This window comes from Mugil cephalus, chromosome 14 (assembly GCF_022458985.1).
Source record: "Mugil cephalus isolate CIBA_MC_2020 chromosome 14, CIBA_Mcephalus_1.1, whole genome shotgun sequence".
NCBI classification, from domain to species: domain Eukaryota; kingdom Metazoa; phylum Chordata; class Actinopteri; order Mugiliformes; family Mugilidae; genus Mugil; species Mugil cephalus.
Genome location: NC_061783.1, coordinates 4,200,807 through 4,470,111, shown reverse-complemented (window position 1 = coordinate 4,470,111; position 269,305 = coordinate 4,200,807). Strand labels below are relative to the sequence as shown.

At 41.9% G+C, this 269,305-nt stretch overlaps 5 protein-coding genes across 7 annotated transcripts; 3 read left to right on the top strand and 2 right to left on the bottom strand.

The window, feature by feature from the left end:
• Window positions 1–8,461: 8,461 nt before the first annotated feature.
• tpbga (trophoblast glycoprotein a) lies at window positions 8,462–12,711 on the bottom strand. Its single transcript, XM_047605136.1, has 2 exons — window positions 11,573–12,711; window positions 8,462–11,339 (listed from the first exon to the last, which is right to left on the bottom strand). The coding sequence occupies exons 1-2, from the start codon at window positions 11,824–11,826 to the stop codon at window positions 10,490–10,492; spliced, it is 1,104 nt and encodes a 367-aa protein (XP_047461092.1). The 5' UTR covers window positions 11,827–12,711; the 3' UTR covers window positions 8,462–10,489.
• A 1,058-nt stretch (window positions 12,712–13,769) lies between these two features.
• On the bottom strand, window positions 13,770–20,336 carry tmem222b (transmembrane protein 222b). The gene is made up of 6 exons (XM_047605137.1): window positions 20,191–20,336; window positions 19,329–19,413; window positions 17,876–17,907; window positions 17,669–17,765; window positions 17,446–17,576; window positions 13,770–16,036 (listed from the first exon to the last, which is right to left on the bottom strand). Exons 1-6 carry the CDS (start codon window positions 20,307–20,309, stop codon window positions 15,949–15,951), a joined length of 552 nt encoding a protein of 183 aa, XP_047461093.1. The 5' UTR covers window positions 20,310–20,336; the 3' UTR covers window positions 13,770–15,948.
• A 7,833-nt stretch (window positions 20,337–28,169) lies between these two features.
• On the top strand, window positions 28,170–33,249 carry paqr7a (progestin and adipoQ receptor family member VII, a). Its single transcript, XM_047605924.1, has 2 exons — window positions 28,170–28,296; window positions 29,293–33,249. The coding sequence occupies exon 2, from the start codon at window positions 29,310–29,312 to the stop codon at window positions 30,366–30,368; it is 1,059 nt and encodes a 352-aa protein (XP_047461880.1). The 5' UTR covers window positions 28,170–28,296; window positions 29,293–29,309; the 3' UTR covers window positions 30,369–33,249.
• Window positions 33,250–40,463: 7,214 nt separating this feature from the next.
• On the top strand, window positions 40,464–46,251 carry sh3bgrl3 (SH3 domain binding glutamate-rich protein like 3). The gene is made up of 3 exons (XM_047605154.1): window positions 40,464–40,619; window positions 42,715–42,882; window positions 43,755–46,251. Exons 1-3 carry the CDS (start codon window positions 40,575–40,577, stop codon window positions 43,818–43,820), a joined length of 279 nt encoding a protein of 92 aa, XP_047461110.1. The 5' UTR covers window positions 40,464–40,574; the 3' UTR covers window positions 43,821–46,251.
• A 922-nt stretch (window positions 46,252–47,173) lies between these two features.
• trappc9 (trafficking protein particle complex subunit 9) lies at window positions 47,174–260,158 on the top strand. Of its 3 annotated transcripts, none has more exons than XM_047604446.1 (23): window positions 47,174–47,256; window positions 48,185–48,777; window positions 52,255–52,400; window positions 52,600–52,725; window positions 54,977–55,003; window positions 56,279–56,400; window positions 59,314–59,439; window positions 60,174–60,390; window positions 73,229–73,372; window positions 85,079–85,205; window positions 89,134–89,279; window positions 97,070–97,155; window positions 103,024–103,150; window positions 103,268–103,400; window positions 107,182–107,345; window positions 118,279–118,431; window positions 135,502–135,620; window positions 164,297–164,439; window positions 177,296–177,406; window positions 195,731–195,884; window positions 201,374–201,464; window positions 258,104–258,327; window positions 259,114–260,158. In XM_047604446.1, exons 2-23 carry the CDS (start codon window positions 48,194–48,196, stop codon window positions 259,291–259,293), a joined length of 3,450 nt encoding a protein of 1,149 aa, XP_047460402.1. In that variant the 5' UTR covers window positions 47,174–47,256; window positions 48,185–48,193; the 3' UTR covers window positions 259,294–260,158. The 3 variants fall into 3 exon arrangements, with proteins under 3 accessions (XP_047460402.1, XP_047460404.1, XP_047460403.1); XM_047604447.1 differs by having other exon boundaries at window positions 47,175–47,244; XM_047604448.1 differs by lacking the exon at window positions 54,977–55,003.
• Window positions 260,159–269,305: the final 9,147 nt, after the last annotated feature.

Genomic DNA, 269,305 nt, shown 5'->3' with positions numbered 1-269,305 from the left:
GGGTGAACAGTCTGAAAGGTGTTAATCTTCCTCCCCAGCTGCGCTCGGTCAACAACGTTCAATAATGACAAACCCCTGCTGCCAGAGGAAGCGCGAGGCACGACAAGAGGGAGACAAATAATCAATCTGTCCTGCTTTTATTCGCTTTCATCATATTTTTCCCCAACTCCGGGTTTATTCAAATCGTCCGCCTTATTTCTCATCTTCTGTCGTCTTTCATGGTGACATTCAAGTGGGCCTCCTGTGGGAGCCAGAGTGGTGATAGCAAGTTTCCTCCTCTCCGCTGTGGGAGAGAGTGACACCTCGCATGCGATGACCAGATGAGTGCAGTGGCTTAGATCAAAGACACAATTTCCTGTCAAAGGAAATGGTGCAGAGGCTTTCCTTTTCTTTTTTTTTCAGGAACAGTTTCCCTTCTCTCTGAATTCTTTCCATTTACGCCTATCAACATTCATCTGAACGTCCTTTACTGGAATCTTCCCTGATGACAGATGTATTGTAGAAAAGAAAAGAAGAAAACTAACACAAAACAGGGAGGCATAAATCAGACTCCAAATAAGATCTACGCATCCAAGTGGGTGACTCCTTTCTCCTTGTGGATGATGTATCATTTGAATTCAAACTCTGCTTGCATCATGTGTCACGGCTGCATGCTTTCTCCTTTAATGCAGATTTCAATGGAACCGGTTTCAGATCTAACAAAGGAATAATTCTGTGCAAACTGCGGAGACGGCTGGGCTGCAGACAAGTTGCAGGCGTGCAACTGTAAAGGTTACATCACGCTGGGTTCCACTCCACTCATGAGCTTCCTGTGCACTAAGACACGTTTTTATCATGTGCAGGACCACGAAAGGTCCGTGATGGAGGAGGACCCCGACGCGGCGTCGTCATCTGATTTATGTGTAAGAGCTGCGCAGGAAGTCTAAGAAAGTGTTAGACCGCACTGTGCCAGCTGAATCTGAAAATGCTCCTTTCTTCTGTCCCATTTGTTGGAAGACAATGCAGAGTACTGTGGATTGTGCTCAAACCAAAGTGAACTGTGTTATTTCCGTAGCAGATCAGCACGCCTTTAGCGCTCCACAGGGCATTTCTAGCAGCAGGACAGTGCATGTGGGCTTGAGTCAAAGTAAGTCACAGTGTGTGTATGTGTGTTCATGCTAATGAGGAACGTGTCACCTAGCGCAACAATAGTGTCGCTCACTGCTGCGTTTTTAATAAGTTTCGGACAACAATGGAGCTCAGTGGCAAAGAAGAATAAGGTACTGTTTACCAGGCTGTGGTTTGCTGTTGCAATCAATTCTGGTTGTATTTGGTCTCTTCGTTTGGAGACAGTTTTTTTCTTTTTTTCTTTTTTTTTTAAGTTTTAGGATGTTCTTTTCTTTTAGAGGATGATCTTTTCAGGTGACCTGGTCAATATGAGTGTGATACTTATTTTGGTTGTCTAATAATTTTGAGCCAGTAGTGAACTAACTGCCAGCTGCTGTGGGACAGAACAACTAAACAATGAGCTGAAAGATGCTAATAAGACTCATAAAACAGAACTGAGTGTCAGAGTTGACTAAATAACCATATTTGACCACTATGTGCGATACTTTCCACTTTACTTTCAGTCTTTCTGATCCAGTGTTGATTTACATATAAGGACTAAATGGTTTAACTTAACTGGTTTAACTGTCAATGAAGTGCTTGGATAGCTCAAATACACTACCACTTAAAAAAAAATGGCACTCTTCAGAATTTTATACATTTGAACATGAAAATTTTTTGAGGCATCAACCAGTTTTCACACTTGTCCTGGACAAAGACAACCCAATAAAACAAATGAAACAAAAACATTACACTTGGGCATTTGTTTATTTGCTAAAATGAGCCAAAACTACATATCCGAGTAAATGCTGCAATTACATATCTATGCAAAAGTAAGTGAACACTTGTTTGCATTATCTGGTGACCCCCTTTTGCAGCAATGACAGAAACTGAACGTTTCTAGTAGCTGCTGATCAGTCGTCTACTGCAGCTTGGAGAAATTTTACTATATAGATCTGTTTCAGTTGAGATGTTAGTGTGTTACCTCACGTTAATTGTTTGCTTCAGGTCTTCCCACAGCATCTAAAACGGATTAAGGTCAAGACTTCGACATGGCCAATTCTGTCGTATTGATCTTCTGTTGTAGAATGACTTATGTGCTTGGGCTTGTTGTCTTGCTGGATGACCCAGTATCTTGTAATTGTAATAATTCAAAATTCATTGTGCCTCAATATGCCTCTATGGCAAGATGTCCTGGCCCAGATGCAGCAAAACAGGCCCAAACAAGGACATTATTGCCACCCCCATGTTTCACAGATGGGATGAGGATCAGATGCTGGAATGCAGTGTTGTTTCATCTCCAGGCATGACGCCTCAAATTGAAGACAAACAATTCTACTTTCGTCTGAAACGTCCACAAAACATTTTCCCAGTAGTTTTCTGGCTTGTCCACATGATGTTTAGAAAACTGCAGACTGGCAGAAATCTTCTTTTTAGAGACCAGTGGCTTTATCCTTCCCGCTCTGCTATGTACACCATGACAGTTCAGTGTTCTCCTGATGGTGGACTCATCAGCATTAACACTGGTCAATGTGAGAGAGGCCTTTAGTTGCTTGGAAGTTACCCCGGTTCCTTTGGAACCTGTCAGGCTTCAATGTGTCTTGCTTTTGGAGTGATCTTAGTTGGTCTTCCACTCCTGTGGAGGGTAACAGTCGCCTTAAATCTCCTCCATTTGTTCACAATCTATCTGACTTTAGATTTGTTGATTTTAAAGTCTTTAGAGATGTTTTTTGTAACCTTGAAGCAACCCTAACTATTTTCTGAAGCCCTTAAAAAGCTCCTTTGTCCATGCCATCATACCCTTCCACAATACCTGAGCCTAATTAGTTTTATATCCACAGATATGTATTATTGGCTCATTCTCCTGAATAAAGTCTTTGTCTACTTTCACGATTTGTGAGAAAAATCTGCTGATGTTTTGAGTAATTTTTATGCAAAAATATAGAAAATTTAGAAGGAAGACGTTCCAAATAAAGACTAAACACACAAAATGTCCTCATCCGAAGTGAGCCTCCTCAAAGTCCTTAATGTAGCAAGATAATGTAAAGTCGTGGAGACAGACAGCCGGCAGATGGTGTCTCCTCTTTGGAAGATCTACCCTTTGGCCTCCGAACCGTTGCTCTCCCTCTGACCAATCAGGTGCTTCAGATCCCTGTTGGGTGCACCGGGCCCCCTCCCGCTCTGGCATCTGGTCCAGCATTTGAAATGATGAAGGTAATAATGAGCTTCAGTCTCCTCCCTTCAGAAAGGCGAGAGGTCATACTACCTATGGAGAGTTCACACCTAACACATTCCTGGAGCATTCATCATCACCATCATACTCCCCTCCATACCTGTTTACAGCTAATGTCGTTCACGGGTTGAAGTTTAACAACTCTGTCCCACCAATACAACTTTAGTTTTGGTGATTAATTCTAATGGTTCTGGTAACATTTGTCTCTTTACTTAGATCAGGGAACACTGGTAAGTCTACAAGTTAACAAACCCCACAGTGTAGCAGGATTATCTAAACCACTGGTCAAACATAAACCAAGACATTGGTCATTCATTTTAAAATAGATCAACTAAAAGCGAATTAGATTCCAACTCAGTGGATCCTTTGAATTTGAAAATGTGTCATCAACTGAGGGCGTTAAACAATACAAAATGGAAGCAGATGTGTCTTTTATGACATGCACATGTGTTATCATTGGTTATTAGTTTGTTTCAGTTGAGGCCCAGCCTCCTGATTTTGAACACATACCATTTCAGTGGAAAAGTATTGATGATGCAGCTTTAATGTTCATTAAAAATATGGATGAGTGCAGCTTTAATAACTACATAAAATGCATCTCCTTGCATCTAAAAATTGAAAGGGAACCATAGCCAGCTAAAAATGGATTCATTATTTAATATGAACCATTGTGGGTCTGCTAGAGGAGGTTTTGATCCCAAGTGTCTACAAATGACTTCAGTTTCCAGCCAGGCTATTGTATCTGCCCTGCTCTCTGCTCTGTTCCAGCCCTGCCCGTTGATGCATGAAGCAGATGATAAAGTATCACAGGAGTTCTGAGTATCTTGTCCTTTCTTTAAAACGGGTCAAGGCCATTTATAATCAAGCAGCAACACAGGCCTTACTACTTTTCTCTGAGAGGAGCAGAGGAGAGACTCTTTAATGAATCATAGCGGGGCTTATTCTTCTGGTGCGCCATAATCAATTGAGCTGCTTGATTACATTTAGTTGCTGTGGAGACAATTCGTCTTTATACCGTGGTCTACTGTAAGGCTCTTTGCCAGAACTCAGAGTGGAGAAGAAAACTGTTACCTTCTTTGAAAACTTCAGCACATCAGATTCATGGTTCATCCAGAGTTTGAGAGGGCGAGACAGAATGGGACACAATGGGAAATATGTTTCTACAACTGAAAACTCCCTATTCTCAGCAAACAAAACAAAACTTCTGACATGGATATGCTGCTTCATGGTCAGACAGCAGAGCCCACAACAAGGCTTCAGGTCAGTCCCTCAGTGGAGCAGAGGCCCAGTGAGGAGGCAGTTGTAATGGCAGGGTGAGGTATAAGTCCAGACAGTGCCTTACTTGCCCCTGCTGCGTTTACAGTTGCAGTCACTTCAGAGATCAATGCAGATGCAGCCCTGGACACATCAAAAGGACTCTGCATTGTTGTGGTGGAATGTTTTACATGAGCCTTTCTTTCACACAAGACACGACTATGTTGAGAGCATTTGTTTCCCATTTTCCGCGAGTCTGGGGACCCATTGTGGTTATGCACCAAGAGGTTTTTGTTTAAACTTCAAGAGAGGAAGGAATCTCACTATGACATGCGGACACATACATGCTGTGCAAACACAGTGGTGGTTGCACCCAAGTGGGATGGATAGATTATACAATTCAACGCAAATCACATCCATTTGTACCGTGACTTTTCTTAAATTCAAACTGAAACTTGGGAATTACAGTGATAACCAAAGCTTTTGTGCAGCTATTGTGTTGGTGCAGGACACTGTCTTCCCTTTTTTTCAACAAGCCCACATAGTGTTGTTTGTGTATCATTAAAATTTGAAATGTGTTTACTGTTTGAATATTCATGATATACAATCCTGCTGTTATGTTAGTATTCTCTTGAACGCTTCAAGCTAGCAAGCTATGATAACTAAGATGAAGCTACTTAGCATACACTGCTAATGTACACCGATTCTTTCTTCATTCAGGTTATTTCAAGGCCTGCCAACTTATGTCTCATCTCCTGCACAACCAGCCTGGTGTCATCTGTTAGCTAGCCACAGCGGTCTCTCTTTCAAGTCAAGTCAAGTCAACTTTATTGTCAATTCTGACATGTGCAACACAATACAGGATTGAAACCACCAGCCTCAAAGGCCTACGATGCAGCAGCTAAACAAAAAGTGTAAACAAGAAATGTGCAAATGTTGAGAATATATAAAAATCATGTATTTTTCCAGACTTTTTGCAAGAACAAAATAAAACAAAACAAAAAACACAGATTTAGGACATACCCAAAGTAAATTGAATGCTGTTCATGAACCTTTTGGAGCTCATAATAATAATAATAATAATGATAATAATAATAATAATAATAATAATAAACTCATGGTCTTAGTGTCTTGTGAAAGCCAAGAAGTTTCTATCACATAAGTCAGAATCAAGAAGGGGTGGGTATTGGCAAGTTGGCAACTTCACGATACGATACATATCACGATACTTGAATCATGATACGATACATAAAGTCGTATATAGGTACATCAGATGACAGTGATAATTCATTGGATAAATTCGAGTCTAAAAACAAGATTAATGCAAATGATCCATTTACAGTTTGTTGCACTTGTACAGTAAAAGTGGTGGTGGAGGTGTGGAAGTCGTTCACGGTCGTCCCAAAACATTATTTTTTTTTTCTTTTAAATAAGATAAGTAAAAAATAAGAATTTGTTGGGTTCGCCTGAACTTTTTTCTTTTGAAAAAATTGGTTGGTTGTGTCTGCTGTGTTGGTTGAATCCTATAATGACTTTTATCAATGAAATCAGAAGAAAATGACATGCTGCATGCAGCCTTTACTCAAATACAACTCGTGTACAGAGCTCTGATTGGTTCAAAAAGCTACTGCAGTCCCATATATGACCCAGCAGAATGTTAAAGGGTTAAAGTAAAGACTGACAAAAGTTACAGCTGATGTTTTCCAGCCCCGAAGCTGTTCAGAAACCACCAAAACACACATAAAATATTAGACTGATAGTTTGTTTAGTACATTAATCACCCAGATTGCTTCAGCTAATGTAGCCTGTCATCCAGCACCAAACCACAGCAGCCAAGCACCACAACTACTCATATCTAGCTACTATGAAGCCATCCGGTGATGTCATGTTAGTCCACTGGTAGACAGATGGAAATTCTCTGCTCTTTAGAAAGAGGCACAAGCAGCGCACATTTAGTGGAACTCTTGGGATAACTATTGGAAAGAGAAAACTCACTTGGGCTTTATATTAAATCAGCATTAACAAGCTATTAGAAAAAGTGATTCCTTTGTTCACCCTCCCAACTCTATTTTTACCTACAAAGTAAAATTCGAAACCACACTGACAAAAATCCTCCTGTAATCTCTGAACTCCACATATCACTCAGACATACACTGAGGCCTGAAGTCATTTTGATTTAAATTTAATGTCACACTGACATCTTCTTCCAAAGAAAACGAAACTTGAGAAAGACTCAACTTGAGAAAAAGTGAGAAAACGTCCTTCTCAGTTTGAACATGCGTGTGATGCAAATGCTCATCCCAAAAAAAAAAACAAAAACAAAAAACACACAGGGTAAACCTGGCTGCATGACACCTGGCTGGGGACATGCTTGCTATTCAAAGCTTTATGACTTTTGATGTTTGTTTTTGCTCATTTATTTTAACATCCTGATTACGTGCATCCTCACGAGTCTTTTGTCTTTTCAGGAGCTTGTCAGTTAAAGAAATCTGGCAACACGATTCACTTGCAAGTGAACTGCATTAGCAATATGTAAAGATGTATTCCGAGTCTTTTTGTCACTTCTTCTTCCCGTAGAAATATGTCATTTGTTCTACCTGCAGCATTGTAGAATCTGTATTTGCTCGGGTTGTGAGTCTCCATTGCGTTTGTGTTGTATTTGCTGTATTTTTATGTTACCGTGTATTGTGCTCTCTCTGTTGATATCCACATGGAGAAAGAGCATGCATACAGTTTTAACAAAACCTAGGAATCAGGTGTGTGTGTGTACCTGGCGCCTCACGTTGTTTCAGCAGGATTGGCCCTAGCTTTTGTCAAAGTGATAAATGGGAGGCCGGTTGGCTTTAATGGGCAGTTGGGCCAGCTGTACCAACTCCTCCTCACTTGCATCCCCTGGCAAACACAATTAGCCACATTGATCAAGTGAGCAGCAGAACAATGGGTGACACCCCTCTGGAACCACTTGTGTAGTTTAGTCTCCACCTACACTGACCCGGCTTGTTAGAGGTGATGGATTGGAAACGCACTGGAAGCCGGGCCGATGAACTCATTGATCTCCCGTCACAAATAAGACGATTGTTAAAGTGAGGACAGTCAACAGAGCGTAGCCTAGCCTGAGTCAGGGTTTTGGTTTGAGATTGTTTGGAGCTAAATGAAAAGCAGAACGTGTATTTATTCAATGGCAAATGTAAATGATGACACATGTCCTGAGCTGAGAGGGAGAGGCAGCTGTATTTGTCACATCATGCCAGTGGAAGGGGGGTGAATGCCATTTCGTCTCTGTCGTCATGCTGCTGACTGTTGTGGTCTCCCCTCCAACCTTTTTTTTTTTTTACATGTTCAATTCCTCACAGATGTGGCGTTCACTTTTAAGGCATATTCCCTATCATGACCATTAAACCCATGTAATGGCGCCAAGATGTTCCCAGAGACAGGAGGCGTATATAAAATCAAAAGCCTGCTGGGCTCCGGAGGAAACCCGAAAAGAAATACTTCAGATATGTATATTTGCACAAAACCACATGCTGTACAGAATACAGCAACATGAAACTGTCCAAAGTTTGTGGAGCTGCTTCCTCGAATGAAAGCCTCAGCGGTGTAAAGAAATGTCTTGCGGGAAGCCATGCAAGCAAAGCTGAAATAAAGACGTGATCTTTTAATCAGATACGGGCAACATACAGTCTCGGGGAACATAGTAAGAGGAGAGGGTTTTCTTCTTTAGTTTTTAACAAGCCTCTCTTTTGCCCTGGGATTAATGGGGAACGTCTGGATGTATGTGTAAGTTCCTCTTTTCATTGCGTTCCTGCTGAGACAATCTCGCACATGCCATAGCAAACAGACCATATATCTTTTCAAGCAGCCAGACTCATAAAAAGACAAAAACAGGAATGGTCTCTAATCCCCACTTTAATGGGCAGGAACGGAAGTAATGACATGCAGAGAATCATTTTTCTTCTTTCTGCTCCGCAAACCGACGCCAATAACCGGCGGCCCCGTTGATGCCCCGGGTGTGACACGTTGTGTAATTGCAAATGAAAACTCCTCCTGGGATCTTCCGCTCCCGGGCAGTTATTAAGAACGATGACACTTGAACAATAGCTGGACCCGAGCGCTCAGATTTGTCATCATGAGTGAATCCTATTACACGCAGGCATAATGGCCGTCTGTGAGTGCGGAAAGAGAATGAGTGTCACAAGGCATCTTTTGGCGCTGGAAAACAAAGCTCATCTCAGGCGTCTCGCCATCCGAGCTGGCCCTTTGTGTCAGCGTGCCGGGGCCTCAATTGTTTTCTCCTCGGCGAGTAAATGTCTGGCTTAATGTGGTGCTGAGAAATGATACCTAGAGTTTTGTCCAAACATTATGACCGCATTCATTTCTGCTGTTTTCATAACACATCATGAGATTACATTTGGTCTAAATGAGTGTACAGACATCACCGCTTTCTAATGCTTTATTTTGTCATTCCACATGCAGTAAAATGGCTCCGTGTTATAAACATTTCTTGATCACTATCAGAGGAGTTTGGAGAACATCTTGATGGGATGAAGATGCTACTTTGGCTTCAAACAATGGGAGGCTGTTTCACTTCGCTCCAGACCTCCTCCTCTTCCTCCTCCTCCCCTTTTTTTCCCTCTCCAAATACCTAGATAGCTAGCAATTTGAGCAATAAACACATGGAGGAGCGGCGGCTTGCCATTGTCAGTCTGTGTTCGTCTCACTTGTAGTGTCAAAAGGCCACAGAGAATGTTTTTTTTTTTTTGTCACTGAAAAACAAAGATGATGCAACACTTGAGAGAAGAGGACTTAGTCTGGGATTCATTCACTGTCCGGTTAGAATTTGATTCAGTTTAAACATGCACAAGAAACAACTTGACTCCCTGACTCGTCTCAGCACAGACCCCAGTTGTAGGAGCGTAAAATGTTAAAAACTTTCTTCTTCTCCCTTCACTGAAGGCTTGACTCCCTCATGTGGTCTGAGCAAACCGCTGAATGAAACAATGTCGCTGGTGTTTCAGAATCATCTGTGTCTTATCATTGGAAAAGAAAAAAAAAACCTAAACAGAAAAACGTGGAGAGCCAGACTTTTCCTTCAAAGAGCCTGCAGAGCGGCTGTTGTCTTTAAGGAGGGAGGGAGATTGCTTTCAGCGGCCTCAAGCCCGGGACTGGTTCTCATCATTTTGACAATAAAACTCAAGAAGTTGAAACAAAGCAACGTTTCATGAAAAAAAAAAAAAAAACGGAGAGGGGGAAAAAATGAGGGGGCTAGGAGATTTCCGCTGGCCTGTGCTGAATTGTCCCCCCCCTCCCTCCTCTTCTAATCCAACAGCCAAAGAGGAGCAGAGTGGTGATTTTAAGGAGAGCTTTGGAGAAGCTTTTGGTGGCTTAATTCTTCTCAGGCACCCTGGGGCCGGGGCCCGGAGGGACCAAAGGGCTTGAAATGGTTCAAAGATGAAGGAGCGATTGTGCTTTAAATTCCCAGAGGTGTGTTTTTCATAGTGTCAGGGCTTTATTGCAGCGTTTTGTCACCTCTTTTGGAGCTAAATAAAATCCGACACGGAATGCCGAGTGAGCGTGCCGCGCAGAAAAGCGAGCTCAGATCAGTCTTTTTTTTTTTCTTGGGAAATAATACCTAGCCGACTTTAGGCACTTACTGTGGCTTTTGTGTGCACATGAAGAGCAAGAACATTCGTGTCCGTTTAGCAAAGAAAACCATGATAGCAGTCTGCATCAAAAGAGCATAATAGTGGTGATGATGAGGAAAGGTGGGCAGTGCATGCTTCAAACAACGAGGCTGAAATATTAACAGTGTGGTATATATTCACAGTCGAATCTGTACATATTTTACATTTTCTCTACTAATAAATGCATCGGAAAAAAAAAAGTCTGTTACATAAGAAAATACGGCAGATTGTCCTCTCACAAGTCGGCGCTCGCAGAGACCTGTGATAACCTAGGGTCGGAGTCGATCTCAAAGCGGTAATGGTAGCCCTCCCACACCTCCCTGCAGGCATCCCGCATGTCGTAGATGCGCTTCTTGATGCCCTTGCGGTTGAGGTAAAGTACAAAAAGGAAGATGAGGCCTATAAAACCGAGGACAATGCCCAAGAAGACGTAGGAGGTCTGCAGAGCGAGGTCTGCCCCTGCGTCCCTCTGGTGGCATCCCAGAGTCAACGTGCCGACAGCGAGCATGGATGTGTTCCTCATGCCGGCCGGGAAGGCGCACACAAGGCCCTCGGCATCTCTGATGCGACCCTGTGATCTGTTGAGCCACAGAGCGAAGGGTTCAATTCCACACGTGCACGTGAATGGGTTCTCCCCCAGCAGCAGAGCGGCTCTGGGCACGGAGTCCAGCTCCCGCAGACCCTCCTCGGGCAATGCCTTGAGGGCGTTCAGTGTGAGGTCCAGCTCCTCCAGGATGTCCAGACCCGAGAAGGTGGAGTTGTGGATGGCCACCAGGGAGTTGTTGGAGAGCTGGAGTCGCCGCAGGCTGGTCAGATGGGAGAAGACGTGCGAGGGCAAATAGATGAGGCTGTTGTCGGACAGGTCCAGTCCCTGCAGGTTCCCCAGGGAGCTCCAGCGCAGAGACGTGGCCAGGTCCATCACCGATGAGTGGTTGTAGAGGGCTCGGCTCAGGTTGAGCTCCCGCAGAGACTGGTTCAGGACGGTGAAGGCCTCGGGGTGAATCACGGCCAGCTGGTTGTTGCTCAGATCCAGAGAGCGAAGGTTGCGGAGACCGGCAAAGGTGTGTGATTCCACCTCGGATATTCTGGATTCGAAGAGATCCATGAGACACATCACATACGATCACATGCAAGAGCAAAATAGAGTGGACAAATGATGGATGCTTCCAGACATTTACTTTGGAAAAAATGTCAATTTAATACAGCTAAGACACCATAATTCCTGCAACTGTCATACAACCGATTTATTTTCTTCAAAAACTGCAACAGAGATAAACAGACACAACATAGAGCGATGATTCCTCATAACGCGTCTTACCTGTTATTACTCAGTGACAGATTGGTCACATTATCCAGTCCTTTGAAAGACTCCGGACCGATGCGACTGATCTGGTTCCCAGTTATGAACAGATTCCGGGTGTATCCGGGGATCCCGGCCGGGACGCTCCGCAGCTCTTTGGAGACGCACTTCACGGTGTGAGCCGCCTCCGAGCACTCGCAGCGCGGAGGGCACGACGCGTAAACGGAGCCGAGGAGCGCGCAGAAAACAATCCACTGTATCAAATCCAGCATGTTGGACACACATTAAAAGTGTGCGGTTCAAGGTCGCCAGAGAGAGAGAGAGAAAGAGGAGTAACGACTAGAAAGACACGTGCAGAAGATGAAGAAGAGGGACGAATAAAACGATCAGCTCCTCCGAGACATCATCCTCGTTCGCTGACCTGGCTGGGAATGCGCCCTCAACTTTGCATCTCTGCGGAAAGTGTGGCCGGGAGGCAGGGTCTGATTTCCATGAGAACAAAACCGGGGGTCGCGCTGATCACAGGGGGGGTGTTTGATCCTTTGTAGTTGGAAAAGCGGGGCGTCGCTTCTTCTCCAACAATGAAGTTAAAACTACCGAGCAGTGCCGCGATCTGTGGGGAGGGGCTTCTCTCCTGTCCCGATCTGCGAGATCTTCCTCTGGAGGCTGGGGAAGAGAGTTGTGGCGTCGAGGATGGACGAGGAGGAGAAAGTGGTTGGAGTCCCAGCCCTCTCTTTCCTTTAATTCATTGCGGGGACTGTTCCAGCAGCAGCAGCAGCAGCAGCAGCTGTGGTCAGCGCTGCTCTCACCTGAGTCTGAATGTGGATCCAGAAATCCGGACAGAACAAGATACTGAAAGGTATCTTTATTTCTGCCATAAAAGTCATACTGTGCTTTGCAATAAGTGGATTCTGTCATTCCCGGCTCCCCAGGTGGTTTGTGAGAGGTGGAGGAGGGGTGTTTGGGGCCCAGACTTTAGAGCCTTTGATGCCCCCCTCCCCTCCCCGGTCTCGGTGCACCATGCTTTGCAGGATAATAGCCTCTGAGTGGGACTTTTAGCCACTTGACAGCAGAGAATCAAAGCCTTTCCTTAATGTTGATTGTGACACCGTCTGATCATCATTACGGGAATCACATCTGAGTCTGTTTATAGGAAATCCAGGAGGAGGAGCAGACTTTTTTTTTTTTCCCTTTCAGGCCTCAGACGGCCTTGAAATCTTACCACCATCCCTCCCGCTGACAACCTTGATGAAACACAGTCGTCACAACGACATCAATGATGGAATTCCAAGAACAAGAACAAATAGTCCCACTAATTTCTACAATAAAAGAGATCTTTATTATGATTATTATAGCTGTATGTCAGGAACACATTCAGTTCGCTCAGACACTTGCAGGATTCCTAAAATTCCCTGTGGGCTTTGTGACCTGCAGCATAAAAGATATTTTGGGGATTAGAGCAACAAAAGAGGGTTTTGAAATTGCTGACTGGTATAAGTATATATGGATAGTGGCACTAATAATAGCAACCCAACTGTCTTTTGTCAGTGGACTGAATCGCCGGGACCAGAGGTCTCCACATTCCTGGACCTGGCTCTTGGATACAACAAGGCACCGCAGCAGGCAACATTAAACCATTCACATGATCTCACACACGCACCCCCACAAAGGACCGGTGTATTATTTACCTTCTATCTCCCTTTCCTCAAATATACATACGTGTATAGAAATTTATCGGCCGATCTCAAAGGGTCATTCATTGGCTCCTTAGCTCATAGCTCCGAATGTCATGAATGAGCTGCTTCATTAAAGGACAAGCGACACATTCAGGGACGCAGTTTGTCTGCCATTTTCTGCCATTTAGCTCAATTGCAGAGAACCAAAGTTTTTTTTTTTTTTTTTTACTTTTCTGTTTGTTTAAAACTGGTATTTTCCACAGAGTCTGGGCTCCGATGTGAAATGTCACAGCAGTTTAGGCGGAACAAGCGCTTTTCCAGATTTTTTCAGACTTTTTAAACAGAAGCCCCTTTTAGTAACACCTCTCTGAATGCGAGGGCACCAGCCTCCCTGCTGTACATCCTAATTCAATAATTGACTGGCTAAATATTTGAGTTTACGGCAAAAAGAAGTTGTGTTTTCACTATCTCTGGCTGTAAGTGCTTTAAAAAGAGAAGTGTTTTCATAGTTATAAAGTCTTTAACGGTTGAAGGCAGAATAATTTCTTTCCTTATTTTAATGTTTTGAGAAAAAGACTGCAGCTCTAATCTACTGAGTCTGTAGCTATAGTACACACAGAACATCAAATCAACATCAGCTTAAGTGAACTTGTTACACTCTAATACATTATTTAATCTCACTAAAATCACACGACACTTGATAGAGATTAAGAGAAGGATATGGAGTAATAGAAATATAGAAATCACCCACAAGGCAGTTTGCTGCTTTGAAACAATGCAGCCGATGATTAATCAAGAGTCGACTCTGACCTCTATCAGACAGTTTCACTCATATCCTTGTGTGCATGCATTACACACATGCTGGCAAGCAAGTGCATGCTCTCTCACATTGCCACACACACACACGCACGCACGCACACAAGCACACACACACAGGCACTGATCTGCTTCACCGCCAAGCAGACATGAGAAAGTGGAGTAAAGACAACAATAATTACAGTGTAAATTATTCAGAGGAGGAATCTGTAGGGTGAGTGATCAAGTTTGCAAAGTATATAGAGAGCACCTGATGTAGAGTATAATATGTGTTCAAATATTTACAGGCAACATGGGCGGGTTACGCACAAGAAGAGGCCACAGAAAAGCTGCTTCCATCCGGAGCCCAACGAGGAAAACCGAGTGTAGAAAAGTGGCACTGAGTTAGCCCTAGAGTCAAACCCTCACTGCATGAAACGGACTTCGTTTAGAAGTCCACATGTAAATGACATCTACTTTGGATTACGCAGGATGATGGTCGCTTTGTATTAAAGCTGACGTTTCACTATGACCTTAGATTCTGATATGGAGAGGTGGAAAACTGCAGGAGTGAAGCTGGTCAGCCGCTGGGGGGGGGGATGATCAGCCGGCGAGCGTGAAAAAACCTGAGGATCCTGGCTACCTGCTGCTTCTGGCAGCACCGCGGACAAAAGAGAGGGCTCAGCTCTTTTTTTTCTACTCCTGTTTGATTGCAAACAATGAGGGGATTTGAATCTGCTCACGACAGCCATGGCAACGGGTTTTGAGTGCCAACCATCGCGCGGATTTCAGGTTGTTAAAAGGAGCGAAAGACGACTGTCGAACTGGAAATGGAAGAGATGTGTGAGAGAGGTAATCTTCGGGAACAGACTCTCCACATAAAAGTCAAAAGCAGGAAGGGGAAAACAAAACTATCACAGCAGGTTTCAAAAACTCTCACACCAACAGGCGCTTCACTCATCAGCTACAGAGTCACAGATGAGCCGTGCCACTACAGGACTCAGTTTGGGTTGGTCACACATCCCCCGACATTTGGCACATGTGCGGAAAACCGGGAGCATCTCGACTATTCCCTTGGTTTCTCTAGATATTTACCACAGTCACATACACTGAGGTTGCTACAGTTGCTGCACAGATGACCTGCAGTTATAGTACCGTGAGGTGATGGTTGTAATGCATGTATGAAATAGCTCTGAGAAAATATTTCTTTAAGAAGATGAAGACTGTTTGGTATTCTAAAGAGTACATTGAATACAAGTAAGAAAATGCTTAAAAATACAACCTGCTCTTGTGTATTTAGGTTATTAGTTGTAGTAATGTGGAAGAGCTACATTAGATCAAGCATGAAATGCAGTAAATTCTCTAGAAAGGCCGCTAATTGACTTAACATGTTTGTGCTTCCCAGTATAAAAATGGCGCCCTGGAAGCACTGAATCATGGGATTACGCTCGCAGTCCGTTACAAAATACAATCATCAAAATCTGAAAGCAAGGCATGGATGTGTTTCCTCTCGGAGAATTCAACAATGCAGGAACCTCTCCTTAACCGTTAACTTATCTACACAACTTTTAGACTTTGGTGATGGATTAAACTTGCTGTCAGATGTTCAGTAATCCGCTGAATGTTTGTGTGGTCCTGGAAGTGGTGGGTGGGGTTCAGTTCCTTCTCTCAAAGTAGATGAATATAAATGCATTTCCATTAGAGTATATTCCAACTTCAGCACTGCAGTAAAGCCGGCGATAGGCTGTCTAAGCGTGTGCTCGCCATTTCCCGTCCAACAAGCTTCTCTCGGAGGTGAGAAGTCTTTATCTCCTTCGTTACTTTCCCTTGACACCGTGTGATGCCCCCTCTTCTTGTTGTTCTAAAGATCAGCGCCACATCTGACCAGCAGGGGGGGGGGGGGTTTCCGCTGTGGATCCCGGGTCACCGCAGGTTGAAGGCCAGGGCCACCGTAAGGATGGCACCCATCAGCATCAGGAATGGCAGCCAGGTCTTCAGAAAGCCTGCACAGCTGGATCGGACACAAGGAGGAGGAGAGGTGAGCAAACAAGGATGTGGCGACCAGATGAAACGCGCTGTCGATAGAAACGGTTAAGTGCAGTGACTGTGGGCCTGTTCAGACTTGGCATTAACATGTGTTGTCCAAATGCGTTCCGTTTGGAGCTCTTTATGCAAGTACACCCTGACATCATCTGGGGTGCAGTAGAACATTTCACACTACCAAAGGAATGCAGACACATGTGAACACATGTGACCCAGACCACTTCAGAATGTGGTCAGAGATCAGATGTCTCAAACGTGATCTCAATGCGTCCTGGGGCTGTTCACACCCGACTTTCACGCGACCAGATCACCCAGATCTTAATTCTTAATGCAAGGTCTGAACAGACCACCTCCCCAACTGCCCCTATAACATCCTGCTGAAAACCAGGCACAACACCTCTGACCCTGCATTTGCTGTAACGATGGTATCTGTGTAGCTATGTGCATGTACGTAATTTTTTCATGTTTAGTCCTGCTGAGAGGCAAAGAGATGCAGCTGGTGTGTGCTGCTAAAAGACAAGATGTTGAGAATAGACGATTTTACAACAGACAACTGTATGTGACTGTATTATCACTGTGCAGAAAGAAGCATCCTGATGGTGGTACGAAGGTAACGGACTGTTTTGTGTCTTCTTCTTACTCTCTAATAGTGTTTGCTACAAGGACTCGCTGGGATGTCTAGTGTTTTCTTGTGATATTGGCACTCAAAGGCTATTTGGAGAAATGTCCTAAATACACTTTCCTAGAATCAGGACTGGCTTGTGTCCTGAGAAACAACAGGATCAAGTAATACTTGTGAAATCGTGCCCAAGCCCCTGGGATCCTGAGAGAAACTTATTCACAAGCTTGAGCCCTACTTTGTATAGTGACTCAGCAGCACATTGCAAGGCTCCTGATAAGAAACTTAAGAATGTTGTGTTTATTAGTGTTACTGTACTATACTATTAGTCTGTATGTGCTTTTACATAGTAGAAATGCATTGTGTGTACTGTACTGTAAGGAAGTGGGTTTAAAATCAGCGTGCACTGTTGGGGCTGATCTAATGGGGCTGAGAGCGTACAGCACACGGACATGAGCAGGCAATTGGTGAAGCTCTGCCAGACTAACACAGCAGCCACCTTCTCTGCCTGCTTGTTTCAAGGACTTGGACAAGTGAGACACCTGTTCAGTTGGACTAAGTTCAGGTGGCTCACGTTGCTGGTCAAGAGCATTTCCTGCCGCACTGTCCAAAGTGAAATGTTCACCTACAAGAACGTGAACACCTTCAGCTTTTTTTCATCATTTGTCAAGTGTGAAAATTATGTTTGATCCACATATACTCAGCTAAGTCTTTCTCTTTCTGCCCATCAACACTTGGTCATGTTTACTGTTTCTCACCTGACATGTTTTCCATGGATGAGAACGAGGAGGCAGAGGTTGACCATGTTCCAGGAGGTGCTGTTTTCATATCGCATCAGATTCAGAGCCATGGCAACATGTGAGTGACAGTTGTCGCAGCATAGGTTGTGCTTTGGAGAAAACAGGATTAAAACAAATAATTACTGGTGCTTGCTGTTCGATCGAGTGAATAGAAGCCAAGCCCACGTGACTGTTTATTTACCATCCTGTGCTTATACTCCTCGGAAGCATCGTGTACTGCAGTGTCCCAGGCGTTTGAGCCACTAGCGTAGACTTTGCTCACATCAAGCATCCAGTACCTACATTTAAAGAGAAAACCAAACTGTACTGTTGAGAGATGGAAAGAGACGGGTTTTCTCCTCTCAAAATACACTCACTTAAAACCGATCAAAGATTTTTGATGACTTACTTTGTTGGTCTTCCAAAGGCCATGTTGTCTTCCTGCAAGAACAAAACATTTTCAACATTTTAACTGGGCTCATGGCAGGTTTTTTTTATTTTTCATGGTGCAGACTTAATAATTAGGTCAAAGGCAGTGCAGTAAAAATGATAGCCTAAACCTTTCAAGATTCTCATGAGAAAAGCTTCTCACAGTCAGTGCGTTTACATGCACGTGAAAAAAAAAAACAAATTATTGCCTTAATCGGACTATAACAGGAGAACTTAAGTGCGTGTAAACACATTAATCCAATTAAAATCGAAGTTCTAATTATCCGATTAAGACACCCAGATAATGTGATTGAATCGGACTTTTCAATCGGATAATGCATGTGCGAAATGCTCCACGACCGCTGCACTTGCGCGTGACCCCGAGACAAAAACGTCCAAGAAAGCCGATCGCAGAAGAAGAAGAAGAAGAGAAATGGAGCCGTCTGAGGGATAGCGCGGATCTGCACCTGAAGTAGCGTGAACATTACGTACGAGATTAAAAAATGTACTAATATCCGTCTGGTTGTTGTTTGTAATGCCGGTCTGCTGCATGAACACTCTAGTTTATTATATCACGTAATAGGTCAACCGGAAATTGGGCCGTATTAATGTGGTATAAACCTGCTGAAAAGACACGTATCGCCACCTAGTGTGGAAGAGGAGAACAGTTATTCGATTTTCTTGTGCTGCATGTAAACTGGGACAAGGACTGTAGTGAGAAAGTCAAATTTTGAGCACAGCTCGATTAAGCTCTGCATGTAAACACACTGAATGTGACGAATATTCAGCTGTGCACCTAAACACATCTGGGCTCTTTGGAAACCTGGAACGCATTGTTTACATGGTTTAACATTTAGCATTTAGGAAATGTGCGTCGCATCCTGTTTGTTGCAATTCACCATTAAGTTTGTTTGTGTGCACTGCCCTAATGGGTCCAAATTAAAACTGTGAAACTGCATGATGGATTTAGAACGGGGCTGTGGCAAATAAGACAGAGGGTTGTCTAGTGAAAACTTGAACATCACTCAATTATTTGCCACCACTCAGGACAACGTCATCCAGTCGGCTCATGCATTGGCACATTAAATGCAAAAACAATGTCTCGTTCAATTATATAAGAAGAACCTACATTTGTGATCATTGTAATGTAACAACAAAACAAATGCTAGCATGAAAACTCTCCAGAGTTTAAAATTGTTCTTTACTCTGAAGCACTTTGGTGTTTGTTGAGCTTTCAGTCTTACTGACTAAACTCTCAAAACTCACGCTTCCTCCTTAAAACTCAAAGTGTGCAGTGTATCCTCACGCCACCTGATATATTGTGCTAAAGCAGATTCCCTAGTGCACTTAGCTCATGCTCATTAACACAAAGGTGTACACAAAATACTCTCACGGTCTCATGTAGATGCGACAGCGGCACAGTCATTACTCACGGAAACAAAGTAAGGCCCAGCAAAGTCCCGGATCACTCCGGTGGAAGTGCAGATCCCCATGTGGCCGATGAATGGAAGCAGCCATCTGAGGAAAAACAAGAAAAAGAACATAATATTAATCCAAATAACACAACTACACCGCACAGACACGACCAGAGGAACGATTAACTATTAACTATTAACTATGCAGCACTCGTTCAACTTCCTGTAGTTCAGGTAGGATTTATAACCAAGTGTAACACAACGCCCAACATGAGGAAACATAAGGAATTTTTCGAACGATTTCTCATCTAGATCTAATGTCTTCCCGTTGTAAACCCCACACGTTTGCTTCTAGGGCAGCATTAGTTAATACTTATTACGTAATATTGACATTTTAAACTAGACAGAGAGGAACGTGTTTTTTGTTGTTGCTGGATTGAAAACAACAGATTATAAACAGAGCAACGCAACCAAAGTCATATACACGCACAATTAGTATATGGGCATAACTATGATAAGAAAAAAACTGTAACTTTAGAAATTATTTGAACTATATGGGTAAGTTTAAGAGTAGAAACTTTCAGTTGTTCTCAATTTTGTTTACTTTGCGTTAAACGGTTTCTCTGATAAACGTAACTAAACAATGCACTTAACCAATTCTATCGTAAATTGTGTTCCTTGTATTTAAACGTTTTGTATTTTCGTGAGTCAGACTCCTCATGCCAGCAGAGAAACGGGTCTAATGTGACAGTTGAGCGGACAGAACCCAGCAACAGGATGCTCCGGTTCGCCTGCTAGCATGCTAAGCTAATACAGCTGTCACTTCATGTCCCGAGCTTTTCCTCAAAAGTCCATAGGTACAGCGGCGGCGTCAACTCACGATAGCACGGGGATAGGTGTCCAGACTATGCAATAAGGATAGCGACTGGCCTCCTGGTTAATTTTCTCAGACGCTAAGTGGTAATTTTTCATGCTGTCTTTTTCATCAACATCCGCCATCACCAGCTGTAGAACGCGAACTTCATTTGTCCCTGCGTCACATTACCCAAAATACAAGACCCACACCGGAAAACATGCCATTTTCAGTTTCAAAATAAAATAAATAAGCGTTTCCGTTTTGCTAAACAATGCTATAATTGCTATATAGGCACACTTGCCATTTTTTAAATTTGTTCCTTAATTGTAGAAAACATAAAGCTGAAAATATGAATTATATTTTTTATATAGTTGGCATCAAAAATTTGTGAGTGTTTTACTTTGAAAAATATAATCAGAAGCGCCCTGTCTTATTCGACGGCACTTGACACTCGCATGACAGCAACAGCTTCCGGGATCCCTGAGAGCCAGCATAAAGAATGAATCGCTCCAGCAAAATTTCAGTCCAGCAAAACATTTATTTCCTTTGACCGAAATGTATTTCACGCTTGCAGGTGTTTCATTTCCTTTTCAATCTCCTTCATCTGTTTTTCAAGGATTGCTTTTTGCTGGAAGAATTCATTCCCATTGCCCTTTGTTATCTGGACATATTGAACCGTTTTTGTCATTAATAACTGGGGAAATTTTAACTCAAGCAACAACTCGAGCAAAGCTGCATTCGAACTGTATAGTTTAGTAATAAAAAGAAAGGGATTGTTATTAACAGCCATAACTTTTTTTTAAGGTTTTTAGTCAAACAGACTACAAAATATGAAATTAAACCAGCCAATAAAATAAACACACAAAAAGCTTCGCTTTCCTTTACCACAGTCAAGATGTGTCATTAATGGAGCTGTAACAAGTAGTTAATAACAGATTAAAGGCTCTAGTCTAAATTCATTTGTTTGAGTAAATCTTTAACCAAAAATGTAAAGCAGTTTTTGGTTCAGTGTGAAGATTTGCTGCCCTTAATAGTTTTATGTGTTTGCAGAGACCATTCTGTGGATTTGGATCGTTGATTAAACTACATACACTAGAGAAAATGAAGACATTCTAATCCCCTTTAATGTCAGGTATAATATTGAGTTTATTGTGGAAACTGTCAGAAAGGTGGTCACTGAACTGCATGATTATTTTAGAAGATGTCGTTTGTGCAGCTGTTAAAATAGATTGAATTAAACACAAAGGTGTTATTGTTTTTTTTAGCGTAGCCCTCAGGCTATAATTGTCATTGTAGAAACACAATATACTTCAATAGTACCACAAACCACAGCCTCAGAAACAAATTACAAAATAGTTGGTGTGTGACTGTTACATTAGAATGAATTTGTTGGATTTGCCGTACATTTTATTGAGCAAATGTTTGGTCATTCACTAAAATAATCAGAAGATTGATTGGTAACAGAAATGACCATCAGGTGCAACCTTTCCCAAAACCTTACTAATCAAGCGTTAGAATGTAGAACGTTTGAGACAAGACATCGAGATGATAGAATAAACCAAAAGTATTTCTGGATACTTTTTAATGTCATTTTGGGAATATAATAAGAGTAATTCAGGCCAAATGGTGTAAGAGGAAAAGAAAAGAAAAAAAAAAACAACAACTAATAGCTCAAACTGCTCACAAGTCACAAACTCTCTACATAATGAGCACATCCTTGCATGATATTTTGTGGCAGTTTCTGGTACAGTGCAGTCCTTCCTGCTTGTACCTGTTGTACACTTCCATTAAATAACTTTGGGGAACAGTTAGGCAAACCTTAACACTTTGTCAACTAAACTTCTAAATTTTAAGTCCGACCAGACCTGTTATTATTTCAACCCCAGCACAAGGGCTTTAACCAGACTTCTCTCCAATTTGTTGCAAAAAGCTTCTATTTGTTTTCATGCCAGCGCACAGAGAACCCTCCACTGCAGCAGAGGCAGAGGGCTCCAGATATTGAAGGAGTTATCTATGGCAGCGGTGGAAATGGAAACAAAGATGAACCCAAGGGATCTGCCGGGGCCCTGTGTACTCCATACTGGGTCCCATTAGATGTGGCAGGTGATAAATTGCACGAAGGGCAAAAACAAACTACTCAGCAAAAGCAGGCAGACTTTGATAAACGAAGGCACACTGGGCTCATCATTGGAGAGCTGAGGGAATTCTCCGGCAAAATGCCACCTCGATATCTGGCGGAGCCATCCAACCCAATTAGGCCAGAAGACGCGCTGCTTTGGAGACTGTAACTGGGTGACGCGCTATCCTTTTCAGTCAAAGGTTTGAAAAGTAAAATGTCAAGAGTCTGCTGGTTTCCAGCTCCCTTGACAGTGGTTACTCAGCCAAGAAATGAAAAGAGGATCTGATTCTACTCTTTTAAAAGCACATTCGGAATGTGAATTCATCTAGAAGTTACTTAGGAGGCTATAGAAAGTAAAAAAAAAGTTGTAATTTTTACTGGTCAATGAGGCCCTGATTAACGATGGGAGGAAAGAAAAACCCTTTCAGAGCTGTCGTTTTAAAGCTGGATTGCAAAGTTTCCTCCATAATGTCATGTCACTTCCCAAGAGGTGAAGTGCTTTTCATTAAAGGCTAATAAAGCCTGGTGATTCCTATAATGACTCCGTTCATTGATCCGGTGTAATGTGTCGAAATTGGGATATTGATTTCCAGTTCTGACAACTACAATGTGTGTCAAACTTTCGGACATGTATATTGTGCCAGTGCAGACGTCCCAACTACACTGATGAAACGGGAAATGATTCCAGGATCCCTCGGGCCTCAGCTCTCTTGGATCACTGTATGGAAATTCGTTTGTTGTTTAATGAACCGTTTTGCTAGGGAATTTGCAACATTCTAGCAGAACACAGGCTGAAATGTTAAGTGGTGGAGAGACACAGGTTGTACGTGTTTGCCTTTATATATCAAGGCCGAGCTGCACCCAGAGGTGGGGTTGCTCAGGCATAAATGGTCAATATACACCTCATCACAGACAATAGAGCTGGACACACTGCTGTCAGATGCTTCTCAGACTAGTTTTAACTATTCAGTTATTTGATATTGTTATTAATCCTCATGATCTGCTTCACCCCTGTGTTACGGTGGTGTGAGACATTGTTGCCTCAGTCCTTAGGAATATTACGTATGAACAGATAACGCTTGTTTAAAGCCGGTCGGAATGATTATGTTAGGCTGTTATGATGGATCTTTAGTGAACTGGGATGCTGCAGATGACACTGTGGAGACATTTTTATTTTTTATTTATTTTAACCCTGCTAAAAGCTTTACTTAACAATGATATATGAGGGGTCCAACTCAATTTAGTTACCTACCCAACCCCCCAAGGTGCAGCTAGAGCAACCGATGTGAGACACCCTATGTGAGAATCTGGTTGTATATTCGTGCCACTTGCAACACAAATCTCTGTTCAGTCAGACTACCACAAAGTATTATACATAAAATGTATTTATTTATTGGTACTCAAAGAACCTTTTGGTCACAATGTTAGGATGTACCACTTAATAAAGGTGAACTCTCATTCGTCATGTGTAAATCATTATTATTATTATTATTTTTGCTATTTGGGGTGTAAAAAAAGGCCTAAACAACCACACTGAATGTGAATATGAATGTTATTTTTTTGTTACACTTCAATTACTTTTTGTTGCGATTCAATCATTTTTGTATATATGACAATACCTGTATATTGTCTATTCTATTCTACTTTGTTTTATCTTATTATTTTTTTATTATATTATTTATCTTTTATATAGTCCACTCTTTATTCTCATTGCCCCTGTGTATGCTGTTCCAAACTGCAATATACCCACTGTGGGACAAATAAAGGCTTTCTCATTCTAATTGTAGTTTTACCTGCTGGGATTGACATGGTTGCAAAAAAGAAACACTGCCACCATGTGGATAAACTGCATAAACACCAGTCGTGAAACATGGAAATGCAGCAAAACTAGTTTCATGGGAGGTAAGTGACCTTATAGCACAGCAAGTCTAACTCGTTAAAATGGTGGATGTACAAGATACAGCATGTATTCAGACTGGGACCAGTAGTCACTCATTGTGTATGGGCCTGTCCCTTCCCGCATCTTTTTTGTTTTTTATCTCCTCACATATTTTGCACAGTATACAGCACATACTTGAATGTATCAGAAATTTAAGTAACACATATTTTAAGTATTTATTTTAAAACTAGATTTGGGGAAAATGGACTTTCACATGACAGACCATGATAATATGAGACCTGTCCTTAAAGATAATGAATAATCTGGTGAATGATCTGAGAGGGGGCACTTTAATTATTAAAGTATGATTTTCATTATTCCAGTTTAGTTTAATCCACTTTAGTTTAGTTTAGTTTAGTTTAGTTTAGTTTAGTTTAGTTTAGTTAAGTTTAGTTTAGTTTAGTTTAGTTTAATTCAGTTCAGTTCAGTTCTGTTTAGTTTAGTGAAGTCTGTCTTGTCCTTTTCAATTCAGTCTAGTCTAGTCCAGTTCATTTAATTCAGTTCAGCTCAGTCCATATTAGTTCAGTTCAGTTCAGTTCAGTTCAGTTCAGTTTAATTCAGCTCAATACAGTATTAGAGCAGTGAATAATAAAGCTTCCTGGGGCAGGATATTACATCACCATATAAATGATTGAGATTAGCAAAAGTCAAAGTGTGTAAATATTTGTAGGGGTGATAAACAGTCAGGGAGTGACAGAGCGAGAATCTTTTAGGCTCAGTCAGTGCGCGTCTTGATCTGAGGCCGGGCGGCTATATTTAAAACAGTGAAGAGAAACAGTCTTACTGCTCATGTGAAAGTAACACTTAGAGACATCCTCCCAGTTCAAAACTGATGAGATACTGACCACCAAGAATGCTCAATGTAAACTCAGAAGAAGTCGTACAGAGACTGGATATTTTATGACAGAGCAGCAGTATTTCATCTCAACTGTGATGATTAGATTGATAACACTCATTTAGTTTTATTTAGTAGATGGGTGCAGAGGCAGTCTCCATTGTATAGACTAGTTATATGTGTGTATATACCCAAAGAAAAATTTCCAACATCGGCCCCCTGAATGGGCATGAGTGGGTTGACAATCATTAAGGAGAAAAGTTTTACAGTCTTTAAATGTTCATGGTATTGCCACTTTACTGAATTATCATTGAGGGTGAAGATAGATGGTAGATAAACTAATATGTCTTGGAGTATTTAATAATACAGTAAAAACTAAACCAAAACTAAATTATACTCTTTATAAAAATGACAAGTGCAGTGGTTTCCTTGTCAGGACTGACCGGTCCAACCAGTCTACTACTATTTTTTTTTAACTGTTTTTCGTGGTTTGCTTAACTTGAGTTGTGTGTCCAAAACAATTCCACAAAATTCCTGCACTGTCTCTCGTTCACTGCATTTTCACTTTCTAATTGAAAAGCACATAGAAACAGTTTTATTGATGTGAAATGTGCCACCTTGCGCACATTGGACATTGGCAGTATAGCGATAATAGGAACTTTGACCGCAATAAATAAAACTGTACACATACATATGTGTTCCAGAGTCCTGTGCAACAGGTAGAGCTGTCACTGATAACATAACCACAAAGGTCCACGAACAGACTCCTGTGGATTTCCCGTGTCATGTTCAACACATTCAGATTTAAACTGACCATTAAACCATTAAAGACTTGGCACATTCATTTTACTGACCGGAATATTTCTCTCTTCCAAATGACCACCAAGGACATTCAAATATCTTATCTATTAGATTAGCTGCAATGTTTATCTTGTATCATTTCCTCACTGTGCAAATGACTCAGCTTTGGGTCAGCTTTTCAGATGTGAAGTAAAATTTGAATCGTGTCAAACCAAAAACCAGCGGGGTAGACGGCTGTTCACAGACAGTCGGTTCAGTTGTCAGAAACGTGCCCCATCATGTCCCCCCCGGGTATACAACTGCTGAAAAATAGCTAGAACTACTATTTGTGAAGTTATTTCAGTGAAACGTGCAATCAGAGCAGGAGCATATGTTGTCTCTGAGATCACATTCTTGTCGTCCTCTAGCACTTGCACAAACATGCAAACAACAGCACGCACGTCCCCAAAATACATTCTTTATCTCCTACCATCTTTGAATTTAACCAGCACGTGCGCGCCTCAAAGCATTAGCATGACGCTAACATTTCTCATTCTACTATAAACCCTACGTCTCAACATATAAACAAATGTGTCTTTTAATGAAGGAGTTTGGCTTATTCTTTAACTGAATATGAGTTAAACTCCACAAATGCACTCCTCATTTGAGACTATAAGATAGATAGTACCAAATACTTCTCTTTTGGATGAAACTTGTTTTACTTGGTTGCCAAGTTGCCCTTGTTTCCGCTTTGTTTTAGGACAGACACTGATAGCAGACGTGACATTGACCATCTTGAGACAATTCAGTGTTCTGCTGAGCAACATTTGGATCTCATCCATGTGGATGTTACTTAGACATGTACCATCCACCTAGACCAGACACCCCCACCCCATAGCAATGACTCTCCATGATGGCAGCAGCCATCCCCAGCGGGATGCAGCCTGACACAGACACACGCACAAAAACTGTTTAGGAACAACTAAAACAAAACATGAATATTAGTACAAGGTGTTGAACTGGTTCCCAAACTGATGAAGCGTCTGTGGCAAACTAATGTGAAAACTAATCTGTTCCTGGTCTCGTCGTGGGAACATCATCTCTATTTGATTCCACACATTTCTTTTTATTCAGTTCGTTACTGTCCTAAGGTTTAACAAAATATTTAACGATTTAAGCTTTTAAGGTGAAAACAGTTAAAATGGACCAATTGCCGGTTGAATTACAAAACTAGGTCCGAAGTGATATGAGCTCATAGGGGCTCCTTTTTGTATCATGTATTAAATATCATGTCTGTGTAAAGTAAAAACAACTCCTGAGCAGATAGTCACTGACAAAGAATGTTCCAGCAGCTCACACCCACACACTCTGAGCGTCTCTCCCTGTCCTTTTTTTTATGGAAGAGACGCATTGATTTAAGTGCTGTTTACTGCCTTGAGCTTGCACCCACCCAGGAATTTTACTTTAACAAGCAAATGTGGATTAATGTGAGAAGGGCTTTTTCCTTTGGTTTTTGTAATGTCATTTCAAATGTGGCTCAAAGTCAGTGTAAAACAAGATTAGTCTCTATCTTTAGTGCGTGCATATGACACGGATAAACCACCTCACGTCGAAGGGGTTTCTCTCCCGGTGGTTTTTCTTTTTTCTTTTCTTTCTTTCTTTTTTTTTTTTAGCCTTTTTAGAAACCTATCTCCTTCCTCCCGATCAACAGGGCTTCCAGGTATTCAACAAGTAAGAAGTACGACGGTACTTCCGGTATGAGTTGTCAAAGTAAAACGCTGATCATAGAATGGGTGGTGACACAAATAGGTCCACAGTATTATCAGACTATTTTTTTTTTTACAGAGGACATTTTACTTCATCATTGTAGGAAAAAAACAAGAGGTATATTCACGACTGGTGTATTCCACCTAGTTTGGCTCCTGTCACAGCGCTCTGATTTTAATGGGGTGGGGGCGCATTATCTGGTCTAAGTAGGTGATACATGTCTAAGCAACATCCACATGAATGACAGGTCCAAACGTTTCTCAGCAGAACCCTGAATTGTTACAAGATGGGGGATTGTTATTCACTTCACCTGACAGTGGTCCTTATGTTGTGGCCGATCGGTGTCATTTCATCCACTTCATCCCACAGTAATTGTGACATACGCCAGTTTGGGTTTTGCTTTAACGTCTCATCTTTTAAAGCTTACTATTAAATTGGGGAATGTTTTCGATTGTATTAACTCTTTTTGTTAAAAAAAAAGAAAGGGAAAACCCGTACAAGTATGAGGGGCACAAGTACTTTTTAGGACACAATCACCACACTTCCGGCAACACGGCGGGCAGCTTGACGGAGCCCCGAGCATTGAGAAGAACGAGCGAATCTGATGAAAAGACGGACGGTCGGAGGAAGAGGAAGGAGAAGAGGTCGCCTGAGTCTAAGGATCAGTATCTGCGAAGAAACAACTTTAAGGTACGGGCTCATCTCGGGCCACTCGAAAAGCGGGGAGGCTGCTGAAGTGATGGGCACAAGGTGCAACAAGTTACGCGCTGGTTTCAAGGCTGAGGCAGAAGTTTCTTTTTTTGGGGTGGTTTTTGCTCCGGGCTCAGTCGCAGACCTTGGCCAGGACACACATGACAGGTTGGCCGAGGCGAGTCCGCCTGATGCTAGATATCCGACAGGCATCAGCGTGTTCTCACCAGGGAGGACGTTTCCTTAAGTTGACAGGGAGGCAGCGGACCCGGGGGGGACACGTCAAGTTCGTGTTTTATTAGTGCGCAGCTAGAAATATAACAGCTAATAAATCTGTGAAACTGAATTTCTTTCAGCTCTCTCGAGTTGAAGTAGCTTCAAACCCGGGCCCAGGCGATGTTTAGCCTGAGGAACAGTTATGAAGACCATTAAAGCAGCGGGGACAGTTGGGGAAACCACAAAACTCACCAGCTAATGCTTATTTTTTGTGTGAAACAAACACAGCGGTGTTAAAGCAACAGTTGGCAGCTTTCAGGGAAGTGGCGCGCGACCTATTTATTTCCTCACCTTTTTGGATTTTTTTTAAAATTTTTTTTTTACATTTGGAATAAATTTTACAAAAAAGTCTAAAATCTGGACTTTGTGGAAACTGAGCGACACCTACAAAACGGGGTGTTTCATATAACATTAAAGGACATAAAAGTCGTTGATATTAGTCGCACGAATGCGCGTGAACAGCTCGAGTTTATTATGCATAGACGGCGCTAATTAGTATTATTTTTTTATTTTGCCCTTCAGAGTTTTCTACATTTCTGCGTCAAAATAAATTAAATTTTTTTCTTCACCTTTTTAATTCCTTAAAAGTAGGCAAAAAGAAATATAGTACAACCACTATATATAAATATACTTTTTCGCATTTTAATCGCTGTTGCCATTTTCAACAATTGTTGTTAAAAGTGATTAAAATAGTTTATCCTTGTGTTTCTTTTCCTGCAGGCTAACACGAGCGTGTCATGGCGACCATAGTGATGGAGAGGATTGGACGAGTGTTCATCAGCCTCCAGCAGATCAGGCAAGTTCCCCAGATGCTGACCGAGGCGACGCCCTCCATGCCCGACACGGTCAGGGACTCCGAGGTCCCGCACTATTTCAGGGAGCGCTACGTCTGCAGCGGCTACAGGAAGCTCGACCAGAACTGGCGCTACTACTTCCTGTCGCTGTTCCAGCGCCACAACGAGACGGTCAACATCTGGACTCACCTGCTGGCTTGTTTGGTGTTTCTGGCCAAACTGAATAAACTCTCCGAGACCGTAGACTTCGCGGGCGACGCTCATTCGTGGCCCCTGCTGGTCCTCATCGTTTCCTCCTTCATCTACTCGGCGTTCAGCGCGACGGCTCACTTGCTAGGTGGCAAGTCGGTGCTTTGCAACTACTGCTTCTTCTTTCTTGACTATGTCGGGGTAGCGCAGTATCAGTACGGCAGCGCCGTCGTCCACTTTTACTATGCTGTGGATGAGAGCTTGTACAGACAGGTGAAGGGCCTCTTCATGCCAACTGCCACCCTCCTCAGCTGTCTTTCATGCCTGGGCTGCTGCTTTGGCAAATACGCCAACCACAGACTGCCCACCTGGGTGCGTAAGGTGTGCCAGGTGGTGCCCTCAGCCCTCGCTTATATCTGGGACAGCAGCCCGGTGGCTATGAGACTCTTATCGTGGTCCAGCACCGACTCCACCATCGTCTCGCACTTTGGTCAGGTGGCTTTCTTTATCAGCTGTGCCTTCTTCTTCACCTTCCCCCTGCCAGAGTGCTGCTTCCCCGGTCGGTGCGACTTTCTGGGACACAGCCATCAGATCTTCCACCTCCTTCTCTCTTGTTGCACCCTGTGTCAGATCCACGCCTCCCACCTGGACTACGTGGACCGTAGGAAACTGTACGCGCGTCTTCACGAGAGCGGCGAGCCGGCTCTCTTCGTGGCGCTGTATGCCGTCACCTTGGTCGTGTGTTCGCTAATTGCCGTCGTCATGATGAAGAAAGTTAAACGAGTGATTGACTTCAAAGCCAAGTCCAAATAATAAATTAAATGCCACAGCATCTATGTGCCTTTCCTACAGACACAGCTTTGTCTATATAGATTTATATGTTGAAGTTAGAAGTTATTATTTTATGCTCTTGTGTATTTTGTCGTAATGCACAATTCAAAAATCTTTCATGCATTCGTTTGGCTGGTGCCTTTCACGCCTCCGCCCTGATGACGGCCATTGTTGGACGCATTTTGTTGACATGTAAATCAATGGTCAAGGTCACTGTGGCCTCCCAGATCAAGCTGCAGCTCACGCAGCTTGACTTATGCACCCATCAGCCATAACATTATGACCACTGAAATGGTGAACACGTATTGTCTGATTGGGATACATCTAATGGGATATATCAGGCAGCAAGCAAAAATTCTGTCCTCAAAGTTGATGCGTTAGAAGCAGGAAAGACGGGAGATTTTGAGCGACTTTGACATGGGCCACATTCGGATGAACACCTCCAAAACAGTGGCTCTTGTGGGGACTTTAACCTCTTACCAGGGGAATACGTTGGATACGCCGTGGGATGAAAGCAAGCTGGCGGAAGCTGCGTGATACTTTTGGACAATGTTCTGCTGGGAGTCCTATGGTCCTGCCATTCCTGTGGATGTTAATTTGACACACACTACCTACCTAAGACATCCTTTCATGGACACAATATTCCGGATAATGCACCAGTGCTTCAGGAATGGTCTGAGGAACACAACGACGTGCTCGAGGTGTTGACTTCACCTACGAATTCCCCAGATCCCAATCCAATTGGGCGTCCTTTGGATGTGGTGAGTGAGCAAGTCTGATCCATGGAGGCCCCAACTCATTACTCGCACTACGTAAAGAATCTGATCCCAACCCTGTGGCACCAGATTGCCACAACACACCGTCAGAGGTCTGGTGAGGTCCGTGCCCTTACAGGCCCTACACAGTGTTACGCACAAGGTCATAATGATATGGCTAATTGGTGCCTGCATCAGTTCTACCACCTCATACCTTAAATAGGTAGCCTACTCCTATTTTAGCATTTATACTAAACGCACTGACTTTATCTGCAAGTTTTCTTTCTATGTGGCTGCTTTAGTTTATTTTTTTCTTCAGACAGTGGTGACTGGAAGCCATAATTATTACTATTGGGAGTTGTTGATCATATGTTGATCACTACAACTTTCGCTGAAATCACTGCAGCACAGAAAAGGGAGACGAATACTGGATGATCGGCATGGGCCTTGAGCCAGCCGAGGCAGGAGGTGCAGTGTTTTGTTTGTACGGCCACAAAGAGACGACGATGATGAAATGCACCCTGACCCGATCTCACCTGCCTGAGTTGCTTCAGTGTCTAGTTACATTTCAGGGGAGGTACGCGTCAGGCAACGCAACACATTCTCTCAGAAACCTTGATAAATGATACTCAAGATTTTCCATAAACGTTTGATATGATAAAAACAGAAGTGATGATGATTTCTGTTCAGACGCTTCACTGTGATTGAACACTGCCATAATACTTTAACTGTCTTTGTATTGGAGTTTTGTCTATCAAGACTTGGGTATCATTCCATGTAGTGTATGGCCATTTATATGTATTATTGCTGTTACTGATAAAAAAAATAATAATAATAATAGTTTTTAACAACCAAGTTGTGAGCATCTCAAATGTACAAGTATTTATATGATTAAGAAAGCATCAGACCCTAGGTCTCGTTACACTGTGGCCATTATTTTTTCAATGGACTTTTAAGATTTTATTTGATTGTTGATTGTACGAAAGTGCTGGCAAATCTCCACAGTCAAAAGTTTAGACCTATTAATAAAGTGCAAGCTAAAGATCAACCATTTTACACTATAGTCACCACTGTTGGACATGTGGACCTTTATTAATGTGCCTTTGGAAGCCGTTGTGTTTGCATTTTATGTCTGACATTTTATGTCAGGCTTGGGATAAAGGGTGCCCAGATTGTCTGCTGCCTTGAAAATGACTGTGCTCATGTCTGCTAAATGTCAGCAGGTAATGACACAGTGTGCGGATTGTTGAAGAGCTAAAGCCTTAGTATTAAAGGTGCCATTTTTCGCGAGCTTATACATGCAGGTTTAAAACCTTTGAAGACACTCTAAGACATTTTCCATTGCCAGTTACAATCTCCTGTGCTACTGCAAGTTTGATTACATTGCCCTTAGATATTATTGAATGTACTGTCTTTAGAATGTATTTTAAGAAAATGTGGACGTATTATGAGGGATTTTAATATATAATGCAAGTCTTTTGGAATGTCATATTGTAGACGTTTATTACGTACGTGTAGACAATCGCTGCAATCACTGTATTGTGTCTTACGTGAAAACATGTTTGTGCCTTTGTGATAATTTATATTTGCAAGAGATGATGATGATGATGCCTATGACTGAATATGAAGTAAAGAAGGTGGTATTAAGTCAAACAATGTTCAACACTGTGCTTAAACTGTCAAGGCCTTATGGGAAATGTGGTTCTTGACTGGCCACGGCAAAACATAAATACTAAATACAATAAAAACATTTCTGAAAAGCTACCATAATTCCATCATGATCTGACATATGACGCACACTGTTGAGAAAGCCTCCCTGTCAATGAGATTTTTGAACAAAGATGTACTTTTATTATTTTTTTACTTGAGGGGCGGTTATGACCGTCGAGTGTATTAATCAAGAGCACGACGACCTTCATGTGTAAAAGAAGGTGTGTTTCTGACGTGTTATCTAGATTGTTATCTTTAAAATGCAGCATGAAACCTACCTCTAGTTTCTGCTGGGAGTTCTTGAAACCAAGGGATAATTATAGTTGATATTGTGACATGTAAGGTCTTATATGCAAACACTGTCTTAACTGTTAAAAAAAATAAAAACTTTAACATCATGGCATTTTAAAATCTGGATTCTTTATGTCTGGGGGATATTTACATTTTGTGTTTATACAGGTCCTAGAATCATGTCGTGTATTAAGGCTTGGAAAACATTTATTCTATCATGACATGATCTGTTAATGCAAGACAGATGACGAAGGTGACGGCTGGTTCTCAAAGGATGCTTAATTGGTGTCCATAGCAACCAATCAAACAGTGTTCCTCGTAGAAGAGCCTCAGCTGTTATTTACATACTGTATGAATGCACTTGACGGAGAGACGCTGTGCATGCGTGTTGGTAATTTGTAAGAAGACGGTAGCGGAAGGTGAAACTGTGCCTGGAGTCGACATAGAAAAACAGATGCGTTGAGGTTATTCAGAAAAACAGCCAGGAAAAGACAGGGTGGCAACTGTCATCTCAGCCAGTATAAAACTAACTCTGAGAGAACTGTGAGGCTGTGGGTTGAAAAGAGTTGTGCACCAACTGGCTGAATTTAAGAAAGTCACATGTGACTCGTGTATTAATAGTAGCACCCTTATACTCCCTGTAAGGCACAGAAGGCTGTGTTAAGTGGGAGACCTCTTGGTTTGGAAATTCTGTGAGATGTCGTGTGGAAGTTTCCTTAAACATCTGATAAATTCCTGATTTATATTGCATGATCACTGCAGCTGTAGATGCATAAAGTCTTAGGGGCAAAGGCCTTCAGGTGTTAGTAGTGCACATCTGAAGTGTTCACCAATATCAGCCACCCTTTAGGTCTGATGCCTGAAACTCAGATGAGGATGGTAATAATAAGCACATAGAAACTGTCAGATGGGCTGTGTTTTAATGGCGAGAACTTAACTGTGAATGTATCTTGTTGATGCTTCAGTGTTCAAGGGACACTGGGCTTCTGGACACTGGACTCTTTAAGACAAGCAGATTCCTCATTACAGAAAGACTGATGGGAGCTGGGGTATAAATGGAAATATCAAAAACAATTTCCTTCAACTACAGATAAGTATCTGGTCATTAACAGATGGACACAGGTGTTCCTATTTGAACTTGCATACCAATATTAGTTCCTTGTTTATGGCAGGTGCCTTCAAAAGAGCCAAATAGGCAGGTCAACTTCAAGAGCGTCCTTTGAATCCTTGCTGCATTCGGTTTATAACAGGGCTGTCTAATTGAGGTAAATATTTAACCATAATGACCATGATTCAGGCGGCATAAGTCAAGAGTGTAGTGTAGATAACGAGCTAGAGGCAGATACTGGTTAAGGGAGTTAATCTTTTGGGCTCTTGGTGGTCAAATGGTGGCTAAGGGTCCGAGATGAAGATTTGTCTCAGTGGCTGGGACTTCGGTGGCTGGTGGCCGAGTTGAGCAGAGCAGTACTGCTGAGGAAAACAACCCAGATGTAAGATAAGATAAGAATGTAGTGCTGAGAAATCCAAGTAAAACAAGGAACATGGGAGAACAAGGATCATTTAAGGTCAGAGTAATGACAGAAGAGTAAAATGAAGATGTCTGGAAATTGAACTAACTGCTTGAACAGAGTCTGTTCTATCTGAGATGAGTACTTGTGGCTGTACAGATGACTGCAGTGCTGGTGAGGCTATGGCCGGGCGTCACCACACCCAACTCCACTCTTGAGATTAACACACACAAGAAAAAGTAAGTGAGAGTGCCTACAGGCAAGGAGGGAGTGGAGGTGGAAGCAAAGGGCACGTCAAATACGTGCAAGCATGTGGGTTTGCATTGTTTTGGTTAGACTAGCTGAAAGAGTGCGAATGAAGATGAAGGCCAAAAATTCACAACCATAGTGTCCTACCTGTCCAGCATGTACCTCTCCTCTCGCTCTGGGATAGGCTTGGATAGGCTCCACAATGTTGTTTATGCAGAATTTATATATGAACAATTGATACTGTAGATAGTAGATAGCAGAGCTTAACTACAGACTGAGAACCAGTATCTCTGTGTTTGCTAACCTGTGTTATAATATTAGATATAGCCTAATGAAACTCTCTCAACGAGAAATGCCAGTTTCTGAGTAATAGTGTTCATTTAACTAGATCCTGTTCCTTCAGACCAGGAGCATTTCAGTTGATAAAGCAAACATATAGACTGATCAGCCAGATATAACATTTTGACCTTGATCATTGAGATCTAGTGAATTTAGAGGCCACACCTTGTGCTGTTCTTCATGATTTTTTTAGTTGTACCTAAGCCATTTTTGTGTGTGTGTCTGTGTCTGGCTGCATCCTGCTGGGGATGGCTGCTGCCATCAAGGAGTATCATTGCTATGGGGTGGGGGTGTCTGGTCTGGGCTAGGTGGATGGTACATGTCTAAGTAACATGTGAATGTTTGCCAGATCCAAAAGTTTCCCATCAGAACACCAAGTTGTCACAAGATGGTCAATGGTATTTATTTCTCCTGTCAGTGGTTTTAATGTTGTGGCTTCATTTGGTCTGTTTGTCTTTTGTATCAGAGTATTGTGTTTAGTTAAGATGCATCTAGCTTGTTTAAAAGGCAACATACCTGCTGTCACTAAGTGCCAACCTTGGCTTTGTTTGCATAAAAAAAATACTGGCCAACCAAGATGTCAACAATCTGTCAAACATAGCAGATGGTTTACTTGCAAGGCAGTGACACCATACTGAAGCTACCGTGATTTATACCAGTTCATCATTCGTTTATGGCTTTAGCAGGATTTGTGTCTGTTTATACTGTGTTTACACCCATAGACTTGTAGTTCTCAAAACACTGTCTTAGTGCAACTATCCAAAGCAGACTGCATCGTCCTTCAAGAGCAAGTAAGTTGATGGATTGAATAACACCGGATTTCTAACAGTTACTTTAAGTGTGTTGCAGTGTGTGTACTGTGTAGGGGTTTGACTTTACTTTACTATAACAACCCTGATGCCTCTGAAAAAGATCTCACAAACTGGGTCACAAACTAGCAACAGTTCATCGTGTGTGTGGAAATGCTTCACTTAAGATGAAGTCCATTCTGCCGTGACATGCAAAATATGTAAGTCAGTCCTGCGTTACACACTCATCTGAAAAGGCATCCGTTGACACTAGCAGAGGAACAGTCTAAATCCTCTCGACAGCAGTCATTTAACAAATGCCCTAAAGTAAAAGATAGAAAGCGGCTGCACGTCAACAATTTGTTTTGTCCTTGATGTCAGTGAATGCACCATGTGAGAGACGTTATAGCAGAGCTGAGAGTTGAACCGAGTAGCACGTGTTCAATTTGTCAAAAAGCCTCGGTAGCTTACTTGTGTGAGATGCTATATGTATTCAGGTCAAGAATCTAGATTTCATTGTTGCAAAGCATTGCATTTTTCAAAACTACTTGACGTCGACTTGATTTCCACCACGCAGTAGTTCAACCCCTAGTGTGGGCAATACAGTCATCACCTACTGCAACTAGAATATGGTTGCCGTTGTCCTCTGCCGACTTTCATGTCTGGGTTGCTGCTATGGCAAAAAACTCCAACCACAGACAGTTCAACCAGAAAACATTAGCCCCTAAATAACCCCATTAAAGCTGGGTCATTTCTTTCCAATAGGAATAAATGAGTTCTTTCTGCATGTTTGCCTCATCGCTGGTTAAACGGGCGAAGCGCCAATTTTCCTTTTGGGATATAAACTTTTGTTGGTAGCAAAACAATGAGTTGTCTAAATATGTGTTTGAAAGAATCTGAAGAAGCTGGATTTGATGCAGGCAGTGCTGTTGAAAAACATGGGTCTGTATTAGTAGCTTCTTCGATTCAATGGATTCAGCATCATCAGTAAAGTTGGAGAAATAAAACTTCCTCTCCTTATATTATATTTCTGGCAGAACCCCTTTGTGCAAATCAAAAGAAAAAAGTTTTGAAGCAAATAAAGTAATGGTTTTGTAGGAATCTCTGCTCAGAATTATTTCAGTAAGATTGAAGAAATGTTGTCCATGGAAATGTTTAACTTTCACATGAAGCTGTGCGCACAGTTATGATGTCAGTTTTGGCTCAGAGGAAACGTTTCCAAAGCCTGTTGGGATGTTATCAGGCCTAGATCTGTTTACACATGGTGCAATCAGCTCAATACCAAGTGGAAAATATCTTTTTGCTGCCCCCAAGTGTTGACAAATGTACATTTCCTTCAGGTAAAAGCATTTGATTATTTTTCACACCCTGAGCCGGTTTTTCTGCCTTTGGTGTAAACCTAAGAGATGACTTTACTCACCTCGCTTCCAGATGCCACATATTATTGACCCTCCTGACTGGCTCAGCAGGCCGCTGCCATTCTTACTGTGCGCTGGTGCGTCCTGGTCGGTACTACACGGCTCAGTTACTGGCTTAAAGGCTGAATCAGCGGAACTGTTGGAGCTATTGGACTGTCTCCCACATTTCCCCTCTCTGACTCACAATAGATGGGGCCAACATGTTCCGCATGTGATAATTAAATTTCATCTCTGCTTGTTTCATAAAGTGGGGAGCGAAACACCCAGACCATAAAGGCAAGCAATAACATACTGACGATTTGCCATGAATCCTTGAGTGCGATGTTAAAACAAGAATGTAGGTGATTACAGTATAAGGATGTGGATCATTGACACTTGCATAGTGTTGCTGGGTGGTTAGACAGAACAGGATAGTATTCAGATTTATAATCATATAATCGCTCACCACTGATTCTGTTTCTAGGCGCACGGAAATTGGCGTTATTACATTACGATCTCACCACAAATATGAACCCAACAAACCCAACGAGGCAGCTTCTGGCTCTCTCCTTGTCTAATGAGGCTTCACCAACTCCCGGTCCAGCACGAACAAATCCTTAAGACTTTGTCTTGTGGAATGATGGGGCGCTGCGGGGAGCTTTTCAGAACTCTCCCGAGAGTTTAGAGCAGCTCATTTAAAAGCGTCTCATTAGCACTTTCGGGAGAAAGCAGACCTCCAGCCCCTCACAAGCATCTCAGAGCATAATGTGGCAATACGCAGTTTGCTATGAACACCTGCATGTTGTACTCACAAAGATCTAAAAACTGAGTGTGAAACGCTCAGCACCCCAGTGGAAGGGGAGGGACACCGTCTACAGTCATTTAAAAAACTTGTGTGAAAATACCAACCAAGGTGGCTGAGCATTTCATTCGTTAGCAGTCTAGAATTCATTGGCTAGCATCAACTGCTCCTGCCATAACTGATGAGTGTAGTTAGTGCGCACTCATCAGTATCCTCAGTATACTGCTACATGCTTGTAATGACAGGGGTATCCAATGCGAGACCATCTCCTGATTGCCTCGAGCCTTCTGCTATTTCTCGTCTCCCTTCCGGCTGCAGCTTTCCCCCGACCAGACTGCTCCCGTCCCACTCCTGCTTTGCCTGGAAACCACAATTGGCTTGCTTAACCATGCTCTCCCTGGCCAGCTCCCCTTGGCCTCTGGCTGGCCCTGCTTGGCTTCTCTTCTGTAGCCCCCCCCACTTGGCACTTGTTCATTCTGTACCACAGTTTTTCTTTTAGTACACTCCTTTTGTCCTGACTAGTCTCTCTACACTCAGCATGCTAACACGGCAAACTAAAACATGGTTAACATTGCACCCTCTCTGCGTATCCGTGTTAACATTGCCACTGTGAGTATGGCAGCATAAACGTTTCAGCCACCCACCTCGGCGTGAGACAGAACCAGCTGGAGGCTTTTAAAAAGAATGCAGTAGTTAAGAGAATGTGTGAAGAGACGGAATGTGAGCACAACGTTTTCTTATTTTAGTACATGGCTGGGTTATGGCTGTGCAATGGTGAAGAATGCTCCGCTGTAAGGCCTGCTTGGTGTGCGGTGCTGCTGAGTAATGAGGCTGCTGGCCTGGAACTGTAAATCTTAAAGGATAAATGAAGACTTCCTGGACTCCAGTGGTTCCATTCTCTGGAGATACCGTCTCTGCCTGCAGACAGTGTGCTCGGGGTACAGTTTCGTTTCTTGTGCACAACCACCACAACGGCTTTAGATGTGCATCCTTGTGGTTTAGTACCTGAAAATAAATTATAGCTCGAAAGACAGTGTCCTACATATCCACATTTATTCCAGTTTGTTCCATGGGGAAATTTTGCACCCAGATATTTGCAGAATGCCTAATAATAATTAGATCTATAATGTCTATCCAGGAGGACATGTTTCTTAAATTTAATCCCCGCTTAATATTCACTGTGGCAGTAGACAGGCCACAGTGTCATGAGGGGAAAGAGAGACGGCTCGGAAATCACTCTGCAAGTGTGACTTACTGCTTCCTGTTTCCTCTCAGGAAACAGAAGAATATAAGATAAATAGATGATATAAAATTAAACACGAGTCCCACCCTACCTGACTAGATAAATCGTGTAACGTGAAATGCTTAATTGTCACCCCATTAGCTAACCTAATTATGTGTTGTAGCACAATTTATATGAGCTGTTTTTTTTTTAAAGATACATATTAAAACTTCACCCTGAAAAAAAAAGTCAAAAAATTGCGAAACAATGCTTTGGCTGAGGGAAGGTGAAGGGGAAGGCAAAAAAGAGAAAGCAAAGCCACATGGCCTAAGTGGTAGATAATAGCCGTTTGTGTTGTGGTTGTATGAGTCAAGAGATTAATGACAGACATTAAAATATGAATAAAGCGGCGCACTGTCTCTTTAAACGACACATAGCGGTTCAGAGTGAAATGGACATGTAGTCAAGTTCACCGAGGTATTTCATATCATTTCCTGTCACTGTCACCATAATTAAAATTTACTGGCGCGTCAAAGGAGGACGTCCAGCTGGTGGTCAGAGGAGGTGAAACCAGAGCAGCTGTGTAACAAATACAAATAGAACTAATTGTTAACATTATTATTGTTGTTGTTAAAACCTTTTTTCAGCTGTTTTCCCGCATTGGTCAAGTTAGAGTTCATATATTAAAATTTGATTTGATCTGATGAAGTATCCAAACCCTCCAAAGCAATGACTGTTGCAGCTCTTTGACTACTGAATATAGAGGAAACATTTTTTGTTTAATCCATCTGTTCGGATGAGTCCATCAGCTCATAGTTGAATGGATTTACTCAAACAATTATTTATCAACATAGGAATGGCATTAGACGTCGCTGAAACAACCTAATAAACAAATAAATACTATTAAAATGTCCCAGAAGCGGTTAGTTAATAATACAGAACTATAAATCCGCATTTGTAGCGATTTGTTTTTTTAAATCTCTTTTATTTTGAAAGCGAATCGCCGTCGAAACTTCCTTCCCACTCGATCGGCGGCGACTGAACATTCAGCTTGACGGGGGCGAGGGACAAGCTACTTGCAAGCAGCACTACGCACAAAGAGAGAGTGCAAGGAAGGACCTGCAGCCATGGGAGTCAAACTGTACTACACCACCGTTACTGCTTCGAGGACGGTGAGTCCAGCGGCCGCGGTTCGCTAAGTTTACCGTGTCCGTTTTCCGTCTCCTGCGGGTGCAGCTAACAGCGCTCCAGCAGCAGACACAGCCAGCGCCCTATCATTCACTAACAGCTTCCTCCTGACCAACAGAGCAGCGGGCCTGTGCAACTCACTGCCGCTTTATATCATCATTGTAACGCTAGCGTTACTCAGCCGAAGTCATGTTGAGGGCTGTGACATGTGAAATTTGTCGGGACTTAAATCATGTTTAAACGCTGAGCAGGTCGCCCTATTTCACATAAGTTTCCTGAAATTATTGGGGGGAATGGGTGTATCATTTATGTAGCTGTGTTGTGCAGATCTATTTCCTCAATACGCGGATGTTGCTTGGTGTAAGCAGCGAGATTGTCACAGTGGGTGGTATATAGGACAAGAAAAGTGTAGCAGCCAATGTGTACGCGTTTTCTGTTGTGGAGAATCGTACGCCAAACTCCATTCAAAAATCTGACAGTTTAAGGTGTCCCGGTACCTGCAAACGTGTCGGGCAATCCGGAGGCATTTTCCTGTCATTATGTATCTGTGGTGTCACAATACAGCAGATGCGCTTAATACAACTGGATGTGAAGTATTTTGATTGTTTGTAATGGCACGCCCGCTGCTCAAGATCTCATGGACCAGTTGCAGCACAGTCGTAGTAAACGAGCTGGGGGACTAATAAACAGATTGTTTAGTTATTTTTTTTTTTTTTACTTTAGTAAGAGCTGCCTGGTGGGTCACATGTCAGCCGAATTCACCAGCAGACGCTGTAGTTTTAAGTAAAGTGAGACTTTATTTATTTTGTATCTGTGTTTTTGTTCTCAAACGCAATTTGCTTAAATTATCGAGTTGTATAGTGGAGTTTTGCCGCCCGTTTCCACAGATAAGAATTAGAATCAAGAGGAGCATGTTAAAAACAAAACTGTACACGGGTCGAGACTGAAAGACATGTTAGTGTTATAGTAATTGTATTATAACAATAGTTTTGCAGCATTGTATTTAAACAGTGTGGATCAAAGCGCTGGGCCTCACATCTGGTATCCATTAGGTGTGAGGAAAGTTTCATGACGTGGATTAGTTTTTAACCCTCTCGTGTGCAGCAGTGCTTCTAGGTGAGGTCTGGTTTGTCTGACTCGCACCCAGTTTGTGTGGCTTTCCAATTTGTCAGCTACCAAAAATAAAAGGAGAACGAATGAAAGAGCAACACGAACCTCCTGTGACTCAGAGGAACCGTTTCAGATTTGTGGAAGTAGTAGTTCCACAAATCCGAATCAATTCCCCTTTTTTTTTCGGTGCGAGGACATGACGCTGGCCTTGCAGCGACCGAATGCCATCTCGTGTTTTTCCAGTTGGTGTTGTTCCTAGGTGTGGTCGCGTTTGCAAACACCCCCTCCCAACTTCCTCCCTCGCCCCAAAAGATAGCGGACTGTTCTCTAACCCATGTCTATTAATCATCACCCACAGGCTGGTTAAAGGTGCAGTGTACAGCCTGAAAAATACCCCAAACATAGATATACTTGTACTGTGCCTTAAAATGCCTCTGTGTTGCTGTTTAGTATATACTTGGACTTCTCTGAAGCTGCTTGGGTGGCGAACACACTGACTTTGAACAGTAGCCTGACAGTTTTAAGGTTTTTGATCGTCCTGTAACCAATCAGATCCATAGTGTTTGCTTGGAGGATGTGTACGACTAAGTGGCTGCACTCTTCTGTCCGCCCCCCCAACTGATAAGATTGTATTAACATCCAAACTGAGGCTCTGTATGCGATGAAACACTCTAATAGATCTCTGTTTGCATCTTGTTTTTTTTCTTCTCTGAATGAATGAGCTCGGTGCTTTGTAATGTGACCCTGAAGCGTTGTGCGTTCACACTATCAGGGGGGCTGAACTAAGGGGGCTAAGTGCATCCCAGGCTACTTTAGAATGTGGTCAGAGAGTGGATCACTCCAGTGCATCACCAGTTTGCCTGGGTGTGTTCGCTCCTCGACGCCGCCTGCCCAGGGTGGAAGCTCGTGCACGTTCTGAACGGAGCCTGATTCAAGCTCTTTGTTTTTTTTGTTGTTTTTTTTTTTCAGGTGAAGTCTCAGCAGGCAGAAGTGATTCGAATCCTGGAAAGTAAGAGCATCCAGTACGAGCTCGTTGACATCTCAGTGGGCGTGGAGCTCCGGGACGAGATGAGAAGCAAAGCGGGGGACCCCGCGGCGGTCCCTCCCCAGCTTTTCAATGAAGACCAGTACTGTGGGGTGAGGAAAACACACGCCTTTAACTGTCTCACAGTTCACCCAGAGAGTAGGGAAAAGCATTACTGTGGAATTGGTGTGTGACTTTGATTTTAGTAAATAACAGGCCTACATCAAACCATTATCCATTCAATCGGTTAATGCGTTGATTAGTTTTGGATTAGTCAATTCGTTGGTTGGTTAGAGTTAAAAACAACTCTAACTTCTACAAAGTTTACCTTTATTCAGACTCATAATAACATGAACCTGAAATCTAGAAATGAGGAAACCACCTCAGCGTTTTCCCCTGTGATGTGTTGTCTCACAAAATGTAATTAGGAACAGTGCCATTTCATTAACGTAGATAGCCATGTATTTATAAAAGTACTTGCTTTTACAACTTCCAGCTGACTTAGAGCATTAATGAAAATATAGCCCGTAAAGTTTTATAGGTCTGTATGTGCATAAACTGTTTGCTACTAGCAAATAAACTGGAAGGCATTCTTTATTTGAGTTTCCTTAGACCTTCTAAACCTTTCTAAATCAAAATGGTCTTTTGGAAAAGTTCTACAGGATACCTGGCCATAATTCGGGATGAACACACGAGTGCACCCTGATTTATACGTTGTAAAATGTACTGATTTTTGAGTGTTTGGAGTATTCATGGATAACGTCAACACTTTAAGACTGTGTCTGTATAGAAGTCTTATCTATCTATGTCGAATTTGATAGTGTATATGGAAACCACATGCTTTCTGTGCAGAGGTAACTGCTGCAATCGCTTTGATTTAAAAGCGATTAGAGTAAAAAGTCCTGTTGTCGTCACATTGTTCATTTTATCAGTTTCAGTTTTCTTGCCTGCTGATTGACACTTCCGCCCCTTTCCGTCTCCTCAGAACTATGAAACGTTTTCCGAGGCGGTGGAAGCAGATACGGTGGAACAGTTCCTGAAGCTGGCGTGAGCAGGGCTGAGCGGTGTTCTCCATCTAAACCCCGTCTCCCCCCCACCCCCGCGCCCCGTCGGAGGCCCTTCATCCAGTCTCTCTCTGCACCGCTGGCAGTGTCCACCCACTTTCAATGCCATAATGAAGAATGCCAAATACACCGAATCCAACTAATCAGAAGACACACATTCCCTCTACTTCACCATTAGATTCTAAATCAGTCTTAATCTTTTTCGTCATTTTCTTTTTTACGTGTACTTTTCTGCTCTTTTTCGGACCTTTTTTTCCCCTCGTCTGACAGACTTGTGTTACTAAGTGCTCCTTGTCCACTTGGAATCTGTGGGGTGTGTAATCGTGCGGTAATCCTGGCGACCAGTCTCGGCCTCGGCCACATGATCGCCGGAGATTAAATTAATCCGCCGGGTGACAACACTCGGCCCGCAACCTTCCTGATCCTCTGCGCACCAGACACCCCATTGTCTGTCAGTCTTAACTAATTTGTCGTCTGTTTTCTGCAGCCTTCGAGTTCCCATGCTGTACATGACGTTATTTGTACTTTACATGGATGCAAACGCGCACGCAAGTAGCAAGGAACGCAACGTTCTCAAACTCAATCATTAGGAGTTACAGCAGCTCAAAGACAGCGTTTAGGCACAGGCAACTTTTAGTAATTTTGGTCCATTGGTCTCTTCATACGTTACATACATGTAATAAGAGGTTTGGTTCTGAAATTGGACGCCACCAGGGCTAGTCTGTGACAGATTTAAAGGTGCAATCATTTTTCTGTGAACCAAAAAAAGTTCAGTGTCGGTCACCATTTATCCTTAAAGCCTAACTGATGCGTCCTCTTAATTTCCTTCCTCATGAATGTTTGCAAAGGCAGTTTGTAACAGTATTGATATCTGGAGGATGTTTACATACGTGTTTGCTAGCTTACTGTCGTCGTCCACGTTGCGCCCCACTGCCACCCTCTAATGATCGATGACTGTTGCATATCATAAATTAGCACATTTCAAACACAACAAGGGACCTCTTGTAAAAACGTTGCTCTATAGCACCTCTAGTGGTCAAAAAGTCAACAGGGTACCTTTAAACGAAGGAGGGAAAATTATGCTTAACTACGGGAACTAGATTGACATCTTAATTTAAACTTGACCGTTAACTGCAGTATTTTTTTTTTGATCATGCCAAATGCTACTTAAGTCTTAATGTGTACAGATCATGGCTTTAATTTTCAACTAATCATTTTCAGATAATAGTCCACTGAGGTTAAACCCTATGAGCTATTTCAGAAGAGACATGTTGCATGGTACTATTGAAAGTTACACATGGTGGTCTATGTATATGCCTGTAGCAGTATTCTACATGTCTTAAGTTAGTTACTTAAGTCTTAAATGCAGATAAGAAATCAGATATCGTCGAACTGATTGGTTAAAATAACAGCGAACTAAAGAAGTATGAAGAAATTTACCCTACACATTACCGAGTCTCTAATGGGCCAAACTTATTAACGAGTTGCTTAACATAATCATTTGGTGGTTAAACATTTCAGTAGACGACTGCACCCAGTCGAACCGGATGAACACATTTCTTAATGTTACATTTGGTGCCAATTCATATCTGTAATGCGCTTTTTGCTTGTGTTAGCACTTGCCTGGCATCTTCAACATTTCCCATAATTTTACTGTATAACTTGAAAGCTTTGCTCCTGGGACTGGCGGGCGCTCCGTGATGATGATGAAAAAAAGATGCCAAACATCTAGAGGGGAGCATTTTTATCAGGAGTGTTAATGACTGGATTGGTTAAGGTGCAAGTCTTTGAGCTTTCGGTAGCGTAGCTTCTCCTCACACTGTTCTTTTTTTTTTTAATGTTACAGCTTCACTGATTGTACTGGACATGGAGATGCAGTAATGTGACTATGCACTGAAAATCTGCCTCATTCTGAACACAAACATAAAGGTGGAAGCTGTTCATCACACATGGGAAAACTGAAGGCTTCACTTATTTGTGCTTTTTTTTTTATGGATTTGCATTCATTCCATTGATCTCAGTTAATTTTCATGTATTAGTGTTTTGATTTTGTTTGTTTTTTGTTTTTTAAGTGAGAACAGCACACATTCCCTCTCTAACCTCTTCCATCTGTCAACCCCCTCTGCTATCAGAATGGTATTGTTACGGTTCGTTGTGTTAATGACAGCCTTCACACACAATGTTTGTGCACTGTTTTGTAAGTCGATGGTTGTGGATGTTTGCCTGTAATTGATGTTTATTCACTATGAATCATGGTTTAGACATTCCATGTCTCTCTCTCTGAGCTACTGCTTTGCTTTTGGACCAATTCCCCTTGGCCAAAAAAAAGATGAATATAGGGAATAAAATGCTGTTGTCTTCCAAGAAGATTGTGAAAAGTGATTTATGGGTTAAAAAAATAAAACTGAGTTGAATCGACCTGTCCGGATCATTTTTATTTATTTCTCAGACCTTCACTGTGGAGAAAGCTAATTTGGTGTGCATCCCAGCTGAATGAGGAATTTTACAGGGTAGTGCGCGGACATCTGCCCATCCCCAACAAGTTAATTTTTAATTTACATATCAGTGGTGTGTCTGAAAGCCCATATGTCATGGGATGACATCTCTTGTGCTCAGGACCTACCCTGGTACATTCATGCTAAAGCTGCATGTGGGATATCGCTATTTTGTACTTGATGAAGTGTGACCCTCACAAAGTAGGACACACCAATATCATTATTTTACTGCTGTTATTTAAAATAATGTTTATCAGGAACTCGGTAACAAGTACAAAAGAACATCATAATATGAAAAGAAAAACACATTAATTTTAAGAATATCTTATCAAGACATCAAAGAAAACAAATAAGAGCGTGAAGTATGCCTGCAATACTTTGTTTGTCCATTAGGTGGAGTCTACCCAAAATAGTATACTTCTGCAGAAAAATACAACGACCACGAAGAAAAAGATGTCCCACACAGCGATATTCAAAATAAAGGCCTCATAATGTCATGACTATCATTTTTGCTTCACATTTCTTTTGAACCTGTTAGATTAATCGGACAAATGCATATTATTATCTCTCAAAAATCTTTTTTAACGTTTATCAGTTTTTTGATGATAGAAAATGTGTCACTTACCTTTTTAGTGTCAAATAAGTGTCAAATATTTGATGTTAAACATCTAAGCTCGAACATATATAAAACCACCAAAGTTTAAGCTGAACCTTGGTACCACAGTTATATGTATACCAAAATAAGAATGATGTCCCAGTAGAAGAACAAATGAACGAATCTCATTATTAAGAGAAGGACACAGTGCGTTCACTGGCCTCGCGATGGTTTATTTTGAAAATTGTCACCGGAAGTTGCAACGACGCTTTAGTGTTGTTAAACACTGGCAAAGAAGGAGGAAGCTCTAAAATTTGACAGGTAACAGGCAAGGTAACTGGAGTAAATTTTATATTTTAATGGCATTGCTGTGAGTGGCGATAAATGGGATTAAACTGGTATGAGCATTACGAGCTCAACCAGCTTGTTGTCCAGTTTTCGTTGTTACGGTGTGACAGTCAGGAGCAGCAGATTCAGATGCTAAGCTAAGCTAGCAGACAGCTGTTTTGGAGCGACAACATAGCTAAACATACCGCTTTAGCTTGTTAAAATAATACGGCTCAATGCAGGGTTTCGGCTTCATTGCACGCCTTGTTTTCCTCGCATTTAGCCTCCGTAACAATCATTTCAGCTAGCACATTTAGCTGCCACTGCATGACGTCAGAGAGGACTCCTTTTCCATTCATATATTTAGGCACTGTCTTGGGGTCTACGTCGCACTGCACACAAACAAGGCGGATGTTAGAGTAGATAAAACCTGTGATATTAGTCACAATACATAATGTAGGTTGTCTGTTTAACCTGGTTAAATAAAATAACCTGCTTTTTCATTATTGTTAATTCGATTATATTAGATAGATACTTTATTTATGCCGTGGGAATTTCAGTGTCCATTAGCTTCATCACACAGAACAGATACTATAATAATAATAATAATAATAATAATAATAATAATAATAAAACTGTAAACGTCCAGTTGGTTCCTCACAGGGAGGCGTTATATAGTATTATGGCCCGAGGGACCTTTTGGTTTGTCATTTTAAAATATTGGTATATTTTGTATCTGTGCACCTCTTTTTTTTTTTTAACAAATACTTTTATTGCCATAATGTCTGTTCTGGTGAATAGAATATCTGCGTATATGTGGCTGGTTAGTAAGTAATGCATACTAGTTGCAGTCTACATGGAACTGGATGCTCCTTATTGTAACAGAAAGTTGGAATAACCTCACTTAATATGTATATTTTTCTGCCCTTCGAAGCTTGTGAAGATGAGCGTCCCAGACTACTTGCAATGCGCCGAAGACCACCAGACTGTGCTCGTGGTGGTCCAGCCGGTCGGCATCGTGCCCGAGGACCAGTTCTTCAAGATCTACAAGCGCATAGCCAGCGTGAGCCAGGTGAGCATCAGGGACTCCCAGCGCCTCCTCTACATCCGCTACCGCCACCACTACCTGCCCGAGAACAACGAGTGGGGCGACTTCCAGACGCACCGCAAAGTGGTGGGCCTCATCTCCGTCACCACCTGCGCCTCGGCCAAGGAGTGGCCCCAGACCTCCGAGCGCTTCCACGGCCAGAAGGAGGTGTACAGCTCCACGCTGTACGACTCGCGGCTGCTGGTGTTTGGGCTCGAGGGGGAGATCGCAGAGCAGCAGCGCACGGACGTGGCCTTCTACTCCAGCTTTGACCAGTGCTCAGATGTCGAGAAGAGGGTGGAGGACTTTGTGGAGTCGATATTTATTGTCCTGGAGTCCAAGCGGCTCGACCGGGCCACAGATAAGTCTGGAGACAAGATAACTCTGCTCTGTGTGCCCTTCGAGAAGAAGGACTTTGTGGGTTTGGACACAGACAGCAGGTGAGTTATGCTTTCATTAAGTTCCAGACAGTGTTTCTTGAATTTACAGGCAGTTTATGAAGTGCTCAAATGTTTGTTGTAGTCGGTAAATACTGCAGTACGTGCAAGTTTGTGCTGAATTGCTTGTTACATGTCAGTCTCACCTGCTCCGAAGTTCTCCTCTCAAAAATCTGTCCTTTGATTTTTGCTGCGTTCATTTTTGTTTGTTTACCTTGCTTTATTTGTCTTTCTTCTTTTTTTCTTTCATACTGTCCTGTGAGTTTATTGTTGGGTGTGAAAAGGTGAGACGTTAGACTCATAAGCTCAGGCAACCCACTCTGATCCCATCAGCTTTAGCTCCGCCCCGAAGGAGAGCGCGCTGTCGTTCATCTGCTCATGACGCCAAGTCAAACTCATCACTCCTCCTTTCATGTCAGTCATTACACAAACCGGTTTAAAATAGCTTGTTTGAAGGCATTGGCCACGGATAAAATACAAGTAGTATGAATAAATACTCTAAGCAGAGTAACCAATACCACAGCAGTGACACAAACTACCAGGCATCAAATATATACAGTACAAGGCAATCTAGGTCTTGAAGATTTACACAACGAGTGGGGTGACTTCCTGATGCACCGCAGTACATTATAGTTTACTGCTTGACTTGTATTAATAAATGTTACATCAGCAATCTTTGACACAGTTGAGATTTACCTTGAATCAGTTGAGCAGCCAGTGCTCTCAGAGGTTCACTGATCACATTTTTGTAGCCTTGTCCATTCATTTAACTTAATTACTAAGTTTTACATGACTTTAATACTTTGGAGGGATGTCAAAGGGCTGTATCTGTATTTAATCTATGTGACTTAACAAAGAACCACGAAGAAGTCATGTAGACTCTTATTTACTGACAGTATTTCTTTCCTCCCTGGGGTTGTTAAACGTTCTTGTCAGTGTTTCCCATGTTTTCCTTTTTAAAAAAGTCTGCTCTGATAGGTCAACCCCAGAGGAACACAACACATGGTTCTAGTTTGAGCCAAAAGTAGCTGGCTCAGTGTGAAGAAGAGATGCTAGGAGAGGAAGAGACATGTTTCATTGGACAGCCACTGAGTTCAGGATGAGTCTAGCCTGTCGTGGCCATGCAATATGAGTCTGGTAACAAAGTTATAAACGAGTCTATGTCAGTGGTGCTTAGATGTTGTGCATGACTAAGTTGCTGTAACTCTAATGTCCATCGCTGACCAACCTTCAACTGTAAAAGAAAATGTAGGCAGCGACGTTGGTCTGGCTTCCAGGCCAGGACGAGTCGTTTACTTTTTAAAATAGTTTTTCAGAAAATGACAAACATCAAAACACTATTACAAATGTCGTATATGTGATGTTTAATGCAAGACACAGTGTAGAAACACACCATAACATTTTACTTGACTTCACGGAGGACTCATGAAAAAGAACGTTTTACACAGAAGATACAAAAGTTGAAATATCTTCAATAAACATAAGCAAGTCCTGTTGCCTGTTGTAATGCACATAGACGCCAAATTAACATCACAGAACCAGTGACGACTACGACTGATTGTTGGTGCTGTTTCCTTTAAAACTAAAGCAGCAGGCACTAAAAAAAGAAACGGGAAGAGGTAGGACTGCAGGTATATAAACTGTTGTACAGAACTCTCTGATCACTTCCTTTTTCCAGATAACCTTGTCATTGTACTTAACAAAAAAATAAATAAAAATATATATGTTTTACATTTTATCAGAACATTCAGATGAGATGAAGAAGAGAAATGAACAGAGCCTCCTCTCTCTGTTTCATTCTTCTCGCTTGCATTGCTTTGTTTCCCAGCTCTGGCCTGGATCGCTAAGCTCACAGCCAATCAGAGTGTTTTATCACAGCCTGCACATGTGACATGAAACACATATGTTCAGTATAGAGTAGCCTGCACTACCTATGTCCATTCAGTGCCTCATATTATACTGGTACAAAACCTCAAATGTAAGTTTTCATTAAGCTTTTACAACTTCTCTCTTGTAAATAAACATGAGAAGCAGCTATCAACCACTTTAAACTACAGTTTTAATAATAAATATAGTTAAACAAATACAACTCCAAACCTGAATTCCTGTATAAATCCTTCTACATTTATGTGTCATGTGAGTTGTGTAAAAAAAAGAAATATATGCAAACCTTTTCATGTTTTTGCAAACAATGAAAACTTCTGCAATTTCACTATAATGTCTTTTGAACAGCCATGCAAATTGGTGCTAATTGTAAGGAAAATAGCCTCGAAGAAAAGCTCCCATTGAAACCGATTAAATATTCATTCACGTCTCATCTGTAATGGGAAACTTAATTGTAGGCTCGCTCGGAGACACAGTTTAGAAGTTTTGCTTGATCAGCTGACTACCCTGGTTACAGTAGCAATTAATTACAAGTGTACCGATGAATACTGTCTCTATTCGTCATATAATTAATGGTATACACTGTAGTTCATTCCAGGAAATGTCAGAGGAATGATCAGTAAATTACTGAGTCCTACCCTGCAGTTAAATCTTTAATGTTGCCATAATTTGAATGATAATGTTTTTAATTTATGGACAAAGGGGTTTTACCTGCTTTAAGATGTTTCCTGTCTCTACGATTCCATTTTCATACATTACAGTATTGAATGAAACCAGTGCATACAAAAAGAATTAAAATAAAAAAGCCATGCCTTACAAAATGCTCAGGCTAAACCAAGTAGTAATGTGGAAGTAGAGTATTTATGTGCTGGTCTACTGAAGGAGGAGCTGATAGTTTGCATTCATTGAACACGTCACAGCACATGCTACCTATGTTCTTCCTAGCTTCAGATATACGGTTGGGCTCAATGACACAGTGGCCACATTGAACCATATACTTTTACTAGTATATTACCTTCCAGCTTGGCATCCAAAGTAGCCTACTGAGCGTTAGTGTGTTTTTTTAAGTGCTATAATAGATGTTTATGTAGATTTTTATATCGCTGCATCTAGATTATGCAGCTTAGGAGTTCATTTTTACTTGTAGTCCCCGATCACCACGTGACCTCCCCAGTCTTTCAGAAGGCTTGAACGTCTTGCACAATGGCATTCAAGTGTTCCCCTCAAAATGTCCTTGTCTCCCGTTGAAGCTGCTCCTTCCTGTTATTGTGCAAGACTGAAGGGTCGTAGGACAGCTCGTACTCTCTCCTTGTCTTGTCGCTCCCGTTTCGCTTGTGCTCTCCCACCCCATACGCCCCTCTGTAGCCGACTGATAAGATTCACCTGAGCCTCCTCTCCTGGGCCCTTCCTCACGAGACAATAACACAAAGCCAGGGCTGTTTTTAAAACATGGAAATTTCCATGAAAAAAAAAAAAACACAAAAGCCAAAAAAAAAAAAAAACATGTATTTTGTTGTTCGAGAATCTGAGCCACTTCATCCATCACGCCGCTGACTGAAAACTTTTTCTCTCCCTCCACCTGCTGCTTCACCTCAGGCATTATAAGAAGCGTTGCCAGGGACGGATGAGGAAGCACGTCGGGGACTTGTGTCTCCAGGCGGGCATGCTGCAGGACGCGCTGGTCCACTACCACATGGCTGTGGAGCTGCTCAGGGGAGTTAATGACTTCCTCTGGCTGGGCGGTAAGTCAGGGGGGGATGCTTGCTTATTACTACAATTTGAGACTCAGGTATTGAGTTTTTTGTTTTGCTTCATGCTCCAGGCATTCAGTGAGTGCAACAGTGGGCAACGTTTCTGATCCATAGATCACAAAGCTTTACGAGGCAATATATCACAAGGTGTATTTTTTTGTTATTGCTGCGTTTTTTTTTTTGTCCACAGCCGCGTTGGAGGGTCTGTGTTCAGCCTCGGTCATATTCCACTACCCCGGAGGCACGGGGGGGAAGACGGCGGGACGCAAGCCGAGCATCTCCCAGCCGGCAGACGCGGGGAAACGCCACAGACCAGGTGAGCGGGTCGCCGCGTGGCCGGACCGACACAGACCGCGGGTTCCGTGACGGTCGTCTGAGTTGTAATTTGAGAGAGAATATCCGTGCTGACTAGCACCTCAATCATCTCCAAGCTTTGCTCAGCTAAGCCGCTTCCTTTGTGCGCAAATTACAAGATTACTGACTGCTAATTTAAAATTAACCTCATTTAACCTGTGTGCTGTTTAAGTAATGTGCTATTAACATGATGTCACGTTCACGTTGCTGTGTTTGTCTTCAACTAATTGTAACAAGAATGAAGAACAATGACCAACCAAACTAACATGCTACGACAAACTAACAGGGTGACAATAAACAGGGTCATATCCATGGACGTTAATGACTAGCAATTATTTTCTTTTGGATTAATCAATTAAGTGAATGATAACAGTATTATAATCTAGTAGTAATTATTCATCTATTTTTCTGCTACGGACCAGAAACAAATCCATTGCGATAAATAAATAAATGTGCAACGAAACGTAAGTGTGACATGAACAAAATGTAGAAGAAACGGCTCCGTCACTTATTTTACACAAATGCTAAGAACCACAACCGTCATGAAGACTTAGTGTGGGACTGTTATCATAGGATGCTTTCACACTAATTAACTACAGAGTGTGGATTACAGGCAAAAGAAAAAACAAAAGTACATAGTAATAGTAATAGTAATGCAGCCACGACATGCGAGTAGTCTATATATTCTATAGCAGTGGTTCCCAACCTTTTTTCCTTTGAGCCCCTCTACTTGTATCTAAGAAATGTAGGCCCCCCGCACCCCATACAGCCTGAACTATATCTATATTCTATATTCCGACTGATGTTAGTTTGGAGAGGGAAAACTGTGTTACTCTCATTCCATTGGTAGATGAACTCAACTGAAGCTCCAGCCTGACAATATCCCGCATCAGCATTTTTTTTTTTTTTTTTTCTAAACGTTGATATATTTTTAATCGCGATCGAACTCCACACGCCGGAGATCTGACACGGTGCTGGAATACTTTAAGACCTGCATCGTACAGGGAGGTAGCGTACTGTTTAAATACTGATGAAACAGATGAACAGATGATGGTGAGCTCAGATCAGACAAGTTTTAGTGAACCCCTGTGATCTCGCATACATGGCGCACATACATAGTACCGTATTTTCCGCACTATAAGGCGCACCTAAAAACCTCCAATTTTCTCAAAAGCTGACAGTGCGCCTTATAATCCGGTGCGCTTTATATATGGACCAATATTGAGCCACAACAGGTCTCGCAACTACGGTAAGCAGCCGCCGACTTCATTTTCCCCCGTAGAAGAAGAAGCGCGCGGTGCATGCTGGGATATATGACTGCGCGAGGCGTGTCGTTTCATTTCCATTTGTGTGTTTATGTAAAGACCCCAAAATGGCTCCTATTAAGAGACACGCTTACGACGCAGAGTTTAAACTCAAGGCGATCAGTCACGCAGTAGAACACGGGAATAGAGCAGCAGCGAGAGAATTTAACATTAACGAATCAATGGTGCGGAAGTGGAGGAAGCAACAAGATGACCTGCGCCAAGTAAAGAAGACTAAACAGAGTTTCCGAGGGAACAAAGCGAGATGGCCGCAGTCATTCATCTCTTCACCGCGATGATGCCAAAGAGCTTTTTCTCCCGCGATAAAAACACCGCTCCGCTGCCCTTCCTCTCGTAACCGATAAACTACTGTATTTTCCGCACTATAAGGCGCACTATAAGGCGCACCTAAAAACCTCCAATTTTCTCAAAAGCTGACAGTGCGCCTTATAATGCGGTGCGCCTTATATATGAACAAAGTTTTAAAACAGGCCATTCATTGAAGGCGCGCCTTATAATCCGGTGCGCCTTATAGTGCGGAAAATACGGTACTTAATAAGCTATACAAGCTAGTATGTTACATGTATGTGCAAATGAAGCTCTTACTGTGTGTTATATTCAACTTTTAGTTGTATCCGGATGATTATTGAATAGAAACACAGAGCATTGTGTCGTGGCGGCAGCAGCATGAAGCTTTCAACACCACAAGCTAGTTTGTAATTGTGTTACCTTTTTGCTTTATTGTACACTCCAAGCTATGTGCTCACAGTTAATCATGCCTCTTGGCTTTACAGTTCATATCAAAAAGCAGCAGCAGCAGCAGCCATTAATCAGATAGTTGGGACTAACACTGCCAACATTGCGCCCTGCGTCATGGAGTGAATCTGCATTCTTTCTCTCTGTCTGTAGGGGCTCAGGAGGTTCTCATTGACCCAGGTATGGAATGTCTAACCACCTTAGCTCTTCTAGACAGCAGTCTGCCTGTTTGCTTGTGGTCCCATGTGCTCCGCTCACGTGCATTTGATGTCACGCTTCTTCCCGCTTCATCGCCACCTTGATTTGTAGTGTTTATTTTATGATGAAATCAACTGATGTTTTTTTTTCCCCCCTCCCCTCCTTTTACAGATAGTGTTTTCCTGTGTTGGTTTATTACCACCATTTTTTTTTTTTAAAAAGAATATTTTCTTGCTCCTTCTCATGCCACACTTTTTGTAGAGAGCAGACGTTTAAATGGCCACTCACAGTCGCTTTGGTTCCTTATTTATTGCACCATCATGTTAAAATACTCACATCTTCTGCTTGATTATTAGGAAAAAATGCTTGAACATGATCAAAATCATTTTAAAAGAAAGAATCATTTCCTAGAATACTTTCCCCAGTAGTGAACATTGTGTAAATGTAGCTTATAGAGCGTAGTTGAATCTCCTGCTTTACAAATGTTCACCGTAAAATTGTCTCTATCACGGTGAGAGATAAAAATACATTTCTGTAACTTTTACAATATTCATCCTTGAGACTTAGTAGCTCTGTCCAGTCATTGCTTCTGTGTTGTACTGAATGTGCAGTTTAGCTGAGAAACAGCACAATGCAGCCTCTCAGTATTCACAGAGACAATATCACAGTATTACTATGGACACAGCCGAGTTTCTGTGAGAGGCTGAATTAGTATTCCACTCAAACTTGGAACATTTGGAGAAATGTGCCTCACAAGTTCTTTGCTAACATTTGAGGTGTAGGTTTAGCTGTGTAGGACTTTAGTCGTTAACATTGACATGAATCATTTTATTAAAGACTCTGGGGACTTTGGTTTATTCCTTCTATCACTTAAGTGCTGGTGTAAAGGCTAATTTGGTGTAGATTTACGTTTAATTTTTATCTGGGTGATTACACATTTTGTTTCATTCAACTTTCTGTTGTTACCTGCTAAGATTTGTCACAGTGGTGTTCTCTGTGTTCATTTTCAGATTTATTTAAACACTGTGCTTCATGTACTGCAGTGTACATGTATGTGTTCTGTAGTTTGTGCATAAATACGCATGTGGTGGTGGTAGCCACGGAGGTGTCTTTTAAGAGCCAGTGGTGCATTGAAGTTTCCCCTTCCTCCTGTTTTTCACTCCATTCCTTTCCCTTTTGTAGCGGAGCACTTTGATGGATGGAGGCCTTCCTGTTTCACCTGCATTAATTTTGAATGTTCCTCTTTTTTGAGCGTAGGTGCCCTCACCGCCAACGGCATCAGTGCAGACACCAGCACGGAGATTGGACGGGCAAAGAACTGCCTGAGTCCCGAGGACATTATTGAGAAATACAAAGAGGCCATCTCCTATTATGGAAAGGTACGGACCAAGAACTACGCAACATTAGTATTGTTGGCTCAGATTTATGATACTAATATCATCAGTGTCTTCAGCTTCAGTGTTTCACTTCAACATAAAACCATTTTTGCCTTAGGTCTTTTGTAGGTAACGGTTATAATACAGCTCTATCAAAAATTAACTATAAAAAGGTATAAATAAGGGTTCAGAACCAAGCTATTGATAATCCATAATAACCAACTATTAACCATCTCACGAAACAGTGCAGCAGATACTTTTTAAATAAACGGCCACTTATAAAGCCTCATTTTGTGTTTGAAAAACTGTTAAACCTCCAGTACTTAATCTCAATTTTACTAAAAGGCTAGAGTATAAAATCTATTTTTTGAGGGAGACTTTAAAATGATAAATATTTAATCACATTATAAACCTAGGAGATCCTGTTTGCCCCGCCCTCTTTTCAATACACATGTGACACTGTGCAGGTCTGAGGTACATTTCTAAATATATATCATTTTTTTTCTAAGTGTCATCATTTTTTTAAATTGTTTTTTAATAATTTAACACCAACAAACAAATGTAATGTTACATTAATTTGTTGACGTATACTATTACATGCGAATATGGAATTAACTGTGCTCATTCAAACAGAGTAATGTTACACAGCTCTATGCTACTTTGAGGCTATATCTGCAAGTTTTTATTACATTTAAATGAGATAAATACTAATGTTATGTATAGTTAGTCATTTAAGTCATTCCAGGCAGTATACAAAGTATTATTTGAGAAGATCATATACTGTAGATACTTTACAGGTGGTAAAAAGACTCATGCTGTATTAAACAAATTACATTTAAGCTACAATTAGGGGGAAACCACGACTAAACAAAACTAAATCATCATATTATTTAAATATTGTTTAAATTATTTAACATGTTTATGTGATTATTTTTTTTATTCAGTAGAAGTTTTAATGTGTTTCCTAAAAGCAGGGGTCTTTTGCTGCTTAACAGTGAACCCAAACTTCAGATAATTATATTTCCGGGTCTTCTACCGTTTGTCGCTTACACGGCTGCTTATCAGCTGCAGCAGCAGGTGGTTCTTTGCCTCCGTGCCGTTTGCCGGTGCTTTGTGAGCTTGAGGGCATCGCTCCTGTATTTGTGGACTTTTTTTTCTCCGATCCATTTTGGCCTCAGTAGTTGGCTGATGGGAGCAAGGTGCACTGTTAGCTTCTCTTCTGCTAATATTGCAGCGTGAGCCTTTGATTTCCCCAATTGCGGGGAAACTGACAGAGTCAGCGTGCCTTGTGATTGGCCCAGCACTGATAGTCATGGGGCCTGCTGTGGACAGGAGTCACAGGTCTTGGCCAGCGTGGCAGTAAACGTCTAATCAACCTAAGAAAAAGAACAAAAATCTGAGACTAGCTAGTGAAGTTGAACTAAAATAGCATTTTTTAAGACTGGAGGTAACAATGTGCTTCTTTAATTCTGTGACAAAAGCACAATGTGAGACTTGTTGTTAAGAAAACCATCTGTGAATGTTCTCTACCAACAAGTAACACAGTGTGTTCTAAAGCTGACAAATGTTTCTCCTCTGTGCCAGAGAACTCCTTTATTGTCAGACACACATGAACACTGTTGCACTGGGCTACACTTTCACCACGGTGAAGGGCGTCATTTTAGTTTACTTTGGAGTCAGACCATGTACACAATGTGTAAACAACGTGGTCCTGCTGCCAGTAACAATTACCAATACATCAGATTTACACCTACTTTGTTTACCTCCTCTGGGGAGTGTTTCTTACATAGACACAGTAGGGAAGTCAGAAAGTGTTGAGAGACCGTGGTAGTTTATGGGACAACAGTACGGAGTTTTTTTCTTGTAAGTCCATTACAAGTTCTGCAGATTAGGAGCTGTGACCTTAGAGGCACATATTCTCCTTCAATTCTTCAGTGATAAGCAACGAGTCCTATCTGTGGCTGCAGTTATCCTCTAAATGTACTTAACCATTTTTATCAGGAGACTGTGCTCTTAATATTGAATAAGACCAAGTTGAGATAATGCCTGGCCACCCAGAGCACGGTTCAATTTAACAATCATGAATTGCATTCCAAACGCAGAGTATTCTCACAACTGGAGTATGGTCCACCTGCTAATGTATCACCCTTCAGTCTTTAGATTAATAATCATTTGTGATAGTTTTTACCTTTCAATTGTTTTTATTCAAAACCAGTGTTACTTTCATACATGTCTGGGTTGTAATACTTATCTATCGCACCAGAGGGCAGTATTTGATTTGGTTTGATGGCATGTGAAGGCAGCGTTAGCGCTGCTAGAGCAGGACATGCTGACAGCTGCTGTTTATTACTGGCTGCTACACGGGGACCAGACTTTCTAAGCCCAGAATAATCCAGACAAAACTGGGTTGTACGTCTGTTCAATAGCTTAATATATTTGTATTCACTTTTGACCACTGTACTCGTACAAATTCACTAAGAATAGTATTAAAGTATCCCTAATTCTTATGGTAAGCTGAATATGCTCATTATGCTACCTAACTATTCAGAAAAAATCCCGCGCTTTATCTTCATTATTATAATTGCCTTTTTGCTCTGACCTCCCACAGCCCTTTTACCTGTAACCAGTTAATTCCGAATTAAATTACATCTCGACACGTAGCCATTCAGATATTAATTGAATTTTAATAAGGAGACAAATGAGGGTGGAAGTGGAAGGAAGTTGAGGGACGGTGAGATAAAAAAACGCTCTTGCTTGCGCACGGTGTGAAGCCTGATCAGTAGTAGCTCAGATTTTCAGCAGAAACACTGCGGCGGCTGGGAATCCCTGAAAGACGAGTGACGGGGGATCCGAGTTATCACACATTTTTTCATTAACGCAGAGCCCCTTATCCCACCCCCTTCTTATCTCCCGCAGTACAAGAACGCAGGCGTGATCGAGCTGGAGGCCTGTGTGAAAGCGGTCAGGGTGCTGGCTATTCAGAAGAGGGCCAGGGAGGCTTCAGAGTTCCTGCAGAACGCTGTTTACATCAACCTGGGACAGGTATGCTGTCTGACTGGGTAATGCTTAATATAGTGATATGGTATGTCATACTAGAAACAAAAAGGCTCTTTAACACAAAATATATCTGTGCTATTTCACAACCTCAAAGTATGCATTTTGTTCAAACTCTTTATTACTGGGACAATAAATTTACTTTTATCTCTTATTTCTTCTCCAGCATCAGACACTTGAGAACAGTTTGAGTGCTTTTTTTTTCTCAGATTTTACATCTTGATATTCTTTGGGTTATATTGGAATAAAAATAATTAGTGCACTAAAGCCATCTCATTCCCCTGGGAGGTATCTAGATCAGTCTCGTTAAAGTGTTCTTAATAATTCTTCATAATCCTCAGCAGAATATCACAACCCCATGCAAGGGCAATTAATTGCATGTAAAAGAATGTGAAAGATGCCCTCTCAGGATGTCAGAAAATAGATATACATTTCCATAGACAAATGTAAGAAGACTCCCCTTTGAATAATACATTTGGTGTGTTTTCTTGATAATAATCTCCAGTAAAGTAATTGTGCAGAATCCCACCGGTGCATCCAGGTATTAAACAGAGATTTAAAGTGACATTTTCCAGCCTCAGATAACAGTGACAACGGCCCTTTTATATCAAACTGTGCCCATGCATCGTTCTAAGCAGAGAAGCTCTAACATCCAGGGAGGTGTCAATGAACAAAACACGTTTCAGAGGAAGGGGACATTAACGATGTCTTCATACATGCAGCTGTCGGAGGAGGAGAAGATCCAGCGCTACAGTATCCTGTCAGAGCTTTACGAACTGATCGGCTTCCATCGCAAGTCCGCTTTTTTCAAGCGCGTGGCAGCCATGCAGTGCGTAGCTCCCACCATCCCGGAGCCCGGGTGGAGGGCCTGCTACAAGCTGCTGCTGGAGACGTTACCTGGATACAGCCTGTCACTCGACCCCAAGGACTTCAGCAAAGGTAGGCCTGGACAGCTGTTCAGTAGTGAGCTGCAAGATGTATTTTGTAGGATTGGGAAGGCATGACCCCATCATACCCATCTAACTGGGTAGTACTTTGGTTTAGATGCTTAGGATGTAGGCATGAGGGGTGGTCATTAGTTAGGATAGGCATATTAATGGTAGAGTACAACAATTAAGCAACAAAAGTATATTCATAAATATTACAAACAAATAAATAGGATAATGAAGAAAACTCACATTAATTACAGATTGTATATGGTTAGGAAAACTTGATTTAAACTTGTAATATTTAGTTGAACAGATGAGGACTCAATTTTCATCATTTCATAAAATGTTCTGGACTTTAAAGACAGTAATCTGTCCTCAGCAACTTTCCTTCCACAAAGTTGGTTGTTGTTGAGAATTTTCAGCATTTGAACATTTGTAAATTAAACTTATCTCTCTTGGAACCACCAGCCTTAAGTATATATTATGTCCATGCATAACGACAAGTAAAATCTAAAATCCCCTTACAAATAATGTAATTTTTTTAATGGTGGTACACTACAGAGATTAAGAAAGAAAATAGTGGCTCTAGACTGAAGAATAATTCTGTTACTGTGCATAATTATGTGGTTGTTGTGCACCAGGCTGATAGTAAAATCGCCACCTAATGTTAATTTCATAATGGTTCTTACAACCTGAAGTCAAATAGCACAATTTAAGTGCCAAATACTACTAGTTCGTGCTGGAGTGAGATAAAAATGCAAGAGCAGTCTTCTCTTTTTATAACAAAGGATGTTTATCCTTTGCTGGAGGCCAGCGTCGGACAATTTCAGACTTAAATTAAGAGTAACTGGAGATAACGGGAGATATTCAAGGTTTTCTTTCTACGCTTCCACATGGGATTGTTCTGGGTACGATATGAGAATTGCACACTGTTTTGCATAATTTCTAAACTACCTTTCATACATTTTACATGCAAAATGTTTTCTAAATCGATCAACCACAACATTAAAACCCCTGACAGGAGCAGTGAAGTACATTGACCAACTTGCTTGGGAAACTTTTGGACCCGGCGTTCATTTATGTAGATGTTAGTTAGACATGTAACACCTACCTAGACCAGACCAGACACCCTTACCCCATAGCAATGACACTCTTTGATGGCGGCAGCCATCAATAGGATGCAGCCTGACAAACACACAGGCACACAGGCAGACACCACAGGACATCCTCAGAAGGCTCAGGCTCATGCCCATGTTTTAGAGGCACAAGGAAGACCTAGATGGTATTAGGAAGGTGGTCATAATGTTATGCTTGTTTAGTGTACGTGGGAATTGTGAAAAATGTCTATCACATTCCTCTTCACTTAGATTTATCTATTTATCAAGTCAAGTAGTGGTGCTTTTGTATGAGAGAAAGTCCGTTCTTGAATACTGAATGCAGTACCCCATTCTGATCCAGAATGCATAAGAGACAGCAGTGCAAACATATTTAACAGATTAAGGAAACGAAGAGCACGACTTCATTTCACTCCAAGCTTTGCCATGCTCTCAAGAGTTCTCCTCTGGGGTGTTCTGTATTCAAGCCATGACTTTGCTCAAAATGAATCACGATTGAAACCTGACCTAAACTTTGTAGATACTTTATAGAAACCCTAGTGATAAGCCTCCTGGCTCTACAGACTCTTGACCCTCGCTTATTTCAGCCACTCAACGGCAACATAAAAGAAGAAAAAAGCTCAGGGATATCTGCATTTTATCTTGAGAATGCTATTCAAGGGATATTGAGAGAGGATATTTTTTCCTGATATGCTATTAATCTTTGCCCTTTTTTCATTCATAGATCATAGAAATAAGATACATATTGTCTGAGGTAAAGCCCTTTCATTCAAACTGAAAGATTCTTATAGATGGTGTTGGGGATATGTGAAACTGAAATATGTGATAAACCCAAACATATTTTGGGTTTCAGCCTGTTGATTAGACAAGATGAGTCTGTTCAGTAACACTTTATATGGCTTTTTGTCTGTAGGTTTTCATAATTCCTACATAAAATGTGCCAAATGCATATCATGAAAAATGGAAACACACACACAAGAAAGGTATGTAAGAAAGGTATGTACAAAGGTATGTACAAATAAAAAGGTAGACACAGTTGTGCCACTTTCACTCATTTAGCCACAAAAGTGAGTACGTTTACACTGTCTCGCTGGAGTTGGGAGCATTTTGGTGTGGATTCGTTCGATCCAATGCCAAACATTCTTTGAGATGCTGCCCTTGAAGCAGCTCACTCGGTTAAAAGTTTAAAAACATGGTGGTATTTAGAAAGTCTACGGTATTTGACAGGTTTGCATTATGTGTACTGATAAACTAGGATTAATGGAGCATGACTCATAGGGGCAGAAAGTGAAGGTACTCTTAAGTCTGACAGCACACAAACTTTATGGAATTGTAATACTAAATCGTTGCACTATACCTGTAAAAGAGAATCATATTTCAACGGCTTAGGCCCGACTTCATTATTATAATGTAATAATTGCTGGAAACTTTAACTGGGAGTCAAATTAAACCATTTTAATGAAATTATAAGGTGAGAGATTTCATACCTACCTTTGGCTTCAGTCTACACGTTTTTAAAATATGCAGATTAAAATAGTAAAGAAGGAATGAATGGTAAAAGATTTGATTCCATCCTATCCCTAGTCTGTCCGTTGTGTCCTTGGGCAAGAGGTGGTGTCCGGTGGTGTCCGGCCGCTACAGACGATCTAAACGCATTATAGTATGCATCATTATGAACATGTGATACACCAAAATGACAGGGAGAAACTCATCTAAAAGCCTCTATCAGGCACTGTCACCTAAATGAAACACAAATAAAACCCCAAGCAATTGTATGGGAATATGACGAAAACACGAATACAGCAAACATTTCATTTAGTGCTTCTACTAACTTCACCACTTCCAGATAGATGCACTGTCTCTTCAGCGTGCTACAAAAACTCAGAGAGCTAGAAGCCAAAGAGTTGTGAAGTATGTCTAATTTTTGCTGTTTTGTGATTAAAAGTTATATTCCAGCTCCAAAAAAAGACAAATGATTGTCATTGGTGTTTGCTATGGTAAATTCGAGCACAGTGTTCGATTCTCTAGACTCTGATTGGTCAACAGAGGTGTCAATCATTAAAATTGACCAATTGGTTATCGAGATATTCTCCTTTAAGTTTCACCGAAGGCCTCCTTTTACACAGTCTGGGTGAATGAGTTAAAACTGTTGTATTTGTATTTAGTTATATATCAGTGAAACTAAATAAGTTTTTCAGACTGGTACCCAAGAAAAGTCAAATGGCACATATGGTGCCAAAATGTGACAGAAAGGCATAATTTGTGATTCCGCCTGGTCAAAAATGGGCTAAACATCTCTAAAATTGTTCAGATTCACCTTTTTACTATCTACTTTTGCACAGTTACTCATCAGATTTTACTTTTCTAATTCATATTTGAACTGGGCTATTAGCCCACATATCAGGGGTGGTTTTTACTCTCAATAATGTGGTCTTTTTTAGGCGAAAACAGAAATTTATATTTTTTGCTTTGTTGTAGGCGAATTTTCTCTGACACAGTAACATATGTCTTTATTCTGACACTTTTGTAGCAATCTCACTGGTGTTTGTGTCAGAGAGGACCACAATTATTCATACAGCCCTTAGATATAATAACATATAACACAGTTATTATCATGTCATTTTTGAACAGGAGGCAGAAAAATAGGCAAAGGGATGAAGAAAAGACACTCGCAATCGTACACCAGTGGTGTATGATTTGTAGGGAACAAATTTTGAGGTTATATACTGCAGATGATCAGAAACTAAAACATCAGATTTTACTTTTCTAATTCATATTTGAACTGGGCTATTAGCCCACATATCAGGGGTGGTTTTTACTCTCAATAATGTGGTCTTTTTTTAGGCGAGAACAGAAATTTATATTTTTTGCTTTGTTGCAGGCAAATTTTCTCTGACACAGTAACATATGTCTTTATTCTGACACTTTTGTAGCAATCTCACTGGTGTTTGTGTCAGAGAGGACCACAATTATTCATACAGCCCTTAGATATAATAACATATAACACAGTTATTATCATGTCATTTTTGAACAGGAGGCAGAAAAATAGGCAAAGGGATGAAGAAAAGACACTTACAATCGTACACCAGTGGTGTATGATTTGTAGGGAACAAATTTTGAGGTTATATACTGCAGATGATCAGAAACTAAAACAAACTTAACCTAACCTCACCTAACCCACTGCATTCAAAGACTCTATGACTTCTCAGTAACTAAAGATACTGTTACGTATTCTCTCCGCACTGATACATCATTTGTGCCACTCCATTTCCAACTGAGATATGAACTCTGAATTCCCAAAGGACTGATAGGAAAGTCATTTGGCAGAAAGGATCAGGTGGGAGTTTATCAGGCAATAAGCTAGAGATGCAAGTTCACGACAGAGGGAAAATGGGGATCAATGGTACATTCCAATAAGGCTGCTGTGTGTGAGATATAGTGGAGCAAATGGCTTTTTAAGTGGTTCACAACCCTCCTTTCACCACTTCTACTAGAAATGGGTGCATTGTCGCTTTTTATCTGTGTGTTCTTCCTCTTGCATAGACCTCTGCTTCCCACATTTGTCACTCTTTTACAGGGATTTAGGGTGTTCTTTTTTTGTAATAATTTAGATGTTATTATGTAGGACAGTAATGGTATATGCGGCACCTTACACAGTGATTAAAAAGAGGCGGTGTGAGGATTCAATGCCTTTTGAGTCAGGTTTTGCATGACTGTGCAACTGCTTGGCCGTGGCACCACACTCATTATCTTGGTGGTGTGTTAATTGGATTGCCAGACACCTCCAGTTTGAGTCTGAAAATACCCCAAATGAAGTCATTTTTTTGTGTGCGAATGAGAGATACATCCACAGAAAATCCAAAGTGTCCCTTGGATTACTGTCCTCCAGATAAGCTCTGGTTTTGGCAGACAGGTGGAAGTCAGCTATTCTTAGACTGCTTAGTGGGTGCAGTTTCACGACAGGAAAGAAATAAAAGAGCTTAGGACAGAATTTCATTTGCAGTTTGCTCGGGATGCATAATAAACTTGGTAGGAAAATGCTGATAACGGAAACCACCACAGACATGATATGATGTTATTGGAAGTGTTGTTTAAGCTGAGGAAACGATACCAAATATCCTCCTCCCCTACCTCCGCAACATCCCGAGCACATCTTTCCTCGAGTTTTTCTTTCCCACTCAGTGAGTCAACAGTCGACAGCTGGGAGTGGAGCAGGGCGTCTCGTTGGGGGCTGAGGGCCTTATGTAACTGTTGTTGTCAGGCTACAACGCTATTAAGATGTCTTGTGGAGCTCTGCAGAACAAACAGCGCCCGCTAAGTTAACACCACACTGGAGGTCATGTGATGGGCCACGGTGGGCATACTTCCATTTTTATGAGATGACTCCAATGCAAACCCTTGAGTTTAATCTTATTATGCGTGGCTTTTGTGTGCAAAGCTTTTTAAGCATGCCAAATACGGGATTATGAAGAGCTCTCACACACATGTTGCTGTATCTTACAGTAATTATGGTATACACCGATCAGACATAACATTACGACCACCTTCCTACTATTGTGTAGGTCTCTCTTGTGACTCATCTGAGAATGGACATGGGTCTTCTGAGGGTGTCCTGTGGTGTCTGGTAACAGAGTGTTATTAGTGGGGGCCTTTGGGTCCTATGTGTAGAGGGGAGGTGTCTGTGTGGATCAGCCCACAGATAATTGGTCAGTTTGGATCTAGTGAATTTGAAGGCCAGGTCAACACCTTGTGCTGTTCTTCACGTTCTTTTAGTTGTTACTATGGTGTTTTTGTGTGTGTGTATCAGGCTGCATCCTGCTGACTGGTGTATGGGTATAGGATATATTCTCTTAATAAATATATAGTACAATACCCAATACAATATATATTCATAACATCAGTTACAATTTGTCACGTGTGAAACAACCACTAAATATCATTGTGTACTAAATAATGATAATGACAATAGGGTTTCACTAAGAGTTGTAAATGACATTCCATCCTATCTGCTCACACAACTGTAGCTGAAGTTATTGTAATGACTTGGTATTAATATTTGTGAAAGTTTGCAGAAAGGATTGGCGAGAACTTCATGGTCCAAATAGCAGCCCTTTAAATTCATTCAAGTCGGCTATTGGTATGCTAGGGATGGATCCCTGTGAATTTCTTGTTTAAGTAACATTAAAACAAATAAATGCTAAAATAAAAGCTATAATGACATTATTTATTAATATGTTAGCAGTTACCAAAGTAGATCCTACTCATTTTGACCTTGTGCACAATTTATGAAATTTATTAGTTACTTTTTGACGTCTTTAAAGACAAAAGATAGGCAGAAATGAACCGGAAGAGATATTGTAAGTTTGGGATGTAAAATCTTAAGACCAGGATAGGCATAGTAAACTGGAACATCGTTGCAGTTCTCTCGTGACCATTGGTTGCTCTCTCCCAAATAACAATACTATTTTCCCTCATGATGGGAATGTTTGATAAGGGAACACAGAGTTCTATTTCATCCTTACTGACCGCCAGAGGCGGTGCTTCAAGCACTGAATGCATCCATCTCGCGCATGCGCAGGTCGAGTATTATACCAACAAAGTCACCTGTGACCCCTGATGACCCCGGTCACCTATATCTTCCGGTGACATCAGAGGATCGGTTCCTTTTCATCTTCTCGCTTCGCAGGTAACTGCACGCCACTACGCTAGCTAAAGCTAAGTGGCTATTGCTTCGTTGCCGGTAGCCTTGCGACGTTTCGTCGGAGCCGCGAGCTGCTCGCCCCTCCAAAGGCTGCAACGGACTCCGCCGAGAGGTTTGTGGTTTGCCGCGGACACATCCGCATCGGCTTTTCATCCTCGGTTGGATAAGTTTATTTCGTTCTATTATATACATTCTTAAGTGCAACCGGTTACTCGTTGGTTGTATTTGTTTGTTTGTTGGTGGAGGTAGTGTTCCCGCTCCCTCTCCCGGCATAATATTATGTGAATCAGCTGTTGGCATTGCGTGTGCTTGCCATTAGTGCTGACTATCGGTGCAACCCTTTTGCATTCGCTTTGTTTTGTTGTTTCGTTTGCTGGTGAAGGCAGTGGCCTCGCTCCCTCTCCCGGCATTCGTACCGGTATATGGTTGTATTATATATTTGTATTATATTTTCAATTGTTGGTGAAGGCAGTGGCCTCGCTCCCTCTCCCGACATTTGTACCGCTATATATTTGTATTATTTTTCAGTTGCTGGTGAAGGCAGTGACCTCGCTCCCTCTCCCAGCATCTGTACCGCTAATGTTTGCCAATTAGCTGTAGGCATTGCGTGTGCTTGCCGTTGACTATCGGTGCAACCGATTGTACTCGTTTTGTGTTGCATTTTTCACTTGTTGGTGACGGTAGTGATTTCGCTCCCTCTCCCGGCATTTGCATTGCACTTGGTATTTCAGTTGATTGATGTGCATCAGCGGTCATTTTCTTGACCGTTTGATACTTTTCTTTCCCTATTAATTATTACCGGCGTTTTTCGCTCGGCCTACCTTAGTTTGTGTATTGTGGTGCCATTTTGACTGTGCCCGTTTTGTGCAAATACCCCTAACTGGTGAAGGCAGTGCTTACGCTCCCGCTCCCAGCATAGGTGTGATTTTGTAGTTGGTAGCAGTGTTCCCGCTGAGGCTAACTCATCTCCTGCAACATTTATCTGGTGACGGCGGCGGTTTCGCTCCCTCTCCCACTGTCTGTTGCTTTCTGTTTGTTTTCCTGGTTGTCACCATGTTTGGCAACCATTCTTGTTCGGCCTGTATGGCTTCTCTGCAGCCTGAAGATGGCCATGATTTGTGTCCCTCATGCCTCGGCCTTGAGCATCTGAAGGAGGCTCTTTCAGATGACGCCTGCATGAACTGCAGCTTCATGCCCCGGGCAGTGAGGGCTGCCAGACTAGCTGAGGTAGAACAACTGTTGACCCTCAGCCCATCAGCTGAACAGCTGACCCCAGCACAGGGAGTGGTTCCAACTCGGTCTGGCAGGCCCAAACGTCGTGCTGCCGAGACAGCAGTCCCCACTTCCAGGAAGAGGGTTAAGGAGTCCAGCCTTGCTTCCAAGGTGGACCAGTTAACAACAGAAATTAATAATATGAAATCCCTCTTCCTAACCTTCCAGTCTGGGACTAGTGCAGGGGAGCCAGCTGCTTCAGTGCCTCCAGCGGCCACCTTGGAGCCGGAGGAAGATGTGCTTTCCATGGCGGCGTCAGCCACTCAATTTGCTGAATATGAGCCGGAAGTGGTTGCGCAGGATGTAACCTCCCGTGCTTCCGCGGCAGGCTCCTGCTCATCGACCCACAGCTCCGCTGGTGGTTCTGATGATGGCTCAATGGGAGCCATCATTCGTATGGCCCTGGCCCGTTTGCAGTTAGACCTACCGCAAGCTCAGTCGGCTCCAGCCAGTGCTTTCTTCAGGCGTGGTCCATCCCACACTAACTTTACTGTCCCCCCATCAGAAGAGTATCTGAGGGAGTTGCATGCATGTTGGAGGGATTCTAGAACTCTCTCTCATGCAACATCTGATGGCCGCACCCTGGCAGCCATGCAGGATGCACCCAGATTTGGCTTGGGCCGCATGCCAGCAATTGAGCCCCCTATAGCTGCTCTGATTGTCTCGCCTGATGAGGCTCTGAGGCCAGATGCGAGGTGTCCTCGTCCCCAGTGTCGGGTTACGGATGACCTACTCTGTAAAGCCTATGACGCAGCGGCACGCATGGGACGCATAGGTAATTCTATGTCCCACCTGCTGCTCGCGCTATCAGCATCCCTGCAGGAGACTACAGTGGATGCTCCCGTCCACAATTTCAGCGACGCTTCCCTGCAGGCATTCGCGCTGATGTCTAGAGAGCTGGGGCGATTGATGTCCACTCTCGTCCAGGCTCGCCGTCAGGTTTGGCTGGCGCAATCTCCTCTGACTGATGCATGTAGGAGAACTCTCCGCAGTGTTCCGGTGGAACCTGGGGAGCTATTTGGGTCTGCGGCTCTAGAGGCGCTTAACCGCACAGTTCAAGCCAGACAGACTCGATTTCAGCTGTCTGAGCTTCAAAGGAATATGCCCCCTCCTAGCGGCCCTAGGAGCTCTTCAGTTGCCCCCAGCGCCGGCCTCATCCACAGGCTTATCCCAGTAGCTATCGCAGGTCTCAGCGCACACCTTCACTGCCTGCCCACCAGCAGGCACGGGGTTTTCGGGCCTCTGAGCAGCTGCCCTCTAGGCAACCTCAGGCCTCTCATGCTGCCCGTCGTGCCCCCAGAGCCTCTAGAGGCCGGGGGACCCGGCGCTGAGGCCCAGGGGCCGGTCGTCGGCTGTTTTTCCCAGCAGCAGCTCAGTTACTGGGCTGCTTCCACCAGGGACCCCTGGGTGCTTTCCACCTTGACCCACGGGTACAAACTTCAGTTCCGACGCCGGCCCCCAGCCTATGGCCGGGTCAAGATGACCATCATACGCGACCCGGCAAAAGCCCAAGCCCTCAGCCAGGAGTTGTCCGTCCTCCTGGACAAAGGTGCCATCGAGCCAGTAGATCCCCTGTTGCAACCAGGGGGATTCTACTCCACTTACTTTCTAGTAACAAAGAAAGACGGCGGACTCCGTCCCATCCTCGACCTGAGGGGTCTCAACAGATTCCTGAAGGTCTTGAGGTTCCACATGCTCAGCAATGCAGAGGTTCTGCGCACTGTGGCCAGAGAGGAGTGGTTTACATCAATAGACCTGAAGGATGCCTACTTTCATGTCCCCATAGCTCCAAACCACAGACAGTTTCTGCGGTTCGCTTTTCACGGGCGTCATTACCAGTTCAGGGTGCTCCCGTTTGGCCTCTCCCTTTCCCCACGGGTTTTCACCAGGTGCATGATGGCAGCCCTCTCACCCCTGCAGTCGCAGGGCATGAAGGTCCTCCCATATCTGGACGACTGGCTCATCTGTGCACCGTCCCAATCTCAGGTGGCCCTGGACACGACACATCTTCTGTCCCACGTGGCCCGACTGGGCCTGAAGGTAAATTTTACCAAGAGTTGCCTGGTTCCCTCGCAGAGCACACTCTTTCTCGGAATGACTCTCGATTCAGTCGCCATGAAGGCCTGTCCGTCACCACAGCGGGGTGGACGACATTCTCCGCCTCCTTCTCTTGTTTCAGGAAGGCAGGTGGTTGCGCTATGTGGAGTTTTTGCGCCTCCTCGGGAAACTGACGGCTGCTGCCAATGTGGTTCCTCTGGGACTGCTGTCGCTACGTCCTCTTCAGAGGTGGCTGCACAGCTTTCATTTCGATGTTCGATGGCACAGGCACAGGAGACTCAGAGTGTCACGCTGTTGCCTTCTTGCTCTGGCCCCATGGAGAGAGAGATCATTTCTCCTTCAGGGCATGCCCTTGGGTTCCATTGCATCCCGTCGGGAAGCCATCACAACAGATGCCTCCCTCTCAGGGTGGGGCGCCGTGTGGCAGAACCGGACAGCTCAGGGGCTGTGGTCTGCTCGAGACCGCTCGGTGCATATCAATGTTCTAGAACTGTGGGCTGTGCACAGGGCACTGCTTTTCTTCCTTCCCTTCCTGAGAGGCCGACATGTGCTTATACGGTCGGACAATGTCTCAACCGTCTCCCACATAAACCACCAGGGGGGCACCAGGTCTGCCCAACTGTTGCAGGCATCCCGGGACCTGCTGTTGTGGGCAGCCCCACGTCTGGCCAGCCTGAGAGCAATGTATTTGCCCGGGGAAAAGAACCAGGCTGCCGACTTCCTCTCTCGTTACAAACCGCCGCCAGGGGAGTGGCGGCTTCATCCAGAGGTCGTTCTCAAAATCTGGGAGGTCTTTGGCAAGGCAGAGGTGGATCTGTTTGCCACGGAGGAGTCGACCCATTGCCCTCTCTGGTTCTCTTTGACAGAAGAGAGCAGCCCTCTGGGTCAGGACGCTCTTGCCCACGATTGGCCAGACAGTCTTCTCTATGCGTTTCCGCCAATCCCTCTGATTTTTCCAACGCTACAGAGGGTCCTCCAGCAGGGCCACAGACTGCTGTTGGTAGCCCCCTTTTGGCCAGGCAGGACGTGGTTCCCATTGCTGAGCAGGCTCTGCCGCAGCTCACCATGGCGCCTCCCCGACAGGAAAGATCTCCTGTCTCAGTTACAGGGCCAGATTTGGCATCCCGACCCTCCTCGCCTGCAGCTATGGGTCTGGCCGCTGCAGGGCCCAACCCCCTACTGACAGAGTGTTCAAATTCTGTCTGTAATACCATATTGAATGCCAGGGCGCCTTCTACCCGGTTGCAATATGAAAATAGGTGGCAGCTGTTCACTGAGTGGTGTTCAGACAGGGGTGAGGACCCTGTGAACTGTTCAATCCCTAAGATTTTGGAGTTCCTCCAGTCACTCTTGGATAAGGGTCGGTCCCCGGCTACTCTGAGGGTGTATGTGGCAGCCATTTCCTCTCGACATGTTCGGGTGGAAAATGACACAGTAGGGTGCCACAGATTGGTGTCACTTTTTCTGAAGGGGGCGTGGCGGTTGCGACCCCCACGAGCACAGCGTGCCCCAGCATGGGATCTGCACCTGGTGCTAGATGCTCTGTGTTTGCCTCCCTTTGAACCCCTGGAACAGGCAGAGCTGAAGTGGGTCTCTGTTAAGACTGCCTTTCTCCTTGCCATTGCTTCAGCAAAGCGGGTCGGAGAGCTACATGCTCTATCCGTCAGTGATTCATGTCTGAGGTGGAACTCGGATGGTTCAGGGGTTACTCTTTGGCCAAACACAGCCTTTCTCCCGAAGGTTCTGTCGTCATTGAACCTCAATCGACCTATCCACCTAGCACAACTTGTCCCCCCAGCAGGGGAGGACAGGTTAAGACTGCTGTGTCCTGTGCGGGCTCTGAGAACCTATGTAACTGCGACCGCAGGTATAAGACGGTCAGACCAGCTCTTCCTCTGCTATGGTGGTCCTAGGAAAGGCTGTGCTCTCTCCAAACAACGACTGTCTCATTGGGTTGTTGACGTCATCACCCACGCATATAAAGGAGGTGGTCATCCCCTGCCGTCAGGGGTGAGGTGCCACTCTACCAGGGCCGTCTCAACATCATGGGCGGCCCTGCGTGGTGTGCCCCTGGAAGACATCTGTGATGCAGCATCATGGGCATCACCAAGTACCTTCTCCAGGTTCTATCGGGTGAATGTTGCCACCCCCCATCCGATGGGTGTGGTCCTGTTGCCTGACTCTGCTGTTTCCTCTCAATGAGGTATGCATTGGAATTCTTCGTGACTTTGTTGTTATGGGTCATCCAGTGCTTGAAGCACCGCCTCTGGCGGTCAGTAAGGATGAAATAGAACGAAAGTTACGTATGTAACTACGGTTCTATGAATCCTGGATGACCGCCAGAGCGTTCCGTCACTCAGAATCCTCGTGCACTCGCGAGAAGATTCTGCAGGAACCGATCCTCTGATGTCACCGGAAGATATAGGTGACCGGGGTCATCAGGGGTCACAGGTGACTTTGTTGGTATAATACTCGACCTGCGCATGCGCGAGATGGATGCATTCAGTGCTTGAAGCACCGCCTCTGGCGGTCATCCAGGATTCATAGAACCGTAGTTACATACGTAACTTTCGTTTTAAGCGACGTCCTACAGGTAGCATTGATGCCAGTACACTGATCTGATGCGATATCTGTTTAACGTTAGATGTCAGCAAAGAGCTTTGCCAGCGTTGTGAGCGTGACTTTTCTCATCTCTCTTCCAGGATCCCACAGAGGCTGGGCTGCTGTACAGATGCGCCTCCTGCACGAACTGGTGTACGCCTCACGTCGCATGGGCAACCCAGCCCTGTCTGTGCGCCACCTGTCCTTCCTGTTGCAGACCATGCTGGATTTCCTGTCTGATCAAGGTCAGCAATAAGCACTCAAAAGACAGAAAAATATTCCACTTTATTTTTTATTGCAGAAACCAAACCCTCTGAGGTGCTTCCAGCATGATACCCAGCTATCGGGGAAAAAAAAAAAAAAAGAATCTAGAAACAGCCAACCTCTCCCTCGGTGATAGCTGCATTGTAACAGTGTGTTTAATAGTATGCGATGCACAACAAAGCCAGCTTTTTCTTGGCGGGAGTGAAATATTGTGCTCTGATCAGAAATCCTGTGCAGCCAGGAGATAGGGTTTTCACTGAAGCAGTGTGAGCCAGACGGTCCGCTGGCCACACAATAGAGGCCAGGGTAATCCTCGGTTGGCTACTGAGCATGAGAATTGAGGAAGAGACTAGGGAGGAAGAAAATATTAAACATGAGTAAAGGGGCTATAGAAACTAGGTTGTTGCTTATACAAGCCTTAAAAACAACTTTCCTACACACGTCAAGAAGCAAACATGCTATGTGACGCAATTGCTGCTTCGTTGGGGTATGATACGAGGTGAATTGAGTATTTTCTCTCTGAAGGAACTGACCTTGCACGCTGACTTCCTGCGCTGAGCTTTTCGCAACAAGAAAATATCATTTCAGATTTACTTTGTGGAAAAGTTCGGGTGACCTTCTTTGATCGACTCTACTCCCGTCTACAGTGTGATATTAAAAATGTCAGAGAGGTTATTGTAGGTTGCTGCAGTGGAATAAGTCCTTCTTGTTACGAGTTGGAGTCTGTGTATGTGTTTATGCCAACCACAGAATTGAGTTGGATACACTTTTTATTTTGAAACTCTGCCACAAATATTAGTGGGCTCTCTGTAAATTAGATTTTTGTCATCATCATACTCACTGAACATATTTTCAAATTTAGATCTGGGGCTGAGTGGTATATTGAATTAGTTTGATAACGTTGGGTTTTAGTTTTTGCTCCACATGAAAAGTGGCACCGACACTCGCAGTGAGGAATTGTTTTCTGGAGCCATGACAGTAATGTTTGCCAGTGTAGTCAGTTATTTTATTTGTGTAGTGTCAAAACAATCTAGACTCTCTCCCCTACAGCAAGTCCCTTTTAACAGAAGAAACCTTTGAGCAGAACCCAGCCCCTGTAGATCTGCTTAAGGAAGCAGGTGAAAGAAAAAAATGGAGGAAGCCAAAAGCTGTGTCGCTCTGCAAAGTTTGTAAAAACCGAACTAGAAGTGGCTGCACTAGAAAACCTGGCCCAACACCTGAGATAAAAGCATGCAGTGGAGAGTGTCTCCAGTCCCAGAATCTAAAATATAAAAAACCAGTGTCCTTTTATCTTGAAAATAAAGGATACCAAGTATGAAGCACCCAGCTGCTCTTTGCTGCTGTTTTAATATTGTTGCACAGCTGCTCCTTGTATTTTCTTAACAATGTGGATGCTGTATCGAAGGAGAAAAGCATTTGAAAACAAATTGTTCAGAAAAAAAGTAAGGTTTTTGGCCTCATCGTCCACTTAGTTTGTTCCGATGTAAAGAGACACCACACATTTGTTTCCAGTGCACACACTGAACACGGAGCAAGTCGACCACGAGGACATAGTCACAGAACTGGACAAAACGTGTACTGGATTAGAATGGTTGACCCCACCTTTAGTTGTAAATGTTGAGAGATGAATAGAAGAGCTATAGATAACCATTAATATCACATGCTAGAGTTGGTTTTGGCTTGCATGGCATGTGTCATCCTTTCCTGTTTTAAAGTCACAGAAGCCATGTCTCTGAACTGAGAAGACTTTTTTTCCATGGCTTCTTTTGAAAGATCTTTATCTTTCCAAAGACATGACTGCCGGTTCAGTCATGAAAACGTGGCTATGTTAGGATAATTAAGGCTGATCTGAGAGAACGGCGTTAGTGATTGCAGGTCATATAATAAAGCAGAGTGAGATTAAATAAACTACACTAATGAGAGTGAATGAAAGTTAATGTGATCAGTTGAGGTCTCAACAGTGTCGTTGTAAAATATTCAATCTCATTATCCCTTAATAAAAGTCACTCCTTATGCTTACATAGAACAAAAGCCCTGCCCTACCTGGTCCTCACTGATGGATGTTAAATCTAATAAATTTTTCTTTTTCTGACCTGGACGCCTGAAAGAGCGTGAGCAGGTCACCAGTAGCTCTGTTTATCAATGTTAATGCATAATATTGCACCTTATTAATCCCTCCTAATTTTATATACGTATATATGTATTCACTCCTATTTCTTCTTGTACATTTGTTCATATGCTAATTTTGTACATTTGCTTGTACTATTTATTTACAATTTTTTTACTTTTTAAGTCTATGTCTAAAAACACATATATATATAATTTTAAAAGATAATTTAGAAAGTCCAGAAAGTTACAGATTGTTGTAAAGAAACTAAAATTCATCACGCCTGTACCCACGGCACATTTCACATTGTTCTTTCAGAACTAGGGAAAAATATTTAAAGAAATGAAGATCCCTTCATCTATCTTGATCTGCAGTGGTTCTGGATAACCACTGGAGGGATATTACGATGTCTTTAATTATGTATCCCCGGCTTAGGTAGGCTTCATAAGTTCAATGTCAAATTATTTTTTACATTGACCAATGTTTTATGTGTGATCCATGTGCAAAATCCATTCGCTTTTCCAAATTGGTTTCCACTTTATAGGTGAAATTTCCATATACATGAGAATAAATCTATTAGCAGATAAGTGCAGGATAAAATAATAAAACACTAGCCTTGTGGTAGATTATCATTCAAGTATTTGTTTAGGTTTTCTTGTTTCTGTACAACTGTCCCAGAAGTATGTGAATGTGTGCACCGGACATTGAATGAAAAGATCCCAGATGCCCTTCAGTTCAAGGCTGTTGCCTCTCAACATGTTAAGGGTTATGGTGTAACTCTTCCCACTAATTTGCAGTCTCTGTGCATTCTATAGCAAATAACTCATTTTCCTTAAAGTAGTGCATTTAAAACCACAAGAGGAAATCCCTTTGTCATCTTCAAAATCACAATGTGTTCCTCCCCCTTAATCGCACATTTAAATTTAGACATGCCCTTACAATAAAATCCTTTATCTTACTTGATGTCACCTTTTACCCAGCTGGCTGCCAGACTAACCACCATGTGATAATTGCATTGTGACTCTCCAATCTCAGGTGTTTGGTGTTGTTGTTTGTATGGTTTATTAAATCTTTAGCTCCCAGCTCTTGGGAAAATATGGGACTGAAACGGATCAACAGAAAACGTATTCCCTTCATGATTCGATGTGAATGATCAAGAGCTAACAATTATTTATCCTTTTGATTAAAACAATCAAACAACCAACATTAAATATCCATTTTATTTCCATCACTCAGGACACATGTTAAAACTAGGTCTAGTCCAAGTTACTTTGATAAGCTGTTGTAAAGGGTTGGTGCCCCAAGCAGCAAAAGCCCCTTTGCCTTTTTTAAAGGATCTCAAGCAAAAGATGAATATAAATATGTCTGCGGTCTGAGAGCAGTTGTAGATGACAAGTGTATGCAGTTTGAAAGGCTCAGACTTTTGCCTGGTCTCTGGCTCTGGATAAAGTACACTATCAGGTTGTGTTATGGAAATTATAGATCTGAGCTTGTGAGTCCAGAGTCAGATTTATAGAGATGTACAAGTACCAGATTGCAGACATATGTATACAGAACATTATTATTATTATTACAACTTCATTGCAGTCACATCAGTAAATAATTGGTGTTGGTTTGTAGTGCACTGATCTTGGATGACTGCTTCTTTAAAAATAGTTGTGGTATATTAATTTTTCACTGAAATATCAACACCTGACTTGGCGCTATATGCCCTGCCACCTAACTGCCAAATGAACAGCGATAAGCCAGAAAGTATTGAAGTACATGCACATTTTTCACCAGAATAGAGATATAGTGGTGTGAAAAAGTATTTGCGCCCTTCCTGATTTCTTTCTTTTATTTTTTTTTTTTTGCATGTTTGTCACACCTAAATGTTTCAGCTCAACAAATGTAAATTTAAGAAAAAGATAACACAAGTGAAAATGTGTTTGCTCCTCCTGTTGAAACATAACTGCGGTTTATCACACCTCAGTTCAATTTCTGTAGCCACACCTGTTCTCAATCAAGAAATCAATTAAATAGCACCTGCCCGACAAAGTGGTAGACCAAAATAAAAATCCTCAAAAGCTAGACATCATGCTATCACGAGAGGCAAAGAAATTGAGAAACAAATGGGAAAGATCTATCAGTCTGGAAATGGTTGTAAATTCATTTCTAAAGCTTTGGGACTACAGTGAGAGCCATTATCCACAAATGGTGAAATCATGGAACAGTGGTGAACCTTCCCAGGAGTGGTCGGTCGACCAAAATGACACCAAGAGCTCCGCGAGGACTCATCCGAGACATCACAAAAGTCTTTGTTAAGGTCAGTGTTCATGACTCCACCACAGGAAAGAGACTGGACGAAAATGGCCTCATGGCAGAGTTCAAGACCAAAACCACTACTGAAAACGAATATAACGTTTCGTCTCAGTTTTGCCAGAAATCATCTTGATGATCCCCAAGACTTTTGGGAAAATACTCAGTGGACTGACAAGACGGAAGTTGAACTTTTTGGAAGGTGTGTGAAAAAGAACATCATCCCAACATTAAAATCTGGTGGTGGTAGTGGTGGTGGTGGTCTGGGGCTGTTTTGCTGCTTCAGGACCTGGAAGACTTGCTGTAATAAATGGAACCATGAATTCTGCTGTCTGCCAAACAGTCCTGAAGGAGAATGTTCAACCATCTGTTCATAACCTCAAGGTGAACCCAATTTTGGTTCTACAGCAGATTAATGATCCAAACCCAGCGGCAAGTCCATCTCTGAATGGCGTCAGAAAAACAAAGTGAAGACTTTGGAGTGGTTTAGTCAAAGTCCTGACCTGGATCCTATTGAGATGCTATGGAATGACCTTAAAAAGGTGGTTCATGCTGGAAAAACCTCCAGTGTGGCAAAAATTCTGTCAAAATGAATGGGTCAAAATTACTCCCCAGCGCTGTAAAAGACTTATTGGAAGTTATCACAAATGTTTGATTGTAGTTGTTGCTGCTGTTGTTGCTGGTGGTCTAACCAGTGTAACGCAGTAGCACTTAGTAGTAGCAGCAGGTTTAGGGGACAATCACTTTTTCACACAGGGCCATACTGGGTTGGTTGGATTTGCTTCCCTTTAATAATGAAAACCTTACTTTAAAAGTTGAGACAAACATGCAAAAAAAAAAAAAAATAAGAAATCACAGCTGTCCTGGTGCTGCCCTCATGGTGGTAAACTGCCTCAGGAGTCACAGCTGCCCTGGTGGTGGTGGCTGCCCTGATCAAATAAGAAACACTTTTTCACACTCATGTACATACTTTTGATATGCTCACTGTTACTGAATTTAAAGGCAAGAATATTAACGTCCCAGTACTACTTGCTCAGTCTCTCGTCAACCTGGACTGCTTTTTGTTTTGCTGATTTGTGCTTCACTTAAACTATTTTATTTGTTCCTGCTGGCCTTTGCCTTCTGTACCAGACAGGATATTCCAAATTATTCAGAAAACTGTTGACATGTCTGTCGTCTTTTCACAATGTAATTTGATACGTCTGCCACCGTAAATTATTCCATTTCCTGAGCTGTCATTAAAGCTATTTGAAGCTTCCCGCTGGTGTCCTTAAAACTGTTCCCTAAGAATGATACGGCTCAGTGTCACAGTAATCTCTGGGGGGGGTCTTTGGCTGTACTGTTGACGTGAATATGTGTAAATACCTGGGTATTATACAATATACAATATTACTTTAGGACTTGCTTGGAGTTTAATGTTACAAATGTCTGGATGCAGCATTTTGTCAGAGATTTTCTTAAAATATAAACAGACCTTATGTTACTGGCTTCTGGTTACTGGTTAATGTAAAAAAAAAAAAAAAGAGGTGAGGGTTTTTTCCTTTTGTGAAACTTCAAATGTTTAGATGGCTCTTTGAATAGGGTATCTGCAGGGTCTTGAAAAGTATTAAAAGCTGATAATTTAATTTTGGGGGAATTAAAAAGTGCCAGGACTTAGCGGAAATTCAGACAACTATGAGCATACCATGATCAAACCTGTCTGACTAGGGCTTTTGCTTTTATTTTATTTATTGAAATTTTTATTTTTGGTGCATTCTGTTAACTTTAAGCAAATATCTATCGTTTCTATTGTTTCACCTTGTTCTATTTATTTATTTTTTTTCTATTTTGCACTGCAACACCCTATTTTCCCCACAGGTGTAATTAAATCCTATCTTATCTTCCTGGGTGAATCCAACACAAAGCTCAAGCAGGAGGTCACATTGCTCCACTGATTGCTGCTAGTCAGAGAGCAGTGGAGGGGTCGGTTACTACCATCTAGGGACACCTCCTCTTCTGCTAGGTGCTACTAGTCAGAGAGCAGAGGAGGAGGGGGTTGACTGAATGTGGGGACACACTGTTACTGCCTGTGAGGACCAGAGATCGATTCCCTGCGTCATCTGTGCTGCTACTGTGCATGTCTCTTCACCTATCTATTAGAAAAATAAAATTAAATAAATGATCTGTTTGCATTTCTCTTTATGTCAATAAGTTAAATAAAAGTCCATACTAAAATAATATAATAAATCACATATTCTATAAAGCGTATAACACTATTACCTGTAAAATTGAAAAAACAGTTACATTTAATTTTAAAAATACATATATATTTAAATATTTAAATGGATGGGTCAAACTGCAGGAACATAATTTCCCCCCGGAGATCAATACAATATCAATTATAATTTATTTATTTATTTATTGTCTCAAAGAAATACTTGACCAGTTTGGTCTGATTCCAGTCCCTCTATAATTATAGGGAGAATGAGGTAATGTTTCCCAAGCTTTGATTGGAGTTTTAAACCTAGTAAAATTGTGTGATCCTGTTTATTTTCATACATGATCATCGTCTGTATCGTGTTCTGTGTAGTCTTGATTATTCATTCTGTAGTACGCCTAACATAGCTCTGTATATTTACGAAGTCATAAATAAGAATTTCTCTCACATACTGTAATCACAGTCTGGTTTGGGTTGTGAACTGGCCTGGAAGAAATTTGTAAAAGAAATACCTGAAAGCACATCTCAGTATAATCCCTAGTAACTATTACGTTTTACGCTAGCTATAGTGTGACATATCCAGATTGTATGCATCATTTTAGGGTTCCTACTAAACTGTTTCACTAAATTTATTTCCAGCCTTTAGCTTTTCAGCCTTTTCCTCTATGACATTTTCATTGGGGTTTGATGGTCTCTCGTCAGAGCTGCAGAGCCTGCCCCTGAACGCCAATAATCAGAGATGTTGGTATTGGTGCTTCTGGATTTGCTCCCTCTTGGTGTTTCTGTTTGAATGTGAGGATGAAAGGATGAGAATTTATTCCCGAAAGCTCACCTGGTTGAGTGGGCCCATGAACTGAGGCTGAAGTCCTCACTGCAGTGGCCCAGGTTTAATTTTATCCCATGTCCTTTGTTGCCTGTAGTCAGTTCTGTTTCTCCCCATCACCTCCTGTCTCCCTTCACTACCACCGATCATATAAAGGAATAAAGAAACTAAATATACTGTGACGAACAACTCGAGGATTAATGGCTATAACTCAAGACTACGTGCGTTAATTATGACAAACTGTGGACAGTGATGCACCTGTGTCATCATAACAGTCAAAGGTCAGCTTCACTGTGGTTTCACAAGGCTCTGGACTCATTGGTCTGGATTCCTTGAAAGCCTGCTCTAAATATATTATGCTCTGTGAGTATGGACAGACGTGGATATAATCTGCAATTTGACTGGTTGGTGGACCATTAGAATAACTTTACATACACTTAAACTAATTAATGGTTATCTAAAGCCGTTAACTTAATAAACCGGCCCTTTGACATTATTCATTTTCTGCCCTTTCCTCCTTCCTGTACAGCTGGTATCAAGAGACACACTGCTCTGCAGCTATTTACGCATTACTGAACGCAATTATGGGCTGAAATTCCATTATCGGAACAATAACATTAATAGAATTGTCTTGCTTAGCAGCCAGTAATCCTCAACGTACCATTTCTAGTGCACATTTTTTAGGTTCCTCACACTGGGTTGCCACCCCAGTCAACTATGTCATCAGCCATGACCAAAATGAGAGGCCAATTGGCAATCACATGCCCGCACACAAACCCTGTAAAACTGTTTTTTTGTTTTTAAATAAAACTTGAGCTATAATGCCTCATTTTGGTAAATCGCAGATCAAGGGAAGTGAAACGCAGTGTGCCTGGGAGACCGTGGTTAGGCCACATCATCCAAAAGTGAATCAATACATTGTTTGCCCTTCAGAGATTGCCCCTCACACCAACCCGCCTCATATTATATTCCTTTTCATGGCGCCAGAGCTTTCAAAGCTGTTTCAAAATCAACTCAGCTGACACCTGCTGCTTTAGGAAGTATGTTTAATCTATCCTGACAAATTGGGAGGCATGAATAAGGCTCCATACAAAAGACACTGTCAGAATACCTGAGGCCTTTCATTACTGTCTCACTAATTTCTATGAGCATTATTTCACTCTTTATTTAGAAAGGAACAATCAGTCAAGCGGTTGAAAGTGCAGCGTTAATGATGTGGTTGCCAGGAGAGAAGAGCGGCAAACAAACTAGTTAGATAAAAGCAGATTCAGGGGGGGGGGGGATTTCCTTTGCATTTAGTCCTCTGTCACACAACAAAGTGATGTGAGCTCAGTTTTCAGAGCAGAAGATTCGGAGTAAACTTTTACCCACGCTTGTTCCTCCTGACAGTTGACACTCTGAGCCGAGATCTTTTTGTCTGGCGACGATGTGATGTGTTAGGACTTGCACCTTTTTTATTAAGTGTAAAAACTTTCTTTGCTTATCTGGACAGTGTGTCCCAGCTGTCAGGCTAATAACGTGCTGTGCTGTGTTCGTCTGGACTGGAAGCTAGGTGCAAAGTAGGATAGAAATAAAGTTTTTCTCCTTGTTTAACCCCAATGGATTTCATTATGTAAGAACCGCCGGCTTGACCTCCGAGAACCAGGATGACAAAAAGGCAGCCGCACAAATGTTTTTCTCTTCTCGAAATTGTCAAAAGAAAACCCACTCTACCATTTTTCTTCTTCTTCCTTCTTCAAGAACTTGAAACCAATCAGTTTAATATTTTGTTCGTTATGTTGTTTGTTATTTTCGCAGTGTTCAAGATAATTTTGCCTTGTTCTGGCGTAGTTAATGTTGGAAATGTGGCAGTAAATGTAAGAGAGTGTGGTATGTGGGTCAGAAACTAGCCACTCTGCTCTGGAACCACCTAGGGACAAAAGGGACAATTAATGCAGGACCTACCTCAAAAGCTGATTGTTAACCGCAGGTACTTCATGTCGGTGACCTACTGTAGATAAATCCTCAAAGATGACTGAAAACTTTTATTGATTCGATCTTACAAGGTTGGCTCATCTAAATCATTGATAGACACTCATGAGTATATTTATGAGGTTTGATTTAACCTTTTTGCCTAACAATTTGCAGTTTTTGTAACCCATCTACTAGGTCTTGGCTTGAAATCCTATAAGACTGATATTGATGTGTCTTGGATGTCCATGCTATTTGGATTCCTTTCCTTGGTAAATAATACTCTCTGTTTGCCATCACCCTGTATTACTAGTTACAATACTATCTTAATTCAAACTAATCCATAGTTTATGTCCACAAGGATCAAATTATTATCAGTAATGTGAATGCCTATTCAGGTCTTTCAAACTTAGTTTGTGTCGACTGTGTTTCCAGCTGCATCACATGGCTATTTTCAGTGAAAATGTGATGATAAACCTATCAGCACCAAACCACACGGAGCAAAAAATAGCATATGGTCGGTGAAGTGGAGCATTTAGCAGTTGAGGAGTCTAATAATACACCAGGGACTCGAAGTGGATGCTGCTGTTTTCAATGGGTAATATATCCGCCACTTTATAAGGTGATAAGATGTCAACATGGTGTAGAGCCTGCAGCCCCAAATGTGCAGATTAACCTGAAAAGAGCCCTCATAACACAACATTAACCGTCATGATCCGTGTTATGATTGTTTCCGTCTGTCTTTCTATTCCAGCAGAATGTAGAGTTCCTGGAAGTTGTTCCTCTGTCTAACCCTAAATCTAACCCTAACCTATGATGTTGCTAGTAAGTGATGTTTGGTGGTGGTCGTTATTGTGGATTGGCAGCCACGTTTCTGCCAGTCTGCCCCAGGACAGCTGTGACTACTGAGGTATTTTACCACCACCAGGGTGTGACTGAGTGAGAGAATGAATAATGTATTCAATGCAAAGTGTCTTTGGGTATTTAGAACAACACTATGTTATTATACGAAAACTGACAGTCAGTGATTGTCGTTCAGAAAGTCCATGAACCTCTCCCATGGGTGTGTGTGTTCCACTGTTAATGTTGCTATGGTGCATAAATGATCTCAAGTTTTTCTCAAAATACATCTTTTTTACTCTTAATTTTTTTTCTCACCGTGTCTGTTCTATGGCTCTATGGGACTTGCTGATGTTTGATTTCTGAAGACAAATTTATATTGGGTCCATGTAGGATTTATTCATGGTAATTAGACTAATTGCGACTAGTTACTCTTCAGTTTTATTTCATTTTTGGTACACTGCACAGAATCAACATTTAAACAGTGATTCAGTGAGCACTACTACTACCACTGCCTATGTCTCTGGTCTTGAAGTAGCCCTGATACGCATGGCTACTGTAAATAAGTATACAAAGTAGCAAACAAGGGAAAAAATAACACAAGTTTTAAGTTTTGAGCCGGCAGCACCAATGAGGTGTTGTTCAGTTTGTTCCCCCGTTGTTTGCCTGCATCCTTCCACCCATCCATCCATTCACCCAATCTTTCCCTTCCTGTCTTCACTTTGGTGTAAAAGTTGTGGCTTTCATGCTCCCGGTCTTTATTTATGAGGTCATAGTGTGCATGCACATTGAGATATTTATTCAGACACTTTACTTTTAATGTTTTTCCTGTGGGCTGGAGATTTTCCACAAACCCCGTGGATTCATTGTTTCTGCTTTTAAAACAAGCAGCACGACCCATTTGTACAGTGTGCACCGGGCAACTGGTTTTTACAAACATCTTCTTTTGGATTAAGCAAAAAGAATGTAGTTTATTTTCCAGTGTTTATTCTCATAAACGTTTGGTATTGGGAGTGCTATAAAGAGAAGAAACATTATGCATTTCTCCTTAGGACAAAAAGGCTGCTGTCATAAGAGATAATTTACCCGTACAAAGGGTTATACATCTATATAAAGTCTTAGCAAGAAAATGTCCCCCTTTCCTGATGGACACTCTCAAAACCTGCAGAGCCAAAGCAAATTCTATGGCTGAGTGAACAGTAATGTTCTCTCAAACGGTATTGATGATTCAATAAAAAGCAGAATTTTACTTGAAGGCTAGAGAGGTCATTAATGTCTGGTTAATTTAGTTCACACACAAAGATGAATCCTCTACAGTGGTGATGGTGCTTAGATTATCTGAGTGTTGGGAGCCATAAAAGCAGTTGTTTTTATGGTGCATTTGTTGCTGGGCTTGTTATATGTGTGGACTCCTCCTCCTTACGTACTCAAAATCATTGGTTTTCCTGCTGTTCCTGCTCTTACGTTTACAGAGAAGAAAGAAGTAACGCTGAGTCTGGAGAACTACACCTCCAAGTGTCCAGGTGGAATGGAGGTCATCACCCTCCCTGATGGCTTGAAGCTGCCTCCGGTGCCCTTTTCAAAGCTCCCCATTGTCCGGTAAGACAGGAGTGCGAACTATTGAGTAATTAAACCATTGATTAAAAGAACTTTGTCAGCAATTGCTGCTAAACAACTGAGCCATGAAAAATGGAAATGCTAAGTGTTCAGACCAGATATTACCTTTCATCCTCAATGATCGGATCACAAATATACAGCTACCCAACAGGTGTGAACACACTGAGGGGACAGCTGAGATCTGATCTCTGAGACGGCATTTGGAGGTCATCTGGACGGCTTGTGACAATATTCTTTCAGTAGTGTGAAGCACCTCACACTCACAAAAAAAAAATCAATTATGGATGATCAGGAACGTCTTTCATTACCAGAGAGCCTTTTAATATCCATTGTCAGTTTACAGTAGCTTTTAACTTATGTATAAATCCAGTGTCTTTATTTGCCTTACAGGAGATTTTTCTTTCACAGCACAGTGGCTACTCCTACAGTTTGAGTAACTGTAATAATCTGACCTTTGTGTTGGTCTCTAAAATAACTACCAAGGTGGACCATAAGTCCCACAGTTTGTACCATATCGTCATGTCAGGTCACACACAGGTCAGCAGCTGTTTGTATCTTTCTCCCAGTTCCAAATTATGTAGCATGCATGTTACTTGCAAATAGAGTTCAAAAAAGAGATCCTGCCACAGGTGGAGATGCATTTTAATGCTGGTTGTGAGCACACACACTCAGAGCTGGTCACTTGTGATTGGCTCGCCCTGGACGCCTGGTAATACCAGGTCTGAACATGGCCTTAATTTTACCTGCTTAAAAATTTTAAGTTAAATGTATGTTCCTGTTACACCTGCAATTTCCCCATTGTGGAACGAATAAAGGTTTTCTTAATCTTAATTTAAACAGTTAAGTTAAATTTAAACTCTCTCTTCATATGCACAATGCTTGCATACTCCACATTAGCAGTATAGTTCAGAGGAAGCTTTTATTGACAGTCTTTATGTTGTAACTTGTAAGTTTTATCACCAAAAGCTGTACTTACCTCGTACTTCTAATGAATCAGTCTGTTTGTGATAATTAATATAATGTCCCTGTATGTGAGCCACTACTGTGGATGGAAAACAAATAAATGTTTGTCCTACATAATGGAAAGTTGCCAAAATTCTACCATTACCAAAGAATAGTAGAGAATAATTTTCAGGTAAGAATGGTAGACTAATCAACTTATTACCTGCCCTCAGTAAAATAATGGAGATAATAATATATGATCAAATTTAGAGATATTTTTGTAAAAATTAGATGAATACAGCATATTAATATGCATACAAATAAGGACCCTCTGCAGCTGCAGAACTTACTCAAATGACATATGACTGGATGAAGAAAATTGATGAAAAACACATTGTTGGTTCTGTACTGATAGATCTGAGTGCTGCATTTGATACTCTTGATCACCATGTCTTTTTGGATAATCTGCACTGTTATGGTTTTGAACCAACAGACGCTGCATGGATCAATCCGACTGATAAAAAATGTACATTGTACTTTAATGGAAGCTATTATGAGTGGAAAAATGTGAGTTGTGGGGTGCCACAAGGAAGTTCCTTGGGGCCGCTTTTGTGTTCAACATTTATTAATGATTTTTCTCTGACTTTGAATCATGCCACTGTTGCAATGTACGCTGATGACTTCACAATTTACATGTCAGCATATACATCTGATGAACTGACTAAAATTTTAAATAAGGAATTAGTGTCAACAGAAAAATAGGTGATAAGAAATAAACTAGTGCTAAATAGGGATAAAACTAAATGTACAGTTTTAGGTTCAAAACATGCATTAAGAGAAGCACCTAAGCTTCACACAGTTTTGGGCGACACAGGATACACACCACCATTTTACTCGACAGAGGGGGTTGGTCTTTGTTGCCCCAATGTACAACCATCACTGTTATATGCTGACTAAATATATGAAAGTGTTAAGGTAAGCTATTTATTTACCTTTTGTATCATGTTAACTCAGTAAAACTAATGTCAAGTCATCCTAAAATATACGTAAATGATTTTGAAATGATTTGTCAGTAAGTAGAGACCGCAGGATGAGTAGCTGCGGTTAAGTTCCAGCAGCTAACGGGGATCTAATAAATAAATAAATAAATAAATAAATAAATAGACAACACAAGAGAATTGAGATAGCTGATACTATCATTATTTGTTTTCAGTGTGAAATCACACAGAGGGTAGTTGCGAATGGCTTTTTCAAATTATGCTATTTAACACCACAAATAAACGCATGAATAAACACACCAATCTCACCAGAAAAGTCACAGTCATGGTTGAAGTTTTTAGGCGATAGAAGGAAAAGGTGTTATATTATGTAAGCAACCACCTTCATTCAGGCAAACATTTTGAAACATTAAAAAAGAAACAAAAAAACAGAGTAGGACCTGACTCCATGGCAGTCGAGAAAATTATGACAGCACACTCACTTGCCAATTTATTCAGTACACTAGTGTGAATAATGTCTCAATGTCCAGTTCATGTTAAAACATTGTCAGAAAGATATCAATAAATTAAACTGTCTGATCATTTTGGAGGATGTAGTTTGTGGTCCTGTTAAACTGGATTGAATTAAACACCACGGTTTCTGTTATTTGGCCGAGGCCACTGACTAAAATTGGGGTTGTTAAAATAATAGAAACCCAATATGGTACAATAGTACGGTACAGTCTCCAAAATGAAAACACAGTTGAATCAACAGCTCTCTGTTATTTGAAACAAATCCTGAATATCATAACCTTCATAAAGCTATGAGTTGGTGCAGGTCTGGTGTACCTAACGAACTGTCTAGTGAATGTATTGATGGAGCACTCTCTCACTCTGATGAACTCCTTGTTGTTCCAAAAATAAGGATAAAGTTTTGGAAAGCTGAGAGGGACATCTGATACCTAGACAGAAAGCTAGTAACTTAAGGGCAGAAGTAGCCTGTCATCTAAAGATGAGATCATTAACTATGCATGCCAACTTAAATCTTTAATACCATTTTAGTGGCCTGGTTATATAAAAATATTCACCCCACACAGATGTCATGAATGGGGGGATATAGTTTTTTCTTTTTTATAGCAGTAAGTTTAGTTCAGCTGTAAATTTGCACACTTTGACATTTGTGTCCATAGGAATTGATTTTTTCTAGCATGCGTTGAGTGGCTGCTTAAACAACTGCTGTTTTTTGCACTTCTGTGTTGGATCACAGATTTCACAATCCCTTTATTCATTCTTGTATAGTGCAAACTTTGAAGTGTACAAGGTGTAAGCAGAAAAATAATGTTGCATCAAAGTTCTTTTTATAGGCCTAGTATAGAACTTTGTGAGTGTAAAATTAATGAGGTAAACATAAGTTGTTTTGCATGTACTGCAGTAGTAGCTTAGTGTGGTGTGTGGAGTGCTGCAGAGCTGGAAAGAAACCAAAAGAAACAACGTATTGCCAGAGAAGCAGTTTTAAATACTACCTTTTTCTTAAGTTTTCATCAACTCCTTGGTCATAGCTGTCGTTAGTGGCAAAACACAAAGCCTTTTATCATATCGTGAAGAGTTTGGTAGAGTAGGCAACATTAACTTTCTGATGTGCAGGAGTCTTTATCTACTAGAAAGCATAGTGAATGAGTTATTAGGCCTCCGGTCCCTGAAAGTGTGGAGTACACACTTTCTCAAAGTGTCTGTACTTTTGTTCTTTATTGGTCTTGCTGAACTTGTAACCTTTAACAAATAACAGTATTATAAATCTCTCGCTATGTAGCATAATAATTACGACTATTCATCACGCACACTTGGATTGAGCTACATAAACTGCTGTAACTAACTCACTTTGTAGAGTATTTCATGGCTGTTTTGAAATGAGTTTGCAGGGACCACTTTTGGGAGCTGTCAAAGACTTGTGAAAAATGACATGACATTGTTTTTGTAACTCCCAAACATAGATCAGTGAAGCTCCTGAATCTGCCTGTCAGCCTGCGGCCCCACAAAGTGAAAGGCCTGCTGGGACAGAATATGTCGACTGCCAGCCCCTTCATCTACTCGCCAATCATTATGCATAACAGAGGAGAGGAGCGTTGTAAGAAAATTGGTAAGCCCAGTGTTTCTGGTGTATTTGGTGTCTGTGAAGGACATTTTTTTTTTTTTTTTTTTTTATCTCAACCTGCATGTATGCACTTGTGCATACATATGTATGTTGCTGTTGTTGATTATTTCCTGTCCACATAGAAACTTTGAATAGAAATGAATCTTTTATCAGTATTTACAATCTATGTTGCCATCATATTTAGGTTTGGTTTAAGGTCTCGATGGGCCCTGTGTAAATACATTTTCTTCTTAGCTTGACCAACACATTGCGGAGCCCTTTAAATGTCACCAGAGAAATTGTGTGAGGGTCAATCATCTGCATATTTGATGTCTGTGATATTACCACAGAGGTATCTCCATGTGAGGGAGTTTCATTTACAAAAATGCTACCGGAGAGTGAAAAGAAGTATTTGAAAATGTACAGATTCAAGTTCTGCTAAAGGTAATCAGCAAATGAACACAGCAGTTTTAGAAGACAGAGTAGCTGCATGAGTATACCAAACAACGAGTACAATGAATAGTTTATATATTAATGGTGCAGCTGGGAATTAAATTAGTTAAACCCCCGGAAAGTATTTTTCTAAAGCAAAATGGTCTTCAGATTAAACAATCCTGGTAGCTTTCTGAGAGTAGCTAGAGTAGAAGATCCCCTGAAAATTATATACCTCTCATTTCACTAGGTGGAAATAAGTGACGTTATATCCACCTGGTGGCTGGTATAGCTACGTAGCATAGCACTTTAATATGAAAAACAACATTGCATATAGACTTGATAAAGCGTCGATTTTGCTGTTTGTCTCTCTCTCTATGTTTTGTTCCATTTTTAAGGTTAACATTTTAGCAAAGTTTGCACTTTTTTTGTTTTTTAAAGCTGCGGGTGTTGATTTTGAATTCATGTGTTCCACCTATTAATGTACATTTCACTACAATGTACTCTTATTTTGATAAAGAACCGACTTTGAAACTGAGTTCTAAAGAACTACGATGATTCTTAGCTCCTGCAGTTCAGACGCAATAAGAACAAACTTTTTTGAATAGTTAGAAATAGAAAGAACTACCAAAAGTTCCTGTGTTCAAAATGTTCCTCAGTCATTGCGACAGAAGTCGCAGTGCAATGAAGTGAAATATAAGACCCTAGAAATTATGGTTTAGGTCAAAGGCAGTAGATGATGTCACATATTTACGTGGATGATTCTGGATAGAGATTTTCGTAAAGCCCTTCAGACATCTTGTATCTGTTGACATTATTCCGAGCGTGCACTGTCACGGTCATCTTAGGTTTAGATTGTACTATGTTCTCATTTTAAACTCATTGCACTCGGTTACGTCACTTTTATGGGGATGATATAATACGGCCTTTTGTTGGATGTCCGCTCCAGAAAGTGCAGTCTCCCCTCTCCAGCCTTGTCTTGTCAAACTAAATGAACACATGAGCAGACCTCTAATTTTACAATTCCCCGCTGTCATCTGTCTAATGATAGGCATTCAATTATAGTACAGGGAACGTCTGAAAGTCTGAAAGTTACATTTTATACCATTTAGCTCTTCAAATCATTTTTTTTTTCTTTAAATTGTGAAGTGCATCTAAATTTTGGGCAGAAGGTGGTCAGAAATGGGATGAATGCTAAGATTAATCCCTCGAAAACATCCTAACATCAATCATAACGTTTTGACCACCATCCTAATATCGTGTAGGCCTCCCTTCTGCCACCAAAAGAGTTGAAACTCATATGGGTTGAGTGTGGATCATCCCAGAGATACTTGCTCAGGTTGGGATCTATTGAATTTGGAGGCTAGATCAACACCTTGTGCTGTTCTTCATGTTTTTTGAGTTGTTCCTAAACGTGTCTAGGTGGTCGCTACATGTCTAAGTAACGTCCGCACTGATGCCAGGTGCAAAAGTTTCCCAGCAGAACATTGATTTGTCACAAGATGGTCCATATTATTCCTGTCAGTGGCCATAATGTTATGGCTGATCAGTGTATGTACAAATGTTGGGTGCACATGAGCTCATCTTGAAAACAGTTGCAGTATTTTATTTTTTTTTCTCCTGTAGTCTTTCATTACATTGACAAATTAGCAGCACAGAACATAGATCAACTCCTTAATTGGGAGAGTGCACGTTGTCCTTGTAAACAAAGTCTAGTCCAGTTTAGAATTAATGACTCCTTCTCATAAATGTCCTAACTGCCTGAAAAACGAACAGCATATTCATCACTTGGTATGTAAGCAGCAGCAACAGGCTCAAGGCAATACGCTGGAGTCAATCACCGCTCTCCTCACTGGAAATGTGGTGCATGAAAAACTGCAGCCTATTTATAGTTGGCCTGGAGTAAATCCATTTTGCTGTTTTCTGTGATTCTAGACGCTAGGCCATAAAATATAAGTCTAATTTATCATTGGAGGTGGCAGTGAGAAAGTGACCACGGCTGCCCACAGTGCATTTGGCTGGCATTTTGGTCTTCCGTTTGTAGACATCATGTTGCCAATGCTGAGTCAGCAGTATCACGACCCCCTTCATCTCTTTCACTTTGCCGCCCTTTGAGGTCCAAGCCTGGCTCTTTGAGGGAGAAGTTTATGTCTTTTGTGCCTGGGTATATTTTTTTTTACAAAGGACACCTGGCAACTCCAACCCATTTGAAATGATTTTAAGTCTCTGACATTCTAATATTTGTCTGAGAAAAATGTTAGAATGTCAGAGACTTAAAATTTGATAAGAAAATCTTCCTGTAATTGTTGTTCTTATTTTAATACGCAATGACTTCCATCTATTTTTTATGTGATATTTGAATAAGTACACCAATCAGTCACAACATTAAAACCCCTGACAAGCGAAGTGAATAACATTGACCATCAATCGTCAATGGGACAATTCAGTGTTCTGCTGGGAAATTTTTAGACCCGGCATTCATTCATGTGGACGTTACTTAGACCTGTAGCACCCACCTGGACCAGACCAGACACCCCCACCCCTGACTGACACAGGCCTTTAAAAAGTGGTTTAAGAAACAACTCAAAAATTATAAAGAACAGCACAAGGTGTTGACCTGGCCTCCAAATTCATTAGATCCCAAACTGACCAAGTATCTGTGGGATGATCCACAGAGGCCCCTCCCCTCAACACATAGTACCCAAAGACTCCAACTAACATCCTGTTACCAGACACTACAGGACACCTTCAAAAGGCCCATGTCCATTCTCTGATGAGTCACAATGGTTTTGGAGGCACAATTAAGATCTACACAATACTAAGAAGGTGGTCATAATGTTATGACACTATAGGATGACACTAGACAGATTTTTCCTACAAACCGTAATGTACCTGTACGAGTGAGAGCACTGTTAAAAAATAAAATGAATCCGTTATGAGGAAAATATGGTAACTTTGTGTTTACTTTATCTTAACTGCTTCATGTATTTGTTATTCCTGGGGAGGAATGACTACTGACAGGTCTCATTCAGCTCATTCGTCCCTTGTTTTCAGTTGCTGGTCCAACTAGCCAAACTGTTTCTTGCGAGGAACCCACTGTAAAGACCACAAGTCACTTCTGATACATGGTCATTATCGGTCTGATATTACGTATACTGTACACAGTCTCCCAAGCCACTTGTTTGTTTGACCAGGAGTTTATTCAAAGTCAGATATTTCTCTGATGGGCTACTGAGTTGGGAATCTTCTGAGATTAAATTTAAACACGCCTTTCCGTCTCAGTCTCTGGACCTCTGGAGAGCTAACTTCTAGTTAATGAAGTTACATTTCCCTCTTATCTCATTCAAGGCATCTCCCAGCACGTAGGGAGCATAGGGAGCCAGGCTTTGAATGATGGGTCAACTGTCAACGTGCATTTATCACACAATGAACATATGCCTGCGTATTCCTCCCTAAGATCTTATCATGAAAGTCTTTCTATCACAGCTTGAAAATTTTGGACTTGCAGTGCAACGTCTACTATAGGGATAGTTATTCTTTGATATGTGCCACAGCTGTAAACCTTCACGCCACACAACTAATGGGGAGAAGTCGTAATTGTTCTTTATTAGGATCTAGCAATTGAAGCTTGTGGACACGGAGTTGTATGATTCAGATTGATGTTTGAACATAAAACGCCGGGTCCTCTAATGGGAGATTGTTTTGTGTGTGTATAATTGCTCTGAGACTCAGTTTTAAGGACTGCCTGGTCTACAGCCATCCAGTCAGTTTGATGTGGCTATCTGTTACGATGGAGCACGAACGGAAAAACCGGGACACGGTGTGGCCTGCGAGTGTTTGGACAGTGACTTATTTGGTGTTGTTTTGGCTCTGTGCTCCAGTATATTGAATTTGAAGTAAGACAATAACTGTGAGGTTAAAGTGCTGTAAGGGGTGCTTAGGGCTGTTTACGTCCACAGTGAGTTAGCAGTGTAGGGCTTGTCCACACATTTTAGAGACATATAGCAGGAGAGCGACTCTACACATACAGTCGAAGCAGCACGACTAGCCAAGTCTAATAGGCCCCGGTCTAATAGATCCATTCAATAGAGCTTGTTGACTGAAGGCAAAACATTCATCAGTGTCACCACTCTAGGTTGAAACAATATCCAATTTTCCATTTATGGGCTGTTAGAACATAGTCCTTGGCCAGACTCGGCCTGTATTAGCAGAGGACAAATACTTTCATTTAACCAAGGCTCCTTTAAATACATCATTGCTATTAACTGTGATTTAGTGTCACATTCCCTGTTTCAGGTTTTGTCAGCTTTGTTTATGTATTCTCTTCAGCCACATAAAGGGAGAACAAAAACACACTACTGACCTTGTGGGACCCATCTAGTGTAAGGTTGATTATCTTTTAGGCCACGCGGGTATAATTTGTATTGACTAAAAGATGGCGCTCGGGGCCGAGCCAGGGCCAAGTGGAGACACACAAATTGGCAAATGGGCTGTGGGCCCTTACAATATGGACACAAACCAGGAAGTGAGGAACTTGGTGAGCATGAATGTCGGGCTATTTGAGGTTTCTGTTCAGTGGCAAAAACACTCCTTCAGTGCTCAGTCTACAACGGTGTTGCATCACAACTTACTCATTCACACTGATGAAAGGCTGCATAGATAAAACTGCTACAGTGTGTTGCATCATTGGTATACAGAATATACACACACTATAGACCACATGTAGAACTTTAACAATCAATCTGTCACTACCCTGTAACGTCTCTATCTCTCTAACAGGTAAAACATTCCTGTTTTTGGGTCGATATTCAAATTCTCCTTTTCGCCGCAACAACGAAATGTCCTGCAGAAATACGTCTCTATCATAACCAAAGCTTCAATGTATTCGCAGCTCTGGGGTTCCTTCATTTCACATGCATGAATTTTGCTTCAATACCCAGGCCTAGTGTGCATATATTATTCAGTGAGAAAGATTAATGTTGCAGAGAGTTTTATAGAATACTTCTCTGCAGGACGCAGTTACACCCGTAAACATCTCCAGCTCTGTCTCCGGTCAACAGAATATGATTTTAGCTGCGCATGAGACAGTTTGGCCCTTCAAGGAAGCAAACAGAGGCAATATTTAATGAACCGCCATGCGGGGGTGCATTGACTAAGAACATTCATTATTGCGTTGTACAAAGAAGTTTCAAAGAGCTGAAGCCTTTGGAGATCTTTTCTGAATATCAATAGCCACTTGAGAATTCAGGGCAGAGGACGCACAAATAAGATGGCAGCAGTCCACTTTGTTTTTCTATTTTCTGAGGTGTATTTCACACTTAATTGGGTGGCTACGAGAGCATGCCTGCGAGCTAGACCTGGGGTTGTGTGGGTCTTTCCAGACATTTATATTATAGATACCTTTTCTTTTTTTTTTTTGACTGGCTTAATTTCCCAAGGTGCATGGCTCCAGTTTGCCTTCCATAAATTCTATTTCCTGACAGGGTCTGAGGTAAGATTTTCAGGCTGTGTTTTGCATGTCTTCTTACAGCAATGGACTCTCCAAATCGAGTGGTATGTGATGCATTTCAAAATGTTGAAGACATATGGCTCTACAGTGGGACCAAAATAGCTCCTCCTTGTAACAAAACCTTTCAATATCTCATTCAGGAATGATTGATACCACAGCGTAGAGCTTCCCTTTTTTTCTGAAAGGAAAGTATTTTCTCTGGGCATTTCTTAAATGTTTGGACCTTTGGATATCGCGTTGGATACAGAACTAATAATGCAGTGAAGGAGTTTTCTCTCGAGTCTATTTAATTAAGTCCTAATAAAATTTGATCTCATTACCCCTGCTGCTAGCTCATCAAAACAGCGCAATAAATCTCCTTCTATGAAATGACGATGACCTATTGGAATTTCTCTCAGGCGTGTAACGGCTCCTGTGCCAGTTCGAATTATTGGGATCTTTTCTCTTCCAAAAATGTACTGCGGCATGTTTACATTTCTACACTACACCCAAGTGCGTCTGACTAACGTATGCAGTCAATTAAATGATATTTGTGCTGATAACTTTACACAGTAACGTAGTAACACACCCCGCCAATGCAACCCCTTAGTGTGGTCGGCAGAAGCGTCACGACAGACCGCCCACTAACATTAACGCCCAGTCTCGTCTCATCCACGAAAACTCACACGCATCTCGTCGTGTTTTAGTCATCAAAAAGCCATATCTCATTTCGTCAGCGCCAACGAAAACAACAGTGTCTGTTCGCCGACCATGACTTGCCAGTCTCGTAAGAGTTGCTGAGGGGCAACCTGAATGTTAAAATCCCAGCTGAAGGTCAGCACACAGCAAAGGAAACAGTTTATGTTGTTCCCTTTTATTTGGGGTGATTTAACAGATTATTTCCACCAAGGACGCTGCGCCGACGTCCCGAAAGTTAGCCTGGGAACTCCAGACTTCACTGTTGTGGACCAAGCCACAGTCAGACAGACACGTGTGGACCCATTGTCATAGGAGGGATTGTTGCTCCCAAATCTGAGGTGGTTCCCTCTAGGTCGGTTCGTTTGGGCTGGTGTGAACGCAGTAATCGGTCCCTGTTCTAGAATTTTAACCCAGTCGACGTGGGTCACATAGGGTTACACAGGGGACAGTGAGAACATGAGCAGGCCACATACTCAATTAAAATGAACATTTGTTCGCTTACGTGAACCAGCGAGGCGTTCACAACAATCTGAAACCTGAAAGTGTGTAACGTTGAGGTTGTGTCAGATCTTCATCCTGCACAGATGCCACATCAGGAGCTGAAATGTGTCCGCCTGGTTTGAACATGCCAGTCATTTATGTGAGAATGATGATATAAAGTGGATGTGTTTGTATGCTGTGCATGAAAGGAGAACCCTTTCAAAGATGCTACACTGCACGTTGTCAGTTTGCCATTGCTGAATATGCGAGAATGTAATAAATGTTTACTATGTTAATTATGAAAATCTAGGCTTGCTGGTAATTTTTACAGTTGATGAGGGCATGTTTGCGGTTTTCCTCTGCTTTGGGTATTTATGGGTGTTTAAGCAAATTTCCCCGCATCCCGCAACATGCAGCTCTTGCTTTAAAGAAGGTGGGTGCAGCTTAACAGAACTGAAGCACAGAATGGATGAGCTCACAGGCTCGCTGATTATCTGGGTTGACTCTAAATGAATTTGTAATTATTCATTAAGATTTCATTCGACATTCTTTAAGACATTTTCAGTGTCTGGTGCCTTTTGGTCTTTGAAAGCAGCGTAGCCGTATGGTGCGTTTCCCCTCAGCTCATTAATTGCAAATGGGTTTTAATAGCTCTAATATCTTGTTCTAATGTGTTCATCTCCATGTCCTTACCTAGACTTCCAGTGGGTACAAGGGGATGTTTGTGAAGTGCAGCTGATGGTGTACAACCCCATGCCGTATGAACTTCGTGTGGAGAACATGGTAGGTGAAATTCCTAAACCTAAACTTCAGATGTTCCTTATTTTGAAGGAGATTCAGTCTAAATACTGAATACTGAACCGTGGCTTGTGAAAATAGGAGATTTGCTGACATGGTTTACGAAGGGTTGCCACGCATCAAGTGATAGGGGCTTTGATGGCCTAATTAAGGTGCCTTAAAAGCTTTTTTTGACAGTTTAATACTCTAAATGATTGGATGAAATGGTGAGTCAAAGTCTTCGCTGTCCTGATGGTAAGAAAACATCTCCAGTGAGTGAGAGACCCCTCCCCAAGATGCCATTACTTTTATCTTCACAACTTGTCAGAACAGATTGTTCCTGCATGGAGGTAAACACAAGACCCAGTCATTTTCTGTGCAAAATAAAGTTGTAAAAGAAAACATCACCTATCAGGGAGCCTAATTAACTATAGTGTTTAATAGCTTTTTTAAGTTCAGAACGTCTCTTTATGAAAGAGCCTCCCGCTGAAGCTCAGACCTACACATCCACATCCGTTCGAATTTATGCGCTGTGTCACTCCCTTACCACTCCTTTTCAAACGCACACACACACACGCACACCAGTTGAGCCACTTTATCAGGGTCAAGGGTGCAAAATATTAACAAATAAATTGCTTTTCATCTCGCTCACTGCTGTGTCTGTTTATGAATGCAGTGATGTGGGACAGCCTTGAAATGCAAAGCAGTCACGAGGCTCCATAAAAGGCCTACTTTCAGCTGCTAGATAACAGCAGAACGCAGAATTGCACGCGATGTACTACCTGTCTAAAAGGATGTTGCCTTTAATTACTCGGAAAGTCGAGAACAAATCAGCGTGAAAGTTTTGTGACGGGGCGTGAGCCGAAACAGTGGCCTCTTAATTGTAGCGGCTGTCTCGGAGCCGATGCCAAATAGGCTCGGACAGGTCTTGCTGGTTGATTTAGCCGCCCCGCGCCGTCAGATATCTGCTCACGCTGTTACAAACACAGGAAATGAAGGCAGCCTCCAGTTCAGAACATCTGGTGAGTGTTTAAACTGGAGGAGTAATCACCAGCCAGGTGTCTGAATTCCTGTTAAAGCTCGAGTGAGACGAATTTGTGGCTGACTAATATCATCCCAGTAGATCGCAAAAGCGTGGCCGTGATAAAAGTGCTCGATGCCTCGAGATACACCGTGCTGCTGTTGACTTTGGAAAACTTTAATGATACCTGGAAAGGCTTGACATCACCTTTGTGTTGATTCATTTCTCAGCTGACCAACAAAAGGCTCAGTTGCTGCGTTTCCATTACCGCTAGAAAAGCGCAAAACCTAAATATCGCAAAAAAATAAATAAATAAAAGAAACATTTTGAAAAACCTATCAAATATCACTAAAATACTTTCACGCTCTCGTGAGGTGGTTTTTCAGACGTATCCATATAAAAGTGCGTCACATAGTGCAATGGAAACACTTTTTCGCACCGGGGATGCGGCCATGTGACCAGTTCAATTCTTACACAAAGTGAAGCCTCCTCTGACGAGAATTTAAGAGGATAGTTGGATATCGCGAGACGAGACTTTATGAGAGTTACAGCTCATTCGCACGACACCAGGAAACGCGTACAAAGAGCAGCATTTTGATTTCAGAAATAACGCTTTTATTTTGCGAAAAACTGGAATGGAAATGCTGCTACTATCACTGTACAGTGAATGGCTGGGCTTTGGGCACTATAATTAACCTCCGTTACTTCAGGTCAGTATTTATCAAACGTTACATACAAATGCACAAATTGCACCCGTATTGATTTCAAAATAATGGTTAGTTGTATAAAAGTCCCACAAACGGCTGTAATTTTGGCCAGAGCTGCTGGACACATCAACCCGGCTCAGGGGCTGGTTTGGAGTTGTCGTGTAATCTCTACTAGTTTTTCACATTTCAGGAAAGTAGTACTTATGCTGCAGCTAAGAACTAGTATTATCAGAGGTCAGATTAGGCTAATTATGACCTTCAAGCGCCAACGAGAACTTTGTTACAGCCATTTAATTTCTCAGATAAAATAAATAAAAAGTCTTGGTCAGTGTAGCATCTAGAATAGAAGAACAACCTTTGTTCTGCACTTTGTCCAGGTGCACCGTGGACCCTTGACAGAAGTTCAGACTGAACTAGAGTTAGCTTCAAGATTTAATCCATACTTATGGATTGGGGGAAAGAGGAGAGTAGTTTATGAATTTAGCAGCAGTTGTAGTCATAGCCAGGACCAGTCCAGAGCAGCTCACATTGACCGGGAAGGGGATAATAGTGGGTTTGGACCAAAAAAGACACAATTACAAAATATTACAAGAGAAAAAAGTATCAGTAAATATGTTTAGATGCACACGGACACTGTGAAACAACTTTCAAGCTACTTGTTCCAATAAAGCCATAAAGAACAAAGAAAAGAAAATCTTACAGCTTAAACTGACTTTTCTGTTGGTTTGACAGGTTTTTTTTGTAAGTTGAAACGATCCCGAAGTCAAGGTGAAATAGTTACGAACATGCCATCAGCTCGTCCCACCTAGAGGTGAATCGATCAGACCACAGATGGAAGCTGAAGCCCTTCACGGCTCCACGGCAGCTGGAAGCGTCAGGTGGGGTTGTAGAGTCACGCAGGTAGAGAGAGACAGGGTGACGTACGCTGCCAAGAGCTCCTCTGTGCCTGAGACAAACTGACTGCCGGAAGGCCCCAACCACCATCCATCCACCGCACATAAACCAGCCCTCTGAAACAAACACACACAAGGTCACTGTTCGTTCTTCTCTCACCAAGGTGATCCTACGGCTTGGCAAGGCAGAGCCTCCTTCACAGTCACCACACGGCTTCAGCTCTAATACCCAGCTTTGCTTTGTGCGTTATTGATTTTATATTGAAGTGCCGCTTTTTACTACAACCTCAACCTCCCACCTTTTCATTTATAGAATGATGACTGTCAGACGCTGTCGTCCTACCGAGAAACAGCTTTGGCTTATCTACAAATTGCCTTTGTTTACTCTATTACATGCTCAAAAATATGAATTGTAAATTTAGATAGATATGATTTATCACTCATTTACTAAACTTCGGCCAATTATATACTTCAATAATGATAGAAACACTAAAATCATATTGTATGTTTTAGAAACTGTTAAAAATGTGTAGAGTTTTGAATCAAAGCATATTTTCTGCATTAGGTCTGGTTCCTGTTTTCTCTGGCCCTCTCTTCTAGATTTATTTTTGGTTGCTAACAGATGTGCAATTAGCTTTTTTTCCCAATCAGTATCAATTATACCAGAACAAGGCAATTATAATCATAAATAATAATCATACGATTATCACAACATTATTTAAAAAACAAAAGGTTAACTGTGTACAATTAAGTCGGTGTACACCAGCTCAAACAATGCATTCACTTTGCACATGCTTTAATCGTTATTGTCGGGGGAACAACCTAATTAACCTTTTCAAAGCGAAATGCAAATGAACTGTTTCCGATAGGTTAACGCTGATACTTCTGCTATCCAATAAAAGCAAATAATGTCCTGATGTGAAGGCAGGGAGCGCCTAAATCACAGCCGTGGCACCTCAGAGGCTCAGCTCTTAGGCAGCCTTCTCTCTAGTGAGGTAGTGTCTGCTGTTCGGGATTGATGCAGTCATTACGTCACCTCTGTCTGCCTTGTTGCACAAGGCAGCGTGAACTGGGAGTTCAAATACAGTTAAACAGAGGGGGTATGATTCGGCACATTGAAGACAACTTTAAAGTCACCTGAAAGATTTTCTGACTACAGATAGTCTTATTACTGCACAAAGGGGTCACACCAAACACCGACAAAAAGAGTTCACATGCTTGTGCGACTCCAAACGATTTATTTCCTCAAATAAATAGTTGCGCAAGTTTAATATTTCTCTTTCATTTCTTCGATTGGCCTCTATTTTTCTTCTGTTGGGACTTTTAACCCAAATTCTCCAGATTTATGCGAATAAATTTTATGTAGAAATTTGGAACATACTGAGGGATCTCACAGTAACAGAGAGAAGCTCTGCATTTCCCCCTTAAGCATTCGCTTAACACGAGGAAAAAGAGAAGCAGAAATAAAATGAGATCGAGCCAGATTAGGTGTGCATCTGTCTGCTGTAGCCAGTTGGGGTAGAGGATATCTAGTGGAAAGACATAAGAAAAAGAGTCAAGAAACAGGAAACGATAAACACAACGGTGATAGGTGGGCCAATAACAGGAGATCAGAAACATGCATCCTTGATCCCGTAGAGTTTAAAATCATTTTCATTAATCAGTTTTGAAGGCTTCTTTCTGGCTAGAGTGTGTGACCACTTTGGTCCATATCTCAACAACTGAATGGATTGAACCTCTGGAACCTTTTGTCTAGTGCTAACACCAGGCATCCTGTTTTATGACACCCGCATCCCTACTGACATTCACATCACCATCAGCTGTGGTTTATGTCAAACCACCGAAGAGTCAGATTCAGTTCTTTTTTTTGTTTTTTTTTTTACAAACACAGTGACACTTTAGTTTGACATCTTGTTATTCTCTTCAGAACACGAAGACGCCTTTTGGTTGAAAGGTGAAACATCTTCAAGAGCCTTAGAAAAGGTCAAAAAAGCATTTAAAAAAGGCAACTGGAGTTTCTTGAATAAGTTTCATCCGAGTAGCTTCTTCAGAGACTAAGAGACTGGTGGGAAGTTGATGTTTAAATCGGAAACTCTGTGGTTAAAACCCATCAGAAAACTTGCTGGACTAGTTTCTGTAAGAACTAATTGTAACCACTAATTGCCATAACGACCGGATACTTAGCTGTCGTTAAGAAAGTCCAGTTCCAGTGTTTCACACTGTTTATTCATATGTTCCTCTTCCCATTCTGTTTCATCCCAGTGTATTTGCTAACTCTGGTTAATACGTTGCTTTTACCCTTTATTATTATATTTGGTGGCTATAGCAAGGACACAATATGGCATCAATATAATTCTTGATTGTCAAGTTTTACAGTTTAGGACTCCTTTAAGAATTTCAAGTATGAATATGTAGTTTATGACGCAAGTTGTGCTTTCTCCTGTTAAGACTTTAACAAGATTCTGATGTCCTTCCTATGAATATTAATAATACTGTCGTCAGCAATTTATCTAAATTATTTAGAAATATGACACGAAGGGAACAATTTGTCTCATTATCTTGGCTGTGCCTCAAATCTCTCGGTGAATGCAGCGTCGTCATAACCAATAAAAACCATGTCCAGAACTAAAGGAGTCAGGTTGGAGTGAAAATGTCTTTACTCTGTTCCTTTATAAGTAGCATTTCTGAGTTGAATCAAAATCAATTCTGATGCTTTTATTTAAGGGCTCAAAATTACCCCGTGGATGGCCAGTGCAATATTTTGCTACAATTCCGCTGGCGCAGGGTGATGAAAACCCAGAGGGAGTTTGAACTGTTGAATTTGAAACCTTTCTGATCCCCTTCTGTCTGTGTTGTCATCGGTGCTGCTTATTTTCACTCACCTCTCATACGGGGCTGAAGTGGCTATTTCCCAGAGAGAATGATTTTCTCCAATGGAAATAGACCTCCCATGCTGATGGAGATTTAATCTTCAAGGCATCATGGGTAGATTAAGATGATGGATCAGCTTGAGAGATACTTCACACAGAATTGGTGTGGGGGAATCAGACAGCTGCCCTTCTCTCCGCTTTTTGAGAGGGAAAACAATTGAATCGCCGTGTGAACATGGGACGCACAAAGTGTTAAAAGATGAAGAATATTTTTTTTGAGGTTTTGCAGCCAGTTTTGATTCAGTGGTTTTGTCTCTTCTGCTTAGGTTTTGCTTCTGTTGCACATGATAACCATTTGACCTGCTGTTCTGTGATGCATTCAGGGTTTGCTGACCTCTGGAGTGGAGTTTGAATCTCTGCCTGCTGCGCTGTCCCTGCCTGCAGAGTCTGGCCTGTACCCCGTCACTCTGGTTGGCGTCCCACGAACAGCTGGCAACATCACCGTCAACGGTCGGTCCAGCTGCAAGTTACTTCGTTTCAGATGTTGTACATAATAATGAGACGGTCTAATCAATCCGTATTATTCACTGGACTTTAACAGTTCATCTGTTTTCCGTCTGAACCCAGGTTACCATACGTCAGTGTTTGGTGTGACCAGTGATTGCCTGCTAGAGAGCCTTCCTGGAGTGAAGACCAGTGGCTGTTTGGTGGAGGTCATTCCCTCCCTTCCTCGCCTCCAGCTCAGCACATCATTACCAAGGTCAGAAACACTTCCTGTTTTATTAAGTACTATAATTGTGATATGTATCATGTAAATCAAAGCAGCTGGGTTTGCTTGAGTTTCTAGAAGACAATTAGTACAACTGTCATCCAAAGGTTTTCTCCAGTTTCAAACCGACCAGTGGGAGTCTCATATCATACTTAGATATACCATGATCTGGAAGACTGAGAATTTTCATTAAGATACCAGATAGGTAGGTCGGTAGGTAGGTACTCTATTTATCCTGTTGGAAATTCAGTTTCCAGTAGCATCATTACACAAACACAGGGTTAGGGGTTAGGGTTAGGGTTATATGTGCCAATATGAAATGTATCAACATCGTATAAGGTATAGTAATAATATAGGAGGATATGTGTCAATATACAATATATAAGAGTATAAAATACAGAATGCACATGATTTATTTTGTGTGGATAGACTATGTACAATATCCAAATATATTGAGGTATATAGTGGTAACTGTAACTATATGTATGAGTACAGGGATTACAGGGAGTTAGATGATTCCAGAAACTGAGTTTCAAAAATACCAAAACCAATAAATGCCAGAAAATCTGTTTTCCGTGAGACTGCTTTAAGACGCTCTGCTTCATCCTCTGAAGCGCGATGCAGCCCAAGCCAGCGGGGCAAACACAATACGTCAGCCTGGCACATCGGGGGAAATTTGGCTTGTGACATGTCCTTGCCAGGTTTTGAGTGACATAGACTTTCATTTAAAATAGCAGTGCAAAACAAAATGAGAAAAATGTACATTTAGTTTATAAATGATCCAATATACCTGCCATAGTACATGCAAATTACATAGTGACATAGGTTACTCCAGCGTTTGAATTTTGATACAAGTATTGTCTGCTGTTGTCTGCTGTCACTTGGGCTGGTTATTAAGCTCATGTGTTTCTGACAAACAGTAGCACAGGTGCTCCACATGCTACAGGTTATTTGTGTTTTCTCTCTACTCGAAAAGATTTAAGGACCCCTTTAACTTCATCCTGCCCTTCGGCCTGTTAAATGCATACTCGGTTGAACTAAAGACACGTGACTGTCTCCACCAGCAAGACCATTCTTCTGTCCAGCCATAAAGATATAATATATAATAGGGCAAAGAGTCCCACTCTGTTCACCCACAATTGATGTGAACGCCCTTAAGCTGAAAGTCGGCACTTTAGCCGGCCACTCACTGTTTTATTTAATGTCCACCGTGCTGACGTACATTGTGTCACTATACTCTGATAGTTTCATCATCTCATAACAAGAACAAAAGATAAGCCTTTCAGCAGTTTCACTGGTGCTTTTCACTTGCATTTCCACTCACAAATCCGTCTGTATGTGTAGGATACATGCAAGATCTGAGACTCCAGTAGCACGCAATGGCACCACCTCTCTTATTCAAGAAGAATATGTGAATACTAAATTACGGTGTTTGCCACATTTGGTTTTCCAATCAGTAAATTACCAGATGCGTAATGACATTCGCAAAATCATTGACATTAAACACTGTGGATATTGGAAAATGGTTTTAGCGTCCACTGTTAACGGTGGTAATGCCAATTGCTGTTTAAATGACATTTAGCAAGGAAGAAGTCTGTGTTTTAGTTCAACACTACACCATCTAAATATAATATACAGTAACATAAGTAACAAAACTGCGGAGTGTTTCTTTTCTATGTCAGAGAAAGCAGCAGCCTCTGACAGCTTAAACAAATTTGTTCCCATGTTCATCCTGTAAGGTGAAATGAAATTTTTGATGCGAAACATGAGAGCAGACGTCATGAGGTAATTTACCACCAGAAAGTAACAGGTAAACCACCCTCTTGGAGTGTTGTAAATCATTGTGACAGCAGAGCTGCTGCAAAAGCTACTATTTAGGTCATGCCTGTAAGTACAACACTTCAGCAGCTTTTGATGTGGAAAATCTTTTCATTCTCCAGCGCTGGAAGAGTACTGTAGCACATATGCGTAGCAAATAGAATCAAAATGTAATATGAGGTCTCTTGGGTGTTCTCACTGGGACCACAGGTAGACTTTCAGTTTTGGCTTCAAAGCTCCAAGAGGCTCTAAAAGGTGCCTCACTGACATTTTGCCTACAGCACAAAGTTGCAGTACCTACGGCTTCACTTTTTTCACAATGCACTTTTAAAATGTTCAGAGCGTCTCTGCCCTCAGGTATGTTTTATAAAGCAGGCAGAGTTTAAAGAAAATAAATGCCGACATACAATCCGAGGTTGTCGCTGGCTTGATTGTTCAGTTCACCGATTTAAAAAAAAATAGTTCCAAAATCCAAACATTATTTTTGAGGTGACCCGCTGTCAAGCTCGGAGAAAATGTGAGGAAGCAACTGGTGAAGTCCTGCATTGCAATTGTAGCCTTGGGCAGAATATTACATTTTAAACTTACAATGCTAAACATGTGCATGTAAAACGAGCTGTGATGAACTTGCACAGCGCCTGCATTGATCTTTCACAATCTGAAAATATGCCCTTTTGCTCCAGCATTTGCATTATTTTACAAAAATCAAACCTCTGGCAGCTCTTTAAAACGTGTCGAGCTGCTGCCCATATTTTGCTTCACTGGCTCACGTGTAGCCAGAAATACAACAAGACACATGGTGCAAGCTCACGGAGAACGAAGTGAATGAACTGCTTATGTCATTCAGTGTGGATTCACATTATGGTACAGATATGACCTTTAGAAGTCGCTCTGTCATAAAAGTATTTTTGCTGTTTTTTTTTGTGTGCATTCAAGTAATGCATACAATCCACAGATGATTCTTAATAACGTATGACATAAGGTGTGAAATATGCCTTGGGGGGAGTCTTTATCCAAGGTATTCAAAGAGTGGGCCTTTTTGCTGCTGTTTACAATGACAAAACAGATTTGCTTTCTCTTGCGTGGCGAGCTTAACCAAATCTGGCAGAAGATTCTCATGAGATCACAAGATTACATTGGAATCCGTCTTTCTAGGCTTTAAGCTATGAGCTGATTTATAAAGGTGTAGGCCAACCAGCACATGAGGAACCATTGGCAGCTATAGGAATACGTCAACTGTGATGTTTGTTATTCCAAAGAATTAGTCTTATGCATAAATTTCCCTCACAAAGACACAAGAAAGTTTTACACCGAATGCTCTCTGGACTCTTCATACTGTGGATTTTGAAGCCCTGTCCCTACTAAGGGCTGCTATGATGGGTTGTGTGTAACAAAACATCAAATGTGTCCTATTAGGTTGACTAGGCACTGTGAGGGCAAGAAAAGCCGTTGACTAATGATGTTCCTGCCAGTGTGGTTTCACAATGAGGAGCCCACCCAAACATTGTAGCCACCTCTACCTAATGTGTAGTTGGTGCTCACGTTAGAAGATCTTTGAAAGGTTGCCTGGTGATGTCAGGGACCAAGACATTAGCAGCAGGTCCTTTTAGTCTGTTAAGATGCAAGCTGGATCCTACTGGAACTATTCCATGAGATCTCCCAACGTCCTGTTGTAGCCTAATGTTTTGTCCTGTCTCGGGCCGCTGCGTGTATGTTCTCAAACTGACAGGCTTGATCCGTTTGGAAATGAGGCGCCCGGCAACACATACTGCTCACAGTTCCCTCCTGTGTCTTTACACCTGTCCATCTCTCTCATAACCAGTGTGTTATCTACAAGAACCAACAGACCCAGATCTGGAAGCCCACTCCTGAGACAATGATATTTTGAATGTTTTAGGTCAAAATCTGAGGGACAGCATAAGCATGTGTGTGTCTTTTTGTCGTACTTTCACAGGTCAGCCCACACGCCTCAGCCCATGTCCAAAGAAGAACTGTCCAGCACTGTGTCTGTCCAGCTCTTCAACGGGGAGACGCAGCAGCTGACCATCACCTTGGAAAACATCGGGTCTGAGGACATCGAGACCCTGGAGCTCACCTCTAAGATTGTCACCACCAAAGGTGAGCAGCCCTGTCAAGATGGGTTCTTACAAATTTCTGTTGAGTTTAATGGTTTCTCATCTCGGAGGTTGATGACTTCGTAAGCAGAAAGTTGTCCCAGAACAGTGTAATGAACATTGATTCATAATATGCACAGGACTGAAAAGACGATGGAAGTAACTACTTTATGAATAGTGTGTGTCATGGGTGCTGTTTTGGTCGGGACAGCTGCTGATGCACTTCACCACCCACTGAGTTTTTGCTCCAGCCTTTTTCAGTCCCTGTGTCTGCAGTGCTGCGGAGGTCACTACCCTGTCTTCTTTGCTTCTACATCTTTCATGCCCCTGTGGCTTTTCAGTCTGTGTTCCATCTCTTTGTTCAACACCTGCTCAGGTCCTCAGATCTCTGCAGTCCCTCTCACCCTGACTGTTACTCTGTCTCCCTCCTGCTTTTTGTCATTGCCTCGCTGTCTGCGGGAAAACAAAAGAGAGAAATTTTTTGGAGGCAGTCCACCCAGAGTTGATGGCAGAAGTGACAGCAGCTGATTTAGAACCGCATCGTAAGCCCTTGGTTTTGGCACATTGCCAAACGTTGGGCATCTTACTGATAAGGGGGAAACATTAGAAATCAATGTTTTTATAATAAAGTGCCACATCAAGTCTAGCCTGGAGATGGAGAAAAAACAAGAGAACAGTAGTTAAATTACCAAATGAGATTTAGAGCCCATCTCAAGAGTCTGTTCATTTCTCTTAAAGAAAGAATTCCAATAGATTTGTCATTACACTGTTGAGGTAGTATACTTCCCACAGTGATTTATTTAAATAGCAGGTAAGTTATTTTTTTTTTTTGCTCTAAATGTGACGCTTTGCTGAAATATTTCGGTCTTTTTCACGAAGAGTTATAGTTATACTACATAGTCATACTTTATGGGAAACACAGACGCATATATAACAGATATGTAAGAATAATTAGATATTTTTAACAGACATAAAATGTATATGTAGCTGCTTAGGAACAACTAAAAAAATAAACACACGAAAAGTAGCACAAGGCGTTGACCTGACCTCTAAATTGACTACATCCCAAACCGATCAAGTATCTGTGGGATGATTCACAGAGGCCCCTCACCTCAACCTATAGGACCCAAAGAGCCCCACTAACAACACACCACAGGACACCCTCAGAAAGCCCATGTTGTTATTTATAAAATACTGAAAAATGTCCGTGTACATGCTAAATCCAACCTCAGGATAGCTCTAAGACAAAGCCAAGGAAAAAAAAACAAAAAAAAACATTTAAGCCACGTCTTATACCTGTGTTCTCAGCAGGACTTTTATCACGCAGTGACGAGTGAAGGAGGAGAAGCAGGCAGCCAGAATATATATACAACATTATCAAAATGGCCCAAGGGTGCTGTGATGACAGGCTGCATGCTACCTCTGTCTAAGGGTTAACCTAGTCTTACCAGGATTTGTCAATCTTTCATGGTTCAGTTGTATATTTTTCTCACTTGACATAAGGAAACACTTTTCTGATCAGCACTGACAGTAATTTGATGTAGAATGGTACAATGGTACAATTTCTGTGTATTTTTTAATTTAATTTTATTTATTTGTTTGTTTTTAAAAATGTGACAAAAACATATTGATGAACATTTATAATGTGTATATGTATGTGATTTTATTACTCTTATTACTCTGACACAAAATCGATTTAAGGTGGATAAAAATCAGCGTGCCATTGGTAAAACGTATAAGTCTTAAATTAGTTTTGAAGATTCACAATTAGCGACTAACTGTGTGTGTCGTTGTATCTCCTCTTTTTTCACATTCCCCGCTCCCTGCTGGCCGGACTCCAAGGAACAATGTTGTCTCTTAAGTTAACAGCAGTTCTCTTTGAAACTGAACTGTTGTTGGAAATAATTTAGGCTGCAAATACAGTTTTGCCTCTTGGGGAATACTATTTTCAGAGTCGGATGAACAAGCAAAAAAGACTGAATTCTCTAGGCCTGAATTTGAAAAGCTCCATCTGTACTTCAGCCCAAAAAACTTTCAACACTTCAAGCTTGAAAGAATAAATGAAAAACACTTTATTCAGGAAAATATTTATTATTTCCAACAATCATACAATCTTTTGTTTAATTCACACAGACACAAGCAAGCGTGAAACCATTTAAATTGATTAATTGTAGGTAAAGAGTAAAATTGATTAAATTACTGACTTTGAAATCACCAGCTCAGGGGCTCGGTAATAAAAAAGTAATACAGTACAAAAGGATTGAAAAATTATATTAAATACAAGTTAATTTTTATGTACTGTGTTGGAGACAGTTGTGGCCGTAGGTGTTGTTTGGGTTGTCCATCTGTCCTATTTGGCTAGGTGGTACATGTCTGAACAACATCCACACAATTGCAGGACCAAAAGTCTGTCTAACACATCTGCAAGAATGAAAAGGATACAACAAGTAATTTGTATTCTTATGCTGTTACCCTCTGCATATTTGTCATGAACAGCACCAGTAGTAATAATCTCTAAGGTGGTCCTGACTCATCTGCCCTCTCAGTCTGAATCGTCACCATCATTTGTTAATGTATAATGTATTAATATCCACTGACATACTGAATCCCACACATTCTTCCATCTGATTCTGACCACAGTCAAAATTCCTGGAAGTGAAATTGCAAATGCCTCTTACTTCACAGTAACAGCTACCGTCAGTGCCTTAACAAAGCAAAACCATCCCATTACTGAGCTGAATTTAAAATATTCTATTTCAACCACAACATTAAAGCTTTTGGATGTGTAGCACCACCCGAACATTGTACCATATGCGACATACAGTACTAAGTCTAAGTCACATTTGTATTTGGTGTTGCTACCCTTTGCCTTCAAACCAGCATCAATCCTTATAGGTAGACTTGCACAAAGTCAGGGATTTTGTAGAATCGTAGACACAGAGGTCAGCCAAGGAAACTTAGTGCAGCAGATGAAAAACGCATCAAATTTATTTATCTGACTGATGACTGATGTACTGATGCACTGATGCTCTGCTATCAGCTCAAAACTGGCAGAAACCAGTGGGACCCAGGTACACCCATCTACTGTTTGGCGAAGTCTGGCCAGAAGTGGTATTCATGGAAGAGTTGAAGCCAAAAATCCATTTCTTTGAGGCCAAGAGACTCAGCTATGAGTGCTCTGGACTGATGAGTCAAAATTTGAAATATTTGGCTGTAGCACAAGGCAGTTTGTTCACTGAAGGGCTGGAGAGTGGTACAGTAATGAGTGTCTGCAGGCAACAGTGAGGCATGGTGGAGGTTCCTTACAAGTTTGGGGCTGCATTTCTGCAGATGGAGTTGGAGATTTGGTCAGGATTATGATTCTGACATAACAATTAACTTGCTAATAAATATATCCCACCCACTAACTGTCATGTCATGGCTGATGGGTGTAATCTTGTGATATGTATGGTTTAACAGGAAAGGAAAACATGCCACCGTTGTCCTCGGTTTAGCGACAATGTTCATACTGCCAGTGGAAAAAAACAACAGGTTGTAAGTCCTCTTCAATGGAGGCTGGGGATAGGAATCCACAGACTGATAGCTGACATCTGATGCTACAAATCTCTACAAATGAGCTGGCATAATTTATTTTAGAGCTCCAGTGTCGATGAGAACTTGAGCACCACTTCGACTTTGATGTGCCAACAATGTTGCTGGGCACGCTTGACCGTTTTTGACTACTGACGCTCGTAGGGTGAACTATCTAACTACTAACTATCGCTATCCGTGAAGGAAACAGGAATCACTTAATTTCATTTCTTCTCGAAATTTGGTGCAGGTGGATTTGCGACTCTCTCATTGTTCACATTTTTCATTTATCCCACACTTGCTTTGGCCTCTAACTTTGCCGTATTGAGAAGATCCACTCATTATCCTGTGGCTTTCCTATATCTCAGTGTATACAGTATGTGACATATTTGATGTTTTTAAGGCGGTAGTGGCAGAGAACGGAAGGCACTGGTGGGGAGTGGTATATAAACCAGATGTATGAATTTATTCCCTAATCCGTGTGGCTATTAAATTTATTGTTTTAACTAGATTGATTTATAATAATTTGAGACTATGATTAAACTCTTAGCGTTCCTTTATTGTTACTATTTTATACAGCCATCATGGCTCATATAAAATAGCAATAGCATCATCATGCTTTCATGGTAAACATAGGCAGACGGTCACACTGATAAACAGCCCGCCAGGTGCTGTCAATCAAATACACACTTGGCTCTCTGAAAAGAACGTTTATTAAAAGGATATTTTAAGAGGTTTTCAGTCATAACTGAAGTTAACTTTATTGGAAACACATTCAATATTTCAGTAGCTTGTAAAATCTGAAGGAGCTTAGTGCACTGTCTCAAAGGCAGGATAACAGAGATCCATGTCATACCACAGGGAAGTCATCTTGGAGAGCCTGTCAATAACTAATGCGCTTTGAGCTGTACCTTCCCTATTAAATAATCTGCTTCTACCGTATACAACAGAATTGAATCAGCGTTTATAACAGAAGCCTTGTTTATTCTCACCACAGTGACACCAGGAAAGCCCAGAATAGTTGAGACGCCTTTAATAACCTGCATTTGAAGTGGATTGTTCTAAGTTTGTTCTAGTGTTGTATAATTTGCACGTATTGTTGGGTACTTCTTTGTGTACAGCAGCGAGCGTTGTCTCTGTATTTCTTAAAGGTTCTTGTGTTTATATCATATTGAATAACAAGGTCTTAAAGAGTCTCAGTGTTGCTTGATGAAGTCTTTTGTGTCAGACAATGATGGTTCAGCCAAAGCACACACATTGGCTTAGAGGGAGTACAGCCTGGCGGGCTGCATGATACAGCCCAACTCGCTAATTGCTTTGCAGTGCAATAGATCATTCTCTTCTTTTCACTGTGTAACTTCATCTTTTTTGTTGCCATAACTTCTGAAACCTGTGCAGTTTCAAATGAAATGCTTTAAAGATGATCGGTCTTTGTAGAAATTACCACATTTAAATGAATATGTATTTTTAATCTGGTCCGTCTAATTTTCACTGGAGTCTTGCCACCTCATTCCACTAATGATGAGGAATCACCCAGAGTGCAATATTTAAAGGCCGTCATTGGATGGGTAAAGACCTCGTCTTCCTTTTATTCACATCCTATTGTCATGGTATCTAATTTGCTTGCTTTACAGCGTCAACACAACCTGAACCCTTTAGAGTTCTGGAGACCAAATAATTGTAAGCCGGCCCATACGTGTAGCTTGAATTAATTCAGCACTAAAAGTTAAACACAGTGTTTAAATATTGCAGTTTTTACACTGCAATATAAAGTCTGGGTATTCATCAAACATAAATAGAATTGGATTCGGAAAATAAATCTTGGACTGGAGAGCGGTATAATAGTGAGTCCATTGGTTCTTAAAATACATAATTTTGTTGCACCTCTTCTTCTTTGGTGTTTTACTTCACTGGAAGGTCGAATCCGTGCCACTATCTTTTTATCTTGATGTGTTCAAATATGCTAAAGTGGAAATTTAGATAGATTTGTGCACATTATGGATCTTCACAGGTCCACTCAGCTCAGAAAAATCAGGACCCTAGAGAGACTGTTACCCAGTTATACTGATTCGACTTGGTGGGATCTCATTTTACATGGGAGTCTCCTGTGGATCGATGCCTTTATTACCTGAGGGGATTGGAGACGTATCCTCAGTGTAAACGTATTTCAGAGCATGCAGGTCCTGGCAGTCGGAGAAGTTAAAAGTGACCAGTAAAACTGTGAACAGAGCAGTAAATGTACAGTTACGTTACAGTTTGTCGATAAAAAAAAATGCTGCCACTCTAGAGGAGTCCAGCCAAGTGCCCGCGTTGCCAACTGCTGAGTAAAGAAAAAAGGGGTTACCCTCAAACTTGGCAGACCCCTCGAACAGAAAACAAAGAGTCCCTTGTGATTCCCAGTGGTGGCCTACAAGCCAAAATGGGAGCATGTCATAATAACTGCAGAATAGCACAATTTAGGAAATCAATAAGCTATCGATTAAATAATTTTAGGCATTAGCTCTTAAATGACAGTTGCTTTTGTTGCACTTATTGAATGTGTTCAGTATATCCATAAATAAGTCTGAACCTGGTGTATATGTCGAGCCTGCTTGGTTGCTGTCCAGCAGTGATGCCCATCTTTAATGTGCCACAGACATTGACTGGACCAATTTAGCCATATCCTCCACTTTGCATAAGCCTCCGTAATATTGGTTTAATACATTGCTGCAGGTTTGCTTCTGCAAATCATCATCTTGTTTTAAAAAGTCCACTGAACTTTTTTGTAAAAAGTCCACGAACTCCTCCAGAGCTTACTAACAGAGCGATTTCTCCTCTAGGACTCCCTTTGTCAAAAGGTTTTTTGTTTTTGTCAGTAAAAGTTGGATCACCCTCTCAATCTTTTATTGCTTCTGTGGTGTTTTCTTTTGTGGGGAATTAGCGACTTTAATGATGGAGCCCTCTGCCCCACAGGTAGATTTTCCACTAAAACAAGTTCCCCCTGACACTGCTTTGCAAGGCCACTGTTGCTTCATATAGATTTTAATGCTACCCTGGACGATTGTGATAGGTTTAAATAAAAAAAAAGAAAAAAGCAGAGCATTTCTTTCCCTCATAGCACCATGGTTGTAAGTAGAGATAGACACAGTGCTGTGGAGGTCTGACCGTGCAAGGCTCGGTTTGGATAGTTGATCTAGGTCCGTTTGTTTCTTTTCAGACCTCCGCTGCACATTCATGATCCCTTTAATAAATGTCCATTACGGTGAAACTTGGCTGTGCATGTCAGTGCTGCTTCTCACCTGACAATGAGAATTACAGCAAAAATGTACTTTCTCCAGTTTTGTTGAGATTATAAAACTTAAAAATGCTGCAATGAGCAGCTGTCATGACAGGCCACATTATTAATTCAGCACATTTACCAGTAACACATTACGGTGGTTCCATAACTTATTATAAAACCTCCAAAGGCAAATCAATAATTGATAATGTTCATATTAAAACAGTGCCTCAAAATCTGAAACCTTTTTTTTTTCTTTTGGTTTACTTGTGCCACCTGAATCGGTTATATATTTTTATAGAGTGGAAGGAGTCCTTCTTGCTGGGAGGTGACAGTTTCTAACTGCTGCCCAGAGCTTGTTAAGAAAAAGGACCTTATCGCAATATAGTTTCTACCCTTGCACCATTCGGAAGACTGTTTTAGAAAAAAATGAATATAACAAGAAAATTTGGATTTAACAGGTAAAACATGGCTTTCCACTGACGAGACAAAAACAGGGGCAGAAGAAAACAGAGTTGAAATAAATTTGGATGGAAACCACTAATCCTACTCTACACTTAATCTTGCTATGTTTATGTGCATCTAGCCCAGCCTTTACTCATAGATCTAAGTATGGTATCGTTAACTTTTATTAGTTTTTTCCCCTCAGTAAAGGTTAGTTCCACTTAACGTCACTCATATTCTTGACACCGCAGTGATACATATACTGTACATAGTACAGGCAGACGCCTTAGGGCCCCACTGTGGAACCACAGCAACAGGACTTATTCTCGTATTACGTGTTCCCACCTGTCTGTGCCTCCTTAATGATAACCTAGTAGCAGCATTAGACAGGCCACAGTTGAGGCAGCCTCTCTGAAGCCCACTGGCTTCTCTGCGGGGACCGGAATGAATAAAAGATGAGAGGAGTCACAATGGGAAGACATCTGTGGCAAAACAAACAAAACATTACTCTTTCTGCCAAGACACAGGCACAGCCATCTTAGAATATTAGACAGGAGCTTCATTTCATAAAAATAAATATTTATTCAGGACTTTATACCTAACAAAAAAAAAAGACTCTAAATGTTCTAATCTATTTAATTTGTTTGGAATAAGTATAAACTGAGTTGTCTTTGGATAGCAGACAATTAGATGCCAGCAGATCTTTTGTTCATCGCCACTATATTGCTCTTCTGTGCATATAAAATGCTTTTACGCACACGTATCAAATGTCTCATAAGAACACAACACCTTCCACTGAAAAGCCCATAAAAAAAGGGAACATAGGGGATTAATACTGCGCCAGTGTTTTTGCTACCACAAGTGAAGCTGGCTGCCAGGTGTCCTTGCAGTCATTTTGTATTTCACTATGAGATGGCTGTCAATTTGGACCACTAACCTGTCTGTGGTGGAGTAAAGCAGGAGGTCATCGTTCTGTTTCGGATTCTTGTTAATCGCCTTTTGCTTTTCCTTGTTTCACACATGCGCTAACAATTCCACTTGTTTGATTCGGGCATCTTTCTGATATGTTTTGCTGTAATGCATATGTAGAGCACGGCAAATACACAGTGTCAAGAAATTATCAACCAAAGCTGCCACTAATGACACTATTCGTCAGGAAAATGTACTCAGCCTTTGAGGGTGGAAACCTGACGAACAGTCTGCGGCCGTTCTGCCGTCGTAGGCCGCTTCGTTTTTGTTTTTTTTTTGCAAAGCTTCTCTTTTATCACGTCCCCGTTTGAAGGAGTCCCACACTTTGGACGAGCGATCGGGTCTCATTTTCAGCCTGCCTGGCAGAGGAAGCTGCCACGATTGGGGATGAATGTAAGCACTGCAATGCATAAACGGATTTCTCTCAAATCACCATATTTATGTAATCGCTTATGCATCATTGCAGTCCCATAATTGACTTCAGTGCATGAACGCATCTTCTATACACGCATCTTCTATACGCACACTCAGCTGTGTATATTAGTGCACATTTGATATTTGAGATGAAAATCCTGACACCAGCAGTGGGTACTAGCATAGCACGGTCGTGGCGTTGAGCTCTGGGCTTGCTGTTTGGTTTTTTGTGTTTCCTGTTTTATAACTAAATGGGTAGTCGTACTTCTTTGTTCTGCATCTTTTTCCCTCCTTCATTGGGTTAACTGTCCCTCATTACCCTATCTGCCCTTGTCCTTCATCAGTTTGTCTTTTCTGTTGCATGCATTCCCTAGCCATTTCGCCGTTGGCATTGCCTAGGGTGTCCTGTCGGTATTTTTTTATTTTTTTTTACTTCTTTCAATTCTTTGGATTATTCCGTATCACCTTTTGTCGGACAACCTTCCATTGGATTGCTCTTTTGCTTGAACTTTGGTTGTTTCAGTAACCCTCCCTTATTGTTGCAGCGTGTTTCATTAAAGTTCCTTTGTGTCCTGGTCTTGCCTCGTCCCGTGTCTGCATTTCGGTCCTCCATTCCTTGCTGCACATTGTGACCTTAAACACCACAGCAGTATGAAATTTTGTGCAGACTACCCAGGTGCTGATCCCCACACATAAATGAGTCACCCACCACCTCAGTGAATACTACAATTTTATTGGTGATGCAGACTCAGTCAACAAATCCAATTGACCCTGGAATCAAGAATGTCACAGTATGTTGTTAGTGGAGGCCGTTGGGTCCTATGGGTCGAGGGGAGGGGCCTCTATGGATCATCTTTTTTTTTCTTTTTAGTTGTTGCTAAGACATTTTTGTACCTGTCAAGCTGCTGTCCTCAAGTGAGGTCATAGCTATGGGGTGGTGGTGTCTGGTCTGGTCTAGGTGAGTGGTACATGTCTAAGTAACATCCTCAGGAATTTCAGGTCCCAGCAGAACTATGTCAGTGGTTTTAATGTTCTTCCTGGCTCACGTATACGAATACCTTTCTGTTCTACAGTATAATACCAGCGTTTACTTTAATTTTTAATGTTTTTATAACCCCCCCCTCCCTGCACTGGGCCCTGCCACAATGCTCATGCACTTTGTTTTCCTACACATGGATTAGAGGGAGACGAAAAATAGCAGCGTGATCAAAGATATGAGTATAATTAGTCTGAAATAGAGGTTGTTTCATATCTGCTTTGAAGTAGCACTGACGCGATCTCCCACTGTTCCTGGATAATACGTTAAATGCGCCGTGAATTATTCTCTACTGGCATCGTGGCTGCCATTCCTTGTGACTCAGACTAAAGTAGCGTGGTGATAGGGTAACGTCATCCACAGTCTTGGCTGTCTACCTGTTGAATTACAAGGTATAATCCCTCACGCTCAAGCGAATGGCCTGTTTTTTTTTCTTCCCCGGACCAATTTCGTTTTAAATCATTTCCCCGTTGCCTCACTCTCTGTTCCCTCTCTCATTTCTCTCTTTTATTTCACTGCTAGGAGCTCTGAGTTTATGAATATTTAACGTGAGGCGTTATTCACAAAATCTTTATTTAATGCTGCCTACATTCGCGTCCTCTTAGAGGATTTTACAGGCTTCGGTTATGAATCAAGCGGGGACGTGTAAACTGTTGTTCTCGCCGTGAGCCAGCGTCTCCCCTTCTGCCGCGCTCGCGTTAAAATCAGCCTTCTTGCTGTTCCTGCGATCCCTAAGTGCAGGAGTGGCTCACCTGCACAGACAGAGCACATGCTTTATTCAGGTGATGTATCATTCATTTGGTGCTGCTGGCTGAAGTGGATGCAGCTGAGTCATTCGTCTCAGGTGGAAGGGGTTGGGCGGAGGCATAAATTAGAGCGTCAGGTCTGTGTCGGGCACCGAGAGACACGTAGGTAGGAGTCCAATCAGTAGCTTTGTTGCAGCAGCTTATTTTAAAAAAAAAAAAGGTCATCGTGACTCTGGTATTCTTGCGGTTGTGCAACTAGCTGCAAGTACACTTACATCTTTCCCCACGTCTCATATGTTGAAACTGCACACACACAAACTAATTTCCTGTCGAATACTCAAGTGCAAGTTTCCTTTTGGTGGCTACCAGCACCAGTTTAATTTTATCTTGAAAAATATCGTGTCCAAAAATTGTTTTTTTGGCAAGTCTTTTATCCCTGCAGGGATCATCATGCTTTTTTTCCCCACCCTAACTGGTCTTTTTATTTCTTCTGTACGTGCAGAGAAAGTGTTCGGGGAGTTTCTGAGCTGGGATCTGGATGACGCTTTGTCTCACCTGCCTCTGAAGCCTGGCCAGGCAGTGACACTGACCGTCAGCATCAAAGTCAAACTGGACTTCTCTGGTCAAGAGAATCTGCTGCAGGACCTCAATGACGGTGAGTGGACGCAGAAAGTTAACATTTTAACCTCAGAGACAACACAGGGCCTTTACCGTGTGTCAATATAAACTTGTTAAGGTTGTTGAAAGATTTTGGACATATCCATACGCCCCCTTTATGTTGGTGCGTGGAAAATGTCCAATTCAAATCGAGTCTTGATTTGAAAGATTTTCCCAGCTATTTTAAATACACGTCATTTCCATGCTATTATTAGAAATCATGGTACAATCTTGCAGGACTGGTTCTGTGCGACGAAATCAAAGGAGATCGCACAACCAACCAGAAATATGGCAGGATGTGCCACAAATCTCTGAAAGGAATGAGAAAATTAGTTTTAGTTGTCTTGAAACCCTAACCCTGACCCTCTGAATTGGAATAGAAAGGATTCAGGAAAATAGTAGCTACACCCAGCTCTGATGTGTGTGTTTGATAATGTTTAAGTAGTACAGGTTTACAAGTTAAAGCTAACACACTGTACAATTACTTACATATGTACAACCTTTTATTAAGTCATAAGTACTAATTAAACTGGGGAGGTTGCCATAACTATTAAACACGAGTCGAATGCATTCAGTGCCTGCTGAAATCTCCAGAGGTTTTACCTTAAAAAAAATCACACTCACAATCATGCTAATGGAAGCATTATTCAGCTGTTACTTCCTGCACATGCTTCTGTTTGTCCCCGTCCCATGTCATGTGTGATCTGATGCTAAACGACGGTTAAACATGTATCTGATGCACTGACGCATCAAATGTACCGTAGCTACTAAATCATTTAGACGTTCAATTTTTCTCAATATGATCCTTATTCCCCTGGGACGAGTATTACTTGGGGACCTCTAGTAATTTGTAATAACTACAAAAATTAGACTGTAGAATCTAATTTGCAAAATTTCTCCAAACACAGATGGCCTGTAATAATACTAGTCCCATGAGGATCTCCGTGATTTGGGGTGCGTGTGTTTCCCTTTGCGGCCCTTTGTGGGGTTCTTTTTTCTGCCTCTTCACGCTTGAGAATTATGGAGGTTGTGTTGGCAATTAGAAATGAACGTTTGCACAATGGCTGGCTGCAAATTCAGAAGGATGTCGCTGCACAGCATGGAGACCCATTCACAGCAAAAACAAGTCCAAAAGAGACAAATCTTGAAGGGTGATGAAGCCCTATTCGCACAGGATTTGTATTACTCAAATTTACTGTCCGTGGTTATGTCTGGTTTACTTTACTCTTACTCTACAGTATTAGTTAATTTGCAAATAAGGATTAATTACAAAACATATATTTTCAAAAATAAAACACGAGGGAGAATTTCCAAACTACCTGGCTGTATTTAAAGCAGCTCGGCCTTCACCGATGTGATGAACATCAAATTTTATTAACGACTGAATATAATCCAACACATGAATGCATGCTGCCACGCACGTCTTCCATCACACCGTCCGTCACCGATTCAGTTCGTTTGATGGTTTTGGACTTTCTGAGCTGTCCAAGCTTTGGTTTAGAACATCGCCTTCATAATTCTTTAGTGAAAAGAGTCAGAGAAGACCTTGCGAATCGAACAAAACACTCGAAAATTATATCATTAGAAATACTTTTTTGCATTCCATTATTCATTTTGGGTCTGGCATTTGGGAGTCCGTTACTAGTAGGCGGTTTAGACTTCTGCGTTAAGCTGACGAAGAAGCTACGCCAACAGCGCAGACTTCTCTGCAGACTCTAGCGCCGTTGTGCACCTCCCCAGAAATATACAGTAACTACGCACCACGGCAACACAGAGCACAAGAGCTGTGACTGGTCCGCTTTGACGTTGCTTTGCAACACCCAGCCCCAATGACACTTCCTTGATGGCAGCAGCCATCCCCAGCAGGATGCAGCACAAGGTGTTGACGGGCCTCCAAATTCATTAGATCCCAAACTGATCGAGTATCTGTGGGATGATCCACAGAGGCCCCTCCCCTGTAGTGCCAAGGTCAGGTTTTAAATGACTTTACACAAGTTAATACTGGTCTCTTAATATCAGGCTTTAGGAGCCCGACCTGACAAGGGAAACGATGTCGGTGGTCTTTTTGATGGGGCTCAAAATAACCATGTTGAGTTCTAGGCTTTTTTTCCAGCCTGTGAATGTAATGGATGCTAGAGCGGGACTCATTATTATTGTACTTTTGCAGAGAGACACGTTGCAACATCTCCTTTAACATTGTGAAATAACAAATATCAACTCTAGCTAAGTGAAAAAGTATAATTCACCCACCACATAATATGCATAATCATCAATACCTTCTTTGAAAGCAGACGTTATGTTTTCTGATAAGATAAGATAATATTAAGATAATAGAAAAAAATGCTAATTCATCGAAGGCCATATGCGCCATATCTGCGGCCATCGTTTCTGTCAGTTTGGGAATCATTGGCAGTTGACCCATTCTGTCTTTTGTGTGTGACCACATGTTGGGCTTTAGAGACCTTGGGGCAGGTCATCTCATAAATATAGATTTTCTTTTACATCACATGTTGCTTGGTAGATCTTTACATTCACCTTCCTTACCGAGGTTTCATTTCCTTCATTTGTCTTTTGGTGGATTCTTGACCGAATGATTGGCGAGTGGTTGCTAATGGGTTTGATAATTACTTAATGAATGTTTCATATCACTGCCCGGGCTTTGGTGGATCCCATGGCGAGTTATATCACAGTCGTACCGCCGCCTTTTAACTACCAAGCTGAAGTGGCAGTACGCTGGTGTTAATATACTGCTGTAATCTTGTTAGAGAGATTCTTCTTGCTTTTTTTAAGATTCAGCAGCAAAAGGGGAGAGGTCTCAAAGTTCATTCACCTCCATTTCTCTCCCAGCTTCAAGCTTCCACACTTCAGTTGTCAGATTTCCTCTCTTCTAATTCTTATTCCCGCTTTAAAAAAAAAAAATAGTCTGACCTTCTCCCCTACCTCGAAGCTCATTCATCGCGTTCTTTCTTCTCCGGTCTCTCTCATAGTTCATGCTCAGCCTTCTTTCGTTCCTATCCCGACCTCCCTGCTTCCTTCTTCAGACTGTTGAACCTCTCCACTACTGACTCCGTGAGCTGATAAATATTAATGAGCGAACCAATATGGCCCCTGCTCCGCCGCCACTTTAGTTTGTGTGTGGGTTTGTGTGTGTTCGCACGTGGATTCAGATGACTGGGAAAGTAAACACATACAATGCTGTTATATTTATCTCAGCCCCCAGCGCCGCTCTCCTCATGAGGTCATTTAAGCGATAGTGTTTCAATGTTTTAATTAGCGGAGCAATAATTGAGTCCCTGAATTAAGGAGATAAGACGTGTTTCCGTCGAAACGGCGGCTCTGAATGCAGTTATTATGGTGACATTATGGTGATGCGGTTTTTTGCTAAACACATCTGATGCTATCCGGCACTCTTAATACATTAATGTCTCACATTAATAACGTTGTGGTAATATACTGATGAACTTATTTGCATAAAGCAGTTGTTTTGCTTTGTTTTCTGCCCGTGCCCCCGTGTGCTGGAAGATTACCAAGTTCTGCCTTCTTTGCTAATTAAACCGTAAAATCTTGATTATCTCCGGCACAGCTAGTACACTGAACAAATGTGCCGCTTAGCTACCGCATGTAGTCACACAGAAACTGTAAGGCTGCCACACTGTAGCATTTGCAAGTCATCCTGTTAGAGGCGACATCATGGACTTGAGGTAGAGGGAACATTTTATGTCATGTTGTGATGCATAGACCGGTGTAGTATGGTCGAGTTATAATTTAGGAACCGTTTTTAGAGATGTGCTTATTAGCTTTCTTGTGGAGTGGCCTTTTGAGATCAATAATAATCAAGTAAATCATCTGTAATTTTAATTTAAATTGACATTGTTCCAAGCTTTGTTATTTAGTATTTATGAACTCTTTAATTTTCTTTAATGAAAAAGTTCTGTGTATTAGAAAGTTTTAGGTCCCGACTCTAATTTTCCACAGTTGTGAAATCTATTGCATTGATTGGCCCAGGTCTTTCTGTCTCTCCAAAGTTATTTCTGTGGTTTAAATGCCATTTATTGTAATTCTTTGTGCACTAATCTGCCCTCCCGCTGTGTTTTGGCATTTGGCAAAACGACACTAATTAGTTGACTTCATGAGGGGCAAAGTATAAAATGAGAAAAATATCGTGCTGCTTTAAAATAAATGAACAACAAAACTAAAGATGCATGTCAAAGAATGATGCATGGAGGGCTGCAGCGGCACGGCCATGTAATCAGTGTAACACATTATTATGTAAATATGTTGTTTTGTTGCAAGGTTTATATTCATCCCCGCTGCCAAGCATGTGGGAAGAAGAGAGTTTATCCAAAACAACCTGATAGTCGGAAATGTTGGAATAGTTTATACGTGCTTTCACACCTGGGTGGTTGTTCTGAAAACGGGAACGTTTGTGCTTCTAAACCTGCTTTACCACGTGTAGCTTTGATGCGCTCTCTGATTGAACACAATGTTCATATTCAGAATACTGTTACATGATCCACAGAGCAGCAATGAATGGCCAATGTTACAGAACTGTCTGTGAAGGTTCTATCCAGGTCATGGTCAGAGAGAAGTAAAGGAAATCATCTATGTCAAATGGGAGAAACTTCTCTAAACAGACGAGGTGGACGGAGATATAATCTGCCATCAATTTACAATTCAGCCAGTGGAGGCTCTCTCTGACAATGGCTTTGTCAGAGCACCATTCATGGGGAAAGAGAAGCTACTCGGATGAGCAGTGAAACGTCCGGTTGTCTTTTTTCAATGCCTTTTGGATTAATGCTGAACCACACACACATGCTGCTTTATTAGGTACACCTTGCTAGTAAAAGGTTGGACCCCCTTTTGCCTTCAAAACTGCCTTAATTCTTCATGACATATTTTCAACGAGATGTTGGAAACATTCCTCAGAGATTTTGGTCCATATTGACATGATAGCATCACAAAGTTGCTGCAGATTTGTCGGCTTCACATCTATGATGCCAATCTCCTGTTCCACCACATCCCAAAGGTGATGGTCAATTGGACTGTGGAGGCCATTGGAGTACAGTGAACTCATTGTCATGTTCAAGAAACCAGTTTGAGATGATATGAGCTTTGTGACATGGATCATTATCCTGCTGGAAGTAGACATCAGAAGATGGTACACTGTGGTCATAAAGGGATGGACATGGTCAGCAACAATACTCAGGTAGGCTGTGGTATTTAAACCATGCTCAGTTTGTCCTAAGGGGCCCAAAGTGTTCCAAGAAAATATCCCTCACACCATCACACCACCACCACCAGCCTGAACCGTTGATACAAGGCAGGATGGATCCATGCTTTCATGTTGTTTACGCCAAATTCTGACCCTGCCATTTGAATGTTGCAGCTGAAATCGAGACTCGTCAGACCAGGCAACATTTTTCCATTTTTCTTCTATTGTCCAGTGTTGGTGAGTCTGTGTGAACTGTAGTCTCTGTTTCCTGTTCTTAGCTGACAGGCTTCAAGGTTGGACGTGTTGTGCGTTCAGAGATTGTATTCTGCATTCCTTGGTTGTAACCAGTGATTATTTGAGTTACTGTTGCCTTTCTATCACCTCCAACCAGTCTGCACATTCTCCTCTGACCTCTCACATCAACAAAGCATTTTCGTCCACATAACTGCCGCTCACTGGATATTTTCTCTTTTTCTCTGTAAACCCTAGAGATGGTTGTGTGTGAAAATCCCAGTAGATCAACTGTTTCTGAAATACTCAGACCAGCCCATCTGGCACCGACAATCATACAACGTTCAAGTCACTTAAATCGCCTTTCTTGTTGAGCTATTTGTGTTAACAAGCAATTGAACAGGTGCACCTAATAAAGTTGCACGTGCATGTATTTTTTTCATTTTCTAAATACAAATATCGTGCAAAATTGTGCCCATAAATCATAAAAGTGTTCATGCTCCTACGTAGTCTCTGGGGTGTATCAGAACTTTGGATCGCCCTGTGAACGTGATCTGAATCGAGGTCAAATGCAGCAGCGTCACGCGTTGCATCATATTACTCTATGAATCAGAAGAAAATCAAAGTGTGAAAGTAATAAAGCCCGCTTTGTGAAGAACAAATGAACTGCCACTGCAACACCACTGCACAAGCACTGAACAACAAAGAACATCTGCTGGCTTTCTGACCTCGGAACAACAAAACGGCAGCGTATGTATTTGTTCTTCTACCGTGAGCTTTGTCTGATTCTCGGTGGCTGCGTCTTCCTCTGCCGCGCTTCAGACAAGAACTCACCAAGTCCTCCCCAGAGCAGATGTTACTTTCTACTATGCCCACACTGCTTTTCTGTGCATTTGCAAGTTATAAACAGTTGTTTATGAGCACACTATAAAACTAAAAGACAGAACATAGAACCATCCGCTCTGGGTGGGTGTAAGCAGCCTTTTACATATAAATAATAGCAATTAATACCAGTACAAGCCATTGAAGTGAATTAATGGCAGAATATGCTGAACAACTGTTTCCCAATTAGTCTACACCGAATAAATCTGAACTTTTGGGACGAATAGTGTCATCAGGAAAACGTTTGAACTGGTTTCTTCATTCATACTGTATATTTCATGTTAAAATGAGTTAGAATGAGAATGTTTAAATGCATCTTTACAAGTTTAATCGTACAAATTCTTCATTATTTTGTGGTAAATTAACCGAGGGATTTATCTGCTCCTCAGGAAATAATCAATAAATGAATGAAACAGTGAAATATTTGTAGCAGCCCTAGATACATGTTAGTTTGATGACTCTGCAGTTTTGTACGCAGCTCAGATGGAAAAACAAAATAATTCCCTTAAGGCTTTTTGCTCAACACACAGCATGTGTGCATGGCAGTTACTGCATTTTGATATGACTTAGTGGATATCGTGCTGTTTGTCCCACCTTCTGGATACCGTTAAAAAAATAGGCATGTTAACAACATTGTACATATTGTGTCAGAGGCTTCCATCTTTGTGGTGAGCTCTCTTGGATTTCTTTACAGCGTAAAGCAACTGATGGCGAACGGGATGGGCTTATAATAACTCATTACTGTTCAGTGTGCCTCTCATTTAACCTTTGACGTTCATCCATACCTGATAAGCTCAGCTATTGGGAGACATGTTTGGCTTTGCTTGTTTGCTCACCGACAAAATGATATAGCGCTTTTACTTCGTGACTCGGTCAATCCCCTGAGCCATAGACATCAGTTTGTTTTCAGTACAAACCAAGAAGAGATCACTGGTAGCAAAGCCTGCCATAAAATGAAGTTTAGTCGACAGGAAAATTAAACTTTTTTTTTTTTTGTTTTTGTGAAATAGCTGTGTGGACATTAGCTCTGTTAGATCTAGCTCCTTCCCCCTTTGGTTCCGGGCTTTATGCTAAGCTAAGATAATTGCATTACAGCTGTAACTTAGTCTAAAGGTGTAATATCTGTCATTTTGAATAATTCAGGGGTGTCATTTTAGTTCGGGGGCCACATTCAGCCCAATTTGATCTCAAATGGGCCAGACGTGTAACATAACAGAATAATAACATATAAGTAACCTTTGTATTTTAGACATTAGTTTTAGTGTAACGAAGAACAAGTAAATTAGGAGACTGTTTACATTCAATAAACTATGCTTTAAAATTATTATTTTTTTTTTGTTGAGAAAAACAAGTGAAATTTGTGTTCTGTCCATATCTCTTACAAAAGCAGTGGACAAATTAGGGCTTGCAGTTATTTTCGTTGAAAAATTGCAGTCTTCTTTGTAATTTTGGCACTTTTCAATTACATGCTGTGGACCTCATTAGAACCTTTGGTCGGTCACTTTTGGCCCATGGGCCTTATGTTTGTGGAATAATTCAGAAATTGTAATTATTAGACAGCTGGACTAAATACCATTATCTTGTGCATGCCAAATGTTCCTGCAGTCTTTTCAGTATCTTCAGGAAATTTAATTGGTTGTTATAATTGTTGGAGGCAACAATTATAACAACCAATTCAATTTCCTGAAGATACTGAAATGTAAAACTTTTACATGTGTCATTTGTCCCAGTGTCGCAAATGCATTTAATTGAAATGTTTTTGCATTCTAAGTATTCGTCGCCCTTGGTTGTGCAAAGTAGGTCGATACAATCAGTCACGAATGAAAACAGAGCTGATTAAAAACCAACAAAATCTGAGGACGAATGTGAGTCTGAGCATGAATACTGCATGAATGCGGATGCATATGAATGAATTCCTGCACTTTGCCCTGGTGGAGAGGTCTCCACTCTTTTTCTGCTTTCAGACCGTCGCTCTGTCCCGTTCTGCAGCATCAGGATAAATAATACCTCACAGCTTGAGCCGTGTGTGTCAGAGGCCCTCTGATGTGCGTGCTGCGGGTACATTGTGTTAACATCAGCACTTCTCTATATTTAATATATCTCTAAGTGAAGATGTCTCACTTCCCTCCTCGGGCAAGGTTTGGCTTTTATTGTTTGTCGTGCTGCTTGGAAGGTAGGAGTACGCACCTGTATCCGGTTCACACCTTTCCAGTATTACGTATCATCAGTGGAATCTTTAAACTTTAGTAATTATACGCCGTTCATTGATCAGCCTGTATTCATATGCACGCTGTGAAGAAAGTCAATCCGTCATCCTTCACTGTGATGTGGTGCCTGGCAGGGCTGCACTCGATGTCCTCTGTGTTTCAGCTGAGGCAGAGGGGGCGAATCAGACAAGGCCACAGAAAACGGTGCAGAGGGAACATTCAAAACAGGCCCGGCCTCATTGATTTATCCTCAGACAAGTTTATCCGTCATTTTGAGTCCAGCTCGAGACCACGACACCGTAACTCAGGATCAGACGGGAGTGATGTCATCGCTCACGACTAATGGGGCCTGACTTATATAACGCTTTATTGTGTTAAATGGTGTGAGTGTCGTATCTAATGACAGCGCTGCTGCCGACGTTAATGTTGTGGTTGTCTTTGAAAACAGCGCCGTGCACCAGAATCGGTGTCTGAAGCTTATATTGAAAAAAGAGATTCAGGAAAGACATTAGAACAATATGAATTAAAGGAGTCAGACGGAGGAGGGCGTGTTTGGAAGCAGGGTCTGCTCTCAGTGAGCGTCAGCGAGAGAATGCACCGCTGTCCTACTTGTTTAGTTAGTTATGAGTTACTTAACTTTCAACTTAAACCAGCACACTTAGCCCTTGAGAACTCTTTTAAAGTAATAACTTGTGACACTTTCATGTTAGACTTCTCTTTAATGCTCTCTGGAGTACAACACAGTTGTGGATTTTTTCCCCCTTAATATCAGAAACTGCTTGGTATTGAACTTCATATTTGATATTCCTATTTGTTTCCTGAAACGCTGAGCACCAGACTGATATTTTGCATATTCTTTACTCAGTGGTTCCCTCATATTAGTCTGGTGTGAGTTCCCTCACAAACACATCACTTACAAAAACATCTTGGGCTGAATGGATATCAGACAGTGTAATGTCTAAACCAGGGGTCAACATTTGTCAGGCCAAGGACCCCAAACCGATTAGAGATTAAGTAGGGACCCTCTACCCACTATATGTGTTATATATTAATCTCAGCATAGTACAAATTTGTAAATGTACATCATAATTATCATTCTGCATCCAATATTAAGCTAATCAAATAATACACAGGTTCGTATATTCATTTTTTTATTCCAAACGTGCAGCAGTAGAGTTGCTAACTGCCGTAAACCTAAACATACCTGACATAAACACCTTGGGTCGTCTGGGATTTCACCTTGGGACTGAACAGGATCTCGGCCAATTGCAGGGAACCTGACCGAGTCGACATGTAATATGCGACCGCGTGATTGGCTCAGCAGCGATAGGGGTGGGGCCTACTGTGTACAGGAGGCTAGGATTTAAAGGTCTAGTGTGGTGTTGTGTGTGAAATGGCGCTGTTGATCTGTGTGTGTGTGTGTGTGTGTGTGTGTGTGTGTGTGTGTGTAACAAATACCCCCTGTTGAAGAACCATGGCCAAGATTTCTGTGGTCATTGCATCAAAATGTTCATTAAACTAACACTGAAGTTTGGTGATTCTTTAAGCAAGGAGGATAGAATGTACTTGAAAGTGCTGTAATGTTCTCAGACCACCAATCTGTCACTTTGTGGTCTAGAACACAACTTGAATTTGAGCCTATGAAGATGGTAAAGCTTAGTTTATGATTTTTCTGGCAGTTTTGGTAGTTACCCAGGAGGTCTAGGTGTATTGTCACCTCCATCTAAGTAATGATGAGCCGGCACTTGATTTACATCTATCAATAAAACAAGGCCCCATTCAGACTTTGTTAATGTCCGACTTGAATAATCCAATCACCATTGTTCTTGCTTTAGGTACATATGTCCACGCCTGGCATTAAAATAGGTCTCCTCATGCGTCCCCAGCCAGCTCTAGAGATCTGATGCTCACTCTCTGTATGCAAAGAAACACCGACATCATTCAGGCCGCAGTAGAATATTTTAACAGGTGCTGTTGAATGGATCGCTACCTACCGCTGTATCAGAACCATGAACAGCTGCTTGTGGGACTTGGGGAAATGATACTTTTTGTTTTGGAACAAGCTGTGAAGTCTCTCTTTTGCTGAAAGCCCGCATGTATAATTTATTATTTATTTATTCATCTCTGCAAAGACATTGCTTATTTTAGAGACCTGCCCAAAGCTCAGATTATAACTGAAGCCTGGAAGCATCGCAGTGCAGTGACAGAACGATCTCTGGAAACAAATAAAAATGCTGGTGATTATTGAGGAAACACTGATTTCACTGTATGGCTCCTTATACAGCGACATATTCACATCAATAATCAAGCAGCTGCAGATGCATTTTTTAAAATGACCAAAGGAATGTGACCAGAGATCAGATCTCTCAATGCTTCCTCAATGTGTTCTGGGTGTGTTCACACCTGTTTCTTTATGCCGGCCACTTGTGATCTGATTCCCTAGCAAGAATGTTAATGCAAGGTCTGAACGGGACATATTATATTTGTAGTTCAGTTATACACCAATCAGCCAATCATTATGACCCCTGACAGGACAAGTAAATATCATTAACCAACCAATGATAAATATCATTAACCATCTTTTGACAATTCAATGTTCTTCTGGGAAACTCCATGTACCACCCACCCAGACCAGACCAGGAATGCCACCCCATAGCAATGACACTCCTTGATGGCAGCAGCCATCCCCAGCAGGATGCAGCCTGACACACACACACAAAAACACTTTAGGAACAACTCAAATAACATGAAGAACAGCACAAGGTGTTGATCTGGCCTCCAAATTAGCTAGAACCAAGTATCTGCGGTATGATCCACAAAGGCCCCTCCCCTCAACCCATAGGACCCAAAGACCCCCACTAACAACGTTGTGTTGCCAGACACCACAGGACACCCTCAGAAGACCCATGTCTAGTCACAGCTGTTTTAGAGGCACAAGAGAGACCTACACAGTATTAGGAAGGTGGTCATAATGTTATGCTTGATCATTGTGTATATATACAGCCAAGTGAATTTTCACCAGAAAGAGACACTAGTTTAAAAGGAGTCTAGATTTTTGCTAAAGTTCTTCTGTGGTTATTTGTGCTTAGTCCACAACTCTAAAGGGCATTCATGAGAATCATGTTTTTATTCCTCCGAGTCAGGTATCACATAATGACGTGTTTTAGTATCTGCAATCGATATTTACTTTTCAATCTGCAGCTGGTTAAATTAGAACGAGCTCAGGTATCAACGCTAACAGCCACGACAGAGAAACAAAAGAATACAGAAACTGAACCGTATTAACAGAGAATTAAAGCAAAACCAGTGCTGGTCATCCCGTTTGACATTTAATATCGCAGCAGGGCTGCTCGCAGACGGAAGGCTGGTGTGTGCAAGTACTGAGGGCTGCGAGCCACTGACGTCAGGGGGAAGTGTACACTGGTGGATGTGAGATGAAAAGGATTCTAGTAGAAAATAGCTGGCATTTGTTCGACTCAAGTTAAGCTCGATCCGCCGCATGCTAGCCATTTGTTACTACTGTTAAAACAAAGCAGCTGTCTGTAGATGATTTCCCTCTGACATTAATGGAGCATTCCAGCCGACTGAAATGGCTTCCAGTAATTATAGTAATCATTTGTTCAGATCTTTATATGTTAGCTAACGGATTAGTGCTCATCACGTCTCCACATTCCTCTCCTTCTCTCTGGAAGCGTAATGATGATGTTCTTGCAGCTTTGGTGCACAGTGTGGTTCTGAATGAACTTTATACAATAATATCTATATTTTTTTTCATCACGGTTGAAACCCATAAATAACAGCCTATAGTATCTGTCACGGTGGTTTTACCCACAGTTATGAAAAATGTTGTTGCTCATCTTTAGACTGTATTAAATGAGGATCATTTCCTGGTGTGTTTGACGTGTACGATAATGCTCTCCTCCCCGGACAGGATATTGAATGAGATTCTAATGTTTACTCTGCAACGGGTCACATTTTTCATATTTGCTCGATGTATCTACGTTCCAGGAAGAAGGCCTGTTAATGCGAGTGCAGCTGACAAAGCAGAGAATCAAAGCATTTCACGGAAATGTGGACCCGCGCTAATAGTGTTGCTCAGTAATTCAGAAGTGACACCCCCAATCTTTGCTGTCGGAGCAAGGTGGCCTATGATAGAAACGCTGCGTTCGCCCGAACCTCCCCGAGGCCGTTAGACAGAGAATGAGACAGATACTGATTTGAAGGAGGGGATGATTGTGAGCAGTGCCATCGTTAATCACGGCAGCCATTACTCACGCGGTCTCTTTGCCACAGGACGCTAGGAGTCTTGTGCGACTCCTACCCAGGCTGCGTGCCGTAATGGGGGGATTCAGTTGATAAAGCCTAAAAGCGCCGTCTGTGTTTTTGGTCCTTTCCTTTTTCTGCCACTCTGAATCTGTGTCTGGGTGCGTATCTAATCTGTTAAACAGCAGGATATGGAGAATGAGACAATAACAGGAGGAGACCAGACCAATGACATGATAAACTCCAAGAGCAGGTTTACCCTGTGACTTTGGGCTGTCCTAGACTTAAGTTGGGATATTTAGTGTAATATTTGCTCTGGTAAATGTGAAACACATTTACCAAAGTTTATTTGAGCTGTAATGGGCAGCTGTGTTTATACGGACAGTATTTCTTTACATCCGTTTAAAGCATCTAATTATAGATTCCAATTTAAATGATGACTTGCAACTAAACATAAATCAGAATAGAACTTCTTTGAGATGAGTGATCACATCAGTTTAAATTTGCTGGAATGACTTGTTTTTCTCATCTCCAAAGTCATGCTCCTTAGACTGATTGGTAACCCAAAATTGACCCTGGGTGTGTATACCCTGGGATAGGCTGGCAACCTGTCCAGGGTGTACCCCGCCTCTCGCCCAGGGACAGCTAGGATAGGCTCCAGAAAGCCCCGCTAGGATTAAGCAGTAGTAGGAGATGAGATCGTCTTGTTTTACCACCACAGTGTGTCCAGCCATTGTGGAAACTGGTCACATCAGGTGAATAGTTCAATCAGCGTGCGTAGCTCTTAGGCACTTTATTAAGTACACGTATTTGATTGCTTGTTAACACAAATAGCTAATCAGCTAGGCATGTAGAGGTGATCAAGACAACTTGCTGAAGTTCAAAGTGGGCATCAGAATGGAGAAGAAAGGGGATTTAAGTGACTTTGAACGTGGTATGGTTGTTGGTGCCAGATGGGCTGGTCTGAGTATTTCAGAAACTGCTGATCTACTGGGATCCAGTGAGCGGTGGTCATTTAGATGTGTAGGGTCAGAATTTGGTGTAAACAACATGAAAGCATGGATCCATCCTGTCTTGTATCAACGGTTCAGGCTGGTGGTGGTGGTGTGATGGTGTGAGGGATATTTTCTTGGCACACTTTGGGTCCTTAGGACAAACTGAGCATGGTTTAAATGTTACAGCCTACCTGAGTATTGTTGCTGACCATGTCCATCCCTTCATGACCACAGTGTACCATCTTCTGACGGCTACTTCCAGCAGGATAATGCACCATGTCACAAAGCTCATATCATCTCAAACTGGTTTCTTGAACATGACAATGAGTTCACTGTACTCCAATGGCCTCCACAGTCACCAGATCTCAGTCCAATATTTCACCTTTGGGATGTGGTGGAACGGGAGATTCTCATCATAGATGCTGAACTGACAAATCTGCAACAACTGTGTGATGCTATCATGTCAATATGGACCACAAATCTGTAAGGAATATTTCCAACACATGTTGAAAGTACGCCACAAAGAATTAATGTAGTTCTGAAGGCAAAAGGGGGTCCAACCTTTTACTAGCAAGGTGTACCTAATAAAGTGGCCGGTGAGTGTATATCACTCTTTTGTATCCTCCTGTACCACATTCAGTATGGTCATAATTACAATGCGGCAAAAAAGGAGTGACTCCTGCAAATATTCAAAGAACGATCACCTGAATCTGCAGCTCCTCTCGTCGTGACAGAGCACCAAGGTGCGTTTAAGCTCCATGTAGCTGTCGATGTTTGCAATTTTGTTTTTGCTCACACCATTCTCTTAAGCTCTTTTTTATTTCGGGGCTGCAGCTGAGGATGAGCTCCCCGACCGACATAAAAGATACATTTAGCTTCTAGCCGGTGAACGCGGCGGAGCTATTAGCCGTTAAAGAGCAAGATATTCTCCTCAGGTGTTGACAGAGCACAAGGTAAAATTGATGGTACATTTGCCAGGTGGAAAGAAACGGGGCTCCAAATGAATAATAATGCTGCTCCTCGAGTATCGGCTGTGTAAATAAACAGGTGTTTACAACTCGCAAGGTGACGATACATCAGTGTTGCATTCAGGGCTTGTTTTATGGCCCAAAATAATCTGCTATTGGAGATGTAAATGAATCTGCTAATCACCGCTATCTCCCTGTGTTCAGATGGTCGGTTGACGAGTGTATAGATTTCGTAGTTAGAGGATTGTGGACAGTTAACTGGCTCCTGAAAAGTGTCTAGTCACCTGCAGTGTAGTGAAGAGAAAGAGTTATTTGACATAGACTGCAGTGAGCATCCAGGTATTTACGCAGACTGCTGTTATTTATTTAATAATTATAAAAAAAAAGAAATGTAAGTCACGACTGATGGTGTGATGCTGTGCTGGCAATGCCTCACAGAAGCTCGTGAGCTTAAATGTAAGGAAATGAGTCAATGCAAAGCCTCATTTCAACCTGATTCACTATATTACCAGGACGTTTTCTGTTCTCTCTGACTTTTTCTTTTTGACAAAAATCTTTTTTTTTTTTTTAAAAGCCGCTGTTTCAGGGTTCAGATTTTCCCTGAACATGTCTGTGTTGCCAACCCAGTTGCCTGAGCTGCTGCCCTGGCCGGTAATTTCCCCTCTCTCTCTCTCTCTCTCTCTGAGGGGAAATTGCAGGGCTTTGCTCCCCACTGACGTCAGAGAGCGATATGATGCCTTTGACGTCAGAGCTCGGGCTGTGGGTGTCATTTTTGAGTGCCGTGTGGGTGGGCTGAAAGCAGCAGCCCCTGTGGTGGTGCCTCGGCTGCTCGTGGTGCAGCTGCTCCCGCGTCCCACACTGCTTCTCTGAAGGTCGTGGGTATAAAATCGTTCCCGTATTCCTCACATGCTTTTAATAATACAGTGAACCCTACGACCTCCAATTCGGATAATTTCAGACTGGGATAGAAGTTCAAGTATTTAAAATGAAATCGCTTTTTTAGGGCAAATGCTGAGCGGTGTAACGCAGAGCAAAACGGGTGGCTGTTATAAATGCACACGATTCATATGCATGAAATGTGGCACAGAAAACCACTGGGAACGGCCGTGATGGAGTTCAAGCTCTCCATGTTTTACAAGCCTGAGAGGCTTTGACCCTTAAAGAGCGAAGGGAGGCTAGTGCCATAATAGGATGAGAACAGTAGGGGGACCACCATTGGTCACACCTTTTTATATTAATGCTATTCTAAGTAAATTGGCAACATCTCTTCATGGTGCCGACCTGAAACTCGTATAACTTCTCTTCCAACTTCTGTTACAACTCGTGTGAGGTCTGCAGGTAACACCCACTAATCCGTTCAGACTGGCCTGAGCCTGTGGCCTGTTTTTGCGCAGTGAGTGGAACTCCTTCACTCTCCTTTTCACGACACACCCGCGTTAACATCAACAAATTCCTGAATGTGACTTTCAGGTGGGAACCACCTATACAAATGTTCACTTCTTCCGTTGAGAAGTGAAGGAGCCGCTTGGATGTGTGGTGAAACCTATTAAAGAGAACTCAAACAAGCGTAACCTGTAACCCTGACACCTTGAGTCCTACGTTGTGGATGTTTCACTTTATTGTGTATTAGCAGAAACATGATAAACTGTCAAATCATTGCCGACACTTAGCTTGACATGCTGACATGCATCTCGAGCTGATAAACTCACAGAATAGATCGATAAATGTTGTTGTTGATCCATTCTGTACAATTCAACACATCCTTCCTATTTGTCTGTTTTTGTTTCTGCAACATTTTATTTGGACTCGCAGAGAAATCCTTTGTTTGCCATGTTGAGTGACGGTTACTAGGCGACAGTTGGTTTACTATTGTTAAATGGTGGTGTCTAGTGAATGGCCAGGTAACTGATGACAATAATCAACATAAAACATAAATCAAAACCCATAAGTCTGCACAAATCATTATGCGCGGCACATTTTTAAATCTAGTCTCTCTACAGTTTTGTTTTCTCTTGTCTTTTCATTATGGCACTAGGGCAGAAATAGGCATGCTAATTAACATTCATATTTTTTATTATTTGTTTTTTACCTCTGATCAAAAGTATCAAGAGCATCATTGTATCAGTTGGTAATTGCAAGAAGCATGGCCCTCATGAGCAATCACTAACTACAGTAAAGACGATATATGAGCGCACTAAAGAAGTAATTAAAACAATTCATCACAGAATAGCTCCTTTGAAAATACACTGCAGACCCTGTTGATGTTGTTTTTTTTTTTAATACTGTGCTGGTGCTGTGATGTCTCCTCAGATGGAATCAGTGTGACGGGCCTGCCAATCTCCAGTCCCCTGCGCCAAGTCCTGAAGCCCAGGCCTGAGAACAAGCCCGTCAGCAGCGAGTCGGGCAAGGCGGAGTACAGCCACGTTAAGGTGAATAAACAAAAACCCACGCAGGACACAACGAGCGGGCCCTGTTGCGGTGCCTTCCAACAAATAGTGAATCTCTCAGTTTGGGGATTCTGCCTCGCAAACTTAAAGGTAGAACTCTCCAGACTGCACCTCTTAGTATATGCCTGTAGGAAGAATTAATTTAGATGGTGTCTCAGCTTGGCTCCGGGTGCACTCTGTTCTTTGCATCAGGACTCACCTCCAACATAGGCATACAAATCAAAACTGTTTCCAACTTGTTATTTTCTGCAAAACTACAGAGGGCAAAAGGGGGGAAAATACACTGCGAGGAGAGACGAGACGGAGACAGGCGGAATGAGAATGCGCCGGATGGGGCCGACCGGCGGGGGGGTAAGGTTGTGTGAGGTCTCGTGGACGTCTGAGGGGTAGAAACGGGCGGTCTGACCCGGGCAAGGTGCCGAGGATCGTCCGTAGCGCCGCAGCCACACTACCTGCAAGTGTGTTGGCTGCATTGTCATACCTTTTGAAAACCAGAGGCGTCAACTTCTCTTCTCTGTGAATCATCAGGAGAGAAAACAGCACTGAAGTTGGTTTTCCCTCTGTCTGTGGAAAAGTTTGACAAGATGGTGACTAATGGTTGTAAAAATACAAGGGACCCTTTTTTTTTTTTTTTTTTTTTTTTTTGAGACTTAGGCAACATTTTATAATGAACAGCTTTGCAGAAGAAGGACAAAGTTTGATTGATCGCGACTTAAAGAAGCATTGACATCTTCCAGAAATGAATCTGAATCATATTAATGTACAATGCTAGTTACAGGTCAAATAGGCCTGATGAACAGGATCGCCGGTTTTTCCATAACCTTTCCACTCCGTTATATCCCTAGATATTATCAGAATATGCCTCTTCGGGCCTAGACGGTTGGTGTGAGCCATTTATACAACGTGTGCGCACGTCAGTCTGGCTCGCTCTGTAAAAACAGCACCCAAATCCGAGTCGGTGCCGTGTCTTTTTTTGCCATTCGGGTTAATTTTAGTTTCTACTTCCTGCTTCGCTTTCACGGCAGATCACAGATGACGAGTCATACATATGTACAAATGTATCTCTGATCCTCCTCAGTTAATCTGTCCACAATTTCCATTTCGGTACCATTTTTATTGATCTCAAGCAGTCAGTTTGAGAATTGCGGAGATGGAGAAGCAGACAGAAATACTAAAACAGGCTAATACCAAGTAGACCAATCACAGCTCCCGCCTCATGGCCAAGATCAGAGTTTCTGTCCATTCCACACTTGTGAACGCGGTTTCTCAGTTAACACCTCGACGGAAGTTCAGCCAATTTGGAACAAACGTTCACTCGGACTTGTTTGACACACACACACAAAAAACAAATAAAACTATTTTGGCCTCATCAGGTTATATGCTAATGATGCTGATATTATCTCCAGTATGAAGAGAGTCTGCGATCCCAAAGTTAGGAAAAAAAACGTAACATCCACACACTTCTTTTTAAAAATGATCCTCATGCTACACAGCAACACTGCTGGCAGAGTGATTCATTTATTTCTCTTTGCGTTTATTGCGTAACCTGTCTGAAATCCACTACCTTTTCTGTGAGGGTGTAAAAGAACCAGACGTATTAGGGGACGGCTGGGTATTTTAATAAGTGGTTAGGGCTTATTAGAGGCAGAGTTTGAGCGACAGCAGAATGACGAGCTGGAACCTTAGTTAAAGCTCGGCCAATTACATAAAGACGCTTGTCCTGCTAGAAGTCTGCCTTAAAGCAGGATAGAAGAACATGAACTTCGCTTTTCATTTTGTCGATGCGCTGTTAGACACCAGGCTGATTCATTTCACTGTGTGCTCAACAAAAGGCTGTCCAGCGGTTTGCCTGTGTGCTGTAGTAAATTCATGCAGGGATTCCGGCTGAATGACTCATCGTTGTTACAGGCTGTATTGTTTTCAGCAGTTTGACTCAAAGTCACAATACCCGGCTTTCACTTGACACAAACAAACACAACATAAAGTTTTAGACGTTATTAGACTAGACCAGACCTTATGTTATGATAAAAGTAAGAGGCCAAGTTGAGAGTGACTGTTAGAAATTCACCTCCGTCAAATATCTGAAAGGATTCCCCTTGTTCAGACGAACTGCGTTGCATTTTTGTTTAGTTTGCTTCATTTATTCTGTGAAAGCTGCTAAACAGCTACGCGGACGCTGCTTGAGTCAAAGCAGACTCTGGTGCGCTTCTTTTGTGTCCTATTAGTTGAAAGATCCACAAATGGAAAATGGTCTGCACTTACAGTATTTAACACTTTTTGCCTAAAGGGTAGTTTAAGCACTTCGTAATATTTCTCATTCAATAGTTCCCACACTAATGGCCATGCAAGGTGCTCTCCTGCTACTGGAAGCAAATTCCACTTTCTTGTGGAGGAGCCAGGGATTGAACTGCCAGTCTGTGATTAGCAGGCAACGTATTCTACCACCTGAGTCACAACTGAAGATGCTGTGGTAGCAGGTCTGAATTTGAATGATCCATTAAACAATCAATATATATTTATGTGATCAGCCACAGCATTAAAACCACTGACAGGATAAACAAATAACATTAACCATCTTAACCATCAGGATGCAGCCTGATACCGACACACACAAGAAAGGTTTAGGAACAACTCAAGAAACCTGAAGAACAGCAGGAGGTGTTGACCTGGCCTTCAAATTCACTGGATCGCACCCTCACAAAATATGTGTGGGTTGATCCACAGAGTCCCCTCCCCTCAACCCAACATTCTGGGTGGCCTGCACAACATTAGGAAGGTGGTCATAATGTTATGCTTGATGTCTTCAGGCTGCTTCTGATGATAGGACACCACCTTGCATTGTAGCACTGCCATCGTTGGTGTGTGCAGGGTTGAATGAGAAAAATCTTCTGTGGTCCTCAGGTCAGAAATACACTACGTAAAGTACGAAACAGGAAACAGTTCCCACCGATAATGAAAAAGTTTAACCCTTTAAAACTGAATGTGTCGCCAGCAGCGCTTCAGATTACTATAATCACAGCGCGGTTTGCGGAATTGGAATTGTAAATAATTTGAAGACATTGAAAGTTCGTGGTATTCTGGAAAAAGAAGTCCAAGATTATTCAGATGTTGCTTTTTAATTATGTTCAGTATTTTCCATAAACACAGTCTTTCTCTCTGTATCTGACACGCACAGATAGAAGATGAAAATCAGAAACACTTTGGCACCGGACGCACTATATGCCGTTAATGAACACAATCTGTGTTTTTATGGTATCGTCCAATATTGATGTTCTTGTCTTGTTACATGGTTGCTTCTGGAAAGCTACTTGAACATCGGTGCCAGCAGTGCCTTTCTTCCATGTGTCTTTGTTTGTCTCTTTCTGCGTTGTAGACATCATAGCTAGACACGTTCATCCAAAGCAGCGATGGAAGAAGTGTTTCTCATAGACCATTCAACAGTGCCCGGACACTTTTGTCATAAGCTGCTGATTCAGTTTGTAATAGTAAGTGCTGTTCCGTTGCTTTAGGACATATATGGGAATGTCTAGGCCTCTTATCACTCCCTTCTGGAGTATGTCTCTGCATACGTTAGTCCGTTTTAAATAAGCATACCGCCACTGTTATAGAGACCTTAATTTGTCCGTGCGTGTGCTTGACCGGATTAGAGACAATTTGCATTGGCTGATAATAACTGTTTTGGCCGGGGGGGTGTGGATGGACAGATGCACAGGAAATTGAAAACTTGTAGCCAAACTGGTTGGCAGTGCAGCACGTGTTCCCTGCATATCTTAATCTTAGTTGGGACCATTAGGTGTGAATTTGTTTTTTCACCTAAATCAAATTTGGCTTTTATTATTGGACAGGCACACCCCTTTTTTTTTAAAGAAAAAAAAAAAAGAAAAAAGTTTGGTATATCTACTTGAGCTAGTTCTACTTTGAGCAAGTTCAATCAGTCATGGCTGTTCTGTAATCACCACAGGAGGAGTCGAGGCATTTATCTCACTGACCTTCCATCCCTCTATCTCAGCACCCACTTTTTCAGCCCTCTCACCAAACTGCAAATGCCTGTGGGCTTGAAATATGTTCCTGGTGTCATGGCGGTATGGATCCTCCGCAGGGGAAAGAGTTCAGAACGCTCACATGTGCTGGTTTGTCCGATTATTTACGCATTTTCAATGACTGATGTCCCAGCAGAGTTAGGGCGCGTTTCTTTGATGAGTGTCAGTCAATCATTACTGCAGCCTTACGTCTCATTTCAGATCACCTGCTGAAGCTCAGTTATAATAATAATAATAATAATAATGATAATGCATTGTTTTTGTATAGCGCTTTTCCATTAGATCAGAGTCCTCAACATTTTTCAGGTCAAGGACCCCAAACTGATGGAGAAATTAAGCAGGGATTCCCTACCTACTATATGTCTTCTATGTCAAATCCGGCTTAGTGCTATTCATAAATACACATAATAACCATTTTGCATTCCATATCAAAGTATCCCTTTACTAAAATATATTGGATTCATATCATCAATTTAAAAAAAAAAAAAACATAAAAAATGTCTAATCAACCAAAGACTTTGCAGCCCCGCCTGCAGTACCTCCAAAGACCCCAAGGGGTCGTGAACCCCGTGTTGAAGGTGGTACACTACCTCAGTATTCACGGCTGTCCTGTGGCAGACTTACGTGAACGTGGCTGCCAGTCCTCTCCGACCACCACCAAACATCACTCACTTGCAGTCACACACCGGTGGGGGACACGCTGGGAGCTAGGTGGCTTGAGTGTCTTGCCCACGGACGCAACGGAGAGACAAGGGACGACCGCTCTACCTCCCCAGTTACGGTCGGATGCCGTTCTACAGCGTCTTTGTTTCATCTGCTTCTTCTGTGACTGTCCACAGTGTCTGTGCGCCTGCTTGAATCACAAATGGAGAGTTTTACTGCAACCCAACTCCGTATGCAGGGGATTTATGTGAGGGTCGGCTTGAGTGAGAGAAAAAACCGGTAATCCCACTTTAGTGTCTCAGTGTAACACTGGCTGGCGTGCAGTCCTGCCTCTTCGCTCGGCCCTCCTGTGTGAACCCGCCTTCACTGGACCCTGGGTGTTATCAGGGCGTTTGAAGAGAAGCTGCGATACCGAAATAGGCAGGCCCCTCAGACACGTCCCGCAATTATCTTCAAAATGCCAAATGTCTAGGGTGCTGCGAAGCTGCATCCGAACTGCATATTTCCACAATACAGCGATAGCTGTTAGAATGTAGATGCACATGCACTGGGCTTCCTCCTGCCAGCCTTGAGAGTCTCAGAGTGCACAATTTTCTATATGCACCTCTCAACTCAGCCAAATACGAAATGAAGCGGCCTCATTTCAGGGGGTCATTTGTAAGATATTACTGCAGCGGACTCTGTAGTAATGTCTCAGACAGTGGCTCTCAGAGTGGATCTGATGTGCACAGGTTTTTCAGCTCACAGTAGGTGTCTGGCTCGTTAATATTAATACAAATCTAAGTTAAAATGAATAATTTTCGCCCCCGGCATATCATTTTAATCTATGTATGCGTTTGTCGTTCTGACAATTTGTCGTTGTCTGTAAATGATGTGACCTCCGTGGCATCGTCTCTTGAGCTGATCGTTCCACCAGCATATTTCAGTATGAACTGCATCAGAATGTATCAGACTCAATCAGTTCTGACATAGTAAACATTTAACTCAGCTGTTTTAGCTCACAGAGAAAAAATATTCTATTCTTTGCAACATTTCAACCGCCTGTACTGTATTTGCTTCACAGCTAAATGGAAACATGGCCTCCATTTAGTCCCCTTTTTTATATTTTATTGTGCTACTGTTGAACCGCATCATCCGGACAGCAACACTGCCAGCTGCTGCACGTTTCAACAGAAAGACGAGCTATATCCTCCAGAATGAGGTTCTATCATCATCTCCTTACAGCATTTTAACACCACAAACATTCTAATGTTTACTCCTTGCAGACCTGTTACAACATAGCATTTGTTTAGTTAGTTCCTGCGTGATATACTTTATACTGGGTTAAAAAAAAAAGATTTTCTGTTTCAAATTCATCTTGGTTTAAAAGATCTGACATAGATTCATAAAATCCTTAAAACACATGCACAGTACATTCCATTTCCTGCATCTTCCCGTTACATGCGACGGAGACAGGAGCTGCGACCTCCAGAGCACCATCAGGCCTGAAAGCTGATTTAAAAGTGTGTGCCAAACGAGGTAAAACACTGTGGACATGGCACAAATCTCCGAGACCTGTGACATGAATTTTGTGAAAAGTAAAATTGTTCCGAAACCAAAAATATCTCCAAATGAATGGATATTGAATCGAATTGGGACCATGTGCACTGGAATTGAATCAATTTAGACTTTTTAGACTTCATTTCACCCCAAAAGGGAGATTTGTTTCCTCTTGGCTGTACTTATATTCATCGTAATAGAAGACTGGACAAGACGGGAAAGTGCTCAAATCAACAACAACTTCTGACACTGGACATTAAGTGTGGTGGACATGACGACACGGTTGGTTGAGTGGGCGTGTGCTGCTGTCCTGTCCTATTGAGACTGCAAATACTCTGTGAGGTTGGGTGTGGGAAGGCAGATGATTCTGGAGACGAGGTGTGTGATACGAGCTCATTTTGTCCTGTTGGTGACTGAAAGCATGGTGTAGAAGCAGGTGGAGCAGTAGAAGAGGAGTGGCTGGATGAAGAGTAAATCAGTATACACAGAGGAACATTCTTATACCCATCCATCAGTTGTACTTACCCACTTATTTCTCGAGGGTTGCAGAGGAGCTGGAGCTCATCAGATGACAGATAGAACCAAACCAGGAACCTCACACTGAAACACCTGATCAGGAACATTCAAACCCAGAGCAATGTTGCTGTGAGACAGACCAGCAACTTCTCAATCAGCTGTTGCTTTCACAACAAGACAAGCTTGGTTATAATTGTAAAACTAACCATAAAACACAATCGTCCCATCCCTTAATATATAAAAATATTGATTTGATGAGTTCAAAGCTGGTGATTTCAGCTTTTGTGATAGTGGTGATTGAAATGTATTCAGGAAGGATTCTACAGCATACATCATTTGATTCTGCTGTTTCATAGTTATATAATGATGTTTCATTGAATGAGGTTTTATTTGTTTTTAGATGATCTCTAAGCAAACGTCACTCTACGTGTGCCGAGATATTAATCTTAGACATGCCGCAATGAAAGAAAATTGGATCACACTCCAGAAAAGCCGATGTAAGCATTTCTGCAACAATGACGAGTGCGCCTGCGGTTGTGTGCAGAGAGAAAGGACTGAGCCTCGAGACAAGACGTGTTGCTGTGCGCACACACACGCACACGCATAAACACACACACGCGGTGCCGGGTGAGTGTAGTTGGGGGGTTGTTGGGGGTGGGCTGGAGGTGGGCTGGAGGTGGGCAGAGCTTCTTCGGGGCTAATCAAATCTAGTGGAGACAGAGGCAGAGTCGCCTGCCTGCCTGCCTGCAAGCCAGCGCGTCTGCTATTTTTAGAAACCCAGCCCTGCCGATGGCAGCTCAGCTCCCTTCACAGATCCCAGCTCATGATACAGACATTTATAACTGCCACAGCTGTCTGCCCAAGTGTGAAACTCCAGCTGAACAACCAAATGATTTTCTTTTTCTTGGCTCAAGATTTAAACGGTTCCTCCTCTTTCTGTGCTCGCGGTTTGCTCACTTCCAGATGCGTGTTCAATTTCCTGCCCCTTTGGTGGGCATTGAGGACGTTCTTTATTGACTGAGCCGCTGATGCTCAGACTATAGATGGAGCGACTTTAGTTTGTGAGCGTTCTCCGCTAGAAGCTGCATCAATTATCTCGCCTCCGTCAGAAAGTGTTGGGACTGGAATGCGCTCATTAGATTGTTCTCGTACGGGAGCGGATATCTTTTAATGCGTCCTTATCTTACGCTCCGTCCCATGAAGAGAGCCGCCTCTTAGTGGAATCGAAATAAGCTTTGTATGTTTTCAGCTGGAACTTCCTTTCCGCTGTGTTTTGTGTCTGTGAAGGTCCTCAGTCGTCCAGGTCGTGGTCTATCTTCAGTGTTTTTAGGATGTCAGTGTTTTGTATTATGGGTAAATTGGGCTAGATCCCAACATAGACAGAACCACACACAGCTTCGTTCAGTAGACTTGAACGTAGCCGTGATTTTGAATCCAATATTGACCCCGGGAACCGTTATCTGAAAAGGAAGTTGAATGTTCAATCCTCCCATCCTATAGACAACATACATGGGCTATGCTGCACTGTGGGCATTGTTTATTAGGTTGGAGATTGATTCCTATGCTCCGTTAGGCTGTAAACAAGTCAATATGGTTTAACTGCCGTTTAATTCGGCTTTGACTCTGGAGAGAGTTCCGGAAAAAAACAAGACGAGGGGATAGCAATATTTCAGTCAACTGATAATTAGTCTTTCAGTCCAGACTTGCTTGCATGCTTCTGACTGGTGTATCTCAGTGGATAGTGTCAATCCTAGGAGGCCGAACTAAAATTCACAACAACAAAGACGGAAAACGCGGCATCCTTAGCGATCCTCACGATTCCAGCGGCGTGGCTTGACTTTCTACCACCTGCCAGGCATCTGACCAGACCTTTGTGAAGGAAATACCGTAAGACCCTTCCCGAAGTTTCAAACCATCACTAGGGTAACCTTAGCACAGCTCGCCGTCTCGTTCGAAAAGCTTTAGGTGGGATTTTGTTGCGCGTCTCCCTCTGTAAAAGATATGACCTTATTTCAATAACTCTCCCCGCTGACGCCAAAGGGTGGACAACAAACGGACTAAATATCCCACACATCCTCTCAGGGTGGTGCGGCGTGCAGCTATCTGCCAATCTCGTTGCGTATTTTTAGATTTTGGCGGCAGGTCTTGGAAAGTTTTCGAGCTCCGACCGCCTTTGCCTGGAGGGGGGGCCGTGCGGAGGAGACATGGGGGAATGTGAGCTAATTAAGACTAATCAAAAGGCGTAATCGTCATGAGATACGCACACACACACGCGCGCGCACACCGAAACCTCACCTCGCGCTCCCGCAGTCACTGGCTGTCGGCCAACATTTGATTCCTACAAGCCGTTTATTCGGCGCGAGCTTAATTTACCTGTTTGGAACACACGCTCGTCCCTGATTGAAATTATAGCTGCAAACCGTAGCTGATCCCCTCGGTCCCGCGCGTTTCTCCGTTTATCAGCACGCGTCTGCCGGCTACGGCTACACGTCCCCGGTGCATTTGTGATAGATGACGGGCGGAAACATGAGTGAGGAGAACTAGGAAGATGGATTGAGTTTGGGGGCTGAGCGATGTCACCGGGGTGCGAATCCTGTTTTGTGTCCGTGAGACGCGAAATGAAAAGAGGCTGCGCAGTTGTTGTATCTGTTTCATCTGTTTGATGGAGATTCAACAGGGACCTGCTGGGGCCCCTTTCATGCCCTGGGTAGTAGTTCGTTAAGCTCACATGTAAACGTGTTCCTCTTTCTCAAAAAGGCGTCGTCATTACAGTCATAATAATAGACTGTAACCCGTTAATTTTTTCACTGAATTCACTGATTTCATTTTAAATTGCAGTCAAGTTTCAGAATGTGGAAACTCTGGAAACAAACTGCAGGGGTTGATTGACAGGATTGGCTTCCGCTCTGTTAGTCTGTTATGTAGCTTTTTATTATTGCGTGGATTAGTAATTCCTATAAGAGCGCGCTGCTTGCTAGACATAACTCATCAGTTAAATGTTTACATTGGCTCATGTGAGAATTGTTAATGTTTGTGCAAACTGGGAAAGAGCGGGGTTGATTTCCTCTGAGAGTCAGCGAACCTGGAAGCTCGCCGTGCAGTTGTGGCACTGGCATCGAGTCAGCGTGTCACTTCATTGCAAATTTTTATTCCAACGTACCTCAGTGCTGGCAACAACAACGTGATTTTTTTCCCTTTTTTTTTTTTCTGTTTTTGTAGCTTTTAGCTCTGCATCCCAGATGCGCGCGTAGATAAAGCACACGATGGACAAGTGAGCGCCGTGCGTCTCGTCCCTGATGACCTGTCGCTGCGCCGTCATCGCTAACTCGCCGACGTGGCTCCCCAGGGCTCTGTCTCTAACTGATGGCCAAATGATGTGGTCCATCAGGTCCCCAGCCCCAGGGACGTCTGAGCTTTGTATTCGTCTTCCTAATTACCGTTCATGTAAAATGCACAGCTCTGTCTGTGCTCCCAGGCAGAATTTTATTAGCAATCGGGGCAGCAGCAGTTGGTTAAATGGTGTGCTCCGTGGATTTCCCTGTTTAGGAAATTTACTACTGAGATTTAAAGTTTTAAAATATTATATATTATCACCTCCTTCTTAGATGTTTGTCAAGATAAGAAATGAAAGCATCCTGTAAAATCTAAGCGATGATCAAAGTGATGTGTCTCTGGCATGTTTCAGTAAAGTAGGTTCATAGGTTTAGTGTCCACACATTATTTGACTGTTTGTGGCAGAGACGTTTAACTTCCCAAAACACTCCAGTGATCACACACCAAGTCAGATCTGATGATCTCATCCCAGAGCAAGTATCACGCAAAATTCTCTCATTGTAATTTAATGTTAAAGAGGAGTTTTGGACACAGTTACAGTGTGACAGCGTGGATTGACAACTGTCCAGATAAACTCTTTTTATATACATAATTCACAACCCGTGTGCACACACAGCTGCTGTAAATACCGGGGATTAAAAAGACACAGCACCTACTGCTTTTCTTTACAGCTCAGGGCATTTCTTACTTAGGTGAATTTGCATTGCTAATGCGGGGTGGTTTAAATTGTGCCAGATTGCAGGTTGGTGCTGTGTAACGGTCGCCAGTCAATTGCAGGTTTGACACAGAGAGGCAGTTGCATGCCGGGGACTGTGTGAGGAAGCTGGAGCACGCGGAGAATGTCCAAACAAGCACATGGAGAAGCCAGAGCGAGAAATGTAGTGAAATGAAATTCTATTTGCTTTCTGAAGTCTGGTGTGTTACATACATCTACATCTTAGTGTGGGGTAATTATAAATGTGCAAATTCACTTTTTAACTGACAGCCCAACTGACTGCGTAGACGGATGATGTAGTCAACGTTTGAATACCTGACAGGTTGTAAATTAAAAATAGAGTCCCACTGTAATTAGAGCTTGATTGCTCTCTCTCTGCACAGGTTCTAGTCCAAAGAACAACAAGACCTGAACTGATCAAGTAAATGAGCCCGGGAGAAAAATCCAATCTTGCCCCCAGAATGTTCTGTGTGTGTGTGTGTGTGTGCGCGCGCGTGTGTCAGAGTGCGCGTGTGAAATTGCTTGTGTACGGTTGCCCAGTGGGTGAAATTAGTAGAGAATCAAGCATTTCATCATGCCTACTGGACTTGAATCCATGTGTGAAATCCAGTGAGCCAGGCCAAGCGTGGCTCCATATGCTGCCGCGCTTGATGACTGAACCGGTGTCGATCAGGTCACCTTTGGCTGCGCCGCAGTCGCACTCTAAAGCGCGTTTGTGTACCGGCGCGCCTCACCAGCCGCCGCACCTGACTTCCATGTGACGAGTCGTCATTGGAGATCTGTGTGTATCTAAGTATAGTGATACGTGTGTGTGTGTGTGTGTGTGTGTGTGTTTGCTCTTGCATGCAGTTCATCATTTTTTTTCCCCAGGTTTTGCAGCTCCTGGCTTTCAGCTCGGCCCGTCCCACCTTTAAAGCTGATGATTTCACATGTTTGTGGTTGACTGGCTTTTGATACACCATTAGGACAGCAGCGGGGCCAGGGGGCGATGGGAGGCTTCTCCCTGGAGCCGCTCGGGCTGGTAAATGGTGTGACACCTGCGCTGGACCACGGGGTTACATAAAAGAGCAGCCGCTTCGTGTCTGAGGCACCCGCGGGTCCTCTGTTTACCTCTGATCACACATGAGCAGAGAAAACTGTGTGTGTGTGTGCGCGGAACCGAGTCTCCATCTCTGACAGATGCCACTCTCCCCTGACAAAATTCACTGCTGCTGTTCATCCTCTTTCCTTCCTCTCCATGACTCACAGCCTATAATCAGATTGAACCGTACGTAAGTGAATTAGATAACACCCTGAAAAAAAAATCGAATTACCCTGCAGACACACCTGGGTTTGCGGTGCGTGCGCGACTGCTTAATTATTAACTACTACAGCGTTAACATTAACTAAAGATCAGTGCATTTAGTGGATTAAGCCCCCAACAGCAAAATATGATTACTTGGCAACAATAAAAGTAGTGTAGATGTTCTCTTGCATAAACAACCTGCACATAATATTTTTACATCTACATCTCATGATGCCATTTATAGGTCTCAGCCTATTGCAGGTGATTTTGTATGCAGTATAAAAGGACTATTATTAAATGCAATGTAGTGTTTTACTGTAGCAGCATTGAGCTGTGCCCCATTTATTATCTAACGTTCACACCTAGTTCGCCAAAACGGGGAGCGCTTCTCTGCCAGGGCGTTCGGTCTTATGTGAACACAGTAATCACGCTCTGTTCTGCAGCAAATCAAGCGAGCTGAGACTAGTTAGAAAGGGTGGTCTCAGCCCGCTCGCAGTGACTCCCCCGGAGCTGTTTGTCGGCAGTGAAAACGAGCGTTGCCCATTTGTTGTACCAATCTCCAAAAACAAATTCCTCGCATGTGCTAACATAGACTCACTGGACACTGTATTAGGGGCTTGTTGACACAAATAGCTAACAGTAACTCAAGTAACCACTGGTTACAACCAAGGAATGCAGAATACCATCTCTGAACGCACAACACGTCCAACCTTGAAGAAGATGGGCTACAGCAGCAGAAGATGCAGCTAAGAACAGGAAACTGAGACTACAGTTGGCACAGAACACTGGACAATAGAAGATTGGAAAAATGTTTCCTGGTCTGACGAGTCAAAAGCTCATATCATCTCAAACTGGTTTCTTGAACATGACAATGAGTTCACTGTACTCCAATGGCCTCCACAGTCACCAGACCTCAATCCAATATTTCACCTTTGGGATGTGGTGGAACAGTAGATTCTCATCATAGATGTGCAGTCGACAAATCTGCAACAGCTGCGTGATGGTATCATGTCAATATGGACCAAAATCTCTGAGGAATGTTTCCAACACCTTGTTGAAAGTATGAAAATGAAGAATTAAGGCAGTTCTGAAGGCAAAAGCTGTACCTAGTAAAGTGGCCGGTGAGTGTAAGTGGCAATAAAATGATTAGCTTTAGCTTTGCGTTACAGTTTCAACTGATACAAAGAAAAGAAAAAACAAACCATCAGAAGCGTTTTGCAGTAGAAAAATGCATTAAGATGACCATCGCTGCATTCCAGAACGACTCTGCAAAATGAAACATGTGGATGGGGAAGGGAGCAGAGCGCAACTTCTCCTTCAGAGGTGTCTGGAAGCAGTAGCTCGTCTGCACACCGTTTACATTTAAGTGTTTACTACTTGTGGCTGCGATGCTCAGTCAGACTCATCATGTTCATATACACGGCACAGGTACATCAACCATAGAACAGCATGCTGTCTTTTCCATTAGATTATTCACGGACTTCCTGACTTAGCAAACTGACTTAGCAACTGCGTAGTGTTGAGGAGATGTCAGAACTCAATTGCTTTGTCTCGACTTCTGCAACTCTGTAACAATGAATTACTCCTTGGATCAGAACGAAACGTGGGAATGAAAGCATGAAAGCACCCTGATATTCCTACAGCCAGAAATGCTGATCCAAACAGGACAACGTATGTTGCTGGATTGCTAGAATTATTTTATTTTTCTCACTGATGCTAAATCTAAGCATTTTTTCTTGATTGCATTTCATTTATTTAACATGAATGTTTCTCCCTTTTCTTTTGAGCGTTTGCCTTATCATAACTGGTGATCCTCAGTATGGTACAATAAAGTGTGAATGTACTAAAAAGGAGCTTCATGCAGCCTTGGCTGTACGTCACGTGATCATCTCTTGCACGGTCTTGCGTGGCTTTCTGTTGTGTTCTCGTGACATGGCAAGACAGAAGAACGTGGATCTTTTGAGCTAGAAATTTTTGACAGCGTACCGTATTTCCTCATCTGCAAAACCCCTTTTTTCCCTCTTTCTAAACTAAGATCAGCACCAGACATCAGCAGATGTTAAGCATCATGGGGCAAACTTATTTTTTTTTACGCGACCCATCCTTTTGTGTGTAGAGATCAAGTGTCGGATAAGGCCCGGTGTCTGTCATGTGACTGGTATCATCAGATGGAAAAGGCACAGATGAAATAGCTCAAGACACCCCTTTATACAGACAACGGATAGATGGAAATAGAATAACAGAACAAAAACATGGCTTGAGAAGGAGGCATGAGGCTCTGCAGCCAGTCTCTCCATCACTAACTTCTTCTTGAGCCACTGGAAATACACAGCGTCAGTGTTTATTAGGTTATCCTAATTTCCCGACAACAAATTCAATCAAGCATTAGTAGTTATTAAAGAACACAAGTTTATTTATGGTAAATGAAGCATGTGACATTGACTGCTGGGGGACGGACGTCTAGGGACACAAATCATTTTGCGTATTTGCATATTGTCGGCTAAAGAAAACGGTTTGATTCATCATCGCGATGAATCAATTAAATATCGCTCACTGTGCAAGTGTATGCAGGGGTTGGACGCCGGTACTCACCAGTATTCAGATACAACGGAAGTGGGAAGAGGTCATGATGACGCTCAGATGCCACAGGATTGTGATGACCGTGGTGCTGTAGCTAACCAGTTTCCCTGGTAACCTGGTGTTGCTGGGTGCAGATGCAGAGAGGTGGGATTAATGGGAATGTGGGAATGGACTATCCTGAAGGAGTTCTTTGGGTAAAAAAAGGGGACGAGAAGCTTTAATTGGCTTATGATTTTTTCATGGAACTGTGTGGAGTGTGTCCCAAGTGTCCTGAGGGTGTCACCGTCTTCACCCCTTGATGATTTTTGCAATGTGGAAGCTGAAGGACCGTGGTGAATAATCAATCATAATCAAGCAGTGGGCTTGGTGCTGTTTGCCGAGCAGAGCTGGTGCGTGTTCTGTATGTTTTCTGTGGATGTGAGAAGCCTTTACACCCCTGTTAAAGCAGGGATCACGTCATATGGCAGAGTTTGAACCTTTATTCTAATAATTCCAACTGTTGCAATGCTTTTAAAAAAACGGTATTACGTCAGAGAAAAGAGATACAAACTAAACATGGAAAATCACATCTTTCACCTTCTGTCTATGGCCATCGCAATTCCACAACACACTGAACAATCTCTTCCCTTTTTTCTTTTCATTTTCTGCCAGACACTAGAAGGTTCTGTTCCTAAACAGAATGTGCTTTATTAGTTCTATAAGAAGACGTTGGACGGCTGGGGATGTCATTTTAAAAGATATCATAGGCGCGTAAATTAGAAAAGAAACGGGATTGTTGTTGCCTTTAAGTGGAACTCGTGAATGTCAAGTCTTGTACACGAAATGCTTGGCGTTAAAATTGTTTGTGTCCAAAAGCAAATGTAGGAAATGTAAAGGCATAACGAGGCCATTGGGAAAATCTGTATTTTTATTTATAGATATTTTTGCTAGTATGTTACTGGTCTGGCCCGCTTGAGATCAGACTGGACCCTGAATTAAAATGAGTTGGACGCCCCTGGTGCAGAGTTTTCCTCATCATCTTATGTCTGAGGAAACTATTAATACACCAACAGCTTCATCTTTTCCAGTTTGTTGGTGCAGTTACCTGCTCATTGACTCCTAGCCTTATAGTCTGACTTCTGCTTTCCTGCTATGTTCTTACAACTTATGGCTGATAAATCATCAATATCAGTTACTATTGTCAAACAGGCCAGTATTTATAATAATAATTATTAACCATTTAGTCTCATGTTTAATGTCCTGTTGCCAAGTCTTACTTTTGAAACGCATGCCTCTGCCTTGAGTTCTTGCAGCGCCTACATCAGTCATGTCTTTATTCTGGGACAACAACTATTCATCAGTTGGACTGTTTTCCGAAGGCCTAATGCATTTGACTAGTGGTTATTTATTTATTTAGCATTTTTTTAATAAGTACAGCGAACTGAACAAAATGAGAAAAAATAAGTGAACAGTGAAGTTTAAATCAAAACTGCAAGAAAAAAATGACAAACTAAGGCTCAGGGACGCCTCAGGAAATACTTTAGTTCTGCGCACCAAAACTCCTGTAGGGTTGGATTTGTTTTTTTTTTTAATGATGGCTTACCGGGGTTGTGGCCCGCAGTTAAACACGTTCGAAGGTCTCACTTGTAGAACTGTCACTAGGAATGAATCCTTTCAGGGAAGTTTCTCCTATCTGGTAGTCAAATTAGATTTTAATCTCCTGTCGCACACCGAGCAGTAACAAGAGATAAAGTGTTTTTAATCTGAAAAGTGGGGTGAAGTATCACGGAGTGAATGCTACGGACGCAGACACGGTGTGAACTGTTACTCATGGGCCAGGTGACGTAAACTTACAGGTGGCCTCCGACGAGCCAATTTACACGTTGATGTGCTGAGATGTCAAAAACTGCAGGTTTTATTTTTTCAGTACCGGCATTCCTTTGATCACCGTGGAATAAAAACCTCCCGGAAAGTAAACGCAACACATGCGCGAATCCAGATCTAAGCACTTATCAAACTAAATCAGCGCGGCACTGATCTCCTACAGCGTGTATAATTTTGTGATTTCAGAAGCTGGTGACACTGACGTAACCTGTTGCCGTTCCGGCGGCTGCCTTCTGTTTTCGTGACTAAACTGGGGATTAACTCAGCCCGCTGTCTATATAGCACCATTTCTGGGTGAAATCATAACTACGGGCTCAGTAAACACTAATGTCAGACCAGTCGCAAACACAAAAACGTGTGCGACTCATCTGTTGAGCCTCATGATGCTTCAAGAGCAGATGAAACTCCTACAAAACATGGTCCTGTTATTTTACCAAGGGTCCAGTAAATGTCCTCCAGTAAAATGGTTTGTCCAAACCAAACCTTTGATCTATAATAGCACAATGTCCCCTGCAGCACTTTTACGGTTTCTGTTAAAGTCACATATTTTCCACATATTTTTCAACCCTAACCCTAACCTCAGTTAGCTTGCATGCATTAGATGACTGTTTACCAATGCTTTGGCACATTCTTGGCACTCCTGGTGCTATCCTTAGAAAAATTACATTTGAAATGAGGCTTCAAGCTGTGGTCCTATTGCAGGCATGTCAAACATACGGCCCGCGGGCCGGACCCGGCCCGTTGGGTCATTTAATCCGGCCCGGCATAAATTTCTGAGTATGTCAAAAAAAGAAGCGAGTCTCTAGCTAATTTCTATTAAAAGTTGTGATTTTTTAAAATAAATACAAACCAAATGCTCCCTCCGGCCGCTAGAGGGCAGTACATGTGTAAAAGCGCTCACGTCAAGCATGCGGCACTGACACGAGTTAGTCACAGGAAATAAACATTCGCAACGTGATGTGTCCAAGTAAAAATAAACCGGCAATCTTGCTTCACCATTCACCACTACTAAACAAGTTATCGGTCAACACACCCTTCCCAAAATGGCACTGTCAAAAAAAAAGAAGAGTGGACACGGAGTGCAGAGTTTTCCAGGAGAAATGGACCAAGAAGTATTTATTCACAGAAGTGAATGCAAAACCAGTGTGCTTGGTATGTAATCAGCAAGTTGCAGTGTTCAGAGAGTTTAATATTCGGCGCCACTCATCATAAAGACAAGTATGTCATATTAAAGACAATTAATATTGTGCAGTATATTCTCAACTTCAGTAGGCCCAGCCTAGTAGTTTGATCTGATGTAGTCTAATCCTATTGCCCATGCACTGCTATAACTTTTTATTTATTTATTTATTTTATTTTATTTTGTATTTCTTTTTTCATTTATTTCAAAGCAGTATGACAATTAAGGCGAAAATATTTTTTTATAGCTCCCACTTGAGTTTGTTTAGTGTGGTGAGTTGGTTCAGGTGTAAAACTGCATTCACTCAACTGTTAAAATAAACCAGTTGTTAACACATTCACGGCCAAACATGAAAAATCATTTTTTTCCCATTGGTTTTGAATAAATGTGTTGTGCTTAGAAAAGATCCCTTGTCATCCGTGATTATAATATGTAGGGTAGGCTACAAATGTAGGCTGAATGATAAAGCATAGTACTGAAAAACAAAGCTAAATATTTGGAGTTGACATTCTTTTACTGATCCGGCCCACCTGAGAACAGAAAGTCTGGATCCGGCCCCAGAGCCAAACTGAGTTTGACATGCCTGTCCTATTGTGTTTAGCCCTCTTCACCAAGGTAGACTTAGACCTAGACAGACTTTAATGATTCACAAGGGAAATAAATTGGTCAAATTAGCTTAATTGTTGCAGAAAGATGAGCTCTTATATAGTAATTTTAAAGGCAAATAGTATTGAAAGAAAATTAGGGGAACATAAAATCCTTCTTTTTCAGTGTATTCAAACTCCTACCATTCAACGCTGGTAGCACTTAGATTCTAAGTGTTGTCCTACAAACCTGCTTCTACTCAAATGGTCCAAGGACGGTTTTAAATTTATTCTGTGTATGCTTTTTTTTTTTTTTTAGGTGTTTTAGGCATCAATTACAGACGTTTCAAGGGGTTAAATATATTTTAGTTAAGGCTAAATAATTGAGTTGTTACCAGCGATACGTGCTGATGTGGCCGTCTGGCCTCTCACTAAATTTCGCGCTGACAAGCAGGTTAGCTGTGTGATGCAGCCGAGTACAGCTGCTGGAGGGAATTTATGTCCCGCGGCACTCTTTGCATTTTGAGGCAATATTTTTCGCTCCCCTCCACCTCCTATACCAACTGGAGCTTGACATCCCGCAACCCCTCCCCCGTCACATATTCCTCATAGTTGGGCAGGTTGCTCACCCACTCTTTAAAATGTCTCCCGTCCTAATTGCCACATCAGAGGCAAACCCTAACTGCGAGGGGGTGCAGAGCGTGACATTATAAACGCCCTGGGCAGAAATGTCAGGACCATCATTAAATGGACTGGCTCCGAGCTGTTCCAGGTAGGCTTTTGGTTTTTCCGCGAAGGTTTTGGAGCCGGTGAAGTGATTATGCCGTGCCATGCAAACTTTGCCAGGTCCTCTCCTTTAAAAAAAAAAAACAACAACAATATAAAAATTTCCTGTCAGCGGTGTCAGCTATTTTGGTGTGCATGCTGCAGCCTGGTTGTTACTGAGCAGTTTTAGATGCTCTAACCCCCACAGCACCCTCGCTACTCATCATCTCGCAATTATTGCCAAGTCATTACACCGTGGGGCCTATTGAGAACGTATTCGCTCTTATCAGTCCTACCTTCCCTCTTCTCATGAGTCATCAATTGCCAACGAGCGCGGCAGAAACATGATAATGTCAAGCCGTCTCATAGCCACAAATTCCTCGATGGTGCCTCTTGAAAGGCTGGAGGAAGGTGGATCCTTTACGCTGATAAGCTTTGTGTGCAAAGCAACGCAGTGAACTCATCAGCTCACACCGTCGCCAGCGTCGTATCTGGAGCCATCGCGAGATGACTCCGGCAATCGGCGTAAGAGCGCATGAGAAACTGTAGCATCGCGGCTCCTCGCGCTTATCTGCGCCGACAGCTGACAGCGTTGTCCCACTCCACGCTTGATATGTGTTTCACTTCAGCTACGCTCAGAGTGCTGTAAAGCTCCTCGTTGTTTCTCTTTAAGCTGAAACCAGGGGCGCCCAAGTGATTGGCTCAGCGACTGACGGCCAGGTATGCGTATGACAGGCGCTCCCAGGTCGCTCCGAACGGACGCGCCGCATCTGAATGGCCTCGGGTCATTTCTCAGTTTGTGGCAGAGGCCGGGCCCACCGGGAGAGTAAATAGCTCTCCTGGCTCAGGGCTTCGCTCTCCTGCCACAAGGCAGATGCAAACTAAGCAGGGGTCAGGTCTCATTTTAAGGGCAATTAGGCACCCAGACTTCCATTTCATCACACCATCGATGTATACTGCGACCTTCTGTCCAACCACCACTCAACCACCTGTCCCACCTATGAGGAAAAGCCTCCACTAAGTAAAAAGACATTAGATCCGTGGGTAGATAGATAATAAAAATCCGGAGCATGTGTGCGAAAAAAAAAAAAATATTTGAAACAGAAATTGGTGTTTTAAGTGTATCTTCTATAAACTGGGGCTTTGCGCCATTTCCAATTGCCTGCAGGAAAATAATGATGTTTTACACCCGAGCTTTTTACTGTCGCTTTTCCAGAGCCAGTGGAAATAATGTGGTGAAATTCTCTCTTTTTTTTTTTTTTTTCGTGCCTGCAATTACTGCCATTATACGTGTTATGCTCCTCGCTTCAAATTTGACAAAAGGAAAACAGCGGGAGGAAAGTCAGCGCAAGTGCACAAAGGTATTTTATTTTGAGGATTGTTGTTTTGTAATCATAACCACATTTCTCTGACTCTATATTTGTGACTTAAGTTGTGTATTCTACCTGAGCTTGTCCGAGAGGGTACCGTGTCTGTATTGTAAATTATCTGCACTGTCCCAAGCGTCTGAATATGGGTTTGTGGCCAGTTCAGTGGTGCTGATTCAGGTGGGAGGTGCAGATTAATCTCGTCCAATCCTGGGTCAGTAGCTCGAGTCTCCCATCTGCTGTGGTTCTTACTTTCTGCAGGGGTTAAGTGTGATTTATAATAATGTTTCACCATTCGAGGAATCTGAGAGATATTTTTTGTTTTTATGACTCACGGATCAACAGCAGCAGCAGCAGCTCTTAATTCCCTCTATGGTTGCACTAGGGGGATTGCTGCTTAAAATAAATGGATTTTTTTGTTATTTTTTTTTTTTTTAAATCATTGTTTTGCAAAGGCGTTGCATTTAAGGATATAGATCTAAAAACACAGTGCCCCACAACAACATCTCCAACAAATATAGTACAAGAAACTGAACTGTCAACATGGCGAGGATTTGTTCAGCTGAGCTGTTTCTTTTTTCCCCAACCAAGAACCTTTAAAGGTCCTAACAGCATTTTTTTTTTTTTTTTCACTTTCACAATCTTCCAGCCGGTGTTCTTCCACACTGCTACAGTTTTTTGTATTATGATTTAATTTTTTGGGTGGCCATGTTTGAAGTTTCCTAAGCTCAGTGATGATTGGATTCGATCCACCCATGGCCACACTGCGCTGAAGGAGCTGATTACCTAAGTTTTAGTTGATTGCTCAGTGTAAATATCTGAAGCATAGAACAGTGTTTTCAAGTTTGCTTTTAATCAAAATTTGAATTGCACTATACCTCACTTATACACTGGAATCTGGCTTTAAATTTGTAATTATCTTTAATGGTGTCTTGACATTGAGCATTTCCTGGAAAAAAATATGTCCGGCTCATCTCGCACATCTCGCGTACACACATTTTTGACCACTGAAACACGTCCTTAAATTTTCACTCCCAGCTTTGTCTTTCAGGTGGCACATTCCTGCCAAAGCTACTGGAGCTGGCCAATTAGAGCAGATTGTACTTTTCGGTAGACGGGACATCTGTATGTTTCTTTTAAAGGAAACACATTAAAAAAAAGAAAAGAAAACAGAATCAAATAGCACGCTACTTGCCAGGACACAAGCGAAATTAAACGCTAATAAAAGTGAACAACTCTGAGTCAATATTAAAAGCACACCTGTCATAAAGATTGGTTCTGCTGTGAGTTGCTAGAAAAACCAACAAGGAGCTCATCACTGACTCACCAGATGTTCCAGTGTGTTCCTGTCCCTTGAGTTGGCTTTGCGTACCGTAGACCCTTAGTGTTCTAATAAGCTAAGCTGTCAAGGAACCGCCTTAGTATTGAAGGTCCACTGATTAAATTGACATTGATTTTCTTCTGTAATTCTCGGGAACACCCTCTGAGTAAACTTTCCAAAATTCTGATGTGTTCTTTTAAGAAACATCATGAAATTGCCTCTGTGCCAACAGGGTAGTTACTAAACCACACAAGTAATTTTTAGAGCCCCCCTGTTCCCTTCCTACCTGTCACTCTGATGGTTTATCTCAGTTTTCCCGTCAGGAGACATGTGGCCATGCCATAATCTCCTCAGCAAGACGTGTCGGGATCTTTATCTCAGCGCCAAGCCATTCAAAACGCCTTCAGCATTTTCTTGTCTTTTCTCCTCTTTGTTCGCCCATCATGTGTGGGAGTGAGGATACTGCGCGCGATGTTCGGTATTCGCCTCTATTGTCAAACAAATGGTGTGTTTGAGTGAATGTGATTGATAGTCTTCTGAGGTTTTGTTGTGACACAGCAAAAACAGTGGAGTGATGGCATTTATGGTAAAAAAAAAAAGGCTCCCTGCCATCTGTGTCATGTCTGAGACGCTTAGTGTTTTTAAAGCAAAAACAACAACCAGCGAAGATACCAGCTAGTGACAGTTGTCTAAACTATAAAACACATTCCTGTCAACACAGGATCTGCTTTTTGATGGGATGATTGTCAGTATCAAAACTGACAACATGGAAACATGCAGGGATTTTGATCTTTAGGTCTAAAGGATGTTGCACACTGCATGGTGATGGAAGGCGTTTGTTCCTGCATGTTTGGGAGTTCTCTCAGCTTGTTGTCAATATATCATCTGGGCAGAACTTTTTTTTCTCGTGTATTGTCCGGCATTTATTTTGTGATGGATCAGAATTTGGAAGCGGGCGTGGTTGAAGCGGAAGAACGAAAATGCTAGCAGCCGCTCTGTGAGCTCCCAGATGCTGTATGAATTAATATTCGCGGTGTGAATACTGTCAGTGGGTGCACGCTGAATCAATGGACACAGTCGTCAATACAACCGGCCGACATCCACGTGTGAGATGCGCCGCAGTAGGACTGTGCAGTGTGGACTTTCCCGGAGATTCGGCACTTGAGTTTCTCGTGAAGTATCAAATACCTGACCAGAACGTCTGGTCCTCGCAGCCCTAGGCCCGAGACCACATTTCTCTCTTCTTGCGGAGTGTGTAAGAAGCTTATGTCCATTGAATGAAAGCTTATCTTGAAATGACAACAAGAGATTCACAGTTTGGTACGTGTTTCACCATGAGTTCGACACCCCAATTTTTTTTACCCAGGGGCACAGTTTTGAGATGCACGTCGAGCCAAGGGCCAAAACATCCCAGTATTTTTTTTTTTCCCCTTTCGCCCGTAACAGTTCCTTTGTGTTACTATTACATTGCTACTATTACAAAACAGCAGCACTACATAAAGTGGCACCGAGCAGGAAAGGACCCTGAGGCAAAGATATACCAACTTTTTACAAAAGCCTGACATACCTCTGTATACCAGCAATACCATTAATAACAATGCGGATTGTTAAAACAGTGAACTCATCAGCAGAATGTGCTAGGAGACAGCTATTCCACAGAGACCGCTATCAGCAGCATCTTTACAACCACATTCACCTCTGTAAGAGCCAAGTCACTTCAAACACAGACACAGATAGAAAGAGACAATTTGTCACTTTTAAAATATGACGTAAAATACCGCAACACATTACTAGACATTTTTGCGGCAGTATAATTTGCTTTCATTTTTGTATTATTTCTCTTGGCATCCATTTGTTCTTTTAAATTAAGCTCTGTCGCATTTGAAGTGTAAAATGTGGACTTTCTAAGGGTTCAAAAAATGGACTATCTTTCACTCACCCATCAGTGAGAGACTGACAAGCAATGGTCAGAGGTAATCCTTCTGAAGTAGCTGGCGTTAGACCTGACAGCATGCGTACTGTTGAAGCGCTGCTTTCAACACACCGCTACGAGCTGCATGTATCAATCTTAGCATCAGCGTGGCCCGGTAAAATAAATCTGAACTGATCATTCCAGTCAGATCTGACCTGACAGCTTTCCTCATCGAATTTGCCTTTTTTTTCATTAATTGACATGTTGAATGTCCTGTAATATAACGCCAGTAGGTCGATGGTCAAGTGAACAGTGTTGGTCAAGACCAAAACCGCAGCAAAGCAGCTCACGTTTTAAAATACACGTTGCTCTATTATTATTTCACATATTGTGGTAATTGGGGTTCTGTGCTCTTGCACCCTTGTTGGGTAGAAGTACAGCAGTGTTAGGCATTGTCCTGTGTGGATGATACACAACCAAGTGACAGGTCCAGGATAAGTAATTTTGTGTGTGCGTCACGACTTTGATGCACACGTTAAGTTATTGTTTATCTATTTTTACCCCTTTTATGCAGTTAGACCTGATAACTCCAACCCTAGAAGTTTCTATACGCACCATAATCTCCAGTAATAAAGGTGAATAAAGACAACGGTGACTGAGGAAACTGTTCAGTTAACGGCTCCTCGTACATTATTACGGTGGCGTCAATAATTAACTACATGGTTGATATTTTATGTAATGACATAATCACACCCTTTAAAAATAGTTTTAGTTGTTAGTTCTTGCAGAATGAATGAGGAAAAACTCCACTGATGCTGTTGAGTAGCCTTGTGGACACGTGCAACTCATACCACGTTCAAATGTCGTCAGAGATCTGATCTCTCAAATCCTATCTCCAAGCGCCCTGGGGATGTTCACACCTGTCTGTTACGCTGGCCACTTGCCATCAGATTACCTAGATTGCATCTTAATGCAAGGTCTGAGCAGCCCCTAAGACATGTGGAAAGCCTTGTCATCATCTCCTTCTGGCTGCGTCACGCTGCCTCCCAGGTCTTTCTACAAGAACTTTTGGATAGCTCTAAAGCTCTTTGTTATTGTCGCAATAATGACTCCTTAAGACGGGTTCAGAGGTTTTGTTAATTTGTCAAAAGCGAGTGTGGTTTCATGCTCAGCGATACGCCTAACGTGTCCACAGACCTGCACACAGTTTCTGTGTGAGGTGATTTTCTTTGGGGAAAGTTCCATGGTGCATTTTGTATTGTTTTACACAGTGTTTCAGATGATTGAAGCTGAAGAAGAAGCTTTTTGTTACAAAATCTATAGACGTGTTGCTACATTTATCTAATATTTAAACAACAGGCAAGATATACTACTGTGTATGAAACTCAAACTGTATGGTGTGATTCAGGTATACTGGTTCAGTTGATACTGGTATTTTTTTTTTTCGTTATAATATGAATTTTTTTGCGACACATTGTTTCAGACGTAGCCGTTATCAATGTAGTGCTTCTACGCACGCATGGCGGGACCTTTTCGCTCTAAGGTGTGGTGAAGATAGAAAGATCCGAAAAATGATGCGGCAGAGAAAAGACTTGGGCCAAACAAAAGGTGCTGTGACAGCTGTTTTTTTTTTTTGTTTTTTTTTTAAGGAAGGCTAGACGTGCCCAATTTTGGGATGACCTGTCCCCTGGCTAATGCTGTCCCGGAAAATGTCCTCAATTTTAGCTTTTTACAAATGAGAAAATGTTGCGGTTCATTATGGTAGTCGCGCTGCAATCGACATTACAGGCATAGCAGTGTTTAAATATAAATAAATAAGTCAAAATAAATGAAACTGTAATTGTCCCTGTTTCTTCATTTCATCTTGGTAACATTTTTCTTCTTTTTTCTTTTTTCCATCTCCGAGCTGTAAATATCCCTGGATTTCCACATTAGCAGCCAGTGCTAACACGGGGCCGTGCAAACCTGTTGTAGTACCAGTGTGGGATTATACTACAACATTTACTCATCATCACTGTAAAATAGTCCATCCTTTGTCAATCTACTGCATTAATTCCTCTCTCGACAAGTAGAAAATGTTGTGAACACGTGATTATGCATGAAAAAATAAATACCGTGATATACATTTTTGGTCATACCGCCCAGCCCTAGGTTAATATGCAAAATAGGAGCCTACATTTCTGTTTATAGGAGATATTTCTACAGATGCTGAATGTTAATTTTGATGAATTACAGAATTAACTCCGGTTCCACGTCATGCTATGCCATTTAATATCTGTAGTCTTTGCATTTCCTCCACGGCACTTGGGTATAAAGCAGCTAACACAGTCGTCAGCGATGGTGAATGCGGTAGTTGAGATTTCGCTTTAATCTGGGCATTCTCACTAATCATGCTGTTTCAATCCATGCGCGTGGGTCAGGCTGTTTTCTTGGGGTGTGTGTTGCTGCTGGCTCACTCCGAGCACAGCCAGCCTCATTACAGCGGGACCTATTTTTAGCCCAGTGTGATTGAAATGGGGTCCTGAAGGGGCCAGGGAGCAGCGCGAGAGAGGATCGAACAAAGGAGGAGCTCAGGGTTCGGCCCGGGCTGAGAAAGGAAATCTGGGTACACAGCCGCTGTTTCAAAGTGTCGCCGAGACAATCGCTGTTCCTCAAGAGGATCATGTTGAGGCCATTACCGCACAGGCAGCTACAAGATCACACTGCCGCATGCTACAAGGCACTTGTTTGCTCAGAGGAGAAGTGGGTTGCATATATTTTCATGCCGGCATTAATAAATGATGGATCTTTAATGTGTTTTCAATAGTTTGGACTGCAAAATAAAAACGTAGACGATAATGCGAGGTGGATAAAACCTAGTGTTGTTTTTTTTTTTGTTTTTTTTTAATCTTCTCTGGTGGTTTGTTGATAATAATTAAAAGATAAAATAACGCCGGCCTTACCCTCCAGCAAACTGGAAGAAAACAACAAGCGAGGAGGAAAACTGCTTTGCAGAAAAAAACACAGATTTCAATAGAATTTCCCTCCAACTAGTTTCTGCTCTAGAAATCTTCAGTGATTTTAGTCATTTAAATGAGATTCTTATCAGCGCGCTGTTCCCTTATTCTGTTCCACGCACATCTTGAGTCTGTGTCCCACCTTCATCGGAAGACTGCTTCCACACCCACGGCAGACCGTCCCCTCAGAAATAATAGTTTTTATCAGCATTTTATATTCAGAGGGGATATCTGGATGTTACATCAAGCACGCTTTATTTAGTATTCCATTTCGTTGATCAGTGATTTGTTTGTAATTTAAGAATCAAACAAAAAGAACCTTTCTCCAGCACCACTCTCCGTTGTCTAAACATAATCCGCGAACAGAACATAATGATCTCTGGGACGATGAGCAAAGACGATCAGTTCGCTTCTGTCAAAAGTTGTTTTGCTGCCTCTCTTGGATGTTTGCCCTTTACTTTGTTTAATGGTATGAGTGCAGAGGCTGACACTAGAAGGCTGTTTTCACATCCATCTGCGGACGGAGGGACAGTTCTCTGGGAGCGTCTTAGATCTGGATTCATGCGGTGTGCAACAGGATTTTTGCAACATCATTGTCCTCGACCAAAATGCACCTGACACGCCTCTTTAGAATTGCAGGTATTGTGAAGTGTAGTTTGAGGTGTTTGGGTGAAATAAAGAGTTGACTGGATTTGAGGATGAGGAAAGAAATGCGGCATAAGACATGAAGGACTTTGTTACTTATTTATTACTTAGATGTAAAGATATCTCAATGGATGAGCTTGATTTGTTGTATAACTAGATGGAAAAACTGAGTATCACTAAAGACAGGAATGCACTGGGACCCATTAGTGTCTGTACCAGCTTTCATGACAGTCCACTGTCTGATAGTGTCTGATAGTGGCAAAAAATAACGTGAATCCCCAAACACAAAGTGTTCCATGTAACAATTCTTGAGATATTTCATTTTGGAAGGGTTGACTGGTAGCTGGCTGCGTTGACGGAGTTGTCGCTTTTGTGCCTAGTACAGTGAATGCAGCTAAAGGACTGACTCTGTTATAATGTACCAGCGCAAGAAAGAAATAATAACATTACAAGTAAAGCATATAGAACCTGGAAATATACCATGGATGGGAAATAAAGCCCATGCTGAGATAAGTGCACCTTTGGAAATTACGTCCTTGGTCTAAAATAATAATATTTCGCCAAAATCTATTGTGCTCGGTGAGCTGTGCTTCTGTCATTAGGTCGTAATAGGCCAGATGTCTAGCCAGCAGAGTCCCAATCATTCCACTTTGGCTCCACGCCCCCACATGAAAGAGCGAAAATAATCAAGGAATCAGTGAAATTTGTTCGGGAAAGGCAGAGCCAGTGCCTCCATCAGCAGAATGTGGAGCGATGATATACGCCACATGCGAAGAAAAGCGAGACCTTGGATGGTCCTTTTACCCCGGTTCAGCTTCGCTCCCTGAGTCAGCTTGTGCTCCCTCACCATAAACTGCCACTTTTAATTTCCCCCCCATCCTTTGCCCACTTGGCTGCTCGTCCTCTGCCCCAACTCTACATTATGTCTCTGTTCCTTTGAGCAGCTCTGTGTCCAGTCTCTCCCCTCGCTGCAGAACAGTGCCGCCTAAATCAGCCATCGACCGTTCCACCGTGCACCTCGGGCTTTTCACCCGTCACGCTTCCATTTCACTAAACAGCACAGCAGCCACTCTGCTGTGCATGTATTATTGCATCGATCTTAAATATAGAGCCGTTTTGCTGATGCGGTGGCAGGGCACAACATGCTCGCTGTGACGTCTGACCACAGCCGCGCTCTTTCTGTCTTTCATCCAGAAATTCCTTCAGGTGCTGGCAGCAGATCATGGTTTGTTTTTGTTTCTTTTGACTGAATCTGCTTTTGCTTGCGGCGAGATGAATAAAGGATCATCTTCTCTCAGCAGGGTTGACGCTGGCTTCATGTAAATTTCTCTTCTTGTCTTGTTTTCTTCCGCAGACGTTGGAGGCGGTGCTGAACTTCAAGTACTCCGGAGGAGCGGGCAACGTGGAGGGCTACTACCGAGAGCTGTGTCTGGGCGTCCACGTCGATGTGGAGCCTTCTGTGTTTTTCACCCGAGTCAGCACCCTCCCTGCAACCAGGTCAGACACACAATCAACTGACATGTGTGATGGCTGTACGTGATCAGCATTAGGGGGGTGTACTTGGGCTCAGTTTTTGAATTGGAATCATGCTGTTAATTTCTTTATTTCCCATTGTTGCACAGCACTGAGCGGAGGAGACTAGGCATAACATTATGACCACCTTCCTCATATTATATAGGTCTCCCTTGTGCCTCCAAAACAGTTGTTAATTGGCGGGGGCTTTGGGTCCTATGGGTTTGGGGGACGGCCCGCTGTGGATCAGACTTATTCCACTGCATCCCACAGATACTTGATCAGTTTGGGATTTAGTGAATTTGGAGGCCAGGTCAACACCTTGTGTTGTTTTTCATGTTTGCATCCTGCTGCCATCAAGGAGTGTCATTGCTATGGGGTGGGGGTTCCTGGTCTGGTCTAGGTGGCTGGTACATCTCTAAGTAACATCCCCATGAATGTCAGGTCCCAAAGTTTCCCAGCAGAACATTAAATTGTCACAACATGGTCAGTGTCATTTACTTATCCTGTCAGTGGTTTCATTGTTGTGGCTTAATGACCCATTTAGCTGTAAGTCTGGAGAGTACTCTACTCTACTCTAATGAGAAGTAACCAACATATCTTTCATGGACCTCGACAAAATTCCCTTTTTCAGATAGGCAATTTCCTTCCAGTGTTCCTGCTAACTGCCTAATGCTAGTTACCAGCTGTGACGCCATTCACAAAACCCTCTCAGAGAAGTCCATTCACAGAAGATTAAAAAAAACAAGCAACACATTAGAAAAGTACATCTCCACTTTCACTGATGGTCAGTTGTTTGGAGACCAAAGTCCTCACAAAGTGGAGAATTTCTTGGGGCTGAAGAAAAGGTCGAATGCCCACAGCAGGTGCCCCCCTTGGACGTCAGGGGCTTTTACTTTGCCTCTCTGTAAGGTGATCGTGTTTACACACCCAGCAGACACTGACCAACCATCGCTGGGTTTAGTCTGAGACGAGATTGCGAACGGGGTGGAGTTGTCAGCCGGAAGATCAATGCAGTGATCATTAACAGGCTAAAAACAACCATTCTCTCCCACTGTGTACAACTGGAACTCATACAGAGCATGTGATAAGACACAAACCAAACACTGGCAGTGGAATAGTCCTATGGAAGAGGAACTGAGAGGAACGCTGTGAGATGTGTTCATCATTGAGCTTCAGTCACAGGGTGCTGCCTCAGCCCTGTTTAATGATCACATCATCACAGTGGGTGAAATAATGCTCTGAACAGAAATGTTGTGGTTTTGTTCATTTCTTAATCTGGTTAGTGAAGCAGCGTTTGCAAGATGGTGACTGTACAGAAATGTAGTAACCAGAAACACTGTAGTGAAAAGCAGGGAATTAAAAACATTACCCAAACAAATAACTGCAGATCACTGGATTTAATACATGAACAAGACCACTCGAGATTAGAATAATCGATGTCACAGCAGCTCTTGTCCCAATGATTTGTAACAAACGTCGCTTTGTCTGTTTGTTTCATCAACCAGTCGCAGCATCGGTCTCGCCGTGACACTGCCATCCAAACCAGAGCACACGCACGCTGCATCTCCACTGACGGGTCAGATATATGAATGGATAGTCAGGCTCTCACATTTCCACTCTCATGCCCATACATATACATTGCATTAGGCGCCCTGGCGCATCCTCACACACACACACACACACACACACAAACACGCCGCGCGTCTCACTTCAATCCACTTTTCAGCTCCCCGACTCAGAAAAAGCTCAAACGGGGGGGGGAGACGGATCGGGGCAGAGTAATGGCCACTTCAGGTGAATCATTAGCTGTAATAATATCTGCAGTTTAAGCCATCCGTCTTGGCTTAGTGCTGATGGATATGCTGCACTGCCTGCTTTACCATCACCCTGTCATCACAACCCCCTTCTCCTTTACCTGCACTCAACGCCTGGCACTTTGGGCCCTCACCGTTCTGTCACACGGTGTGCAGCGGCTCTCAACCAGATCTCAAAACACTGGAAATGTGTTCAATTATGAGGCTTTTGAGAGACTTAAAGGAGACCACCGGCTTGTATTAGAATATCCGTCCGTCTGTCTAGTTAGTTTTTATTGGTGTCTGTGTGGAGAGGCCCGTCCCCAAGGTTTTACTAAAGTAATTGAATAAATGACCTCCACTTGTAATTGTTCACTTTTTGCCCTTTGGTCTTGCTAAATATTCTTTGGCAGCATGAAATAGGTTTTCATCAAAACTAGACTGGACCCTAACCTGTCCTGCCTCCTAGTAATATTTATGCCAAATCAAGGTTGTGTGCCTTCGGGATGATAGTTGTTGCGTCCAATAACCCGTCAGTGAATTTTCTAACTATATATTGAAGTATAAAAGCATGCGTCGGTGTGCAGTGTGTCTGTCTGCCTAATGAATGTTCTGAAGTGATCTCTACGGGGCGTACGCGTTAGAGGTGGAGGTGATTTACAGCAAATACGATGGGAGGTACATTTTAGTCTGTAATAACTGCCATTCACAAATCTAATGTTGGTTTATCTGCGCTATGCACGCACACTCTTATACGTTATTTGCCAGAATCCCCCCTCCGGCAGGATAGACGTTTAAGTCCTGTTACGTACTTAACTTGTTCTGATAAGCACTATTGAATTTTTACTTGGCTGGGAGTTAAAAAAGAATTTGGAAGTGGTGGTATGAAATTGCTCAATAAAGCAGCAACTCATCCTTTCGATCTGTTTTTGTGTTTCTCCCCCGTCTCTCTCTGTTTGTCTGACCATCCACTCCGCTGTCTGTCTTCATTCCAACAGCACGAGAAATTTGAGAAATTTCTTGTTCTACGTGGTATAAGGTTTGGCCCTGGCGTTCTCAGTTCCTAACGTTTGCAAGAGTGGAGTACATGTTTATTGAATTCTTTTGCCCCCACCACTCGGTTTCTTCTTCCTTGTTTTTCTCCTCATCTCTAATCTGTGTCAGAGGCTGTATTTTCTCTACCTTCCTTTCCCTTACGCTGTCTCTTATCCTTACTACTTCTCTTCTTCTCCTGCTGTCCTTTGCCTCAGCTCTCCACCTTTCTCTACTCCACACCTATGTTTTTCTTCACCAATTTTTTCTCTCTTTGTCCCTTATACACACAAAAAAAAGATATTTTTATGCATATAAGCAATTCTATTCTGGTGAGTCATAAAGGCTTTGCTTATCTTATCCCCCGGATCAAAATAAAATCAGCCTGTATGCTCGACATTTGAATAGCTCTGGAGTGCATTTTATGCCTCCAAGCTGTGCCATGAAGATTTTCATTTTGCTTTCGGAGAGTAGAGCTTTCTTTGTTGTGCAGAAAATGCAACAGGAAATAAGCTAAAGGCAAACTGGCTCCTATGACGACCACATTCTGAGCTTAATGGGTTTAACTAAATTAATAACTGTCTAAGATTCAAGATTCTTTATTGTCAATTACTCTGTAACAGTGCAGCATCATTACCAGTGATGAATGTCTTGGTGCATGGAGACAACTCTGAAATATGGAGGGGGGAAAAAAATAAATGTGGCGAAATGAAATAAAATATATAGGATAGAAATAAGATAGAAACAGAGTAAAATTGTGCATGTAGCAATTCAGCAGTTCATATAATATAATATGTGTGTGTGTGTGTGTGTGTGTGTGTGTGTGTGTGTGTGTGTGTGTGTGTGTGTGGAGTATATCTCAACTTGAACATTGACATTGTCAAAACAAACACTAAATCACATCCAATCATTTTTAAAAATGCTTCGATCCACCCATTTCCTGATACCAATCGCGACTTCCTTAAATGTCATGGTACAATGCAGTGTATTCAATACAACTCCAGTATTAGCATCAGTGAAAATTCCATGAATAATAAGGTTTAATGGAAGTATAATATTAGGAAACCATTTAATGAGCAGCGGTTAAGCAAATGGGAAAAGAGGCGATCGAAATGCTAATCAGCTGACGCTAATTGCACGTTAAAAGGTGTTTGTTCTAACCTTGGCAGCCCTACTGTCACCCAGCAAAAAAGTTTCAGTCATTGTCCACGTTAAATAGGCATCACAACCAGTCAGAACGTTTATGAGGCAGCCACGAGTCCACGAGTGTGACAGTAGTCAGAGAGGTCCAGATTGCTGGTACTTAATGAGATGAGATTCTTTAGTATATCAGGGTATATACAGGTGCTGGCCAGTAAATTAGAATATCATCAAAAAGTTGAATTATTTCAGTAATTCCATTCAAAAGGTGAAACTTGTATACTGTATACTTTCCTTCCACACATAGTGATATATTTCAAGTGTTTATTCATTTTCATTTTTATTATTACAACTGACAGCTAATGAAAACACCAAATTCAGTATCTCAGAAAATTAGAATATTCTGAAAAGGCTCAATATAGAAGACACCTGGTGCCACACTAATCAGCTGATTAACTCAAAACACCTGCAAAGGCCTTTAAAAGGTTCCTCAGTCTTGTTCTGAAGGCTCCACAATCATGGGGAAGACTTCTGACTTAACAGTTGTCCAAAAGACGACCATTGACACCTTGTACAAGGAGGGCAAGACACAAAAGTTGATTGCTAAAGAAGCTGGCTGTTCGCAGAGCTCTGTGTCCAAGCACATTAACAGACAGGCGAAGGGACGGAAAAAATGTGGTAGAAAAAAGTGTACAAGCTCTAGGGATAACCGCACCCTGCAGAGAATTGTGACGACAAACCCATTCAAAAATGTCGGGGAGATCCACAAAGAGTGGACTGCAGCTGGAGTCAGCGCTTCAAGAACCACCACGAAGAGACGCATGAAAGACATGGGATTCAGCTGTCGCATTCCGTGTGTCAAGCCACTCTTGAACAAGAAACAGCGTAAGAAGCGTCTCGCCTGGGCCAAGGATAAAAAGGACTGGACTGCTGCTGAGTGGTCCAAAGTTATGTTTTCTGATGAAAGCAAATTTTGCATTTCCTTTGGAAATCAAGGACCCAGAGTTTGGAGGAAGAGCGGAGAAGCACAGAATCCACGTTGCATGAGGTCCAGTGTAAAGTTTCCACCGTCAGTGATGGTGTGGGGTGCCATGTCATCTGCCGGTGTTGGCCCACTCTGTTTCCTGAGGTCCAAGGTCAATGCAGCTGTCTACCAGGAAGTTTTAGAGCACTTCATGCTTCCTGCTGCTGACCAACTTTATGGAGATGCAGATTTCACTTTTCAACAGGACTTGGCACCTGCACACAGTGCCAAAACCACCAGTACCTGGTTCAAGGACCATGGTATCCCTGTCCTTGATTGGCCAGCAAACTCGCCTGACCTTAACCCCATAGAAAATCTATGGGGTATTGTGAAGCGGAAGATGCAATGCGCTAGACCCAACAATGCAGAGGAGCTGAAGACGACTATCAGAGCAACCTGGGCTCTCATAACACCTGAGCAGTGCCACAGACTGATCGAGTCCATGCCACGCCGCATTAATGCAGTGATTGAGGCAAAAGGAGCCCCGACAAAGTATTGAGTGCTATACATGCGCATGCTTTTCATGTTCATTCTTTTCAGTTGGCCAACATTTCTAAAAAAAATTTTTTTCATTGGCCTTTTCAATATTCTAATTTTTTGAGATGCCAAATTTGGAGTTTTCATTAGTTGTCACTTATAAATATCAAAATTAAAAGAAATAAACATTGGAAATACATCGGTCTGTGTGCATTGCATGAATATAATGTACAAATTTCACTTTTTGAATGGAATTACTGAGATAATTCAACTTTTTGATGATATTCTAATTTACTGGCCAGCACCTGTATAAGAAGCACACACCTATAAGGAACCCATATCAGCAGCTCGACCGAAGAAGACCTGCACTGAATGTAGATGAAGCTGTTCGGATGTCCACGATTTCTATCATTTGTCAGTTATTTTTCATATGTAGCCAGAAACCAATAGGAAAAAAAGATTAAGAAGCACCTTTTTCATTTTTTTCTTCTTCCCCCGTTTGAATCATTGCTGGGCATGGATTAATAGTCATGGCCCATGACACCGCCTCCTCTCAGTTCTCTGTGAAAGCACTGCTCTCCCAACTGTAACATACCAATAGTCTGGTAATGGACTGGAAACAAAAAGAGGGGAATTTCCCAGGAGGAAGCTAATATTCTCACATGAGCTATATCATTGTCCAGGTTTTATACGTGGAGGATTAAAGGTGCTCAACATACTGCATCATTATCATACATCACTTTGGAATTTAACCAAATGTTTTGCGCAAAAAATCTGCTCTACTCCATTGTGTGGTGAATCTTTTTGAAGTGGAAGTTTGTGTTCATTCTGAGAATTGCATGTAGTTCTCAGAAAGTGGAGTAGGCTTTAATTTCTGTACTTTTTCACAAGATTTTTTTTTATACAGCAGGAAGTCAGTGTCCAATACTGCTGATGAGTTTTCCTGGCACAAAAAGCAGAAAGAGTTGTGTGCTGTCATTTTGCAACGGCTACATTGCTGGTTATGAAAGATTCAATCAAGGTAACCAGTAGATTTAATTTGTATAATCAGGCTTCGACATATCCGGTTAGAGAATGTTGATGGAACGCATCACACAGCTGAAGGCCAGATCTTTCTGCATGATTCTACATTTCTACAGTTAAATCATGGTATCCCTCCTATTCACTTTGAATGTCTTCAAATTTGGCTCATATATTCATTGGAACTCAAGGAGGAAGTGATTAGGATTTAGTGTATAAAGTCTTAACCCTAACTTCAGGTTGACGTCAGAACGCACAAATGGTCTCGGCAGATTTTTTTTTCCAAACCTTTCCCACACGTATAGAGTTAAATTAACATAATCATGTTCACAAAATTGGAGCCAACGTAATGACCGCCTGGCGTGTGGAACCATGCCATGCAATGCCATTTGTTTGTTCAGTCTATCTCCTTTTAGGTTTGTCTTCTCAGTGGGGTAGAGATCTGGTTTGGTCAGCCATCGCAGGATGTGCCCTCAGAACCTCCTTAGTGGCTTTCGCAGTTGCCTGAATATACGCTGTACAGCTGCTCCCGTCTTCAGCTCTCTGTATAGCTCTTAGTTTCTGCTGCTTGGATAATGTTTGATGAGACAGGTGCGTTGGAGACATTAAAATGCTGATCAGCAATAGAAATACCTCCCCTCTGCATCCAACCAGGAAACCATTGTTGCATTTTCGCCCTGTATCCAGTGTCTGTCTGATGCCGCTATCTAATAAATGCATCAAATGCTGGAAAAAAATAAATCCCTTATGACCTGCTCTCAGTAAGAGGGTGGCATAAAATGCAGTTAATATTTGGTTCAAAGTTGAAGTGCACTGCTGGCTCGGCGGTGATAGCTCCTGCTGTGCCTCTCCTGAGATTCATTGCAAGTCACTAACATATCCAACAGGTCCAGGCGAAGGAAAAAAAAAAAAAAAAAAAAAAACTCACAGCGCCTCCGGAAAATCCAGCTTCAGAAAGATAAAGCCGCCAGTCACTCTCAGCCACTGTGACCCTCCTTTCTGTTCTCATTCTGCTTTCCTTAGCCTTTTCCTCTTCCTCTGCCCTCCGCCTACCACCGGTGCCCAGTGAGGCACCCTTCGCCAGCCAGTTGGGTCATCAGTGATAATAAGACAGCTGCCACCATTTTGGAAAGTCAGCACTATGAAGATAGTTTGCAGTTGGAGTGCACACTCATGTGTGAGAGTTCGCCGAAGCTGAGCTCACTCTTCTACCGCCTCCGTTTCTGCTGTTTTCCATGGGTCTCATTCCTTTCTTTAATCTTCCTTATCTTTTGCTTTTTTTCTTCACATTGTTTCACTTGTTTTTTTTGGCCTTAGGTCCCTGTCATGTTCTTACCATCTCCTTTAAATATCACTTCATCCGTTTAATCATCCTGTATGCATAGTGTGGTTTATTTAAATATACATTATGATCTATACACTGATCAGCCATAACATTAAAACCACTGACAGGACAAGTAAATAACATTTAAACAATTCTAGGTTCTGCTGGGAAACGTTTGGACCTGGAATTCAATAGACATGTAGCACCCACTTAGACCAGACCAGACACCGGAGGCCCACATCGTATTAAGAAGGTGGTCATTATGTAATGCCTGATCGGCGTATGCGTTACAGGCCTAAACCAACACAATATTCATGGCTTCTCTGCCTTAAAACACAACCATCTTCCAGAGAGAAGTTCCAGAGAAAGTATTTGTCGAAGGGTAACTCATAATGGCTGGCATTGTTGCTTCTCTACTTTGTTCGTTTTGCTGCTCGCTGTCTGACTTTCCAGATAGATTCAATTGTTTTCTCAAAAGCCATCCGCCTTTTTCTTTCTCTTGCCTCCCTGCGTCTGATTTCATAACTCATCTACTCGAAACAGCGCGGAGATATTCTTGTGAAGTTCGCTAATACAAAGCAAAAACTTTAAACTAGCAACTCATAAAAAAGAAAGAAAGAAAGAAAAAAAACGCTGCTTTAAGTCGGTGTTGCTCCAGTGTAAAGCAATGAATTGTTAGATGTGAAGTGGAGGTGCAGGATATAATCTTCAGTTGTGGCCGAAAAAGAGATGAACACTTTGCCAAGATGAGTCAAGACTTAGCGTAAACAAAAAGAAAAATAAGATATGACTTTCTTGAATTTTAGAGTGAATTTGATCTCCATCCCTGCGTCCCTTCATTTCTTCCTTCCTTCTGTTTCTCTGTCTCATGACTTGGTGTGCACGCCCCTCCAAAGTCTCATTTTACCTCAATATATATGTACCTTTTTCTTCCTAAACGCAATACAGATACAGATATCACTTTCTCCCTCGCTTAGTCTTATTACAAACTGAGAAGTACATTTTCACGTCCCAGTCCATAAATATCAAGGTTCTTTTTCAGGCCCAGAAAAACATATCTACTGTGGATAATATTTAAATGCCAACTAAATCCAGTTTCCGAGAGGTGTGTGCACGTTGCTCGATTCTACAATTTGCATCCTCTGACCTTTTCCTCGTGGCGTTTATGACACAATTCATTGGCCATTTCCCCTTGGCGCGCTGGAGGGCCTTCGTCGGGGCGTCGGGCCATATGCGAGGTGACAGATCTGTTAAAGAAAGTGACGGAGAGCCCTGATGTGTGAAATACTCACTGATGCATACTTTAGAGGGACCCGTTAAAACCTCATCCACTCAACATTGTGTTACCCTGGAAAAAAAAAAATAAAAAAAGCATTGCTCTACGGGGGCAAATGAACTGATCCTCTCAGCTGTTTTTGTGAAAGTGCATCCTATTTATCATCCGTAAACAGTAATTTTAACACCTTGCAGGTCCTATATATGGAGGAAATGATGAGCTGGCTCACAGCTAACAGTTTTTTTAACATCAGTTCCCAATTGACTATGTAGAGTTCCAGGATAGAAATGTTGCTTTTGAAACCTGATTTTAGCGCTGCAGTTATAATTCCACTCGCTCGCCATTGTGTTGAGGTGAATGCGAAACATCTCAAGGACAGCTCAGCCGGAGTCCTCGGCAGACTCCCACAAAGCTCACCAGCAGAACCCACCTGCAGTTACCAAATCCAGACCAGACCCGTGATTAAACAGGAAGCCCTTCCCTTTAAAGTCCGTTTCCTTTTATTTGAGGATTGTATTCAAATCGTAATTAACCGTGGCCTTCGCAGAATCAATCGGCGACCATGTTGCTACTCTTCGCGCTGACATTTAATTGCCCTTGAGATTGCGGAAAAAGAATATTGTTCCCAGTCTCTGGTTTTGTCTGTCTTTAAAAGACAAAGCCAGGCAGGGAAAAGTCTCTTTCACTTAGTTTGAATTTTCTTTTCTTTTTTTTTTGCTGGTAATCCGTCAAGCACCGTAAAACAAATCTACAGACGCCGTTAAAGGAGGAGAATATGATTTCAAGTGAACTGCTCCTTTAATGAGAGATTTTTAATGAGCTATTGCACATGCTGCACATTCTGTCAAGCCAGCATTTACTTTTTAAGCGGATTTTCTCGCTAGCTACACCTTTCAGTGCGTTCATAACAGTGGATTCCTTTATTGGCTCCTGTAGCTAAAAATACCCCGTCGTTGGCAGTGCTCTGGATCCAGCGAGGCTAATTAAGGCCATTACATTTTGTGTGTAGTGAATATGTCACGTTCTTGTGCCAGTGTACGCCTGTACAATCAGCACTTATTGATCCAGATTTGTGGGATTGACTGAGGTGTGGGCCCAGCTCTATTGATCTTTGCATTTTTTGCCCATTGCCATTTTTGCTACCCACCCCTTTACCACAACAATGTCCCCCGTCCCAGCTGGGGCCCAATCAGTCCCACACTTTTAGTTTTTTACGGCATGCGTAGGAAAAAAAAGATGATTGGCCAGTGGCCCTTCATAGGTGCACTACTGGTTTTGTATTGATGTCTGCCCGTGTCCACGGTGGCAGAGAAATCTCTGGCAGGTTTAGAGAGTTACTCCACTCCAACAGGCTCCTTCAGATTAATAAGACCGAAGCGCTGACCTCGTGGTTCATTTGTTAGCGGTGTAGAGTTCTGAGAATAGACGGTGGCATTCACTCACTAGCCTTTTTTCCCTCGTCTGGCGCACCACCAGCTGCACCTGAAATGATCTGCAGGAGAGGGCTTCTGTGTTCGCAACTGTCCCTTTAAAATAAATGATCTTTTCACACATTGCACTCACGTACTCGTGCGGGTTTAGAGTGAATCTCCGCCACATTCACAATTCCCAGGGATGCGGGTTTCCGCACACAAGCAGCACATGCAGTCAGACTCATCCGGAGCTTCATTAAACGTACATAAGGCGCCGGTATTGATATTTCATTGATGGACGTTTTGCTTTGAACGCGGGCGAACAAAGAGGCAGGTTCGATACGTGTTCGCTTTGAAACGCTGGGGATAATTTTGCTCCCTTCTCCGTCTCACTGTGGAACTGTGTAAAAATTCACAGGCTGAAATGGAGACAAATAGTTTGAAACCCTATTGGTGGTTCTGAATTATTTATTTAGCTTAGATCTCTGTGCCCCGTGTAGTAGCTCAGCAGAATACTTATCAAAATGATTCAGTGTTATGATTCCGTTCCCGCTAGTTCAAACGCGTAATCTCCAGCTTTGGTCTGCAGACGTTCTGCAGCGACGCTTCTCGAATGAAGTCGTCTGCCACTGTTCCCGGCTCACGCTGTGTTTTCTTTTAAATCCAGAGGTGCGAATCCGCATCGGCCATGCCTGTATTCCCGTGTCTGTTCCTTCCGTTTATCTTGGGTACTTAACGCATGAGCAATGAGGCTATGTTTCTTAACTCGGCGGCCTGATTGATCACCTCTGCTAAACGCCTCTGCCTATAAATCAGCACCTCGCCCCGTTCCCCCCGTTAATCATGTCCGGCAAAGACAACAAGACAATCAAAGAAACACGGGTAGGCCTTAAAAAATATGCTCCTTTAATTGCCCCGGCAGTTTATTAGGGACTTGGGCGAGCCCAACTAAAGCCTCCATTAACCTGGAGATTTAAGAGGCGAAGAGCTGGAGGGGGCTTGTTGTGGACCGGGGGAAAGCTGTGACGACGGGCGGCATTCAATTCGCACAAAGGATTGTTTTATTTATTTCTGTTCCATTCAATAAATAGAACCCGCTCTTTCTGCGCAGACTGATTTATCGTAATTGCTGTGGAGGATGCTATACACCCCTCCGCTTTAATCTTCTGTCGCGTTCCAAAGACAACATGGAAAATGGCTACGGCTACATCAAAATGCTCCAACACCCCGGGGGTAACATCCATATCTCGTTGATTCCTGAATGGAAATAAATGCAACCCCTGCAGCGCGCCGGCTTTAAATATGAGTCTGTCTTTAAATTTTAATGCACTCTTTCTTATTTATTTATTTATTTATTTATTTTTTTCCCACGGACTCAACGCAGTGTTTTATGTGGCCCGGGCCGCCACACAACCCCACAGCTAAATATTTCCATTCATCCATCAAGTCCTGCTCATTTCCTCTGTACATACAGTACGTTAACTTTGTTTCGTACGCTTGGTGAACGTGTGCATCAATACGGCATATTTTTGTGTTTTCCCTTCATTTACATAACATCAGTTCATTTCTCAGTTGTTGCACTTGTCAGCTGAGCTTTTTGAAGCCACCGTTGCAGCTTTATATGTAAGGACAACTACGCCAGGTTCCTATTCCTTAGAAAGTTAAACAAACATTTCCTCAAGTGCAGTTTTTTATTTTTTTTTGTTTTGTCGCATTCTTCCCTTATACCTGCAGAAAGTATTTATGTAGCACAGTCTGCACTGGGCAGCCTGTTCCCTGTTTCTGTTTCGAGGTGTCCCTTCCTTTTATCTGTCATTACTGAAAGGGGGGGAAAAAACACCTACTCGCGGGTTAAAATTTACTCTTTGTAAATCCAGCATCATCCCTTCCTGTCTTGATCTAAATCACAAATTGGCCCTCTTATGATCTGCATGAGAAAAGCAGGCCCGGGATGGTGTGGAGATGACCTGCTCCAGCTCCGGCTCGGCCTGCGGGCCTGATGAAAGCGCCGCCACCTTTGATGTTGTGACAAGGACTGATGAGTACTTCACGCCGCGTCTTCTCTTGATCTCGTGCATTTGCTGTGTGCCGCGCGTTTGGCCGTGCCAGTGTATTTTTAGAAAGTAATTGTCACCTCATGCATAAGCGAGCCGCCATGCATGGGTTATGTGGGCAACATATGGGACGGCGGCGATGGTCGGCTTTTTGTCCTGAGTCCGTGTATAATGGATGAAGAAATGTTGCTTCAAAACGGTGCACGATAAGCTCGTGTAAAACAGAAACACGCATCATCTCACGTGCCCTTTCCATACGCTCAAATCTTGTGTCTTGTGTCCACAGCACCCGCCAGTGTCATCTCCTGCTGGACATCTTCAACCCAACAGAGCATGAGCTCACCGTCAGCGCCAAGAACAACCAGGACCTGGTTCTCCATGCCAGCGAGTGCCAGAGGTGAGTAGAAAGTTCCGAGCTCTCTCTATATACGTAGATGGATTATTTTTCCCATATGGCGGTGAGTCCAAGCAAAATGTCTCCCAAGGTTGTTTTGTTTCCATTCTTCTTTCTTGAGGCGTACAAGCTCCATTTCATGCCCTCACAGCAGCTGCACTTTACTGCTGGATATTGCCTCATGGTTTCCTGCCTCTACACCGCTCAGCACATGGATCTGTGTGTTTTAACTATGAAAACTGCCTCCTAATATGCTTGTGAATTGGCTTGTTTATGGGCAATATGGGTCCTGATTAACATATTTAAATGGATCTTGATTGATTCATTTTTGATGGTGGTTTAGTCACCTCTTTCTTTTTCTATAGACCCCTTCACCATTTGTTAACAATGTGATGTGTTTTGAGGGGCGGGGCTTAACTGGATGCCAAACATCTCAAACACTATAGCCTGTAAACGCCAGTTAGCATATTTCAATGGATTTCAGTAAGTCAATGTTTTGGCAAGAATGGACGAGGAAAACGCATATTTTAGAGAATATACTAATGCACTCACTCCCGGAGATGGTGATATTTTAAAAAAGTTGACTCTGACTGATGGGACTATATTCACTGACCCCTACACTCTCACTCACTGGATGGACGATTTGACCAAAGGAGGACACAGAGGGAATGAAGTCTGGTCTGTCTTTACCAAGTAAAGCCTCTCCAACAAAGATATTACAAGAAGGAAGTGGAACTACTGCGGAGGGCAAAGTAGCAACTTCTGCTTGGATACCCCAGAAACATACAGCTAACGTCACGTTACCTAGCGGTTAGCATTAGCATTAACATGTAACAAGAATCCCCTAAATAAACATTAACTTAACATAATTTCAGTCATAATTTATTCTAACGCATAATGTTATCCAGGCTGAAACTGATGGTCCATTACATATTAATCTGACCTGAAGTGTGCGTGTGGTTGATTGTCTCACTCCAATCCTTTCTTTTAATCACCAAAGTCAAACCAAAGTTGTCTACAACTGGCAGTGGCTGGTATGTGATAAAACTTCAAGTTAGTGTTTTGGATTTTTTTGGTTTTGGCACCAAATAACACAGGAAGATGACATTTTCATGGCTGAAAGTGACAGTGTTACCCTCAAGCTTCCCTCTGCTCTGCTTCCAGTTTCCAGTGATGTCACAGTGACGTAGGCCATGATGGGGTTTATATACACTGATAGTGATCACATGCCAGATTGAACATTCCATCTTTTGTGACTGATCTGTTGGTTCTGCTGCGTGCGGCCCGCAGGGTTCTTACCAAACGTCTTTTATGTTGGCCTTTTCTGTTTTTTCTCCCTCCTCAGCTTCATTGGCATCACACTGTAGAAGCTGCAATATCCCTTTGTCACCCATCCTTTTAAGATGCTGCAAGTTCAGCTAAAAGAATCCATTACTCTGGGGTAACGTTCCCCGCTTGGAACAAAACCAAAAAAAAAAGAAAAAAAAAAAAAGCGAAATACAAGTCCTGTTCATTTCCAGATCACTCATATCCTAAAATGCCTGTCCTGTTTTTCTCTTTTCGCTCTGACATACCTGCACATGTGCACGCACAGTGCACCGCTGCGCTGTCTTTCCTTCTTTCTGTAGATTACCGTAGCCTCTCGCCCTCTTCCGCGGTTTGTCGATTCACTGGAAAGTGGCAAATTGTGATTCCTGTCAGAGTCTTCTCTCTGTAGCATCCTTGGCCATGAGCGGAGGTGCACTGCCGGTGACTCACAGACCTCTCTCCGCAGGGGTGGAATGTTATTATTTGAGGGGAATTAGGGGGCGGGAAGGCTTTTTTTTTTTTTTCAGGCAAACACCTCAGTCAGCTCTTTCTAAATAACCTTTCCTGTGCAGAAATGAGTTGTGACAATCAACAAGCTTGGCAGCGTTTGTTACTCTCATTGTTAACTTCAGAAGTATCTAAAATGTTGAAATACAGTTTAATTTAGCTGAGTGCCCTTTGTCATTGCTGAACTGATAGAATAAAACTATTTATTTCAAAAATATATGAGTAGATTGAATCGTATTTGCAAAAACATCGGCCTTTCTTTAAAGGCCCACACCTGCCATTCAGTCCATTAAATGTTACTGATGTTGAAATTTGAAACTGAAACTAAATATAAATAAATTCATACTATAAGTTATTTCTGTGGTATTTATTTATTAGGTAAAATTGCACTTGTTTTGCTGCTCAAATATTATAAAATGCTTGCACTGTTTTAAGCTAATTCTTATGACTGCGCTGTGTAGCTCGCTGCGCTCAACAGTAGAAAAGTAGCTTAAATGAAAACTGCCTGTGTTACCATAAGATACTGTGGTGATCTTTTAAAATCACAAAAATAAATAACTGCTATGATAACCCCCATGGAATCACTGTGCAAGTATGATGTTTTTGTTGTTGTTGTTGTTGTTTTTTTTTTCCATTATCATAGTGTTGAGTATTTCATTCCGTAACCATAAATGTTTGCCAATGAAAAACACAACCGCGCTGCCGTTCTCATTTCTTCGCAGTCAAAATCTCCGGGTCCCACGCTGGCTTTCCATTTACCCCCCACTGCTCTGTCTGTACAACATTATATAGAATTTGCCTGGCACACTCTAAATACACTGAAAATGTACGCGCATACCGATACGAAACATCGAGTGTGACTGCTTTTTAAAATTATTTTCAAAAAATAAGCCAAACGAATCCAGCCAAGTACACTTATTCAAGTACTGCACTGAAGTACAGTTTTGTGTTGCTTGAAACGGTTCAGTTCAGAGAGAAATAGGACCACATATGATAAGCCTAAGAGCTTTAACACATGGTCATGATCGGGCGAATGCTTTTGAACCCCTCTTTGGACATGTCTTCAAAGAAGGCCTTCCATCTGGGTCCTTCAGACACCCATTACGCTTTCATGTGACAGAAGTGATACAGTAAGCTGCTAATTCAATCAATCCACCCGTCTACTTAGATGGTATAATTTCAGTTCTCAGTATTGTCGGTATCATTGTCAACAAATAACAGAGAATGTGTTCAAAACTGAACAAAATATAAATAAACCATCACATCATCAAATTAATATTTATTACTCTTGCCATCAGCAGCTGTAGAGCTCTAATCCTGGTTCCTTGTTCTCCACAAGCCTTTCACACTGTTGAGGGGGAATCTTGTCCCATTCTTCTTGAATTAGTACTTTTTATTCTTCTAAATGGTTTGGTTGCACTTTGGAACAGACCTTTTGATAATCCACCGCAGATTTTCAATGGGGCTCATGTCCAGGGATTGATCTGGCCACTCTAAGACCTGGATACTGTGTTCCTGCAGCCAAGTTCTACTGGTCCTGGATGTGGGGGAGCATTACCTTGTTGAAACATCCAGTTTGGACCTCGACGGAACAGTGCACGTGTAGAAAGGAGCATGTGGGTTTGGAGAATGGCACAATATTTGGTTCAATGTGCCATCACAGACTGAGATAATCAACACCAGCAGCACTCATGCTTCCTCAAACCATGATACTGCCTCCACCATGTTTGACAGCAGGTACTGTACATGCTGGAGATAACGCTTACCCTCACATTAGCAGGAGGAAAACAAAGCTGGAAACTGGACTCATCTGACCACAGAATCTTCTTCCAGTTCCTGACTGTCCAGTTCTTGTGTCCTTGGGCCCAATGACACTGGGCTAACCTGTCTCTCATTGATCAGAGGCTTCTTGACAGCCTTGTAGGACCTTAAGCCATGATCTAAAAGTCCACCATGTACAGTGTGACACCAGTTTGGTTTGACCACTGCTGTTGGAGCTCTGTGATGTCATTCGGCGGTTTCCCCTGCAAATGCGGATCAGGATGAGGTCATTTCTTGCTGAAGAAACCCTTGGATGACCAGATCTTGGTTTGTCTTCCAAGCTGCTGGTTCGTCTGTGTTTCTTCAGAGTGGATCCAACTGCTGGAGGACTACATCTGCTCTTCTTGGTGGTCTGGAGGCAGCTGTATCTTTCCAGGCTGTGAATCTGTATCTCCAGGCGTGTTTCCTGCATTAGGTTCCTTGTTTTAGCCATTTATGTCTCTGAAGAACTTCCAAATGTACTGACTTTATATAGACACAAAGCATGGCAACAGAAAGATGTGTCTTTTAATAAAAAGCAGGGCCTTCATTTACAGATCACTGGTACATTACTCAATACTCAAAAAAAAAAAAAGTGTTTTTATGGAACCAATCAATTTTAAGGTTTTAATTGCTGTTTTAGGATTTGTTTGGTATTTTGTCTGTGACTGCAGTAAGAGAAATTGCACTTTAAGACCTAAGAGTGAATATTTCACAAATGCATGGAGTGTCCAAAAACTTGTAGATCATACCCAGAGGGTATTTGACTGAAGAATAAATACTTGAACTACACGCTGCTGATAACACTCAAGTGCTTTTACTTAAGTGAAAGAGTTCTTCAACCACTAACAGATAAAAGGTTAAAAAAAAGAAAGAAAAGAGAACGAACCAGAAATCAAGCTGCTTCATATTTCCTGTCATTGCTATTCAGAGTATTTTCCTCATCTCTTTTAGGTCACACCATCTGTTGCTGTAGGGGGTGGAGGCTGTGGCTCAGTAGGTAGAGCGTGTTCATCACGAACCAGAGGGTTTGTGGTTCAGTCCCCGGTGTATGGACCACATGCTGGAGTGTCCTTGAGCAACCGCATTCCCGACACTAGTGTGTGCATGCGTGTGTGCTTGTGTGAATGGGTAGACGTGTCTCTGTGGCTGTTAAGTACTATATAAATACAAGAACTGAAGTGGAGGACAGAATGTATAATGTACCAGCTCTGTAATTGATTTAAAAATGCCCCTTCTTTGGAAACTGATATAACATGACACAAGGTGCCTCCGAGGTGAAAAACGTCAAGTCTGGTAACAACAGCAGAGTCATATATAGACATAAGTATCTTTTTTCCCCTGTCTGACTGACATTCCATGTGGAGACACCCATCGCCTTTAACGCCACCGAACCGTGCTTTCCATCCCATGAGGCCTGGCTGATGTATGAATTCATTGTCGAAAGATTAGCTCAGATCCAGCATATTGAGTGTTTTCACAGCATAAAGTGTTTGTGTGAATATCCACACGAGGCAGGGGATATTGGATGCAGCCTTGCTCATCCCTAGATCAGTGTGGGTGAAGCGCAGATCATATTCTTTACCACTGCGCGCCCGGCCGACGTTATTAAGGGCGGAGCGGCACACGGAGAGAAACGGGATCGCGGGCTCGCAGATCTCCGTCTGCTTGCGCTTGCCTCTCCAGCGCGTCCTCTGTCGACATCAGAGGGCCCTGTCATTTCACATTTCTTTCCTGTTCTGTGATGAATGAGGTGTCAGACGCAAGATGTTTTCTGGAGTCTTCACCCGGCTAAGGCTTCTCTCCGAGAGTCGCAAAAATGACTCCGTCAATCACCCGCTCTTTTTTGTTTTTCTTTTACACAACAAGTGATTTTTAATTGTTTCTTCAGAGCTTTGTTTTCCGCATCTACACAAGTAGAAAACCAAGACGAATCTTCCATGTGTGGAAAAGAACACATGACATTGAAAGCTGGATGTAATAGTCTTAGGCTTTTCCAGACAGCGAGGCGTTTCTTCTTCTCTTACATTTAGCTTTAGATAGTGACAGGTGATCATTTCCATTTATTGAACACTGCAGCTTATTTGTTGTGTTTCGAGCAGTGAGTCTAGTGTGGCATGTGTGTGGGCCCTCAGAGTGCTCCTTTCATCTCCTCATATTATTCGCAGACATGTCTTTTTACGAGGTCTTTATCCCCTTCACGGTCTTCTTTAATGGCTAATGAAAAAATTGTGACGCTCCTCACAGTGTGAATGGTCACTTTGATGTTTGGAGGGAGACGAGGTTGCCAAAGGCCGCTGTGACAGTACCACAGTGAAGTCCAATATTTTTTTTTTTTCTCCATGTTGGCTTTGAACATAGAGAAGAGGACCGAACTCTGATTGATTTTTTCCTGCCATACATTCACTTAGAAGTTTCAAGGAGTTCTTTTATACGAATGTCTTACATCTGTGATGTAAAGGGTTGCAATTTTCAATTTTCCACTTTTGAGGTTTACACGATTGCCTAATGACGCAATAAACCATGTGCATTGTCCATTGGTTTTCAGCTACTTGACATGATCTTTACTAGTGGATGGATACTTGTGTATCCCATGCTCTGACCTGTTTTGTGCCATTTTGTGAGGGAGAAACGCGAGTTCAAAATACCAAATGACGCTGCGTAACATCCAAGATTCATTTGAATTCATATCACACTGGCCAGATTGGTCGAGTCTTACCAGTGCAATGAATATAGGTCTTTGAATGCTTCCTCCACCGACCGCTCTGACTGAAAACCTCTGCTACTGTTGCCTTGAAAATTTCTCCAGACATGCACATTCCCTAGAGGTTGTGTCCGAATTAGTTTAATGCAATCTTTGACTTTTTTTCCATGACCACCCTGAAAATTGTGGATTCTTGTGAAATGTCTGCCCAACTGTCAGTCAGATTGTCTGTAGAAAGACATTCGTGTCCTCCTGTGGGTGAACTTTGGTGACGACAGGTTATTTCAGCCTGTAAGTCAAAGCAATACTTCAGTGCTTGAGTAAATATCTAAACATCTTATAACACTGTCAGCCGCATGGAGTGAATCAGGACTGTCACGCTAACTGTAGCATCCAGGGAATCATAAGACAAATGTATTTACTGCTCAGTGTTTATTCTGGGGGATTTTCACATAATGTCCACGCCGACAGCAAAGCAGGTGAAGATGGGCTGTGAAAACAACACTTATTTTAGGAGCTGACTAAACGCACCGGCATGAAGCAACCGCTGCAGCGTTTCACCGTGGACATTATCATAATTATGCCAAACTGGTAGTCCAAACCTAATGAAGACGTACGGTAAAACACAACGGCCAGCAGAGGACGGGTGCTCGACCGCAGCCTTCACACACTCTCATTAAACAGCCTACCTAATGACACAACCACGTACTGCTCATCAGGTTTAAACTGCGCCTCGCTCATCTGCTGCATCGCTGTTGAGTATATATTTTGAATGGCGTTGTTATAGCAGCAAATGATCGATATTGAAACGTTAACATACACCTCTTCTGGGCAAATAACGCCGTCATAGTTTTAATATTGACACTGTAAAATGTTGCAACCCTAACCCTAGTTTTTTTTTTTTATTCATTTTTTTAACCACATTGAGCTCAGAGGAATGACCAGGCCGTAATCATTGCATCAAGAGCGTGTGAATTACCACTGCTCTCCTCGCTTACTTTAGATTCTCGTTGGAGGAAAAGCGAGTGATCCTCTGCACTGTCAGACAGCCCTGACCTTTCTGTGGGTCAGGTTTTGGATCTAATGAGCAAGAAATATTGTTCGGGATGTCACATTGAAAAATCATTTCCATCATTTTAAAAATAAACCTTAAACACGGTAATAACGTGGTTCAAGTCGCTTGATGGCTGACTCCTTTGTATAGAACAGATGTAACTCGACGTAAGCGTTTGAACAGTGTTGAATTATCACAACTGGGGAGGAAGCAAAGGGAAACATCTTGTCTGCAGCTGCATAAATGGAAGTAGGAGGTAGGAGAATGTCCTTGTTCACTTACTTGACATGGGATCATTCTCAGCCCATCACCGAGCTCTTCCAGGAGGTTTCTGTGCACCTTTCATTACAGAGTTTATTATATATGTGGGCAAAAATAAACTTTAACTATTCAAAACCCAAATAGAATCATGCTTAAAGCGAAGAACCAATTATTCTAAAATACTTAAAGTCTTCCATGCATAAAATGAAAGAAATGAAATTTGTTACCGATTCTGCTTGCCTTCAAAGCAGTTGAAAATTATATATTTAAAAAAAAAAAAAAAAAAAAAATAAATCAGGATTCATTCAAATGACTTTAAAGGTATGCATCTCCTTCACTCTCATTTTTACACAAAAAACGACTGCGCTTCAGTGTCCCTGTTGTTTTAGATTCACAGAATGTGCTGCCTCTAGTAACTGAATATACAGATGAACATGTTTTTTTTTTTTAACGTTTGGTTGCTGTCCTGTCGATCCTAAAGTAGCGTGTCAGTGATTATTCCTTAGCTTGACATAATTTCTGGAAGCTCAGTGTTTTTCATCAGCGTATATGCTCCGGTGTCCGTTTCCCCTCCAGCCGCAGGTTGCTCTCAGACCGACAACCCCCCACTCTGTATCCACACCGCAGCTGTGTCTCCCGGTGGGATTTAAACAGGCCTTTGGGGGTTTACATGTCATTACGGCATCAACCTGCAGGCGCTAACTAGTTCCCGCTGCCGTCCACCATTATCGGCGTGGAGACGGCTCGGTAATGGCCGGGGCCGAGGGGGGGGGGGGGAGTTAGTGCTCACTGCAGCGGTTTCTCATTTTTCGCCGTGCCTCCCCTCCGTTCGCCGTGCCTTTTGGGTCCGCTGGATCGGCGCGCACAAGGGCAGACACGCCTCATTGCATGAGCTTTTCAAACAAAGCTTGTTTCCATGGTAACCACCTTTCCAACCCTTCTTGTGCTACTTTTTATGGCAGCAGAGCACATAATGCGTCTGCAGTCCGTTATCCCATCGCCGGCAGTCCCAGCCTAGAATATCATCACGGTACATTTTCTTACAGCCATTTTATTTTATTTATTTATTTTTTTCCAGCCCTACCCCATCCGAATAACATAACCACTCACTACGTGAGCAGTATCCTACGTTATGGAAACACGCCTTCATCTGCTCGGTGCTGGGGCACGAGAACAATGCTCTGATGAAGATGAGAGGTGACTGCTGAGATGTGCATCTGCTGCTGCTCCGCCGCTCCTCGGGAGTCGGCTCCTCTCGCCACGGTCGTTTTTCACAGCGTCTGCGAGAGTTTTTACTTTTTCGTTTCTCGCACATTCCTCGAATAACGTGTTCCCTAGGGGGCGTTTTCGCGCTGCCGGCTGTCTGCGGATGGGTTAGTTAAGGTGCGAGATCTCTGAGATGTTTTGCTGCTCGCGCGTTCTTGCGTACGGCGCCCTATTGCACCAGTCGCCCTGTATCCGGCTGCCACAGTCGTTGATTTTCACACCGTTGGAATTCTAAAAATATATTTAATCTTCTCTGAATCCATTCTATATCCATATAGACGGATATAGCCCTTGGCAACAAATGTATTATAATTCAGGAGCTGCTGCAGCATCCCTGGATCACATCCAGCCGGGGTCTTTAGCTGCATGTCTGCCCCCCCCCCCTCCCCAAGTCATGCTTCTCTCCACTGTGCTGTCTAATAATGGCAAAAAGCCCTCAAAAATTATGTCCTGGAGTTAAACAGCGGCACCAAAAATAGCACACGCTGCCAGCTCTTGTAACAGTGCACAAAGACTCAGCTGTAACGACAGCATGTGCATTAAAAGATTGTCTCCGCGGAAGCGTCCCTCGGCGTCCGTCCGCGTACAGTAAAGGGCCGCGGGGGTCCGCTCGCTCTCAGCTCATCACGCTGAGCGAGACGCTAATGGCTGAAGCAGCGCCGCCTCTGCAGCCGCCGCAAACAAAGGGTTACACCGAAGTCAGCCGCATGTCTAAAAATAGACTGTTGCTCTCGCCTGCCTCTGCACGGGCCTCCGTGGATCTCCGCCCTTAAGCTCTCGCACGTGAGCTAAAAATAACCCTCTTCGCGAAAACACACACACAAACACGCGCTCTCTCCCGAGCGATGTTCTTCTCTCCCAGCTTCTCTGTTATGGTGACATAACACAATCACTGCCTATGAGAAAGAAAGGCTCTGATAAAACGTTGATTGCCAGCGATTTGCCGTGCGGTAATATGCCGTGGAAGGTTTTAATCCTCCCGAGTGTACGCCGCTCGCAGGATTCTCAGTCCGAGCAGATTCTCGGATACCTGCAGCAGTCACGCCACAAGGAAGCTACACAACCCACAGACAGGCTAAATATCAGTAATCTCGCTAGCGGCGCTGGAAAAGATGCAAAGCATCAGCACCGCCGCTGCCGCCATCACGGCCATTTGAATGTATTTTGTTAGTTTTTCCTTTTGTAGATCGCGTCCCGCAGATGTGCGCAGCTCTGAGGTGTTTGAAGCGCGCGGAGATGAGTTTATACACCTCGCAGTGGAAATGATTCATGGCTTCTCAGGGGTCCGATGAAAGCGACCCCGTATGCTTTAATGTGATTATCATGTACTTTTGGTCTGAGGCAACACAGCATTTAATTAGGAAGGGGTCATTTCACTGTGACCGTCTCATCCCTAAGCCGGTGTTATTACTGCCATTAAAAGCGGCTTCAGTGCCACAGCTTATTGCAGGATGGCGGTAATTAGCGATACCGTGTCAGAAGTCACAGTCGGTGGACAAGATGATATTTTGTGATGCAGGCCTGGATCGCCATTAGATGTGGCAGGAAAAAAAAAAAAAACTCACATGTGACCTTAATACTGTAGACCTCTGCTTGAAAAATCTTCTCTGACCGCTGGCTTTGTTCTTCTGTTGGGGTGATTCTTCCGAGAGATTCCGAAATTGCTTTCACTGTTTGCTGTTCAAATAAGATAGGTCCTGAAACTACTGCAAATATTTAATCATATTCTTAGCTTGGTTCAGAGGTAAACAGCGTTATCTTACGACATGACGGTCCCGGCTTCAAAACTGAAAGTTGGTGTGCAGCCTCATGTGTGCATGGATGTTTTCCATGATCTGTGTGCGTGCTGCTGTCCAAACACATGCTTGTCAGGCGAATTGGCTACAGCTGTGTGTTTGGATATGTTTTTGTTGTTTATCTCCACAAAAACTGAACTAAAAACTGAAAAGAAAAAAAAAATCTTTCGTGGAAGGTGTTTAACTTTCTCCACAGCAACAGCCATGGCCGGAGGCAATACCTTGTCCATTAACTAAGTGTTTTCAGTAACTGCTGATCAGTGGTCTTGCAGGAATTAAACCCCATTCAGTGCAGACTTGCATCAGTGCAGACTTGCATCAGTTCTGAGATGTTGCTGTGCTTCCTCACATGAACTGTTTGCTTCAGGTCCTTCCAAAACATTTCAATTGGATTAAGATCAGGACTTTGACCTGGCCATTCCATTTGTTTTGTACTTCTTTACGACTCTTTTGTACAACTGTTTTTTTGCTTCTCTTAAGATTCAGATCAGATGTCCTGACATTTTCCTTTTGAATTGGCTGCTATAAAACAGAATTCATTTGTTCATCGGTGATGGGATGCAGTGTATTTTTCATCCGCAAACATTTAAGCCAAACAGTTCTACTTTGGGCTCATTTGTCCACAAAAAGATTTACCCAGTCATCCCCTGGCTTGTCCACATGGTGTTTCGCTAACCTTTAGGCAGCACTGTATATATGGTTAGGGAAAAGATTATGATCTGTTAAGAAAGTAAAGGCCACATTTTGAATGTCTGTCTCTCCAGACTAACCTAACACACTTTTCTTTAACACTTTTCTCTAGCGCGCTCAGGAAAGTGAATCTTCACAGACATATGTTCATCTCTTGCTTTTTATGTTTTCCCAGCTTGTTTTTTTATGGTTTCTGTAATGATTGGCTCCCAGACTCACTATGAGCAATCTCTACCCATTAGATAACATCTGTGAACCAATACGTGAAACTATCGCTGATTTTGTCCTGCTGAGCTTACAAGAAATAGTTTAGTTCAATAGATTTCTAGTGTGAGCTGCACTTGTTCCTTATTTTTAACCAAGAGTTTACGTAGCCTAACATTATGTGAACGACAGAACTTAAATCCCCATTTCCTCTGTCAAACTAATAATCTTCTAGTATTGACTACATACATTTCCTTCAAAATCTATTTCCCAATCCAGTATATTTTCATGATTTGTTTTGGGATGCGGCATTGGGTTTTATTCACCCAAGATATTATTCACTGAACTATAAATTTTTGATGGGATCTGATTACACACGCATAACTGACACGGCAAAGCCACAGAAGTAGCACGGAACACGCAAGAGCCCTGTTTTGTGTGTTGTACAGACACAACTCATTCGCTGTGAGTCATCAAAGTACTTAATAGATGCTCGCCAGAAAAAAACAATTATTAGCACTTTGTAATACTTCCTGTGGATCTCCTGTATCGGTTTCCATGGACACACATCATATTGCGTATTTGTGCAGACCTAACGCTAACCAAATCGACGCTTTGATACATTCGGGTAAAATCTGTTCATCCGTTTGTCTGTCCATCCTCTGTCCTTTCCCGTCCTTTTCACCCAGGGAATTAAATGCCACTTTATTTCAGAGAAGTGTAGTGAAATGGACTGGGAATTAGTCCTAGAGATGTTCCACACTGACCCCAGCTTGGCACACGGGTTGTGTTTAAAAGCTTTGTAATAGACTAGATAAGTCTCCAGATATGGTGCAATCCCTGAAAGACTCCGCAATCAAATCAATGGAAAAGGTGGAGCGCTCCCACCACTCTTCGCTCCACCAGTCATTATTTTACTGTAATGCTGGTGTTAATGTGTGGGATTCAGAGTTAACACCTGTTGCGAGAACTCCGACAAATCAAATCATCTAAAATTTGCTGTTATTAAGGAGAAAAATCTTTATCTAGCAGATTTTCCATAAAGTCAGAAATGCTGTGAATGAAATACTCTTTTCTCTGCTGTGATGTTTGGTTTAATTCCTTAAAAAGCATTCCGTCTCACACTACACCCATTGGAAATGCAAATTCCAAATTGCAACGTGGGTGCCTGACTCTGAGCAATTACCTTTCGAAAAAGAAAACCAGTCCCAGGCGCCGCCAGACCGCCTTTCCACTTATAGACCATCTGCATTGTTGCAATATGGTATTTTTAGAATTAGTGTGTAATGTGCGCTTTTGAAGATGACTGAATGTAATGCAGTGCCCATTTGAAGATGGGACTTCAGTCAGTGACATAAGCCGAGCGCCACTAATCTTCAAAGGCGGATGTATTTTAGTTTGGCACTGCAAGAGCAGAAGCTTTCCTGTTTGTCTTTGTTTTGAAGTCTTAATTGTTATTTAATTTGTGCCGTGCTCTGTTGTAAAGGCTGTGAAATGATAATTGCATTGCCTGTTCGTCCCCCACCTCACTTTGATGTGCTTGTCTCTGGACTTGTGCAGAGATTTTTATTCTTTTAGTATAATTTTATTTAGGATTTGCAGTGCTGCATATAAAACAGGTGAGATAGCAGATCACGTGTAATTGTACGTACCTTTGCAGACTAAGTAAAGTAAATGACAGAGATAGACAAAGCTTGTTGTCTGCCCCAGATGGTGGCAGACAATTCTCTTTGACAAGGCTCAACAGGCACTTCACATAAACATACAGTTGAAACACTTAATAAGAGACACACATCCAAAAACAGCAACAGACTGCAGTGCCTGTCTAATATTGGTGACTCCTAGTCGCTTACCTCAACAATCAGACAAAACTCACTCTAGTGCTCCAGAGATGTAACATATCCAAACACTCAAACTACTGTTTTATTGTTTTGGGCGGGAAAACATGTTGTGTTTTGATGTTCATCCATTTTTACAAGAATCTGTTTTATTAGGTCCCTGTTTAAAGACTGTTTAACGACAGTTGAGTTCAGGCTTTTTCAGATGTAAACTTAGCAACAGGAGCGACCATAATTCAGGATGCATCAGTTGATGTGCTTCACGCACACCAACATTATTACGTTGACGTCAGTGACTGCGTTGATGTGTCCTGTCAGATCTACTGTTTGTGCTTGGTCAACACAGAGGCCTTACGATACCTTTCCTTGTTTTAATTCATCCCTTTATTTCTTAATGATGGAAGGGACACTCACCGGACACTTTATTAGGTACACCTCGCTAGTTAAGGCAGTTCTGAAGGCAATAGGGGGTACTTTTGCCTTCAGAACTGCCTTCATTCTTCCTGGCATACTTTCAACGAGGTGTTTTGGTCCATATTGACATGATAGCATCACACAGTTGCTGCAGATTTGTCGGTTCAGCATCTATGATGACAATCTCCTGCTCCACCACATCCCAAAGGTGCTCTATTGGATTGAGATCTGGTGACTGTGGAGGCAATTGGAGTACAGTGAACTCACTGTCATGTTCAAGAAACCAGTTTGAGATGATACGAGCTTTGTGACATGGTGCATTATCCTGCTGGAAGTAGCCGCCAGAAGATGGGTTCACTGTGGTCATAAAGGGATGGACATGGTCAGCAACAATACTCAGGTAGGCTGTGGCATTTAAACCATGCTCAGTTTGGACTAAGGACCCAAAGTGTTCCAAGAAAATATCCCCCACACCATCACACCATCACCAGCCTGAACTGTTGATACAAGGCAGGATGGATCCATGCTTTCATGTTGTTTACACCAAATTCTGACCCTGCCATCCGAATGTCACAGCTGAAATTGAGACTCAGGTCAGACCAGGCAACATTTTTCCAATCTTCTATTGTCCAGTGTTGGTGAGCCTGCGTGAACTGTAGTCTCAGTTTCCTGTTCTTAGCAGACAGGAGTGGCACCCTATGTGGTCTTCTGCTGTTGTAGCCCATCTTCTTCAAGGTTGGACATGTTGTGCGTTCAGAGATGGTATTCTGCATTCTTTGGTTGTAACAAGTGGTTATTTGAGTTACTGTTGCCTTTCTATCATCTCCAGTCAGTCTACCCATTCTCCTCTGACCTCTCACATCAACAAGGTATTTTCGTCCACACATCTGCCGCTCACTGGATATTTTCTCTTTTTTGGACCATTCTTTGTAAACCCTAGAGCTGGTTGTGTGTGAAAATCCCAGTAGATCAGCAGTTTCTGAAATATTTAGACCAGCCTGTCTGACACCAACAACCACATCACGTTTAAAGTCACTTAAATCCCCTTTCTTCCTCATTCTGATGCTCGCTTTGAACTTCAGCAAGTTGTCTTGATCACCTCTACATGACTAAATGCATTGAACTACAGCCATGTGATTGACTGATTAGCTATTTGTGTTAACAAGCAATTAAACAGGTGTACCTAATCAAATAGCAAGCGAGTGTAATTGGAGAAAACACAACAAAGCCCTGGCCAGTGGAACCACTTTTTTCACTCTGTATCAGAAAATGAGTCCTCAGTGAGTTGCTGTGGCCTCCAGAGAAAACATGCAGATCAGTGCATGGACACTCCATCCCTTGTGTTTCCTATCAAACTCAAGGGAGAGACAAGTTAAGCAAATGTGGCCTCATCTCTTGAGTGTCTGCAGTGTGGAATATTTTGCATTAGTCAGCATGGTTCCTGCCAAAGCAGTAATTTAACTTAAGGCTTAAAAACACAGAGCCACATTTCTGAGTGACACACTGCTTTAATAGGAACTTCTTTCTGCAAGCTGGTCTCCTGTGGAGATAGATGTCCAGGTAATTTGCAGTTAGCCGCCCGCCTCAAAGTCACATTGTGTCACTTCTCTAAGTACTGAATGATACGAGCACCGAGTTATCCTTTTTTGTTCCACTCTTTCTGTATAAAGAAGGATCTGATAGTGTCTGTCACCCAGTTAAACATTTGAAGTAAAGCCAATCAGTCACACTGCCACCACCAAAAGGCCACAGACATTTCTCATCTCCTGTAAAGTGCTGCTGCAGGTTGCTGACCATGGTTCACTCTGCAGAATTTATTCAAGAGATAGTTTGGTGGTTCAACGATCACATTTTCACAAGAATCTCCTTTGGACTCAGCCTGAGAATGTTGACAACATTTTTCTTCTCTTTGTATCGGAAGCATTCAACGTCTGCATTGATTGTCTGGTTTGCATCTCTTCATCACAATAACTACGTTCAAGATTGTTGGTTTGAGTGAAAAAATTGGAAAAACATGTGTGGAGGATCCATCTTACAGTCAAGTGCAATACAGTCCTCATGAACACAGATAAGATTATAAATGTCCCTGCACACATTCTCCATAACCACTTTAAACCAATGCCATTTTAAATAGCCAGTGTGAAAAATAAACCAAGTAAGTTTGCTTTTTATCCAGAAGCCATTAGACATTAGCATGTTTAACCATCTATCTTCTTGTTTTATATGGAAAAATTAATTAGGTAGTTGTTTGCAGCCTCCTTGCTTCACATAGACCATTCAGGAAAAAAGAATTGCAAAAAGGTTTTGGTCTCAAATGGCTAATCCCCTCTCGGATTTTAAGGGAAATGTTTAAAATTAGAGTGACAGTGACAGTAGTGCCTTTCACATTTTTCTACACCACAGCTGCAGCCTTGCATTGAGATGTGATCTGCGCTGTCCGATCACAAGGGGCCACCTTCAGATACGTGTGTTCACACCTGTCTTTACCTGATCTGTGTCTCCAGATCACATCTCAGTTTTGTGCTCTGTATGCAAATAAACTGACATCATTTGAAATGCAGATACATATAGAGTATTTTAACAGCTACTGTCTCGTTGTGGTGTTATTTATTGATCTTTACCCTGATGTTAGTTAGACCTGCACAAAGCTCAGATTATAACTCCAACCCTGGAAGTTTCCTGGTAATAAAGGGGAACAAAGACAAGAATAATTAACACAGAATCTCACTTGTATACCCATATTAAATGCATTTGTAAATTCTCACTTACGTTTTAAAATGCTCTCTTTAATAATGAACAGGCATCACTTTTGCTGCTTTTCCCTTTACATGAGATTGTTCATAATAAAGGTGTATTATTTTTTCTGAATGAATGAGGCAAAACTCCTCTGACGCAGGAGGTTGTCACCTCCCAGCGTAGTGAGAGATCTGATCTGATCTCTGATCAGTAGTTATGTGGTCCAGTATTAGCATGGACTTTTTCAAAGAATGTAACAGTTATCTTTAAAGTTTTAAAATCTTCTACATTTATGTTTTTTTTCTGAGCATGAGTCACAACTTAGAGAAAATGAAAAGACCGGATTCGCAACTAATGTAATCCCTGTAGTGTATTTCAAAGTATTCTTTAACATCTGTTTTTTGGAGGTGGAGGGGAAGGTCCAGATTAAAATCAATGCACCTATGGAGTCTCTGTATATATCAGCCTAATAGCTTTTTCTGTCTCAGTGTAATCAGCTCTGAACTCTACAGAGGTTTTTTTCAGTCACAGACAGAATAGTTGCAATTGATGTGTTCATTTTTGCATCGCAGGATGCTGTGGATGTAATTAGAAGGGGTCTTGTGGGTCATTTTAATGAGTGCAGGTATGCTGCTTTGTTTAATGTACTGTCTGAGTTCTCGATGTGACACCTAATGAAACCTCGGGCAGAGAACGTTACTGCTTTTGTTGGCTATTTTAATCAATACGTTAGAAACACCACAGTGTAGCCAGGGGAAATTTGGACCCGAGCGTGTTTGCTCAGACTCACACTCACTAAATAATTTAGCAATTGCCAAACCACACCAGGCAGCTGGTGTTGTTTGTCATCAAGCAGAAGAGTTTGCAGTATTTTCCACTGATGCCCGCTGAGTGATAATGTAGTAACAGGTTCTGTAAATTCGTAAAGCCTCTACTTAAATATATAGTTCACACAAACATATTTCATTTTATGTAAGTTTCACCCCTCTCTCCCGAGCAGGTTATGAAATGAGTTTTACTCAGATTCACTCCTGCTCTAATGGCTTTTATGGATTCTGGTTAAAGATTGTTTTGCTGTTTTAAAATTAGGTTTAGTAAATTACATTTACTGAAAAAGCAAAAGCAACCACATATTCACTTTATAGATTTAACCATTGACAGCTAAGAGATCCTCTGAGTCAAAAAAGGGGGAAAGTACTGTATCCTTATTTTTTTTTTTTAAAGCATTTTAGCTGATCGCAAAAAGATGTCCCTTCCCATCAGTGACTCATTACTGAACGATTAATGACAGTGTACAATGAGGGGGATTAAGGAGCACTCAGAGCTGTTTGGAGAACGTGTATAACTGACCGGGGCTAGGAGGTAAAAGCCTGCTAGTCTATTGTCCTGGCCAAACAAGGATTTACAATATCACCAAACTTTTAGAAGCTCATGCCTTGTTCAGACCCTTTTTAGACTTTGTCCTGGGTGCTCGGATCACAAGCAACCAGCTGGAAACGGCTCTGTATGCAAACAAACCAAATCATTTGGGGTAGTAGAATATTGTAACAGCTGCTATCCACCTCTGTTTGAGAAACAGGAACAGTGCTGTTTGTTGTTTGTGTATCAAGACACGGAGACTTGGGAACATGATATAAATGTTAGAATAAGCTGCACAATGCCTCTAAAATTTGATCAAATTATATAATCAGCAACGTGCGTCTCTAAGTGCTTGCCCCCTGTCTTTTTTTTTATTTTTTTTTTTTACAGGATGGCCATCCAGGTTGACAAGTTCGACTTTGAGAGTCTGCCACAGCCGGACCAGGAGACTGTTCGCTTCAGTAACCCCAAACAGCTGGAAGAGGAGCGACAGCACGCCCAGGGCTGCCAGATCAACAGCAAGCTGGGCATCTGTTGGAACATTATATCCTTTCATTGGCTCTATGCGCCGTATAAACTTCATGAGATGCGAGCATAGTTACAAAGGCTTTAGTCAGAGGTGATAACAGCTGAGTTATGTCCTGAACCAGTTACAGGTAATGACCTAGAGTAGTATCATATTGTGTAACAGACTTTGTCTGCGTTCCATGTACTGAATTGTGTTTGTTGTCGTCGGTTAGCTCAGTGATACAGCACATCTGGAGGCCTTCTAGGGAGCTTCATTGCCTGCATTGACAGATGGGAAAGCGTATGGTGAGGCACGTACTACTCTGACACTGTGAAGTGATATCTTAGTGTATTCTGTTTGTGTGTAAGTGTGATGCATAAATATATATCAACCATGATATCCCGTAGTTCCTAGTTTATAAGCAGATGTTCAGTCTATTCAGGGTAATCTTTGACATAATGTCACAAAGCTGTCTTGGGGAAGGAAACTTTTTTTTGTTCCCTTGAACAAAATGATAAAGTGTAGGTTTAGTTCGATCACATGGGCACTGTTGCTTAGTGTTCTTTGTGTAAAGCATGTTTAATAAAGCGGTGATTCACACACTGTAGATAAAGCTAATTGGACACCCATTAGAAACATGAGCCATAACGTTATCGCAGGTACGGCAAAACTTCAAAAATCGTCAACATCTAAGATCTTGTGAGATGCTCTTAGCCACCAATGGTGACTGAGGAGGGAGAACCCATAAACTGGCAATGGTTTAGGCAAGTCTGGCCAGCTGCACCTCCACCCCACAATGTATAGGACTTAAATACTGTTGTGTACATTTTGGTGCCTGATACTGCAGGCCATAAGTCCTGTAAAGTCCACGCTTCAGCTGGTTTCAGTCGCTTTTGTAGTATGCGCAAAATCCACAGCCTGTTAGGCAGACTTTTCTGTGGTGTACCTGTTGTTGTTCCCCATGCTAAAGATGTGTGTAAATGAGTGTCGGGTAAAACCTTGGTAGCCACTGGTTGGGTCATGGAGGTCCTTGAAAGAGCCGTGTTGGGAGTAAGAACTACTTAGGGAGATAAAAATAAGGCCCTTAAGTCTCTTAAAAGAAAGGCTTCCTCCATTTCATGTTGTGCATCCAAGTTGTTGGCCGAAGTATATATCCGCCATTACTGTGTTTTTTGAGACAGCCTTGCCAACTTTCTTTTAGGTCAAATTCCAGCTTTACATTTTCAGTGTTTCAGATCTGATTAAGCTCATTTACATGAGCTTAATACTAGGGGGCAGGCAGCATGAAGTCGGTTTGATGTACAGTCCAGCTGATTCAGACATGTTCGTTGTCTGACATGTCCAGTAAATGTCAGGATTCCATGTGCGAAGGGGCTTAGAGCAAGAGAATCCTAGAATTTTCAGGTTTCAGTACGAAGCTAGCGGGTAAATCCTTGTGGGTTTAATTGGCTGACATCACTCCGCGACCAAGTCTGAGCAGAAGCATTGTGTTAATAAGGCATTTCTTCCCTATGCTTGTGTAATAACCAATTTCAAACTGATGTTTATAGATAGAATAACCTCCACATTAACGCAGACTTCCTCCATCTGCTGAAGGGATTGACTGCCAACCCCAACATCTGTGCTTTCGCGTATTCAGTTCCAATCTGCCACTGCAGTAACGTGGCCGAGCTCAGGAGCGCATCACATAATCAGCTGCCGGATTTATCTATACAGTGCCTTGTATTGGCCCATCACTCATCATTTGGCAGGTACCGGTGCGCGTATGTAGAGAGCTAAGAGCTGCCTGTCAGACTCCTTGTGAGCACGGTGAGCAATTAATGTTGAATCCAATCTTTGAGCTCCTGAAATTGCTATTATATTTCTCCTTTTTATGAAGGCGTAAACACTCCCATCATCATGTGCATTGTTTTATCTACCAGTAATTTGGCAGCGTGTAGGCAGGAATGAAGAAAGCAAATGACATAACAACATGTTCCCAGCAGAGCTCCCTTGACTGATGCAGAAAAACACCTGAAACAGCCCGCTTGATCATTTTTATCCAAATTAGGACATGTTATGCTTTAATTTTTTATTTTTTTTTTTACTCCGTCCCAAAGTTGAACAGCAGGCAGGCATTTTTTCGGCGATGACGTCATCTGCAGACGGATCCAACTGTTACTCAGTAGACAGTGAAACAACCACTGTGACTTTTCTGTAGAAAGGCATTAAGGGCATTTCAGGCCCAAAATGTTCAGTTGATCTAATTGACAAAGAGGTACAACGCGGTCTCTGGAGTGGAAAATTGGACAAATATTTCTCAGTCACTGAGATGTGTTCAGATACTGTATAACTCATTTGGATGGAAGGGAACTTTTGTTGAGTCATTTAAGAATTCACACCCCACCAGTGTCACATTCAATCATGCAATCTTGATCGTTGTATCGTTGTATCACATGGATACATCTCTCAGAGTAGTGACTTGACTGTCTCAAATCATTGCATTAGGTTTATGTAAATTTTGCTTCTGGGTGGAATTTCACTTCACAGCATGGAAAACTAGACAAATAAAACATTTGATTACACTGCACGTCAAACTCGGAAGCAGTCACTTGGCCGTGGGCGAAATAACAGTCATATTACTTTGTAATTTATGAGCTCCCTATAATATTACTCCTGTTTTGTTGATGGTGTTCGGTGTTGATTCATTCATAGGGAATGGCTTTGCCATATACCGGGCAGCCGCTAAGCACAATGGAGGAGATGAAAGGCGAATGTTCTAAGCGTGTCTTTCCCTTAAGGAGGTCACAGTGTGGAAGTTCATTTGTGTCCCAATGGCCTTCTTAACCAGCACTAAATATTCTCTTCACAGTTAGTTATTATTGCAACTCCCTGAAAGCTGTCATAGCCTGCATATTACACCCAGATTATAGTCTGTCTAAAAGCCAGGAGCAACAGCATGATATTTTAAGTATGACTGAGTTAAATAGACACCAGTCTACTTCACGACTTGTATTGTACAGATCACCTCCAAGGCACTGTACTCCACTGTAGGCAGCACTATTTGTGTCATTTCTCAGTATAAAATTTGGTTTAAAGCTCTTCCCGACGGCGTTAATCTCAAATAAATAGCTTTAAACTTAAAGCCGTCCTGCTGGACCAGAGTGAGAATGAACCAGTTCTCCAAGCAACACACTGCAATGAATTATACAATTGTGAAACTGTGAAGAACCACCATGCATGACATACACACTGTTATTCAACAAACAGAAAATTGCCAAACTGAATGACTACTGAAAATAATTTTACTGCGTGAACAAGCATGTTGATGATCCGAGTTTCTGTGATTGCTCTGATCTGTGGCAGGCTCGGGAGAATGACTTAATGAATGTGCTGCTTGGTTGCCACAAATCCATGAATTCAGCATTCAGAAGATGAGTGTGAAAGTCATTCCTTGTTGGAGTTCTGCATGCGGTTCCTTTCCACATGGCCACAGAGAGAATCCATTGATTGTTTATTTAGCAGTTGCCCCTACTACATATACAGCATACTGCTCACATGGCCCAACCCGTTTAAAATCTGACTGGACTATGGTTCTGTTAGGACTACAGTGGCTCCTCTCGCTGCAATGGGTTGGTAGATATAATAAACACCCTCGAACGATGTAACATGTCTGAAGCTGGCTTGTATTGAGGGTCCTTTGAGGATTGCAAACAAAAGTCTATTCATCATATGCTGCCCTAGCTTACACCATTGGGAATTAGCCGAAGCTGCTTGGCACTTCTGTTACCCAACATTTCCACTGAAGAATTTAGAACTCTACGTGATCATGCTTTGAGTGATCAAAGCCACAACGCTGCCATTGTTCATTGGAATAAGATGCAGGTGCATGTCATGAATCATCAGGAGTCACACTTTGAGTTTGGAAACAATCCAGCAGGCGCACTAGAAGCACTTTTAAGCTAGCACGTTTTGTCTGTAGATGTGTCCTCTTTCCCGCCGCATGCATACTGTACTCTCCCCGCAAAGGTTAATAGACACAGGTTTGGTGCTCTGGGCGCTCCTCGTCTCACCCATTATTCCAAATGTCAGCTGTGTAAATGATCGGCGGTGTCCTTATCATCACACATTATCTGGGTAATTGCTCTCTGACAGCCGTATTTGTTTTGATGCAGTATTCATCCATTGATAGCCTTCCCTGCGATCAGTTTAACGCTGTCATTATAGAAACACGCTCTGTCCACCTTTGACATCTAAATGAATGCATAACATAAAAATTACATGATTATGGTGGCTGTCAATGCTACCACCAGTAGTATTATGCATGTCTTCTTGTTTGATTCAATGATATTTCTAACTTAACTTTGTGGTGTCTCTAAAGTCTGTAGCCAGACATTTGGTAGATACTCAATTAGCACCTTTCACATCTTTAACAATGCTTTGTTCTTTCACACAACGTAAATTAGGCCCTTTAATCATATGCCAGACAAGTGTTAGCAGTTTTATTTTAGGAGCAAACCAAGAATGTATGTGGTTGTGTTCAGAGATGCAAGTAGCATCAAAGCTCTTGACTTCTTCGACGTTTCCTTCGACTGTTCTTGAGCAGTTTTTTTTTTTTTTTTGCGTGCTTGGATGGGTTTGCAGGTGACAGTGGAGTGACATTGCAGTATGTTCAGCACGCGATGGATGACAATTAATCCTTTTCCATTCTTCCTTCAGGCTACATATACATGGCCCTGGAAGCCAGATGAACTTCCACCCACATTCCCTTTTGTCTGGAGTAACTCCAGTTCGAGTTGATTATGCTCTGGCAAACATCTTATAGTAACAGGGAAGTAGTTCCCAGCGCAGTTTGCACACACGTATGTTAATGCAGTCTTATATATATTCCATTTGCACTGCTTTTACTGACACTATTACTTTATATTGATTTTGTTCTTATGTTATGTTGATGTCTGTGTATATTTTGTGCACAAGCTTCTACTCTATTCTATTCTATTCTATTCTATTCTATTCTATTCTATTCTATTCTATTCTATTCTAATGTTGCTTCTCTATTGTTACTGTTGTTGCTGTAAATGCAGAGGTATTTTTTATTGGTATAGATTGAAACATGCCCATTAATAAACTCCAAATGACTTGCCCTCGGTCTCATATTCCAATAAGAATTGTCATTAGTTGAATTGTGTTTACATCAGGCTACATTATACAAAGACTTACTATTGGTTTCCACTCTATGCAGACGATGCACATTTTTATCTAAGCTCAGCTGTAGAACCTTAGTGGTATCTGCACTCACTCCTTTAAATTATATAACAGATAGCAGAGTCTCTTTCTTACTGCTATAGCTTGGTATATTACCAGTATGTTAACATACTGTGAAATGAATCTGCACAGCAGATCATGCATGGACATGTGAGAATCTATTGAGACCATTTATTTATTATTATTATAACAAGCCATGTGAACATGTAGAGTTTAACGTGATGGTTAATCCTTGAAATGTACCGAAGCTTTCCCACACTGTTGTCCTTGACTTCGCCCACCCGTCTCTGCCACGCCATGGAGAGGCCAGCGTGGAGGGAGTCCTCAACCAGCTGGTCCTGGAGCACCTACAGCTTGCTCCTTTGCAGTGGGGTGAGTCTCTCATTTATGTGCCTTCCTTTGTCTGAGTCATGATTACACAGTCATCATTAAAAGTTTGTGAATTCACTCTTCTCAAAATGTGAAAACCTGTTAGATCAGGAAAATAAGAAGTTAATGAAATAAGGGAAAAGTCTGTATGTACTGCATATAGCTTTGTTTTTATTTCACTATCTGTGTTTTTGTTGAAATTAAATCTTCCTCTAGGTTTCCAATGAATATGTTTGTCAATCACACTTATCTGCGTGGTACCATGACTTGCCTTCTCACCTGTCAGTTTAGTCAGTGTCAGTGCATAAACCTCACGAAATGGTCTCAAGCCATGTTTTTTATTTGCATTTATAATGGGCTACAGGCTATTTTGGAAAAGTGTAGACAGCAGCTTGGGAAATGTGTGAATCACCGGGGACACACAGAATTTGTAGGAGCGCTCTTTGGTCGCACCATCTGTGATCATCCTCTGAAATCACTTTTGATTTACTGCGGGTGTTTGTTTTCTGAGATTCCTGGCCTCTCTTTGGGCACTGCCAGCATTTTGATTAGTCAGCTGGGGCTGTCCTGCTTTTGCAAAGAGACGGCAATCTGCGAAATGAATCTGCGCAGCAGATCATGCGTGGAAATGTGAGAATCTATTGAGACCATAATAAGGGGGATCAAATGTAAATACATCACTGGATTCACTCTTCTCCAGATATTTTGGATCTTCCTTTAGAAAAATACAGTATAATTCCGGAGAAAATGCTTTTGTATTATTAATTGAAATACAGCCACCTTTCTCACCAATGTCAGATGTTGACAGTGGTTGTTATTTCCTCTTCATTTCTGCAGAGGTACTCAGTTCAGCCTTGGGTATTTGCAAGACTTGCTGATTGTGAGCCAGATAATTTGCCTCAGCCCATTAGGATGCCTTTATCAGAGTTGCCAAGACTATCAGAGGCTCAATTATGTGTATAGTTCAACCATTTCCCCTGCGCTGTGTGTCCAATTGGATGCTGCTTAATTCCGTTGCTCTGTCAGCCTCACACTGACACTGTGGATGACTATAACTTGCTTGTCAAAAAAACTAATTGCAGTTGGCCAGACCTGTTCAGTTTGTCTTGTCATGAATTAGATTAAGTGTACAATAGTACTTTACCACTTTTTTTTTTTACCTTTAAGAGCATATAGAGAGGGCGCCTCTTATTTCAAACACTAGCAGCTTTAAAAAAGTGTTTTTACTTTTTTATCAGAAAGCGGAAACTGTAAACCTCATTAATTACATCTGTTGTCGACAACCTTCAGATTGACACAACCATTTTCCGTTTGTCGAAACTATTTCAACTCATTCAGAAGGTTCCAAGTGCTTCATTGACAAGGTCTCCGCTGATTCAGTCTCGTCATTATGGGATCATTTCACTATTTAAGACTTTAATTTCATCATCAGAGCTTATTGTTGGCGTTCCATTGTATACTGTAAACCTTTGTATACTTGTGGTTCTAGAACGTGATAACAGCTGTCATTTCCTGGTCCATAAGAGACAAGCCAATGTGGAATTAACTATAGATTATTATATATCAAATTTTGTAAGTACATTAACAACACGTTTGATGTAAAGTACGTTTTATAACTACTTTAAATTATCTGATGAGAGTCATTGCCTTCCCACTTGTTACACCACTTATGTTCCACAGCTTTTTCCAGTTAAGGAGAGTTGTGTGTTGGTGTGTTCCGCCTATTTGGCATGGTGCGAACACGTCCTGTGTTTCCTCGCCCTCCGTGTTCGGCTTACTATCAAACACGGGGCTGAAAGTAAAGGAGCGGAGCGTGAGTACGTGCTGTGAAAGCGCATTTGCATGCACAGCCGAGCCCGGCATTGTGTGCTACATCCCCTCCTGTTGAGTGGATCTGTGAGCAGCACAATTCCACTCACACAGTTGGCCGTGTCGGTCGTTCCACAGCTAATCGAGGAAAATCCTTCAGTACCACTCCACACTCAACGTCCAGCTGCCAAGTATACAGTGAATTTCTCGACGACCTTTATTATACGCCTTTCTTTCGACTTTCCTGCTTTCTTGATTGATGACTTTAAGTTGTGCTCTCATTCAGCGCACTAGAGCACGTGTCCTCCTCCTTGATTAGTGGTAATAAGCCTAACATGCAACCAACAAGATCCGAGTGTGGCTTGAATGGGGACGGGAACATTTGTCACAGGTCACCTATGTCAGAGCTGACATTTGCTGTTGCTCCTGGAGTGGAAGGGGAATGTAATGTGTCTTTATGTCGAAGGATCAAATTAAATTCATTATTAGCAGGAGAGTCTAAGGCGTTGGGAAAAAAAATCCAATCAAAATAACTCGAATGTCCAAGAAACAGAAATTCAGGAAATCATTTCTGTTGCGACTCCTCAAACTCAAAAATCAATACACCAAAATAATAGTGCAACAAAATATTCTAAAAGTCAACAGAGGGAAGGCTTTTATTTATTTATTTATTTATAGATACTTTGCCTCAGGCTGGAGTTGCAACAAACAGTCTTTGACATCTCTTCCTGAGCCCGGCCAATTGTGCGGTCTGAGAAACATGATGTGTCTTCATGATTTGCTACCATCGAAACTCATGAATATTTGATAGCACAGGTTCCAGTAAATGGAGAGCGCGGAACACGCCAGAATCTGCTTTACGGTTTTGCGTTTGTTTACAAGCTCATTATCATTAGCGAATGGGAAGCAAACGGAGGCCATTAGTGAACGATTCTACCAGAGCCGCAGTAACTCACATGGTATATGTGCAAGCTCGCCACGTAATTATAAATAAATAATTCCTATTTTTTGTGTAATTATTGCCATATTCTTTTGCCACTGCTGAATTTCATCTTTTCAGTTCAAAGCAAATGCTGTAATTTACAGAGTGAGCAGGAAATTAAAGCGGATTACTTTTATGTTTATGTGGTAAGCCCTTTTTTAAGTGAATAAAAAGAAAACAGCTGAGAAGAAATTTCTCACACAAACAAAGGCGAGAGGGCTGCATTCTACTCAGCATACCCACCTAAAATATGCGCACAGCTTGGACATTATTCTCTGGCTGCGTTTGTGTGATTGTACAGAAGCCACAGTTCTTCACAAAGCCTTTTGTCTTTGCTTACGAAGTCACTGCTGCGACTTCTGCGCACTGCTGAGCACGTTTACAGCAAAGTTAATTTGTGGACAGGTATATGGTTGATTACTCTTAAAGACTACCTCGCTTGGCATTGATATAAGTTCAGGTTGCTTTTCATATTATTTTCAATTTTCTGCTCGGTCAGTCCGCAATCCTCATGTCACAGATCCTAAAAATAATCTACTTATCTGTACGTGTTGTCGGCGGATTCCAGTTTTACAGCCTAAATGTCAGCGAAGCGGCCTCGGGGCTTCTCAGCTATTGTTTTCCAGACGTCTGGCCGGATGACTGGTTTAATTATCTGTGGCCAAATTTTATTACTCTCCCAAAAACTGTGACCGGCACTTGTCATCCTCAAAATTGAGAGAGGGGAAGGCGTTTGACGGGGAGAGGGGGGTGGGCTGAGGGATGGAGCACTCTAAATTAGGACGCGGGTATCGGCTCAAATGTTTCCCCAGGAAAAAATCAGACTATACGTTTCCTTAACCCCTCTCTGATACAGTGGAAAATACAGAGTGCATTGTTGAAGTAAGACATTGTGTCAGTGCACTAATTACATTGATTAAACTAACAATGCTACACTCAGTTGCCACTTTATTTGGCAAAGTGGTAAAAACACATGCAATCCAGTACAACAGTCCTGCACTAAGTCTTAACCTCATGAAAGTTCTGTTACAATAACTGAGAGAGCTGCTGTGTTGTGTTTCTGTTCTTTTGGCAACTCCAATGTCATGATAACGATATTATCATGATATCAGCAAAATTAAAAATAAAATCATAATGAGGGCAGGAAATGCATCTTCAACTTCATTTGTGCCATAACCCTAAGTCTCTCTTGTGAGAGATGAATTACACTCAAAATAACAGTGGAACAGAAGAAAACAGGGCAGATGTAAAACACACACATGGGACACGTGTTCAAATTAAATTTTTTAATACCACGATTATTGTTAATACCGGTATACTGCAACTGCCTTATCACACACACGTATATAGTGTATGTATGTATGTATATATATCATATTGGTAGAATATATTGGTATTTATCTGTCAGCAAAATCTATTCATTATTTTGAATCTAACAGGAAAATATATTTCATTTCCGTCCTCATAAATCTGCTTTGTTACTGAGCAAAACATTTAACAGGATATGTTACACGATTGTCAGCTGTAAGGTTTCCTCCTCCCTCCATGCTAGTTATGACGACAGAACAGGTGTCGTCCTTTACTTTTTTTTTTTTTTTTTTTTTTTTTAACCTGGCATTATGTAAATATCCGCTGATTATAGCACCTCAGCTGTCAATTTGATTAAAGCCAAAGCGCGGCACCTTGTGATAGGAGTGGCTATGTCAACTTAATGGAGTGTTGCTAAATAAACAGTCACCTGTCCAATCGAGGCCGAGCTCTCAGAGGGTGTGACACCACCGTGGCAGGTTATGATATTTTGCTGAAGGAGAGAGCGAGGTCTGCATCCACACCGGGTGAAGTGATCCCGTGGGGAAAGCTGGGGACGTATAAAGTGATTTATTGAGTATTTAAAGTCATGCTAAAATGCATATAATATTGCGTAAACCACCAGCAGCAGAATATATTAATACACATTTAAAACTACTTCAAACATCTGCAGAGAAAGCATCTAGTTAATAATGAATTGTTTTAATTGATATTAGATGATCAATAAAAAGCATGAATACACACAAATGATGAACAGCATTAATTTGAAATTGCATTCGAGCAAACGTGGACAGGCTTTTTTTTTGTTTTTTTTCCTGCATTGTCTGCCTGTTGAGTCCTGTAACCAAGCAGTGAGATGGAAAACAGCAAGCCTGAATGCGGACTTTGCACCCATTCCCCATCCCCTCCGCCCCCTCCCACCGTCAGTCTGCCACCAGGAACCCATCTCAATGGAATACAAATTCACCCATGAATGGAAAGACAAATGTTTAGCCTAGGAGAGAGATGGAAAAGAGAAGGGCGGGGGGCGTCGCTGTAAAAGGCGGCGAGATAATTTAATAAGACGGCACTTCTGCTCCCCCCCTCTTCTGTCCCGCATACACACCAAATGGATATTGGCATAGTCACAGGCGTGTGGCTTTTCCACACACACAGGGGACACCTCATGGAATAATATGCCTTTAAGCTTTTGTCAGGTGTGCAACTGCCATAACTGCAGGTTTGACAAACGATGCTGCCAAACGGCAAAACTCACCTAACGCTGAAGTCCCTGTGTTGCGGTGGCGGTGGCGGTGGTGGTGGTGGTGGTGGTGGTCATTAGAAGCGCTGACCTGAGAGAGGATGGGAACGCATGGCTGAAATGAAAGACAAGTGTTTTGACCGCACCTGCAGCTGGTAATATGTCACATCTGTGCACACATCGATCCCAGGCCCTTCTGCAGTTATCTGCACAGCACTGATAGGACCAGTGGGAGATGGTAGTGAGCCTTCCCTAAGCCCATCTAGATCAGCCCAGCCTGCCACCGAGCTCCCTAGGAAGGCAAACACATCCATCGGCTGTTGTGCACACCCATATTTTATTTTGGATGTGCTTAGACAGAACCGATTTCTGATATACTGCCGACCTGTGCAGGATGTACCCCGAGTTCAGATACAGAATGGATTATGGTATTAGGTAGAATTTATCCATTTGTTTTTGTCTGTTCTATCAGTTTGCACTAGCATACAGGTGGTTTATTAATAGTTGGCGATGGAGACCAAAAGCAAAACTGAATGATATTAATCAGAGTCGGTGCTGCAGGATGAGTTTAATATAGAACACATATAGTAGGTAGGGGGTCTCTACTTAATCACTCTATCAGTTTGAGGTCCTTGGCCTGAAAAACACTGAAGACCCCTGTACTAGAAGATACAAAAAAATATGTCACAGCTGCAACTAACAGACATTGTTTTTGTCCTAGTGATTCTAATATTTCTAGATTTGTTCTAAACGTCACTGTCACATTTTAACACGTATCAATAATACTGTGACAGCCCCATGTTCTGCTGAAGAGCTTTTCTTAAATGCCTTTAATGTCTTTGCTAACTGCAACTTGACATGTTGATGGAGGCCTGCAAAACAGAGGCAGCAATTCTTGTTAATTACCTCCTCTGATTATTCATTTGAGTGAACTACTGTGGATGTGAAAAAAACAAAGGAATATGCAGCATTTGTTTGCACCAGAAAGAGCTGCTCAGACATTTCTGTCTAGCAACTTGAGGCAGCATCGGTGACACCTTGTCTTCCCTCATTCCACCCTCATGTTGTAGTTCCTCTTCTTCTTTTACTTCTACTACAAACAAATGCAATATGCCGCAAATATACACATTTTTATGTGTTAGGATTTATGCTGCCAATTTTGGAAGTATGGTGCCCTTCACGTAACATAAAAAATAAGGGGTGGTTAAAGGTTGTGCCTTTTGTTAAACGCAACTACCGTCTGCCTTGAACCACAAGCATGGATTTAGCATCAGGGCTTTAATTCTGTTTGTAGTTGGCTTTAACAGGCATGGTTTGACATTTTGCAAAATGAGTTATTTTGGCCTATTGGAAGCAAACATCCATTCCACCCATTATCTACTACTGCTTATCCTCGAGAGCAGGAGTGTCAAACTCATTTTAGTTTGGGGGCCACTTACAGCCCAATTTGATCTCGAGTGGGCCAGACCAGTAACACAACAGCATAACAACCTAGAAATACCGACAACTCCAGATTTTTTTCCATTTGTTTTCCTGCAAAGAAGCAAATCGGGAGAACGTTAACATTTAATAAACTATCCTTTAAAAAAAAAAGTATATCTCTTAAGAAAAATATGTACAATTTGGGTTCATTGCTGTTTAGTCCCGTCTCTCAGTGTTGTGTTCTGTCCGCTGCTCTGACTAAAACAATGGACAAATTAGGAAAAACAGCTATTTTCATTGAATGATTGCCTTTCTCGACTACCACTGGTCCAGAACCTTCTTGCTGCTTCAGTGCAGGATGTCCTGGAACCATATTTGAACTTCGGAGATAATACCACATTCCAGCCTAGCCAGGACCTGACTAGTTAGAGAGTCTGTGTGTCTATGGTAATTTAGTTTAAGCATAATTAATATAACTCAGCATATTCACTGAAAAGACTTTGTTTAAAGGATATTTTAATACGGATTTTGAAATATCCCCTCAGAACATAGCTCAGACTGGAAGACGTGAAGGCATGTTTGCATTTCTACCCTGGCAGAAATGCAAACACACACACATTACCACTCTACACCCCAACTCGCCACCCACCTATTGGAGTGCAGATAGGCTTAAATCTGCAGCGGGTGTGGACCATTTAGCTGACTGATGAGTGCAATGAGGAGCACTGTGTAGGCAGAGGCTGATTTATCTGCTTGTTTTTCAACTCTGTCACCCGGGCTCTGTCAGTCAGCTATCCTAAAGGTCTCCTATTGAAACCAGAGCGAGATAGGAGGACGACTCGCACCTTTTCATGAGGCTCACTCTGTCCCGCAGGCCGGTGTTTGTGATTTACAAGGGCAGTGCTGACTCAGACAGGCTGAGATGGGTGTGGGGATGGAGATAATGATAGTCATACTTGTGATAAGTGCGTAATCCTGAGGTAGCCGGGCCTTGAAATGATCCCTCTTCTCAGGTGGCTTAAGTAAATGATCTGGCAGATATCGTCAATTGTTTTTTCAACCAGTTAATTAAGCCATTACGAATGTGAATGGTGATTTCTACACATTGTGCCATGTATGATTACCATAACACAAGACTGTTTAACAGAGCATTGTTAATACATTTTTACCACATTAAGGGAGCGAGCATGAAAGGATCATTTGTCCCACTTTGGCTGGAATCACCAGTCTTATCCTATCGCCCTGGTGGCTTTAATGTGGAAATGAGAGCAGAGTGTACGACGGCCAACTCGATGATTGCCTATCTAGCCTTTCTTTTTCTCACTGGCCCTCTGCGGATCTAGAGTTAGCACATTTAACAGGCTAGCAGCGTCTGTTTATGGGGCATTTATCATGGCTACAGAACAATTCGGGCTGTCAGTGCGTCAGTTCGGGTGAGCTGCGGAAATAAATCAAAACTCCTCCGGCCTGCCACTGATAGCACACTACACACTCACCCATTCATTTAGACTGGTGGGAAGGGAGGAGGAGGGAAACGGAAACATCCGTAAAACGAGATAGCTGCAGTTAAACTGAAGGCGCCAAGTAAAGTAGTTGAGATTCTGTTTAGATCCAGTGAGTAATCTGTAAGCACGGTATGTGGCCTAACTGGTGAAAGTAAAACACTTAATTTTTCTGTGTGGTTTTTCACGCGACAGTTCTTGAAGATCTAAACTCCTAATTTGTCAGGTTTTATTTTGTCCATCCAAAGTGTTTTACAGTATGCCTTCAGTATCCATTTAGTTACCTCGTTCATGCTTTTATTCCCACTCACCATTTTCTAAATGTATTTTCAGCTTAAACCTATTCCTTCCTCCTTGCCTTCTATCAAATAAAACCACCTCCATTATTGATTTCTTCAGAGGAAACAAGAGTATCCCCAACGGCTGCCTTTTCATCCCTGAAAGACAGATTACCTGACATTTCTAAATGCGACCAGGCCCAGCCTCTGGTTTCATTGTGAGAATGTCGCGAGCGCTTCGCCACACTATTTCAGGTGCTACTAAAAGAGGTAATATTGGGCCACAGCTGTTTCACCTGCTGGGGTACAGGCAAATGTGCATTGCCCTGTTATTACCCTGGTCTCTGCACCGCCAGTTCTCAACTGTGGGAAGCACAAGCAGATCAGTGCGGGGCGTGGCTTTAATGTGGTTTAGTTTGGACTGTGAATCTGCCACGACGGTTGATTTGATGTGTGTTAGTGAACTTGGGGCAAATTTGGGAAGGGTTTGTTCAGACTTTATGAAAAGCTGCTATTGGTTTTACATTATGGAATTTAATTTGACCCCATAATGATCCAATGGCTTTTAACACTCCCATAAGGCTTCTAATTTGATGGTGATAGTCTTGAATATTATTGACAGTGCAATAAGTTGTCACCAAATAGTGGTATCGGCAGAATTTGGTAGCAACACACAAAGAGGATGAGGCTGATCTTGGCTGAGGGGAGAGATGTTGGTTGAAGTGTAGCCGCATGTCCCATCATTTCTTAACTACAGCTCTTGGCTAGGCTAATTAGCTGGTGTTTTCTTGTGTTTTATTTCTGATCCTAGCAGAAGGGAGAAGAGTTGGTTGAGAGTATAGTTGTATGTCCTCACCTCTGATCACCTGCTGCTGTGGACAAGGTAGCTGGTGTCTGGAAGTATCTTATTTCTGGTGTAGTGTAGTTGCATGTCCCATCACCTCTATTACCTACTGCTGCTGGCTAGGCTAGTTAGTAGCTGACTGCTGGTCCGCTGATTGGTTTTTAAGTTGTACTAGGCTTCTAAATGAGTTTTGCCTCAGATCATGGCACAAGGGATTGTAACATCTTGTCCTATTTATTAATGAATAAAATAATGAACTGTGTTGGGTTTCCATCGTACTGGCCATGTACTGTGAGCTACTAAGTCACACACATCTTCTTTTGTGCATGGTTTCTCTTGTCCTCTTTGTTGTTGAGAGGTCTGCACAACAGTTAATGCTATTTAGTAGCACACAGTTGCACAAGCAGTAATGGAGAAGAAATTAAAGGACAGGAGTTTGGTGCCAGAGAAAAGAGATTAGAGAAGCTCATTAACCCCAAATTTGACTGAACACTGCTAGTTTAATGAAGCTCTTTTTGGGTACAGAAGAGTTCTGGACAATCCTAAAAAACAAAAAAACAAATGTGCACAATGTGGACTATAAGAGGCAAATAAGGCTGGATCATGCAAGACCTTAAGACCATCCTTTGGTCTGGTCCTTGGTTACATGTTATTTTGAAACACTGTTGGGGCCAGTCTGCAAGCATTTTTTCTCCAGGTTTGAGGCACACGTCTTGCACATCTCCCTTCCTCTTGACGATGGTGGGACGTGACATTGCCCCTCAGTGGGGGAAGTCACTCCACTGCATCATATGTCGCTATTGATCCTCCTCACTAATGCTCTGGTGCCACAGGCTCGTAATCAGATCTTTTCCCACATGAGCGGAGAGCAGCGCTTGTGTATTTTACAGTTTGTGGATGCCACGATTGTGTTTATGTCGTCCGCAATAAAGGGAAATGCAGAAATTTCTTTCAGTTAGCCATCCATCATTTTGAATTTTTGGGGGGTAAATATGGTTTCCTATGACTGCATCTCAACTGTCTCGAAATTGCATTTTCTGCCTTTGCACTGTGCTGCGGTTGTACATCAGAATGAGTTAACGATGTATGCCACATTCAACACAATATTTTTTTGGACATTATGTTTGTTTCATCTAATTCTTATGCTTGGAAGTGATGCTTTATAACGTAGATGTTCTTTGCTTGTCATTCTGAAGTGCCATCACTGCCAGCCTCTCCTCATTTCTGGCATGTGTTTTTTGCGAGGTTGCTATGACGCAGGTCGTCCATCATGTTTGACTGTCGCGGATCAGACGTTGCCCATCTAGGCATTCAGAGGAGCAGCCGCCCCTGACAGCTCTGTGTCCACCCCGCGGGTTAACTGACACTTTTTGGTATTCAATAGACTGATGCTGCTCTCGGCCCTGTCAGGTTTCAGGCCCTGACACGCGCCGGCCCGTCGCTGTAGCAGGGCACCTACTGAGAGCCGCTGAGCGTACACAGTTACCCTGTCACTCCCCTCTGCCCTGAATACAAGCTGTACCTTCCAGGGCGAGAGGAGTGTGTGTGCATAGAGATTGCTGCAAAAATAATATGTGACCGGGTGACAGCATATCATGGGGAGAATTTGAGGGCCGTGGAGCATCATTGCAGCATCTTACCGTGTCTGGAAAGCACCAGAGGTGTATTTTGGGAACCACTTGACAAGAATACACTGTCACATTGTCACATTATCTTTTTTTTTCTCTTTCCCTTCCTCTTTATTTTGACTTTGTTGCCGTGTCTCTTGTACACACACAAACAAAGACAAAGTCATTGTTTGAAAAGTGAGTTTAAAAACTTTCATTGCCACCTCGCCCAGTAGCTTTTAATGAACGGGGTCACATGCTAGGACTGGCGCTGTGGTAAGATAAAAGCTCCGTAGCACCACCAGTTGAAATGGTGACTGGCAGACAACACGATGAATCAATCTGAACCGCAGTCATGATGGCTGCTGCCTTTCCACACAATGCTGACTGCTATCATTAGCTGTTGGCCTAATTGTCAGTCATTAGCAACCTTCATAGCTGTCAGCAAGGGCACATCACCCGATTCACAACAGAACATTAATAAAGCCTAAATGTCCCAGTAGGTACCTGGTAAATTGATACAGTCAAACAGCTCAACAACACAATGTTTGATTTAAATTGAACTGACCTCATTCAAACAATCAACCAAGGGAGAATATTCTGATTGTCATTTGACATTTGAGTCAATAATATCATAATCAAAGCAAATGCTTCATGTTTTGGGTCAACAGATTTCTTAGTACATCTAGGTGCATCAGTCCCTTGCTCGAAACATCGGGTCCATGATACAGAACAAACATTTTTATTGATTATAATGATCCAGTTCCCGGCAATTGAGCAAACAAATTAAACCAATTTGATGGGAAAAAAAGGCAAATCAATAGTAACAAAATGCCTAAAACATATACCTCTATTGGCATTTGGCCAACCCGAGAGGAGGATACATTTTTTTTGTGTAAATATTCTTGACCTAATGTTTACCGTGGCAGAAATAACTATGTAATGAAAACATCTTGCTTCTTCGGCAAACAGCCACGGGTTCAGTGAGCTTCATACAAAGTATCTAGATCATACAAAGCGCCATCACGCTTCCAAACGCAAAAGATAGACATCACTTCCAAATGACCGCTTGAAGAATTCACTGTCCAAAAGCCCGCCGTCCTGGAGAGCACAGAGAAGCAAAGAACTGGAAAAATCTTAGAAGCGTTTGTCCTGCAGCGTTGCATCTTTGTCCTGATCATATGTATCAAGTCGAAGTGCAGTGCAATTTGAAAAGTAACACAAAATGTGGTTTCTTATTGCTAAAGTTACTTCAACTTTGCTTCATTGCACCTGCTTGTAAGTTCAATTTTGATAGCTTTCCTGAATTAATAGTAAAATTTGTAAGGGATTTTTTTTTGCCCGAGGCAGTGTTATCCAGGAGTGCAAATAACTAGTGAACTAGAGAACGGTATTATACTAGAGAAACAATGTTGTATGTACCTGTATTTCTGATCTAAATTTGATGGTGGTATTATAGCTGTTTGACAGCCAGTCACAGCAAACCCATGACTTGGCCTCAGCAAAGCATCTCTCCACTTCTTCTGAACGGGTTGTGACACCTGACTCCAATACGTTGCCTTGCCCTGAAAAGAAGGGCGCACTGACTGGAAGAGGTAATTAAAATGAAGCCTTGAGATGGTCGCAGAGCTAGGAGAAATAATTGGATTGCAGGCCTGGGTGAATCGATCGGTAGGGCTCATATCTTGCCCCTGTTTTAGTCATGCATGGGTGCATCTAAACCCTTTCCACATCACTATGGAGTCATGGTTGAACCGAATGGTTGGGTATTGACAGCTTTGTGCTGATTTTCTTTCCGTACCACCACCAATGCTGGGTCACTAAGACAAAGATTGGAAAAGGGTTGCTTAATTGTACCACTAACAGCTTTCAAAGGGCTGTGGGAATTGGTATGTGTTTCTATGCTGTTCAGATTGTTGTGATGTAACCTTGGAAACAACATTTGCCTAATTATGAGATCCTGTACAATGCAATATACTGCGATACGATAGGAATTATACACTATGATGTCCTACTAGAATGTAGGTCTTACTAGTAGCAGAAGTGGAAGGTTTTGGGGTTTAATATATAAATGAGACCATAATTTATAGATACCGTAATAAAGTGCTAATTCTTGCAGTCTTTTCTTGCATAGTTAGCAAGAATGGGTTATGCAACCGTCACTCCAGTCTAAACAGTGTGAATTGAAAGCATCAAGCCACAAGATGCACAGTTTATTGGTGTAGTAATGCTGTTTATTCTGTTACTGGTCTTTCGGGATAATCTCACCACATACCCACTCAAATAAAGACACAACCCGAATTGTTTTCTCAGTGGCTGGTTCACTTTATGTCTTCCTTTTATGCAACAGTGTTGGCCTTTTGTTCTCTGCTTTTGTCTGGACCGGGCATTGTTCTACCCACCTAGTATTTAAAGACGCTCATCATGCGGCTAGTAATTAGCTCGAGGGATCCCTTTGGCTGGTCTACTTTCAAAGCTGTAAACATAACACCACGCTCTCTTCTTTTTTTTGTTTTTTTGTTTTTCTCAGTCGCAGCGATCACAGGAGGAAGTAACGTCTACTTGTAACAGGTGGCTGATCTTTTAATGTTATGAAGATTAGACAGCATTGGAGGGCCTCGCTGTGTTCTGCTGAATCACGCAGTTCCGTTTTGACCATTTTAGAATTTCAGAGACAGCTATCCACTGACATTGCCAGCATCACTGCCAAATCACTCATGGCTCTTTGGTTGCTTTCCCATTTCAAAAAAAAAAAAAAAAAAAATCTAAAACAGTAACTCGCTCACAAAGAGTTCCTTGGGCAGGTGAAATACAGTACTTGCATCATCTCCATCGGATTTCATCTAAAGTTACAGTGTGGTTTTCCTAAATATTAGAACAGTAATTAAAATAAGCGACTCAAATTATGCAAAGATTACGCCAGGTTCTCTTTACAGAAGCCTATAAGACCAGTATAAATACCTCTAAAGACTCCCTTTAAGGTGGTTTCTGTCTGACACCACATTTTATCATGATGACACACACACTGAGTCACAAATCGAAGATAATTCCAGCCACACTGGTGCGACTGGTAATCAAGTCATGATTGTTTTATACTTTGACCTCTACATGTCCAACATTCTAAATTGTAGCTTTCTGTAATTAACTGACACTTAACACAACAATACCAGTGATTCAACTCAGAACTTTTTTTTTTTTTTTAAATTGCCACACAGAAGAGGCTCTGTACCACAAATGTTGTTTGCAGGTGTGATGTTTACGATCTTTATCATCATAGAAACCCAAGTAGACTGGCAAAAGCCCTAGGTGGAACAATGCAGCCCCCTCATTCATTTATATGAAGGCGGTTCCAGTGGCAGAGCGTGGGAGGGAAGACAATAGGCTCTGGAAAAAAAAATGCACAGGGTTCCCTGACAAAAAAGTTGAACCAGGTTGAAACTTTTCACATCGTCTTGCAGTCAAGTCACTGCGTTGGCAAAACACATTATATGCAGACACGCATTCCCAGTGGATTGCTTTGTAATGTGAACACTGGGTTTGTACTCATTGCAACTGAAGGTAAAATAATTGGCACTGCAGTTACTGTCCCGAGCTGTAGAATTCAGTGGCAGGACATCAGAAATGGCTGTGCTGCGGTGGCTTAAGTGGGCTCTTTCTGAAATTCAGCATCTTGTGTTTAATTTTTTTTCAATTTTTTTTCAATTTTTTTTTTTTTTTTTTATAGAACTGGTGGCAGTTTATTTGTTTCAGTAAGTTGGTCTGGCAAAGATCTTCCAGATCAACCAAAGTGTTAAGGTTGACTTTAGGTGATGGATACAAGTGTGACAGTGACATAGTCATCCATGATTGTCGGTCAGTTGTAGGACTATCCACATGTTGACCTGCTTGTGGCACACAATGAAAAATCTAGATTATTCGCCCTCTTGGGGCCATTAATAGCTGTACTTTTATATGTACATGTTTATATTGTGGCCTGGCCACCAGACACGCTTCAAGCCATGGCTCTAACAAATATGTGCAGAATAAATAATGTCTATTTTGTCTAATATGTTATTGTTATGTAGTGTTAGTATAGACGGTGAACACTCCTAGGTGTCTCATTTACTGCTTCCATTACTGCACTGTGGTTGGTTAACCCCAAACTGTAACACAGTTTGCAACTTTGAAAGCATCAGTCTCCACACTGTCTAAACTGAGCAGCTGAGTGTTCTAGATAAATGTGTGGACAGTTTGTGTGTGCAGTGGGTGGAGAAAGGAAAGGGGAACTAGCCCACTGCTACCCCATCCATTTATCCATTTCGCTCACCCCATGGGGCCAGTGTTGTACTGAACAACGGTGTGTGCTCACAAAGGTTAAGCTGTGAGTCAGAATCAGTGATGACAGGTTGACCAATGAGCCTCAGCCAGGCTGCCATGAAACTCTGTGCAGCAGATGAGACAACTGCATACACACACATACTCATCAGCTCCCTGGACATTATTGAATTTTTGCACATTGAGCCGTGGGTCTTAAATTTCTGCATTCCTTTTTCAGCCTACAGACATTGTCTTTGAGGTATTAATGGTGGGTTTACCCCTCTGTTATTTTGCTGTGTGCTAGTTTTATCTCTCTGTTGGTGTCTTACTGCACCTTACAATCAGTTCAAAAAAAAAAAAAAAAAAAAAAAAAGAATCGACAGCCCTCAAGTGGAAAACAAAACAAACAAAACACTTTGGATTTCACAGTCGTCCATGTGAACTGATATTAAGTTGCTGGATGCATGAATACCTCATCATGCGTGTTGGATTGAAAAGGGAGTTATAGGATAATACTAATTTTTTTTATTTACACACAGACACCACATGAAGCTTTAGGCCTATACGTGATCTGAAAATATTAGACATTTTAGTCCATCTGTCATTTGGAAAAAACTGTGATTTTTACAAAACCTCCATTTGCTGTCAAAGTGTGCTCATTCAAGGTACAAATTAACATAATACCATAATAATTCATACAATATCCATGTTGGTATTGATTTTCCAAATTATAATAACATTACTTTAAAAAAAGCTCTGTATAAAAAGTAGATTCAAAATACCACCCTTTAAATATGAAAAAGTTATCATAACAGTCAATCTTTCCACACACAGCCACAAGTAGTCAGGAGGCTAACCTAATCAATAGTCATAAAGCCATTAAAACATCTATGGTTCTTCAAAGCACTGAGGGTGCAAGATGGGGCTTTATAGACTTCTTTTTTTTTTTTTAATTCAGTTCCCCAAAGAACCTTATACAGCAAGGAAAGGTTCTTAGACATCAAAAGGAGCTCCAGAGAACTAAAAGTGCCTCAGAGAACTTGTGAAGGACCTATTATTCTTCGAGTGTACCTGCTTGTGTGCGTGTATACTCCTCATCATAAGTGCTTTTTCCATTTAAGCTTAATTGAATGATTTCTCTTGACATACAGCATAATTAAGAGTCCTTATTGCAAGAGAATCCTCTCTTTAAGGAGAAAATGTTCCCTTTAAAAGCTAAACAACCTAATTATCCAAAATAAGGTTTTGAATACATTCCTACATTTTTGGCCAGCAGTATTATTCCTTTTTTTGTTTTTATGTTTTTACTAGTTTATAGAGGTTGGAGGTTGTGTTTGATCTAACCAAACCCACAAAGGCCTTATTAAATGCATTAGTGTCAAATTCCTGAGAAATACCACCTATTGATAAATTTTACTAATTTAAACTTTGCGCACTAAGTCGTGAACTGAATTCTCTGAGGTCTTTGTTTTGCGATCAGTTTTATGTGTAAAAGTGTTTAGTCTTGCATTCCAGTGTTTATTGTAGATTGTGAAAAGGCTCAGAGATTGAGACGCGCATACAGTGGTGCTTCACGGAGCTCAGGGGGGCCTTTTCGGAATGGGTCCATTGTAGCCCTAGAATTGATTCAAATGGTCACAATTATGAGACTTGAAAAGAGACTGATTGGGAAGGAAAAGTCTTCCTAGTCAGAACTCCAGCCGTGCTTTGTTAATGGACTTCGGGGGTAATTATGTATTAGCTAGGCCAATTGTATGGTCGCCAGGAAGTTTCTTTTGGAGTTCAGGAAGAAGATTCATAAGAGAGAAACCTTCCAAACTTGAAACACAAATCAGTGACACTACCTGTGAAACATTATCAAATTTTACCACATTTTTAGTCAAGAAATAATTTGCAGATTCAAAAATATATTTTGGGGGGATTGAGGACAAGGAGCAAGTCAGCTATTAGTACACCATTCACTCAACAACATTAAAACCACCTGCCTAACATTGTGCAGTTTCCCCTGCCACAAAAAGAGCTCTGACCCTGTGAGCCATGGACTCCACAAGACCAGTGAAGATATCCTGTGGTATCGTTCACAGACTTAAGTAACAGATCTTTTAAGTACTGCAAGTTGCGAGTTGCACCCTCCACGGATCATACTTGTTTCTTCCTAGATCTCTGTGGATCTAGGGACAGCTGAGCCGAGCCAAAACCTTAAACTCTTTGGAACTGCTCTGACACAATTGTCTAAACATCACAATTTGATCCTTGTCAAAACCTCTTCAGTTACCCATGTGTCCTTCCAAACATCAGCTGTAAGACCTGAATACTATCCTACTCCTTGGAAGATGACATTCTAAATAGATAATCAGTGTTATTTCACTTTACATGGTATCAATGGTAGTGGTGGTTAACTATTGTAATTTCGTTGTCTTGAGACCAGTGCTGTCAGCAGATCAAAATATTTAATCGCGATTAATCGCATGATTTCCATAATTAACTCATATTAATGCAAATTGATCACACTTTTTTTCTCATCTGTCTTAAATTCACCTGGAAGGCAGTATTAACTCGACTGTTCAGTATACGAAGAAAGAAAAAGAAGATGAAATGCAGCAAAAGGGGAGTAGGTTTATTGATTTTCCCATTGATGAATTCATTCAACTGTCAGAACCCCTTTGTCTCTCACAACTTTCACACTGTTTCTTCTTTTTTGCTGTTAAAATTCTCAACATGAAGTGGCTTTTATTCCCTAAAGAGATCCTATAAAGAACACCTGAAACTTTGAATACATTTGCACCCCCCTTTTTTTTCTGTCTTGAAAAGCAGTTCCCCCAGTAACGGGAGATATGAAATTGTTATTCTGCTGGAGACAAATGGTATGTGGCACTGCTCTGAATTATAAATGAAAGCAGAAGGGCCTTAGTTCTGCCTTCTTGCCCGGGCGTGATTCAGACAGTCTGGCGTGAGCAGCACACGCTCGCATAACAGGTGGAAACGCACGCACACATATACTCAATCTGTGAGTCCCTCAGATTTTACAGTTAGATCGGGCCAATACCATCCTCTAATGATAACTGCTCTTGTATCCTGATGAAATGGACTGGTTTTAATTCAGTATTTGGCCAATTCTGCTTGCACTTGTCACATTTTGATTAAGTAGTAGTTTTATAGAAGCATCTCTTCAAAGTTCTTGGTTGTAATTTTTTTTTTTTTTTAAAGGTTAAAAAAGTTACCAGACTTCGTCTCCACCCCTCATCTCTGCTTCTGCTTAGTGTTAATCAATGGAACACTATGAACGACATTTATTCTAACATTCATTTATTTTTCTTTTTTCTGTAAAGGCAGGCCCTTACCAAACACTGTTGGGTCTTTAGCAGGAACTCCAATTTATCATTGATTTATTTCAGTATCAAAATAGACCACAGGTGTATTTATTTGCTCACATGGTAGAGTAGATTGGCCCCTTAGTTGCAGGGGTTGCAGTTCAATCCCTTGCTCCTCATTTCACCATGCTAAAGTGCCATCATGACACCATTTTGCTGTCCCTTCCCTGGTATTGGTATGCCGTGGGTGTCGGCTGCTACGCAGCGAGAGGGTCTCTCTCAGACAAATGTATCTGGTCGTCATGGCCAGTTGGCTGATCCGTGCTCAGCAGACTGCAGGATGTCCTGGTCTGCTATGTTTCACTGGTTGGAGGTCAGTGCAAACTGGCTGCTGACAGCATGCTGGGCGTCTTCATCGCCAACTGAGCCCACCGGAGATTTGACAGGGCTCCTGGGACTCATGCACACGTCACTTTTACAACTCACTGCAAGCAAAACCTGCTAAAATGTTGTTGCAGTAGAATTGCTGTTTTAACTGAGAGCACTGAATGAATTAACTATTAAGAGATGAAAATCCAATCCAATCAAACATGAAAATAAGTACTTCTTAGGAACTCATCAGCTGCGACTTCTGCATGTGTTTGCATGAGGGCTTCCCCTCTTAAATGAGCTGGCCAGTGAAAGACATTTTAATGTCATCCTAACCTTTGTGGCTGTTTACTGGATGCCCTCTACCCATCTGCCAGTCTGAGTTAGTTTCTACTCAGTGAACATGGAGATGACAGGCCATCGTCCTTATGGCAATCTGAAGCAGGAAGCAGTACATGTATGTTGTGTGATAAAGAAAGTGTGTTGGATTTGTGGGTAACCCCTCGCTGCATGCAAAGTGGAACAATGAAGTCAAGTCAAATTAACATTTCATCCATCCAGGCTGTCTGAATTTATACGAGCCACGGCTCAATCAGTGCCCATGAAGCTGAGACAAAGCCACACAGCACACCACTGGAACGCCAGTGTTGAATTGAACGGTGTTAGATTGAAATCTTTTCTTAAATGTCTCTCTTTCTCTGCATCCACAGCCGTCACGCTCACGAGGTTGGTAAAATCGTGCCAAGGCTGTGACTCGGTGGGGTCATTATTGCGTTATGCTCCTGCTTAATGCAACACTGAAATTTTAATGACGAGTTATATTTAACTGGAACCATATTTTTACCAATTTGCATATTTAATACCAACAGCTGAGGAATCTCCCACCGTCCTTGGGGCTTGCCTGCGGCATATGTCTCATATGAGGGCAAAAATAGTGACGAGTAATGATACTGCAACTTTATTTACACTTTCAAGATTTCCTGACAAGCAAATAAATCAATGGTTTGTTATTACCTACACAGTATATAGTGTTCGCACCCTCAGAAAAGGCAACTAGCAAATGTTCCATCACTATGACATGGTGTAGAAAGATGTCTACACAATTTATAGGAGCTGCTAGGAGAAATTACCATGAATTACAAAACGAAAACTGTTGTTCAGCTTGGATGTGGCCAACTAGCTAGCGGACAACAACGGAAAGTGTTAGCATTTTGAATTGTAAATAGAGGTAGGAATTCGGAGGTCTGCCTCCAAGATACAACTGGAGACTGGAAGGACATAGAAAATGTTGTGTTCTGAAGGTAGTAGGTTGTCTGGTGTTATTTGGGAGCTAGAATCAACTGCCGATGGATCTGGCATCCGATCAGAAGTGGACAGATCTGAGTGTGTTTCTTCACACCTGACAGTAGAAAGCGTCTCGATAACCACCTGATCAGATCTCAGCTCCGGGCTCTATATGCTAATCGCATACAGCATTTGGGACCATACCTCTTCAGTGTGACAGTCTAAAAAATGTGACTTTACAGCAAAATATTTGTACATTAGCAAAATTATGACACATTTATGAATAGTGAATTCCCCATGAATGCATTGCTTATTGGCAAACCACATTCAAAACCAAATTAGATGACTTGTTAATGAATGAATGAATAATTAACTGTAAATAAACAGTGCTTCTCTGTTTATTGTAGGGCTTAGTGAAAGAGGTAAAACTTACTGTGCCATAGGGCATATTTGTGAACAAACCTCTAGAACAATATATGACACACGGATCTCAATGCGGCCTCAGTGCTTCTTGGATGAATTCACGCCTGTACTTCAAGCTGCCTACTTGTGATTAGATCACCTAACAGGCATGCCAATGCCAGGTGTCAACCGACCAGTGCTTATATGTATGTTATATGGTTAAGACAACTACAATGTGCTCGTCTGACAACTAAATCTGAGATGTTTTTTGGGCAGAAAATACCTACCTTATCAGCTCTGTGTACTACACAATGTCAGACTGTATTCAATCAGACAAATTGATTTATTCTGATTATCAGGCTACACTACAGCAATTGTCCTTGACTTAAATAATAACAGCCTCAATCACACAATGCTGGCGACATAATTTAAAGGACTTTGCCAGTTAGTGCAGGTCCATGATTGCTCTGTAAGGGCGCTCATATGGGCAGCTACACATCCTTTTACAGCCAATTACATCTACCTCTACATCTCCACACAAGGACAAGTCCTCCATGTCTCTGGAGTTTGACAGGTCCTCAAACATCACGTTAGAAATGAATGCTTATATCTTTAGCTTTCCTAATGTACGGCTGTGCAGGTAGTGTTAAGAGCACATAAAGTGGATTAACATGCCATGCATACATGATATGGTAATATTTGCAACCTAATGAACCCCGCTGAAATATATCAGTCCTCAGATGAGTTGCATGAGGTGTGCAGCTGATGGTCTTTAAGTGATTTAAATATTACCAAATATGACTAATGCTGCACTTCATCATATTAAGCAACCACATTTGCATTTTTATGATTAGGTCCTATATGTTCTTGTGCCTACATGCATCTTGGCTTACTCGAAACAGGATTCTCATATATCAAAATTTCCACAGGATTGTTAGTTTCAAGGTATGCTTCGATGCAACCTAGCAGATTCTTTCTGTGCATTTTAAACATCAGATGGAATTATTCACCCATTTTTGAGAGTTCTTGGGAAAAACACATGAATAATGCAACAGCACTGAGTGGCTGTGGTGAGCCTTAATGAGATTTTTGGGTAGATTGCGCGTTCTGAGTCATTTCGGGGCGAGAGGAGAGTCAGGTATGGAACAAGTGAAGGTGACGGAGAGAGAAGAGTTTCAGGAATGTGCTTTAAATCTTAGTTTTAATTCAGATCATGGCAGGAGCTAAATGGAATCATGGTGCTGATTACAGGAACTGGGCCTGACTCAGGGGCAGCATGGTTGCGTTGTCACTCATCCACTGTGTCCTCTTAAAAAATTAAAACTATACAGAAGACCCAGTAATGCTACTGTTGAGATACACATCAACTATGCAGGCTCATACACATGCTTGCTGAGGAGAAATCACAATAAGAGGTGACAATCTTCAAATTATAATTGAGCTACTGGAAACAGCTGCTTCCTTTGTCCATCCATCCATCCATCCATCCATCCATCCATCCATCCATCCATTCATCCATCTCATTGTGTACATTCTGTGTTAAACTTTATGGAAAAGCATAACAGTTTTTAGTGGTGCACTTAACCAAAATGTAAACTAAGTGCTGGGATGCTTCTTAGAAATGCTCACTGCTCTACTTGTCGTTTTTAACAGTGATGATTGAAGAGTAGTTTAGAAGCGCAGTGTTGGTGGCGCCGGCTGTCACCATTTTTGCTGTGACTCCTCCTAACTCCCAGCTAATTAAAAGATGGAGGAGAAGGTGAGTGGAGCTGAAGCCTACAGATGACTCCAAGGCAGACCTTGGTAGAATTCAAATGAGTCATATAAATATATATAGAGTTTGCCAACTGGTCCAAGTGTACCAACTGCAGAAGAACAACATTGCCTATGACGACAATGATCAAGATACTTATTCCTGGGCCCTGGATACCCAACATGATAACAGTGATCCATGTTGATTTTTTGTAATTCAATTTGATGACAAAATGCATTACAAGATAATCGTTTATAGTAGCTGTCAGTATTTCTCTGACTTAGACGTCTGACATGAAAGCCTAATCCATTGGTGTGCAAAATTCCTATGAAAATAATTCCAGAAAACTAGCAGCATATTGCCACATTTTATGAAAATAAAGCAGTGTACTATGAGTGATGTTTAACAAATAAAATAAAGTAAAACTCTTCACGATCCTGTACAAAATACTATTATTGTACAGTGTTATACATTTAAGTTATATTTAACATCTGTCTACCAGCGCAGATGTGCATGTTACAAGTTAGAATAGAACAGGTGTTTGCCGCGATTGTTTAAACTTACACAAGACTGTTTAGCTGCTTCTTAGACTGTCAGTTTAAAAAAGGCCCATGATTACTGCCAGCTGCTGCCGCTGGACTGTTGAATCCCCTCAACCCATCACTCCTAGGTATCTCATAGACTTGGAGGGAAAGATCTTTTCACCTGCAAACACCAGAGTGAATGTTTAGGGATGACTCACATCTGCCAGAAATGCAGTTTTCACCTTTAACTTCAAAATGCATTTGAAGAGGCAGCTTGCCAGCTCTAGGTGGAGGCCATATTGTTGCTTATCAAGCCCTATTGCATTTATGCAGTAGCTCCACCAAATAAGTAAACAGGCTGTTGCAAGGGCAGAAGCAGTTAGGTTCCAAACCAAACGGTTGGGAGGGCTCGAATTTTTCTTTGGCCTGTGCCTCTAAATGGATCTACTGTACTGCTACAGGGCAGAGTAGAAGCACTGTGCCAGCCCTTCATTCCAAAAGTCTGCAGCTGGTCCAATCCTGTCATTCTGTTTATCTTCAACAAAAATACTTGGAAATAATCAATTAAGACAATACGTAACAGATAGTTTTGTTGCATTATTCTCACTAATTACTCTCAGTCTACAAAAGTCACACAAATATGGTTAAAAGGAAGGAATCTAGTGCTTAACAAATGTCAATAAAGTAACACATCTTTATTTACTTATTTCTTTATGCATCAACATCTCCAATGTAAGATTCCATATTTCCATTGTTTTTCCTTGTGTTTCTTCTAAAATGTTCCCATTCACAGAAAGTATTCTTATCCTCCATTTGAGACTATTGTGATGCAGAATGAGATTTTTGTGGCTGGATGGATTAGGCACAGGGTGGGATTAGGCAAAAACACCATTATCATTTGGCATGCTAGGTGCTGGTGACAGTTGGTCTCATCACACTATGGATGCTGCCTGATGGATAATGGAGTGATAATGGAAGATAAAATTTTGTTCTGATCTGTTCCACCCTCATACCCTTCATTATATAGCTCCAGGTTTGTGTGGTTACTCTATAGGACCACAGTGCCGCCTGTGTAGGATTTACCCACTATAAATCAATCAATCTGGTATTCATATTGACAATGTGCGTCACTCAAAATCGAGGCTGCAGATGGAAGGCACACCTGACCACTAGAAAGCTACTCCAAGTGTTGAAGGCCTTTGTACATTCAAGTTGCTGTGTCGACAAAGCTTTTAAGAACATAGATACAGCCGTATTCTTCTGTACATTATTGTCAGACTGAAAAAGAAACAGTCAGAAAGAAAGAAGTAAAAAGAAAAACTACTCAGCCAAATATAATACATACACTGTTCCACAATGACAGTGTGCTTCTCTGGGAGAAGGAACTGTACGTGATACTCGCTCGTGCACCCGTGTAATGCTGACTCGTCTCGTCTATCATTACTCCTTCAAGCCTAACTCGAGTCTTTGCCACTTTCTTACTCTAGTCAGTGCAAACTTTGCTGCCCACAGCATTTTTATTGGGGAAAGTTGGTCAGGAGTTGGGAACTCATTACCAAATCAAATCATTTCAGTGGGCTTTATGTGTTGATAGACGGAATAGTAATAGTGATGTAGTCATACACATCACCTGAATGACGTGGAGTTGAATTAGTTTGAAATAAAATGGCTGTGGTTGACTGTAGGTATATGCAGTTGTGCGCATAGGTATTTCTATTATTTGAAACGTGCCCCTCAGTAAAATCCAAATGTTACAATACTCATATTCTGATGAGAATTGAATTTGTTTTAGCATACACTGGGGTACTTGTTGTGTTCTTAATAGATACATTGTCGTGGCACAAAAATGCTGCAGTGAGTGGTATAATTAGCTTGCCCAATTCCATTACTCAGTGTTGCATTGGGGAAATGCCCATGTACAACCTGTGTAAGAAATGAGCCATCTACTTCCAATGTCAATTAATTTAAATAAACAAAAATGCAAAAGTCAAATAAATAACTTATAGACTTGCTTGTGTATGCTGAGATGTCTACATGAGCTGTCAGAGTAAAGATTTTTTATATATATATACATATGTGTGTGTGTGTGTGTCTGTGTGTGTGTTTGTGTGTGTGTGACTTCTTGATTTTAAAATTCAAACTGCTTTACATTGGCATGTTTGCCACTGTAGAGCAGTTGTCAGAAGGATCTACTCTCGAATCATTTAGGTGTAGACATGCAGCACTGCGGCCTGTTGACTCCCGAGTCTTCATTTCTTCACGTCAAGGTGTGATTAAAACCGGCCTATTTCACTCACCACTCTTGGCTAATAGCAGAGGGATTGTGGTGCAGCTCAGGCGTCAACATACAAATGTGGGGTGGCATACTATCAATGCCCCACACTTTCATTGACTTAACTATTGGAGTGAAAAATACTACCCTCACATCCTTTTCAGCATCACCAGGTTGTCTCTTTCTTGACATGTTCATTCATTGCTTAGGTATTCCGTCAATCCATTCATCCATTCCTTCAAAAGAGAACGGTGTAATGCCCGACGCGTTACTACACCTACAACCTGATAAAATGTCCTTGGTATCAACCTTGACCATGCACAAGTTAAAAGGAGTAGTAACAGTCCACAGCAGTGCAGGCTCAAGGGGTTGGTCTAGTGATCTGATTTGTGACAGATAAAAAAAATAATAAAAAGAAATAATTTATTTTATATATATCTTTGAAATTTCACGAGATAAATGATCTCATGTTAAAGGAGTCCTGTGAATGTGGCCTTTTAGCAATCGTTCTATAGCAAACGTCTGTTCCTAAACAGTTTGTTTTGAAGCCTTCATCCTCTTTTTTCACCGTTTATTTTCTTTGTGAGCCAGAAAAAGGCACAAGGATGTTTTATGAGCGCTGCCATGAGACTAGTCTTTGCCCACTTAACTCTAACGTACAATCATACAAACATACTGTACACAAAAGTCTTTCACTAAAGTGATTCATTGCCACATACCCAACACTGTGTCATTGGGAGGGCACCTAGGGGTTTGCAGAGGGGCTAGTTAGGAGAAAGCAATGACAACATGGCTGCATGATTTATTTTCACCATGAGGAGAGCCTGTGAATAACTGCGCCCAGGCTTATACATGAACTCGCATCACCTTTGAGGCTGCGGAGTTACCTCAACCGTGACCTACTGAACTTTAATTTGTTACTTTAATAGGAAAATAAATTCGAACATGTTCCAGGTCCTGAGCAGATGTGTGTGCCCCTGCTATATCTGGTGCTTGTGAATGAAAGGAAAACCAACTTCCATTCAGACAATTGTATAGTTCTGTAATTGGAAAGAAATCGCTGTCATTAGGTCTGTGCACTACAACAGTGGTTACAAAGTAAACAATAAAAATTACATTGTACAACCCCTTTGCCAGACATATAGGAACAGACATCCAGTCTAACTAGATAAGCCTTACAACAATCACCACTGTGAAGCCAGTGTTGACTCTAGTTTACACCGATGCCAGTGTGTTGTTAGAAATGTTAGAAAGCCCCGTAAAACGCCAGAAGAAGAGACTCAAAGATGTACTTCATGGATTATATTGTTGTTCTCATAGGTAGATTTACAGTTATTGTAAACACAGTAAGCGCAATTAACTGCATTTCCATCCATTATAATGCATATTTTATTTTTTGCGTAAAAAATAATACATTGGGATGGAAATCTGGCTCATCACTTAACAAGTGGGAGCTCATTATATGTGTCATTGCTGGGACGTTTCAGTTATGTTTGAGACTGAAAGGTATCACAAGGCAAGCTCAAAGTTAATCTCTCTGTTGTCGACATCTGTCGTCTTCACAAATAACCCCATCTCCTTGCTCTTGATCTGTATTCTGTGTATTTCCAGTAGTAGCAGTAGCAGCAGCAGCAGCACTGAGATTAACATGCAACTGAACATATGCCACTCATGATTAACTGGCAAGTACCTCCCCCGCTGTCTTACTCCAGTGCATTGCCATTTTTTCGTGACATGAACTGACATTATAGTTCTGCCAGAATATGGCTCCTTTTGCACGCCTGTAGGACAAAAACCAGCTCTTTTACCTAACCTCACCTTGGAGTGATTCCACTGTTGCCCTTATTGGCAGTGCTGCCTTCGCAGTCTCAAAATAGTAATTGCCAACACAGCCATGTGTTGCATCACAGTATTTATGGCAAAGGAGTCTTCAAATTCCCTTAGCAAAAAAGCCCCCGACGCAGTCTCAAGGACCTACTTTATGAAACAGAAAGTGTAAGGATATGGGGGATGTGGATCAGCACTGGAAGGCTCTCAGGATTTTAAACTGAGTGCTAAAAATGTTAAACTGACACATACTAGAATAAACTGGCATTCCGGCATAAGCAGCCTTGCCTTTAGAGACCTTGCTGAACAGTAAACATATTAGTCTTGTGAGACTGTTGTTAAGATACCAGCCTCTGTAATGGTAAGTCCATGACATTTAGGACCCAGCGATGGTGGAGTATTACTAGAAAAAAATACAATCCACGTTTCCTAATATTACAGTCTTCGAAGGTTGTAATAGCAGAGGTGGATAAGAGAAAGCATGGCTGAAACAAATACAGTATGTATTTCCATTATATGTACTGTTTATATTTCCATTCTTTAATATTCCCATGTGGTAGTGTAGCCGTTGTACTATTGCTATGAGACGTAACAGTCTGACAGGCAGTTGACAACATACTAAAAGGACAGTCGTCAACACATCTCCTATCTGGTACTATGGGACCTATACTGTACAACTAATTTTACTGACTGTATCTCTCTATTTTAATCATGATTTGAATATGTGATGAAATGTGACAATGACAATGAATGCAGAATGAATTTGTGTCAGATATCTCATATCTCAGCAGACCAATGATTTTTGCCCAGTCCCAGACGTGATTTGTAGAAATGCTGCAATAAACCTCCGCTGCGCTTTATGATTGCCTGCAGACACCCATCACTTATGTTATGTCAGGGGTAAATATTTAAAAAGTTTGACTCATCAGTTCACAGCACCTGCTACTATTTTTCTGTTCTCCAGTTCTTGTGTTTTCATGCGTAGGTGAGCCTCCTGACTTTCAAAGGAATTGCTTATTTTACTTTAAGTCTTCTATAAGGGCCACTTTTAACTCCTTTGGCCTGTAGGTGGGTATGCCAGGGTCCCACTGGTTTCTACCTCTTTTGAGCTGATGCTACCACTGGACATCTTCCAATTTTAAAGCACAGTCATTTTGATGCATCTTTCATCTGTGCACACAGTCCTTGGCTCACCGCTGAGTTTCCGTCTTTAACCTTGTCTGTTTCTTTGTGCTTTAGATTGCATGTCTAGAACTTTCTGCCTGTGAGAAAATTGGTTGATGCAGTGTGACTCCACTCTTGCCATTGTGTAAGATTTTGAATGAAACTGTCACACTTTCAGCAGCCTCACCTTTTTTACTATGAGTCAATTACATTTCATCGCTGCAGTGACTGCTACTTCACATAGGTCAATTTTTTACAAAGCATTCAGAAGTATGGTAGACTGCAGTGTTTCAGTAAGGTCGTTAGGTAGTTAATCGAGTCACATTTTGGCATTAAATGTAGACCAACTGATTATGTCCCAACAAAGGTCTGTTCAGCCCATCAGATGGTTTGAGTGGGCTTGATGTGGTCATCTAGTCATAACCGTTGTCTTTGCGCGTCTAAATGCCGTAGAGTTGTATTTGTTGGCAACAGAATGGCCCAGATTCTCCTCTAACCTGTCTTCAAGCTGTAGCTTCATACTTCATGCTCAAAATCCCAAGTTGATACATGGGAGAGGAAGGCAACATAAAATTAGTTGTAAAAATTCTCTTATTCTGAACTCCAGTCAGACCCCTTGAAAAAAAAATGCAAATCCAAAACACCTTGAGGAGAAACAGCAACTTCACCTTTCACAAAAACAAAAAAGGAAAACCCAGATGGACTGTGACTGGCTGCTGGTTTCCAGATTCAGCCTCTGCAACACTTCAGCGCAGAAGTCTAAATTACACTTAAGGAACAGGACAACGCAAATTAGTACATTTTATCAGGTACATATTTACCTAAGAGAGCAATGTACCACACAAACATGAGATTGGCATGAGATTCTCCTTGTCCAGCTCTCGGCAAGAATGCAGATATCTCCTCAAATTTTCAACTGTGCCTTTAAGCTCCTCCAAGCCACAAACTGCGGTTGATAAAAAATCTATTTTGGTCAAAGCCGCAGAGTGTATTCATATCTACATCAGCGAATTATTGCTCTAAGCTTATGGTTAAGTGCTTTGTTAAAACTTGCCTCCGTGTTTGTGTGCGTGCTGGACCATAATTCCATCCGACCACCTGTGACGCATTTAAATGCCAGGTACAAAAGACAGCACATTGGAAGGATAACTGCAAAGGCCCTTGCAGCAGCGATCCCAGCTACAGCACGGCATCATCTCCCACTGTCACATTGCAACTTGTGCTATGTTGAGATTCACACCACGAGCGTGCTAATGATCGTGTCGATCGCAGTCCGTAACCAGAGGCAAGTGAAGCTATTCTTAGAAGCAGCACTTTTTATTTAGAAGGAGAGGAACGTGTCGTCGTTGGCAGCATCGCGCCTGTTCTTTTTTTCTCACCTCATTAATCTGTTCATTTATTCAGTGGACTACTCCTAATCTCATTTCTGTCTCACTCATTCATCATGCTGTGAGCATTGCCTTCTTCATTTTCTCTGTGGCTCTACAGTTTAACAGCAGTCCAGGATCTCAGTCATCACCATAGATTAAAAGGATTAAAACTTTAAACCGTACATGAATGTGTCCGTTTACTTAACCGATCACATCCTTCTAGGCAGGTAGGATTGGTTTGATCGCTCAACTCTGCAGACAGGTGTTTTTCTTTATTGGAAAGTCAGCCTTTTAACTCATGGGATCTATAGAAGAAGTGTCAGCAGAGTGTGTGAGGCCAGCGCCAATACTGACTGATGTCCATTTGTGTCGTAATATTTTCCTGAAATCATTCGTCACATATCAAACCTAATTGTCCTTGGAGTGAGACAACCCACGAAAACAAAAAGGCCCCAGCCGGGCCGATGGATTCGATGGATGCTGTGAGGCATCAGCGTTAACCACCCCACCACTGTGTCACCCACACATATTCAATTTGGATTTTATTTAATCTTTATATTGTAAAACAGAAGCTTATGAGTACTTGTAGTTTGTGATCACAGTTTGCAATCTGTATTGGAGAAGCTACATGATTCAAGAGGTTCTGCTTGTGTGTGATGATGGAGTGATTTATGTCTTTTTTAGGTATCATAAACTGAGTTGCCCTTTGTTACACATCGTGCAGACAGGTTGTGCTCGTTTGGTGTCGGTACTAAGGTCAGAGTACTGTTCTTGCTGTGTGTTAAACTCTCAGAAGAACACTTTAAGATTTCTGTAGAGATGAAGTCAGTATGATTTTGCTACTAACGTCCTCCTGTTTCACTTTACTTCAGGTGTTGGCACTGTTATATTCTATAAGTGACCACAAACACTTAACTGAAAAGAATGAGATGGTTGTAATTCTCTGATATTTAGAATAGAATAGAAAAAACTTTAGTTGTCCCACAGTGGAGAAATTGTAGTTTGCAACGGCATACATAGTGCAGAAACGTAACAAGAATAAAGAGTGGACTGGAATGTACAAGATACATAATAAGATTTAAAAAAAAAAAAAAAGCAGAATAGAATAGGGAATATACTGCATATATACTGTATATTGGAAGTATTGGCATATATACAAAAAGTAATGAATTGCAACAAAAAGTAATTGTATTGTAACAAAAAGTATTGCATGACAAACCTAAAGTAAAAAATATTGAATTGCTACACATTGCAGAGCAAGTAGAGAAATGATGAGAGTGTTTAAACCTTGAGGGAACATAATAATATTGCACATATTATGACCGTTCGTTGTGGAGCCTAACAGCAGCAGGAAGGAATGACCTTCTGTATGATTCCTTCACTGCATGGGCAGTCTGTCACTGAAGCTGCTCCTCAGTGCTGTTGTCCACATTTGGACAAGAGACAGTCATCAGGGTTGAGACGTTTTTCCCAGTTGTCTTAAGGCAGACTTTTTGAGCACTGTCCAGATGAATCTTTTTTGACACAACTTGAAGTTGCAGTTGTTTCAAATCGTTACACGCGTAGAGAAAGTGGCAGCGACAGAGTTACAGAGGTACCAGAGTGCACAGTTTTCATTGATTGATTTCTTTTTTGTGGAGTCAAAGCAACATTCCACTAGTGGCTAAGGAGACCTGCTGCTGTTTTTTTTAACGCTGATGCACTCTGTTATCCAGGCATGTGGGACTTCAGCAAACAGGCTACTAGCGAGTGCTGCTATCACGAATACTAGAAAGACCAGCCATCTCACTGCTGCTTTTGAGTGAACCCGAAGTCCCAAATAATTTGCAAAGTCAAACCAAAGGGCTCTCAATATCTAAAGCAATATTTAAGGCGGCATTGCCAACGTGATATGCCTTCAGCCCCCAGTAGACTTAACTGAAATGCCGTTAGTGAGAGTTGCTTTCTTTCTCAGAGCTTGTCTGTCGTGCATGTCCACATGCCGTGCTGTGAAGCAACCATGAAGTTCTTAATATGAGTTGCCAGTCAGACTTCTCTTTCACTGCACTGAAGACAGAGCAGTGAATCAGATGATTGGATGTGGCAAGTCCAAACCATGCAAGGGAGGAAGTGGGTCACTGCTCTGTGTTCCTTCCCACTCCCAGGTTACCTGATTCTGACTAACATGCAGAAGTAGAGAATTTTACTACCACCTGTGCTCTTGCCCTGTCCTCCCACAGTGTGTTATGGGTGATTTACCTTTGTTTTGTGAAGTACAGATTGAAAGTCACAGATTCAGCCAAAGTGCAGGCTGGTAAATGGGAACAAGTAGTACAAGCAGTAGAAGCTGGCAGCTGTCAAGTAGCATTTTTTTGCTTCTATTACTAGTGGCAGATGGGAAGTTGCTACGACTATGCGACAACAATTGAAGCGCAAACAAATTCAAGATTCACCACCGACTTAAATCAGTGAAATGTGAACGGCATGCTAACATTTTCACATTTATCGTGTTAAAGTGTATCTCGCTGCATTTACTCATAAATAGCACTAAAGATGAATGTCGTGTCAATATTTAATATGGTTTGGACACAATAAAACTGAATGAATGATGCTAAGTGAATGTCTACAGAAAATTGTCAATTCATTTGCTACTGATTGTTCACCATTGGTGGCCTCAGATGAAAACTCATCATTTTTCGTGCTCTGGAGATCATAAATGCCATCAAATCAAATCAGTGTTTGTTGAGATATTTCAGACTTTACCAAAGTGTAGGACCGATTGACTAAGCTCACAACATTTCCATTCCTAGGGCCGTGCTGCATATGGTGTATAGGCCTTTATTGGCCCATCCTCACATTCCAGAATAACAGGCGGACCACCGGGGTTGTGACGATACACATTCATGGCCAGAAGATTTATATATAACAGCAAACACCATCCAGTTTCTCTTCTGGTATTAAGACCATTGACGTCAATTTGAACCAGTGACATGACCTTAAATTAAACTTAGACTTTTTGACTCTTCTGTGGTTATCTATCTACCATTGAAATCCCAGAACAGACAAAGATATTTATGGCTGCATTAGAATACAAAATAATGGGGCCATTCAGGGTGTTTGGAGGCTTTTCGTCTTCTCATCCAGCAGCTAATAAGCTTTGCAATTTATTTTTTTTTGGGGGGGGCTGTTGATCCCCTGAGTATTTGCTTTTACAGCCACAAATCCAGTGCTTAAGATGAAGCCTACTTGCCCTTCGGCTGTATCCCTCATTGGAGGAGATGTAATCATAGTCAGGAGAGGACAGACATACTGAATGAGTAATGGAAAAGAACGTAGACACTTAAATAATGCAAAGAAGTCTGTGTTGACTTGTGCTATCCTGTGTATCAGTATTTGTACGATATAGTTTGTGTTCAAAGTTCAAAGGGTGTTTCGAGACAAACTACTATTAAGTGACGTTTAACCTTTCAACTGCCTTTATGAAGACCTCCGTCTGGACCACTTTATGTGCCACTATCTCCTTCCAGACTCAAAATACACCCGTCTCCGTTTATTATTACAGAAATCCATAAATCATTCAGTGGGTTTTGGTAACTTGATGCCCTCATTGGCTGTTTTTAGAAGTCTGAGCTATTTCTAAACCTGCACTTACAGAGCTTGTATTAAAATTAAATAATTCAAGGGAAGGAGGAGTGAGTGAAAAGGAAAATGGATTGAGGAAATAACTTCTCTTCTGTAATAGTGCTGAGTAACTTCACTCAAAATACGCTTCTGCTTTTTAGTTCTTTTATAACTTTGCTTCGTTTTAAAATATATATTTATATGGTGACCACTTTATCAGATTCAAATCAATTCCTCTTCCTAGTCTAACTGTGGACATTTCTGCTTTGATATCAGCAGTACTGCAGGTAATATTGCCAAATTAGACCTAATCCTGCAGGTTTAGGCCAGCCCATTAAAATTGTGAGCATTGGCATACACACTTTATTACTCACTATAATTATTCTCTGTATCAAATTACCAAATTCTGAAGTGTTTTGGATGACGGTTCTTTATCAGCAGGTTGTTTTCAGATTCTCAGATCTTGGTCCTCATCAGTGACATAGCCTCTTCTCTACCTCTTAATTATATCAAACACAGACAAACCTGCTCCGCGTAATTAGACCTTGGCTGAGAGGCACAGAGGTCTTTCTCATGCTTCCTGTATAATTGCATCTGATATTCACTCCTTAACAGGATTTCTCTAACCTTCTATTGACATTTAGACAATAAAGTTCTGATGTGAGGACACTAGCAGCAGAGCTCAGCTGGCCTATTAAACCTCCTCAAGCTCGAGCAGCTCGAGGTAACATCTCGTCTTTACTGCAGCATCAATGAACCTTTTGAATGTACACCTCATCCATGTCAGGAATTTCCAAATGAAGTGCTACTTTGATGAGTTCCCTGACATCATGTATTTTTCATTAGTGTGTCTGTCGCCTCTTTTGATTGGTTTGATAGAAATCATATAGAAGAGAATATTGTCATGGTTTGATTTTAGTCCGCATCTGGTCAAACCAACTCATAAACATTACATTTATGTAAAATTTGGGACCAGTATTGCCCAAAATTTCAACACAAATACAGAAGAGATCATCAGAAAATGTAATGTAAAAGCGTGACCAAGACTCCAGTCATGATACTACTCTATCCTATTCTTCTTCTGTATTATTCACAAACTTCCGCACATTTCTTTTTTGCTTCTTAGTCTGAACTCTACCCAGAAACCGTCACACCGTGCTCAAATGAAGATACCAGTTTATTCTGCTTTTGTTTCCCCTCTGCCTGTTTACTGTATATACAGAGGAACAAGATGCTCTTGGAAAAGGGCAATTCCACATCATCAACGGGAACTCCAGCTTGAAAAAATAACTCAAGGCTGATAGGCGGCCTCTGCCACGTTAAACAAAAATTGAGCACCATAAGCATTGCAGATGTTACATTTATTTCAAGTCTGTTGCGCTGGATTGCATTAAACTGTACAGGTGTTCAGCAATAGCCTCGACAAATTCCCTTTTGCTATACCATCAGCTTGATTCATGCACAGATGGCAAATAAACAGCCAGATGTTGAGTGGTACTTGATGGCGGCAAAAAGATTTATTCTGCTCGTGTCTCGTGAGCTGTGAGACCTTGGAGCAGTATTGTTCTGCATTTATCCAAGACTATGATATGGAAAAGCACATGTTGAGGTGTTAACATCAAGGACATGAGGGCAGGCAGTGCTGCTGCATAATACACGCTCAGATTAACCTTGGGATTTATTCATTTATCATCAGTCTTTCATGCCACATCCAAAGGTAGCGCACAGAAGTTTGACTGGATTCAGCTGCAGTTTGGCCACTTTTGACTTCAATTAACAGGGAAACCCTCACATAACTGAAAATGGACCTGGGAGGGTCATTTCAATTCTCACTTAATTTGAAAATAATTCAGTGGGAACTGACAGCAATTGACATTGCTAAAATGCCGTTGGGTTTGCAATCAGATTGTTGCTGAAATGTTTGCTCGGCACGTTGGTGCAGTGTTTTTGCACTGCGTTGGGTTTTATCCTGGTGGTCTGATTTCCTCCTACAGTCCACCTCCCCTGTTCAGAGAGTGGTTTCCCAACATAGACTGGGAAACATATGTTAATCTATGTCTAGATACTCTCTCTACAGGATAAAGGCGTATAGATAATGGATGGAGGTTTGATTAGAGACATATTGGAGTTACACTGAACAAACGCCACCTCTGACAGTCCAACTGACTAAATAGGGAGAAGATACTGTTGTCATAACTAGTATCAATATCTAGGCTTGATTTCATGAAAATGTTTGGAATCTAAATGTTTCATTACCCACTACTGAAAGTGTGATCAGTACATGCTTGACATTGTGCTTGCCTCAGAGGTCAGTTAACGGTGCAGTGACACTGTCCTGTTTATTCCTCCATTCTGTCTCAAATTACCAACCAATCAAGGAGAAAACCTGCAGTAAGAAATCACTTATATCTGTGATCTGCAAGTGCCAGTTAACACGTGAGGCTGAACACTGTTCTGTGGCTTAGTCTGAAACTCTTATTAACTTAAAGACTTTAATATACCCGCGGCTGTTTCGTGATGGCCTTCCTGATGACCTACAGAGCAATTTTACTTCACTTATCTGCAATAGAGATAATTGATAGCCTCCAGCATTCATTATGTTTTCTATGTTCAATTTAGTCTCAATTCTCAAACTCTTTTCTAACAGTTAAATAATCTAGTTTATTAGACGTAGAACAATAGCTTGAAACTTCTCGAATTCTTCATTTTTGAGCTCTGTTAAAATCAGGTGCAGGAGAAGTAATGTGTTTTAATTTTTCAGCAGCCATAGCAGGTTATTTGGGGTTGTGCAGTACAAATATAACACCACAGTGAGCCCCTTTTAGCACATTAACATTTAAATGAAAACACACTCAGGTATTACATAACTACTTCAGAAAGAATCAGCAGATGTAACAAAGTCTGGGAGACATTAAAGGAGATGATTCGTCTAATGGAAAGTAAAATGAAAGATGGTAGCGATTGAGCCGGCAGCGCTAATGAAGGAAGACTGATAGGAAACGCTGAGTTTGAGGATGACAAAGAGGGTCGGCGATGAAAGTGAATGAGAAAGAGTGGGACGGAGAAACCAACTTTGACTTGTGAAGATAGATGCGACAAGCAAGTCCCACAACATTTAATGAGTGGGAATGATAGAGCTGGGAAGTGACAAAGTGAAAAATGGAGATGGAGTGCAGTCTGCGGACAGGTATGGAGGATGCAAAGAGTGATCGGAGAGAAGACGGAGAGATGCAGCTGAGACTGATGAAGCAAGTGTGTATTTGGGTGCCTGCTTTATGAGGGTGATTGATGGCGGATGGGTTAGAGATGTAATGCCGTTCAGGGTGATTTAATTTAGAGGCTAGGAACTTGGATTGCTTAGTGGAGGCTAATTCTCTTCGACCTCCTTCAAGCTGTTCGAGAGATTTCACATTATTTTTCCATTAATCATGCTCGGTAAACTTTACGCTACTGATCTGAAAGCCGTCATTCCTTGCAGTGGTAAAGATACTGTTGATAATGATCCCAAAATATTTCTTCAGTCTGAGTATGAATTAGGATGTAACTTTTGCACTAGTATGTGTTTGAGTTTGAGTCAAAGCACAGGTTTGAACCAATGACTAGATTAAAACATAGCATGTTCTCTCACTTTAACATCACCCTTTAATATATACTCTAAAAACACCACTAATACAATCTAAGCTTATGTGTTTATGCTGGAGGATTTGAAGATGTTTAGTTAGAACAGTTAGTGAGAATGTCTTGTTTTGTGTATTTGCACAAATTGAGTATCCTTTTCTCATGTGATCGTATCCTAGTTTCAGAAATCTGGACCTTATCCTAAAAAAAAATCTGAAACTTTGTTATGCTAGTTGTAATACTCTGATAGAAACCATGATGGTTGTATATATCTCATCCTGGTTTTTAATTGTGCTTCAGCCAAGTGACATTGAAAGAGTGACACAGTAATTTTTTTTTGAAAATTAAACTAGTTTTAATTAAACTAAATTTCTATGATTTTTTTTTTTTTTTTTTTTTTTTTTTTTTTTTTTTTTTTTGAAGTGCCTTTGAACTCGATCACTGGATTCTTGTGAAATAGATTCTGAGCCTCCACAGAGAAACACATCCAATCCAGAGTCAGTCACTTGGTCACTTTTTTGGTCACACTGATTTTACCACATATACTTACATGAGTATTTTCCATTTATTCATTGCTGGTTTGTGTAATAGGCACAGCAGACACCTGCATGTACAGCATGCACTAATCAATTTCCAGGATGCGAGTATTCATCATGTGTATGGGAAGATGAATTACCAGATTTCTTTGTGGTCTGTGTAAATGCCATATTCCGTATACACTGATCAGCCACATCATTAAAACCACTGACAGGAGAGGTAAATGACATTAACAGTCTTGTGGCAATTCAGTGTTCTGCTGGGAAATTTTGTGGATGTTACTTAGACATGTAGCACCCATCTAGACCAGACCAGACACCACCACCTCATAGCTATGGCACTCATTGATGGCAGCAGCCATCCCCAGCAGGATGCAGCCTGACACAGACACACACACAAAACATGAAGAACAACACAACTTCACTAGATCCCATACTCCATCCCAAAGTATCTGTGTTGATCCATAGGACCCGAAGCTCCCCACTAACAAAAGACACCACAGGAGCATCATGAGTCATAACGTTTTGGAGGCACAAGGAGACCTACACAATATTAGGAAGGTGGTTATAATGTTATGTCGGATGGATGGATGGATGGATGGATGGATGGATGGATGGATGGATGGATGAGAGATTGGTTGAACATGATTTTATAAATGCACAAGTCAGCAAGTGCATGTGAATGAAAGGAAAACAGAAAATCTATTACAGATAAAATCTTCTGTAATTATCTTTATTTCTTCTCCGGTTATCTTTATTACTTCTATTACATCCCCTGACCATTTCCAGAAAACTGAATAATAACAGCAGCATGATCACTCGACTCCCAGCATTCACAGAGTCCTGATGTGAGAATGAACCACGACAAAGTCGGTAACTCGGTAAATCCAGTCCTCTGTGCACTGGATGAAATGAGCACAGGCTGCTACATTACAATGAATTAATATTCACAATATTTGTCAGAAGGGGACGACTTTCTCTCCGCAATATTCCATTATCACATTTTCATATTCTCTTAAAAGTTAGTATCCCTGTGATAGAATGCAAATTGAAATGAGTTTTGTTTGAACGCCATGTCTCATATTTATTTAGCTGCGTTTTTGTCATTGTTTATTGCCCCCGGGCGGATGGAGCGGTGTCTCCCTCCCTGACAATCCAGCGTACACACAGTGTCAAATCATGCAGTGAGAAGAGTACGACAGTTTTTCTTTTAAAAGACCTGTATCCTCCTCTTGAGCTTCAGTCACACATGATGTTGATCAGCATTGTTTATATACTGGCCCGCAGTCTCGCATGTGAAATTAAATGCATTCATCTCCAGCGTGGTGAGAAGGGTGGTAATTAAAAAGTGTTAGAATACAACAGTGCAGTCATTACGAGAACTGCACTGAAGCATGGCTAAGAGATTAGAACAGAGACAAGTGCTTTGGCCTAAACCTGCTCTTCGCAAGACGGTGTCCTCACAAATAATCATCCGTTGTCTTCCTGTCCAGCCTTGTCACACCAGGTTTATTGTTTATTCTTACATAAACTCCGCTAACCTCTTGTTTTGCTTACAAAGTGAGGATCTCTGTGGATCTCTTCATGTGCGTTGGCAAAATGGCAGAGAGGGCTTTTAATGAGATTTCCCTTTACAGTATCAATCCTTGTTGAATCCTTGATTTCCCTGCAGGTGACTGAAATAACTTTTGTAAGGCATTGATTGGCACTCGTTCCGTGGAGGAAATAATAACCTTGCAGGTAGCTCTGCTGTCTATAGTGATTTGCCCCCCAGTGCGATACTGACAGCTCATTACGTGAGTGTTCCTGCTTCACACCGATAATTCACACAGAAAGTCAAGTCAGGTCATGCCACTCTTGTGTCTGTCCCTTTTGAAATGTCTTCATTTGTGAGTCTGACTGCCAAGGACTTAATTTGTTTTTAAATAATAGTCAGTATGATATTGAATATGGCTGATCTCCGTGATCTTGTCGCACACAGGCACATTGATAGATTTTCTCTGGGGGGACGACTTAAGGCTGGCTCATATCAGTATTTAGAACATCCAAACCTTGGACCAAATTGTTCCAAAGGAATCGCCACAGTGGATGAACTCACGGAGGCTGTTAGGTTATTGTGGCGGTGTTAGCATACTTGTAGCCGCTCACTGCAACAAATCTACCGGCTTCATAAGCTCTTTTAACTGCGCGCTGCCAACAGACTGGGTAGTAAGCATGCAGCTGATGTAGCTCATCAGTCACAGTAGCTTGCCTACTTGCCCACCAGCACTACCTTTTTTTTTTACTGTGACATTTTGTGAAACTTAGAATGAACCTTGAAGCCCAGCTGATACTTAGGTGCATGCAGAGGCAGAGCATAGATACAGTATTGTACTTGATGTGCAACTTCCCAGAAATGTAACTTTGTATTGTGGCGAGTCTGGCGACACAGACTAGAGAATTTGTGACTGGTCCATCTGTTACAGGCCTCACGGTAGCCAATCGGTTCAATTTTTGGACATCCTCTCCAACGTCTCCTCTCTCCTACACTGCAGTCTTTAAGGTAGTTCAGGAGTCTTCAATGTTTTTCAGGCCAAGGACCCCAAACTGATGGAGAGATTAAGTAGGGACCCCCTACCTACTATATGTGTTCTATATTAAACTATACATAAATACATTATTATTATCATGTTGCATTCAATATTAAGCTTTTCAAGTAGTACAAAGGTTCAGATTTCAAACGTTTGCAGCAGTACGGTGGTTGTGCATACATACCTTTACCTTTAAACGTAGCTAAATGTAGTAGGGACAGTGAATGACCAGTGAATGGCCTCAGTAGTTGGTTGATGGGAGCGAGCTGCATTGTTAGCTTCTCTTCTGCTAATTTGGCAGCATGCATCTGGGGTTTCACCATGGGGACTGAAGAGGCTCTCGGCCAAGTGCGGGAAACCTGACAGAGTCAGAGTGTAATGTGCAGCCTTGTGCCTCAGCAGCCACAGGGGCGGGGCCCGCTGTGTTGGATTCATGTTAATGAGCATTTAACCAAATTAAACTTTTTCTATTTATTTATTTTTTTTAATATCTAATCAACCAAAGATTTTGCGAGCCCCCTGCAGTACCTCCACAGACCCCCTAGGGGTCGCGAACCCCCTGTTGCACGACGGAAATTTTCGTCCAGAATATAGGAAGATGTGATTGATTATACAGAAAACTATCAAATTATCATGTTGTTTTGAATAAAATAACCCAAATGTCCCTGGTTATAAGTTCACATTTTATTGAGTGTATAACCTTTAGCACAATAAGTTTGTTAAATTACCTTTTTTTTTCTTAGACACTTAGACAAGCTAAAATGGAGAGGATATGTAACTGCTGGTTTACTTCTCCCATGACATAAATGCCACATAAAACTACTGTACCCCACAGTATGCTGTGTGGAGTATTATCTACTCAAGAAACAAAAAAAGCAGCAACAGGAACATCGTGCAGCAGCAGATTGTGTGTGGGTGAGCAGGCAGGGATTTGTTCTGCTGCCCCCCTCCTCCTTTTTTTTTTTTTTTTTTTTTTTATTTTTATATAAGAGAACGACATTCCCTTTAGCAGCATCCTTTTTGTCCATGCCTGGGAAATCCTCCTCTAGTCATGTGCGTCATCGAGAGCGATTCTTGCAGCTTTCAACCTCCCACATGACGGAAAAGCGAGAACAACAAAGAGAGGCAGAGTGGGAAACAGAGGTGCTTCCCCTGCCTTCTTTAAAAAAAGCCAGTGTGTCATTTATAGCAGTCTGAAGGTTTTTGTTTCATGTGTCAAGGCAACTTTCCTACTTGTGTATAGACTTTTAGAAGAACATTCGTTGCTAGTGCCAGTGACTTGCATTTTAAGCGTTAGAATACTTAAACAGTCACAAGTATTTCTTTTTTCCCTTTCAAACACCAGATCCATGAAAAGCTAGTCATGCCAGGCTTTAGCCTCATTAAACAAAGATCTATGAGGATGGCAGCATAAAAACACCAGCTATAACCTTTCTCTCTCGTTTTCAGGCTGTAAGGTTAGTGCTTAGGCAGGATTTCCACCACTATGCCTCAACGTATCTTCACATATTAGAGTTTTAATGTTGAAGGTAAAGTGGATTCATTTGCATAATTAGGGTTGGAACATATTAAGAGAAGAGGCACTGCAGAGTAATGAGGCAGGGAAATGGGAGTAAGTGTGCAGCGCCGCATCTGACAGCAGCCATGTTTAGGCCTCACTACAATGAATCTCTCGGGGGAGGCTCACTAATGACTTTGATTTTTCTGGAGATGAGTCAAAACAGTTGTCGCCACCACCTCCTCCCCACTCAATCTGTCCTCCTCAAACAAGCATCTCCACCGCCTGGTGATGTCGTTGTTCCAGTCCCGAGTTAACAAGCTATTGTACAGTGTCCTTGTTTGGTTTTCCATTCTTGGACATTATACCGGAGGAGGAACAAGGTGGAGGCTTTACAGTGCTGCGCGCCGGCGTTCACTTTGGAGTGTCATTCTATCCCAGTGAGCAAATATTTGATGATGACAGAAGCTTTGTACTCCGTTGAACCCATTCTCCGGCAATTCAGTTGTCATGCGTGGAGGATTTAAGTTTGTTGTTGTGCTTCTCAATGTTTGCTTCCAGGCATTACCACTTAGTAGATAATGTCCTTACAGGTCCAAAGCCCACAAACGCACAGTACATGCAACGTGTACTGTATGCTTGGGTTTCCCTCCTTACAAACCTACATTATCAGGGTATTTAATGCGTCCACCGAAATTATCACATATTTCTCATGTTTATAAATGATGTATCTTTTTAATTAGCTTCGAGACAATTATGTGTTGTACAGCTCCCCGCAGACACCGCTTGTCAGGCCAGTTGAAGTGTTGTAATATTTATCAAACCAAATGAGTCTCCGCACACCCCAGGAATATCTGCAGTCTATTCCTACGCCAGTGAGCAAGATACCGCCTAATTAATTGCAATGATACGTTCAAAAAAGAAATTCAGTTCTGGAAGGAGAAGTAATTCAGATTTAGTCAGACGTGGAGGGGCAGAGTTGTGCGAGCCGATATCTTGGATGACACGGAGGTTGTTCACGAGTGCTTCACAAAATGAGAGGAAAGACAAGTCCTTGAAGTGAGGGAGACATGTCTCCCAGCAGAACTGGAGAGGACTCCAGATTAACATAATGAAGGGTAGGCTATCCTAGGCTCCATAAGTCTTATGTCACCAGGGCAGTGTATGATTTTTGTTGTTGTTGTTTTTAAATCTAGCATGTTAAAACGCTATAGTCTGACCAATCCTTTAACTTCTATTTGTTCCTCCTTGGATAGTGTTTTCCTCTTGGGATTTCTGCTTTTGTGGATGAGGTTAGCGATTTTGGTTATGGTTATATATGGAGCGAGCACCAATGTTCTGCCTTTACAGTTTTAGACCCTGTGTTCAGTATTTTTCAGTAGATACCACTTGTTAACTGTCAGTAGTCTTTGTAGTGTGTTTAGGTGCAAGTATTTGCCTGAGACACATGCGACTTGAAGCAACACCCAAGTCAGCCTTCACCGCTGCTAATTCTTCCACGTCGATTTGGTTTGCCTGGGCCTTTAAGATAATGTTGGCTTTAAGCTAAGAATTTCAAAACTGATTGCTGATAACTGACACTGATTAAATTGCGGCAGTGTTAATGATCTGAGCAGACCACAGTTAATAGCAGTTAAAGTGCTGCACAACCTCAAAGAGACGGTTTGTGTTCGGTCGGCTGTAAACTAACAGATCAGCAAAATACTGACCAGGGAGGCTGACGATACCTTTATTTATTATAGATATATCTCACCTTAAGTGTCATTGATTTGTCCAGTTTTAGTGCAAAGCCATACACAGTTTTCCTAAAATCTAACCTCTAAGCTTATTTGGCGCTCTAAGCTAACTGGGAAGTTCAGACTATGGCATTTTCCACCTTGGCTTCTGATTACTTCTGGTTAATAGCACAGTTTAAGACACAATAGAGACATACACATTCACATACTCATGAACTCATTCAGATTTGTTTCTTGAGGCTTACGTATGGACTTATGTATCTCAGCAGTGATGGTGTCAAATGGTCCGACATGTGGGACATATGGGCTATTAAATGAGCTTCAGTATGAAGGTTAGTACATATGAGTTTTGGGCAGAGATGGTGGTTGCCCACTATTAGGACTTTAACCTAACCTGCTAGTTGTGGCTTCATATTAGCCGAACCTGTATGAGACTAGTGTAAATTCAATGAATCCTGTAAAAGTTCTCTGTTTGTATTTAAGATGTATCGATTTTCTGTTAATGAACCATAATGACTGTCTCCCCAAACACAAAGTCACTGTGTTGTCATGTTATTTGACAATACACAGATGAGTAACTTTCTGCATTGTGACAGTGGGCAGAGGAAATAGAAGCAGAACTTTATTTAATTTCAGTTTGAGAAAGAAATCATATTGATTCATTTGCTTGCTTTTATTTTCTCTTTTCATTTTCTGTACAGAGGTTAAGTAATCCAAGAGTCTGAATCATCACCTTTTTTTGCACACCAAGGCATATCTCTCTGTGCTGTAAGAATAAAGCGTACCGGTTTAAATCAACAAGCTGCGTTATCAGATCAGTTTTATTGCAGCAGCTGTTTTATTTTTTTCCCCCTGCTTCACACTCTGTCTATCGACGTCTGCTGGGGGAAGATAGCCCTAATTATTTCCCTTCCATATGTGATTAACAGAGATTTGCCTTTGAACACTCAGTCCTCGGGCCCGTTGAACACTCCTCTTCTGTGCAGCTCGGCTCAGACACGGACCAGTAGGTTCAGACTCGCTCTGTGGGCTCATGGCTGACTGTGCTCCAAGCCTCCGTGGGAATATGGGAATATGAAAACACACAGAACTCCTTTGACTAACAGCGTATTAGTAGCAGCCTTTTCTCTGCAATTTTCCATTTGTAATAATGTGCTGCTTCAGATTCAGTAGAAACTTGAAATTGTGTTGCATGGAAGGGTCAAAGAAATCTACACCCTTTATTGTATCATTTATTAATCACACAAGCCGACTGTGCTAAATGGAGCTTCTATTTGACCTCTGTCAGTTATGTAACTGTTTAGCCTGAAGGAGGCATGTGCATCTATGAGCTGTGTGCTTGATTAACCTTAATTTGAGTTAAGTAATTTCAGTTTTCTGACATCAGTTCCAAACTAAAAGAATTTTTTTTGACTGAAGCCAAGTGATAGTAAATTACATTTGGAAAATTCAGCGATGTGATTGTGGCTGTTTAGTCTTTGCTGTTTAGTCTCAGTCTCTGTTTAGTGCGTGGGAGGGGAATCAGATACTGAACAAAGCCAGATTACTGGGAACATATGCATTATCGAGAAATAGAAATTAAAAAATAAAATAAAAATATGGGGTGTAAAAACTGTTAATCCTCAGAGTTAAACCTTAAAAGCCTCACAACACTAGATTATTATGTAAATATATGTACAGTCTACTTGTTTCAGCTTCTAAATGTATCACCTCACTGTTCTCCTGTTGATGAATTGAATGGATTATCTCGTAACATCTATCACCGTCAAGTCAAAATGACGACCAATACACTGAATTATGGCAAAAGCTGGCAAACCAAATGATGTTCCAATCAACCTCCGCTGTACTTTTTACTTCCATTCATTTAATCAATAAACTGAGACCTGCTAACGAGCAGACTTTTGTTAGTGGTAGTATGCCAGCATAAGCCTCTGCCTCAGAACACCAAAGTTGACTAGATTTTTACTGACACTATCAGTTCATGTGGTTAAGTTGAAAAAATAAGTCCGCCATGAACATCTAGATACTCAGCGTTTTACATGCTTTGCCATGTTGTTCTTTTTCTGTTATCTCCTAAGTTTGAGATCACGGTTCTCTGGAGGCCAGACCCTCTGTTTGTAGTCATCTTGCACAACTAAATTGTGCTGTGTATAAAAGATGACTATGGCCACTGAAGAGGGGAGCTAATGCTGAAGTACCTGCAATAACACTGATATTGGCAAGATGCTGGCTCAGTCTGTAATAGGTTCCCATTCAGTCCCATAAATATACAGTGTCATTAGCTAAACTCAGCTCTTCTGATCATTGTGTTGGTGGTCGTTTTGAAAAGAATTGGATGTTAAGCAATAAAATACCTCAAAAAGAGACGTGTTTGTCTCACGCCTCAAAATAACAAAATATTTAGCTGCAAGACTAGAACTGCATCAGTGTCATATAGTGTTAAACGATGAGGACATATCTTGTCTTTGCAGGTACATTGTCAGATTCGCTCTTCACAGCTCCCCAGCTGTTCCTCATTTCGCACATCCAAATACGATCACTTCGGCCTCCCAGAAATAAATTGAAATAAAGAGCCCAAAAAGCCCAAAATATATATAAACAATACAAAACAAACAAAAAAACAAGATGGTGAGGGCCAGTTGCAAAAGTCGAGGCTTCCAAACTCGAGGAATGTGTGACATCACTGTGGCTGCATTCATCTTCTATATACAGCTTAGGATTTGGGCCAAATCAGATGGGTCTCTTCAGGTGTTGGGTAAAGAGCCTTAATTCCTGATGTTATATATGGCCACTTTCACAATAACTATCACATTACTGTGAAGAAAGAAAAACATCCGTCTTGCTATCAGAGCACATGCACATGCAGTCCTACGTATTCTTTATTTATTTTTTTAGATCCTATTTTTAGCCCATGACATAATGTTGCATCTGTCTAAAGTACTCCAACAGCCCTGGAGTTATCTATTTTTCCATTAAAGTAGATAGCTCTGACAGAGGAAATCATCTGCACTGCAACAACAATTACAGCCATAGAAACCGATGTTATTGAATAGACACCATTATTCCAAACACAATTTGTGACTTGCTTTCTGTTGGATGTCATATGAATGAGTACTTTTTTATCAAATTGATTATATCTTTTATGAACTCAGGAAGTGGTGCAGTATTAAGCGACCACCGAACGTCCAAGCATTGTTGTTGTAGCGTTAAATGAAAAGCTGCTATCTGCCCTCCACTTGTTATTCCTATTATGAATGGGCATTTATTGAGTACTCTGAATGTGTCCATTAGATCGATGCATTTACATCTACAATGTGTCATGTTGCAGAGCGGGCTGATGGGATTCTGTGTGATGTCAGTGGCTCTTAAGCTGCTGCAGAACAAGTTAAGGACTGTATAAGGTGTAGCCTCTGTTGGATTCTCCACTGAACACAGTTACTCTGAGGCAAACAGGCTGAAGAGCACGTGCTTGAATGCTGAATTTGACTTAAACCAACCCAACAATCTTCTGGCATTAGCGACATTTTCTCTTCCTATTCTCTCTGCTTTAATGTGTGCTGCCTAAAAGCTTGTGCATCTGCTACAAAAACTATAATATACACTTGAAGAAGAACTTACCAGCACAGTTAAAGATGTTTTCCCTAACTTCTCTGTACAGCCAAGTCACATCAAAGGTGTTATTTCTACTGTCTCAAAGAAACTTCCATTTTTTTTGCATGCAACAAAGGAAACTCTGCTGATTTTGCACATCAGGTACTCTTTTCAGGAGAGTATTGTACTACTGGATATGTGAAGTAGCTGTGGTTCCACAGGGAACTGTGTGAAGTGTGTGTGATGTAACTTGAGTCACTGTTGGTTGAAAATAAAAAACTGTGGGCATGTGGAATTAGGAAGAAGTGACTTACAGGATTTGTAGCATGATCCTCTTCACTGCTTGTGGCTAGAGGCCCAAAGCTGCATTAGATACTTAAAGCATGACATATCTAAATCTGCACAGTCAACCAGACTGCATCGGGCCATGTCCGTCATCATTATGACATATAAAATGACATATAAAAGTACATTTTTTGACTCGGCAAGACAAGAAATGGCTATCGGCAAGTGTACATTTCACATGCTGTCTGTTTAGAATAACTTTTAGACTCTCCCTCTGTACTTGGTGGACACATTTAACTGGCTTTTGGCAACCACCTTTTTCCTGTTACACTTTTAATAAGTAATCCGTAACTCCCTATCTATGTAAAGTTACTGTGGACTCCTTTGAGGATTCCCATAGCTTTCAGTCCTAATGTGAGTTTTCATTTTGGGGTTTGATGCACTGTGGCAGTCATGGGCAGTTTCTTCTTTCAACTTTAGCCCCAGTTAGATCTGAGAGCGAGTCAAAACATTTGTGAGCTTTGCAAAAAGCTCAAACCAAGACTACCATCCCAGTATGGGGCCATTAAAGAGTAATAGCAGGCACCAGGCCATCTCACTGGTGTCCTCCCACGCTATTGATTTGTTTTATTTTCGGACGTTGCTATAAAGCAAATATTCTGGAGCTGCAGTGTTATTTATTTGGTTCGTCGGCTCCATTTAGAATGTAGCGGAGGTGACACTCTGGTGGTTAGGTTTGGTAAGGTGCGAGCGATATGAATGCGGCTCGATGGATTTCTCGGTTTATTATCAGGGGAATCCAACACATCATGTTCATGGAATTCAGATGCAGAAAGTTATTGAACATTTCATTTCACACAGGTGCTTATTAAACAGCATGACACGCTGCATGCATGCAGACATGATTAAGGTGCTCAACACCGCATGTTCACTGATGCACAGCTCCTTTGTCAGTGTGTATGTTGTTAGGATTAAACAACATCTAAAAAGAAGCCTGGAAGGAATGGAAAACGATTTCGATTCCATCAGAAGACTTAATAGTGCATTCACATTTTATTTACTTTCATTTATTAAATGCCTAAGCTCCAAAGCCCCTTTCAAGCTGCAGTAGCGCGCTTCTCAATAACATCTCACTCCAGTGCTTCCATGGAGCCGTGTGCGCTGCTCACAAGCTGATGTCACACTTTGGATGAGTCTAAAGGCTGTGACACAACAAGCTGACAATCAGCACTGTCAAGTTGGTGTGTTCCTAGTTTTTTTTTTTTTTTTTTTGCCCTGTTGGCTCCAGTTCGATCCCCGTCGCCCAGCCGTGTGAACACGTTGAGTCAGTGGTGGAGCCCGTCCATAAGATAGAACCCTCTCAGAACGGCTGTTCAGCGATGAGCCTGAGTGAAGCAAACCAACGCCAAAGTCGAGCACATGCAGCTCACTCTTCATATCTCCCTGCACAAGTAAAAGGCCATGTTCTGATATTTAGAGAGTATATACTCATATTCATAACGTATAAATTTGTCTTTGGTCACAGAGATTGGTGCACACCCTGTTTGTTTGTGTGCAGTCCCAGCTCTTCCAGTTTCCCTTTTTGAATATCAAATGCAGACTACTGCGTCTTGCTCGTGTGGAGACCTCATTCTTCTCACGCAGGTGCAGAACATACTTGCTTGTTAGTCTTTGCCGGGTACGCTCATTTTATATTTTTAGTGCAGACACAGGCGACGTGAGACCATGTCACAGTCAGACTTTGTCTTCGCTAGCTCTTCTCTGTCAGACTAACACGTCTGGGCCTTGGCAGTGTTAAACTTTGGATGCAGGCTAAGCACACAGAGCACTTGAAATAAACCATTTCATAAAATGCGGTGCGTAACAACGCGCGCCTCTGAACGCGCTCAAGGTTTTCAGCGTTTATTCACTGTGTGCGAATGGACTTTATTTGATTTCGGCGGGTTTTGTGTGCTTGTGAAGTAACCTCAGCGAAAAAAAGTGACACGAGTTTAAACCCTCTGCTTCTTCACCTTCACACACCTGGCCCAGTGCTCTGTGAAGTGGGTGTGCTTTTTGAATTTACAGTTACAGAGAGTTCTATAAAGTATCAAAGGCAGCGCTCTTAGAACCAGAGTCAGAAATGAGTGGATGGAGGGGGTTTTCAGACACCGTTTGATGATCTGACGAGCACTTGAAGCCTCCTGAAACTATTGCCAGCATACCTTATTGTGACTTATCTGTGTGTGTGAGCCGTTCTCAGGTTTTCCCATAGTCCATAGTGAATTAGCCAGGTAAGGTTCCCTCTAAGCAAACTAGGCCCCTTTTATCAGAAGAAACATGATCTTTGACACTTAGCTTTGACACTTACAATGAGAGAGGACTTATTTACAGGCGTATTTATAGCCAAGATGTGTATCCATTCATTGTATTTCTGTTCTCAGTTAAACAAGAGTCTCTTCAGGTCTATTATGATTTTCTTTTGAATCACTACAGAAGCACACTCTTATTTCCACTTGTACTCTGACATGTAGCGGTAGGTTGCATTGTCAGCGGACTCAATAAGTGCGCCTACGCTTCTTAACCTGTGCATCCTCGCAGCACTCTGATGGCTTTTTAGCGTCGAGAGCAAGTGAAGGATGCGGATGCTAAACAATGACAAGCGTTGCTGCCGCCGCCACGCAAACGGAGTCCGGACCATGGAAAGACAAAGAGGACTGTTACTTGAGTAAACGCAAGCCACATAGCCGTCGGTGGGGAACGAAAGCGATGCTGAATGTTTTGGATGAGTAATGCTCTCGCTCCTGCGGTCACGGCGCTCACACAGCAGCGAGAGCGTGTGCAGGCTGGAATCGTCTCTGCTCGGTTAGGTTTCCTGCGTGGAGACGAGCCAATATTATTCTGCTGGGTTTATAAACTGTTGCTGCAACATAACCTCCCTCCCCCCCGTCTCTCTGCCAAGGGCTGCTGCTGCCCATCCACACTGCTCAACGGAATCATAGCACCTAAGCAGGTTTGCTTGTTTGGGGTGAATCTTCTTAAATATGTCCCTGCTTAACAGCTAAATAATTACACACAGCGAGCGTTGGATTTGAAAGAGCGGCACAGATGGACAGCGATTACTCAGACGTCTATCAAAGATGCTGCAATCGGAGAAGTTAAAGCTGCAAATTAGCAGTCGGTTTATATGGCCTTCGCTAATTTAATACGGATCAAACTGCATATGTTGCTACAGGGGAGTCAGAAGTGACAAAGTTCAAGTTGTACCTCGTAGTCCGCCTCATGCGAGGAGGAAAATATCCAGACGTGTTGCTGGCTTCTTTTCATCAGAGCAGATGGAATCTTTAGGAGTGTCTTGATGGAAAAGACAACAGATATCAAGTGAGTGGTTGTTATGGGGATAATTCTAAAAGGGGCAGATGGCTTCAGGGGATATCAGAGGCTGGCGGGTTATTTTTAGACTTACTGCAGCACACCTCAACCTTTTAAAGCACCTCCTGCGCCTCTATCGGAGCATCCATCAGTGACCCTGCCGCTGTGGCCGCCTCTGGCTGGGATGAGTAGTTAAACCCTGATGACCTGGTCAGCTAGGCCACAAAACACTTCTCTCTGGTACTGTTCACCCTAGAGGAAAAGTCACTGTCACCAGTGTGCTGAAGTTTGGCTTTAGTCAGGATTTTGGTGTATTTAAATAAAAATAATTATTAAATGTGCTATGTTTTTTATTTTTAGACACATGTTCTGTTTTTTCTTGAAGAAACAAGCCGGACTCTGTATGTGACAGCGCGTTTGGATTTCTAACCAAATTAATACCTCTTGTTCTTTGTGTTCAGGAGTTGTCTGGCCTTTGTCTCGATTGTTTTGTACCGATTGCCCTTTGAACACGACCGGAACCAAGGTTAAATGCATCACTGAAACAATATTGTATCAATTGCTCCCTGAATATAGTTGTGAAAGCACCCTTAGCTTACTGTTATCATCAGCTTTTTTTGTTGTAGTTTTTCATTGTTACTGTCTGCTTTTATTGACCTGCAGCCACGTGTTGCTTGTGACAGAGATTGTCCACATCATCGAGACTGACCTGGTTAACTAAACTTTAGAATTTTACCACTAATAATTATTCACCCTCCTACTACCTAAACTCCTCATTCAGATACTGAAGTCTTAGTCTCTATAATTATGAAAATCCTTCATCCTCACACACACACACACACACACACACACACACACACACACACACACACACACACACACTCTAACTCTCAGTTGGTGCATATCGCTGATGTAATCACTTTCTGAGCCGTTGCCACCCCCTTTGTTTAATGAGCGTTTCCTTCGGAGGTGTGAAGAACATGACATGTACATTTGTCTGGATCTGATGTGTCCGCTTCCCCGTCTTTCGCTGCGCAGTATTTGTTAGTGAATCTTAATGAGCTGAATTGACACCCGCCGTGACGCACTGCATCATCTTGTAAACACTGGCAAATCACCCGGCGTCGGCCGTCATCTTTATCTTCACCTGCGCTCTCGCTTCGAGGGTGACACCGATACGGCGCGGGGCGGAGAGGCTTGTTTAATCTCCGAGTCTTAGTTTGATCAGTGGCTTTCATACTCGCACAGGAGGGAGGTGTCATCTCTCTCTCTCTCTCTCTCTCTCTCTCTCTCTCTCTCTCTCTCTCTCTCTCTCTCTCTCTCTCTCTCTCTCTCTCTCTCTATCATTCTGTTTCCCTCCTGGTTGCTGTGGCGACGCCTGCAGCAGCACTTCATCTCTGCAGACTCCAGCAGCAGCAGCAGCAGCATCTGGGCAAAAGTGTGTGTGTGTGTGTGTGTGTGTGTGTGTGTGTGTGTGTGTGTGTGTGTGTGTGTGTGTGTGTGTGTGTGTGTGTGTTAAGATAAAAGGCCAACGCAGCCACACAAGTTATGTAACATATTGTACCTGCTTAGCATTGGCAAGAAATTAATAAACGGATCAATTCCACTCACGCCAGTTTATCAATAAACCTGACACAACCTGACAAATCTGTGCATTCAAAATGAGCTGCTTATACTCCTAAGTAAACAACGCTCCTGCACACATTCCTTTACCCACACACCTGGTGTTGTACCTGTTGCTCATGCAGCACTTGTTGGAGCAGCAAACGCAGCTGTATTTTGTCGCAGTGATATTTCTCCCTCCGAATCCTCGTCCTCCTTCGTGCTGACACTCACCTATTCTGTGTTTTGTGGCTCGTTTTATTGGTATAATTCTTCTACTTGGCCGCGCTGCTCTGCAGCTCACATGCCCTCTATATTTTCATTTTCTATTCCGCTCCACAGCCCTCCTGCTTCCAGCTAATACCACCTTGGCTGGGAAGAATTTCTTCACTTAAGTCTCTAAAAGCATTGTTCCATTAAAACACATCCAACTAGAATTCTAACTATTTCATGTGCTGAGCAGTGCTTTGGTTTTTACGTTGCTGTTGGAAGAGCAGCTTTTTCAGCCACGTTTCAGAATCTATAATTAACCATTACTGGTCTTTAATTTCCTTGTATGTAATGAAGGTGGTAAGAAGTGTTTTCTGGGAAAAGAAATGTCACTTTGTGCTATTGTTGATGGTTGAAAGATTAATCTGGGTTATCACAGAAGAGTGAGAGCATCCTTTAGTGCCTCAGTCAGCGCCTCACACCTGTTAGCTTTTAGGTGCTAATGGGTTTGTCAGGAACTAAACAACTTTTTTACACATTATATTATGACGCTGTTGTAAGTTTTCCACCTCAAAATATTTAAATAAAAACCGTTGTCATATACTAGCTAAGGCTAAATAGCTTAACCTCCTGAGGCCTGAGATTCAGTTTGGTGACCGTTTTTAATTTCTTAGAGGTATTTGAGATAAGAAGGATTTGAGAAATCTAAAAAATATATGTCCTCATATGTGGACACGGGGATTATATATTTATTTTAATACCGAACATTGCTGTGCAAACACAAAATTACAAAAAAAAAAAAAAATGCCAACATCCTCAAACATTTACTTGCTAATTAGTTATAGAGATAACAGGTCTAAATGAAGCAGAATAAGCTGCCACAGATCTAAAACTTAATGTCCCCATATGAGGACACTAACTTCTAAAATCTTGCTGAATTATGTCAAGCATAATATATTATAGCAAAACAATTCAGTTGCCATTTATGTAAAGTGACTGTAATAACAAGCCACAACTAAATTTTTTAAGCATCAGTTATATTTCAGATATATTTTCTCCAGTGCTCTGATGTACTAATCACAATATTGATCATAAATTGTAACTGAATATTTTTCTACTCACGTCTTACTTGCCCTAATGTTTCTGTCAGTAACCACCTGAGGGATGTAACCTGCACTTATTCCTCCTGGAGGCACGCCGCATTCCTCAACACAGTTACTTAACATAAGGCTGTGGAGGTAGAGAGACAGCATCGATGCTCTCAGCTCTGCACACGAGGAAAAACACAGCAGATGCTTTGAAAAAGCAGCATTTTGTCGTGACCTTTGGAGGCTTCTTTGGGGAGACGCTAAGACGTCTGCTGATATCCTCTAGCAAGTGAGCCAGTCAGAGACCTTTATCTCTTCAGGTTTTAAGGGTAGCTTCATCTTATCTCATCAGTGATTACCACACTGTAATTAAATCCTTTTTTCCCCCTCATTATAATGGATGTGTATTTTTTTAAATGCCGTTTCGCTGGAGCGAGCCACAGTTTCTTCCCGCTGTTGTGTTTTGTATTTTCAGATTTTTTCAGTTGGCTTTCTCCTGTTACAATGCACGATCCAGGATAGCGGAGTACAGAAACTCTGCAGCAAGTGTTCAGGCTGTGGGCGTGTGTGACTGAGCCGCGCGTGTGTGGGAGTTCATCAGCTCATTACAGACTAACCGTCCTCTTTTGTTCATTTTTTTTAATGCGAAAGAATTCATTTCCAGTTTTAGAACCAATGTAGGCTACCTATAATTTGCACATCTCCTAGCAACAAGACTTTGAACAAACTAAATATAACTACTTGCCAAGGTGCCACTATAGACTCAGCGCTACCAACTATGAAAGGATTGTGTTGGATGTATCTGCACTGGTGTCTGAATGCACCATCACCAGAGGTTTTCCAGTAAAAAATAAAGAAATAAATAAGAAATACACACTGTAAATCCATAATTGTATATTTGCACTTCACAGCAGCAGTAATATACTAGTAGATTTGTACTTTACATTACTTTACATCTTCACATCATACAATTTGGGGAACCTCTGCTCTGAACTTACCATTCCTGTCACATATTCTGTATCTGTTATCTGTGTTATCTGTGTAAGGAATCTGTTGAAACCTGGTCAAACACCGTGGCCTTCTAAGAAAGCCTGACAAAACCAATTCAGTGCCATTTCCGTCATGCAGCGGCTTCTGACCCAACTGTCAGCCTCGTGCTTCAACGCCTCGTCTTCGCTGTCTTGCCTCCTGTTTTTTTTTTTTTGTTTTTGTTTTTTTTGTGCGCATCGCTTCAAAACAAGAACTTAATCTGAGAACATTTGGCACAGGTCAATCAGCTAACATTTCTCAGTGACAGTACATCAACGTACTGATCACAGTACTGTGTTTTCATCACTGGATGTCGAGATTCTTACAGGATTATCATCACATGTCCATCTTATTTGTCCTTAAAGAGATATCTTCAAATAAAAGAAGAGGCCTGACCTCAACAATATTTAGTCATCTAGTGGATAAGAAAGTGAAGGAACAGAGACATAATGTATTAATCCTCTGTTCTGGCGCAGTTCTTTACATGCTTTTGAAAGGCACGCTCGCATAAAAGCTGTGGGCTTGTCCAACAAAAGTTTTCTTTTGCTTAGTGTAATTCCAGTGAAACTGAATAAAGAAGAAGTGTTCATAATATCAATTTTAAAAGACATTCAATCTATTTCCAGTGTCTAAAACTTATGCAAAACACTGCACTTAAGCAATGTGAGATTTTATATAGGAATCAAAAAATGGAAAATGTCAACTATAGTGTCTCCAGCCTGTATTAAACGGTTTAGTTAATATTGTATAAGTTCTACATGCGCTAAAATGTTCATGTTTTATTGATGTTAGCCCACATCCAGAGATGAGTGGAGCAGATTTCAGAAGAGAATTATTAAGAGAATTTCTCATCCTGCGTCTGGTATATTTTGAAACTTATTTTATTTTAAACTTATTTCAGGCAGTATAGACACAAGACGTAAGAACATTGCCAATTGTACATTGGTTTGTTTGACTTAAAATAAAAGAAATAGCAGTAATTTTGGTCAAAAGCCTCCGGAGGTTTGATGCCTGGCCCATATACTGTAAAGACATTTTTTCTTCTCCTTGTTACTTTATTATGTGGCGTGTACTTGGAGATGTATCAAAATGACACCAGTGCTATTACCATGAATAGATTAAAAAAAAACATATGGAACGTCACCACAGGTAACATTTCAACTATTAAAAACTATTAACTACTGTCTTTAGCAGGTTTGGTTATACCACGACCTCCTTCACAGACCACTGTTAAAATATTTTACTAAAAAAGCCAGTATCAGCAACATGATTGTTCCACATGTAGAACTGCTTTTTAAATCTTTGCATAGCCCTTGAGAACTCCTCAGTGTGCGTCTCTTCTTGTCTGTGTTGAGTGAAGTGTGTTTTTAACACAGACGTGGTTCTGAATGTCACCCCCCGGTAGCTCCAGCCTCCCCGGGGCTCTCTCACGGATTCTGACAGCATGGCCTCAACCAACGCACACAGACGCGCACGCACACTCCCTCCTGCTGGATTGCCTCTCCAACTCCTTACTCCCACCTCGACCCCCGCCCCCCTCTCTCCGCGCGCAACAGCCCGGCGCACCAGCGGCACCGAACACAGCTCGGCTCTTTCATCAGGCTGTCACACAGGCTCAGCCGCTCTGACTCACAGTGTTTATCACAGCCGCGGGCGTGACACTAGAAAGCGTATGACAACCGCTTTGCTCGCGTGTGGTTGTGTGCGATTGCAGTCGTTACTCTCCAAGGAGTCATTACCCCCTGAATCTCCCATGTTTGGAGTCGGCCTTGTTCTCAGCCCGCCGTGGACGCACAGGCGCTCAGTTCACTGAGCTTGTTGTTCAAGACAAATCATTGTGTCTCCTCCTCTACACCTTAGCCAAATAGGGGGCACATCAGGAGTCAGCGGCCACGCATTAGAGGAATTGAATCGCGCTCACTCAGTGTTTCTCGGTGGGTCTGTGATAGGAGAGGGGCGGACGCGCCGCGTGAGAGGAGAGAGATGTACGTCTGGGTGGTGTGCCACTTGGGAATTGTTCCAGCAATCTCATTCGACTCTTCAAGACAGAAATTAGTCATGCACGAGATTAGCAGGAGGGAATTTAGTTTTAATACCCACAGTTCCAGCACTTTCCACCGATGCCAATAAAATGTATTTTAGGACAAACAAAGCCTATTGATCCTCCACAAGACGTCATATGATAGGCCATTAATGGTGGGATCAGGTCTCTGATGAATACAGATGTGTGGAGACGAGTGCTCTGAATGACCATGCACCAGATTTGGATGGTGGTTTGAAAGGTTTTTATTCTGGTGCACACCAAGCTCTGCAAAGTTTCCACCCAGCGCTAATCCTCTCCTTTTTTTTTTGTTCTATTTCCAGATGTGTTGGTCAATGGGAAGCCGTGTGACTGTGATGTCATCGCTGACTGCAAAGTTGGCGACGCTGTGACCCTGGAGGTCAAACTGACCAATATGAGCAAGAACTCAGTGGGCCCCCTGTCTCTGACCGTGGTGCCTTATCAGGACTACCAGAACGGAGTCCAGAACTACGAGCTGGAGGAGGCGGTCACCTTCATCGGCTCCAACACCTTCTACATTGACACGGTCAGTTGGGGCTGGGGGGTCATAGTGATGCCATTTCCTGCAAACTTTCTGCATGTGTCCCAGTTGTGGAAATTTAGGCTGTGACAAGACAGTAGTGAGATCACTAGCCACTGACAGAAAGGTGAAGAAAGTGTAGCCCTAGGTTGCAAGAAGCACTAGCTTAGAGCAAACAGTGAAAACAACATTGATAGTCACCTTGATTAGCATTCATGTTAAGCATCCAGATGTTTAATCAAGAGTTTATAGCGCAACGCTATATTATTCTATTTCTGTGGTAATGAGCAGTTCTGAAGATTTTCTTTTCTGTACCTTTGGGAACAGTAATGACTGTTTTGATTTGTCATTGTCAGTTACTTTAAATAAAGGGAAACCACTGGTTGTCTCTGAGGCAATTTAACATTTAAAATATAAACACACAAAAAAAAAATCTGCTAAACCCAAAGAGAAATTGGATAAAGTCTTTAAATTAAAAAGAGTCTCAGCAGGAGGAGGGACCCTACAAGTGAGTCTCGCTCCTTGAATTTTGAAGAAGCTGTAGGCAATTAAAAAAAAATGCGGTTGGTGCCAGAACAAAGTCTAAGAAAGAGTTCATAGTCTAAAGAGCAGATAAAAGAAACCCTCATATTCAGGATGGTGTGAACCAACTTAATTTCGGTCATTGTTCTCGGCTGAAGGAGAGCTCGTCTGCACCTTTCCGTCAAAGCCCTGAACACCGTCTCCCCTGAATTAAACAGAAGTAGTTATGGAGAGGTGGCTGCTTATGTTTCTTCTCTTTTCTGTCACCAGGTTAAACCAAAGGAAAGTTCTGTCTGTGAGGGCGCCCTGCTCTTCCTCTACACTGGAGATTTCTACCTTAATATCAAGTTCCAAGATGACAGCGCTGGACGAGAGCTTCCACTAGCGTGGTTCACTCTGCCCAGCGTCCACGTCCGAGCTCTGGACACGCCGCTACAGGCCGGGGCCTAGGACCTCAGAGCCCCGGGATACCTCAGTATCACTGGTCTGAATGAAGGACGGAGCATTGTTCGCTAGTGTGTGTAAATACAACATCCTTATGATATGAATTACATGTACATACTGTTTTCGTAAAGGTTACTTCACATGTACAGTCTAGCTAACACACAGACTGTTTAGGGTGAACAAAAACAGACCTCACAAACTGCCCAGCCAACTTGCCAGACTAATGTGGGGCTAAATTTGTCTGTCTGAGGATATCTGAAAACCTTGATATCACCAACATTTACATGAATAAAATCCACTTTTGGAGGAGTAAATTGCCTGACAAAAATATTTTCACCACTGATAAATAGCAAGCCACAGTGACAATTTAGATCACTGAGGGAACTTGCGCTCTAGAGAGTGCCAGTGGAGTAAGTTATCTTAATAGTTGTGTTGCCTCATCAATTTGCATATAACCCCGATCTGTCATAGTGTAAACTGCTCCAATAAACACATAGTGCAGTTAATTTTCAGTTGTCAGACAGGTAGGGACTGTTTAACTGTGTTTCCTTGAACCTCTAAGCTAACTAGCATTTAGCGGCTGGCTAGCGGTGGCCTGATTCCAGCTAACTGAACTAGCCAACGAAGCATCTGCTTGACTCCCCAGGAAAACCTGCTCAAGGACGTTAGGTTTATTTTTTCCTCATCTTTAACAGTTTCTTCCTGGACTACGTTCCCAGGCCGCACACATGGAAGGAAGTATTTTCCACTGCTGTATGGACTTTTTTCCTCACCTCTGTGTCAGCACACTGAATTATTGATACATGCTACTGTCTTCACTCCGTCACATTACGTGAAACATATTGCTGTAAATAAATGTTACAGGAAGGCAGCTGTTGTTCATCCCGATTGTTCTGATTTTTCTGTCCTGGTCGTTACAGTTCTGAGTTCATCATCATTCATCTCGCCTACTGACATGACGTTTGTCACCGCATCTTTTTGGGAAGCTCAAGTCTGACATTTACATTCTTAGAAATCTATAAACTGCTGACAAAAAAAAAACATTGCTGACTAATTACAAAATTATAATCACTCTAAATATAATTTGGGTTTATACTGGGGCAGTACGGTGCTGCAGTGTTCATCTGGAGGCCTGTTTGGAGTTTGCAAACGCAAAGTTTACGTGAGTTTTTTTCAGATGCTCCAGCTTCCTGCCACGGTCTGAAGACATGCTTGTTAGGTTAATGGGTGACTCTAACTTGACCGTAGGGGTGCAAATGAGTGTGAGTAGTGGTATGTCTCTTCTTTGATGGGCTACAAGGGTCTAGCCTACCTCTCAACCAGTGCCAGCTGGGATAAGCTCCAGCCCCCCTCAGCCCTCTACAGACTAACTAATGGTAACTAATGGTGGACGATGGGTTTGGATGGAGTTTATACTGTAATAGATGACTCTTCTCTGGGAGTAGACCAGTAGACTCACAGCAATTAACAATATTCTGTTTCCAGACCCCACAGGACACCCTCAGAAGGTCCATGTCCATTCTCTGATGAGTCACAACTGTTTTGGCAGCACAAGGGAGGTAATATTAGGAAGGTGGTCATAATGTTACACCTGATTGTTGTACAGTCCTTTACAATGCGACAATTAATGAATTTATAAGAATCATTGGCACAGATGATATGTCAAACTGCTATTTGTGTGGCTCTAGTTCAGTGGGTATTTTTGTGCCCTGTAAAACTGTCGGCATAAGAAGAAATCAGTCTTTTTTCCCTAAATCTAGTCATTTAGTGAAGGTCACATTTGAAGTTGACAGACAAACAGCTTTTTCCACTCACGGTGAATTTGCAAGTTCATCCGTTATGCATACAGCGCAAACAGTTCCAAAGTCATGCCCTCCGTGCCTATTAGTTTGTTTACCTGTTTAGTTATTTATTTCATTATAATTGATCACAGATTGTGAGCGTGCAGCGGCTTTGCAAATTCATTCAGCCGGCTCAAGCTCGGAGCCGGTGGACTCCTGTGTGCAACAATAAAACGTAACTGTTGACATGAGATTATTGCAGATCCAGATCTGATGATAGTACAGGCCAATGGAGAGTACAATGTGGCCTCATGTTCTTTTCTGAAATAATATATATATCTACAGGCTTTCATGGATGGTAAGTAATTAACTTATTGGTCAGATTTTTGTTTAATTTAAATCTCCATAGACTGACCTGGCTTACAAATATCACATATTATCTGATTATCTGAGTGTAGTATTATCAGAAAACTGCGTGACTTTTACGTCTAACCGTTGTTGTTGTTGTCTTTCAAACTCCACGCCCCCAGTTCTGTCTCCACTCTGTCTCCGGGCCCTTGGACAGACACGCACGGTACACATTAATAGGTATTGTTGGAGTCCATCCTTCAGAAACACACTTTTGCTTTCTCTGCAAACGTTCACGTGAGGCGCACGCATGCAGGTGTTTTTGAGGGCATTTAACATCTTTAACAAAGTGTATATAGGTAAAATCTGGTGAATCCTGAAGCACTCAAGCATCACAGCTTGAGGCTAAAGGCAAATACCTTAAAGTAGTTGACCCACATACAAGTCATCACGGCCTCAGCCGCCAACGTCAGTGAGATCTGAACATGTATTTTGTGTGAAACTTTGAGTAACACCAGTGGTGTTGGTTCGGCTCGTCTACTTCCCTCCTCTGCTCCTGAATTTGTCCTGCCTCAGACATCTGGAGCTCTTGTTGAAAGAAGAAACCTCTTTATCTTCAGACTCACATAGACGCCGACAGGATTCTGCCACACTATATTTGGGTTAGTTTAATTATGCTAATATTATTTTCTCATTATAACGTGTTTTCAGTAAGCTAGCGTTAACTTTAGTGTGTCTAGTGTGAAGTTCCTAGCTATCTCCAAACTAGAGGATAAGATTGTGACTAAGCTGCATCTGTGTTTCAAACTGGCTCCAGTGCACTTCCATGTTGAAATGTCGCATCATGTCAAAAACAAGTACTGAAGCTTGACTTTTATCTGTTTTTTCTCTTTCATTATAATTCCAGACAGTTAGCTGGCCTTTTCCCAGAACCGGGGGCACCTAGAACAGATATTAAGCGTCTTGTCTTTGGGTTTAAATTGGGTTTCTTATCAAATATCAGCGCTGCGTTATTTGCCACCGAGCTTCATTACCTTGAAGCATACCTGTTATCCTGATGGTAATCAGCTTAGCAATCGTCCATCAATCTGATGCAATTCCCCCTTGCCGGATAAAAGACGGTGTATCTCTTGTTTGAGGGCAAACAGAATCTCTCCACCCCCCCACCCAAGGAGCCCTGCTGAAGACGGTACCGTTTCAGTCTGGCTGAAAACATTAATGCAAATAGCTCCCCAAGAAGCCAGAGTTCAATTAAATCCCTTCCTCCAGTCCTCCAGTGCTGAGTGGTAAGTCACGTCCATTCATACATATCTACAACCTTGATATGTAAATGATCTCGGGAGAGGAGTGATGGGGGGGGGGGATTAGGGTGTGTGCTGGAGAAAGACGAGTGCTTTGACACCTGCACGGCTCCTTCGCTCTCGCTCCTCTAGTGCGGCCGAGAGGAGAGCCGGAGGAGCAGGAATCCTCATCCGCTGCATATTTACTGATCCACGGTGACTTTCTGACTTAATTAATACGCTATCTGCTCCAGCACACCAGCTGGTAAATATGAAGTAAACTTCACCTGAACTCAAAGATGTGGACATGTGACTGAGCTCATGTCAGAACCTCTCCGAGTTTAAGTCCCCATGAAATGAAAAAATGACTTTTCCGCCTCGTTCACTAACGTTCTTTATCAGAATATTTACCTTTGTTGTAGCTCGGTCTAAAAATGGCCGACCCGTGTGTTCACATGCAACAGTGTGACTAGTTCTATACTTGGAGTGAAGAATGATAACTGAGCCATCTCCATGACAACTGAACAAACTCGGCCCGCTATTGCTTTCTTCAGACTACACGTTTCTTTTTCTGTCTGAGTCAGGTTAGGTGGTCATGGAGTCATACATTTATGTTTGTTTTGACGTCTACGACACACAGGAGACATCCCGGCGAATCCCAAACAAACCAAACTTTCCATCCATCATGACCTGAACACTGTCCTTTGGCTGGAGAAATCAGGGGCTGGCACTGGTCCCTTCCCACTGAATATGTCCTGAGTTTTTTACCAGTGGATATTCAGGGCTAGGCAACCCTTTTGTCTAATTGTTTAATTTAGTGAAATAGAACATAAAATGCATGTAGCTAGCTCTTTATCTGTACCATCAGCAGTGCTGCCACCCTGTATACATTGAGGAACTGTGTTTGCATCATGGATTGACGTTCATCTTGCTTCTCGTCACTTGGCGACAACAGAGATTTTCTCGTTTGTCATCTCTACAACACGCTCCAAGGAATTAACAGTCCACACTCTCTTATTGTCACGCTGCTTCTATTCGCAAAGTTAAGGAGCAGTCATAGGTACAAGAAGAGTCTTGGGTTTGAATGGGAACAGTAGTTGGTTCGGGTAGTGATCAGAATAAATACAAGGTTGTGGAATAGCCATGGTTAAAAGAAACATTGATTTTCAGCAGGAGAAAATGGCAGGCCCAGTATTTTGTCAACCCATCCATCTGCCCTGACCTCCTCATTCTGCAGTTTGTGGTCAAGTTGTAGTTTACTAGTTTCCGTTCATGTCTTGCCAAACTGGTATAATATATGAAGTGAAAACTACACCAAATAAGAGATATTTGGATTTTTCTTTTGTTATTTCTTTGGAAAAGTGGCTACATTTTGCACAGAGGGCTACAACAACATTCGCCTGAAGCTCAGTATCAACAAAATCAGAGAGCTGGGCACACGGTCATACAGGGAGAGGAGGTGCAGAGGGCTGGCTCCTGTTTCTGCAATTTGTGTGAGAAAAATCTTTTCAATTTTTTAAAAATCTGTTCATCTTTGAATCCAAGTGAATATCTGAGCTATTAATTTGAAGAAACTCCTTCGAAGTGATCCTGAGTTATCGAGTTAACAAGTCATGGCCAGGAAAGTGTTTTCTTAGGTCACAGTCTCCAAGTTGTTCTGTGAAGCTAGATGTAATGAAGTCCCCTCCAGGTGTTCTTGATCCATCATTTCACCAGCGTGTGCCACAGAGTGCAACTACTCCAAAATCTGCCCAAGGATGAAAGAAAAAGGACTAGATACTGGAAGAATGCTTTCAAAAATATTGTGAAGATGTTTGGTGGTTGTTTAATAAAGGAAGCACCTAAGTAATGTTTGGAATCTGAGATTATCTCAGATTATCTGTGAACTACCCTGCATGCACTGCCCAGCAGTACCATTAGCTATGAAGCAGTATGTCATAAATACCATGCGGTGCTGCAGGTATTTATTTGCTTATGATGGATAATATCTTTCTACACAGCACAAATCAGTAAAAATACAATTCAGACTGTACACAACTTTGTCAAATGCAGCACAAACTGAGAAATATCGATCTGTTGGTCAGGTTGAACCCCTGACTTGGCTCATTCATCACTCTTAACCCTTCCTGCCTGATGTCTCTGCCGTAACTTCGGATCATACGTGGAGGAATTTTGCCGGCGTGCAGCCTTCAGAGCAGGTTTTCTCCGCGTCCGTGCCGACCTGCACGAAGAGCGGAGCCGCCGCGCCGCGCATTCGCTGTCATTGCCATGGAGACTAATTTGAGCAGTTGCCATTATTAAACTTTCCTCTCGCAGCGTCTCCAGAAATGCATTAGGAGTTCTGTAGGTGGGCTGAGCGGGCACTTGAGACGTGAGAATGTGGAGCTAAATATAGATCGACTACGGATCCAGACGCCGCTGATTAGGGGAGCTGTTTAGATTCTTAAACGGCTGCATTCATGAAACGCCGTGCTGGATGCCTTGGCCGCCACATGCCATCGAATTCACACCGAGATGAGCTTGACCCTTTGTGTTTTAATGCAGGACGTGCTTTATTTCAAACCTAAAATTGGTCTGATGAACGGGGAAAAAAATGCTTGCAGCCCTTTGTGGCAAACCTCTAAAATACTTCCAGAAGAGGGATGATATCAGTGCAAAAGGCAGCGATAAACAACACATTACTGTTTCAGAATTTCAAAGCTTTTACATTTACTTTTCAAGGCACACAGATTACTGGTTGTGTACATCAACTTTCTGTGCTTCACATTTAAAAAACCAAAAGGCAAATAAACCTCTCCTTCAATGAAAACATTTATTTTACTTTTTTCTCATGTCAACTCATTTCCCTTTTCCATACTTCCATAGCGGATGAGCAGCTAGCCCAGACTCTTTTAGTACAGTGCACATGGATCGAGGTGCAGGAAGGGAAGCAGTCCAGGATATGATTTTATGGATTTATTCTCTAATTATCTGAGAGTAAATATGAGAAAAGTATAAGGATATTTACATCAGGTCGAAGGGCTTAGGGAGCTCAGAGAGCAGGCGCCTGCATTAAGTATGCACCAGTTAGGAATTGTTCTGCAGGGAGATGTTGTTCTGTATACAGTATATTGAGTATAGAGTAGGATCTACCCACCTCTTGTACTATAGCCAACCATTATAACATACAGCCCTTTTGCAATAAATTTAAATACAAGTTTAAATATAAGTTTAAAACATGTATACAACACATCCACCCATATGTCAGCTTATATTCTCTGGTGACTGGCTGAGAAGATAACGTTCCCACACAGCATGATGATGTTTTTCTGTAGCGTAAATTTTGCACTTTCTGAAAGTTGCGTGGGTCACTGGTCGTTATTATTAAACAGTACTATTTATAAATTATGACATATATATTGTTGCTTTTCTAATAATCCTTACGCTTGCATTTCATTTATGTTTCAAAAGTGAGTTGAAGCTGAAAAAAAAAAAACATTTTCTTTGTTTTCAAAACTGAAAGACGGTTGCTTCATAAATATGTATAAACGACTGTTCATTCAAACCGTGAAGAAAAAAGGCTGAAAAAGTTGGATACACTTCAGTTATAATCATGATTTCTTTGTCTGCCACGGAAAGACTGAAATAAATGATCATGAAATAAAAAAAAAAACTTAGACATCTATTTTCTTAATTGTTATTGTAGACATCAGATATATTCTGATGTTGTTCTTCTTTTCCATCTGTTGAATTTTTTACTTTTCAAAACAAATGTTCTCGACACTTAAGGGTGCAGACTCCCCACAGGCTCAGCTTCTACCCTGTCGCTTGACTTTAATCCTGTGGAAAATAAAACAGTAAAAGAAACCAGGCCACAAAGAAGCACACTGCTTCAAACCTTTATCATAAATTCATGACCGTGAAGTCCTTTGTTGATGAATGCAGCTGTCAGGGTCATGTGTCTATTATGTAACGGCAGACCTGCAGCTGCGAAGGATTAACTGCCTTGCTCAAAAGCACTTTTAGGTTTGAAATCATTTTATATTGTTTTGCAGCAGGTCTAAAATAAACGACCACAGGGCGCCAGCTACTGCAATGAGCTGTAGCTCTTCCCTGACACCCTCTAAATGTTTGATGTATTTATTTCTGTGCTGATTCTTGTCCAGTTTATATAGGAAGTGTGCAGCACAAACCTCAACCTTTACACTGCCTTTTTTAAATTAGCATCTTTTTGTTGTTGTTGTTGTTGTTTTACAGTCTGCATCACTATTAGTTTTAAAAAATAATTGTGAGTGAACAAGCCATTGGACATTTAGACAGTTGAAGTTGTGATTTTGAGTCCTGAATCTAAATTTAAAGCAATGCTTGTGTAACAAGGTGAGATTTTACAGTGAAAAATTACAGAAAAATAAAGAGTTAACATACAGCACGTGCTCAGGCATTACCAAACGAATACCTGGTAGTCTTGTGTTGGAATAAGAGATGAGTTTGCTTTTAGGCACAGTGCTAACGACATAACTTGATAATTGTCTAGATGTGTGAGGCCTAATAATTTTCCATTTGAACTATGATCTTTGTTGGATGTCTCCTGTTTCCTGTCTCCATCAGGGCGATCATTAAATCAGAGGGGCTATAGAAATGCTTTACAGGAGGTGTAAGAATGAACCAAGTCTGGGAACTAAAGCGAATCCTGTGATGACTGAGTGAGTATGCAGTGGCTAGGACAGAGCAGCACTACTGAGCTGACTGCGTTCACTCTATTTCAATATTAAACATCGTAACACAAATTATGTTTGTTTCCCCTTTGCCTGTTGGAATGCTACTTTATTTAAAGTAATGCAAACTGCAGCCTAATTAATGTTTAAGATTTGTCCCATATTGTCCCATATTAATCTGTTACATGACTTCAAATCTAAGTCTTAATTGCTGCTGCTGTTTAGAACTACTGGTGTCCGTTTACCTGACCTGTGGCCCATTTAAACCATTTACCACTGACACACAGTCACACCTGACACCAGAGCTCCACCTTTAGTCCCCACTTCTTTAACAGAGCCCGCCCCATGTCTCAGTCTAAGAATAACTAAACAGAACAGTATGAGGTATGGACAAAATGATATTTAGTGAATATAGACCCATTCAACCGTTTGTAAACAGGGTGACGTTTTTGAGGGGCGGGGCTTAGCTGGATGCAAAGGAGCTCAAACACTGTAGCTTGTAGCGGTTAGTATATTTCAACGGCAATGAGGAAAACGAATATTTTTGAGAATATAGTAATACACTCACTCCCCGAAACCGTGAGTGTTATTTTAAAGAGTTGACTCTGACTCACTGGATGGACGATTTGCCCAAGGGAGGACACAGAGGGACCGAAGTCTGGTCTGTCTTTATCAAGTGAAGCCTCTTCAACAAATATATTACAAGAAGGAGGTGGAACCACTGTGGAGGGAAAAGTAGTAAATGCAACTTCTGCTTGGACACCCCCTGAAACATAAAACTAACGTTGGGTTAGCTCGCGGTTAGCATTAGCATTAGCATGTATCAAGAATCCTCCATATCATGATTAACTTAACATTTCAGTCACAATTTAGTCTAACACATAACGTTTTCCAGACTGAAAAGTATTATGTATTAGATATTATTCTGACCTGTTTTCAAATGTGCGCTGCAAACAGAGAGTTGTTGATAATTGCCTCAGTCCAATCCTTTCTTTTAATAGTGTTCCAGACAAATACAGCAAGACAACGTTTTCGGGGTTGACAGTAACCGTGTTAACCTCAAGCTTCCCTCTGCTTTGCCTCCAGGTCACACAGTGACGTCACAGTGACGTAGGCCATGAAGAGGTCCATAACATGCCTGATAGAATCTTAGAATAGAACGTTAGAACATTATTTTTAAACTATTATTCATTCTGTGGCTTGGCTGAATGCTTGCTAGTTATTATTTACCGGGGAATGCGTATCCATATGGCCCAGTATCTCCAGCTAATGTCAGTTCATTGCATTAGTCCAGAGTTGAAACCAAGCCCTCACTGAGAGACTAGGTAGTTGATTTAAAATGATTTGTGCCTTTAAGGAGCACTTTATTATGTGTACTGGCCCCCGGAAAGGGTTCATTTTGTGCACGCGCATGCTCACGCAAAAGCTGCGGTCCATCAAAGCTTATAAACCGCCACATTTCACTCTCAGGGCTGTCAGGAACAAAGGCGCAGGGCGCCTTCCTGGTAGGTGGCTGCGAGCGAACTGGACAGACACGCCAGGAGATGGTAGAACATCAGCCTAACGAGAATATTTGTCAAGCTTGGAGGAGTGGACACAAGCTAACCTGCTTGCCTTTTCTCCTTTTTTTGCGATCAGGAGAATAGCTTCACCTCGTCATCTCATGGAGGCTGTGTCAGTGGTACCACCTTTGACACCAGTGGGAGTCTGGGCACTTGCTTAATTTGTGGGAACCAATGCCTCTTGCATGGTTAGCAGAGTGAAGCATGGCTCTGCATATATGATGAAAAAGTTACTTTAAAACTCTTAAAACCGAAGACATTTAAGATTATAATATGCCTTAGTACACGATTAAAATGGTACTAACGTCGTTTTATGTATTGCCACAATGTCCGTGATGGTCATAATACGTCTA

Bases quoted from the DNA above. Each gene is read 5' to 3' on its own strand.
- tpbga (XM_047605136.1), bottom strand. From the start codon at position 11,826: ATGCTGGATTTGATACAGTGGATTGTTTTCTGCGCGCTCCTCGGCTCC. The intron at 11,340-11,572 runs GTAAGACGCGTT...CTTCGAATCCAG, and splicing joins CTGTCACTGAGTAATAACAG to AATATCCGAGGTGGAATCAC.
- tmem222b (XM_047605137.1), bottom strand. From the start codon at position 20,309: ATGGCGGATGTTGATGAAAAAGACAGCATGAAAAATTACCACTTAGCG. The intron at 19,414-20,190 runs GTGAGTTGACGC...GTTTTTCCTCAG, and splicing joins ACACCTATCCCCGTGCTATC to ATGGCTGCTTCCATTCATCG. The intron at 17,577-17,668 runs GTAAATAAACAG...TTTTCTCCAAAG, and splicing joins AGGAGTATAAGCACAGGATG to CACAACCTATGCTGCGACAA.
- paqr7a (XM_047605924.1), top strand. From the start codon at position 29,310: ATGGCGACCATAGTGATGGAGAGGATTGGACGAGTGTTCATCAGCCTC.
- sh3bgrl3 (XM_047605154.1), top strand. From the start codon at position 40,575: ATGGGAGTCAAACTGTACTACACCACCGTTACTGCTTCGAGGACG. The intron at 40,620-42,714 runs GTGAGTCCAGCG...TTTTTTTTTCAG, and splicing joins CCGTTACTGCTTCGAGGACG to GTGAAGTCTCAGCAGGCAGA. The intron at 42,883-43,754 runs GTGAGGAAAACA...CCGTCTCCTCAG, and splicing joins ATGAAGACCAGTACTGTGGG to AACTATGAAACGTTTTCCGA.
- trappc9 (XM_047604446.1), top strand. From the start codon at position 48,194: ATGAGCGTCCCAGACTACTTGCAATGCGCCGAAGACCACCAGACTGTG. The intron at 48,778-52,254 runs GTGAGTTATGCT...GCTTCACCTCAG, and splicing joins GGTTTGGACACAGACAGCAG to GCATTATAAGAAGCGTTGCC. The intron at 73,373-85,078 runs GTCAGCAATAAG...TTACGTTTACAG, and splicing joins GGATTTCCTGTCTGATCAAG to AGAAGAAAGAAGTAACGCTG.